Source organism: Cordyceps javanica, chromosome 7 (genome assembly GCF_051103115.1).
Source record: "Cordyceps javanica chromosome 7, complete sequence".
Lineage (NCBI taxonomy): Eukaryota > Fungi > Ascomycota > Sordariomycetes > Hypocreales > Cordycipitaceae > Cordyceps > Cordyceps javanica.
Genome location: NC_139301.1, coordinates 1747643 through 1986641, shown reverse-complemented (window position 1 = coordinate 1986641; position 238999 = coordinate 1747643). Strand labels below are relative to the sequence as shown.

At 52.6% G+C, this 238999-nt stretch overlaps 66 protein-coding genes across 66 annotated transcripts; 40 read left to right on the top strand and 26 right to left on the bottom strand.

Annotated features, from left to right (window-relative positions):
• Window positions 1-3996: 3996 nt before the first annotated feature.
• Window positions 3997-6037, top strand: V2A60_010098 (SUR7/PalI family-domain-containing protein; the record flags this gene model as incomplete). Its single annotated transcript, XM_083261359.1, has 2 exons — window positions 3997-4180; window positions 4242-6037. The coding sequence occupies 2 exons, from the start codon at window positions 3997-3999 to the stop codon at window positions 6035-6037; spliced, it is 1980 nt and encodes a 659-aa protein (XP_083117485.1).
• A 1638-nt stretch (window positions 6038-7675) lies between these two features.
• V2A60_010097 (uncharacterized protein) lies at window positions 7676-9226 on the top strand (the record flags this gene model as incomplete). Its single annotated transcript, XM_083261358.1, has 1 exon — window positions 7676-9226. The coding sequence occupies one exon, from the start codon at window positions 7676-7678 to the stop codon at window positions 9224-9226; it is 1551 nt and encodes a 516-aa protein (XP_083117484.1).
• A 1816-nt stretch (window positions 9227-11042) lies between these two features.
• On the top strand, window positions 11043-12590 carry V2A60_010096 (CDP-alcohol phosphatidyltransferase-domain-containing protein; the record flags this gene model as incomplete). Its single annotated transcript, XM_083261357.1, has 3 exons — window positions 11043-11350; window positions 11572-11714; window positions 11776-12590. 3 exons carry the CDS (start codon window positions 11043-11045, stop codon window positions 12588-12590), a joined length of 1266 nt encoding a protein of 421 aa, XP_083117483.1.
• A 1010-nt stretch (window positions 12591-13600) lies between these two features.
• On the bottom strand, window positions 13601-14852 carry V2A60_010095 (bZIP transcription factor; the record flags this gene model as incomplete). Its single annotated transcript, XM_083261356.1, has 3 exons — window positions 13601-14153; window positions 14283-14605; window positions 14712-14852. 3 exons carry the CDS (start codon window positions 14850-14852, stop codon window positions 13601-13603), a joined length of 1017 nt encoding a protein of 338 aa, XP_083117482.1.
• A 1185-nt stretch (window positions 14853-16037) lies between these two features.
• On the bottom strand, window positions 16038-22944 carry V2A60_010094 (ubiquitin-binding TORC1 subunit KOG1; the record flags this gene model as incomplete). The annotated part of the gene is made up of 5 exons (XM_083261355.1): window positions 16038-16715; window positions 16772-17925; window positions 18734-18828; window positions 18878-22506; window positions 22558-22944. The coding sequence occupies 5 exons, from the start codon at window positions 22942-22944 to the stop codon at window positions 16038-16040; spliced, it is 5943 nt and encodes a 1980-aa protein (XP_083117481.1).
• A 2548-nt stretch (window positions 22945-25492) lies between these two features.
• Window positions 25493-28066, top strand: V2A60_010093 (uncharacterized protein; the record flags this gene model as incomplete). The annotated part of the gene is made up of 5 exons (XM_083261354.1): window positions 25493-26105; window positions 26160-27326; window positions 27383-27688; window positions 27752-27918; window positions 27974-28066. The coding sequence occupies 5 exons, from the start codon at window positions 25493-25495 to the stop codon at window positions 28064-28066; spliced, it is 2346 nt and encodes a 781-aa protein (XP_083117480.1).
• A 1915-nt stretch (window positions 28067-29981) lies between these two features.
• Window positions 29982-30848, top strand: V2A60_010092 (uncharacterized protein; the record flags this gene model as incomplete). The annotated part of the gene is made up of 2 exons (XM_083261353.1): window positions 29982-30536; window positions 30639-30848. The coding sequence occupies 2 exons, from the start codon at window positions 29982-29984 to the stop codon at window positions 30846-30848; spliced, it is 765 nt and encodes a 254-aa protein (XP_083117479.1).
• Window positions 30849-31413: 565 nt separating this feature from the next.
• V2A60_010091 (uncharacterized protein) lies at window positions 31414-33106 on the bottom strand (the record flags this gene model as incomplete). The annotated part of the gene is made up of 2 exons (XM_083261352.1): window positions 31414-31721; window positions 31786-33106. 2 exons carry the CDS (start codon window positions 33104-33106, stop codon window positions 31414-31416), a joined length of 1629 nt encoding a protein of 542 aa, XP_083117478.1.
• Window positions 33107-34617: 1511 nt separating this feature from the next.
• On the top strand, window positions 34618-38982 carry V2A60_010090 (uncharacterized protein; the record flags this gene model as incomplete). Its single annotated transcript, XM_083261351.1, has 17 exons — window positions 34618-34777; window positions 34836-34884; window positions 34933-34995; window positions 35062-35132; window positions 35198-35342; window positions 35415-35452; window positions 35506-35620; window positions 35678-35880; window positions 35942-36011; window positions 36064-36266; window positions 36375-36631; window positions 36688-37044; window positions 37102-37124; window positions 37182-37235; window positions 37283-38604; window positions 38660-38811; window positions 38869-38982. 17 exons carry the CDS (start codon window positions 34618-34620, stop codon window positions 38980-38982), a joined length of 3396 nt encoding a protein of 1131 aa, XP_083117477.1.
• Window positions 38983-39217: 235 nt separating this feature from the next.
• Window positions 39218-39818, bottom strand: V2A60_010089 (uncharacterized protein; the record flags this gene model as incomplete). The annotated part of the gene is made up of 2 exons (XM_083261350.1): window positions 39218-39303; window positions 39356-39818. The coding sequence occupies 2 exons, from the start codon at window positions 39816-39818 to the stop codon at window positions 39218-39220; spliced, it is 549 nt and encodes a 182-aa protein (XP_083117476.1).
• Window positions 39819-40510: 692 nt separating this feature from the next.
• On the top strand, window positions 40511-42683 carry V2A60_010088 (DUF4246 domain-containing protein; the record flags this gene model as incomplete). Its single annotated transcript, XM_083261349.1, has 2 exons — window positions 40511-41086; window positions 41148-42683. 2 exons carry the CDS (start codon window positions 40511-40513, stop codon window positions 42681-42683), a joined length of 2112 nt encoding a protein of 703 aa, XP_083117475.1.
• An 809-nt stretch (window positions 42684-43492) lies between these two features.
• Window positions 43493-45169, top strand: V2A60_010087 (uncharacterized protein; the record flags this gene model as incomplete). Its single annotated transcript, XM_083261348.1, has 2 exons — window positions 43493-43825; window positions 43889-45169. The coding sequence occupies 2 exons, from the start codon at window positions 43493-43495 to the stop codon at window positions 45167-45169; spliced, it is 1614 nt and encodes a 537-aa protein (XP_083117474.1).
• A 280-nt stretch (window positions 45170-45449) lies between these two features.
• Window positions 45450-45858, top strand: V2A60_010086 (uncharacterized protein; the record flags this gene model as incomplete). The annotated part of the gene is made up of 2 exons (XM_083261347.1): window positions 45450-45495; window positions 45569-45858. The coding sequence occupies 2 exons, from the start codon at window positions 45450-45452 to the stop codon at window positions 45856-45858; spliced, it is 336 nt and encodes a 111-aa protein (XP_083117473.1).
• Window positions 45859-46124: 266 nt separating this feature from the next.
• V2A60_010085 (gamma-glutamylcyclotransferase family protein) lies at window positions 46125-46696 on the top strand (the record flags this gene model as incomplete). Its single annotated transcript, XM_083261346.1, has 3 exons — window positions 46125-46155; window positions 46210-46217; window positions 46274-46696. The coding sequence occupies 3 exons, from the start codon at window positions 46125-46127 to the stop codon at window positions 46694-46696; spliced, it is 462 nt and encodes a 153-aa protein (XP_083117472.1).
• Window positions 46697-51001: 4305 nt separating this feature from the next.
• Window positions 51002-52255, top strand: V2A60_010084 (uncharacterized protein; the record flags this gene model as incomplete). Its single annotated transcript, XM_083261345.1, has 1 exon — window positions 51002-52255. One exon carries the CDS (start codon window positions 51002-51004, stop codon window positions 52253-52255), a length of 1254 nt encoding a protein of 417 aa, XP_083117471.1.
• A 1426-nt stretch (window positions 52256-53681) lies between these two features.
• Window positions 53682-55437, bottom strand: V2A60_010083 (SMI1/KNR4 family protein; the record flags this gene model as incomplete). The annotated part of the gene is made up of 3 exons (XM_083261344.1): window positions 53682-55222; window positions 55288-55340; window positions 55427-55437. 3 exons carry the CDS (start codon window positions 55435-55437, stop codon window positions 53682-53684), a joined length of 1605 nt encoding a protein of 534 aa, XP_083117470.1.
• A 4090-nt stretch (window positions 55438-59527) lies between these two features.
• On the bottom strand, window positions 59528-62790 carry V2A60_010082 (uncharacterized protein; the record flags this gene model as incomplete). The annotated part of the gene is made up of 2 exons (XM_083261343.1): window positions 59528-60182; window positions 60245-62790. 2 exons carry the CDS (start codon window positions 62788-62790, stop codon window positions 59528-59530), a joined length of 3201 nt encoding a protein of 1066 aa, XP_083117469.1.
• A 578-nt stretch (window positions 62791-63368) lies between these two features.
• Window positions 63369-66092, bottom strand: V2A60_010081 (high-temperature-induced dauer-formation protein-domain-containing protein; the record flags this gene model as incomplete). Its single annotated transcript, XM_083261342.1, has 3 exons — window positions 63369-65180; window positions 65229-65942; window positions 65997-66092. 3 exons carry the CDS (start codon window positions 66090-66092, stop codon window positions 63369-63371), a joined length of 2622 nt encoding a protein of 873 aa, XP_083117468.1.
• Window positions 66093-66390: 298 nt separating this feature from the next.
• On the top strand, window positions 66391-68907 carry V2A60_010080 (mitochondrial protein Pet127-domain-containing protein; the record flags this gene model as incomplete). Its single annotated transcript, XM_083261341.1, has 1 exon — window positions 66391-68907. The coding sequence occupies one exon, from the start codon at window positions 66391-66393 to the stop codon at window positions 68905-68907; it is 2517 nt and encodes an 838-aa protein (XP_083117467.1).
• A 1894-nt stretch (window positions 68908-70801) lies between these two features.
• On the top strand, window positions 70802-73021 carry V2A60_010079 (Metallo-dependent phosphatase-like protein; the record flags this gene model as incomplete). The annotated part of the gene is made up of 5 exons (XM_083261340.1): window positions 70802-70990; window positions 71043-71129; window positions 71194-71498; window positions 71555-71763; window positions 71832-73021. The coding sequence occupies 5 exons, from the start codon at window positions 70802-70804 to the stop codon at window positions 73019-73021; spliced, it is 1980 nt and encodes a 659-aa protein (XP_083117466.1).
• A 237-nt stretch (window positions 73022-73258) lies between these two features.
• On the bottom strand, window positions 73259-74647 carry V2A60_010078 (glutamate N-acetyltransferase; the record flags this gene model as incomplete). Its single annotated transcript, XM_083261339.1, has 2 exons — window positions 73259-74174; window positions 74226-74647. The coding sequence occupies 2 exons, from the start codon at window positions 74645-74647 to the stop codon at window positions 73259-73261; spliced, it is 1338 nt and encodes a 445-aa protein (XP_083117465.1).
• Window positions 74648-75472: 825 nt separating this feature from the next.
• V2A60_010077 (ATP synthase alpha/beta family, nucleotide-binding domain-containing protein) lies at window positions 75473-80350 on the top strand (the record flags this gene model as incomplete). The annotated part of the gene is made up of 10 exons (XM_083261338.1): window positions 75473-75567; window positions 77505-77718; window positions 77845-78094; window positions 78209-78241; window positions 78301-78322; window positions 78388-78436; window positions 78491-78575; window positions 78625-79240; window positions 79290-80238; window positions 80294-80350. 10 exons carry the CDS (start codon window positions 75473-75475, stop codon window positions 80348-80350), a joined length of 2370 nt encoding a protein of 789 aa, XP_083117464.1.
• A 519-nt stretch (window positions 80351-80869) lies between these two features.
• On the bottom strand, window positions 80870-81860 carry V2A60_010076 (A4/G1 family peptidase; the record flags this gene model as incomplete). Its single annotated transcript, XM_083261337.1, has 2 exons — window positions 80870-81310; window positions 81435-81860. 2 exons carry the CDS (start codon window positions 81858-81860, stop codon window positions 80870-80872), a joined length of 867 nt encoding a protein of 288 aa, XP_083117463.1.
• Window positions 81861-84225: 2365 nt separating this feature from the next.
• V2A60_010075 (ribosomal protein S5 domain 2-type protein) lies at window positions 84226-85230 on the top strand (the record flags this gene model as incomplete). Its single annotated transcript, XM_083261336.1, has 1 exon — window positions 84226-85230. The coding sequence occupies one exon, from the start codon at window positions 84226-84228 to the stop codon at window positions 85228-85230; it is 1005 nt and encodes a 334-aa protein (XP_083117462.1).
• Window positions 85231-85842: 612 nt separating this feature from the next.
• On the bottom strand, window positions 85843-87422 carry V2A60_010074 (ACT domain-containing protein; the record flags this gene model as incomplete). Its single annotated transcript, XM_083261335.1, has 2 exons — window positions 85843-87057; window positions 87399-87422. The coding sequence occupies 2 exons, from the start codon at window positions 87420-87422 to the stop codon at window positions 85843-85845; spliced, it is 1239 nt and encodes a 412-aa protein (XP_083117461.1).
• A 2434-nt stretch (window positions 87423-89856) lies between these two features.
• Window positions 89857-91800, bottom strand: V2A60_010073 (methyltransferase domain-containing protein; the record flags this gene model as incomplete). Its single annotated transcript, XM_083261334.1, has 1 exon — window positions 89857-91800. The coding sequence occupies one exon, from the start codon at window positions 91798-91800 to the stop codon at window positions 89857-89859; it is 1944 nt and encodes a 647-aa protein (XP_083117460.1).
• A 606-nt stretch (window positions 91801-92406) lies between these two features.
• V2A60_010072 (t-SNARE) lies at window positions 92407-93246 on the top strand (the record flags this gene model as incomplete). Its single annotated transcript, XM_083261333.1, has 2 exons — window positions 92407-92450; window positions 92526-93246. 2 exons carry the CDS (start codon window positions 92407-92409, stop codon window positions 93244-93246), a joined length of 765 nt encoding a protein of 254 aa, XP_083117459.1.
• Window positions 93247-94077: 831 nt separating this feature from the next.
• Window positions 94078-95719, bottom strand: V2A60_010071 (GLE1-like protein-domain-containing protein; the record flags this gene model as incomplete). The annotated part of the gene is made up of 2 exons (XM_083261332.1): window positions 94078-94857; window positions 94910-95719. The coding sequence occupies 2 exons, from the start codon at window positions 95717-95719 to the stop codon at window positions 94078-94080; spliced, it is 1590 nt and encodes a 529-aa protein (XP_083117458.1).
• A 3170-nt stretch (window positions 95720-98889) lies between these two features.
• On the top strand, window positions 98890-103136 carry V2A60_010070 (mRNA-binding translational repressor SSD1; the record flags this gene model as incomplete). Its single annotated transcript, XM_083261331.1, has 3 exons — window positions 98890-99055; window positions 99202-103048; window positions 103097-103136. 3 exons carry the CDS (start codon window positions 98890-98892, stop codon window positions 103134-103136), a joined length of 4053 nt encoding a protein of 1350 aa, XP_083117457.1.
• Window positions 103137-103856: 720 nt separating this feature from the next.
• Window positions 103857-107164, top strand: V2A60_010069 (uncharacterized protein; the record flags this gene model as incomplete). The annotated part of the gene is made up of 5 exons (XM_083261330.1): window positions 103857-104192; window positions 104264-104889; window positions 104941-105034; window positions 105080-105162; window positions 105220-107164. 5 exons carry the CDS (start codon window positions 103857-103859, stop codon window positions 107162-107164), a joined length of 3084 nt encoding a protein of 1027 aa, XP_083117456.1.
• Window positions 107165-107314: 150 nt separating this feature from the next.
• Window positions 107315-108608, bottom strand: V2A60_010068 (isopenicillin N synthase family dioxygenase; the record flags this gene model as incomplete). Its single annotated transcript, XM_083261329.1, has 5 exons — window positions 107315-107896; window positions 107979-108129; window positions 108188-108204; window positions 108267-108380; window positions 108450-108608. 5 exons carry the CDS (start codon window positions 108606-108608, stop codon window positions 107315-107317), a joined length of 1023 nt encoding a protein of 340 aa, XP_083117455.1.
• Window positions 108609-109429: 821 nt separating this feature from the next.
• On the bottom strand, window positions 109430-110035 carry V2A60_010067 (uncharacterized protein; the record flags this gene model as incomplete). The annotated part of the gene is made up of 1 exon (XM_083261328.1): window positions 109430-110035. The coding sequence occupies one exon, from the start codon at window positions 110033-110035 to the stop codon at window positions 109430-109432; it is 606 nt and encodes a 201-aa protein (XP_083117454.1).
• A 2416-nt stretch (window positions 110036-112451) lies between these two features.
• V2A60_010066 (MKT1 family protein) lies at window positions 112452-115148 on the top strand (the record flags this gene model as incomplete). The annotated part of the gene is made up of 6 exons (XM_083261327.1): window positions 112452-112458; window positions 112769-112805; window positions 112854-113188; window positions 113238-113335; window positions 113385-114811; window positions 114860-115148. 6 exons carry the CDS (start codon window positions 112452-112454, stop codon window positions 115146-115148), a joined length of 2193 nt encoding a protein of 730 aa, XP_083117453.1.
• A 1083-nt stretch (window positions 115149-116231) lies between these two features.
• On the bottom strand, window positions 116232-117651 carry V2A60_010065 (ferritin-like domain-containing protein; the record flags this gene model as incomplete). Its single annotated transcript, XM_083261326.1, has 2 exons — window positions 116232-117399; window positions 117485-117651. The coding sequence occupies 2 exons, from the start codon at window positions 117649-117651 to the stop codon at window positions 116232-116234; spliced, it is 1335 nt and encodes a 444-aa protein (XP_083117452.1).
• A 2892-nt stretch (window positions 117652-120543) lies between these two features.
• Window positions 120544-121293, bottom strand: V2A60_010064 (uncharacterized protein; the record flags this gene model as incomplete). The annotated part of the gene is made up of 1 exon (XM_083261325.1): window positions 120544-121293. The coding sequence occupies one exon, from the start codon at window positions 121291-121293 to the stop codon at window positions 120544-120546; it is 750 nt and encodes a 249-aa protein (XP_083117451.1).
• Window positions 121294-127743: 6450 nt separating this feature from the next.
• Window positions 127744-129204, bottom strand: V2A60_010063 (uncharacterized protein; the record flags this gene model as incomplete). The annotated part of the gene is made up of 1 exon (XM_083261324.1): window positions 127744-129204. One exon carries the CDS (start codon window positions 129202-129204, stop codon window positions 127744-127746), a length of 1461 nt encoding a protein of 486 aa, XP_083117450.1.
• Window positions 129205-138905: 9701 nt separating this feature from the next.
• V2A60_010062 (uncharacterized protein) lies at window positions 138906-139199 on the top strand (the record flags this gene model as incomplete). The annotated part of the gene is made up of 1 exon (XM_083261323.1): window positions 138906-139199. The coding sequence occupies one exon, from the start codon at window positions 138906-138908 to the stop codon at window positions 139197-139199; it is 294 nt and encodes a 97-aa protein (XP_083117449.1).
• A 6498-nt stretch (window positions 139200-145697) lies between these two features.
• V2A60_010061 (uncharacterized protein) lies at window positions 145698-146386 on the top strand (the record flags this gene model as incomplete). Its single annotated transcript, XM_083261322.1, has 2 exons — window positions 145698-145837; window positions 145894-146386. The coding sequence occupies 2 exons, from the start codon at window positions 145698-145700 to the stop codon at window positions 146384-146386; spliced, it is 633 nt and encodes a 210-aa protein (XP_083117448.1).
• Window positions 146387-148426: 2040 nt separating this feature from the next.
• On the top strand, window positions 148427-148912 carry V2A60_010060 (GFA family protein; the record flags this gene model as incomplete). The annotated part of the gene is made up of 2 exons (XM_083261321.1): window positions 148427-148744; window positions 148808-148912. 2 exons carry the CDS (start codon window positions 148427-148429, stop codon window positions 148910-148912), a joined length of 423 nt encoding a protein of 140 aa, XP_083117447.1.
• A 2606-nt stretch (window positions 148913-151518) lies between these two features.
• Window positions 151519-153138, top strand: V2A60_010059 (uncharacterized protein; the record flags this gene model as incomplete). The annotated part of the gene is made up of 1 exon (XM_083261320.1): window positions 151519-153138. One exon carries the CDS (start codon window positions 151519-151521, stop codon window positions 153136-153138), a length of 1620 nt encoding a protein of 539 aa, XP_083117446.1.
• Window positions 153139-155332: 2194 nt separating this feature from the next.
• V2A60_010058 (DUF4188 domain-containing protein) lies at window positions 155333-156285 on the top strand (the record flags this gene model as incomplete). Its single annotated transcript, XM_083261319.1, has 2 exons — window positions 155333-155401; window positions 155515-156285. The coding sequence occupies 2 exons, from the start codon at window positions 155333-155335 to the stop codon at window positions 156283-156285; spliced, it is 840 nt and encodes a 279-aa protein (XP_083117445.1).
• A 204-nt stretch (window positions 156286-156489) lies between these two features.
• V2A60_010057 (uncharacterized protein) lies at window positions 156490-158309 on the bottom strand (the record flags this gene model as incomplete). Its single annotated transcript, XM_083261318.1, has 3 exons — window positions 156490-157291; window positions 157344-158108; window positions 158191-158309. 3 exons carry the CDS (start codon window positions 158307-158309, stop codon window positions 156490-156492), a joined length of 1686 nt encoding a protein of 561 aa, XP_083117444.1.
• A 637-nt stretch (window positions 158310-158946) lies between these two features.
• Window positions 158947-160374, top strand: V2A60_010056 (uncharacterized protein; the record flags this gene model as incomplete). The annotated part of the gene is made up of 1 exon (XM_083261317.1): window positions 158947-160374. The coding sequence occupies one exon, from the start codon at window positions 158947-158949 to the stop codon at window positions 160372-160374; it is 1428 nt and encodes a 475-aa protein (XP_083117443.1).
• A 2466-nt stretch (window positions 160375-162840) lies between these two features.
• On the top strand, window positions 162841-164404 carry V2A60_010055 (glycoside hydrolase; the record flags this gene model as incomplete). The annotated part of the gene is made up of 3 exons (XM_083261316.1): window positions 162841-162928; window positions 163012-163116; window positions 163197-164404. The coding sequence occupies 3 exons, from the start codon at window positions 162841-162843 to the stop codon at window positions 164402-164404; spliced, it is 1401 nt and encodes a 466-aa protein (XP_083117442.1).
• A 657-nt stretch (window positions 164405-165061) lies between these two features.
• On the top strand, window positions 165062-166891 carry V2A60_010054 (Dak1 domain-containing protein; the record flags this gene model as incomplete). The annotated part of the gene is made up of 2 exons (XM_083261315.1): window positions 165062-166358; window positions 166422-166891. The coding sequence occupies 2 exons, from the start codon at window positions 165062-165064 to the stop codon at window positions 166889-166891; spliced, it is 1767 nt and encodes a 588-aa protein (XP_083117441.1).
• Window positions 166892-167210: 319 nt separating this feature from the next.
• On the bottom strand, window positions 167211-167704 carry V2A60_010053 (mRNA splicing protein SMD2; the record flags this gene model as incomplete). The annotated part of the gene is made up of 3 exons (XM_083261314.1): window positions 167211-167514; window positions 167582-167614; window positions 167682-167704. The coding sequence occupies 3 exons, from the start codon at window positions 167702-167704 to the stop codon at window positions 167211-167213; spliced, it is 360 nt and encodes a 119-aa protein (XP_083117440.1).
• Window positions 167705-168186: 482 nt separating this feature from the next.
• On the top strand, window positions 168187-169747 carry V2A60_010052 (mitochondrial 37S ribosomal protein mS47; the record flags this gene model as incomplete). Its single annotated transcript, XM_083261313.1, has 2 exons — window positions 168187-168300; window positions 168356-169747. The coding sequence occupies 2 exons, from the start codon at window positions 168187-168189 to the stop codon at window positions 169745-169747; spliced, it is 1506 nt and encodes a 501-aa protein (XP_083117439.1).
• Window positions 169748-172802: 3055 nt separating this feature from the next.
• Window positions 172803-176533, top strand: V2A60_010051 (uncharacterized protein; the record flags this gene model as incomplete). Its single annotated transcript, XM_083261312.1, has 2 exons — window positions 172803-172920; window positions 172983-176533. The coding sequence occupies 2 exons, from the start codon at window positions 172803-172805 to the stop codon at window positions 176531-176533; spliced, it is 3669 nt and encodes a 1222-aa protein (XP_083117438.1).
• Window positions 176534-177121: 588 nt separating this feature from the next.
• V2A60_010050 (DNA-directed DNA polymerase alpha subunit POL12) lies at window positions 177122-179354 on the top strand (the record flags this gene model as incomplete). The annotated part of the gene is made up of 3 exons (XM_083261311.1): window positions 177122-177648; window positions 177750-179103; window positions 179193-179354. The coding sequence occupies 3 exons, from the start codon at window positions 177122-177124 to the stop codon at window positions 179352-179354; spliced, it is 2043 nt and encodes a 680-aa protein (XP_083117437.1).
• A 273-nt stretch (window positions 179355-179627) lies between these two features.
• V2A60_010049 (splicing factor, Prp19-binding domain-containing protein) lies at window positions 179628-180962 on the bottom strand (the record flags this gene model as incomplete). Its single annotated transcript, XM_083261310.1, has 1 exon — window positions 179628-180962. One exon carries the CDS (start codon window positions 180960-180962, stop codon window positions 179628-179630), a length of 1335 nt encoding a protein of 444 aa, XP_083117436.1.
• A 427-nt stretch (window positions 180963-181389) lies between these two features.
• Window positions 181390-182687, top strand: V2A60_010048 (dTDP-4-dehydrorhamnose reductase family protein; the record flags this gene model as incomplete). Its single annotated transcript, XM_083261309.1, has 4 exons — window positions 181390-181574; window positions 181640-181659; window positions 181737-182183; window positions 182392-182687. The coding sequence occupies 4 exons, from the start codon at window positions 181390-181392 to the stop codon at window positions 182685-182687; spliced, it is 948 nt and encodes a 315-aa protein (XP_083117435.1).
• Window positions 182688-184284: 1597 nt separating this feature from the next.
• V2A60_010047 (anaphase promoting complex subunit CDC23) lies at window positions 184285-189828 on the top strand (the record flags this gene model as incomplete). The annotated part of the gene is made up of 4 exons (XM_083261308.1): window positions 184285-186938; window positions 187834-188373; window positions 188426-188558; window positions 188605-189828. 4 exons carry the CDS (start codon window positions 184285-184287, stop codon window positions 189826-189828), a joined length of 4551 nt encoding a protein of 1516 aa, XP_083117434.1.
• Window positions 189829-190579: 751 nt separating this feature from the next.
• Window positions 190580-191363, bottom strand: V2A60_010046 (uncharacterized protein; the record flags this gene model as incomplete). The annotated part of the gene is made up of 3 exons (XM_083261307.1): window positions 190580-190974; window positions 191040-191112; window positions 191238-191363. 3 exons carry the CDS (start codon window positions 191361-191363, stop codon window positions 190580-190582), a joined length of 594 nt encoding a protein of 197 aa, XP_083117433.1.
• A 4169-nt stretch (window positions 191364-195532) lies between these two features.
• V2A60_010045 (bifunctional (2E,6E)-farnesyl diphosphate synthase/dimethylallyltranstransferase) lies at window positions 195533-196636 on the top strand (the record flags this gene model as incomplete). Its single annotated transcript, XM_083261306.1, has 2 exons — window positions 195533-195655; window positions 195713-196636. 2 exons carry the CDS (start codon window positions 195533-195535, stop codon window positions 196634-196636), a joined length of 1047 nt encoding a protein of 348 aa, XP_083117432.1.
• Window positions 196637-197470: 834 nt separating this feature from the next.
• On the top strand, window positions 197471-198946 carry V2A60_010044 (uncharacterized protein; the record flags this gene model as incomplete). The annotated part of the gene is made up of 1 exon (XM_083261305.1): window positions 197471-198946. The coding sequence occupies one exon, from the start codon at window positions 197471-197473 to the stop codon at window positions 198944-198946; it is 1476 nt and encodes a 491-aa protein (XP_083117431.1).
• A 4489-nt stretch (window positions 198947-203435) lies between these two features.
• Window positions 203436-203930, top strand: V2A60_010043 (uncharacterized protein; the record flags this gene model as incomplete). Its single annotated transcript, XM_083261304.1, has 1 exon — window positions 203436-203930. One exon carries the CDS (start codon window positions 203436-203438, stop codon window positions 203928-203930), a length of 495 nt encoding a protein of 164 aa, XP_083117430.1.
• A 6445-nt stretch (window positions 203931-210375) lies between these two features.
• On the bottom strand, window positions 210376-213876 carry V2A60_010042 (Vps54-like protein-domain-containing protein; the record flags this gene model as incomplete). Its single annotated transcript, XM_083261303.1, has 4 exons — window positions 210376-210670; window positions 210720-213564; window positions 213615-213727; window positions 213791-213876. The coding sequence occupies 4 exons, from the start codon at window positions 213874-213876 to the stop codon at window positions 210376-210378; spliced, it is 3339 nt and encodes a 1112-aa protein (XP_083117429.1).
• A 556-nt stretch (window positions 213877-214432) lies between these two features.
• On the top strand, window positions 214433-216749 carry V2A60_010041 (MCM DNA helicase complex subunit MCM5; the record flags this gene model as incomplete). The annotated part of the gene is made up of 4 exons (XM_083261302.1): window positions 214433-214569; window positions 214619-214745; window positions 214797-216202; window positions 216257-216749. The coding sequence occupies 4 exons, from the start codon at window positions 214433-214435 to the stop codon at window positions 216747-216749; spliced, it is 2163 nt and encodes a 720-aa protein (XP_083117428.1).
• A 255-nt stretch (window positions 216750-217004) lies between these two features.
• On the bottom strand, window positions 217005-217553 carry V2A60_010040 (uncharacterized protein; the record flags this gene model as incomplete). Its single annotated transcript, XM_083261301.1, has 1 exon — window positions 217005-217553. The coding sequence occupies one exon, from the start codon at window positions 217551-217553 to the stop codon at window positions 217005-217007; it is 549 nt and encodes a 182-aa protein (XP_083117427.1).
• A 1495-nt stretch (window positions 217554-219048) lies between these two features.
• On the top strand, window positions 219049-221864 carry V2A60_010039 (U3 snoRNA-associated protein UTP13; the record flags this gene model as incomplete). The annotated part of the gene is made up of 3 exons (XM_083261300.1): window positions 219049-219225; window positions 219282-219309; window positions 219361-221864. The coding sequence occupies 3 exons, from the start codon at window positions 219049-219051 to the stop codon at window positions 221862-221864; spliced, it is 2709 nt and encodes a 902-aa protein (XP_083117426.1).
• A 418-nt stretch (window positions 221865-222282) lies between these two features.
• Window positions 222283-223962, top strand: V2A60_010038 (mRNA splicing protein SAD1; the record flags this gene model as incomplete). Its single annotated transcript, XM_083261299.1, has 1 exon — window positions 222283-223962. One exon carries the CDS (start codon window positions 222283-222285, stop codon window positions 223960-223962), a length of 1680 nt encoding a protein of 559 aa, XP_083117425.1.
• A 1096-nt stretch (window positions 223963-225058) lies between these two features.
• On the bottom strand, window positions 225059-226171 carry V2A60_010037 (translation initiation factor eIF 4e-like domain-containing protein; the record flags this gene model as incomplete). Its single annotated transcript, XM_083261298.1, has 3 exons — window positions 225059-225230; window positions 225293-226081; window positions 226143-226171. The coding sequence occupies 3 exons, from the start codon at window positions 226169-226171 to the stop codon at window positions 225059-225061; spliced, it is 990 nt and encodes a 329-aa protein (XP_083117424.1).
• A 1712-nt stretch (window positions 226172-227883) lies between these two features.
• On the top strand, window positions 227884-228546 carry V2A60_010036 (uncharacterized protein; the record flags this gene model as incomplete). The annotated part of the gene is made up of 2 exons (XM_083261297.1): window positions 227884-228177; window positions 228262-228546. The coding sequence occupies 2 exons, from the start codon at window positions 227884-227886 to the stop codon at window positions 228544-228546; spliced, it is 579 nt and encodes a 192-aa protein (XP_083117423.1).
• A 256-nt stretch (window positions 228547-228802) lies between these two features.
• V2A60_010035 (Alpha/Beta hydrolase protein) lies at window positions 228803-230339 on the bottom strand (the record flags this gene model as incomplete). The annotated part of the gene is made up of 6 exons (XM_083261296.1): window positions 228803-229066; window positions 229121-229235; window positions 229297-229411; window positions 229521-229599; window positions 229648-229731; window positions 229791-230339. 6 exons carry the CDS (start codon window positions 230337-230339, stop codon window positions 228803-228805), a joined length of 1206 nt encoding a protein of 401 aa, XP_083117422.1.
• A 3272-nt stretch (window positions 230340-233611) lies between these two features.
• On the top strand, window positions 233612-235251 carry V2A60_010034 (CDC2/CDK family serine/threonine-protein kinase; the record flags this gene model as incomplete). The annotated part of the gene is made up of 2 exons (XM_083261295.1): window positions 233612-234933; window positions 234999-235251. 2 exons carry the CDS (start codon window positions 233612-233614, stop codon window positions 235249-235251), a joined length of 1575 nt encoding a protein of 524 aa, XP_083117421.1.
• Window positions 235252-235891: 640 nt separating this feature from the next.
• V2A60_010033 (uncharacterized protein) lies at window positions 235892-237472 on the bottom strand (the record flags this gene model as incomplete). Its single annotated transcript, XM_083261294.1, has 1 exon — window positions 235892-237472. One exon carries the CDS (start codon window positions 237470-237472, stop codon window positions 235892-235894), a length of 1581 nt encoding a protein of 526 aa, XP_083117420.1.
• Between the last annotated feature and the right edge of the window lie 1527 nt (window positions 237473-238999).

The window sequence follows — 238999 nt, the reverse complement described above, 5'->3', positions numbered from 1 at the left end:
AAAACAAGGCCAATGAATCAACACCTTGACATGTCAGGTATTTCTCCCATGGCACTGCTGGTGAGCCATTGAGACCGATCAGGGTCGCTCACTGGCTGAAAACGGAGCCCTCGACCAGCGGGACGCAGCACAGCCGCATACTTAGGTGGCTCATTACTCCGTACATGAGACAAAGGACCGTGGCATTGACCTTTGTATTTATGATCATGTTGCCGTACTATTATTGCCCGCGGATGGACATTTTACAAATTATTTTCTCCTTTTTTCTTCGATCCGAGATGGGAACCGGGTTTATTGAGAGATTTGGGAGATTTTTCTACGACGGCGGAGAAAATGGATGCGCGTGTCATTTTTCTGGGCGGCAGCCGCCCACGTTGGGCGGTCACGGGGCAGACAGCACACATGTACACAACCAACTACCTTACCCAACTTTTTACCTACCGATAACTGGTAGTTGGTAGTTTGGCAGTTGCTGTCTGTTTCAGAGCTGAGGGGTGGCGATGAACGGGCATGTGTACGGAGCAAGTACAAGCAACGACTCGGCCAGATGTCGCGGGCTGCCCTGGTCTGCATGAGAGAGAAGAAGAGGAGAAAAGAGAGAGAAAAAAAACACAACAAAGTGTGTCGGATTGCTGATGAAAAAGGAGCGCGCAGGCCACTCACTCCATGCCAAAACGAAACGATCGACCACGTCCCGGTAGTTTTTTTTTTTTTTTTTTGATACGCTCGACGGGAGGGAGAGAGGCCCGACGAACGCTGACATGTGCAAAGTTTTGAGACACGGTGGCCCGAGAGCATCACCAGAGTAAGGTAGGGTAGGTAGGTAGGTGAGTGAATGCGCGCATCAGAACTTGCATGTTCTGGTCATGTCAGGGGATGAGGACTTGTTACTTGGTGAAGATGGCTGGGCGTTTGTGAATAGCTTGGTCGGGAGGAGGAGGAAGAGGAGGAGTTGCACCGGCTTTACTGGGAGGCGAGCAATGGCTCGAGTTCGTTTGGCTTCCCTTTTTTTTTCTTCAAAATTAAAAAGGGTATTGCCCATCATTGTTCTGACAATGTGGGCAAAACATGGGCTGTGTCATTGTTATTGGTAGTTATAGCAGGGGGAGGAGGGGTAGACTTTTTGCGGGCGGTCCTGGGCGCGATGATCAACATGATTCGAAATTGAAAGGGCCTTTTTTGTGAGGCTGTTGCAAGTACAGAAGACAGATTGTATATATATATTTCGAATTTTGCATTGCATGGCTTTAGTTTCGTTTCTGATTTCCCTCTTCCTTCTTCTCTCTCTCTCTCTCTTCCCTAGCATGGCGTTTCTGATTTGCGGGATCTTCCACGGAAAGAACTTTGAGGTTTCTTATTCGTCATGCTGCAGCAGTTTGAACGAATCAATGATGCGCACCAACGAGGTCATGGCATGAAAGAGGTAGGTAGGGGTGTGTGTCGGAGCGAACCAGGCTCTTTGAGCCTTTTTTTTTTTCTTCTGGGGAGGGGGGTGTTCCTGTTGGTGGTTGTCCCTTGTCCCCGCCTTGAAACTGAAAAAAGAGAAAGGCTGTGGGTTCGACGATGACAAGGGGGAAAAGGGCCTGGGGCCTGGGGCGCCACGCGGCTTCTGTTTCTGCAGGATCATCCACGCTTGCGTGCTTGCGTGCTAAAGTAAGTACTTACCTGAATGAGGAACATTGACATGCAAATGCAAGAAATGTGACCAGGGTCGGACGTTGCCTCCGGCTTGCCGCAGCAAAGGGCTGAGAGTGAGTGAAGGATGAAGCCACGCGCGCTAAGTGCTTTGGATGGAGGGTCGGCTGAGTGAAGAAAAAGGGGGGAGAGGGAGAGAAGGAGACAAAGTCGTTCACGAAGAAGAAAAAATGAAAATGAAAAAAAAAAAAAAATCAAGCAACATGGGATGGAACGTAGCAAAAGGGCCAGCATCGTATTCTCAGTGCCGGGTCGGGTTGACGTCAACCTCGGACAGGCATGGCAAGCAGGCGCAGGGCACTGATACGGAGCCGGGAGTAAGTACGGATACTGACTGACTGAGTAAAGATATGGTAGATGAGGGCCAGGGTCGGTTTTCGGTCGGGAACTGGGGACGGCCAGCGGGTGTGGAGCAGGCCAAGATCGTCAATAGAGTACCAATAAAAAGAGTAAGTGAGGTGAGGTGGGCGACGAGGACGAGTTTGAATGGTGACGATGACGATGATGATGAGATGATTACTAGTATGATGATGATTATGATATGATGGCGTTATGCGATCAATGAGCAGCTTGGTGAGTAGGGCTAGACCAAGTCATGGTGCTTGCAGAACCAGTAGCATTGATGAGAGGGAGAAGCCAAGCCACGGCACAGGAGTCAATCATGCAAGCCATTGGCTATTAGTAGGTACTTACTCCAGGATGTGGCTGAGAGGTCAGTACAGACTACTTAAAACCGACTACGGAGGACTCCGTACTTATATCAGAGGTATAACAAGCATGTAAGTAATAAGCAAGTCCCCCCTTTGCCAGCGACCACTGGCACTTACTCAGTATAACCAAATACTCGGCCTACTTATACGGGACTGCAGAGAGCAACAAGAACATGGTCCCAACATCCACGAATACGGGATCAATTATGTGTATTTACTTTTCAAATATACCGCTATTGATTGTCTAATTTTATTCTTGTCATGAATGTCCTTTTGACTTTTCGTGTCGACCGCAAGTGTTGAGCTGCAGATGAAATTGGTTCGAGTCCCGAGGCCGGATCAGTACTCGTCGGGTACCGCGACGACGAGAAGCAGGCCGCCTGGTGCATTAACCTGTAACTACCTGCTGCATGGGTTAGGTACTTGCCTGCCTATCAGTACCAGTAGTTCCTTGCTGCGCAGCAGTGCAGCCCACGCACACACAACACTGGGCACAGTAAAAGAGGTAAAATGATAATCAGTGATCCGACTATCCCTAGTTATCAACTGACCCCAGCCTTTTCATTCTTCCATTCTTCTTCTTTTCTCTTGTGCTTGAATTGCGACGCTCTCCCTCTCCTCACAGCGCGCGGCGGCGCCCACCCCTCCACAGCGTGGAATGGCGCGCCCCCTCCCCAGCCAGCTTCGCCAGCCAGCCAGCCCCCGCCTCCGAAGCGGAACCCACCAAGAAAAGCCACCAAGAGGCCACTAAAAAAAACGCTGAGCCCACTCTGCTGGCACACCATTCTGGTTGCAGGAACCATGGCGGAGGGCGGGTACCTTTCTTTACCAGTAATAGGTACGGAGTACTATTACATAAATAGGTAGGTACGGAGTAGACTGCTAGGGAAGGAACCCTTGCAATAGAAAAGTCACCACACAGAGGCCGCTTTCTGTTCCCGTCTCCCCATCTGCCCCTCTGCCCATCTTGTCCAAAAGGTACCTCGTGGATACCTTGGCTTGGCCAGTCCCATCCATCCCACTCTCTACACCCACCCCATCGCCCGCAACACCTGTTCCAGTTACCAAGGTAGGCAGGTACTGCTAGATTGGCGTCCTCGACTTCTGGAATGCCGCCCGCCTCACCTGCATCCTGCATCATTCGCACCGCCTGCGAGTGTTGGCTCGCCCAATCTTCCTTCTCTTCTGCGCAAGCCTGTCGTTGCCGTCAACATCGTCGTCGTCTACCGCTTCATTTTTACTTTATACCCCGATTCACAGCTGCCCGTCCTCGCTCTCTTCGTCTTTCGCTGCTGCGTTTCGGCCCTCGCCCTCGCCGTTTTCGTCTTGTTGTCCCAAACCGACCACCAACGCCGCTTCCGAGACACTGCGCGCGCCGTCCAACGTCAAACCACACAGTTGACCAAGCTCGATATTCTTCTTCACAATCTTCTCTTTGGCCTTTTTTTCTTCTTTCTAATCGAGACGACCAACTACCCCAAACCAATGCGCCAATAACAATCTCGCCGACTTTCCCCCTCCCCTCCCTCTCTTCCCCTCCCGCCTTGGTTGCTTCTCGACTCTCGGCACGCTCAGCCAAACGCCCGATACCATGCTGAGACCCGCGACGCCGCTCACGATACTATTCGTTGCCATCCTGGGCCTCTTGGTTGTATCCATCGTATCGGCGCCCCTCGCAAGTAGTATATATCTAGGCAAGGCAGGCGACACAACGTACGGCGTTCTAGGCAAATGCGTCGGCGGCCGGTGCAGTAGCGCCAGCATTGGCTACGATGGTAAGCAGCTCTTCCGCGCAACCGCCTCTTTGCCCTCCAACCAACTCACAATGCTATACAGTCAGCCCCCCTGGCTCAAATCACTTTACCATGTCCGACTCTGTCCGCCAAACGCTTTCCAAATGTCTAGTTCTGCACCTGGTAGCCGCCGCCGTCACGTTCCTCGCGTTGGTTGGGGCTGGAGCTGCCCACACGCATGCCGCCGCGCACTCCGCCCGATACCTTCTCGTTCTCGTACTACTCACTTTTCTCGCCTTTCTCATCACCGTTGCCACGGCCATCGTCGACATCGTCCTCTTCATCCCCCACCAGGCCTTTGGCACCTACCTTGTCATTGCCGCCGCTGTCCTTCTCTTGCTCAACACCGTCATGATGTGTTCGATGCGCCGAGCCATGGTTAGTAGAAAGGCCCGCAGGCGACAAATTGCCGAAAATGCAGAGATGAGCGGCGAAAACTACTACAACCGTGGTGAGCCCTTGAAGCCCTTGACCATGTCTGGCGCGGCTCGAGGTGTCGACGGCCTGCCCGCCTTTGCTTCGTACGAGAGAACCCATCAAAAGGATGACCATGTTAGTGACGAGCGCATCCCGCTTACACAGGTTCGCACGTTGGACCGCTCTCCCCCGACAAACGTCAGTGAACTGTCAAACCTACCCTCGCAGCCCCAGTCCGTCCTGCGTGACGGCTACGCAGGCCAGCCCGGCCAGCGGGACCCGTACGCGGCTCCGGGTCAAGGGTATGGCGCCAATGGCTACTCTAGGTCGCCCGTACAGGGACAGGGCTACCGTGGTGCCCCGCGCAGCGCGTCTGGTGGCTACCGTGGCTATGGCGCTCCTGCCCGCGGCAGAGATGGCTATGGCCGTGGTGGTATGGGCTCTCGCGGTAGAGGTGGTCACTATGGCCAGCCCCGAGATGGGTATGGTGGTCCGGTTGTGGCTGGCGCTGCCGTTGCGGGCGGCGCTATGGCCGGAGCCGCAATGGCCCATGGTGGCTACGACCGACAACCTCCTGCCTCAAATTCGTATGATAACCGCGTCAACCAGCCAGTCACCGACCGAGGAGAATATAACAACTGGGGATCGCAAAACCACGCAGGCTATGCAACCACTGAAGCGGGTCTGCCGCGCGCAGAATCTCCACCTCCACTACACCCTGAAGCCTCCGCGTCTGATGGTCTTGTTCAGCCTGATGAGATGGCTACCAACACGTCAAACCAGCAAGGCTACGGCACAACGGCCCCTAATCCGGCCGACAATGACGTGGGTGCTGCTGTTCACATGTCGCATGGGCACACCGAAGGACAGAGTCGTCCTGCCTACATGAGCGACGGGAGCAAGTACAGCACTGAAGAGTATCTCCCTCCCCGCGCTGCCTGGAACCAAGGTTCTGGTAGGCAGGGCCACCGGGTTCCGTCTTCCGTCTACAGCATCCAACGGCGCTCCTCAGGCCCCGACAACCGCGGACCGACCAGCCCCCTCGCAACTGGTCCTACCCCTCAAGGCGGCTACTATGAGGACGTGGAGCCACGATACGAGACGACCGATACGTACGGTGGCTTCGTTACATCGCCTCTAAGCCCTACTTACGAGGACGCGCACGCCATGGATGGATCGCGCAGCCCTGCGGGCTCAGAAAGATCCAATTTTACGTCGGTTTCGCAACGGGGCATTAACCCACGCTGGCATCCGCAGCCACCTCCCGTACCGGGCAGCGGCGCGCGTCAAGCCGTGCAACAGCGCCACGATATACTCCTGGACAACCCCGACTTTCAGCTCCCAGGCGGACGGTCTGGCAAGCCCGCGCACGGCAACCCGTCCGGCCTAATTCCTGGCAGTGCGTACCCCAACGCGATCTAAGAGGATGCACTGGATTTTGACACTCTATTTCGTACCCCTTTCGTTTCTATAATCTCCGACCTGTCTTGGAATTGGACATATGTGCCTCTTGCGGCAGTCAGCCGCCCTTTACTTCTTCTTCTTCTTCTTCTTGCTGAGTGGAGCTCGAACAGGATCTGAGCACCCTTTTTGTATAAGTCTTGCTTTCTTTGCGGTTCATTTCGACAAGGGTAATACTCTTTTTTTCAACACTTTTTCTACCTTTTCACTACCCTTTTTTTATGAAAAACGCCATTCTAGCTTCAAACCGGTCGGCGCACGACCATGGAACCTTTGTTCCTTTTTTTTGTTGTTAAAGCGTGTGCAGTCAGAGGAGGATTCTTGGCGAATAAGAAGCACTAGGTATGCGCCACCAAGATGGTGTCGCGAGGTACACGACAAGGGTGGAACAAGAATCGGTTCTGGTGTAAGTACCAGATTACAACCAGTAACGGGAGCGTTTTTGCCAAGCGAGGATAGCTATGGGATATCAGATATATGCCATATGTAATACAACAAAAGTTACAACTTGTCAAAGAAATGACTGTCTTGATGCTAGTGAAGCGTGTTGAGCAGTGGGATGTGTTTCAATGCTCGTTTGCACTTATGACGTGGGAGGGACATTTGGGCGCCAAATACTGCAGGTGGCGGCATTCGTTTGCAGACTCGATTTGATTTTTTGCTATCTATAGCCTATGCGGCTCGACTACTTTTTTTTTCCCTTTTGTCTTTGTCATTCTCTTCGCAGGAGGATACCGCAAGAAAAAAACACGGTTCCGCCATTATCAGTTCATCCACTCCTCATGGCCAGAACGCTTACGATGCTGCCGACGAAATAGAACCCATCCTGACGACGAGAAGACGCTCTCCATTCACTCATTTCCTCTCCCTGCCATATACCTACAAGAATCTCTGTGCCATATCCTTTCCCCTTTTGCTCGCCCTCGAAATCGAATCTCCTTTTCTTCTTTTTGGACATGGGCGCATGCCACTCGCTTATCTTCATCCTCTCCTTCTGCGCTTCGTTTTTTTTATGGAATTTGAAGGTTTGATTGTTGAATTTTGACTGTCCCTTTTTGGATTCATTAAGTATCAGGTACGCACCGTTTCTTTTTCTGCCGAATCTCTCATCTCGCCTTCTTTCCCCTTTCAGACGCGGTGAGGGGGCTGCAGACTCTCGAGGAAGGTGCCCGCTCTTGCTTCTGGCCTTTTGGCAGAGATATCTGCCAACCTTGATACCTTGTCTAACCTACCTTCCTCTACTACCTATGATGACCAGGAACTCTTGGTACAATATCGAGATCATGGTTTGCTCTCTCTTAAGCTTGCACTGATTCCTTGGCCATTCTTGGGTGCAGTCTTTCTCTATACATTTTGTTTTCTTGACCTTTGGAGATTGTGTTGGAGACGAGCGCTGCTGTTTTGGCGTCCACATATTTGCCCTCGTCTAATTCGAACTTTCCCAGATCTCCTTTTTTCCTCTGTGTTTCTGTCTATTTGTTCGACATCTTGGTCAAGTCATTTAATCGAGAAGCAAGACATACCCGCACGCTTGAAAGAAGAAAATAATAATACCCCGGGGGGGCGAAACAAACAAACAAAAAAAGACATTGTCTCGAGATGGAGAAGCCATCACCAACAGACAGCATCTCTCCTTCCACCGCCAGTGGCTCGTCTAACCAGCCCGCCCAGCCTACCTACACGACTGCCGGCACCATTTACAACCCAAACTTGTCCCAACCGCTGCAGCCTCCTACCAGACGAGGCCGATCGCTCAAGTGGACGTCTGGCGGCGCCTACTCCGACCTATCCTTACTACCACGCTCTCTCCTGGCGTCCCTGCAGGCCAAAAGCAACGGCCGCAGCTCTCCGTATCTCACGGCTCAGTATACGCCTCTACAACAAAACTACGACCGAGCAGCAAATCCCATCATCAGAAACGGCTGCTTTGATGATATGCCTTCCCGCTGGGCCAGCTCTCTGAACGGCGCTGCTCTCGAGGCAGAGGACGTGATGAGTTACAGTGCCAGTGATCGGGACCACGATGGAGATGACGAGGATGAGGATGAAGACGATGGCATCGACAACATCATGATGAACATGACGGTCAAGTCGCTCCATAATCTCGCATCATACCCAAACCCCAACCAGAAGAAGGCTCAGAAAGCCCTCCTCCGCCCGGTCAAGCCGAGACTCAGCCTCCAGAATCATGTTGATGCAAAAGACATGCCGGTCCAGTCCTGGGACCCAAGACCACCAGTCCCTGATCCGGTCTATGACCGATTCTGGGCCAAACCGCGACTGTCCAACTCGGACTCTGTGGCATCGCAGCTGATGGCCAGGGCTGAGCTGCAGAGCATTGCCGAGCGAGGACAGCGTGAGGGACCGAGCCCGCCATCCAACAAGGACAGGAATGAGCAGAGCACCGCCTGGCTTACACACATGGCACTCGGTGCCCCCAGGCCGCTGACGGCTGGGCCGCCTGGACAGCGCCAATACCGTGCGTCGACGTTCAAGTCTACCTTTAAAGCACTGAGCACTGATGCCCCGTCTGCGAAACAGGCGGAGGAGGAAGAGGACGCGTACAGTGTGACGGCACGCGTTCTGCAGCACGCGGGAATTGACGATGCCCGCGGCAAGCTCGAGGGCTCGCTGTCTCGACAAGAGTCGGAAGTAGCTTACTACACGCAGCTCTTTCAAGGCAGCCAAGTGCTGCAGTCCGGCTCATCAAACGGGAGCTACGGCATTGTAGGGTCCCCTGACAGGGGAACGAAGAGGCCGGCTGCGGACGTGCTCAGAGCTTCCGACGTAGCGCTCGCACGACCTGAATGGGGCCTGCGGGTGTCAGACGGTGGAGAGGTGGTTCGCAAGAGCCCCGAGTATGAGGCGAGCCTTGCGGCCTACATGGAAAAGATGAACAGGCTGTGGTATTATGGGTGCGAGACACTGTGCGGGGAGGTTGTGCGGGAGGTGGACAGGGCTCAGGAGAGTGTGGGTGTGATTGGGGACAGACGACCAGGACAGGAGGGATGGAACAGGCACGGGGAGCTCAAGATTGAAGATGCGAACAAGATGGAGGTGGCAGAGCATGCTAGGCCCCTTTTAGACATGGCCATGAATAACTTGGAGCGCAGTCTCGGAGAGCTTGTCAAGAAGCGCCATGGCCAGTAGGGTAGGGAGCGAGCAGATGAAGCCAGTGTTGGGGTAGGATGGACAAGTGTAGCAGCTGATAGGTAATAGGACAATGTTGTGCTCATGTGTCGACTTTGCGCGTCTAGTGCGGCTGGACTGTTGGCTGTTGCTGCTAGTGGAGCTGGCGACAAGGCCATGATGGAGAGTACATGGCAATGGGAGATGGCAAGACTAGTCTGATGTGCAAGGCTGTGGGCGATGAAGGTATGTTACCGTATGTACTCGTTACTGGCGACGAAGTCTAGGTAGGGGAAGAGGCGCATTGCTAGCGCGCGGGCTAGCGGGAGCTTGTTTCCAGGTTTGGGCAAGGGTCAAAGAGCAAGTCGCACTCGTAAGGGTGTGCACTTGAATTCTAGCATGTGTACTCTGTAACAATAATGACAAGAATAAAGGGATGGCAAGGATACGCTCAAGGGAAAGAAAAAGGAAAAGGAAAGAGGAAAAATAAAGTGGTTGCATGACAAGACACGTGGTGAATGTGTGTGTGTGTGTAGGAGAGGGAGAGCGCGTGAGAGGGCGCGTGTGGCACGCAAACGACGGCGATGCGTTGGCGATTGAAAAAAAGGCCACACTATCGGACGCTACTTAGTATATATTAATTTTGCAGCAAAGAGGAGGGAGGGAGCGTGACGCCGAAGGGATGTCGGTTTTTTGATTATCCGTTGTTATAGAGAGAGAGAGAGAGAGAGAGAGAGAGAGAGAGAGAGAGAGAAGAAGAAGAGGAAGAAAAGAAGGAGAAAAAGATCGGGTTGTTTGATGGCAATTCTATCCTCCTTTATCATTTCGGACAAGATGTGCGATACCCCTGAGGATGAAGAAAAGGGGCGGCCCGCTTACTGGGCTGAGGGGTCTCGTGCACAGTTGCCCAAGGCAGAAGTTGGGGCGGAGAATTGAGAAGGGCTGCTGTCATTTCCCGACTTTGACCTTTTTTCTCATTGTATGCAGATGTTCTTGTTTTTTTTTGTCAAGATAATATTTAATCATTTTAACGTATAAAAGAGAGAGACAGAGACAAGACATAATACTAAGTAAGTCTATATTCTCCGTACAGGGCGCAGTTTTATGCACGCGTGACGTTTCGTCATATCTGGCCATATACCTCGTGGGTCCCGCGCGCGCCGCTCTTTTTTTTTTTTTTTTTCCTTTCAAATGTGTCCGAATTAATCCGTACTGGTACGCCGTACGGATACAAACAATTTATTCAAGTAATCTGCACCCAAGTGCCCCCCCTCCCTCTCCCTCACCCCTTTCCATCTCTGGCATCATCACCCATCCTCGGTTACTCAGTACACTTTTCCAACGGTCGCTTCCCCCTTTTGTTTCTCGACAACCCATTTTAGTCTTGTTCCTGTCGATTTTGGAATATTTTTTCCCATCATCTGTTTCTTCCTCTTCTTCTTCTCTAATACAGAAGCCTCGTTGGCCATAATCCCCTCCTTTTTTCCTCTTCTCGCGTGACGCACAATCGTCACAGAGCCCTTTTTTAGCATCTTTCGTTTCCAATAAACCCACCATCCATTCTTGCCCCCCCCCCTCCCCCCTTCCCTCCCCTGGCCTCGGGTGTTGCCCCCTTGTTCCGCCCCAACAAAAGAGACACGAGGAAAAAAAAAGAAAGGGACAGGGAGAGACCTCGCTGGCCAAGACTTGCCAACTACCTTGCGCATCACCGACCTGCTTCGTCCCCGTCCCTCCACGACGTACGGATACGCGCCAACGATTTCACACGACCACAACAACGCCGTCCCCACGAGAAGACGAAGAAAAAAAACGAAGCAATTCGCGCCGCTCGCCCATCATGGTCTACATCCGCCACAGCGAGCTGCCCGCGCTGCGCGAGTACAAGTATTCGTCGGTCGATCGATCGCTCGTCTCAAAGTACATCCTCAAGCCCTTTTACACCAATTTTGTCATTCACCTCTTCCCCATGACCATGGCGCCCAACATGATTACCCTGACCGGCCTCGTCTTTGTCGTCATCAACTTCCTCACGCTGCTGTGGTACAACCCGACGCTCGACCAGGACTGCCCCTCCTGGGTCTACTTTAGCTGGGCCATTGGCCTCTTCCTCTACCAGACCTTTGATGCCGTCGACGGCGCGCAAGCGTAAGTTTTTTTCTCTCTTTTTGGTCTCGCTTCGCTCGGCGCATCTTGCAAAGGAGCGTATCCTGCAAAAGAGCGCGTCTTGTAAAGGATGCGCTCATGATTGCAAAGACGTTTGCTTCTGCGATCCACATCGAGCGCAGCGAGGAAAAACCTTCTGCGGTCCACGTCGAGCGCAGCGGGGAAAAAAAACAGAAGAAAAAAAAATACTAACAGCCGTATAGTCGTCGCACCAAACAATCCGGTCCGCTCGGTGAACTCTTTGACCATGGCGTCGACGCCCTCAACACCTCCCTCGAAGTCCTCATCTTTGCCGCCTCTCAGAACATGGGCCAGGGCTGGAAGACGGTCGCCACCCTCTTTGCCTGTACGCACACCTCCCCGACCCTTTCCTCTCGCGCACCAATATGCTAATCCCGCTCCCTCAGCACTCCTTACATTTTACGTTCAGACCTGGGATGAGTACCACACAAAGACCCTCACCCTCGGCATCGTCAACGGCCCCGTCGAGGGTGTCCTCATCCTCGTCCTCGTCTACGCACTGACTGGCTTCCTCGGCGGCGCCCACGTCTGGCAGCAGAGCATGCTCCGCGCCTTTGGCTTCCCCGACAACATGGGCATCCCCATGTCCATCTACAACCTGTCCTTTACCGAGTGGTACCTCGTCCAGGGCACCGTCGTGCTCGTCTTCAACACGATCGAGTCGTCGCTCAACGTCATCCGCGCCCGTCGTGCCCGCGGCGAGAACTCGCGTGGTGCTCTCATCGGCCTCGGTCCCATCTTCTCCGTCTGGTTCCTCGTCGTCACCTACCTCAAGCTGCAGCCCGTCATCCTCCGCAACCACCTGGTGCCCTTTGCCATCTTTGTCGGCCTCATCAACGCCTACTCGGTTGGCCGCATGATTACTGCCCACCTCCTCAAGCAGGACTTTCCCTACTACAACGTCCTCGGCGCCCTGCTCATGATTGGTGTCGCCGACTCCATGGGCCCCATTCTCGCCGAGCGCATCGGCCTCGGCTGGCCCAGCGCCCTCGGCGATGGCCCCTACCAGATCGCCTACGTCTTCTTCATGCTCGGTACCGCCTTTGGCGTCTACGGCAGCTTCGTCGTCGACGTCATTGTCACCATCTGCGACTATCTCGACATTTGGTGTCTGACCATCAAGTACCACCACGTCGAGGACGATTCCTCCCCTACCAAGGCCCCCGAGCCTGCCTGGTCCAAGACGACAAAGACGCATTAAACTGATACAATCGAGCAAGGGCGATGAAGGATGATGCCACGATTGTCTTGTGGACATCAGTCACAATTTACCGTCCTCTTTTTTTTTCTTCTTTCCGTGTTGTTTCCCCCACTGTTTTTAAAGGCTCATTATAATGCACCCTGCTTTCAGGGCTGAAGTTTAGCATGTACTTGTTGATTTTTTTTGTTTCCTTGGTTGGTCGCATGAAAGGGAGAAGAGAGAGAGAAAAAAAGAAAAGAGGGAAGGAGGAGGAGGAGGAGGAGGAGGAAAAGGGTCTTTTTTCAAACGGGCGTTTTTGTTAGGACACATTATGTGTGTGTGCGTGCGCGGGCGTTTCTTTTGCTTCTTGCTCTTTCAACGATTTATTTTTATAAGCAAAGTAGAGAACGCGCTCACAACTTGTCTGTATCATCATGGCGTTTTTTTTTTTTTTTGCTAGGGATTTCGCTTCATTTTCACATTATTCTTTGAATCAAAGTAATAAGATTATTGAAACCAGCCGCCAGTCAAGTCTTGTGTGTGTGTGTTTGTCCATTTCCGCATGTACATGTACATCTTGACGCGCGTATGAGTGTGTGTGTGTATATATGAAGGTGTAGGTGTGCGTCTTTGTTTCATTGCTGCTGTTGTTGCTGCTGCTGCTGCTGATAGAGACTGACCGGTTCACTGACTACATGCATAAATATATATGTATGAAAAGATGCTGTTCAAAATCGTCATCGGACAAAAAAGCTTCACTCATCCTTTCTCTGCTATCCAACAAAGAAAGAAAAAAAAGAAGAAGAAGAAGAAGAATAATAATAAAGCAAAGACAGAGACAGAACAACACATTCATTAAAAAAAAGAAGAACATGATCGAATTTAACCCATTTGTTTTCGCATAGTACGCCGCACTTGTCCATTCGCCCAAATCAGTTTCTGTTGAGGTTTTTTTTTCAATTTGTTTGTTTCCTTTTTTCTCTTTGGCAGCACTGCCCCCGTTTTCCCTTTCCTGATCCAGAGCTTCTTGCTCACAGCAAGTCGTCCGACCCGCCGGCGACGCTCTGCTCAATGGCGGCGAGGATGGCGGCCTCGGGGAAGACGGGGCCCTGGCCGTCGCAGCGGGCGGCGCCTTTGAGACGCTCGCTGACGCCACCGACGTCGACGAGCCCGCGCTTGAAGAGCTCGTGCGAGACAATGTAATCCCAGGTAGCGCCGGCGGCGAGTAGGCGCGCCCCGTCGTCGCCCACCACGACCCGGTGCGACGGCGCCTTGTTGGCGTGGCCCTGCAGCACGTTGGAGTAAAAGTCGGTCGGGTGGTACTCGGTCGGGCCGGTCGTAGCGACGTGTTGCGGTGGCGGCGGCGATCCGCTGCTGCTGTGATGTCGGTGCTGCTGCTGCTGCTGTTGTTGGGGTATGCTGGAGGTGGCGCGCAGAATCTCGTTTTCCGTCGACATCTTTTCCAGGTCTCGCCGTAGACGCTCATTCTCGACCGAAGCCTGCTGCTGTGCGGCCTCGAGGTCGGCCAGTTTCGTCTCGAGGTCCTTGACGTGCTTCTCTTTGCGCTCCCTGAACGCTCGTTGTCTATGCTCCCACTCGCTGTTAGCATTTACATCGTTCCGCCCAACACCCTTCCGTTCCCCGCGCAGTAGCACTTCCCCGCTTCGTCAACACGAGGCGGGCATGGGCAAAAAAAAACCAATTTCAACGTACGCGGCTCGATTTTGCGCTTTGCGGCGTGACTGTGCAGGCGTCAGGTCGTCATCTTCCGAGTTTCCCTTGTTGCCCTGCCCGTCGTCCGGACTGCCCTGCTGGTGCTGGTGCTGTTGTTGCTGGTGCTGTGGCTGCTGGTGCTGCTCGAGCTGGTTCCGTATGCTTTGTGCCTGCTGCTGCGCTGCGGCGAACGCGGCAGCCTGATTCGGCGGCGTGGGCGGGCCGGGAAAGGATGCGTTGAGAGTGCCCGGCGTCAGGCCCGAGGCGGCGCCGTAGTCGTAGCCGGCAAAGTCGTCGCCGGCGAGGGTAGCGTCGAACGCGTCCTGCAAAGCGCTCCATGATCCGCAGTTAGTCGCCGAGTCAAGCAGGGAGGAGCAAATGGATGCACCAAGGCAGGGCAGCAAAAGACAAAGAAAGGAAAGGACGCACAGGCGGCGACGTATGTCCAAAGTCGTCGGAACCGGCTGACGCAGAGTGCGACGGCGTCAGAGGCTGCATGGGCCCCAGGAAGCCGTACGTCTGCGCGCCGGTGCCGGCGGTGCCATACTGATACTGCGAAGAAAAATCCATCCCGTGTTCTCAGGGGCGGCGGGAGGTAGGCAGGGGGAGTCGGCGCGGGGGAGGGGGCTCTTTAGCCGCGATATGTTGCTATAGGCGGAGCTCGAGAGGACGGCCCTTTTCTAAGTTGTTTGCTGCCGGGCGAGGAAATGGATGAAAGGAGGGGGCAAGGAGTCGCAAGATGGATATAAAAAAATCACAGTTGGCCCATGATCCCCATGGGTTAACTATTGAGTAGGCTGTCGGAGATAAGGAAAAAAAAATCAGGGTGCGATGGATGATGGATGGATGGATGGATGGCGTGGTCGTCGTCGAGAGGCGGGGGGGGGGGGACCTTGTTCGGGGCCAAGAGGCAGGAGGGGCGGCGGTTGCGGTTGGAGTGGGCTTTTTGACTTGCCCCGCGCCCCGGAGTCACCGAGCCGTTGCAGCCAGTCAACTACTTAACTATAATACCTGACTGATCAGTGACAACTGATGAATGTCGGGACCGGGCAAGGGGTTGACGATCGGGCGTTGGAAATGACAAGGGGTTCTGGTGCTTGATCATTGGGTGATTGCTGATAACTTGCAAGGATAATACAAAAGCCGGTGAGTACTGATGGACTGATAGTTCAGACACAAGCACCACCGGCAATTGCCCATGGTGCTGGGGTGGCCGGCTGGGCGGCGGACATGACAGGTGCACCGTGCACATCAAGCAAGTAATGTAGCTGGCATGGGGTAAGATATCAGCTTTTGACAGCAAGGCCAGGGGGGGAAGAGAAGAGGAATAAAAAAGGCGAAAAGGGGGGAACGGATCAACTAAAAAACTGAGAGAGAGTGAGTGACCCTGGGATTTACAGGGCCAGCACCAAGGCGTCCCCATTGATGAAGTCTGTTCGTTCATTTCCTACGCATATTAGCCAAGACGTTCAGCTCGCCGCCTCTACTCCGTAAGTACTGATTCTAGACTGGCTCTCACGGCGCCATCCCCTTCCATTCATCCGGTCAGAGTAACACAGCGCCGCCGAGATCCCCTGCTTAACACCACGGTGAGCCAGAGCTGAATGTGAGCACAACAGTCGGTCGTGTGGTATCTTGACGGGGCCGAATTCACGCATGGACACGAATCTTTCTTGATTTGTTCTTTTCCCTATAACCTATTCTATCCTGCCTTTTCAACACGTACACCCCCCCATCATACCCTCCCGAGCCCGCTTACGGGGTCAACCGCTTTGGCGTGCGCGGGTAGTAGCTGCACAGGTGCACGCTCGGTAGATTTAGGTACCAAGCGACCACGCGGTCGAGACCGATGCCGCCGCCGCCGTGGGGCGGCACGCCGGCGCTGCGGAACACGTCGACGTACTCCTTGATGCCGGGGCTCTCCGGGTCGACGCCCTTCTTCTTGAGGCGCGCCACGAGCGTCTCCGGGTCGTGGATGCGCTGACCGCCCGACAGGATCTCCTGGCCGCGCATGAAGAAGTCGTACGCGTTCGTCAGCTTGGGGTTCGCGGGGTCCTCGAGCGCGTAAAACGGGCGCGCCCCCTCGGGGAACTTGTCGAGGATGTAAAAGTCGGTCTGGTACTTTTCGCGGATCAGCGCGCCCAGCGCCTTTTCCTGCGGCGTCGACATGTCCTCCTCGTCGGAGACGTTGCGGTACTCCTCGGGGCCCTCGGCGCGAAGCAACGCCTGGCCCTCGGCAAAGGTGAGCCGCACCTCCTTGCCGGGCTGCGGCAGCAGGAACTTTTCGGACGGGTATATGGTGCGGATCAGGGCAATCTGCTCGCCGCAGCGCTCCTCGAGGCCACGGAAGATGTACAGGAGGGTGGCCTCGAGCATGTCGCGGACCTCTGTGTAGTCCTCCTCAATCTCCATTTCCAGATCAAGACCGGTAAACTAATATCGTGTTAGCTGAGCTGCAAGTGCTTGGGCAACGTAGCCGGTCAACGTACCTCGGTCATGTGGCGGGGAGTGTTTGAGTTTTCGGCGCGAAACACTGGGCCGATGCAGTAGACGCGCTTACGGCCGCCAGCAATCTCAATCTGCTTGTAGAACTGGGGCGACTGCGCCAGGAATGCCTGCTTTTCAAAGTAGGGCAGGCCAAAGACGTTGGAGCCACCTTCCGAGGCGGCGCCGATCAAGCACGGCGGCTCAAACATGTTGAAGCCTTGCGAGTCGAGGTACTCGGCAAACAGCTTGCGCGTCGTCATGCGCACGTCGGCAATGGCCTGCTGCACCGGCGAGCGCTTGTGCATGGCCGGGTTGCTGAGATGGGTCGCCATGGAGGCGCCGGGGAGCGCCGCGCCGGGCTCCAGCGACGCCGCCTCGACCGCCTTGGTGGCCGCCTCGACAGCGGCGTCAGCGGCCGGGGCGGCGGCGACGGCGGCGGGGTCCTCGTCGTCGAAATTAGCCACGGGGCGGTTCGAGACGGCGAGGCCCATGCCCGGGACCTCGGGGCCGCGGGCGACAACGTAGCACTTGGTAATGTGCAGCTCGTAGTTGGAGACGCGCACGCTCTTGACGGGCTCGAGCGGCTTCTCGATGCGACCCTCGATGAGAACGAAGCTCTCAAGGTTGAGGCCACCGATCCACTTGACCATTTGCTTGCTGACGGGCGTGCCCTCGGGCGACGCGGCCACGACGCCCTGGATAGCCCAGTCGCGCTCCTCGCGCAGCTCGACAAAGGCCATCTTGGCGCCCTGCATGCGCGAGTTCTGGATCCACGCCCGCAGCTTGATCGTCTTGCCCAGAAGCGACTCGTCGACGTTCTTCAGGTGCGCGCGGGGGCTGTCGACCTTGGTCGTGGGCAGAGCCGGGCCGTAGCTGTCCTTGGCCAGATCCTCCGTGTTCTCGGCGGCGGCTTTGGCGGCGGCCTGGTTGGCCTGGTGCTCCGCGGCGCGGCGCGCCTTCTCGGCCTCCTTCTTGGCCTTGGCCTCGGCCTTTTTCAGGGCCTTCTTGGAGGGCCCGGCCTCGCCAGCCTCCTCACCACCTGCGGTGGCGGGAGCATCAGCAGCAGCGGCGGCGGCGGCCGGCTCGGCGGGTTTGCTGGCCTCGGGGGCAGGAGTGTCAGCCATGTCGGATGTGTCCTCGTAGTATGGATAGTTTGCTTCTCGCGTGGTTGTTGAGGGAGGGCGGGGTAGGTCGTCTGCTCAAACTCGAATCGGTCGTCGTATCCTGGGACACATGCACCGTGGTCAATTGCAGGCGACAAAACAAGCCAAATGTCAATGTCTGCCTTTCAAGAAAGTAGAAACCCTGATGGCGGACGAGAACAGTATGTAAGTAACAAAGTGATGGCGAGAGTAGGTAAAAAAAAAAGAGTCATAAAATCTGGTGGCAGTTTTACCCCGCCAACCCACAGGTTACATGCTGGAATACAGCTGCCACTACGGCGTCATTCTTCATGGTGGGGTGGGGCTGGGATTTGGCCTGGTCTGCTTCTCCGGCCTGACTCCAGCAAAGCCGGCTTCGGGCTTCATCGCAGCAATGATTCAACTGAGGTCGCTTGGCATAATTATAGTATATTCAGCGCTGTAATTAGTACCGCTTCCCTCGCGGCAAGGTTCCTAGCCAAACACGCAAGCTATGCAATGGCCGGCTCATAATACATGTCTTGCCAAACGCCATCCACCTCGTTAATCAAAATAGGTCAGGAAACCAAAGGTTGAATAGAATAAAATGAAATCAAACACGCTGGAGAAAAAAAAAACTTGAATATGTAGTAAAGAAAAAAAAAGTTCATGTTGCGCCATCACCGCTGAATCACCTTCTCCGAAGCTACGGTGACGCATCTCAAGGTAAATTTAACGGCTCGCCCTTTTCACACGTGAAAAGGTTAATGTGGTGGTCACCTCGTGCCGCACATCCTAGGATTGGACGGTGTGGGTGGAATGCCGTCGCCGAAATAGGCGAACTGCGGTTCTGCTGCAGAAAGCTCGAGTACGGCTCCAGTCGTGAGAGCTCTGCTCCTTCGAGGTTGAATATCTTGACGGAATGCGTCGACGTGCCACTGTAAACGTTAGTGCGAATCCTATAGTGCAAATCAACGGTTCACTTACACCGCAAACACTGGCAAGTGCTCATGCGTGCTGGCCGTGCGAAGCGTGTCCCGTGTCGTCTGGAACGACCGCAGAGCCTTGTCCATGCGAATATCCCAGATTTTGACCTTGCCATTACGGCTGGCGCTCATCAGCTCACGCTGCCCACCGCGTTGCATGTGTACAGCCTTAATCCATTGACGGTCGGAGTCATCCTTCCACTTGCGAACCATTGATTCTTGGGGTCTCATGCGGGTGTCAAAGACGCGAACTGCTCCGTCGCCGAAGCCGGCAACAAAGATATCGCCAGTCATCTGATCCGAAGTCAACGAAGTAACACATGAGCCCGATCGAGCAGGAATATCCATAACACAGGTTTCACTTGCAGCGTACCAGACTCGAATGACACGCACATCTCCTGCAACGAGGACTCGGCCCTTGACTTGCTGCCAGTCAAACACCATGCCCGAGTTGACATTGCTCGGCACCATGTGCGTCAATGCACGCCACGACGTGGCCAGCTCAATTTCTCTGTCGGAATCGTAGTTGCGATAGATCCTAATCACGCCATCCGATGAGCCTGTCAGCAGCATTGCCTGGTCGTCTTCGTTGATGAACTTCATGTCGCTGATCTTTGATCCTTCGGGGTTTCCGTTGGAGAACTTGCTCAGTCGACCCTGTCGCTTCCAATCCCACACCATGACAGTGTTGCCATCATCAGACACGGCCAGATGATCTTCGTATTGGTGGAACGTCATCTTTGCAGGTTGCGCGCCATTGTTGACCATGCCAAGTTGGTTGTTCCAGCGGTGGCTTCCCGCAAACTGCTTGAGCGGTTGCGTCTCTCGCAGAGTCGTCTCATTTCGTTGTCTTCTCCAAAGTCTTTCGTTATAGTCTGTGCTACCAGGCTCGTCTGCTTCGCTGTTCTTCATTTGAGGTTCTCGGAAGTACTCAGTTGACCAATCCAAGAATTTGCTGACCAGTGGCAGAGTGGGAGACTCCGTCAAGTCCCGTTCCTCAAATTCACCAGAGATGGGCTCCCGCGCGGTGTGGTAGGCGGCAGGGGCGCCGGAGGTGTCATTCTGCTCCGGAGGGGCAGCAGCTTGATCGAGGGGAAGCGGAGCACCTGGGGATCTCGGCGGAGCCATAGAAGCTGTAGAACCGGATGGCGTAGTTGGCCGAGACTTGTCCTCCGCGCCCACAAAGGATTGAAAGAGGAGACTTGCTGTTCGTCGAAGAAGACCGGGAGATGGCAGTGGAGCTGTGACAGGCGCGCCGTTTCCGCTCATGAGGCTTCTTCGCTGGTGAGCGGTAGCCGCACTCTTGAAGGTGGCACGGTTCGCCCTTCTCTGAACATCGCGCATCAAAGAGTGGGCCTGTTCGCCGATGGGTGAGTTGATGAGGGCTTTATGCATGTAGTCAATGATAACAGTGGCTGAGCGCTGGACCTCTGGGTGGGGGTCGACGCTCAGGATCAGAGCATGTTTCCAGCAGGCCATGTAGACGCTGTTGTGCGAAAGACCATGGGCTGCAGGCTTGATTGTCCCGTCTTTGTTGCGGTTCTCAGGGCGTGCATAGTGCAAACCCATCTTGTGATCCTGTCCGTCATCCTGTGGAGGGAAGAGCAAGTAATCTTTTTCTTCTTGTAGTTGTTCGTACGCGGTAACCAAAAATTTGCTCTCAAAGCGAACGATAAAGTGCGACAGGAAAACCAAAAATTCCTTACGCACCATGGGGCTGCCATCGGTCCCCATCTCAAGAATTGTCCAGGCAATGGACTCTTCAATTTTTGCCACCTCTTCCGTCAGATCTGGGATGCCGAGGAAGGTGGTCATGGCGTGAATCACGGCGGCACGCACTTCACAGCAAGGGTCTTTGGTGAGACATGCCAAAGTGACGTAGGCATTCTCCCTGATCCCGCGCCACTTGGCCTCTGGGAGATCTTGCCAGAGCTGACTGATGCACAAGCATGCCCACTGTCTCAACAAGTGATTCTCCTGGTTCTGGATATGCGTCAAGCAGTAGGTCATAATGTCAGTCTGGTTGCAAATCATCTGACCATTCTGGTAATCTTTGCACAGCATAGCCAAGATGAAGGCGCACATGGCCTTGTGCTCATCACTATCAACAACGGGCAGTGCCTCAGTTGGCTTGAGAATCTGCGCAAAATAGGCGTAGCCATTATCCTTGGCCAAGTCTTGTTGGCAGCTGATATCGACGGCGATGAGTCTGGCCCAGATGAACACCATTACGGGCTTCAGTTCAGTCGCGGCGGATTGGAGAAGCTTCAGCACATACGGAAAGATACCAATGCTGAGGGCCAGTTGCACTGACCACGGGCCTAGGTCAAGAAATCTACCGAGAAGAATCAGAGCGCGAACTCTATGCTGCTGGCTCAAGAGCACTTGCAAAACAACTGGCAATTGATCCGGTGGCTTTTGAGCAACAGCATCCCCGCGCGTCAGGTAAACTTCGAACGCCGTCAACTGTTCGGTGAAAAAGGTCGAGTTCTGGTATTCGTATTCGGTACCGTCTGCTTCCTTCTTCTCGAGCATAGGAAGCTGCGCGAGAGCCATGTCCACGGCTAGGTCCCAAGTCGCCCAGAGAGGGTGCTGGTGCGTGTCAGGAAGCTGCGGATATGACTGAGGGTGGCATCCGTAGACCATCATGACTCTTTGAGCGAGTAGGAAATTACGGAATAGTGCTGCGACCATGAGATCTTGGCGGAAAAACTTTCGAAAGAGATCGCGTGGAAGTGTGGTCCAAGCGATGGAATCCGTGATAGCCGTAAAGATCCAGTTCAGTTCACCGAGAGGAGTTCTCCGCTCCTGGAGACGACCTGGTAGCTTCTTGGCGCGCTCCGGCGTCAAGGTTGTCTGGAGGGGATTCTGAAGGACAAAAAACCACAGCGCCATTTCGATGGGGGTGGTGAGACAAGCGGTAAACAAGTCGGCGGGGAGCAGCGGGTTAGTCGGAAGATTCTCCCTGGCGGCGCAAGCGGCCAAATGAATATAGGGGCGAAAAGCTGTCTTTTCGTAGTGAGCGTCGCGCTGAGCCGTTTCCTTCTCCTCGTCCTCGTGCCTGTCTACAAATCTATGGTAGTTGTTGAGGATATTGCCGGCCTCGGAGCAGTCCCATACGAATATAGTAGGGGCCTGTAGCCACTGCTGAAGATCATATAGTGATACTGGAATATATTGTGTGTAGGTCTTGTTAAAGACCCATATCTCGCCGGACGCTGTGGGCTTGGGCACACCGTGGCCGTTGTAATGAAGTAATACACGCTCATCTTTAGCATTGCGCCGTAGGGAGACGCAGAACTTCTTAGTTTCTTCAACAGACGGGTCCAGGTATTGCTTGTAGCGAGCTCTAATGGCTAGCGTTTCGTACTGGGACTGAAGGCCCTTGCCGATGTTCTCCAATGCCTTTTGAGCTGGTGGCACAGTCGGGTCGGTCCATGCCTCAAGCTTGGCGCCTGGATTCGTTTTGAGCTGATCCGGGGGTTCGACCCCAATGTTCAGACAGACGGCGAGAGCTGCAGAGACAGTTTTTAGACGATCTCTTTGCCGCCAGTCGTGAAGCTCGGGCTGAAGAGCCTTGGGCTTCCCGGTCGTCTCGTGCCGCTTGTCGGTAAAATACATGCACCAATTCTACGCAGCGTCAGCATATTCGGGGGTTTAATACTTGGAGTGCAGACATACGGTTGCGAGCTGTGTAATGATGTGTTCCGATTGATAATGGTCTTCGAAGCCATGTCTGGCCCCCCATTCAGGGATCTCGTCGTCGTCGGGCTCCGAGTCCTCTTGCTCTTGTGGCCTGGCGTAATCACTCTTGGAACGCACGAGCATGGGCTTGTTCGGGCGTTGCGGGCGCTGTTTGGGCATGTCGTCCCTCGTCTCAGCGCTATAGGCCATGCCATTCCTACGGCCGGGCGCGCTGGAAGGACGATGATCGGCGTCGTCAGGGCTGTGGTTGCGGGAGTGGTCCTGCGATTTGAATCTCGACGTCTCGCCATTTGTGCTGGCGGGATTGCTACCGTGGTTACGGCCGTTGGGGACCGAGCCGTTGGTTCCGGCTCGCAGCGTCATGCTGTCTTATCTAGAATAGAGCGAGGACCGCGCGGAGATAGCTTCTTGGTTTTCAAAGATGGTGCGAGGTCGGATAGCGGTGCAACCAAAAGTGCGCTCGTGCCCGCCACTTGTTGATGGTGGTGCCGCCCGCAGCAGCTGTTGAATGGAGAGAAAGCTGCTAACAGTCGAAGTTGAGCGGCACAGAATGAGAGCTCATGGCCGGATAATTAGGTGGAAGGATGCTATTGCGGCTGACGGGACGACAAAGGCAGACGAAGTGGCCGATTCGCGTAGAGGAGAAGCGCGGATGGACGCAGCGTTCGCAGGTGTCGGACGAGCAAGTGAGGCGAGTGGGAAGCGACCAAGCGACCTACCTGATCAGTGTGGAGCGCTGCTGGCCGTGGTGGATGCACATGTGGAGCCTTGTGCATCTTTGTGCATCACTTGCACAACATCAGCCTCACCCGAGGTAGTTGAGCCACAGACAGGAAGCGAGCGCCACACGCAAGTCGAAATGTTTTTTTTTTTTTTCGAAAAAACATTGCCTCTGCTGTACATTATGGTTGACGGGACTCAATATGAGAGTATCGTCCATATATAAGATGAAAAAGTAACAGAAATCGTGTAGCTGATGCGAGATCTCTACCCCGGAAAAAGCTCAAGGTAGCCCGTGCTTTGGCCCCAACCCCGTGGACTCGGCAAGTCCTGCACTTTTGTTACTGAATGGCAAGCAGCAAATAAGTCAAAAATTAAACCCGATACTATGGGACTCCATACATGACGGGTACTACTCATTCGTTCATACATTTTCGTCTCGGGCAAGAATCTCAGAGCACGCAAAGGACCCCGCGACAAGAGATTTGGGCCTAGCGAGTCCGCGTCAACAACGATACGCATGCAAGACTAATGGAGGGATAGCAAGAAAAGAAAGACAAAAACAAGAAAGAAATTCAATCATGACATTTGAAACCTTGGCAACGAACAGGAGAAAGGTTCCAACTTTTATTTTAACAGTATCGTCGAGCGCTGAGGCTACACCTCCAGAAAAGTACATGCTACATGTAGCAACAGGACTCCTACTGTTCAGCATTTGTGAACGCTCTACTTATTATATATGAATCCATCTTTTGCATGGCCTGCCCAGGAGTGAAGCGTTGGAGACATCACGAAGTTTTGTGGCAGCGCTTGACAATAACTTATGTACATACGGAGTATATGCATCGCAAACAAGGTTTTCTTGGCGGCGTTTTGTCTGGCACCTTTGGTCTCTACATCTGGCTTTTGGGTACATGCTCGTGCTCCAAAGTCACTGCTTGTTAGCTAGCGGTGAATCCTGCATCATGGTCAACAAAAGATGACTTCCGGCCTACAGTCGAAGAGAAAGTTGTGCCGTGCTACAATATTTCGAACAGGACGGTCCTAAGCCAATTTTTTGACGTGAAATGGGACTAAATTTTGGCAAGGCTGAACGATACTTTGATGGAATACCTGACAAGGACTTGTACTTGACTGTGTAGAGCGCGTTTCCGAGTGGTGGTGGTTCATTGGGCGCGCCACCAGAGCCGGGCGTCAAGTCTTGCGCCCAGGGCCCGCAAAGCAAAGAATATGAGAAGGTGCTAAGTACGATACAAATGAAAGTTAATAAGCGAGACGCTACTAACTCAGCAAGTGCCCAGCTCTCCACCATTGGTCCAACGCAGCAGACTTGCGAGTGATGCTGGCGGGATGAATCTCATTGGGCGCAAATGAAGTCACGGGCGATCTTTTTATTCTGCTGCCTGAAATACAAAGACGGCTCATCTCAGCCTAGAAATATATTAAAATGAGAGCACAGTGGCACCTGCTTCAGGGTTACTTCACACCATGTAGCTACACTCGCACGAGCGCACCCGTTCTTGCCCAACTAGGCATATATTGATTACATGTTGATTGCATTCTTTCGTGCTACTTTTGCTCCTGCTTCCATAATTGGTGCAACCCCGAATCAACACTACGAATCGAGGCAAAGCTCGGCCCTCGCCGCCCATCCGACTTGGTACAGCCTCGTAGTCCTAGCCCAATGGGAGCGTCCCCTCGAAATATTACAATTACCCCAGCCTCGAAGCTAAGTTATAGAAGGGTCCGGGCCAGGTGACCAGCGCTCGCCCCAGTCATGGCAGAGTTTGTGTGAAGGATCAAGTGGCGCCAAGGCAGTGTTGTGCCACGCACCATCCCGTCCTTATGTAGGCTTTTTGGCTTTGTTCGACCAGTGAGGCAGAACGGAGCGCGCGCTGAAAATAGCTCCCCCGCAGAGATTTACTAGCGATGTCCAATGCGCCCAGAGTTGAAAGTTGACATCATACTGGTAAGGCTCCCTGATCAACACTCGGTCACCAAACTAGCGACAAGCCACTTACTTGGAGCTTGGCGATGCCAACAAACCGGGGTCTCTTTGCTATAAGAAGGCTTAGCACGGCTCTTACCCTTCATCGACCATACCCTTCATCGATCATACCCTGCATACCCTGCATACCCTGCATACCTAAATTATGCACTAACAAGAGAGGCTAACAGTCGACCGTTCACAATGGCCTCGGAGAATCACAGAACAGCCAAAGTAGAGGTCACTCGAAATGGTCCAGATCAAAACAACGCCAATGGCAGCCTACACGACGAACTTCCAAGCTACCAAGCGGTGGCCGACCAGCCACCACCACCCCCCTTGCCAAGGATCAGACTCCAAGATGACACCGTCTCATCACAGAGTAATGATCCCAGCAATAAGAATTATGGCTTTGACGTCACCGAGGACCGTTGTCTTGCGCATCTCAAACTGCTCCATGCCTTCAAAGAGATGAAGGAAGATATTGGCTACACGGATGGCCTTTGGGGAATATGGGACAGTCTAGTCACCGATGGTAAAGGCCCCTCCTTGGACTCCTCAAAGGTCCCTTCTGGGGTAGCAAGTGGCGAGAGAAGTGTGGATGAAGGAACAAAGCTTCTGCTCAGCAAGCTTCGTGAAAAGAGGTGGGCGATATTTGTGGCGCGAGCTGTCGACCGGTATGAGGCTTGGTGGAATGCACAGAACATCAAGATGCTTAAAGAAGCCGATATGACTGCCGGAGATGGCGAGAGCTACATGCGGTTCCCAAGCACAAGCCATAAATTCGAATGGAACATGTCTGTCATGCCTCCTCTCGGTTAGCCTCTACAGATACCTTTGCTGTTACGAACGGAAACTAATTCGGCCATAGACATGATTATGGTCATGCATACGCACATGCTCAACCCTAGGGCCTTTCTTGAAGACACTATGCGGTATGGTCTGAAAACATTCTGGGCGACCGGTCTTCCCTGGAACCTGATCAACAAGGCGATCGCAGACGACTTTACCTACCAGGTCGCTGACGAGGCCCAGGCCGCTTGGGTTGCCAAAACAGGACGCAGCTGGTGCAACCAGGATGATCCTCTGACAAAAACGCTCAAATGCCCTTACTGCTCTAACCGAGATGAGGTGCCGTGGACCACATGCGGCAAAGCCGACAGTGGCAGCACTCGCAAGTCTAACGACTTGGTTGGGAGAGGATATGGTGATGGCAAGTTCAGCTTCACCTGCACGTCATGCAGCCGGCAAAACTATAAACAACTACTTTCAGTCTCCAAATTCCTTCACGACACAGAAATGCTGCTAAAAAAGGAGGTTCCTCTGCCCGGCACCATTCTAAACCCACAGCATGGACGGCCGGAGATGGTCGGCCTCGACTCATCTGCAGACAGTTTCGCACGTGTGTTTCCAAATCGAATGCTTCGCCATAGTCTTCGCTTCAAGGTCACGAGACTCATACAACCAGGTGGCGGCAGCCATCCGCGTCCCACAATGGACACGGTAAAGCTTCTCATTGAAGGCGTTGCAAAGAACGGCGAAGAGGTGCGCCACATCGACAGCATTCCAGAGAGCAGAAAGAGGTATGGCATGCGGCGAGTCTCGCGGTTTTCCACAAGAAAGATGATGAGCCGATACTGGGAGAATTTCTCTCCTTTTGCCCTCGACCTCTGCGGTGCGGTGATGCGTCAAGGTATTTTTGTCGACAAGATGGTCCAGCTGGACTGGCTGCACAGCCCCTCGGCCAGGTCGACAATGCAGCGCCTAATTCAAAAGTATCATCGCTTCCTGTTCATCATGGCGGGCTATCCACGTCAGACAGTTGTTCCGACGCTCGACGTCGATCTTGCGTGGCACACGCACCAGCTCCACCCTCAATCCTATTATCAACACACGGTGCGCAAGATGGACAAGTTCATTGACCACGACGACAAGATGGACGAAGACAAGCTCGGGGAGGCTTTCGAATTTACCACCAAGAAGTATCAGGAGCTGTACGGCGAGGTCTACAGCGAGTGCACTTGCTGGTACTGCGAGAGTGAGTCGCGTGTTTTCACCAAGGGCACGATTCCAACTAACACCTGTATCAAACAGCTGTCCGTTCCTCACTCGTGTCTTCAGTAGGCTCGCTTCTCAAAACCAAGGGACACAAAATCGCCGAGTCTTTCCATACCTCTGGTGCTGCGAAGCTTTGCCCTCCTGATAACTCGGCCCACGTGTCTGCGCACAATGCCGTCCGCTTTGCCAGCATCGCTTCGGTCATTGAACAGGCCAGGCACGCTCGCCATGCGCAGAAGGTCGAGCTGGAGTACGAAAAGGCTCGGAAGCGAGCAGCCCGGAACGGCCGGGAGCTGCCGCCCAAAGACGAATACTACAACCACTGGGGCTACCCATACTACGGTAAGGACTCCCCAACTAGTTCGTTTCACGGGTACGTCAAAACTGACCGTATTTCCACTTTAGCATATGGGCCCTGGATGTACCCCGTATGGTTTACGGGTGGCATGTATTATGGCGCCGATCCTGGCACAGTCGGCGCCGGCGCTGCCTGTGCTGCTGGCACTTGCGGCTCGGGGACTGTCGCAGCTGGAGCCTGCGGAGGCGCAGGAGGCTGTTCTAATAATGCCGGAGTAAGTGTGCTGCTGTCTGCAGTATCTCGAGAGCGGATGCTAATCATTTCCTTAGGGCTGTGGTGCAGGTGGGTGCTCTGGCGGTGCCGATGGCGGTGGTTCTGGCGGTTGCGGAGGAGGAGGCGGCTGCGGAGGAGGAGGTGACTGAGGAGGGGGGGACTGCTGCGGTGGCTGAGGAGGCGATTGTTAATGACCTTGAGCGTTTATGGCTTCTACATATATGAGCGAATTGATTCATGCTATTGTCTTGTCATCTTTACTTCAAAGTCTTCCACAAAAACTCCAAACTCATGCGTTGCATGCCCGTATGGCGTGATAAGAGGACAGGAGTACGAAAAGTTCTTACGTGATTCCGAAAGCCAATAAATGAAGGAAAAGTTGCATTGAATGTGAAATAGAGTCCGATATTCAAAAGCCATATTTGCTCTGCACCAGAATGTATATGGTGAGCCTTGTTCTAGCATTCAAAACACTAGCTCCAAGTTAAACCCTTGATACCGCAGTATGACCTATCATCAAGAACTTATCATCAAGAACTTACACGACCACAGTGACTAGGACAGTTGACGGGATTACCGCAGCAGATGCGAGGCGCGAGGGCAGGTGAGGCGGCGGCGCTGACGACCATGCTCAAAACGACGGCAACAACAGCCTGGCGGAAGTTAAGAATAGACATGATGAATATTTTGCATCAAAAGCTGTAGTTTAATAGATTATTCGTTTTTAGCCAGATAAATTACACCATATAATATGCCTGGGATATCTAAGACTATATATACACGTCTAAACGTGACACAAACACGGTATGGACAATCACTTGTCCTAGGTCGAGCAAAGCATGACATATATATTGCATCACAGTGCCATTTACCCGTGTTGGAATCTGCTAGGCCAAGCGCTGACTGTTAACTGGACGTTGGCCACTCTGGTCCGTCGCGCTCAGCTTTAGCTGCAAAACGTCAGCAGTAGCAGCGCGCCACGTCTCACCGTATCGAGGTGGTTTAATCGAGGTTAAACGAGATGAATAATTCATAGACGTAATTGAAATCTTTTCTGCCTAGATGATGAGAGGCAATTTACGCGATAGTCCATGACTGGGCCAAACTAGACTTATTGATCACATTTATATGCCGCATGTTGGCAGTTGCGACTTATACGCAGTTGGCCCGGTAGAAAATGGAAATCTACAAGGCTCAAACGGTCTTGAATAATCAACAGCCGATTTCATCACCGTAAACAAAAAAATAACCTGAAAATTGACATACCGGTGCCAAATCACACGAAAACCTGAATGGTGTATCGGGCTATGTCTAGGGCTTGTCCGCCTTGTTGCATGACGACGCAGTTTGATCACGCTATCTATTGCAGAAAGCCATTCACAAAGACAATGAATCCTCGAAGCAACTCCGCCATGTTAGTGTAAGCAGCAAATGAAGCAAGTGAGAATACCGGCTCTATCTGGGTCATAAAATTGCAAAACCTGCCCGGAATCACGTCCTGCCAGCCTTGCGATCCACCCAATTCCGAAGCGACCGGCCGGTGCTAATAACTCTTACGGATGGATATCCATGTTCCTGCAGGATGCCAATCGAAAAACCCACCGGGTACCTGATTTTTGCAACCCTAACGCATCTGACTTTGCTGACCTGCCAAGAGCGGTCCAGACCACCCGAGAACACGCTACGTCCCGCTCCGCCAGGCAATAGTCTGATGGCCTACGGATCCAAAGGATCTCCAAACCCCTCATCAAAAGTACGGCATATTCCTCATCGGGCATACACAGTGTGGGTATCGTCAACAACAATGGACTAAAAGGTGACGAAAATGCGTGGATTTAAACATCCTTGATTGCTGAGAGGGTCGGGCCGAGAAGGAATGTTTACAAGAGGAATATAGCATTTGAAGAAGTCGTGTCAGATTTCCAAGATACAAAGTAGCTCCGTGTTGGAGAGTATAAGTAACATGTCTCCTGGCGCTGGATTGTCCTATTTTAGCTCGCCTCATCTGCGCTTCTACTCGCGTCGAATAGTGTCTATATCCCAAAGAAACATTGCCTCTGGAGAATGCTTTCACGCACCGGAACCGCGATATCTGTTGCCTTGCTGGCCGGCCAGGCGGTCGCCGCAGACCCGTGGCCGAAGCGCGGTCTCGCCGCCAACGACGACGTCCAGGTCTGGCAGTTTGGCGGGAGCTGGCTGGGCCACAAGTCCCAGGTCAACTGGCAGTACAACTGGGACAGCACGACCGGCCAGAAGCAGGACTTTGCCGAGTACGTGCCCATGCTCTGGGGCACCCAGAGCTACCACACCCAGCCGTGGTTCGACAACGCCTGGCACTGGCTCAACGTCGGCGGCAGCGGCCACCTCCTCGCCTTCAACGAGCCGGACCGGGACGACCAGGCGCACCTGTCCGTCGGCGATGCCGTCGGCGCCTGGAAGCAGTACATGGAACCCTTTGCCGGCCATGCGCAGCTCGGCGCCCCTGCCGTCTCCGCCGCGGGCCTGAACTGGTTGCAAGACTTTCTGCGCCAGTGCAATGGCTGCCACATTGACTTTGTTCCGGTTCACTGGTACGGCGGAGCGACGTACGAACACGATTTTGAAAACTACATCAACAGAGTTTGCTCAATGAGTGGTGGGCGTCCAGTTTGGGTCACCGAGGCAAGTCAGCGGGACGGTGGTTGTGTCCGTATTTACATCTCGGTCTAATCTCATCTCTAGTTCCAAGGCATCGGTACTATTGATCAGCAGAGCGATTTCCTCCGCAAAGCTATCCCTTTCCTAGACAACAACTCTTGTGTCTACCGATACTCTTATTTCGGTACTGCTGACAACTCCAAAGTACTATTGGACAATGGCGGACCAAAGCTTTCCGGCCTGGGTGTGCAGTACACCTTTAGCCCGTATGGCAACGGTGATGGGCCGAAATAACGGAGCATCGTGGAAGCTTTTCAAACACATTTTACATTTCACGTTGTATATTTCTGTACTGTATATATTCTTAGGCTTTCGTATATATATGCACAATCATCATATATTTGAGCTTCTACACCTGGTCCAATCCGCTGCGGTCGCTGTAGAACGGAGGCAAGAAAAGTGAGCCAAAAGAATCGACTAACCGGAATTTTGCGTCAACAGTTAAATAGCTCGTTGTTTATCAGTTATTCATGCATAATCACACTCAAATTGGTAAAAAGAGTCACGGCAGCCCTGGTATAGTCATAGAGATGGCCACATCTACAAGTTCCCGAAACGTCGACCCTGGGGAAAATAGGAAGAAACGATTGGGAATACAACCATCAAGAATGGAAGCATTGCAAATTGGTTGGATAAATGCCCATAAAGGCCAGAGCGATTTCAATGGTAGCATGAACATTTTTGTGAGAATATCTGGTTTGCTAGAGTAGTGAATCGGCCGACTATATGACCATGCAGTCATAACAACAGTGTGCTATTACCTTGCATCATTGCCTATGAACAGGGTTCTCGTGCTCCGTTATCGGTTTAGAGTTGAATGAAGCTTGTGGTTCTTCATTGGGAACACGCAAATAAGAGTAAGGAGAGCCCAGATCACCATGGTGAGCCAAGTAATACGGAACGCGCCCATAAATGCCGTCATGGCACTGTCGTGCCAGTCTGCCGGTAATCGCTCCAAATAGCCCAGATCGTCCAGAATTCGGCGAATTTCTTCCTGCGCTCCTGGTTTTCCCCGAAATATCTCCCAGAGCCCATCGCTGAGCGTATTCTGATATACCGAGGACGCTACCGCGAGGCCGATGGTTCCGCCAAGACTGCGAGCCAAGTCTAAGTATTGTCAGTGTACACGAATATCCGCATGATATTTACATGTATCTTTTCCAGCACTCACATATGGCTGATGTGATTACAGCCTGTTGTGCATGATCCACAGCGGCAATACACGCTATTTGCGTGGTGGTCAGCGCCGCAGTGTATCCGCCGCCAAGCAAGAACAAGCCCGTGTAAGTCAGCCCGTCTTGGCTGGTCTTGTCTTGCAAGGTGAATATGAAGACGCCACAGACCATCGCAAGTACACTACAGGCTGTCAACCCAACGTACTGGCCCGTTTCTTTCATTGCGTATCCGACAGCCAGCGCACCGAGCGGCATGCTGGCGGGTGAAAATAGTAGCTTGATCCCTGCCATTGTCGCGGATTCGCCTCGCACCTGGAGAAACAATGGGATGTAGAACATTGCTGTCATCATGATCATGACACTGAGAAAACTGATGGAGCACGACGCGAGAACTGTTGGGTCGGAAAGCAGTCTCACGGGTATGATTGGCTGCTCTGCTTTGGACTCCCACCAGATGAAGAGTATGAAAGTGACAAGAGAGAGGGGAATCACGCTCAAAGGTAGGGGATGCGTCCATGGCACAATGCTTCCGCCAGAACTGAGCCCCAACAATAAAAGTACGACGAATGTCACCGTGAGTAGAGCCCCGGGATAGTCAATGCGAGAAAGCATCGATTTTTGGGACTGTTTTGGAGGAACCTGCACCAAGACGTAGGCCGCCAGGGCGCAGAAAAGAGACGGCGGTACCTGTACGAAGAATGCCAATCTCCAGCCCATTGCTGTATGATCATGCAGGAAGCCACCGGTGACGCCACCAGCCATGGCTCCTATGCCATACCACACATTTGCGATGCCCTGGAACAGACCTCTTTGACGCAGAGGAATGAGATCCGACGCAAGAAGGGTCGCGATACAGATGAGGCCTCCACCGCCGATGCCTGCGACGACACGTCCGAGAACCATGGCATACTGGTCCCGCGCCGCGCCGCAGATCAAGTTCCCGGCCGCGAACAGGATGTTGCTGGCCACAAGACCGGGACCCCGCCCCAAGACATCCGTCAGTCGGCCGCACAGGGGCTGGGACGCTGCGTTTCCGACGAGGTAGGCCGTGGCGATCCACGAAAACATCTGCAGCGAGTTGAACTCGCTGCTGATGGGCCCGGACAGGGTGGCGATGATGGTGGAGTCGATGGCGCCAAGGAAGATGCCCAGCCAAGCCGTGCACATAATCACGAATAGATTGGACGAGGACATCTCTTGCAGTACTGGAGTGGTTTCCTCGTCTTCGGCCCGCGCCTTGTGTGATGCGTGCTGCGCCATGCTGCGCAAAAGAGGACTACTGGCATCTGAGCCTGCAGCCGGGGAGCTGGCGGCCATGGTGATATGAACGTTGTTGAACAATCTATTGGCGCTTTCTCTTCAGTTTGCAAAGGGAGAAGTAAATTTGAAGAGATGGTATCTCAATCATCTCACAAAGGCGCCCCATCAAGGCCAAGCATGTTGACGGCTACAGGCGGTAGACTGCCTGTTATATGCATTGCTAGTATCAACTACAACGCAAGACACACAAAAGAAACAAAGAGCTCACATTCCACGCGACCACACATCGATCCCGTTTCTTGCGTAATTTGTCGCTTCGCAAAGCAAATACTATGAAAAGCTTTGCCTGTTACAGCCTACAAGTGCGACAGATGATGGCCAAGTGAGACCATGACTTAGTTTCGAGTCAGCTTGGGAGACAGTCTTTGCAGCAAAGATTTCCGTACATGTAAAATCCTGCGAGTGAGTCATTTAATTTCTTCGAGCACAGGTTCCATTATCTGCTTTGTATAGCAGGCACATGATGCTATACGCAACGACGCAGACGTAAACGACGAGATGGACCCCGCTATGCAGGTGTGAGGTAACTGGCTACGTTATGAACATTGGCGACGGGGAGAACGGACGAGGTCCTGTAGTTCCCCTCCCTATCAACACTGTTCAATAGTTGATCACTACTTACTAGCCGTTTATAGAGATCACATCTTTAATACTCAGATGACGCAAGCCTTGGCTGGACATTACAACCCGCACTGGAACCTCTAAAGTAGATGGCAGTCCATGCGACTTTGCTTCTGCCCAGGATGGATGCAGCCGGCACCCAAGCTCTCGTATTAGTAGACTGTAGTTAATCATTTCTACAAACGACCATGCACATATGTAAGTAAGATGACTCTCATGTTTCAGACAGGCCACCAGGTGCGCGAGTCTACAAACCCCGACCCGTTCCGACGCAACATGCCTGCGAAGATCTGCTCTGATGGCGTTCGCATAGCAGCCTCATTTCTACTCCCAACCACTCTTCACAGTCCTCTGAGCCGCGTGCAACACTAATGTGCTGCAATGCATGTCAAGTAAGGTGTCCAGTGTGCACACGCACAGTGGCCAGAAATGCGCGCTAAGCGTGACCATGTACGGATAGCTGTCATATCAATATAAACCTTGGAGCGGGGATTGTTGCAACCTGCATGCAGCCAATGTTCAGCTTGCTGCAACTGATACTAGTTGGCGCCTGAAATATCTAATGTCGTGGCCTCGCATTAGTCCAGGAATATAAGACTTGTTGGCGATGATCCAACTGGATTCGGTGATGCAAGCATATCAGTATTGCCCGGGCAGTATTCCTACTTTGGCTGGCATCTGCAGAAAGATCAGAGGAAAAATAGCTACGGTGCGTCATCCCGCATATCAATGAGATCCAGATTTGTATATATGGCTGGTGAGCGAGGGGGCAATATATGAAGTCTTGCCCGTCACATGTTGGCTTCAGGCGTAGCCGAGTATCTCATTGCAAGAATAGAGTATACTCGACACAAATTCTACTCTCAAAGGTGACTAATCCAGGCAGAATGCGCGTGGTGAACACCGACGCGGCTCTCAGGCCGACCAAAGTGCTGGTGGCGAACAGAGGAGAAATCGCTGCCCGGATCTTCCTAGCAGCGCGGGAATCGAACATGTCAACACTTGCCATCTTCTCCAATGAAGACAAAGATGCAGGGTATCATAGAAGTGAGTACCTTGGCCTGACCCGAGGACACCACTTTGCTAAAAAAAAAACTCTTGCCAGAGGCCGACGAAGCGGTTCCGGCATGGTCAAAAAACGACCTCACTGCGGTGTATGTGAGCATTCCGCAACAAAAAACTACGGCTAATGAGAAAACCAGTGAAGCATATCTAAACTCCAAACGCATTGTAGAGATTGCCAAGGAAAATCAGGTGGACCTCATGTGTGTCTCATGCTGCACTTGAAATGTCTTCGACGCAAAAAAAAAGCTGACACTTTCATTTCCTAGTCATCCGGGATACGGCTTCCTCTCAGAGAATGCCGATTTTGCAGCTCAGGTTCGGGCTGCAGGCATGAAATGTATGTTTTGCATCAGTGGAAAGAAATGGTTTAGGGATTTTTTTGGGGCTAAGCAGCCTATTCAGTTGTTGGGCCGCCGACTGAGGTGATCAAGAGAATGGGAGACAAGGTGGCCGCGCGCCACTTTGCGCAGAGCCTGGATATCCCGACTGTTCCCGGTACTCTGGATGCTCTGGGAAATCTGGAAGAAGCGCTTCGCTTTGCAGACAGGTACGTGTTGCCAATCCCCTTGTTTTCCTCCTCGTTGTTCAATTGTGGTGTAACAAAGCCTTCGTCGTCTAGCTGTGGCTATCCGGTGGTCATCAAAGCAAGCCATGGAGGTAAGAAAGGTAACCAAAGATAAATCACACAACCATCTGACATGTTCTTTCAGGTGGCGGACGTGGAATGCGAGTCGTCCATCAAAAGGAGGCGATGGAGTCTGCGATTTCAGCAGCCAAGTCCGAAGCTGGCGCAGCCTTTGGGAATGACGCCGTCTTCATCGAAAAGTGCGCAGCAACACCCCAAGGTACTGCCAAAGAAGTACGGCTGATGAGTTTTGATAGATATCTACGTCGACCGCAGCATATCGAAGTTCAGGTCCTCAGCGACGGGCAAGGCAATCACATTCACTTGTATGAGCGTGATTGTAGTATCCAACGCAAGCATCAAAAGATTATAGAAATTGCTCCTGCGATGGGAATATCTGACGCTGTTCGTCGTGGTGTTACCGATGCTGCTGTTCGACTTGCGCGAGCCTTGGAATATGGCATGTCCTCCGCCCCGATGATTGCCGCAAATCACACCATTTGCTAACAAAGCGTTTCTAGAGAGCGCTGGCACGGTCGAATTTCTCGTGGAAGGGGAGAAATTCTACTTCATCGAGATGAATCCGCGAATGTATGCACTTTCATCGATATTTCAAAGTGCGACGAGGGCTAATTCCTACAAGTCAAGTTGAGCATACCATCACCGAAGAACTTACGAGAGTTGACCTCGTTTCAGCACAGCTACGTATTGCGTGTGGCGCGACTCTGAAAGATTTTGGCTTGTCCCAAGATAAAATAGTCCCCAAAGGCTGCTCGATTCAGTGTCGAGTCACCACAGAGATCCCGCTGGACGGCTTTCGCCCAGACACCGGAGCGATTGGTGCATGTCGGTTACCTACCGGGAACGGAATACGGCTCGATTACAGCGAATGCTTTCTGGGTGCTCGAATTGGCTCCTCATACGATTCTCTACTAATCAAGTGCATCTGCACAGGCGCTGATCGCACACTGGCCATCAAGAAAGCGATCCGGGCGCTGAAAGATGTAGACATCCAGGGCGTCCAAACCAACATTAGCTTCTTGATTCGCCTTCTTGAGCAGAGGGCCGTCTGGAGCGGCACATGCTGGACTTTGTTCATCGACGACACTCCGGAATTGTTCATTGACAATGGTCAAGTTCCACCGAAACAGGGTGCGCTGCGCTTCCTGGCCGATGCCGCCGTGAATGGTAGCCGCGTTCAAGGTCAAGTCGTAAGAGCTCATTTCTAAGCATAGTTGTATGTAAATTCTCTAATTGCACACGGCAGAAACCACCTGGGCTGAAGACGGACATCTACGTCGGCGAATTGACCGACCCAGCTACCGGAACGAACATCTCGACGGACGAACCATGCCGCGATGGATGGCGCAATGTTCTTCTACAGCATGGCCCGCACGAGTTTGCGCGACAGGTTCGAGCCCACCAAAAGACGCTCATCACGGACACAACATGGCGCGACGGACAGCAGTCTCTTTTGGCGACACGGGTCCGTACGAGAGATCTTGTGGCGATAGCCAAACATATGAGCCATGCGTACAAAAACGCCTACAGCCTGGAGGCCTGGGGAGGAGCTACTTTTGATGTCATGCTTCGTTTCTTACATGAGGATCCATGGGAGCGCTTGGTACGTTGACATGCATACCTCAGTTTGGGCAGAACTGACCATGGATCAAACTCGCAGAGAAAGCTACGAGAACTCGTTCCGTAAGTCCATGTCAGATATCTCATTACCAGTCCACATGCTGACTTGTCTCTGCTCAGAAATATACCGTTTCAGATGTTGCTCCGAAGTACCAACGGATTGGCATATTCAGCGTAGGTAAGACGTTCTTGATCAATTATAATTGCTAAAGGAATTCTAGGCTCCCGAGGAACGCTCTCTTTCACTTTGTCAGTCTAGCAAAGCAGACAGGAATTGACATTTTTCGTGTCTTCGATAGCTTGAACGACTTGGAAAATCTCCGGGTCGGCATTGAAGCTGTTCATGCAGCGGGCGGACTCGTCGAAGGAGCCATCATGTACACTGGCGATATGCTCGCACCCGGGACCAAGTACAGCTTGGAATATTACATGAGCATTGTTGACCGGCTTGTGGAGTATGACACGCACATTATCTCCATCAAGTCGATGTCGGGTGTCATGAAGCCAGCCGCAGGCCGGATGCTGGTGAGAGCAATTCGCGCCAAGTATCCGGATATGCCAATCCACATGCATACCCACGACACTAATGGCGCAGGCACCACGACGATGTTGGCATGTGTTGAGGCGGGGGCTGACATCGTGGACACGGCAATTGACAGCCTCTCCGGTACGACTTCACAGCCGGCAGCCAGCTCTGTGATTGCTTCGCTACAGAACACGTCATTCGAGTCTGCCCTTGAGCTGGATCATATAGCGGTAATTGATGCGTACTGGGCACAGCTTCGGTTGATGTATGCTGGTTTCGATGCTGATCTGCGATCGCCTGATCCCACGGTCTACAAGCATGAGATACCGGGTGGCCAGTACTCGAACCTCATGTTCCAGGCTCGGCAAAACGGGCTCGGCGGCAAGTGGGCAGAAACTATACAGGCTTACCAGGATGCCAACCTGCTTCTGGGCGACATCATCAAGGCGACACCGACGTCAAAGGCCGTGGGGGACCTCGCACAGTTCATGGTCGACCGAGGGCTGTCTGCGACAGCGATAACGGAGCAAGCTTCGACTCTGGATTTACCACAGTCTGTTCTAGAGTACTTTGGAGGTTTAATGGGGCGTCCGTTTGATGGGTTTCCGGAGCCTCTGCGAAGCGACGTGCTCCGTGGTCGGCAAGGAAGCATCAGAGAGCAGTCCAGCGTAGCGCCCACTTCTGCAGATTTTGACGATATCAGACGACAAATCGCTGCCCGATTTCCGGGCATTCCGGTGACTGAATATGACGTTGCCAGTTATGTCATGTTTCCAGGGGTGTATATGGAATTCCGCGACAATCGCCGCAAGTTCGGAGACCTCTCGGTTCTTTCTACTCCAGACTTTCTTTCTCCACCAGAAACAGGCCAGGAAATAAAGCTGCGGCTTGGGGAGAAGGACCTGGCATCAGCCACAATGCTAGCTATTCTCCCCCTCGAGCCCGGGTCAAGTAAACGCCGCGTCATGTTCAAACTTGATGGAGAGATGTGTTTTGTCGAAGTTCCAGATGACAACGGTAGGCAGAAACAGTACAGGCCTTTGCCCAAACACTTTTTGCTAATTCGTATCAGCAACGGTTACACGGAAGCTTGAGAAGGCTAGACCAGATGTCAAGGAAGACGTGCCCGCTCCAATGGTCGGACGGATCGTCGCGCTCAAGAAAACGGTAGGGGACATTGTAGAGGCGGGCGACGTTCTACTCGCCGTGAGCGCCATGAAAATGGTAAGTAGTATATATAGGACATGATCAAAGGCTGGACCTCGCCACTAATCGTAGCAGGAGGTCCATGTGAGCGCCCCGTTGCGAGGTCGTATAGCATCTATTGCTGTAGCAGTCAGCGACATGGTTGAAAAGGGAGACTTGCTGGTCCGAATCGAGCAACTGGTCAATTAGCCCTGTCATCGGCGCAAGTTGAGATGCCAAAGCGCAAAAATGTGAAGCAGGCAGGTTGAAGCCGATCAAAAAGATCGGTATATAAGTGAGCTAGGAGACATGATACAACGGAGCTGCAACAATGGCTATGCATCAGGCCGCAGAATAATTCAACGTTGATGATCCGCGTACGACAGTATGATTTGAGCCCGACTTTCAGAAAAGTAAAGCTTCAGCAGTCAGTTCCGCTCCTTCTTCACCACACGTCCTGAAACCTTGTCTCGCCTGCTCTCGTGTCCTTGATTTTGCCTTCTTCGTCTGCTTCTCCGCCCCCGATCCCCCCTGAGAACCTGCAGCAAAGATGCCAGGTATCCGCCGTCCTTCTTCGCCTCACCCGCGTCAATGGTGCGGCCGTGGAGAGTGTAAGCACGGAACTCTTCGAAATCTTGCCAAACTTTGACCTTTTTCTTCACCTCCGTCCGACGCGTGTCGATCAAGTCTACAATGTTGACCAGTGTCTTTTTCAGCTCCCGCTGGCATTCTTTCGTAGTGTCGTAGCGAGGCAGGTCGACCTCCTCACAAAGATCTTGGTAGCCGTTGAGTATCTGGTCTTCCGTGAGGATGTCTCCAGGATTCTGCTGCGGCGCAGAAAAAAAGTGCGATTTGAGTTCGGCTCGCATGGCAATTGTGCGCTCTTTGGTGTATTGTTGAGAGCCTGGCACCCATTCCTGGGATGCCGCTAGACGCGCAAACTCGTCCTCGAACGGTGCGGCATCATCTGGGGTGAATTTCTCAAACTTTGCGAAATGCGATTGAGATGATGGCGGGATTGTCCCATCTGCTTCGACTTCTGACATTTTTTACCCTCAGTGATGCGGGTCGTGAAATTCGAAGAGTCGCATGACTTGGCTTTTAAAAAGTAATTTTACCCCTGGCAGGTCACATGCCGACATCGGATAATGAACTCGGCCCCTGCCCAGTGACTTCTCTTTCGTATAAATACCCGCAACGGCATCACTTGCAATGATACTCGAGATCTAAGGGGAGTTGTGTATTTTACAGAGCATCTCCACCTCCAGCTAGTAGGGAAGTACTACTTGATAGCTTGCCCGCTTTGGTGTAACTAAATAGACCCAATTGCAGGGGAGAAAGCGGGACTGCCTGAGAGCTTCATGAATTCCTCAACTTACCAAAACTACAAAAAGTTTCCATTTCATTGCCGTTGTCGGAACTCCCGAAAGTTCAGTCGTCGGAAGCAAGGAACAGGCTACAGCGACCAGACTATCTCGATTCGGATGAGAAACGAGCCAACTCAGCACGAAGCCAGGGGTCTATCCAACTACATTTCTACTATTACCCCAGACGGCCACCAGTGGCAGCCTGCTAGGCAGAACTGTGTGGGGAGCTGAATACTAGGGGCCAGTCATGAATCAGCCTCGCCCATGGTTCTCAGAGGATAAAAGTGCAAGATGATCTGATTCTCTACATGAAGCGCAAGAAACTCAATGCAAGTTTCCCTGCAAGTCAAAACTACCTACAAAGCGCCAAAATGGAAGTTGTCGAAGAAAACATGTATGCCACCAGTTTCACAGCAGACCAGGAGCAGGCATTCAGAGCGTGGGTGGATCGATTCAATTGGAACTCACGGCCCTCGGTAAAGCAAGCCAACGACTATCTGAGCCTCAAGTTCTCGTTATCTTTTCCAGAAAATATCGTGACTGCTGTCATCGACCAGGTTCATGCCGGCAAAGAGCCTCCTCCAGTCCGGGAAGTCCCTTCGTCGCCCCCACGACCGGTACAAGCCAGCAAGCCAGCAACACCCGTCCACACAGGTAAAATCAGATTGCCCGGGTATGGCATGAGCATCACGCACCACAGTGCAGGCGGGAAAGGTGGTGAGTTCCCAGTCTTGGTCGCAGATAGCGAGGCCGGCTGGAAGGCTCACACCCTTCTCATCCGAGAATACTGCATGCTGGAGGCCATAGAAAGCCTTACCAACAAACCGGAGTGGTGGCACAAAGTCCGCGACCCCGAGATCGCAGCAAAATGGAGAGACGAGATGTTGGCGATGGATTGGCAGCCATTTCACAGATATGCAGACTTTACGCCAAATATGGCAGACGCGGTCAGCTCCATGGCATTTTTTTCCCTTTGCTGACACGGGCCTGGACTAACGCCATGTGCAGTGTATCGAAGAGCTACGCTTAAAGGCAGACATGTACGAACAGACTGGTCTTGTTCCCGTCTTTGACTACTCTGCATGCGTCCTCAAGTCTGACAACCTCTTCGATGCCGATCTGACGAGGAAACTAGTCGAGCAGCTTAAGCCTCTGGAGGATGTGCCTGAGGCGGCCAAAGACTGGCATCCTGGAAGCGACGGAAAAGTTCTGGACCTCGTCCATCCATCGTTGTGGCCATTGGTGTTTGGCAGGACACGCATCATGCCAGATAATGAAATCAACTTGGATGACTGTATGCGCTTCATCGGCGCTGGTGAAGTGATACCAAAACCGAGCGTGGACGAACAAAGAAAAGCTACTTTCTGGGGCGATCGGGACGTGCCTACGGCGTCGGTCAACTTTCAGTGGCTACCGTGCAATGTTGAACTAAATCCAGGCGGCAAAGCACGCATCACCAGCTACATCAACAACCTCCATCCAGTTGAGCATAAAGGCTTGTATCCGGTTATTGAAGAGTTTATTTCCAAATCTCTGCCTGCCTGGGACTTGGTCTATCGATGGCCAAAGGAATTCCGGTTTCAACGTCTGTCGACTATGGAAGTTGGTCCCGACTGCACAGTCCCAGAGGTTTGCGGGTCGAGGTGGGAATGCACCCCGGCCAGCAGGCCCTTGAAGGAAGGCGAGGCAGAAAGGGAAGAGGACGAGGAGTATGAAGACGACTACGAAGGACCGGTGCGTGAGCAGCTCGACACAAAATGGTTCTACGAAACGCATCCCTTGAAACTTCCTGATGCCGAGCCGAGCATCCCTCCCACCGATGCTTACCAGGGCAAGGTCAAGACGACGGGTTTTTTTGATAACGCGAGCCGGCTGCAGGTCATTGTCAAGCTGGCCAACATTCACCTCACGCCGGAGAAGCCGCACTACGACGGCGGCTCTTGGCATCTCGAAGGCCAGCAGAACGAGCACATTGTTGCGACGGCTCTGTACTACTACGACAACGACAACATCACCGAGTCGCTGCTCTACTTTCGCACCTCGGCCGACTCGGAGGGGCTGAGCATGAACCTCAACTACATGCAGAGCGACGTGCGCTCCATCGCGCGGACCTTTGCCGTGGAGCAGCGCCACGAGGCCAGCACGCTGCAGGACGTCGGGTCGGTGACGACGCGCGAGGGCCGCGCCGTCTTCTTCCCCAACCTGTTCCTGCACCGCGTCGACCCGTTCGGGCTGCGGGACAAGACCCGCCCCGGCCACCGCAAGATCCTGGCCCTGTTCCTCGTGGACCCCGAGGTCCCCGTCATCTCGACGGCCAACGTGCCGCCGCAGCAGCGCCACTGGTGGCCGGGCGAGGGCTACGTCAGGGACCGCCTGCGTCTGCCGGCCGAGGTCGGGGAGATGGTGCTGGATCAGCTCGACTTTCCGTACGACGAGGCGGAGGCGAGGAGGATCCGCGAGCAGCTCATGGCGGAGAGGAAGACGGAGCAGACTGGCTTTGTGCGGGAACTCAAGTCTGTAGAGTTTGGATTCTGTGAGCATTGAGATTTTCATAAAGAGATGCCCTTGTTGATGCGAGCAGACGAGTTGGAGAGTGTGGACAATCGAGCTGAGCAGTGTGCCAATTTTGCCATTGTATTTGAAACAAGAATAGGCAGTCGTCATCACAGAAAAAAAAAATGTGCTTGAATTGCAACAGCAGATTCCTCCATGTTGCTGGTAGATGTTGTTTGCTGGCTGTCGCTCAACCGAGACACCCTAGTTCCACATCAGGCGTCATCGATCGAGCAACGCGGTGCGCACGAGTGATCACTCAGGAAGGGTTGCCCGGGAATTTTTTTTTTTTTTTCTTCGTTTCATTTATGATGGAGAGTTGATGACTGCATGTCTAAAGTGCGCATCAAGGATCAAAATCCAGAACATTTCATCCACATTCTAAACGTCGGTTACTGCTTTTCTGTCCGATACAGTGGCGTCCGATTCCATTACCAGAGTGTGGGCCGCGAGATCTGACCCAGTAGCTAACATCGCGAATAACAAGCGTGTGATAATAACCCATAGAGAATCTCGGGAGATTGCTTACACTTCTTCCTCTATAATCCCGGTATTTATTTCATCGCGCAGCATCGTCGCCCTTTTTCTCTGCCTCCCTTGCCCATTGGCCTGCGTTGCACGGCTACACCTCAAGAAAGAAGTTTAATTGGCGTCACCAGTTACCTCCCCATCAACCATCAACGCTCAGCCATCTACCGAATCGCATGCTATTCTTTCGGCGGGCTCACAATTGCTATCGTGGAATTTCAGTCGTTGCGGGGGACACATTTTCGCGTCAATTGTCGCCATCGCCCTCAATCATGGCGCCAAAGCGAAAGGCGACTCTCGCGCAAACAGTCACAGTTGACGCCGAGGCAGTCACATTGTCGCGTCGCAAGCGCCCGCGTCGATCTACTCAGACAGTGAAAGTGGAAGCTATTGAGTCTATACCGGAAACCAAGTCGGAGATCAACCTGCCTGAGAAACCTGCCAAGGTGCGCACCGCACGGAAGACGACGCGAGCTCCGGGCCCCAGTGAGGAGGACGAGGCCGGGAATGACGAAGAGGCATTGTCGGCCGAAAGGGGTGCCAGACGCCCTCCGCCCGTCAACAGCGACGAATTGCCACTTCCATGGTCTGGGAGGTTAGGCTATGTAAGATACTTCTGTTTTTACCTACAAGGTCAATACCACGACATCAACTAACCTGCAAACAAGGCTTGTTTAAACACATATCTACGGACAGCAAATCCACCAGTCTTTTCCTCCAGAACCTGCCGCATCGCATCGATTCTAGAGCACAGGCATCCTCTTCTCGATCCTTCGCAGCCAGAACATGCCACCAAAAATAGGCCCGACAAGTCCAAGCCGGCCGACGTAGCCCTCGGTCTCCAGTTTGTGCAGAGCCTGGGGCTCGCTAATGCCCGGGATATCGTCAAGATGCTGCGCTGGAATGACAAGTACGGCATCAAATTTATGCGATTGAGTAGCGAAATGTTTCCGTTTGCAAGCCACGCCGAGTACGGGTACAAGCTGGCGCCCTTTGCAGCCGAGGCCCTCGGCGAGGCTGGCAAGGTGGCGGCTGAACTGGGACATCGCCTGACGACACACCCGGGCCAGTTTACGCAGATTGGCAGCCCACGAAAGGAGGTCGTCACTGCGTCTTTTCGTGATCTCGAGTACCATGATGAGCTCCTGTCCCTGCTCAAACTGCCGCCCCAGCTGGACCGTGACGCGGTCATGATCCTGCACATGGGCGGCACCTTTGGCGACAAGCAGGCTACGCTCGACCGCTTCCGCGACAACTACCAAAAGCTCCCGCAGGGTGTGAGGAACAGGCTGGTGCTCGAGAACGACGACGTGGCCTGGAGCGTGCACGACCTGCTGCCCATCTGCGAGGAGCTCAACATCCCGCTGGTGCTCGACTACCACCACCACAACATCATCTTCGACGCCAGTCTCCGGGAGGGCACGCGGGACGTCACGAGCCTCTACCCGCGCATCGCGGCGACGTGGACCAGGAAGGGCATCAAGCAGAAGATGCACTACAGCGAGCCCACGGCCGGGGCCGTCACGCCGCGCGAGCGCCGCAAGCACTCGCCGCGCGTCAGGGTGCTGCCGCCGTGCCCGCGCGACATGGACCTCATGATCGAGGCCAAGGACAAGGAGCAGGCCGTGTTCGAGCTCATGCGCACGTACAAGCTGCCGGGCTGGGACCTCGCCAACGACGTCGTCCCGCACGAGCGCGACGACGACGAGCCGAGGCCCGCGAAGAAAGCGGCCGCGGCGGCCGCGGCGAAGAAGCTGAAAAGGGAGACGAATGGGACTACTGTCCAAGATGCTGCTGTGGAGGAGCCAGTGTCCGCGGCGGACTTTGGCATGGGGGGGGCGGAGAATCGAGTGTACTGGCAGGCGGGAATGGAGGAGTGGCTTCGACCAAGGAAGAAGGGTGGTGAGAAAGAGGCCAAGACGGTTGTGGAGTCGGATCTCGAAGACTAAATCAGGCTTCTGATTCAACACCTCTTTGCTGAGACGTCATGAGGTCGAATTAGCCGCAGCTCTGTAGATACTGCAGGTTTCAGGATAGAGAGGGAGGATGAGTGAAATGCGTTTTGCGAATAGGGGGGGCGAGAAACAATCGATCCACAGGCTTATTCATTCATCTTATTTGTTCCTACGTTTTGATATTTTTTGGGTACAAATTGTCGATAACAGATACATTCGGCTGCGCGACTTCATGTCGACAAGGAGTGTACGCGTGGGCTTGCGGGCACGCAAGATGATCACCGTTGGCCCGTTGTCCATCGCAGATCCAGGCTACCGGGGTCCTCCTCTGTACCGGTGGAAGAAGGGGGTCTAATTCAAGTACGTGCTCATGAGGTTACCAACACGAAAAAGGCTCCGTTTCCCTATCCAAGGAGCAGCGCTGCTTCTTCAGCAGTCTGCCCGGCGTGGACGTGCCCGACGGATACGGCGTCGTTCCGTTCATCGGCCTCCAATACGGCGGGAAGGGCGATAAAGGCCCTCTCAAGGCCTACGATAAGGCGGTGCGTCAGTCAATCGCGACGGTTTTCAGACTTGTCGAGGACGTGCAAGGACACGCCAACCCAACCGCGAAAGGGTCGTCGGCAGAATATGCAGGTTTCGCGACCCTTCTGGAGCGAAAAATTGTATCGTCAGATAGTTAGGGGTCAAGAAACTATTCCCAGAATAGCGACCTTCTACAGACAAAGACGATACTAAGTTCTGCGTTATCGTGTTACGAGGCGGCTTTCCATCGCCGTTACCCCACGTGCGATTATCGGAAGGCGTTCTGGCCCACAAATGGTTAGGTAGAGACCGGCAATCAGGATAAACATCATCTCTTGACAATCCAACCTCGAACGGAAATATCGAGAGACATTTCTATAGACGATAGCTTTTTGTGCAAAACAAAGGACTCCAGCTGCGCAAAATGAGTGGTGACCTAACCGGCTTCTTCTACGGTGAGCAACCGAGTTCCGTCCAACGAAGGGTTTCCCTGCTAACACCTTTCCCAGGCACGCTTGTACGTTTTGACGGAACCACGTAACCTACGCTTCACGATGCTAACCGCAGTATCAGATGGCCCCAGAGGTCTTCTTCAGCGTATGCTACGGCACCAAATCACCGCCGGCGGCCATCCAGGCGCTGCACACCTTCACGCCGGCCGTGCTCGACGGCTTTTGCCGGCACCGGGTGCAGTACGCCGACTATCCGGGCATCATACCGGAGCCGGGCCAGTCCGTGCGGGGCGTCTACGTGACGGGGCTGACGGCGGCCAACATGCAGAAGCTGGACGACTACGAGGGCCGCGAGTACAGGCTGGACCCGGTCCGTGTGCAGCTGGACGGGGCGGCGGAGGGGGAGGACAAGGAGACCAAGACGTACGTGTATCTGCACCCCAAGGAGCTGGAGATGCGGGAATGGGACTTTGAGGAGTTTAAGAGAGATCGTATGAAGCTGTGGACGCGGAACGGCTACTGCGAAGGGGATATCAAGGAGTAGGCTCGGTGACGTCCTGGATGGTGACTAGAAGTCTCATAGGAATGGCTTGCTTGTTGAATTGACCTGGGTAGGCTGCGATGATGATAGACGAGCCTACGCCTGGCAGAGCATTTACCAGAAATACATAGCCCAACGGAATCGGAAAGGCCTTTTGACCAAACCGGGGTTTTTATCACTTTCACCCCTTGCTATCAAATGAAACGACTATATCATTAATTTCAAGAACCCCAAACTGCCCGTTGGAAGCATCGTCTGATCATCTCTGGCGTAGCTGGTGAGTATGATCATGAGCCCGGCTTCCAGTCGGGTATAGGGTATGTGCGATTGCCGGCCATGGCACGAACGGCGGGGCTGAAAAAACAGAGAAACATGCGCAGATCAGGAGACCAGCTGCTGAGTGGGTAACTGCAGAGAAAGGTACGTGTGCATGACAGTTGGGTAGATTGTACATAAATTGGCGGAGGCCGGTTGATGCGGCGGGCTCCTGTTCGCGGCTGTGTTTGATCGACGGGCAAGGCTCTGCTCCAGCCAGTCATTGAGCAGCGGCGCTCGTGTGCGCGAAGAGCATGTTTATGCATGCCCTGACAAAACCATGATATGCTTTTTAGATTCTCAGAAGCGGAGTAGATATTTGACCTCGTGTTGTCACAATGCCGCGCTGGTACCAGGCTGCCAAGCACCCAATCAATGGGTCGGTTGGCGAGAGGCGCCGTGTTTGTGAGCTGGGCACGGCTTCGTGAGAGAACGAGCCACCCCGATCACAAATTGCTGCACAGAATAGGGGATAGCAGCGCAGGGGGTATTTCTATGTGCAGGCCGAAGAAGAGGGTTGTATTGGATATGGATGGGCTGGGCGAGGAGTAACGGGGCTGCAGAGCGAGCTTTCGCAACCAATACGGTAAAGTCGTGGTCTGTGAGCAAATACGACAACCGCAGGTTTATTTCAGGCATTCTTGAACAAGTTTTTCCCCTTTGAGAAAGGCACAGCAAGTCGGAGAGTTCTGGGAGCGGCGACTGCCCAAGCAACGTTACGAAATACGCGCCCAACAAAGAGCAGGAGTTGCGCGATAGGCCATGAAACTTGTGCGAGTTTCAGCAGCCTGCCAGCATGAAAGTTGGAGCAGAGTAGGACATGAGGGGCATGAAGAAAAGGTATGAAATAGAGAATACTCAGTAGAATCATCCGAAAGAAGAGAAAAGTTGAAAAAAAAAATGATAATAGACAGATGACGAGTTGCCAGTAAGTAGGCAACACCCAGAATGCCATGATACTGGACTAGTCACGTAGAGGAAAATACACAATAAGTGTAGGTGACAGGGCTCAGGTGTTACGAGCCACCAAACCACACCACTGGGTAATAAAGACCGCCACCGAGATTACCCCTGCATGTGTGCGACGACGTGCAAGGGACGACGATAAGAAGAAAGCAGAGGGCATAGAAACCAGATTCAGGTTGCCCCCCTGCATGGAAAGTCTAGACTTTTTTTTTTGCCAACGTTTTGCGAAATGCTGAACTTGTTTGGTTTATTAACTGGGCTAAAGTAGGTTGGCGTTTCAACAGTATTGCCCTGCGAGCCAGTGAAGAAGCGGGTCGTCACCGTAAATCATGTTTCGAGTTGTGGATAAGTTAGCAGGCAGACCATCGAGGTGGAAAACGGACGGACGATTGCCAATTACTTGGATGCGACGACTTCCAAGAGAGAGCTCTGTAGTGCAAGGCTGCTTTGCGCACGTGTGTCACGCGATGGCAGCGAGAGGTACAGATGCTGAGCAATGCCAGATTCTCAAGACAGAGCAAAAGAAGGATACAAGAAAAGAGGCACAACGTAGTGACATTTTCCCATGTCAGTTCTCACCAACATATGACGTTGCCTTTCGTTCTGTTTTCGAGACAGTTTCGCATGGCTTAGAGTATCTGTGCCACCCCAAGACAGTCCGCACCAACGGCTGCATGTGCGACGTTATACGGCGACATTTACGCAGGTAGCTAACAAAGGGTCCCCTGACGTCAAAAGTTGGGGGAGGGGCGGCTCTGCCCGTCGCGGCCAAACGAGGCTGTTCTAGGGTCTGACGGAGTGCAACATGGCACGGCAGGCATGAAAACGTCGACTGCTTGCTTCCGAAATCACGGTGATTTTATTCAGGAATAGAATAGATGGTTGTTCGGATCCGGTTGTGCTTTTGCTACGTCTCGAATCTAGAAACCCGAGCAATGATAGGCAGGGCAGGCCTCAAGATGGAAAAGCGGGGCATCGCAATCGGTCGGTCTTCGTCCTCTGACTGGCTGACACGGCCTCAACTCAACAACCAAAAAAAAGTTATTGGCCATCAACAAACCCTCCTGAGCCACGCACTCTGTACGGAGCAAAGTGACCTGCGTCGTGGGCAGAACTGCCGTAGTGCTAAACGTGTAAGCAGAATTCTAGCCATCAAAGGAACCCACCAATGACGACAGAGTTAGCCGCCCCCATTGGGGCTCTGTTTGTATCAGCCAGCGAGAACGGTCACATCACCCGCCGCTATCTGGCACTTTGCTACGCATCATCACCCCTACTTACTGTGTGTCGATTCTTCAGCACCTCCAACTGGTCACCAGCATTTGGCCTGGCCTGCTTGCCTGCCCAAGTATCAGTAGGGCCTCGTTCTGGCGCTGTCTGTGCTGGGCTTGGGTGTGGCGCTACTGGTGTTCCCCACGCTGCCGCTACGTGCGTGCTGCCTTTGCTTGAGCCTATCCCTGCACCTGGTCCGCCCGAAATATCGGATCCTGGGAGAATATACAAGAGGCATGCTCTAGGGGAAAAAAAAAACCCATGATGATGATGCGGCGAAACTGAAATCATATCAGTAATCGAAAGGGGGAAAAAAGACGAGAAAAAAAAGCACGGCTGGATCAATCATGAGCGATCCACGTTTCTGCCCAAGATCGGCAAAGACAGATGCGCAACGCCGCCAGCCAATACAATGCCAGACGACGACCTCTGTCCTCGAACGTCTCCTCCGAGCCCACTTGGTGCTGGTTGGCATGAGGCTCTCAACCCTGAAACCGCAGAACCAGTTGCCAGCCTATGACGAGCATCCTCACGCAACCGCTTTTGCCTACGGCCGATACGGGCACAAGGGCACAAGTCAAGACGTTGTCATCCGCCACCACTCGCCCGTTGATTCGAAACCGACGTGGAGTCTGCTCGTGGAGCCCTCCATTCCGCATCCACCCTATTTTACTTTCCTATTCTGTGTCTCTCCACGCCGCCATCTAACCCACTTGGCACACTGCCAGCGACAACTCTTGCCCATGCTGTTGAACTGGTTGGCTGGTACCTGCGCTGTCGCTAGCGTTGGATCGCCTGCAAGACGATCTGCTCTCTCTCGTCCCTGGCTCCTCTGCCTTTCCCGCCACCATGAACCTGGACTCGTTTCTTCTTGGCAGCTCGATAGCCTGTGGATTCTACTCAATATTCTTTTTCCCGTAAATTTGGCCATGTCTCTCGCTTCTTCTTACCCCTGTCTCCAGCCTGGCAGCTCCGTTGCCTCGACCTTGAGTGTGTATATCATTGTATAAGACGTCCCCGCATCGCCCGTCTGAATTTACGACTCTGCTTCACCAGACTCGCCCATCACTGTCCTTTCTCCATTTCAAGGTGCCAGATTTTATTCTCCCTGGACCCTTTTCCTTTCTGCTTCGTTACAGGCTGGTCCTTTGCTTTCATACCCCTTCACCACACCCGCCACTTTCCTTTTCTTTTCTTGCTGCAGTAACCGCCCGGTGCGAGTTACCTTTAGTTTCATCTCAATACCCACCCAGAAACTGAGACGTCATCACCAAGAGCGCAGTCTGTCTTTTATGTTACAGCTTTTGATCTTTGTAAGTTTCCTAGCTGCGAAATTTGATCATCTCAGAGAGTGTCGCGTGGCTCGATTGGCAAACATTGCATGTTGCAGCTTTGCACGACACCTCTTTGAGTCAACTCTAGTAACTTGCTGGAATCACCTGGACGCTGCAAACGAGGATACATGCGCGTCACTCTGCCACGTTGCGCAGCTTTCTCGGATGCGTCATTCCACATTCGACTAACATGTTCAGCATATATAAGGGTATCAGGGGCTCTGAGCCGAATGCCAATTTCCACAAGCATCTCAGCAACGCATCACTGAATCAACGTCTGGAACGCCTGATTCCTGCATTCCTTTTAAACATCAACTCCTCAACGTCTGGAAACGCATGATTCACACATTCCCTTGAGCATCAACTCATCAACGTCTGGAACGCTTTATTCTCACCCCTTTGCGAAAAGGAAAAAAACACAATGCTCGTCAAGTCCATCGCAGTTTCCGGCTTGGCCACCATTGCCAGTGCCCACATCCTAATGACCAACCCCGTACCCTTTGGCAAAAGCTCACTCACAAACGGTCCTCTCGAAGCGAGTGGTGGCGATTTCCCTTGCAAACAGAGGTCCAATGTCTATGCTTTCGAGGGTGCCAGCAACGTTTATGCGCAGGGTAGCAAGCAGTCTCTGGAGTTCAAAGGAACCGCTGTGCACGGCGGCGGTTCTTGCCAGGTTTCTCTCACTACCGACCTCGAACCCACCAAGAATTCGGTTTGGAAAGTCATCAAGTCTATCGAAGGTGGATGCCCTGCCAAGGACCAAGCCGGTAATATGGGAGCCAACGCTGAAGCCCCCGTGCCGTACAAGTACGACTTTACCATCCCCAAAGAGCTTGCCGTAGGCAACTACACCCTCGCGTGGACCTGGCTCAACAAGGTCGGAAACCGCGAAATGTACATGAACTGCGCTCCGATATCTGTCACGGGAGATGGCGGCGCGAAAACCTTCCTGGACGGCCTTCCGGACATGCTGGTAGCCAACATCAAGCTCAACGACTGCGAGACGGCCCCCAGCGCGGATGTGCAGTACCCCGACCCTGGTCAGGACGTCGACAGGTTCAACGGCGCGACCAGTGCGTTCAAGCCCCCCGTCTGCACGGGTCCGAGGACAGGAGGCGCCAACGGTGTCCCTACAAAGGCCCCCGGCGGCGGTAGCGCTCCCGCGCCGAGCGCCTCTGCCCCGCCTACCTCTGCGAAGCCGAATCCTACATCTGCGAAGCCGAATCCTACATCTGCGAAGCCGAGCCCTACCTCTGCGAAGCCGAGCGCCTCTCCGTCTGCTCCTGGCGGCATCTTTATTACTAGTCCCGGTTCCCAGCCTGCGCCTTCTGCCGCTCCCTCTTCTGCTTCTGCTCCCGCTCCCTCTTCTGCTCCCGCTCCCTCTTCTGCTCCCGCTCCCTCTTCTGCTCCTGCTCCTCCCGCTGCTCCTGGCGGAGGCTCCAGTTCCGGAGGTGGTCACGCTGCCGGCTCTGCCTGCTCCCCCGACGGCCAGTGGAATTGCATCAATGGCACGTCCTTCCAGCGTTGCGCCAGCGGTCTTTGGTCTGCTGTCCAGGCCATGGCCGCCGGGACCTCTTGCCAGCCGGGTGAGTCTGCCGAGCTCGTCATGGCCGCCGCCGCCCCCGCCGCTCCGGGGAAACGAACCCTGCGCCGCGCTCTCCGCTTCCGCAGCTGAACAGATCCCGTCTTCTCACAGCGGGCCGCCCTGTCGTTGCAGTTTAGTGTGTCATGAGGAGGAGGTTTCTGTTTGGGCCTCTAAAAAGGTCGAGATTCGCGTATATATAGATTTTTGTTTGCATATATTCGCCCCAAAAGAGGGCTTTGTCTGTAGGAGGTTTGTTTATAGGACGCTTGTTTTTGTTCACGATGTCACGAAATATACGCCGCATTTACGATTGTATTCTCGACCATTGATGAAGCAACAATGGTCTTGTGCTTTCAAAGAGACATGATGTCGTGTGCAGTCTAGGAATCAGCATGATGATCTGGTCTTTTGTAAAGCCGCGACTCTAATTGTCTTTTTTTTCCCCACAGATTCGAATGGGCGCTGCATCTCATTTTCCTCCGAGCCAGTCAGTGCCAGCGCCGGCGCATACAATGAACCCCAGCCCGTTTTCTTCTTCTTCTTCTTCTTCTTCTTCTTCTTTTTCTTTTCTGTTTCTTTTCTTTTCTTTGAAAAAAAAAAAAAAAAAACTCTTCGCTTCGGGAGACTCCAGTGAAGAAAAAAAAAAAAGCAAGAAAAAAAAAAACACAAAACCGGGCTGCGTCGAGTTTTAGCCGCCGAGGGGGGTCACACCACCACCACCGTCCTTTTATCGGCAAACACGGCCTCTCTTGGCCCCTCTCTGCCCCTTTCCCTTTGTTGCATGTGAGTAAAAGTCAGCGAGTGAGCAGACATGCATGCGCATCGGGCTGCAGGGCCCCCGGGGAGGGGGGGCGCGAGACAAACAGACTTAACAGATCACACGGCATCTCAAAACAACCAGCCTGTTCCGTTGTGTGACACGGGCAGGCACACCTAACCCCATAGCCGACGGCCGACAGCCCCCAACGCAAAACACGGAATTTGGACCGCCGTCAGACGTCATCCTGTCAATCATGCGCGCCTCCCCAGACAAAAGCAACCAAACAAAGAAAATAATCGAAAGTAGATAAATAAATGTATTGTACAGGCTAATTAGACCTTGGTCGCTGGCGCCCATCTCATACAAATACAGTCCCTGTTGGAAGCTTGAACCCCAGTGTATCACACGTCATGTGTATTCACCCCTTTCGTGCACGCTCTCGTGCGTTTGGGATAAAAACAAGTACAAGATTTCCCTTCTCTCATGGCCTGCCCAGTCTTGCACGGCCACTAAACTAGATATAAAAACAAAATTGAGGCCAGAAAAAAAAAGAGGCAATGAGCCGCCTCCCGGAATCAACTAGCGACACCGTAAACGCCCTCTCCCAAAAATATAAGAAACAGAAAAAAAAAGGAGCAGTTGGTACTAATCGTCCCTGCTAGAGGCGAATGCCTGTGCCTCGGGACACCATCAAGTCATGCAATCGTACTGTTCAATGAAACCCTCCCAATATGCTACTTGTATCTTTACACTGTTTTAAATCTCAATCGTCTTCATCGCGCCGTCGACAACCTCGGGTTGCTTGCCGTTGGCCTTTGGGGGCTCGTTCTCCTTGTCTCCGAGGTGGTTGAGTTGGTTGGATTCGCGCCGGGAAGTCAGTGGCGTCGTCGTCGTCACGCTAACGGGGCTCTTGATATCCTGGCTGCTTCGGGGCGAGTCGGGCTCCTCATCGACCTCGACGAGCGTCGAGGGTTCAATCTGGGCATCGCGCAGGATGGGCATAACCATCTCCTCTGTAACCCTACTCAGAGGCGGGGGCTTCCCGAATCCGCGGTGTCCGGGGCTTGTCAGGGGCGAGAATGCTTTGGGGCGCTGCATTGAACGGCCACGGGCGTCTCCGTTGGGGCCGTCGACGGGGCTCATGTACGGCGAGGCGGACCGGCTGCCGAGGGGAGATCCGGCCTTGGGCGATGCCATGGATCTCCTTTTGCCTGCGGCGGCAGAGGCAGCGCGGCGTCCGTGCTTTTGGTCCATGCGCCATCGCAAAATGTTAAAGTACGATGGCTCGATGCGTGTCTCCTTGAACTCGCGCAGCTTAAGCTCGTTGGTGTCCTCGTCGACGTACCATTTTCCCGAATTCAGATCGTCGGCGACGAGGGCTAAGAAGGCGCCCCAGGAGCGGGCGACAACGTACTTGGTGTCATAGTCGCGGCCAAAGAGAATAATCTGGCCCCAGCGACCCGTGGGACCAGGGGCCAGGTCGACGGCCAGGTTGTTGCCACCCCAGTCGCGAACAAGAGGGACCCAGCCGGCGTGGGCGTATGCCTTTCGGATGCTGTTGGGGGGGACGCAGTCCTGCTTCTGAAGCAGGTTTTCCTGCCAGGCGTCGGGGTTAGAAGAGGAGGATGGAGGCCGTTGTCGGCCCGAGGAGCTCTCGCCATTGTCGCGGCTAGAGGGGCGGGGAGGAGCACGGTTGTTGGCCGCGTCCAACAAGTACTGCTCGTTGACGCGTCTCCAAGTCTCCCACTCCTGAACAATCTCCTCGGCGTCCATGAGCATGCCGCTGAAGATGATGCCGGTGGGGGTGCCACCGCGTTCTTGGCCGTCGTGGACCATGAGGGAGTCGCGAACATCCTGGGGTAGAGAGCAGTCGAGCTGATGCTCGAGATCGTTGAGGTCGTTGATGGTGCAGCCCTCGCCGAGCTGGTCAAAGAGCTCAAAGTAATTCTCCTCGGCCCACGAGTCTATGCGATGCCACGAGTGCTGGACGGGAGGGGGGGGCGGCAAGCCGTCGGAGAAGGCCTGCATCTGGACATCGCCCTGGCCCTGGACCTCGAAGCCGTCGGCATTGGCTTGCTTGACGACGGAGGAGCGGAGGCCTGGAGAGTAGGAGCCGTTGGGCGTGGAGGTGCCGCCGTGGCCTTGGTAGCGAGTGGACGACGCGGATTCGTCAAAGTAGGGGTTGGAGACGTCGGCGCGGGAGTCGGAAGCGGTGGCGACACCGGTGAGCATGCCAGACCTGCTGTCCCGGAGGGGAACGTGGCGGCCAGTTCGTTGGGGAGAGTCGTAGGAGGAGTCTGTTTGGCCAGGAGGATTGTGGTCAGCAACGGCGGCGTGGATGTGCATGTGGAAAATCACCTACGCCTATCGTACGTGGTCATTGTGTGCCAAAAGGACTTTAAGACGGTACTAAATCTGTTGGCGGCATGGTTAGCAATTGAAAACGGCGGGGGCTGGTGATTTGCGCGAGTCGCAACAAGGCCGACAGGAGAAGGACGTACGAGTTCGCCATGGTGGGCAGCACGATGCTCGCCAGGGGCGAAGAGTGGTTGCGGGCTGCCGGTGAACTTTGCGATTAACAAGTCAAAGAGGACCAAGTTGTAGAGGCGGAATGCGTGAGTAGTTGCGTGTGATGACAAGGGGCGGGCAAGAAGATGTGCGCCTGTGCGTGTGCGTGGGTGTCTGTGGTGTGTGGGTGTGTGTGCCCCGACTGCCTCGGTCGCGGTCGCGTCACAGTTGTCCAACGTGCCAACGATGATTCGAGCGGCTCTAGAAGAGTCTATCCGGGCAAGAGTCGCAGAGAAATCCGGCCAGAGGACGGCGAAAGGGGTGGGTTAGGTTGGCAGTCTTTGTCAATAAGCAGGTAAGACAATGTGAGGGCCTGGTGGGTGGCTCGATGCTGCCGCCCGTGCTGGCAGTGCTGGCAGTGCTGGCAGTGCTGGCAAGTGCTTAGGTAGGAAAATTTATTATCAAGCCGAAGGGAACAAGGGGGGCGCAGATAATCGAAGCGAAGGTGGCTGGCGGGCAGACGGCGCGTATTGAGTGCGGAATCGTGCGGTGGGCGGGGGAATTGTAGTGGCGCGAGAAGATGAGAGGGGTAGAGCAGAACGAAGGGGAGGGAAAAGAGAAAGGCAACGAAAAAAGAATAAAAAGAAAGATGCAGATGACAACTCTGGAAATGGATGGCTCTCCGAGAGAAGGCAGATGGAAGACATAGAACGAACGCCAGCAGGCAGTTTAGTTGGTGGTCTCAAGGGGGGGGGGACAAGGAAGCCGCCAAGGTGGAGGAGGAGGAGGAGCAGGAAGAGTGATGGGGGGGAAAAAGGGGATCGCAGTCGATAAGGGGGGTACTTGCGTGACGGAGGAGATGCGGTGAGAGGAAAAGTATCTTTTTTGGGGGGTAAATGCAAATGCCCAGTTCTTTTATTTTATTCTTTCTTTTTTCTTATTCCGTTTTTCTTGTTTAATATTTTTTTTTGCCCTACCGAGTACCTGAGTATCTTGCTGGGGTTAGCGTTGGTACTCACGCCCACCATTAATTCGAGTGGTGATGAATGTATCTTTTCTTCTTACCTTGACTTTTGTCGTTGCACGTGGCTGGTCGGCGGAATATCCAAATTGACTTTTTTTTTTTCCTTTTCGGTGTGGATGGCTGCCATTGTCGATATTTCCGGTTTACTATTACGAGCAATGCATCTGGCATTTCAATTCTCCTGGGTCCGATACGGCTGCCTCTGCAGCGAACATGGCAATGCTGACCCCCCCTTCAATGCGTTGCTTCACCCGCTGAAATACGGTGGGGGACGGTCTTGGCAGGTTGGGTAGGCTCTTTTCAGCGGTCTTGTTACGGGGACCAGGCTCACGGGCATATCTTCCAAGACTGGTCACTGGTCAGGTAGCAGGTGCTAAGGAGGTAGGAGGCACCTAAGTAATAGGTACCTACTTAGTGGCTAATCTGTACAGTCAAACAGTGGAGGGGCTTTTCGCCAGGGACCTCCACTTCGGACATTGCGAGTCTTTCAAGTAAGTATTGGCTTTCCCTGACTTTCCATCGTTTTGTATTTGCTCTGCCCGACAGGGAATCCCGGCCTCTTTTTCCCACACCCATCTGCCGGAAACCTACAATATGAAAAAGGAGAGAAGAGGACCAAGAGAAAGGGGGGAAGCGACCTGGCTGGCCTTGTTACTGGTCAGGGGCGGATTTGGGCAAAACCAGTCTATGAGGGAGAACAGGGAGGGTCAAATAAACCCCCAATAAAGAAAATCCGGTTTCATTGACAGCCCTGCCAAGAGACGTCAACATTGAATTTTGATCTAAGTACATAGACACCATGACAAGTACGGATACAGATTACAAAGTCCATGATGCAACTCCCGCATGTCGTGGCCCGCCCACGCTTGGCTACTGCCACTCTCACTGGCCACTCGCTCAGTCTCGCTCGCTCACTCGCCCACCACTCACCCACTCACTCATCCACTCACTCACCCCATCATCGCCCACCAGCCACTCACCTTACCCCTTGTGCATCAAGAAATCACTGCCCTACCGATGAGACTGTTGACGGGTAACTACTCCGTACCAGTATGCTTTCTTCATCTATTCATCCTTGGCCCAAAACTGCCAGCAACGCACGCCAATGCGATGCAACCCCGTGTCGCCTTACGATGACCACGTACATACTCGATACAGAGTACTCCGTAACTTGCACTTCCTTGGAAAAAGGAAAAAAAAAAACTCACCTCCAAGCCACACTCTCCCAACCTGGTCGTTGCCCCGGGTTTCCTGCCAACCCCGACCTCTGCCTCCTGCAAGCCTCGACGCCACCAACAAGCCATCCCATCATCAAGTTCTTCTGCTGCAGAGCCTGCGCCGCCACAGTCGGTCCGTCTCCTTGGCCGCCACCAAAAAACAAACAAGAAGAGAGGGGGAGAGAGCGGGAAGCGCCCAGGCACGGCGCGTAAAAGCTACTTAACTAGTGATTCTGTACGGATTACTTGCCCGTTGGCACGTTACTTCCTCTTATTAGTCATCCTGTCAAGCTCAACTTGCCAACTTGCCAAACACCAAAGGAAAGATTCAACTTTTTTTTGCATGCATGATACTTTGATCTCTCCCTTCGCTCTCCAATTCCCCGCATGATTTCGAGGGAAACAGACCCGACTGAGAACAAGGTAAAAAAAAAACAAACGGCCAACTTGGTATGCACAACACAATGCTGGCGCGCCGGAATGCGCATCGGCCCATCCATAGCACTAAGTAGACACACAACGGCAGAGATCTGCACTGCGGAAGCTTTCTACAAAAAACTTTAAAAATGATATAAAAAAGGTCGATTTTTTTTTCAGCTGTGTTGGTCCGACTACCCGCCTCGCCCAATGTAGCTTGATCCACACATTTTTCGTCCATTTTGCCCCCCCCCTCCCCTCGAATACGCCCCGTCCATGTTGCCATTGACTGTGCAGGCAGAGCAACTCGAGATGTAGGCCAAGGCCAAGTGAATAGACTAAAAAGAGGCAATCAAAGGGATCGTCTACTCGGAACACGCCATGTGCTGTTTTGTGGAGTTGCCAAACACCTCCTTTGACCCCTGATGTGCCCTATCCCGCCGTTTCACCTAAGATGAGACGGACCAGAATATGGGGGGCGAGACCAATCTTGGGACAATGCCGTGATCCGACAAACCGTCCTGACTCAAGCCAAGCCAAGCACCTCGTAACTTATGCTTGGGTAGAATGATATTAGTTATAATGCTCGACGACGTCCCTTCGAGCCCCGGTTCAGATGAGCAGATGAACCGCATTCCTTGGCTAGCAAAACGCCCAAGACCATCCCTCTGCATGCCAAGTGATGCTAGAATCTCGCTTGCCCTGGATCGAACCTGACTCGAGCCATCTCGATCCATGATGATGCAAAGAAGAAGAAGCAAAAATAAGCAGAAAAAACAAAAGAAACATGGGTGCTTCGAAAAGAGCACGTCGTTGATGCCCTCCGATTGCCTGAACTCGGGCTTTCTGCCATATCCGACTGGAAAAGAAAGCTGGCCACATGAAAGCCAATTCCAATGCTAAACAAAATAGTCGAGGAAGACTTTAAAAAGGAAAAAAAGTCATCTTTGTATTTCAATATGTTGTTCAATCTCTCAAACGTTCATCGTGGCCTGACTCGGGTCTTCCAGACCAGTTGCAACGGAACAGCTACTTAGGTCCACAGTCGACAAGTCCGACACTCGCTCGTATACAACATCGCAATATCTGCAGAGCTGGCTACATGGTGACAATGCTCGGTAGGATGGCCCGACAACAAAAAAGAGAACACAAACAAAAAGGAACTGTAAAACTAATCGAATCGTGGCCCGAATCCGGACGTCTATTGTCTTTTTTTACTCTCACCCACCAATCATACAGCTCCAAGAACAAAAGGAAAATAGGCAAGTACATACACTTTCTCATCATGACGTAGCAAGAAATCATCTTCGTCTCACATCCTGAACCGCCGCGTACATTGTTTTGGTGCTAGTCCATTGTAAAACAGTTCCCGTCCCTCCCTCCCTCTCACCTCCCCTCCACTTCTCCTCCTTGGCCTTGTCGCGCCGCGCCTCGCTTCACGCCTTGTCGCTAAACTCTTGCAGCTTATCCGCCAGCTGCCTCTTGGCTGCCGCCGCCAACCCCCGGTCGGGACTTGCCACCTGCTCGCTCATGCACAGCTCCAGCAGCACCCGCAGCTCCTCGTACGTAAACGTGTTGCTCGCCTGCGTCGCACCGGCCTCCTCTCCCATCTTCTTGTCCCGGTCCTCCTCGGCCTTGGCCATCACCGCGTCCGCCCCGCGATCCAGCAGCGCGTAGTAGTTGGCCGCCCGCGCCAGGTCCACCCCTTGCTCTACGTTCTTGAGGTTCTGCTGCAGCACCAGGATGTTGAGCTGCATCCGTCCGCTGCCCTTGCTGTTGATGGGCGAGACCATCCCCGCGTTGCCGACCAGGTACGAGTTGATCAGCAGGCCTAGTCCCGTCCGGATAAACGAAACCTCCTTCTCTCGCAAGTACCGCGCAATCGTTTCGTCAAACAGCACCAGCTCCAGGTTCAGACTGAGAATCTGAGGGTCCGGCTCCCGCACTTCCTGCTCCAGCAGGTACGGCGCAACATCCGGCGATAGCACGTTGCGCAGCGAGTGCACGATCCGGCACCGCACTTCCATGTGAAGCGTCAGAAGCGCCGTCCCTGCCAACTCTTCATACGACGAAACAATATTGTCAAATGTCCTGTATTTCACGGTCAGCATTTCGTGTTGCGTCGTTTCAAGTTGCTCTTGGCAGTAACATACTGTACAGTGTCCACAGTAAGTGGTAGCACAACGGGGCCAGAGTCGTTTGCTGCCTTGTTCGGCTCGTTCATCAACGTCCAGCGCCTGTTTGCTTGTCGCGCCATGCTTTGCCGCGATGAGTCTGTCTCATGCACTGTGATATGACGTAGGCCCGAGATTCTCGCCACCAGCCACTTCATGCTTGTATACAGCAGGCACAGCGACGTAATGGTCTCCCTGTCTTGGATGATGTCATTCGGTTCCAGCCGTGACTCGTTGGTGTGCTCAATCAGCAGGTGAATCTCCTTTTCGCTCAGTGTCTTGTCTTCCTCCTCCGACAGCCACATCTGTTTCATGACTTCATGGATCTCACCCGGCTGCACCGCGAATCGAGCCGACACGCGTAGGTTGTTGGCGTCCTGTGTTTGCTCCTGCGTCTTCGTCACGAGCAGCTTGTACCAGTCGAAGCACCGCTCATAGTATCGCGACATCTGTGTCACCAGCAGCGAGCTTAGAGCTTGGTCAGGTGGAATCGTGCCTAGCATTCTACAAAACGCCGTGACAATTTGGAAGAATGCCGTGGTACCCTTAAACACGGGTAGCCTCGAGTATTGGGTCCAGCTTGCGTCTTGCGCGAATGAGTCCATCTCGGACAGAATGGTGTCGCTTAGCTTAGTAAGCGTCTCATCCAGCTGCGGTTGAAAGACATTCACCAAGAAGTTATCCAGAAATGTCGTGAGCGTACTTGTCGCGAGGTCAGAGCCCGGTGGTACAATCGTCCGGAGACGCTGCAAGAAGATGAGCGTTGGTGGTAACAACAGACTCATGTTGAATACGCTAGGCTCGACCAGCGGTTTGTGAGAGCCCAGAAGCTTGCTTTCGCTCGAGTAGCCGCCAAAAGTGTGTCGGCGTGCACTTCCCTCATCCAGCGCTAGCCTGTCCCGTCGTTTGTCCATGCCTTGTTTGCGGTCATTGGCAGTTAAGCCGGGCACAGCGGCTTGCACAATGCCCTCGAGTGCGTCGTACTCTGTGCTGATGTCCACTGACTTGGTATCAATCTCGGCGAACTTGAATAAATGTTCGCGCGTGGCTTCTTTTTTGCCCTGCAATGACCCACCGGGGTTCGGCGAGTCGAACTGGAACACGTCTGCGTCAGTTGTGACGTAATTACGCAGCAGCGATCGAATCTCGTTTTGATACAGGTTCCAGAGCTCCTTAAAGCTGCCCAACAGTGCGATGTTGTTGCCGGCACCCTCGCGGCGGATTAAGGCCTTGATTGATTCGTGGAATACTCGGTGGCCTTCGCCGATGGCTTCAAATTTACCATATAGACTCCATAGCAGGTCATGAATGACTTCGGCGCGCATTTGTGTCTCTCGGGAATTGTAAATATTGAGACCCTCGGACTTTGTTGTTCCTCCTCGCAACGAGCTAGGGTGACGCTGGTCAACCTCGTTGTTCGTCTCATTGGCAATGGCGAAAAGTTCAACTGGCATGCGCTGCTTGAGGGTCTCGACAGCGCTTTGGAGCCGCCCGAGCTTGTTTAGAGCCTCAACCAGCAAGGCGATGTAGTAAAACGTGTCCGCCTCCGGGTTCTTCATGGGATCCTCTGTCACCGCTTTCTCAATATTCATGTTCTCCAGGATAGTGTGGAATGGTATGATTGAGTTTGTATCAGTAAATTCATCCGTAAATGCGCCCTGGGTCTTGTATAAACTCTGCCAGCGGTCTTGACAATAAGGCGATTTAAGGTAGAGATGCTCGTGCAGTTCCTCCACCAGGATATCCATGAGCGCCGTTTCTTGATTCACCAGGTAGCTGCGCAGGTCGTTGAGTGCACCAATGTCGTCAAGTTCCGGTCGTCGAAGCTTCCTCAGCGCATTCTGCAGCACGTCAACCGCCGTCAGAAACCGCTTCTCCGATATGCGCGCCTCGAGCTGATCGGGTACCGTCCGCAGCTCATCCAGCTCGTTAAGCGTCTGGAGTAAATCATCATATGTCTCGGAAGACTCGGATAACTTCTTGAGTTCGGGATCGGTCGAACAGAGGCTGGACGTGGCGCTGGCCAGCGACTCCTTGAGTGCGCGCACGCGCCGCTGCGAGCCCTGGATGCTGCTTTGGATCTTGTGAAAGGTACCGATGGACGAGTTGAACCCCTGATGATGCTCGTGCACTGTGTTTTTGAGCGAGTCCTGCAGGTACGCGTGCGTGTCTTGAAACTTGCGATAGTCGTGGGCGCGGCCGACGGAGCTCGTGTCGAGCAACTGCAGCGCCAACTGCACGGGGATGCAATCCTCGCTGCATAGTGACGGCCATTCGATTCGAATATGTTCTAGAACTTGTGTGATCTGCCTGTCTGCCGTTGACTGGGTCATCCGAGGCCTTGAGGGCATGTTGCGCACCGCTGGTGGGGGAGCACCGATATTGTTAGCAGCCCGGTCGCCGCGCTCGCTCCAATTACTGCTTCTAAACTCGGAACTGTACGGATCGTATTCCTCTTCGGACCTGCCAAAGTTGCCGTATCCGTTGGCACCTCGACTCGGCGGCGCTGCATACCGGTTCGACATGATGGGCGTGGAATGGGTGTCGTCAGGGGTCGTGTCGCAGGTGTCACGGGAGTATTGACAATGGCGCTCGCATGATCCTGCCGAATCACCTCATTAATAGATACGAAACGCTGTAGGCGCCGTTGCTGCGTCGATAACAACGTAAATCACCAGTGTTTTGGAGAATGGAGAAGCTGTCGCTAGCTTGAACGTGGCGGTTGGAGGTTGGTATGTGTGCCAACTGATCCTAGCGCGACCCATTCCATTGTCGCCTCAACTTCACTGCACCCCGCATCAGACAGAACTCATACTTAGACCACGAAACAATGATGGCAGTCAGCATTAGAACAGAATTTAGGTCAAGTAAAAATAGTGGATAACCAGAATAATAATGGCGTTTCTCGACATGATTTCGGTAATCTACAGATTGATACGCTTTTAATGCCACCAGGGACGGTTCAATTGAATAAATGTAAGAAAACGGACTACTTTGGCTATGCTATCCTCAACTTGCGACAAGAAACTGGTTTCATACAACGCCAACCGTGAATGTAAAACTAAAATGCACGCGGATTCGTCAAAACTCAAGAATTTTCTGGCTAGGGAGCATTACCACCCGTTGCGCCGCCCGTATTGCCCGCACCGCCTCGCAGATTGATCTGCCCAATGCGAGATACAATATTACTGCCGACGGCATCAACTGCACCTCTTGGCGAGGACAGTGTTGGGCCTGTGGGTGCAGTTTCTTGAATACGAAACAATTTGACACCTGTTCCTGTCCAAATACCAGAGGTGCCCTTCGCTATCTGCATCTCGCTCGCGTAGACGACACCCCAGAGCATCGACTCGTACCAGCCCAGTGCCAACGGGGACCACTCAAACGACTGTACCTTAATTGGTGAGGCTTCAACCCCCACGAGATTAATCTCCCGAATGCGTTGCAAGCTCTCCGTCGAAACCAGATCTTGCCCGGACTTTCGTGGCATAAGGCTCGATACCTGCTGGATGACGGCCAGAAATGTGTGCAAAGGCAGTTCGGGGAGCCAGCTTTCGATCCAGTGAGCTGACGGCTCAAAGTTGCCGCTGGCGCTTTGCCCGGCTACAGAATATGCGCCCAGGCTTGTTGTACTGTTTTGTCTGGAAAAAGACCTGACACCAGCCGGCAACTTGCCTCTAGCCTTCTCTGACATCCCGCGCAACTGCACTGGTACGGAGTCGTCGGCGTTTGGTGTTGAGGAAGTCTGTGACTGGTTCTCGCTTGTAGTGGATGCAGCAGGTGTCGCTTGCGGTTCGTCGTCGCTATCGTCGTCATCGCCAATGGCAAATGCATTGTCCTCCACAACGTCTTCGAGAGTCTGCGTTTGGCCAACAACAGGGCTCCTGACAGCCTCCAAGCTATCGACTGATGTTCGGCGAGACAAAACATCAGTACTATCGCCATGCCCATCTGCGTCTTTCCGTCGTCGGTTTCGTCGCTCTATTTCCTGGAGACCGCTTTCCAGGGTAAATGTTCGTAAACTCTCGATTGGTTTCTTATTTTTTAATATCGCCGCCACAAGGTAAGCATTTTCCTTGTACTTGTGCTCGATAACCGTGTTGATAGATTCTAGTAGCGACCGCAGAAGAGTGTGGTTTGTTTCATTGGCCAGCAGAAACGAGGGCGAGGACATGAGGCCGAAGAGATGCATGAGCTGGGAGCTACCCGGAGCACCCAGGTTCTCAATATATGGCGCAATATTATTGATGATTGCGAGGAGTGCTGGATAGATCGCAGTGAGGGTGCCTTGGCTGGTGGTGATGAGGGTATATATGGAGTGTATGAGAAAGTCGGCATAGGAACCGTCGAATGCGTTAATCCTGATACCAGGCGGGAGACTCTCTTGGCCAACAAACTTTTTATTCAAGTGGAGGCCAAAATTCTTTTCCACGCTCATTGTCTGAAGCAAAAATGCACACATGCGAACAATGCCTTGCTTTGCCGGATCGCTCTTGTACTCAACAGCGTAGAAAAGCGTCAAAACGATAAAGTCATGCGCCCTGTCCGTATCGATGACAAACGCGCGAAATCTTTTGTTGCATTGGATCATTTCCCAGAACAGCATCAGCATTTCTGCTGACAGGTTTATTGATGTGTGAGTTCCAGGAAGATACGAGGTTTTATCTTGGAGGGGCTGGGTGAGGATTCGTGAAACGCCGTCTACTATGAACTGGAAGTCTTGAGGTCGATGTAGTCGGCCAAGGAAGTGACGGTAATAGTTTTTCCTTGATGACGCCTCAACGTGTTCGGGTACAGTATAGACGAGGACGGCGAGTAGCAAGTGCAGAGACTGTGTGACAAGCAGTTGCTTGGTGTCGCGAATGACTAGCGAATTGTAGGGAACACGCCAACTTGCTGGATGGTATTTGAGGGTCTCCAACATGTTAGCCCAGTCATCAAAGAGATTCGTAACCTGACATACCGTATTCAGTAAAGAGCAGAGCACCGAGAGCACAACCTGTTTGTCCGAGTTTGTGCATAGGTGTGTAAGAGTTCGCACGCCACTTTGTGTCAATGTAGGGCTACTCATATATAGGCCGCGACCGGCAAGCGCCAGAATCAACCGCAACAGTTCGCATCTGTTGCTCTCAAACTCTTTTGTAGTTGGCACCGCAGTATTGCAGCCCACACCACTCTGCCAGATCGCAAATGTCACTTTCGGCCGACCGGGTTGCTGCTTGGGAATGGTAAACTCCGAGAAGAAGAGCATGTCAATCAAAGTGTCGATGAGCTCCTCGGCCAGTGGCTTCACGTCTTCAAAGAAATCTTTATCGGCTTCCAGACCTTCCTTGTCGCCTATTGATTCATCAAACAACACTTCGTTTGCGATGGCACCATGGCGTGTTCTCCTCTTTCTAGCCCCCCAAAAGAACTGTTCTTCCCATGGATGCAGCGATTCTTTTTCGTAAAGATATGGCAATATACGGGTAAGAACACGAACGCAGTTGAGAGCTTCTCTCTCGGGAGCCAGCTCGTTATCCGGAAAGGATGGGTGGTGTCGTAAGACGAAGAGCCGAGACGTCAAGGCGAGGATAAGGGTTTCGATATTTTCGAGGGCTTGATCGCGGCTTCTCCGGATATCTGCCGGGGAGAACAGACTGAACACATCCTCTGACGACTCTGGAAGCTCCCAAAACTGTCCTAGAGGTTAGCCAGATGCGGAGCCACGCAAGTAAATGAGTCGACGTACCGAAGTCCAGTACTCGTCGTTGGCCGGTATGTCCCTCTCCTCGGAGAGACGGAATATTCCCCGTTTAAACACAATTTTGGAATCGCTGGCGCCCATGTTCGTAGAGGCTGAGCGAGGCGACAACTAGGCGTTACGGAAGAGTTGTCGTGAAGAGCTCCCAGTTGACTTGGCCGACGTTAGATAGACTGCGTGGATTCGGCGGAGCTGAGCTGCCGGTCCAATCACAGGCTACCCCAGTGCCCCGCCCAATCACCGCCCAATCCAAGCCGACTAGATTCATCATAAAAACTGCCAATCGATAAGCTTTCTGAAGCAGTGGAAATTTGCGCGTGCAGACGGCAGCCTCTGGAGCTGTACACAGTACTGGTTCACGAAGCGTCGAATCGGCATCGCAATGAATCGTGCAAGGTGGCGAGCGATTGCCCGGGTACGCCTCATAAGTAGCTCACAGTGTCTGGGAGTATTACTTTCCCCCGGACGCGTCGCGCACTTTGCCACGTCGCAGCCATGCAATGCGATAAAAGCCGGAAAGAAACCTGCGGAGCAGGATTCCGAGGCCCCGAGCAATAATTGCGAAGGCAAAGCTCTTAGTTCTTGGACTACACTTCAAGATAAGCTGCGCCAATCTCTTGCGCCGTCCGCAGAGCAATCCACAACATCACATGAAGAGTCTTCAGAAACCAAGACTGAGCAGCCCCCCAAGACACCATCGCAAAAGTCCACATCCAAGGCTGCTAAGCCCGCTAAGCCCGCTAAAGCTGCAAAGAAGAAGAAGAAGAAGGCAAAAGAACCGGTCGATTTCGAAGTCATAACACCCAAAGAGCTGGAGCTAAAGCCCATCGATCAAGAGACACCCGAAATCCCGAAGCTGAGCTACGGTCTCGACCGCGTGCTTTTCAATGGCGGTGTGTATCGAATGCAAGATGCCCGAACAAACGTCTATAATTTCGACCCGTACCTCGCCTCCATCATGCCCGTGGACGAATTCGATTACGACGCGCTCAAGGAATATGTCACGTCCTCCAAGGACACTAAGCTTAACGATCTCGCCAAGCAGCACGGCAAAAAGTATAGTGGCTCGACATCAAGTATGACGGCCATTCTCTCTCACCTCCATTTCCTCATATCGGGCTGGCGACCTCCCAACTTTGACCATCTGTCAAGAGGATGGACACCAGAGTCGACCAACTTCACCATCCTGACCAGAGGTCCTGTTGCCACATTTATAAAACATAAAGACGGAGTGTATTCTTTTGATTCCGATAAAGAGTACGACAACGAGAATATCTTGAGCTCGCTCGGAAAGTCCATGGAGAAGCTTCTGACGCTCCCTAAAGAAGAGTTTGAAAAGTATAAAAAGACAAAGTCCCACGAACTGACAGAGGAGGAAAAGAAAGCCGACGAGGCGTACCACTATACAACTTTTGGCGATTTTATGATGCGGTCACAATTGGACGCCCATGACCCCAGGTTACCTGGCACTGGTGTTTTTGACCTCAAAACAAGAGCCGTTGTGACCATCAGAATGGATGTCCAAGGCCATGAAAAGGGCGTTGGGTATGAGATTCGAAAACAATTTGGCGAGTGGGAATCCTTCGAAAGAGAATACTATGACCTGATCCGATCTGCATTCTTGAAATACTCTCTTCAAGTGCGCATGGGGCGTATGGATGGTATTTTTGTCGCCTATCACAATACGCAAAGAATTTTTGGTTTCCAGTACATCCCTCTCTCGGAGATGGACCATGCTCTTCATGGACAGTCGGATACCACTCTAGGTGATCAAGAATTCAAAGCCAGTCTGTCCCTTCTGAATGATTTAATGGAGAGGGCCACCAAGAAGTTCCCTGGCAGGTCGCTGAGGCTCCATGTAGAGACTCGGCCAACAGCTGACCCCATCACGTACTTTTTTGTGCAGCCGGTTACCGATGAGGAGATGCAAACCATACAGGACTCTAAAAAGGTATCTGTGGACAAGCTGAAGGAAGAGATTGATGATCTCCGCACGCAAGAAAAGGCTGCCGAAGCAGAGGCTTCCGCTACTGATCAGCGTGAGAGCACAGAAGAAACTGAATCTGTCGAGGAAGACGACCCTGAACAAGAAATTCAAAACGAAATAGCGTGGCAAGAGGTCATGGATCGAGTCAGCGAGGCGGTAGACAGTGAATCGCTCGGCATACGATCCGTCCAGGACGCTGTCCAGGAGGCCCTGACTCACAGCGGCCTCCTGGAGGGAAAAACGGAAGCCGAAAGCACAAAGCATATTCATACTCTAGTAGCTGCGTTGACAGCACACTCCCATGAGAGCAAAGAGTTGCAGAACGCCTCGGAAGAAGAGCCGGCCGAGCCTCACAATAGTGAGGAAACGCCGCTGAAAGATTTGATCTTACGTGTGACTGAGGGTATTGACGAGAACACCACCAATCTCAACGAATTTCAGCGCATTTTCGCCAGTCTATCCGACAAGTCAGCTGCAGGAGAAAACGTCGAGGCGGAGGTCGACGCCGATATAGACACCACAGCCACCAAAGCGAGCCCAGAGACGTCACAAGACCAGCCTCCGCCGCATGAGTTACTCGGCATGTACATCACCATTCGCAACAAGGTAGATGGCAAATTCGTGGCTCGGCCAGAGAAGCTCGGGCCAGGCAGCAAGTGGGAAGTCCAGTACGCCGTCAAGGAGATTAGCGACGAGCGCGCCCAAAGGCTCTACAAGCAGATCAAGACGCGCCGCCGCAAGATCCTCGACATTGACGCCGATATGCGCGCGCGGTCGTGGCACCGCATGTTTGCGGGCAGCCTGCCCACGCTCAGCAAACGAGGCGCGTCGTACCGCGCCGAGCGTACTAAGCAAGAGGAGGCTTCGGGCATCCGTGTGGCCTGGGAACGGGAGCCCAGCACGTCTTCGTAGCAGATGCTGCGAAGCGCATGTTCAGATGATGCGCTCGCATTGGCTGGAACGATGCGCGCCTGACCTTGATAATCTGTATAACAACATGTACATTGATATGTATTTCTCCACACGAGCTACTCCTATGTATTCTTGGACTACATCCAAGCCAAAACCTACCGAAGCGAATTCATTAAACTATTGAATCAGAATCAAAGTGACTTATGCTCGACCGGAAAGCGCCGTGTCAGGAACAATTCCGCTCGTCATTTCGATGATGGGCGTCGTTAAAAACCATGACTTCGCGCCGAGCCTGCAAGTTTGATCGCGGTCAAAGAGCTGAGAACAGCACAACCAAAAAAAAAAAAAAAAAAAAAAAAAAGGGCCAAAAAGATGAGACGAAGCACACGAGCAGTAGACGATTTGGTACTGGCGCGAGAGCTAGGAGAAACTACTGCAGTCTAATGACCTAGTCTTTGCCCGACGCGATCCAACCATGTGCTACTCGGCAGACGGGAGACTACTCTGACAAGTCGAGGCATCTCAACCTCGAGAAGACTGTTTTCTATACAAGGGACGATCAGCCGAGGATGTCATACAAGAATGCCGTCTTGCGTTATTTCAGTGTATTACTCCCTCTTCCGTCTTACTCCTAAGGAGTGCGCTTCGCCAAGTAGGCAATGCAACTTTCGCCGGAATAAAGTTATCAGATTAGTTAAAGGCAGCCATCAGCTGAGACCAAGTCGTGCGGGGGCAACACGACTTGTGAACTTTGTCTGCGGTTGTAGCATATAAGCCACCTTGCCGAACAATACGTCGTGGTCTTCTGCCGAGTTACATCGGTGACGCCATGACGGCAATGCACCCCTGCTTTCTGAACAAGAGTTGCGGAGCCCCCCTTGGCGGCCGGGAGCCAGGATCGGTCTTGACTAGCGAAGAACGTGGTCGCCACGAGCTCGTGGTAGTCAGGCACTTTTCGTTATCAATCTCGTAGGAAATATCCGGCCTCGAAAGGCTATTCGACGAATGCGCCGGCAACGTGGTCAAACCCCACGCCATGATATGTTCGGCGGCGCAACCCTAGCTATAGTCACCACTTATTACAGCCCCCAGCTGATAATACTCGGTAGCCTTTGACGCCATGGCGCCTGCCAAAGAGTGTTGTCACTTTCCTCATTATGCGACCGATCTGCGGGCCAAGATCCCGAGCATGCACCCCCAACGCAGTTATATGTCGAACTGGACGGTATAGGAAGAGTGCATGTTAATGGACTAGTTTATTTTCAGCGAAGCTCTTTATCATTTCCTAGCGAGGTCTTTATTCACGCAGTTAACGTCCCGTACCAAAAACCTACCATGGATTTTGGTGACGCCACGTGTGCTCCTCGTCCGCTCCGGGGGCTCTGCCAACTACCCGCCAAGTCAACGAGACTTGATCATATGCCTTACAGTTCGATGAAGATAAAATAAATATGGAAATAATCACGGTGAAGTTGAAATGCCGCAAGTCAAGGATGAGGTGGCTGTGGGTGCCGCCGGGTGGTGGCGGTAGTGGTGGCGGCCCGTATCCGCCGCAGCACATGTTTCTACCACCCGGCTTCCTTTTTTGGTTCGTTTTCCCTGTCTAAAGCAGATGGTCCAAAAGGCTAGCCTCGCAGACTGCTTGGATCTTTTTGCTATTCTCCGCTCGTGGAGGATGAGACTAGCGGCAGTCGCTGCCATGACGACTTGCACGGTGGCAGAATGAGGGTTTGAACCCAAGCGACGCGACGCCGTTATAAGTAGCATGTACACCTCGCACCGAATTTGTTTTTTGTTTTTTTCTTCTCTTTTCTCCTCGGAAAGAGCGTAGGATAGCTGGCGTTTTCCAAAATTTGCTCACCCACAACAACAGAATCTGGCTTCTCAAGACAAGATGCACGCCGCAAATCTCCTCCAGCTGCTGGCTGCTGCCGCTCCCGTCGCCACGGCGATTCAGGACAGTAGCCAGCCACTGGCATCGCGTGCTGAGCTCATGGCGTTGGAGCGTTCGATTCACCAGCGTGAGACGGTTCAGGATGTCTGGGACGCGATCAGTGGTGCAGCAAGTTGTGGCGGGTGCCAGGTAAGAGGCGTTTGATGCCAGTACACGCGAGAACGGACTGACCATGACGCAGAGCATCTTGGCGATGTTGAAAGGCGTCTCGGCCTTTGGCGAGGAGCCCTTTATCAAAATAGCACAGGCGATTTGCAAGGTCGGCAAGGTAAGTGCTGCCCACTACACGAGGCTTCGGTAGACCTTTTGGCCAGCTAACCCACAGGACGCAGGTTCAAGATCCTGATGTGTGCGACGGCGTTATCTCACGTCAGGGTCACGCCGTCGCGAGGGTAATCAGCGAGCTGAGTCTATATGGGCGGACCTCGAAGCTGTTCTGCAGTGCCGTTCTCGGCCTCTGCGATATGCCGGACCCTATGCCGATGAAGCTCAAGTTCCCCAAGAAGAAGAAAGAGACGCGACGCCCGCCCCCCAGCGGGAAGAAGCCGCTCAAGGTTGTGCACATTTCTGATCTTCACATCGACTACGCGTATCTTCCAGGCTCCAACACGCAGTGCAGCAAGCCGATTTGTTGCAGGTGAGTTTTTTTCGCGCCTCTGCCGAGGGCTTCACTTTCAGAGCTAACCATCTCAGCCCGTATGGTCCGGAGGATGACCCTGGCGTCACCAAGAATCCGGCTGGTCCCTTTGGAGACCACAAGTGCGACAGCCCCGCTGACCTGGAGGATAGCATGTATAAAGCCATTCGGGAATTTGTTCCCGATGCGGCCTTTGCCATCTTCACTGGAGACATTGTCGATCACAAAATCTGGAATAACAGCGCGTTGATAAACGAACATGACAGTGAGTGACCAAAGCCGAAAAGGCTATCGAGACGTAACTGACCCTCTTTTTTTTTTCTATTTTTCTAGTCAGGAACTCCATGACCTTGATGGACAGGCATTTCAATACTGTGTACAGCACCGTCGGCAACCATGAGATGTATCCCGTCAACCTCATCACCTCAACCAAGCACGACAAGGTACCAAAGCACAGTTCCAGGCACTTGTACCGGCAGCTCGTATACTGGTGGCTCAAGTGGACCGGCAAGGAGAGTGAGAAGGACATTCTCGCGGGCGGCGCCTACGCGACCCAGTACCCCAACGAGACGGACAGCAAGCTGCGCGTCATCTCGGTCAACACGAACCTGTACTACCGCCAAAACTTTGAGGCCTACCACGAGAAGATGGAGGAGGACCCCAACGACCAGTTCAAGTGGCTCGTGGAGAAGCTCGACGAGGCCGAAAAGGCCGGCGAGCGGGCCTACATCATCGGCCACATGCCCATGGGCGACATGGACGCGCTGCACGACCCCTCAGACACGTTTGACCGCATCGTGAAGCGCTACACCGACACCATCGCCGCCATGTTCTTTGGCCACACGCACGTCGACCACTTTCAGCTGCACTACGCCGACTACGCCAGCCGAGACGCGGCCGGCGCGCTCGCCGTCTCCTACATTGCGCCCTCCCTGACGCCCACCTCGGGCATGCCCTCCTTCCGCGTGTACGACGTCGACCCGGACACCTTTTCCGTGCTCGACGTGGTCCAGTACGCGGCCGACATGGACGACCCCGCGTACCAGACCACCGGCCCCGTCTGGACCAAGTACTACTCGGCCCGGGAGACGTACGGCGCGCTGCCCGGCGTCGACGCCGGCGCCGCCGGCGCGGAGCTCACCCCGGCCTTTTGGCACAACGTCACCGCCGCGTTCGAGCGGGACGAGGCCGCCTTCGCCGCCTTTGTCGCGCGCAAGAGCCGCGGCTGGAACCCCCAGCCCTGCACCGGCGAGTGCCGCACCAACGAGCTCTGCGCCGTCCGCGGCGGCCGCGCCCGGGACAACTGCTACAAGCCCAAGCCCGGGCTCAACCTGAGCAAGCGCAGCCTGGTCGGCAACAACGCCCACGACGACTGCGGCGGCGACTCGGCCGCCGCCCTCATGCTCGGCCAGCTCACCACCAACAAGGAGGCGCTGGAGAAGCTCAAGGAGGCCTTTGACGAGATGGGCCGGAGTATCGGCGCCAGGTCGTTTGACCTGGAGAAGGGCTGGCTGGTGGAGTAACGCGAGATTGGTTCTCATCTGTTTGTAGGAAGCGTGGCGCCTGGGTAGAAGAGTTGATTTCGTGACGCAGTTCATCGACCACGTAGCTGAGTCAAGAGTTCAAGGGTACGAGCACAGAAAACGAATGTAGTGCACCAATATTGTTGCAAAATCTAAATTGAAAGGCTTCTATTTCTTTTTATCCGAGAATCGCCATGAGAGCCAAAAAAAAACGCCAATGTGCTCTTAAAGTTCTTTTTACGTGCGGTAGTCGCCATTGATTGTGACGTAGTCGTGGCTAAAGTCACAGGTCCAGTGCGTCGTGCTCTTGTCGCCCGTGCCGAGTCGGACCAGAATCTCCAAGTCTTCCATTTCCAGAATCTCACTGGCACGAGCCTCGTCCACTTGTTCGGGCTCGCCATTCACCAGCAGCTTCAGCTCGGCCGAGCCGTCGGTGGGGATGAACGAGACGTTTGTCTTTTCCGGGGCAATGTCTTGAGCCTCCGTGGACGCGTGGGTGGGTGGCGTGATGAGCGCGTAGCCAGCCGCGCACAGGATGCGGCCCCAGTTGGCGTCCTTGCCGTAGAGGGCCGTCTTGACCAGAGGCGAGAGGGCAATGGAGCGCGCGACCTGGCGGGCGCCGTCCTCGGTGGCGGCATCGACGACGCGGATCGTGACAAACTTGGTGGCGCCTTCGCCGTCGCGGACAATGTACTTGGCGAGGTCGGCGGAGAAGTCGGTCAGCACGGAGCGGAAGGCGTCGTAGTCGGGCGACTGCTCCGAGGCGACCTCTGAGCCGCCCGCGGCGCCATTGGCCAGCAGGGCCACGGTGTCGTTGGTCGACGTGTCACCGTCGACGGTGATGGAGTTGAAGGAGCGGTCGACGGCGTGGCGGAGCAGAGGAGTCATGATGGCGGGCGCGACGGGGGCGTCGGTGGCGAGGATGGTGAGCAGCGTGGCCATGTTGGGTGCCAGCATGCCAGCACCCTTGGTCATGCCCGCGATGCGGTACTCGATGCCGGGGGAGGAGGGCAGCTCGAACGTGCGCGACAGGAGCTTGGGAAACGTGTCTGTCGTGCAGATGGCCTTGGCGCAGCTGAGCCAGTGCTTGTGGGAGTCACCGGCCTGGTGGCAAGCGACCGGGATGTGGTCCACAATCTTTTGGATGGGAAGTCTGTTTCACATGAGCGATTGCGATTTCACGCTTGGGTTCCAAGACGCATACCTCTGTCCAATGACGCCGGTGCTCATGACAATGGTCGAGTCCTCGGCGCCAACGCGCTGGTCCGTCGTCTGCGCCATGCTGGCCGCATCCTCGAGTCCTCCGATACCGGTGACGGCGTTGGCGTTGCCCGAGTTGACAATGATGCTGCGCAGGCCGGCATTGGCCTTGCTCTGGAGCAGCTTGCGGCTGAAGCTGACGGGGGCGGCCTGGAACTTGTTCTTGGTGAAGACGGCGGCGGCGGCGCAGGCGCGGTCCGACGTGACGAGGGCGAGGTCGGGCTTGCTCGTGTTGCCGGGCTTGACGCCGACAAAGACGCCCGAGGCCTGGAAGCCCCTGGGGTACGTGCCGGTGGAAGGCACGTACTTGGCCTTGGCCGGGGGGATCGCGCCGCTGAGGCTCGAGTATGTGCGCGCGAATCGCATGGCTGTGTGGCAATTGGCGGGGTTGGTGTTGAAAAGGACGCAAAGCAAAGGACGAGGTTCGCAAACGGCGGAGTTGCAGGTAGGATGGTGTGGGCTGCGGCGAGGCACCAGATCTGCAGGACCCGCGACCTTGCCTAGGTAGGTAAGTTTTGCCTGCAAAAGTGGCCAAAGCTAAAAGTAGCGATTGCCGGGAGCCCCAATCGTGAAAACTACTTTGTAAATGGAAAACAGTAAATAATTTTCCTTGTTTCTTTGTTTTATCCGTCCAAGTCTTAAGTAGCGTAGAAACAAAAAAAAGGCACCTACACGAAACTTGGTGTGGCTTGCTGCTGCACCACCCAAGTACTACTTAATATCAGTAACCACTTGTAGCTGCCATGTACCTACGTATCTTGTCCACTGATCACACAGCTGCGAACCGATGACCAATAATTCCACCGACTCTGCGCGGATTCATTTTTAGGCAGTTTTTTCGATCTCTTTACTGCCTACATGATTGTGCGGACGTCTATGCGCGCCGCGAGGGATTCGAAAACTACTGTTCGCATCAAAATATCCGGTCTATGCACCATTCTTTCTGTTTTCAGTCGTTTGACATTACGCAGTACTTCTGTGCAGCCTCCCACGTCTGTCAATACCATCATGGCTCGACTGTATACGTGTTCCCATCACTTGTGCGGGGATGATCTGGATCTGGACGGCCTAGGTGATGTCATTGAGCACCTTCGTACGAAACACATGCTATCCTTCATAAGGCGACCCCAAGCTGTGGGAATACAGGACAGCCATGGACATGTTTGGTATTGTTACCAGTGTGATACCACGATGAATGACCATAAGAGCTTTGACTCTCACCAAGCAATGTGGGATCATCTTCGCAGTCGGCACCTCCACGAGGTCGGTAGCGTCAAGCCCCAAATGTGAGAGTTCTGGTTGAACTCATGCCAGATTTGCTGCGGCTTGGTGCTTTGAAGAACAGAAAGGACATTTGGACAATACGGTAAATTACTGACGATCCTTCCCCAACGTCCCTGCCATCTACTGAACGGATATAGGAATATATTTGGCATAAGCAAGCACGCGCTTGGCGAGACCATGTTCCCGGTCTTTAACTCTTCTGAAACAAAAATACGCAGCATGAAACGTTGAGAAACAGCTTTCAGGGTCATTATTATCATTTGTCTGCCGAGATGCCATGTATCTGAGAGCTGCACAGTATGTAGGCAGTGGTCTATACAGTGAAGCAAAATATAGCCTAGTACTTGAAGTTAGACCCAGCAATGGTTGAGTGCCTCAATCCCCAAGTCACGGAAATATAGGACCTCGACCACTAAGTTTTTAGCCTTTTTATCTTTTTTACTCGAACGAAAGCATGACGAAAGAGAAAAATGAACAAGTAGAAGCAGACGAAGAAGCTACATAAATGGAGACGCTAGGCAACAGAGCACTTTGAGCACTAGCTTGCAGCTCGCCAGGCACCTGGTGCCGCTTTGCCTTTTTCGGATGACTCATGCAAATTAATTTCGCGCCTGGCCCGTGCTTCCATCCTCAGGCACCCGCTTCGCCGTTTGCCTGGCCGACTATAAATTCTCGCCTCGCCCACTCCCCTTTCAGTCTTCTTTTTTTCCTTTCCTCTCCATCCCAGTGCACGGGCGTTTTCCTTCTCCGTGAAGCGATAAGCTGAGAGAGGAATTTTGCTAGTTGAAAACTATAACAGACCACTCTTTTCTGGATTTATCCGGGAAAGGAATTTTTGCAACCCTACTTTGTTTCACAGAGACAAATCTTTTTCCATTTCTTTCATTGCGGCCGATCCCTTGCGGAACGACGTGAAGAAGGATCAAGATCGAGATTTGAGGGAGGATAAAGAAGAGTTTCCAACAAGGAGTCGAGTGCGACAATTTTGTGTCCTAGTTCTGAGTCATTGTCGTCAGCTACGACGTTCTCAAATCCCGAGGTCGAAGATCGGGTAGACGTATGGCCCATAACCGTCGCGTGAATCTCAATGCCAGCGCCGTATTGTTGCATGGAGTCTTGTTCAACAAAGAAGAAGGGTCTTGTGGCGGCTCCTTCGTTGTTATTAGCCCCTCTTGTCGCGTGTGTCTTGTCTCGGATCAGGCCGGCATAAATCTAAGTTATCCGTACTGGAGTCGCAGATGTGAATCTCGTGATGTTGCCCGTCACGCAGCAGACGCCTGGTAACAATCATCAACCTGCCATACCTAATCGCCATCGCCATACCTTCGCCAGTAGTTCAACCTTGTTTCTGCATGTTGCCAGTTGGTGAAGATGTGAATGGATCTACGCCTGGTTATTTTCCCGTAGGCTTGCCCCAGCTTCGCCGCTTGGACTGTGAGGCCCTTACCGCTAATCATGAGCAAACAGCCTCCATGTGGTCCCCGTCGCCAGGTACACTTGGGCCCCATTGAGCAGAGGCGTCAACTATGATGTACAGATGCCGCACTTTCGAGCTCAACGTCACTCTAAAAATCAAAGTGAATCAGCTACCAGTCGGCCACGGGTATTGCGCCTGCAGTCCCAGGATGGACACCGTTGCAGTGGCTTTGGCCCACCTCCTCACAGGAATATGGCCCTAGCTTTGGTCGTCTTCTCTCCGACACTCCAGTTACCCAAGTGGCGTCACTTTGATCATTACATGCCATTGTCTGGGACTGGTTCGCAAAGTAATACCCGGAAGAGCTAAACAATCGATTCAGACGAGCAGCAAGCTGTTTTGTTTTTGTTTTTTTCCTTTTCTTTAACCATTCTGTCTCCCACCGGTGAGACAGTCGACGGCACCTCGAGCGAAGCTTGGACAATAAGCTTCCTGTCCCGTTCGTTCCTTTTTATATGCAAGTTGGACTCAGGCCGCGGCTCAGGGCTCGCTCGTCACTCTTGGATCTGGTACGAGCCCGAAGCGAGGCCGAGATCACAAAGTCCAGGGACGCGCTTCCCTCGCCGCTGTCGAGTCCTTTGCGGTCGCAATCGGTGTCGGTGTCAGTGTCGGTGTCGCCATCGCCATCGCCATCGCAGTCCCAGTCGCCGTCCTCGTCTGGCGCATCGTCCCCTTCGTCAGGGCTGTTTCTAGGCGACCCACTGCCGTCTACAGGTGCCGACTCCCCTGAAGCCACCCAAACCACCCAAGTCAACCCCGCTGCAGGCGCTGAGAGCTACCTGCTGAGCTCCCCCCAAATCAGGCCTCCCACCGCATCTTCGCCTGCTGCAAGCGCTACATCATCGGCCCCACCAAAACACCCCAGGCTGGCCTCCACGGCAGCTCTCGACGTTCCTCTGCCAAACTCTCCACCATCATCACCACATCCTCCTCCAACGCCGCCCGCGCCATCATCTCGGGTCTCTCCTCCTCCCTCATCCGCTGCTTCTCCCGCATCCTCCGCAACAGAGCCCGACGCCGCCTCCGTCCCGGCATCATCCAAGATGGCTCCGGTACGGCCTCCTCCCCAGCCTCGGACGAGCGACTTGTCCAAGGACGGCGTCGCAACCACGGAGCTGCCCGCCCCACTACGACATGGAAGCTAATCGGTCTGTCATTCTAGAAAGCGAACGATACCGGCAAGGATGCCGGTCGCCATGGTGCGTCGTCTCTCGCAATGCTGCTCACCGAACCTAGTCAAAACTAACCTTTGGCCCAGGCAAGATTTACTCCATCTCCGGGTTCGTCAGCCCTCGTCAATGCTCGCTCTGCGCCGACTTGACCGGCCGCTAACTCAACCTTACAGACCTGTCATTGTCGCCGAAGACATGCTCGGTGTCGCCATGTACGAATTGGTGAGTTCCCGGAGCTCGGACTGTTGCCAGAGCTACCCCCACTAACGGCCGCAGGTCAACGTTGGCCACGATAACCTCGCGGGCGAAGTCATTCGAATCAACGGCGATCAGGCAACGATTCAGGTATACGAAGAAACCGGTATGAGTCTTGGTCCTCAAATTCCATCACCGTATTCTAACGAGAGCAGCTGGTGTCACTGTCGGCGACCCCGTTTTCCGCACCGGCAAGCCTCTGTCCGTCGAGCTCGGTCCCGGTCTGCTAAACGGCATCTACGATGGTATTCAGCGTCCTCTGGCTGGCATCGCCGACGTCTCCAAGGGCATCTACATTCCTCGCGGCATCTCTGTTCCCGCCCTCGACCGCAACAAGAAGTGGGAGTTTACCCCGACCAAAAAGGTTGGCGATCATATTACCGGCGGTGACGTTTGGGGCACAGTCTTTGAAAACTCCTTCATTTCCGTCCACAAGATCCTCCTCCCTCCTCGTGCCCGTGGTACCATTACCAAGATTGCCTCCAAGGGCGAATACACTGTCGCCGAAAATATCCTTGAGGTCGAATTCGACGGCAAGAAGACCGAATACCCCATGATGCAGTCCTGGCCAGTCCGTGTCCCCAGACCTTCTACCGAGAAGCTTGTTGCCGAAGAGCCCTTCATCGTCGGACAACGTGTCCTGGATGCTCTTTTCCCTGGTGTGCAGGGTGGTACCATTGCTATCCCTGGCGCTTTCGGTTGCGGCAAGACTGTCATTTCCCAGTCTGTCTCCAAGTTTTCCAACTCTGATGTCATCGTTTACGTTGGATGGTACGTTCTCTCTCTCGACGAATGCGATACGACATGCTAATGAATGCAGTGGTGAGAGAGGCAACGAAATGGCTGAAGTTTTGAAGGATTTCCCCGAGCTCACAATCGACGTCGACGGCCGCAAAGAGCCCATCATGAAGCGCACTACCCTCATTGCCAACACATCCAACATGCCTGTTGCTGCTCGTGAAGCTTCCATCTACACTGGAATCACAGTTGCCGAATATTTCCGTGACCAGGGTCTCGACGTCGCCATGATGGCTGACTCTTCGTCTCGATGGGCTGAGGCCCTGCGTGAGCTGTCTGGTCGTCTGGGAGAAATGCCTGCTGATCAGGGTTTCCCTGCTTATCTTGGTGCTAAGCTTGCTTCTTTCTACGAGCGTGCTGGCCGTGTACAGGCTCTCGGCTCTCCCGACCGCAAGGGCAGTGTCAGCATCGTCGGTGCCGTGTCCCCCGCCGGCGGTGATTTCTCTGACCCCGTCTGCACTTCCACGCTGGGTATTGTTCAGGTCTTCTGGGGTTTGGACAAGAAGCTTGCCCAGCGTAAGCACTTTCCCTCTATCAACACGAGTCTTTCATACAGCAAGTACACCGGAATCCTCGACAAGTTTTACGAAAAGGATTACCCCGAGTTCCCCAGGCTGCGTGACCGCATTAAGCAGCTTCTGACCGACTCTGACGAGCTGGAGCAAGTTGTTCAGCTGGTCGGAAAGAGTGCTCTGTCTGACCCTGACAAGATTACGCTAGACATTGCCAGTCTCGTCAAGGAAGATTTCTTGCAGCAGAATGGTTATTCGGATTACGATCAGTTCTGCCCCATCTGGAAGACGGAGTGGATGATGAAGCTCATGGTTGGGTTCCACGATGAGGCTCAAAAGGTCATTGCTCAGGGCCAGAGCTGGGCCAAGGTGCGCGAGGCCACAAGCGACCTGCAGACGCAGCTTCGTCAGCTCAAATTTGAGCAGCCCAGCGAGGGCCAAGAAGCTATCAGCAAGAAGGTGAGCTGCCCCGTCTTTGCGATTTTTGAGCACGCAATTGCTAACACGTCAATAGTACGAGGCCATTCACCAGTCGATGACGGACAAGTTTGCGTCGGTTATGGATGAGTAAGAGTTGTAGACCTATAGTCGTTTAGAATTTGTCTCGTCGGTAGCTTCGACCGACCAGTATGTTTGGCGTGCTTTGCGCATGTAGTCAATAAACGTTTTTACATTCCATCCACTGTTAAGGTTGGCGCATATACTTGCGAGTGTCTGTGAAGCGATGGACAGCAGTTAAGCAAGCGACATGAATTATTGGGCATCGCGAGGGAGCGCAAGTAACACAGCAAAGGACAGCTATTATGAGGAAAGGCAGCTGATTAGAATGAGCGACTCGGTATATTGCGAATCTCACTGTCGGCCCTACTAGGTCACCCCATGTTGAACAACGGTGACGTCGAAGCAAGTCCGTTAACAAGTATATTCAAAAGAATCGATATATCCAAATTTTATGTATGTACTGTGAAGAAATATATATATATATGTCCTTCGCTAGCCCGGAACACGACTATCTTCCCGAAGCAATGTGTGTAGCCGGGATAACCATTCTCTCGAGGTACCTTTCTCCATCCGTCTCAGGTCTGCTTTCTCAGTGGGAGGTGCTGTGGACGTAGACGTTGGAGCCGGAGATCTGGCCGGTGCAGAGCGTGCGGCCGTTCTGGGCAATGTTGACGTTGTTGGTTCCCGGGCCGGCGGACTGGCCGCCGGTGGTGGAGGCCTCGCAGTCGGTGAAGTACGTGTCGGGGAAGTCGGCAAAGGGCTCGAGGTTGCCCGAGGGCAGGCTGGTGAGGTCCTCGAGGATCCACTCGGCCGAGGTGCCGCAGAGGCCGGCGCCGCCGTCGGAGAAGTAAAAGTGCATCGACTGGCCGGTGCTGTCGTTGGTGATGGTGACGTTGCCGGAGCGCGACGAGTCGGCCGTCACGAGCCCGGACATTTGGTCGCCCGTGTTGACGTTCATGCTAAAGGTGCGCAGCGGCGCGGGGACGAACTCGAACCAGGCGTAGTTTTCCTGGGCGCCGTTGGAGTCAATCTACGTTGTGTTGTTAGCCACCAACCGTTGCGATTTATATATATATATATATATATCCTCTTCTGCTGCTGCTGCTGCTGCTGCTTCAGAGTGAAAAAAGAAAGGCAAAAAGGGGGGCACGAACCTGAGAGCCGGAACCACCCTGGATGAGACCGCCCTGCTGGCAGCCGTCGCCATCGATGCCGATCCACTGGACGAGCGAGGGCTGCTCGTCGGAGCTCTGGCCGGAGCGGAGCGAGATTTCCGGGACGGTCCACGCGCCGGAGACGCGGTTCCAGGCGCCGCCGGGGGGGTCGAGGTTGGCGGCGCCGCACCAGTTGCTAAAGGTCTGGGTGCGCTTCTCGTAGTCGGCGCGGGCGCGGCGGCGCTCCTCGCGCTGGGCGACGCGCGACGTGGCGTCGATTCTGGGGCCGAACTCGACGGGCAGCTCCGAGCCGTCGGCGTCGAGGTGCGTCACCGTGTAGGTCACGCCGTTGACCGTCTCGGTGAAGGCGGCCCGCACGGCGGCGGCGGAGAAGAGGGCCAGGGCGGCGGCGGCGACGGCCTTCATGGTGGTTTTGGTTTTGGGGGTTGGGGGAGGGAGGGGGGGGGGTTTGAAAGAAGGAAGGGTACAGATGAGAAAAAAGGCTTTGCAGAGGATGCCGAGTTTTGGAAGATGTGGACAAGACGGGGATGGTGATGGGACTTTTATATATACAAGGAGTGGGAAGATCAGAGGCACTGGAGTATCAAGGCTAGAGATGACCATTGACAAAGGGCACTGACAAACAGTTGACTCTGGTCTTGTTCTTTTTACGTATCAGTTATCAGACGACCTCACGCAATGACATGTCCATGTTGGCATCGTCTTACAAAGAAGCTTGCGCTAAGAGAACGTGAGATGAAGAAGCCTATCCGCCCTCGTGTGTGTTACCAATTTTGAAAACGCGATAAATGTCCTTGTTCAGAAAGGGCAGGTCAGCTCTGCACGTTGTTGCCTGGTTTTCCGGTCCCTCCAAGCATGGGGAAGACAGTCCTCAATGCAAAGAGGGCAGCACAGAGGAAGCCTCGGCTCGCCCTGGCCGGTGAGAAAAGGCGAGAGACAAGCCACACTGCTGAAGGGAGGAGAAGAGGTTTCTTGTTACTCAGCTTTTGGTCCGTTCCGGACGACGATCTTTTCGAGTTGTCCACCTTCCTATCACGGCGTCGTGTCAGGTTGCCGATGCGACACTGGGCCTGGGCAGATCAACGACTTACTGGGGATGCATGATGACTTGCCGACCGCGGGCGGTTGATAATGACCCGTTCGGGGATGGGCGTCTTATTAGCGCGGGGTGGTCGGGGGCTGTGGGAGGGCTGATAACAAAAGTCGGCATTGCTTGCGCAGGGACATGGACGGGGGCCGGCCTGACAGCAAGGCTGCGTGTGTAGTAGGTACAAGGTATATTTGCGTGTTGGACGGAATACATGTGGCGACCATGATTCTCTTATCTCTATTTGATCAGGACTTAACTTACACAGTGAGTAGTGGAAAGCATATATGACCCTGTAGGGTTCTGCGGATAGAAGGCGACCAACCCGGTCGCGAATATTGGTCGGCGAGCGCACCAACAGCCTACAGAGCGTGAGGGACGGATCAAACAGCACAACCTCAACGTACGACCAACTTCTTCCGCTGGAAAACTCTTCTGAGCTCTCTCATTCAGAGAACCCCCTTCTGCGTTTTTCTCCACACAATGGCATCCAGCCGGCCAGCTCTTCCGGAGATACCAACACGTCGTCTCTGCCACCGGTTCGTTCGTTGGGTGCTTCTAGCACGAATCGGGCAGGTCGGCCGGCTTCGACGGCAAGCTAGCACCTTGCTCTTTGGGCAGGACAGCGCTGTGGTTTTCTACCCTTTTTTCCGTGTCGCGATCTGGTTCTGGGGCGGCACCGAAACCCTGGCCGCAAAACCATGCCCTTTGCGTCGTCCGTCTTTGCTGCTTTTCCAAGCCACGCGCAAAAGTCTACTTGTACTAGTTTGTCAGAAAGGGCGTCACCCGCGAGGTTCTCTCACGAGTAATAAGGCGGCGTCCGTTGCCTGAGAATAAGTCACAAGAAAGTGGCCGGGGTTGTTTCGAACAGCAACAGATGCTCCTTTTTGTAGACGTTGAAGTTGGCCAGCAATAGTCGGTCTGTCGAGCATTTACATGAGCGGCGCTCCATTTGAACTCCGATTTCGGATTGCAGGCGGACCCCGTCGCAAGATGATGCAAATTACCACCGTTTGGAAGAGGAGGACCAAAAAAGGAAATGGCTTAGAAGTAGCGCCTAAAGCGAGCGTAGGTGATCATCCACTTGATATGGTTGTCAGCCGCAGTCATTGCGATTCTAGACCTTCTCTTCTTGGCGATCTCCCGTCTTGGCACGCCCATGTTGTCGGCAGCCTTGATCCCGCCGACAATCGCCTTTGGTTCTAGTTATTCCAGCAATTGCCGTGACCGACTGGGACCTAGAGCTGTGGCAAGTCGCTCAGTATCACAACCAATACGCTTCATCAGAAGCCGTCACGATCATCTAAAAACGCCACCCAACAGCATCCAACCAAAAAGGGCAGATTTATGCTCCGAGGTTGCAGCTTAGAAGGTCAGCTCGGTAAGAGAAGTTTCGACAATGAAACAACTTTACGCAGCCTCTCCCACTACACTGTTGGGTACAGGTTGCTATTACATGTCATGATGATGTCTACACGCGCTCAGGTACCATCTCCTCTGTGGCAGAAACCGTTTGATCCACAAAAAACCTCACCACCACTTTTCCCACCCTCTCACTCTCAACACACGACTATTGTCATTAGCTTGTAGACGCAAAAGAGTAAACAAGGAAAGAAGAACAAGGGAGACATTCACATGTACACCTAGTTTTTTGGCGGATTCCCCCCCACCTCCACACACACCATGTCGGACGAGCTGCGCGACGAGATCGAGGCCATCAACTCCATCTACGGCGAGGCCAGTCTGGTACCCGCCGGCGACCAAGACCAAGGCGGCGGTGGCGGCGACTACATCCTGCAGCTGCCCGGCGACGCGGGCTCGTCGCTACAGCTGCGGTTCCCGAGCGGCTACCCGGAGACGGGGGGCGCGCCGTCGGTGCTGGGCGTGCAGCACAGCTCCGGCGGGGTCCGCGGGGCCGGGGCCCGCGACGTGCGGCTGTTCCGGGCCGCGCTCGGGGCCGTCTACCAGGAGGGGGCCGTGTGTCTGTTTGACGCGGTGGAGGATTTTTCGCGGCGTCTCGAGGAGCAGCAGCAGCAGCAGATGGAAGAGGCGGACGGAGCCGCCGCCGAGGATGCGGACGCGGACGAGGGCGACCGGTCACAAGACCAAGGCGTGAATCGGCGACGGCCACGCAACGACGACGACGCCGAGGAGGAGGAGGAGCTCGACGGCGCGGCGCTGGCGGCGCTGCCGCCGCCGCCGTGGACCGTGTCGGAGCCGGTCGTGGAGGGCAAGTCGACGTTTGTGGCGCGTGTGGCGGCGGTTTCGTCGCCGGCGCAGGCGCGGCGGTACTTGGCGCAGCTGCTGGCGGGGGACCGGCGGGTGCGGTCGGCGACGCACAACATTACGGCGTGGCGGGTGCGCGGGGCCGCCGGAACCGGGTCCGGGACCGGGGCCGGGGCCGGGGCCAAGGCCGGGGCCAAGGCCGTGGCGGTGAGCTACCAGGACTGCGACGACGACGGCGAGGACGCGGCCGGCGGGCGGCTGCTGCACCTGATGCAGCTCATGGGCCTGTGGGACGCCATGGTGGTGGTGACGCGGTGGTACGGCGGCGTCAGGCTCGGGCCCCGCCGCTTCGCCCTCATCAACGCTGTGGCGAGGGACGCGTTTGTGAGGGCCGGCATGGTGCCCGAGGGGCCCGGCGGCGGCGGCGGCGGCAGCGGCGGCGGCAAGGGGAAGAAGAGATAGGTGGAGGACTGTATATAAAGATGACCTTGTGTGTGTATCAGAGTTGAGTGCGGTTTATTGTTAAAGAAGTTGGCGCATATCGATGCGAGCTGACGTCTTTGTATTAGATGTGAAAACAGAAGCAAGGAAGAAGAAAGCAAAACGAAGATGAAAGTAAACGAAGATGAAAGCAATCGAAGATGAAGGAAAGAGCAAAGAAAGGAGACGATATATGCAAAGTAAATGCGACGATAACAAATGGCATTGTACACGTTGGCCGACTTTCACATTTCGCAGCTACAATGATGATGGGCTGGTGTGTGCATATACATGTATATATGTATATATAAGAGTTGGATTTCTTGTATTGAATATTGAATAGAAAGAAACACACTATACGCAAAGTAAATGCAAACAAGGATATATGGTATCGTACACGCTCGCTCATGAAATTTATGATTTTGACGCCCCAAATTACAAGTGGTATTGAAGAATCGGGCAAAACGACGAGAAAAAAGAATAGAGTAAATGAATATAGTGAAAGAAGAAGAGAAGGAAGAGGAAGAAGAAGGAGACGAAAGTAAAGAATTCAAACAAAAAACAATAAAAAATGGCAAAAACGAAAAGTTGAAATCACGGCCCAAGCTCCGCCATTTCCATGCAATTGTCCAAAATCGACAGGGCGCGCTCGGCCTGCTCCTGGGGCAAGACGACGGCGCTGGCGCGGGCGGTGGACAGGTAGGACATCTCGAGCATGTTGGGGACCTTCATCTCCTGGACAAGCTTGCCGGCGACGCCCGAGACGACGCCCGTGACCTCGGAGGGCAGGTTCTCGAGGTTGAGGAAGATGGGGATGAGGGTCGTGTCAAAGTCGCCGACGACGGAGTCGCCAAAGAGCGGGAGCAGGGTCCTGTCCATGAGGACCGAGGGCGGGTCCTCCTCGGCGAGGGTGACGGAGAGGAAGCTGGGCTGGGAGGCGAGGGCGGAGACGATGCAGTTGAAGAGGCGGGGGTCGACGCCGTCGGCCCAGGCGCCGCGGCGGCCGCGGCGCGTCCCCTCCGGGGGCGAGCTCCGACGGCGGTTGGGGGACGGGTAGGAGGCAAAGGCGCCAGGCAGCTGGGCGACGTCGCGGCCGCCGGCGAGGAGCAGCTCCAGGTGCGGGTGGACGGCGGGGGCGACGCTGCGCCTCTTGAGCAGCTCAAAGGTGCGGCGCTGGAGCTCGGCGATGACGGCGGGCGGGGTGTCGGGGGGCCGGAAGCGGACGTGGCCGTGCTTGTAGGCGGCGTGGTTGAAGAAGCGGCCGTCCTCGAGGCAGTCGAAGCCCTTGGAGGAGAGGGCGTCGATGACGCGGGGCCGCTCGCGGGTCGGGGCGAGGATAAAGTCGGAGTAGTAGGTGGTGAGGAAGAAGATGGGGATGCCGGCGAGGGCCAGCGGCGACGACAGCTCCATGACGCGGCCGGCCGGGTCGAGGCCGGCGGCGATGACGCACAGGATCATGTACGTGTCGGTCGAGACGTGCACCTGCGCGGCGAGCGCCGGCGGCAGGCGCTCAATGGCCGGGCCAAAGACATTGCGCGCCCACGAGGCGTGCACGACGAGGGAGCACTCGATGGGCGTGAGGGAGATGTTGAGGAAGCGGTGCTGCTGGTCCGGGGTCAGGCCGTCAAGCTCTTGGTCGGGATCCGGCGGCGGCGGCGGCGTCGACGCAGGCGCAGGCGCAGCGTGGGAGGAGGAGGGGGCCGAGGAGAGTTGGAGGTCTTGAGTTTGGGGGATGAGGGTGCGGATGATGGGCTGAAGGAGGAACGGGTAGAGCTCGTGAGAAAAGTAAATGAGGTTGTAGGAGCCTTTCTGGGAGCAAGAGGTGTTAGCAGAGGATGAATGGTAGTGAGAAAGAAATTGCAACAGATGATGATGGCCATGATAAGCAAATGCCATGTCATGAAAATCCTCATTGGGATTGAGGCTACATTGTGCATTGGTTTGGCGGTTTTGCAAGAACCGATCATGCTGCTGGCTGGGCTGTGGTGGTTCGGCTATGACACTGTCACGGTCGGCTTACAGTCCGGGGCGGCCGTTGTCGGAGCCAGCCGAGGAGGATGAACCGTTTGCAGGGTGGGGGTTGAAAGGAACAACAAGTGGGAAACAGAAGAAGAAAAAAAAAGAAAAAAAAAGTGACATGGAGGGCGTACCAGGAGAGAGACTTGGGCATTCATTGCGGCGGCAGTGGCGAGCAATTGCCAGCTCTGTACAGATTCAAAAGGTCTCTTTTTTTTTTCAAACGTCGTTGTAGCTGTTTTCAACGGTTTGCCGGAGGAGAGAGGGGGGGGGGGAGACGGGAACTCGATGCCCGGGCTGGGCTGTCCAAACTCTTATCAGAAGACGGGAAAAAAATGAAAATAAAATAAAAATAAAAAGTGGTGCTGCTGGCTTTTGGTTGTTGTATGGGCTCTCAGGCCGCGACGAAAGCGGAACAAGGCCAGACGAAGAAGAGGAGGAAGAAGAAGAGGAGCGGCGGAGAAGATCGATGACTAGGCGATGTGAGAGAGTTTTATCGCAGACGCAGCGCCGCCAGTGATGAGACGGATGAAGGAGTGGCGGAGGCGCTGGAGAGTGTTGTACGTATGTATGTATGTATGATGATTGAGGGTGGGTTTGTGTTGGTGGCACGAGAATTTGACACTGATTGATACTTGTCGTCGTCGTTGTCGTCGTCGTCGTCGTCGTTGGTGGCGCGAGGAGGTGGAAGAGAAGGGAGGGGGGTGCAGGAGAGGCGAATGATGTGGTGATTCTTGGTGCGACAATGTAACTTTGGGGTGGAGGAATTGTATCAGAGGGAAGAGGAGGATCAGGAAAAAGAAGAAGAAGAAGAAAAAGAAGAAAAAGAAGAAAGAAACACAGATTAAGAGAGGTCGAGTCACAAAGTCGAATCGGAGAAAGAGGGTCTGGCGGTTGGGAACGGAACGGGGAAAAGCCAACGAAGGAACTGATAGCGAATAAAGTAGTTGGTTTTCGGGCAGGATAAAGTGGGCTAAAAAAATAAAAATGAGAAAAAAGAGAAAAATGAGAAAAATGACTAGTTGGACGGACGGCTAGTTTAACCAGGCGGTTGTCAATAGTCCAAGTGCGGATTTGATGGAGGGGTACGATGCGATAAGAAATCTGAGCAAAGACGGACGGACAAGAGAGGAGAGGGGGAGAGATGGGATGAGATGGGATGAGAGGAGAGGAGAGGAGAGGAGAGGGGATGAGGGAATAAAAGATGGAAAGGACGAGAAAAAAAATTGAAATGCACGCTGGCTTTTTTCATTTACTTGATTATTTTTTTTCACTTCCTTTCTCGTGGCATTACATGCTTCAAGCCGTGTGTACAAATTACTCACTTGTGCATTATCGAAATGCTCCAACCAATTGGGCTCTTGTTTTTTTGTCCATGAAAATCCCCCACAAAATCTGTTTTATCCTGCATCCATGTGCTCATTGTAATACCCTTGCATATCTGCCCGGCACACCCTGCACACTGCACCCTGCACCCTGCATTGGCATTCTGCATTCTGCATTCTGCAACCCACCCTGTCTGTCGTGTAAACTGCCCGCAACTGCCCATGGAAGACGATGAGGGAAAAAAAAAAGAAAAAAACAAAAACAAAACTCAACAATCACATCTCAGGGATTGATTCGGTAATCAATCCCCTCTCCTCCCCTCCCTCCCCTCCCTTGTCCCTATGAATCGTGATGCTGCCCGCTTGCCTGCCCAGTCTTGGCTCGTGGATGGGCAGCAATACATGCCCACTTCCCCTCATTAGATCCAGCCATGTACTTACCAATCCTACTCGATACAGCGTTGCGCATGGCTACCTTTTTGCCGCAAGGGACTCTTTCTTTTTTTCACTTTTAGCCTTCTTTTTCCCTTTTTTTTTCCTAGTTGAGAAAAAGGGAAAGAATGAAAAATTGCTTGAAAAATTGCTTCATCAAAACCCTTGTTCGTCTGACAATCTGTACTTGTATACTACACCCAATCCACGTCAGAACGCGCTCGCTTCCGTCTTGGTGACGCCGGCCGAGCGCCTCACTACGAGCCGATGGTGTGAAACGTGAAGCCTGACAAAGTGCAAGTACAACAGTAACAAGTACAACAGTAACCCACGACGTCATATATTTGTGCCCTATTTTTTATTTTATTTTATTTTTTATTAAAAGAGAGGAAGAAGGAAAAGGAAAAATCAAAAACAGAGTCGCCTGTTCTTCAAAGCATGCACAACATTCGCTCGTTGCCCCAGACGGACGACTCCATCACAGGACAGTACCATCACCAACACCATCGGCTTCTCCCTAGACTACGTCACTCACGTAAGAAGAAATCTACAGGTATCGATTTTCATTTCTACTTTTTTCTTTTCAAAAATCCGTTGGTCCATCTCTATTCAAAGATTCGTCTTTTCTTTTTGTCTGTTTGACATGAATCACCACTACTATCAAACAGCACGTAGTTTCCTGTCCATCTCGCTATCCACGTTCTCGAACTCGAGCACCGAAAACGTTTCGAAACCATTCCGATTCCCCGCGTTAAATAGTCTCTCCCATTCCCATTCCCATTCGTCATTCCCCTTCTCCATCCCTCTCATCGTGTCCCGCTACTGCCACCATCTCCTACTTCTTGACGCCCACAATCACCATGTTGCGCGGGCTCTGCCCAAAGTCAAACACGGCCTCGACCCACGCGTCCCGGACCTCGTCCTGCTCCCTCAGCCACGCCCAGCGGTCCGTCACCATGAGCGCCTCGACTAGCGTCGCGCTGTACGCCATGAGGCACCACACCACGCACAGCTCCTTCTTGCGCCCCGCGAACCGCCCGTGGTACGCCTCCACCTCGGCGTCCGTCATGCCCACCATCGTCGCCCGCATCACGTCGGCGTACTTTTTGTACTCGCTGCTCGTCGTCAGCTTCGTCACCGCCGCCCGCACGTACGCCGCCAGGCCCCCGCCGTAGCACCGCTTCGGCAGCGTCCCGATGGCCAGCGGCGACGTGCTCTTTTCAAACGGGCCCAGCGTCGCCGGGTCCGCCTCCGCTTCCGCCTCGTCGGCCGGCTCGTCGTTGTTGTTGTTGTTGGTGTGCACCACCTCGTGCACCGCGCCCCGGTCCAGGAAAATCTTTTGCAGCACGGCCCGGTAAAAGTGCCGCGTGAAAAAGAGCGCGCTGTCCGCCGCCGTCCAGTTCTGCGGCGCCTGGCACGCCATCATCCGCGCCGTAATGTTGGCCCGGATCCCCCCGCCCCCGTACGTCGACAGCTTCTCGCTCATCGGGAACCCCTGCGGGTCGCGCCGGTCCGACTCCTTGACCGCCCGCCCGTTGACCGCCTGCAGCGTCGGCCGCAGGTACCCCTGCTTGTAGGTCGGCGGGCCCAGCCTCTCCGTCACCAGGTTGTAGCAGCACCCGACGATGGCAACGGCCCGAATCTCGGGGTTCAGCACCAGCGAGCGGATGCCGTAGTGCGAAAGGTTGCCACACGAGTGAATGGAAATGGCCATGAGCTTCAGGCTCTTCTTCTTCTTCTCCTTCATTTTCGTATTCTCCTCCTCCTTGCAATCGTCGGCGGCCGATGCCCCAGTGTCAATCTGCGCAATGACCTCGGACAGGTCGCCATTGTCCAGTCGTCCCGAAATGTACTGTAGCAAACCCTTGCCCTCCTCCACCGTGTAAGACAGCTCATCGCTGCCAATCTTGCGGAAATCCTCGCAGCCGTCCTCGCCCACCACCTCCTTGATGGCGGCGGCCAGCGCCTCCGGATCGCTCTTGTTGGGTCCCGCCACCTCCAGGATCTTGCTCCACACCTTCTTGTTGCGCCGGATCTTGGGCTTCACCGCGAGCCCGGACTGCGTGTCGTAGCTCTTGGCCGCGTCGACATTGTTCTGCCGCCCCTCGACGGCGATGACGCGCCGGTTGTACGGCTCGCTGGCCAGCGCGCGTCCCAGGTAGTTTTGGCCGCTACCAAAGTCGACAAAGTGCGTCACCTCTTCTTCCTCTTCCTTTTCCTCATGCTCATCTTGTTCCTGTTCTTGTTCTTGTTCTTGTTGCTGCTGCTGCTGCTGCTGTTTCTCCACGGCATTCTTAGCGTCTGTCGCCGCAATGTCCGACGATAGCCGCGCCACATAGTCGGCGAAGCGCTTCACCTCGTGGATCTTCTTGGGGTTCATGCCCACCGATACGGTGCGCGTGAGTGGCGGCAGCTCGGCGTCCGTCTCCGGCGGCGTCTTGACCTCACGCCGCAGAGCCAGCCGCCGGATCGACTTGACGTATCGGACGAGGCTCGCGGGCGGCGTCTGCCCGTCCGCAAACGTGGCCGTGTCCGGGTCATCGCGCACAAAAAAGTCGAGCAGCCGCATCACGTCCTGCGACAGCAGAAACGCATGCCATTCTGCGGGCAGGGCCGCGTAAAAGAGGCCCGGCTCTGTGATGAAGAAATCGACCACGTGGACGGCACCGCACAGTATTTGCCATGTATCACACGTGGTGGCGAAATGCAAAAGCTCCTCCACGTATTCCTCTGGCGTCGCAAACTCGTCGCTGCATGGCAGCGGCTTGGAAGGCGGCATCCTACCCTGGAGCAACCTCGGCGGGCCGTGGATGCTGACTCTCGCTCTCTATAGATGACTTATCCCGCTATGTCTCATGGAAACCTCTGGGACCGAACAGGGTCAATCTGGGTAGCCGGTTCGCTCGCAGTTTTGCTTTACTATTGTGAGATGATTGATCAAAGTCAAAGGCGTTCAGATTTTTCTAGCTACCTGTGTGGGGTGAATGCTAGTACTTTACCAAAGCACCACGCGCAGAAGACGAAAACCGAAAAATACTTGTAAGATCTACGATACAATCTTGACCAATTCAATAATGGTTTCAAAAGAATCCATGGCCGATGGATGTCTGTGTATTGTCTTCAGGTTCTAGAGCGGCAAACGTATCAGTACATACATACGTAGCTTATCCACTAGCGTGGATCTGATTGGGGTCTCGAGGCAACGTCATTCGTAGCGCCAGCTTGCGACAGCTCAACCTCCAGGCGCCAGCATTTCCACTTCCAACGCCAACGAAGCCGGGCTGCCCTCGAACGCTCCTATTCAAAAAATAACAAAAAGAAAAAAATAAACACGCATAACCTCTCTCTTATCCATGCGTTACCCGACATAACAACCGACAGGATGATGTCCTCCACTAACGAGGAGGACCCGTTCCTCCAGGTCCAACAGTAAACGCTCGCCGCTCTCCTTCCCCCCCCTCTGCCTACACGGAACCCCCCCAAAAGCTGACCCAAACCTCACAGAGATGTCCTCACGCAGCTCTCCTCGGCGCGGCCGCTCTTCGCCTCGTACCTGCGCATCCGATCGCTCGCCAGCGCCGCGTCCTCGCCCGAGCTGGCCTCGGCGCGCGCCGACCTCGAGACGGCGCTGTCCTCGCTCGCCGAGGACCTGTCTGACCTCGTCGCCTCGGTGCAGGCCGTCGAGTCGTCGCCGGCCGCGTACGGGCTGTCGGCCGACGAGGTTGCCCGCCGCAAGCGGCTGGTGCAGGAGGTGGGCGGCGAGATTGAGGACATGCGGGAGGAGCTGCACAAGAAGATGATGAACACCACCACCGGCGGCGGCGGCTTGCCGGACCCGAGCGCCTTTGCAATCGGCGACGAAGCAGACGACGAGCAGGGGCGGGCAGGGCCGCGGCCGCCGCCCGGCGGGGACAACTACGCCGAGTTTGAGCAGCAGCAGCAGGTGCAGATGATGCGCGACCAGGACCAGCACCTCGACGGCGTCTTCCAGACGGTGGGCAACCTGCGGCGGCAGGCCGACGACATGGGCCGCGAGCTCGAGGAGCAGCGCGAGATGCTCGAGGTCGTCGACGGCGTCGCGGACCGCGTCGGAGGGCGCCTCCAGAACGGCATGAGCAAGCTCCAGACGGTCATTCGCCGCAACGAGGACCGCTACAGCAGCTGTTGCATCGCCGTGCTCATATTTGTATTGATTATGCTGCTGGTGCTGCTCCTGGTATTGTAATCGGTGGGGGAGGGGGGTTGATTTTGAAAGAGATGTCTTTTTGGTCTGTTCCTCTGGCTTGGGTCTCGTTTGGGAGTTTGGAATGTAGGGCCTTTTTTTCCGTCTTTGGCATCACCATGTCGTAGGGACGTCTGCAAGTCACGGAATCTGTAGAGTATAGACTATGAATATTATTTGCGCTTTGTTGCCTTAAACTACTCTCCAGTAGTGTCCCTGGGAAAATGACACTATCAGGGTGATAGACCAGGAAGAGGATGCAAACGTCACCCATAGTAGAAGTTGTGATGCACAGCATCACCGAGCGTCATTGTTTTCAAACTCGTTATTCTTCTCGCCGAAATGTAGGAAATTCTTTCACTGCAACTGTACTTCTTATCTGCACTGCCTGTTTTTGAATGCCACCATCTTCATTTTTGCCCGTGCGTTTTACACCAGCAAACGAATAGTGCTCTGTATACAAAATATTCTAACTCTGGTTGCTTCCAGACCCTGATCCAAATCCCGGCTGGCATAGCAACCGGGAAGATGCATCGTACAACGTCCCGTCACTAAATATTGTTGTTTTGTTCGTGTCTGTCAAGTACAGCCTTGAGAAGAATCTAGAAAAAAATGCCATGTCTAAAAGTAAAAAACGCCGTGCTGCAACAATGTGCTTGGAACCCGTCATGGCGAAACCAAAGGAAAACAAAAAGATACCAACGCCAATATGTGCCTGTACAACCTGCAAGTGTACATGATTGTGCATGACCGCCCTGAGCCCCTTCGACTTTCTTCGTGGCAGCCGCTTCTTCTTTTTGTCCATGATATCAACCCTCTCCAACTTACAGCCCATCACGCTAGTACCAGCCCACTCGTTGACCTGAGCACCTCCGCGAGAGCCTGCAACGACCCAGCGGCGGGTGAGTTGCCCGGCGCCTTCTTGGGGAACTCTATCAGGGCCAGTCGCAGCGCCGCGACGGCCGCGTTGCCGTAAAAGTTGAGGAACCGCTGCTCGTGGCCGTCAATCAGGTACCGCACCACGACGTACTGCGTGTTGGACGTCTGGCCCGCGGGGCAGTTGACGATGCCGGCCAACGCCGTCCAGTAGTGCGTCGGCGGGTATGGGTTTATCTTGGCCGACCGGCTAAAGTCGCGCAGGGACACGGCCGCGTATCCGGCCGCCAGGCCCGCCATGCGATCGTTGTGGCTCTGCTCCGTGATCCAGGCCGGACCGTCCTTGCGCCAGCCTATGGTGAGGCGGCCGCGCTCCGTCTTGTCGCTGCCCGACAGGCCAAACAGCACAGGGCAGACGATGCGAAACTTGGCCATAAGAATATCAATCAGCGAGGCCCCACGCCACTGGAACTCGGGCATGGAGAAAATGTGCGCGGTGAAGACACCGATGGGGTCTGCGGCCTTGGGGTTGGCGCCGCACTCGTTGATAAATTGGTTGATGATGCCCTTGGCGCAGATGTTTACCAGGTATATGAACAGGGAAGGCAGCGTGGCGTCGTTGTTGGCAGTGCCCTCGGCTGGCTGTCTGGCATCTACCACAAACTTGCTCATCTCGATCGGCGAGCTAGGCACCTTTAGCTGGAGAGCATCACGTAGGGCTGTGGTAATTTTCTGGATCTGCTAATGCGTTAGGATCTGTGAAGGCAGAGAAAACGACGGTAAAACATACAGGCTGTGTGTTGGCACCACGCCCCGACGTCAGTTGGCCAATCGAGACGCGAATCTCACGCCGGTATGCGCCCATGGTCCCCTTGAGAGGAGACCCTGGCACTTTGGCCTCAGCCTGCAGTGATGTACGGAGTTTTTTGAGCTCCTGGTGGATCTGCACATATCGTTCGGTAGGCTGCGCCGGCTTGGCGGTTTCGGGTGCCCTTTGGGTAGGCTGTGAGGGCAGAGGCAAAGGCTTTGTTTGGGACTCATTCGGAGCAGGGAAAGCCGAGCTGCTCGCCGGCCTGGGTGGTTGTGGCTGTGCTGGTTTCACAGCGTTTAAGTCGAAGCCGTTCGTCTGGGGTTTCAGCGGCGCTGGCGGCTTCTGTTTGACGGCCGGCGGCTCCCCGACGGGCTTCGGCTGCTCCTGAAGTTTCGATATTGCGGGATTTTCCACCGGCTTGGCAGGTAGGCTTGGTGCCGCCGTGACGGGCTCTGGTTTCGGCTCGGGCGGCGGCGTGGGTTTCGGAATCGACCTGGATCGCAGCTCCTGCAGCTTGCGTTCCTTAGCGGCAAGTTCTGCTTCGGCCTTGAGCCTCTCGTGCTCGCGTTCCTGCTGCTGTCGTATACGCTCGCTCTCCTCCTTGAGCTCGTGCAGCTCGTACACTCGCATCGCGGCTTCACGAACGCGGTTATGCTCAGCCTGGGCGGCAGCGAGCGCATCGAGGTGGCTCAATTCATCGTTGCGCGTGTCAAAGAGGAAACTCGATCGCAAGTTTCGCTCAGGGCTCGATAGCGGGTGCTGATTCCTGCGAGCGGGGGAGCGCGACATGGCGGCGGCTGTGGGCGGGAAGCGGACAGGAGTAATCTTGAGCGAGATTCAACGCCGGCGCTAGATGGACTCGCAGATCATGCCGAGAAGAAATTGGTAGGGCCGAGAAATGGGCAAATGAGAACAGCGTCAGACGACAGGTATACAACTAAAACAAAACTAAACAAAATCAAGTGTGGTGCTTTAGTCCCTGCCAATGCCGTGTGGCCGCGTCTATCGCGAAGCTGTTGTAGGCGCAGAATGTGTTTGCGTTGGACCATTATCGGCCCCGCTAAAACTAAGTCCCGGACGAGGTAGGTACCGACTACCTAGCGGTACCTACCTTACCCAAGTAATGCCGTACTAAGCTTAGTAGTAAATAGGTACTTACTTATAGGCCACACCACTGTAGAGGCCGTCAGTGCTGGTGGTGGGACGGTATGCTTCATGCAGCTTCCCGTCAAACAGATATCTACCCGCTCCACCACAACCAACTCGGACAGAATGGCCGCGCGCTCATCAGTACGTTAGATGGTTAGCTAGTGGGGGTTGCTAAGTGTTGGAATGCTCCAGGCCGTTTTACTTTCGACGAGCAAAGCTTTTTCCAGTCCAACTTTGCCCGCGCAAAGAAGGTTCGGCGTCGGCGTGCATTGCCGCTTGGCGATCACTGCCATGCGCATCTAGGATGCTAGGGATGCCAGGATGCTAAACCGGGGAATGGCGGGAGAGTCTTGACGTCGGACGAGTTTGTTCCCGCGATGCTCGTGGAACGAAAGCAAAACACCAGGTGTTGCAAACGCGATTGTCCGTGAATCATAACTGTGATGCACATCACCGGGGATCGTCTTGGATTGTGTCGAACCCTTGTCGTTGCCCCCGGCTCGATAGATGGCATGACTTTGACAGTGAGATGCATATCGTCAAGACCTACCTGATGCTTGTCTGTTCTGGCGACTATTTGCACAAGATATGAACTGGTCGATTGGACTACTTCTCGTTTCCGCCGCCATGGCTTCTATGCGGTAGGGCTCATCACCAGCGTTGGAGGCAGTGGCCCCAGTTGGATCCTCCAGCCCATAAAAGGCATTCATCAGACCAAAACAAGAAATACCTGCGTAGCAACGGGAAATTGGACGACGAGCTTCGACGCACACGACATACGCCGCGGGTGGAGGCTGTCGTCTGTGTGGTGTCGTATCCAGACCCTGTCACAGGATGCTAGCTCGTGCAGCCCCTGACGACAGCCAAGGGGGTTTTTGGTGGTTCCTCAGGCTAGCCGTGCGCAAGCCTCATGTTATTGACCCAGACAAGAGTACAGGCCAAACTTGGACAGCCTGGTAGGTGCGGGCAAGCAAATGGTGATGTCGAGGTGTTGGGTCGAGCGTGGCAGATCTGTTTGAGGGCAATCAAAGCTACCTAGATTGCCAGCGACAGCTCTGGCGGTATATCGAAACGGCATGCTAGTGTCGATTAATAGCTCGGAGAGCAGGCCGCGGGCATTCGAGGAGAAACTCTACATATTGCCAAAGACTGGCCTGCGCTGCCTTGGCTGCATCTTCGCGCAGGGCTGCTTTTAGGCGTCGACGGACGATGGATGGGTTGGCGAGTACGAATGCCGACTCCACCGAAAAGCTGCTTGTGGATGTTGAAGGGGACCACAGCGGGCGCCAAAGCAGTGTATCTGGGGCATTTTCTGCTTTGGCGTCGAAGTGATCCTGGTCTGGTAAATGAAAACGACAGTGGCAGGCGGTATTCGGTATTGACAAGTGTATGAGCTACGTCTGTTGATGAGCGTTGGATGAGAACCTCCGCCGTCGGCCTGTCAAGGAAATCTGGCTGCACACGATTGGCACAGACGGAGGTGGATAAACGTGAGGAAACAAGAAACCGATGAAAAAACAAAAAAACAAAATTCGCCACCGGATTCAGGTTGACCTCATGCCGCAAGACCCTGCCGGGATGCACCAATTATAGGTGGCGTGGAGAAGGCCGAAATATGCACGACGCGGGTGATCATCCTGCTGGAGGCGGCGAGAGGAGGAGGGCAGCGGGGAAGGCCTTGAAAGAATGATGATGGTGATGATGATGATGATGACGTTGATCGGCAGAAACGGTTGTAAAACAAAAGCGAGATAACCAATATTCGTAAATCGCAAGGCAAGGCAAGGTACCTACAAGAGACCATAAAATAGAGTATGTCGCTAGGCGGCCTAGTCGAAGAGCTATCAAGGCAAGACAGCAGGCGTGTTGGTGCGTGTGACGAGAGCAGAGTTTGTTGGCGGCCTTGGGCTTGACGGCTGCCGAGTGCGAACTGGAGCCAAAAATAAGGGAGATACGAATTACCAAATGACTTACAAAGGCCAGCCGAAAGGTAAAGAGGTTTCTTCGTGACCTTGTGCATGAAGACTTTCCATGGACAAAGCACTCTTGTACTTATAGTCTTGCCATGGGGCTACACGCAGGATCGCCAGCGCGGACAGTTCCTACCTACGGCGCATCACAGCGCATCACAGCGCATCACAGCACATAGCACCACATAGCATCACATAGCACCACATTACAGCACTGTACAGAGCGCCACAAGACATTTGTAGGGCTTTGAGCACCCGCAAGACTGCTGCAAGCCCCCCCACAACGACCCCCAAAAGACACCTGTCATTCACCTGTTCAACCGCTATCCATCGCCCATCTCGGCCATTTCTCTGACCCATTAAGGCCCCAGCGCATGCCGTCTCTTCTTGGCCTTTTCCTTCTGCCCTGGGCCTCCTCCTTGTCCGCCTCCGCCCCCATGTACACACACTATTTACCTAACCCCCCCTCCCCCAGCACTGCTCACGCACAGCCTAGACTTGCATCATCCATCCCTCCCTTTAACCTCCTCCTCCTCCCACTTCCGTCCGTCCACCCATCCCCCTCCTCGCTATTTTATCCATCTTCATCAACGCCTTCCTTTTCTACACTCCTTGGCTCGTCTTGAGCTCGACTGAATCAATCCCATATACCTTCCTTCCTTTTTTCTCGCCCTCCAGCGCAGCCTTCACTTTCGCCCGCCCGCCCGCCGGTGCTACCCGCGCCATAGCCCAACTGACGGCTTCTCGCTATTCCACGACATCTGTCCTGATACGTCCAACACCTTCATTGATCGCACCCGACGTGCATACTGGTGCTTGTACCCCTTCCGTCTGTTCAACATGGAGCAGCAATCCCAGCAGCAGCAGGGCCAGCAGCAGGGCCAACCCGCAGCTGCCCAGCCTGCTGGCGGTGTTCATGGCCCTGCCGGGCGTCGTCTGCACATTGCCCATCGTCGCAGCCCGTCTGAGCTGACGCCCTTGATGAGCATGTTTGCCAATCCTGGAAGTAAGTCGCTTGCCCATCGCCTCTTGTCTGCCCTCGTCGTGCACCCTTGCCGTCATCATCTCCAGTTTACCCTCGCCCGTCACTCCTAGTTTGACGGCCCAATCCCTACTCACCTGCTAACATGCGCCCCCTTACCCCCCTCGCAGTGGAACAATTGGCTATCCAGCAGCAGATTGAGCTTCTGCAACAGCAGCAGCAGCAGATTCAGGCTACCCACCAGCAGTATGTCAATATGGGAATGATTCCGCCCGGCCAGCCCATGGCCCATAATGGAGCGTTCAATCCTTTGCAATCCATGGGCAACATGCCGCAAAATGCCTTCCAGTTCCCCAACCAAATACCCCAAAACGTCTCGATGGCTCCTCCCGCTCAGCCACACTCCCATCGTCGGAACCAGTCCGCCCTTCCGAACATGGGTATGGGTCCTCCTCCCGCCCCGTCCGCCGGAGCCTCAGGCACCGCCTTTGGCAGCTTCGAAGCCCCCAGCGGCCAGAACCGAGAGAATAGTGGTGCTCGAGGTGGAAGAGGGGGTGGTGGCGGCGGTCACCAGAGACGTCACTCCCTCGCCCTTGCCGACGCCAAAAAAGCTGCTGAAATTGCGCAGCAGAAACGTACGACGACTGGCTTCCAGTTCCCCGGCCCTAACGCTGCTGGTGACAAAGCCGACGAAGAGGGCAAGCCTGCACCTCAGTCTAGTGTCGAGGGCCTTTCCTCTTCATCTGCCCTTCGTGGCGGTCGCGGCGGACATGGTCGTAGCCAGAGCATGGCTGTCAACGGACGCGGCGCTGCTGCAAGAGGAAACTTCAGCCTTGGTGGTGATGCTGATTTCCAGCGCCGCGGCAGCGGTCACAATCGAACCGGCTCGCGCAATTTCGAAGGCAACTGGCGCACGCAGGGCCAGGTCCAGGAGCAGCAGGGTGGCGCTGCCCAATCCCAAGGTTTCCAACCCGGCCACAGATCTCGCGCTTCTATGAACCAGTCCGTGTCCTCCATTGGCGCTTTCCAGTACAATCCTGGCAATCTCCAGCTCCCTGGCCAGATGATGGTGCCCCAAATGTACGGCCAGAACCTCAACCCTGTCCAGCTTAGCCAACTCCAAGCTCTGCAGGCCGCCCAGATGAATGGTCAGCAGTTCCAGGGCTTGCAGAGCCAGCAGGGCGGTCAACAGCAGCAGCAGCAGCAGCAGCAGCGAAAGACCCTCTTCACCCCCTACCTCCCCCAGGCTTCACTGCCCGCTCTGCTCGGCGATGGACAGCTCGTCTCCGGTATCCTGCGTGTCAACAAGAAGAACCGTAGCGATGCCTATGTCACCACTCAGGACGGGCTCCTCGATGCTGACATCTTCATTTGTGGTTCCAAGGACAGAAACCGTGCTCTTGAGGGCGATCTTGTCGCCATCGAACTCCTCGATGTCGATGAAGTGTGGTCTCAAAAGCGTGAGAAGGAGGAGAAGAAGAAGCGCAAGGACATCACTGATACGCGCTCCAACTCGACTAACCAGGGTAACCAAAGCTCCAACCGTACTGATGATTCCGGCAACGCTGAGGGTGGCATCCGCCGCCGTGGCAGTCTCCGTCAGCGTCCCACGCAGAAGAAGAATGACGACGTTGAAGTTGAGGGTCAGAGCTTGCTGCTTGTAGAAGAGGAGGAGATCAATGACGAGCAGAAGCCCCTCTATGCTGGTCATGTCGTTGCCGTCATCGAGCGTGTTGCTGGCCAGATGTTCTCCGGTACACTCGGCCTTCTTCGTCCCAGCAGCCAAGCTACAAAAGAGAAGCAGGAGGCCGAACGCGCTGCTCGCGACGGTAACTCGGGCCGCAACGAGTCCCGTCACCAGGAAAAGCCAAAGATCGTTTGGTTCAAGCCCACCGACAAACGTGTTCCCCTCATCGCTATCCCTACTGAGCAGGCTCCTCGCGACTTTGTCGAGAAGCATCAAGACTATGCCGACCGCATCTTTGTCGCCTGCATCAAGCGCTGGCCCATCACTTCTCTCCACCCCTTTGGCACCCTCGTGGAGCAGCTGGGACCCATGGGAGACCTCAAGGTTGAGACAGATGCCCTCCTTCGCGACAACAACTTTTCCTCGGATGAATTCTCTGATGCTGTTCTGCGCAGCGTAGGCCTTCAAGACTGGGACCTTGCGAAGGAGGATGAGGCCTCCGTCTCAGGTCGTCGCGACTTCCGCGAGGAACAGACTTTCACCGTCGACTTCAACGGTGGTGCCGAGCTGGGTAACGCCGTGCACGTCAAGACCCGTCCTGACGGCAAGATCGAAATCGGCATTCACGTTCCTGATGTTGCCCACTTTGTCAAGCCCAACTCCCTTGTTGACCGCGAGGCTAAGAAACGTGGCACCTCTGTGCAGCTCGTGGACCGTTTCTGCCCCCTTCTTCCTCCCAAGCTGGCTGGTGAGGTGTGCTCCATCACGCCGGCTGAGGAGCGTCTCGCTGTCAGCGTCGTCTTCAGCGTTAACCCTCACAATGGAGCTGTTGCCGAGGGTGATTCCTGGGTTGGAAGAAGTATCGTCAAGAGTGTCGGCAAGTTGTCACTTGCTGACATGGATGATGCCGCTGGCGACGGGTCCGCCTACAAGAACTCGGCCGTCCCTGTCCATACTGTCAAGATCCTTCAGGCTGTTGCTCAAAAATTCCGCGAGGCTAGACTTGGTGCCGGTGGCGAACCAATTGCGCCCCTGCGCTTGTTCCAGCAGCTTGACGACGAGAACCAACCTGTTCAGTTTAATATCTTCGATTCTACCGAATCTCTGGAACTCGTCGAGGAGCTCATGCACAAGGCCAATGCGTACATTGCCCAGCGCCTTGCTGAGGGACTACCTGAAAGGGCTCTTCTTCGTCGCCAGTCCCCCCCAAACCCCCGTCGCCTCCAGACTTTTGTTGAGCGCATGACTGCTTTGGGCTACGATGTGGAAGCATCTGGAAGTGGTGCTCTGCAGAATAGCTTGTTCAAGGTGGAGGACTCCGAGCTTCGCCAGGGTATGGAGACACTGGTTGTCAAGTCCATGCAGCGAGCCAAGTACTTCATTGCTGGAAAGACTCCCAAACAGCTGTGGCAGCACTACTGCCTGAACCTTCCTCTCTATACTCACTTCACAAGCCCAACTCGCCGCTACGCTGATATTGTTGTTCATCGTCAGCTCGAGGCCGTCCTTTCCGAAGGCAAGATAGAGTACACGGAAGAGATGGAAAGTCTGGTCAAAACTGTCGAGTCGGCCAACACCAAGAAGGAATCTGCTCAGAATGCTCAGGAGCAGAGCGTACATATCGAGGCTTGTCGCAAGATGGATAAGCAGCGACAGGACACCAACGGCGATCTCATTACCGAAGGTATTGTCGTTTGCGTTTACGAATCTGCTTTCGATGTTCTTATCCCTGAGTGGGGTTTCGAGAAGCGCGTGCATTGCGATCAGCTGCCGCTCAAAAAGGCCGAGTTTCGAAAGGAGAAGCGCATCCTCGAGTTGTATTGGGAGAAGGGTGTTCCCAGCTCTGCTTACGTGCCAGAAGACGAGCGCCCCAAGGCTGCCGCCTCCCAGAGAATGACAAATGCGATGGCCGCTGCCAAGCAAGCCGAAGCGGCTGCCAAGGCCAGGAAGGATAGAGAAGAGGCTGCTCGCAAGCAAACAGAGACCGGCACCATGTCTACTGACGATGTCGATGCTCTATTCGATGACGACGAGGAGGACAACGTCTCGGACGTTACCGAGGCTATGGCCGGTGCTTCTCTTGGTGACCGCCCTACGCAGAGCGTTCCAAGCTCGCCTGATCGCTCTGCTTCGGATGCTACCGCTCTTCAGCGAGCTCGCTCTGACTCGAGAATGCCCGTCAACGACGCCGTTGAGTCGCGTTTGACTAACAAGGAGAAGTACCTGAAGCTTTTCAAGCTTCGCGAGGAAGATGGCGAGTACATTCAGGATGTGACGGAGATGACCAGAGTGCCGATCATTCTTAAGACGGATCTCACTAAGAGCCCACCGTAAGTTGCAATTGCTTGTTGACGAAGACACAAGCTAACTCGATACAGTTGCCTGACCATCCGATCTCTCAACCCATATGCCCTTTGAGATGACTCGCATCTATCCTTGAAAATGTTATCCAAGAGTTTGGTCGGGGATCGACGTCATTGTAGTTTGAATTAGCAGGTCTAGAAACAGACCATGCTACACTAATGTTTATAAATATTGCACTCCGTTGATGTTTATGCAGGGGGGGCAGTGCATATACAATATGGCCGCGGCAATGCCAAACCATACCAAAAGATGAATATATAATTGCCAACTAAGAAGACTGTTTGATCGTCCACTGCTTCCAATTCTAACACAGACCGTTTCGCGATGGTCTATCTGGGTCATGCCACTATTGCGCTGGCGGCAACGAAATGTGTCACTGTCGTAATAATTTGAGCTGTTCTGCACATGCCCATTTCTATACCAAGTCAAGGATCCAACTTATGTCAAAGTATATTTCGTGTCAGTCTCTGTCCACGTGGAGACTCCCATGTGACAAGCCGCCAGTCTGGCGTTCCACTAGTTGGTGGGGTGAGGCGCGACACTTCACGACCAGGCATACTTAGTTTATATCAGCGCCGCAAGGCTGCCTAGCAGCATCATGAATAAGTTTTGGATACTTTAAAAGCTTTGATACATATTTCAAAGAAGAGGGAAACTGTGGGCAGGAGGTTTTTTTATGAACTTCTGTTGCTTGGCGGCTGGTTGGGCCAGACAAAAAAGAGCCTACCAGCCCATCCGCATCGAAACCAACAACGACATTCTTGTTGGACCAACATGCCGCTTCCGTTCTCGGCCGTATGCGATCTGCTCGAGCAGTCGTGCCAGCTGTGCCAGTCCCGCAAGAGTAACGCCGGTGCAGTGCGCGCCTGGTTCCAGAGGCACCGTGCCGCCGTCGACGCGCACGACGCCGACGTCGCGGCGCTGCTGTCGACGCTGCTGCCGGAGAAGCGCACCGACCGGGTCTACTGCATCCAGGCGCCGACGCTGGAGAAGGTCATCGGCCGGTCGCTGATGCTCGGCGCCTCGCGCATGCTGGAGCTGACGACGTACAAGAGGCCCGGCGCAGGCGTCGACCTGGCCGATTGCGTGGAGAGGATCCTGTCCGTGACAGTGAGTTTTCTTATCACCCTTGATCGAAGGACTGAGGCATTTGTACGGGGGGACTAATGTGGGAGACAAAGCCGAATCCAGTGCAAGGGGCGCGAGACCAGGTTACCGTGGAGCAAGTCGACGAGTTGCTACGTGCCCTGGCCGCGCGCATACGATGGAGCGCCCCGGCGATCCGCCAGTCTAGCGCCGCCATGTCGCATCAAAGCCGCGGCGACCTCGAGGCCATGTACAGACGCCTGCCCGCTCGTGACGCCAAGTGGTTCACGCGGCTGGTCCTGAAGGACTACCAGCCGCTCATTTTCGACCCGTACCTGATCTACCGCTCCTGCGACCCCGTGCTGCCGTGCATCCTCCAGATCCGGGACGATTTTACCGCGGCGCTGGATGCCATATCCGCCGCGCGGGGCCCGCTGCTGCCGATGGCTGCGGCGGCAGCCGGGTCGGGGGCGCTGACCGCGCGCAGGGTGCTGACGATGATCAAGCCCAAGCTAGGTGTGAAGGTTGGGAGGCAGCAGTGGTATAAAGGCCGGAGCATCAAGCACTGCATCGATATGGGCAGCGGGCGGATGAGTGTGGAGACAAAGATGGATGGCGAGTACTGTCAGATTCACGTGGATATGAGCAAGAGGCAAAACAAGGTGCAGATTTTCTCAAAGAGCGGCAAAGACAGCACGGAGGATCGATGCAAGGTGATATCGTGCGTCATGAATACTTTTTCGGCCAGTATCAACATGCTAATGACTTTCAGGGCGATAAAGAGGGCGCTGAGACTTGATATGAGTGGGTGTGCATTTGAAAAAGCCTGTATATTGGAAGGCGAGCTGGTTGTGTACAATGATTTGGTACGTTCTTTGGATTGCCGATCTACATGAACTAACAACAAGTAGGAAAATGCGATTATGCCATTTCACAAAATCCGCGGTCACGTCACGCGTCGCGGACGATACCTGAATACCGAACAGGATTCACAGTTAGTCCTAGCTCTACCTGGGCACCTACGAACAGTTGACTGATGGCAAGAGTTTAGGCCGAAACCATATGAGCACCTCATGATCGTCTACTACGACATCTTCCTCCTCGATGACCGGTCCCTCATGGACGTCCGGCACTCGGAGCGCTTGAAGCTCCTCGCACAGGTCGTGAATTGCGAGCGCGGTGTCGCCGCGCTGGTCCAGCGCGAGACGATTGACTTTGGCCACTCGCTCGCCGCGTCCGCCCTGCGCAAGGCTTTCGCCAGAGTCGTCGTCGAGAGGGGCGAGGGGCTCGTCCTGAAGCCCGACGAGCCGTATATTGTCGTGGGCGAGGACGGGCGGAGCGCGCCGTGCCGCTGCATCAAGCTGAAGAAGGAATACATTGGGGCGTTTGGCGACATCGGCGACTTTGCCCTGGTCGGGGCCGGTTTCTACGCGACCAAAGCCAAGACGTATCGAATACCGAAACTGAAGTGGACGCACTTCTACGTTGGCTGCTTGAACAACAAGGAAGAAGTGAAGCGGTGGGGACACAAGCCCGAGTTTACTGTTGTGTGCGCCGTTGAGCTCTCCGAGCCTCTTTTGCGGTCGTTCCTTGCCCTCGGCGAGCTGACGGCGGTACCGCGTGCCGAGAACACGTCGACCGAGCTCATCGTACTGTCCGGGATCCAGTGCCCCGTGGACCTGACTGTCGCGTTTGCGAGCCCTACAGTCGTCGACCTCCGCTGCTTCAGCTTCGACAAGCCCGGAAACACCGGGGGGCTCTGGACGCCTCGCTTCCCCGCCGTCACCAAGATCCACACCGACAGGGACTACGCCGACGTCATGACAATGGACGAGCTGCAGGCCGTGGCCAGGGAAGCCGTGGAGCGGCCGGTGCTCGAGGACAGCCAGGAGAACTTGGAGTGGATCGCGAGGCTGGAGGGCGCAGACCCGCGCGGGGTCGCAGTGGATGCTGTGAGCCAGGCGACAGCGACGACGATGCCGACGCCTTCGCCGGCTAGGACGACGCAGAGTACGGCGTCTACGTCAAGCCAGTTGTCCAAGGCAGTGACGGAAAGGAGCCGCCAAAGTCAAGGCCTGGTGGTCTCGACGCCATCTGCGAATGACGCCAGTGCACCACGAGATGCATCCGTGTCGGTCATATCGATATCTACCTCATCAGCTGTCGACGAATTGTCCCCGCAGAAGACAGCCATGAAGGGACCGGCAAAGCGGCTCCCAGATGTGGTGTCGCCAACGCAGAGTCTCAAGCGTCCACGCACGACAAGCTTCCGAAGCAAGTCAGCCGGGCCAAGCGCGCCGGCGCGAATACCACTCGGAACCATTGAGGTTAATGCCTCGTACGGGGACTCCCAGTCGGTTGACAGCCAAGATAGCCAGGCGACGGTGAAGCTGGAAACGCGCAGTGCCAATGACGCGGAGCGAGAGATCATTGAGATAGCGAGCTCTGATTCAGAGGACGGCGGGTCAACGCAAAAGGTGGACAGTCAGGTACAGATTCAAGCAGCTGCCCGGATGACGCTCTCTTTTCAGGACAAGAGAGGCCAGAGTCTACAGTGCAAATATGCGGGCGACAACTGCGGCTTCGTCGGCAAGACGATGCTCCTATCGAGCCCAGCGCTGCTGCAACTGGCGGAGCTAACGAGCCTGTTCCGCGACCACGGTGTAGACGTGCCACGCATCATCCCATGCGTCGAGACGTGGTGGCGTGGCGACGGGCAGGGCAGCACAGCGCAGAAGCAGCCGCACCAGCCATACCAGCAGCGGAACCGCGTGCTGCTCGTCGACAGCGTGCTGCACGGCGCCGAGACAAGGGCCCTCGTGGCCCGGCTGGATGCGGCGCGCAAAGACGTACGCAGGGAGGAGCGCGACTGGATCACCGTGTACGACTGGCGTGTGCTGAGGCACGTGTCGGTTGCCGAGGACGTGAGCGTCACGAGAAAGTACTATGACGGGTTTCAGGATCCGTGGAGACGATGGTATTGCGGCCTGGTATAGACGGTTTGACTTTGGGTGCTGGCATTGCAATGGCGTTATAATAGCGGGTTGCTCTTCTTATTCTTCTCATATGTTTTCTGTTTCTGATAGAACAAAATCCAAGACCTTTTGAAGATTGTGAACTGTCAATTATTTGCATTACTACACTTGCTATTTCTTTTTGTACAGATCGCCGTACGTTTCCGCCAGCCTCATGCGTAGGTGCTCGTCCGCCCGCATCACCTTGCGCTCGGCGTACGGATTCGCACTCGCGCCGCCGGGAGGCACAAAGCTTCTGACGCGCTCGCTCGGCACGACGCCCAGCTCGGTGCTCGGCGAAGGGCTCGAGAAGAAGGCGATCGAGTAGCGCGGGTCCGTGGCGCTCTCGCCTTCGACCGCGGCCCCGCCAAACACCACGCGGTGCACCGTGCTGCGCAGCAGCCCGTTGGTCCAGTACGAGAGCAAGTCGCCAATGTTGACGAGGATCGGCGGGCCGGGGTCGCGCTCCGTGCCGGGTGGCTGCACGGGGACGGGCGCCCACGCGGTGCCGTCCCGCGACTGCACTTCCAGGCCGGCCTGGCCACGGAGCCGGAAGAGCAGCGTGACGGAGCCGTAGTCGGAGTGGGCGCCGGCGCGCACGTCCGAGGCGGAGTGCGCGGTGGCGGCCGGGGGCGGGTACCGCAGGAGACGCAGGATGGTGTCGCACTCGTCACCGGGCTTGACCTCGTGCGCTTCGGCGAAGAAGTTCCCGACCTAGGACGGTAAAAGTGAGCGGGGCGAGGACAGAGAGGGAGAGAGAGAGAGTGTGTGTGTGTGTGGCGGAGAGGCAACTTACGCCGAGACCGTTGCCTATGAGACGCAGAAGCTTGGTACACATGGCGGTGCAGGCATCGCGGAATGCCTCGAGGCGGGCTTGATCCGGGATAATAGTCGGAGGGAGTGGCTGCTGAGGCTTGCCGTCTTTGAATAAGCCAATGTTGAATACTCTCGGAAGCGTTAGCATAATGCTTTGCATCGAGTGAATGAAGGAATGAAGAGACGTACTCTTTAAAGTCTCCCACCTGGATTCTGCAGTCAGCATCAAGTTCCAGAAGCCCGGCTTCGGGGGCATGGTTCGACGCACCTTTTGTGTTCTTGGATCCAGCGTTTCCGAATGCAGCCCGCCCCAGCCGCGGTTATTTGTCTGGATAGCGCACGCGACTTTTTCCTCTACTGGAGCATCAAACAGCTTCCGCGACTGCGGCATAACGAGGTCAACTCAGTGAGTACTCTTTGGCGAAGGGCCGTGAACGAACGTTATACCCACCAATGCAAAAGCCTCGTCGACTTGCTCCGTGGAAATGTCCTGGCCGAGATTTCGTATGTAGATGAAACCGTACTCCTCGGCGGCGTCGACGAGCTGCTTGCCGATGGTGGCCTCGTCGGCCGAATTGATGTCAATGATGGGAATGCCAGACTGCGCCATGTTGCGTCAGGCAGCCGTATGCTGCTCGGCAAGATTCGGGTAAGAAATGGCCCTGGTCTAGTTGTAGATTCTATCATATAATTATAGTTTTCAAGTCATAAATGATGAAATAGAGATTCGATTAGCGAGAGTCGTAGCTGTAGAGTCTCGTTACAAGTCGCCGTTCTACACGGCGGCTGTCTACTAGTGCGGGGTTCCTCGCATTGTGGAAGAACCCTACAGCCCAGATAGTTTACGGCCAGTACAAACGCAGATGATTCTCAAGTGATTACTCAGCCAGCAGGCGGCAATCAGAATCAGAAAGACGGTTCTTATTTCCAGTAGACCTTTGCTCATTCCAAGGATCAGTATCACATCTGTTTTGTCGATTCATCTACTCTGGACTCAGGAGAGAGCTTGCTACACATGACTCGAAACGTCCTACCTTTAGCGGCCTCACTCCATGTCTACTTTGACGGTTGGACGGGTAGGCTGAGGCAATAGGAAAAAAAAACGGATAACAATCCAGATTTATGTGTCGCACCATGATCTAGGTCCTGTTCTTTTCACTACTACTCTATTTTATAAGGCGCGTGTTTCTGTAAATTCAAGACGCACCACGATTGTAGTACTAACTAGCGAGGATGCGAGGGTTCCACGCTATGGTGCGCGAAACTATTTAGCCGGTTCTGCAAGAAGAGGTAAAAAAAAAACATTCAAAGTAAAGTACTTTTTCATTACCTATTTGGGTCTTTTTTAAGGACAAAAGAAAAAAATTATCGGTTTCACTTGTGGCGGCGTTGTTGAACCATTTTCACCCCCACGACCTACTCGACAGCTTCTCACTGGAGGCCGGCAATGGCACCGGAAAAAAGCGCGAGAGGCGCGATAACCACTGCCACTACCAGAAACATGCTCCAGCCAGGCCCGAACTCGTCATCGCTGCCATTCTCCGGAAGCCAGTGCCACCAGGAGACTCGGCGCGTGAAAAAGTGAAAAAGAGCCCCGGAAAGGTAATCACGAGTGGCCAGGAAAATCAGGTACCCGACAAAAAAGCCACCGAAAAGCTGGAGAGAAGCGCGGGCCATCCAGCCACTCTTACGAGCGAGAAGAGTATCCTGGAAGACGCCTGTCTGATACCAAACCACCTCAGTAGCGAGCATTCGCGCTGTCAAATCGAGGTCATCGACTTTGACTTCGCTGCTCGACGGCAGAAGCAGTACCGCATAGCCAGCCATGGCGTATATTTCTACAAGGGTGATTTGCCAGAGCTCTAATTCCCAGCGGAAAAGGAACCCGTTTGCGAACGAGAGAACGCCGAGGACCACGCCATACCACACAAAAAGGGCCTCGCAGCGGATCCCTGATCGGCTGACGGAGGGCAGGAAGGGGTATGCCAGGACGGGGAGCAGGCATGTAGCCGTGAGCAAGATCTTGTAACTGTGCATGATTATATTGTCTATTGTCCTTGGTCAATGATAATCTCTCCCGTTCTCATGGCATTTAGTATAGCACGTACCGTTGATACGTGGTAGGCGATGCAAAGGCTCGATCAGGCTGTCAAGTGTGTCGAGCAGTCGGGAGGTTGTGTAGGCTGGTTGGATACGAGAAGAACGAAATTTGCATAGAAGATACAAGAGACGACGATTTTATATGCTCCTACGACAGAGATTGCGTAGGCTGGAAGCTATAATTAAACTTTTGGGTTTTGACAAGCTTGCGACGGACGGCCTTCGCAGGACGGGCCAAGTTACTTTGTCTCGATAGTCACTTCCGCCACTGCACTACATACAAATTCTACCAAGATAGGGAATGGCCAGCTTAAGCGCTAGCTTTTCATTGTGAAAGTAATTTTTTTCAACTACCTAGTCTCAGCTACGCTGCACTACACCGATGGAAAAAAAAAATCTGCAGATTCGTACGCCTTATCCAACGGGCTAGTGGTAAACGGAACAAGACCTATGACACGGAAATACATCATGTTGTGCGTCTAATAAAGGCATGAATAGAGGTCATATTAATACTTTCAAGTAGATACTGGGTTTAAATTTCATATTTAAATTCTTTTACAAGAAGAGCTAGGGATCTATCAACTAAGAGAAATAGAAGAGAGTAATAGTCAGAAACTTATTGATAAGACGTAGATCAAGCTAGGTTTTCGCGATAGCTTGTGTCAGTAAAATTTTCTCCTCTCTAGACATATCTTGTACATGATATTCTAGAAATCTGTGCTACTGGGAGACTCGACATCGTATGAGCGTTATACTTGGCTGCTCCTGCTCCTCTTCTTCTTCCTCTTTTCTTTATACATTTCTTATATCCAGTAGAAACAAATCTAAAATCTTTCAAATAGTATAATATATTGCTTGATAACAAACGATACTACCTTTTACGTTTCGTATAGATTGCTATACATTCTTATCCGTGGAAACTAGTGATACAGCCTCCGATAATGTACACGCTAATAAAAGGAATCGCACTCCCGCTTGCCCAGTTGAGCAGCCAGCAGTGCAGAGCCCTACAAGAACCCTATTGTCTGGAGTCCGAAAATCAACGTGGTATTGAGATGCGGCATAGAGAGTGAATAGGTGGTGTATGGACAGGGCAGAAAAGCCATTGTGGGGGGGCTCTTTATTAGAGAGAATGTGATGCGAATTGTTGTGTCTCTTTGTTGTGGCGTCGGGGAGTTTGATGGTCCTGGAACAGTGACAGAAAATGAGGCTTAGCTCATAGTAGAGATTGATTTTGATGCGCTCTCTTTTTCTCTCGCCTTTTTTTTTGGAGGGATTTTTTTCTCCAAAACAATGTAGTCATGACGCAAGTCAGTCCTGGGTCCTCCAAAGCCAGCCAAGTAAAGGTGTCAAGTACAGTGCGAATATCAGACACACTGTAGCATTGTCCCGCTGCTCAGCAAAAAGTCCCCTAAAAATACCTGCATGGGCTGGCGGAAAACAGACCACCGGCGCACGAGACAGAGCTTGCTTTTCGTAAACGCAGACTATGGGTGATAAAAAATTCGGTTCCAATAAAAATGAGCTACATGGTGGAAAAGAAAGTAACAGAGTTACCATATGTATTATGTATTTTTGACATCAAAGTGAGATCTCGTATTGTTAGTAGTCATGTGCTAAACAAACAATACTTAAGTACCTGCCTGTTTACTGGTTGTCACTCGCGTGCCAGGTACCTGACATCTGGACTTGGCGTACTTATCGAAATCACCTTGTGGGTCATTACAACACCAACAGCACTGTGCTCGTAATTTTGCCGCCCATCAGCGCCTTTATTACGGTGCGCCACCACGCGCGCGCGCCTTGAAACAATGACAATATCCATTCCCTCGCTCCTCGTCTGATTTCTTCGTTCCCCACGACGGTCATATTGCCCTCGCCGACTGCCCTGCCCTCACCAGCATCGCTCTCAGCGGCAAATAGAGTGCTCTCTACGGCGACAGCAGTCATATGCTCTAGTTCGCATCTCTTGGTTGATTTTTTTTTTTCGTCTTGTTGTTTGCCGTCCCTCACCTGCCGTCCCGGTTTCCGCCAACTACCTACCCAACTACCAGGGACCTTAGCGTTTGCAGGAACCGACAACTGACTGACGCTGGCCTCCACATCCCTTCTCTTTCTCTCGCCTACATACACCCACCCTCCTCCCTCCCCCCCCTCCATCCCACGACGCTCGCAACGTGCCGCCATTGCACGCCGCACGACGCTCCTTGCCATTTTGATTTCGGTTGAATTTCGCAATTTATCGCTTTCTGCTGCTTTAGGCCGTCTAGTTGCAGATCACGCGCCATCCACGCTACCGACCTGTCTCTCGTCACGATATAGCTCCCTGTTTGATCGCGACGCAACGCACAACATGCCCTGTGAGTATTGTTCACTTCCCGAGTCGAAACCTTTGAGTGTCAGGCTGTTTTACCATGAGCCAATGCAGACCTGCCGATATTTGGATTGCGCCTGCAACCTCCATCCTGGCAGATCCCAAATCGCATACCGCCCCTAGTCCTGCACCGGCCGGTCGTAGCGACTTTCGAGCCTGGCGTCCAGGTCCGGGTCATGGGCAGGGAGCTAATGAGGCTGTACACATCTCATAATCTGCATGCCGAGCTGGCTTATGACCCTTTAATAGCTCTATCCTCGTCATGTCCTTTCACACCAGGTGCTAACCAACCCCAGTCCTAGCTGAGGATCACTGGATCAATGGCCAGGCGAGGTATGAACTCACCCTGCTCTTCTAGTGACGCCATCTAACGAATCGCAGCTCCTTTGATCTGTCCGAACTCGACGACTGCTCTCTGGGTGTCGATGCTACCTACTACCTCGGCCACATTCTCGACACCACGCCCGCCCACGAACCTCTCCTCTCCGCTCTCGGCGGCTTGACCGGCATCACTACGCACATCAACCAGAACCTTGATCTTTGGAAGAAGCACAACATCACACCCTTCTTCATCTTTGATGGGCAGTCCATCACTGGTCAGGATGAAGTGTCACTCAAACGTGGCCGCGCTGCCAACTCCAAGACAGACGAGGCATGGAACCTCTACTCGCAATCGTCGGCAGAGCAGGCCGTCAATACTTTTGGCGCCAATCCCGGTACGAACACCTGTTGCGACACATCCCAACCAAGGCTAACAATATACAGGCGCATTTCGTCTCCAGAATCTCTATCCCCTCCTACAGGAGATACTCAAGAACCGCAAGCTCCACTTTCTCGTTGCCCCCTACAATGCGAGCGCACAGGTAAGTCGTACACATCGGGTATCGCAGTCATGGACTGACATTTTTACAGCTCGCATACTTTGAAATGATCGATTCTGATCAATGCGCAGGCGTCATGGGCTCCCAGGAGCTCCTACTCTACCCCGTTAGAGACTGTGTCATCCGAAGCATCGACTTTGACAACAAGAGCGTCACTGCCGTTTCTAGGAAGCGTGTTATGCGATCTCTTGGAGTCGGAGAGAGCATGTTCATCGATGGCCAGCTCATGACTGGTACCTCGTTTCTCCCAACCTTTCCGCCTTTGCTGGAGCCTTCTATGTATCAACATCCCTTCACCATTGTCGAGGCCGTCAACATTCTGCGCACGTCGGATAAGACCGTAGCGACAGCATGTGCATCTTTTAATGACGTCCTGGTTGCCAAGGATCCCAAATGGCTTGACAAGTACCGCAAGGCTAGATTGGCTGTGCAACACTTTATTCACATCACTGAAGAAGGCGAAGTGCGAGTTCACGACTTTGACCACCTTACTCAAGACAACCACGAATATCTGGGTCTACAACTCCCCGCCGAGCTGTTCCACTACCTCAATGAGGGTCTGATTGGCGCTAGAATGCTGAACTGTATAACACACGGTCAAATTCTCGTGCAACCGACTTTAGATGGAGCTGCCTCGGACGAGTACAAGAAGCTCATGACGTCCAAGATTGTGCCCATCAAGGAACAAGCTCTTGGGCTTATCATTCCCAGAGTTCATCGCGGTATTGGGCACAAGGACATCACCATGCGTGTGTGGTTTGACCCCAAGTTCTCGCACAAGATCAACCACCGCGCCCTGCAGCCTGCCCCTTCTGCGATCGTCGGCACATGGGATGTCAAGGAACAGGATCTTCGTCACTTCTTCCCTGCTGACTTTGCTGGCCCTATATATCTTGAGGTCCTTGCTCTCGCCAACACTGACTTTGTAGAAAAGACCATCAGCCGTGATAAGACAATCCGGGGTGTCGATAGCACCGACATGGTTGTTTCTGTTGCTATTTGGCGTTTCCTTCACCTCCGGGGCTACGTCAATGACTCACACCAGTTGACGAAATGGGGCAACGCCCTAGCTACGACCTTGCTGGCCCTGAAGGATGCCACTGACACTCGCCCAGATGCCCCTGCCCTTGACGAGGCCGCGCTTTTGGCGTTTGAGCTTGTCCGGTTTGGCTTGCTCAAGGGACAGTACCAAGACGGAACTCCCGGTCTTCCCCGCAAGGGTAGCAGCGCAGACAAGGCTGCAGTGGTTCTCATCAGCCAAGCCGCTACACTCCTCAAGCTGCGACACCAAGTATTTGGTTACACTGGTCCCTTGAACAAGAGTCTCCTCATGTTCCGATCTCTGTCGTCGGCTATCCGCGAGGCAGATCGCGATCTTGTCGAGGCCATTGTCGCCTCGATGTTCATGCACGGTCAGTGCAAGCGTGAACGAGACGACTATCTCGAAATCAGTCAAAAGTAAGTTGCGCTGCCACCGTTGGACGGAACCTAGAGCTAACAAAGCAGACTCCCATTCCTGCAAGAGCCTGATATCGGCCTGGGGATTGCCGTACGCACCTTCTTTGACGACGACGAAGTTGGCGACAGCAAGCAGGTGCGCGCGAACCGTCTCGAAGAGTTTCCCAAAACTTTTGTTCCCTATGCCGAGGCCTTGACGGAGGACATGCGTCTTGTCGTTGATTTTGTTAATGCCGTCAACCAAGGATTGCAAACTCTGGATAGCAAGGAGCTTGCTGTCGAGGACAAGACGGCTTGGGCCAAGGCTCAGGCGTATCTTGATGCGAGACCGTTTTGAAGGGCATTTGGGACTCGAGATGAAAGGTCCACAACCTCGCCGCTGAGCATGACATGACGACATCTGTTACGGAAAAGGCTGTTTCTGATGAATACCCCCATCGAGTTCACAATGTAGATTAAACACGTATGAGATGGTAGCAGGACAGGTATACACGGGCGTTGGTAAAAGCATTGATAGCAGCATTCCTATGCTGAGGGTTTCAATTCGTATCTGGGGAGGCGTATTGAGCGAGACTTGGGCTTGGACATGGTTACACCCACCGGTCCAATGAATGTGAGCTCTGCAGCAAGTGGTTCGAGTAGCATATACACAACAATTCAATATGCCAAAGGCAGAAATTTGTCATGGAATTTGGAAAAGCTTGTGGGTAGAGATGATTTGGGAGGCGTTGCTGATTGGCTCGTGTAGCTTGGCAATGACAGACAAGGGACGAATGTGAGGCAGATTGGGTGGGGATGCGACGAGGCCGTGTCAGAGAGTCGGCGTGCTCGAGCGGTTTGGCTTGTTTACAAGACAGTGATGCCTCAATAGGGTTTCAGCAGGTTAGTGCCGGTCTTTGCCAAACACAGAACGCCACACGTATGCGCCAAGCTGGGGGTGATGCCGTGCCTGTTCATCGACGACAGCTTGTGTGTGTGTGGTAATATGTCCCAGTGCCCGATCCAAGATGCGATTCTCGAGTAGTAACGCATTTGTACTATAGGATTTTTACAAAACAACATTGATTTGCCTTTGCAGCTTTTGGATTTTTCTTGTAATTTTTTTCTTTCTTCTTTCTCTTTCTTTTGTGAGAGTCGTCTCGTGGAGTAGTATTGAGGGTTATCATCATTCACGCACGTGTCCAAGTTGGGTGGGATTAGTAAAACCAATGTATGAGAAGAAACGCTCACACACTTTCTCTATCTGTCTATACCTGGCTAGTAAGTTCCACGTACAGTGCTTGCAGGAGAGGAGGAGGGAGGGGACGAGAATAGAATGAAGCTTGGAGGCACGCTTTATGTTTGTAAATCCCAAAAGAAAAAAAGAATTAAAACAAAAAATTGTAAAATATAGCCACAAAAAAAAGAAAAAAACGACAAATTAAGAAATAGCCACAGCCATGGGACCGGCAACGATAATGTCGTCCGTCAGAGCACCGCTCAGCGGCGCGGCCTTGGTCAGCGTCACGTAGGTGATGCCGGCCACGCCCTGGGGCACCTGGCAGCCCTCGGCCTGGGAAAAGGTGGAAAAGGCGGTGCCGCCGGGGAAGACGCCGCCCGAGGTGAAGGCGCAGTTGGTGGCCTCGCCGCTGCTCTCGCTCTGGACGCGGAAGTTGGAGCCGACGGACAGGGTGCCGCTGCTACCGCCGGCGGCGGCGCCGCCTTCGCGTCCGGCTTCGGCTTCGCGTCCAGCTCCGGCTTCCTGTCCAGCTTCGCCTTCGCGTCCAGCTCCGGCTTCCTGTCCAGCTTCGCCTTCGCGTCCAGCTTCGCCTTCCTGTCCGGCTTCCTGTCTGCGTTCCCGTCCGGCTTCCTGTCCGCCTTCGAGGCCGCCCTCCTGTCCACCTTCTTGTCCACCTTCTTGTCCACCTTCTTGTCCACCTTCCTGTCCACCTTCACGGCCGCCTTCCTGTCCACCTTCACGGCCGCCTTCACGGCCACCTTCACGGCCGCCTTCGCGACCGTTGGCGGTGCCGTTGCGTGCTCCCTCGGCGCCCCTGCCCCCTTCGGGCGCGGCCGCTCCGCCGCCCTGCATCATGGCGAGCTTGGGGAAGGCCTCAATCTTGAGGTTGGAGCCCTCGGGGCAGGACTTGATGAAGGGGGCGGCGAGGGAGAAGACGGCGCGGGGGCCGAGTGGCGCGTCAAAGGCCTGGGGCACGGCGACCTGCTTGGAGAAGACGCGGATGGCGGACTGGTGCCGCGACTCAATGGTGAGGATGGAGCCGGCGGTGCCGAGGATGGACTTGTCGGAGAGGAGCGGCGCGGCGCCGAGGTAGGCGGAGACGCCAATGTTCTCGAGGACGGCGGCCGTCTGCACCATGCCGGCGGCGTCGGTGAAGCCGAAGTCGTACTCGCACGGCTGCACGGGCTTGACGCCGCCCTGCGCGAGCGACGACTGCAGCAGGCCGACGTGCTCGGCCTCGGTGCGGCCAATCTGCTGCAGGTCGCTGATGGCCTGCTGGTCGAGGCCGAGGGCGGCAAAGTCGGACGCCGGGAACTTGGCGAAGCCCTGGCGGTAAAAGGTCTCTTCGAGGTTTTCGAGGGTGAGAGCGCTGCCGAGAGGGAGGGGGGGGTCTCTTGTTAGCCCTGAGATCTTGGACGAAAAGACGACGACGAGCAGCAAAGTCTCCTACTTACAATTGCAGAATGTCAAAGTCGCTGAGGCCAGCAGCGGCCGCTTCCTCCTTCTGGCGCGAGGCCAGCGCGTGATACTGCATCTGGCGCTGGTTGAGGCGGACGGTGGCGGGCATGGCCGAGGCCGAGGCGGCGAGGAGCGCCAAAACTGTCGTCTTTAATGAAGCCATGGTGTGTCTGTATGTGCGTGTTTGTGCTTTGGATGAGCGAGTTTCGATTATTCGTGGTTCGTGTAAGTCGTGAAATGAGCGAATGTACAGCCGTTTCTGTTTCTTCCAAGTCGAACCAGCAACACGGGTAAAGATATTTGAAAGTCGGCAAGCAATCCAGTGCTTTCGATAATATATATGTGTGTGTGTGTTAAAATGAGAGTGAAGATTAAAAGAGACTGTTTAGATTAGGTAAAGACGGCAGACCACGTCAACGCGGAAAAGAAGAGACCAGCAAGAGAGTGAGTGAATGGTTGTTGGTTTTTGTTGGTTTTTTCTTTTTTTTTTTTTTCGCCCAATGCCAGCAGGGAAGAGGGAGAGAATCTAGACAGCGCAGCAGTGTAGTTGACCGAGATCAGGAAAAGAAGGGCAAGAAACAAAAGGGTCCCTTGGGAACGGCGCGTATTAATATGGTTTGGACAGGCAGTTGCCCCGTGGCACGATTTCGCATCCAAAGCAACCAGGAACAGCAATTTCAATTTCTCGGGTTGGTTGATGAAACGGCTTGACCCTCACCCACACGGCGGCTCACCCGTGTTCCGAGGAGCTTCTGCCCTGTGCCTCTGTGTGTGTGTGTGTCAATCTCTCTCTCGCCATCTCTCACTGCCCAACGACGCCCTTACCAGCCCCCCCGCCCCGGGGGACCCCCCCCCCCTCCCCCGGGGCGGGCCAAGGTGCACCTGAGGCACGGAAGCGAACTAGACCGTAGCGAGCGGGCGGGTTGGGAGACGGCATTGGTGTGGGTTCGGCCGTCCTTTTTCCCCCTCATTGGGCCCCCTCCCCCTTGCTCCTCCTCCACCGTGAAATCGGGAATTTGCCTTTCCAGGGGCGCGCGGCCGGAGGATTGGCCCTTGAAAATGAGGGGGGGGGGGCCGGGCCAGGTCGTCGCCGGATCGCGAGCGATGCGAAACGCACTTGACACAGGGCTGGGCTCCGGGTTCTGCAAGGCCGTGGCGGCGCGCCACCACCACCACCTTGAAAAGTAACAGGGAAATGAAGGAAAAGGAAAAAAAAAAATACATGAATAAGCTTATGATTTGATTCCATAAAATTCAAGCACATCATGACAATTACAATTCAAATACCGCCCCAAAGACTGACACGCAAATATCATCCAATGTCTGATGGTCCGGGGCCGGATGTTCTTGTTAGCTTCGCATTTGCTACCGGATCGTCTGAAAGCCTCAACCGGCCGGCCGATACTTCAGTCGGGCTGCGTCTCACCCCTGCTGCTTCTGTTCCTCGTCTGCACTCCCAAACGGCTGACGTAACTTGTGTGGCCTTGCCTCTGTGTGTGTGTGTAGGTGTGGGTGTGTGTGTGTGTGTGTTTGTGTGTCTTTTAGACTATTGTCGGTGCATCTGCGACCCGTTCCTAGATAGATGACCTCAGCCTCGTAGATTATCCACTGCCTAATTCTTATTTGCCCTCGTATATGCCACCTGTCCATATGAATAGCCTATAAGGCGTGGCGTGTAGCTTCCTACCGATAGGGCTATTTAGGCCGCAAATATAATGTAGGCTGCGTGTAAACTTGTATATATCCGAAATAGCTATCGTATTAAGTCTCTATTTGAGCACCCACGTCTCTATCTTAGCTATCATCGGGTCTCTCAGGCGCTTACATATCGTGCGTCTCCTCTTTACGAAGTATTTCTAGCCAGGAATAGGTAAGTCTCGCATAATATTAATCAATATCTATATATAAAAGTAATTATATATAGTCTATATATAACAAAGTATTATTTACTTATATAACTAGTATAATAGAAAAAAGAGAAAATAAGAAAATTTAAAGTATAAAATTTAAGCTACTAGATTATAAGAGTATAGCTTATAATATAATTATATATTAGAGCTAAAGCTAGATATAGTACTCTATAGACAAGAGTAAATTTTAGCCTTTATAATATTATTAGTATAGAAGATATATAAAATATCTTATTATGATATACTATATGCGTAGAAGATACTTGCTTCTGAAAGACCTGATAAGTACTGCAAGCGACGTGCCCTTTGTCTACCTGAACGAGCTGGTATACCTGGGCGGCGCTCCGCACGCGAAGCTCATTGACTCTACATTGAAAAGACTGGCCTAGCTCCTAATAAATCACGCGTCTAGCTAATGCAAGTATGTAGGTAGTAAAATGTCTCTTCCGAAAGCTTTCCCACGGTCGTCACGACGAAGACCCGTGCAAGCTATGATGCGAAGACTTCAGGCCCGCCAACTCGCTCCTCAACGCCATAGTTAGGAGTTTACGTGCGCTACGTTGGTCGAGTACACCATTACGCCCGTCGTGGTAGCTACTTCCGAGCAGGCCGAGCTGCGAGCCGAGGAGCTAGACGACTTGGAAGATGTCTTTCCGCATGTACGGCAAGAGGCAGAGGATGGATTCATCAAGGCAGAGGATGGATTCATCAAGGTAGAGTGGCATACGGCGTGTGTGTGTGTGTCCTGGCACCGTACTGGCGGCCGCTTCTTCGGGCCCCTAAGTAGGTAACCGGAAAGCTGTAGACCAGGCAGCGCGTGGCAAGCGCGGGTGGAACTGCTCGGCGAGGAGGAGAGGTCCGACATGTAGACGTCTGATAGACCCGAAGACGGCCGAGATAGAGACGCGGGTGCTAAAACGGAGACTTAATACGATAACTATTTCGTATATATACAAGTTAATAAGACCAAGTTTTCCACAAAGCCTAGATTGAAACTCTGATCAGATTGCTAGCTAAATCTTGTAGTTTAGGCACTCGACAGGCCACAAGTAGATAGAGCTCTCCGACATGAGATGCCGCGTCAAGTGAAAACGGTATCTATACCGCTCCTGCCACCTGTCGCGCACAACGACTCCATACGACGCTTAGACCAACTTACCGTCTGACTTTGCGTGATGTGCCTCTCTTAGTTCTTTGACGTAGGCCCGCCGATCCTCCAATTTTCTTTCAATCATGCGTGACGCCCCAACGCCCCAATAATGGCAGAACACGTCGTCGAAAATCTGCAACTCGGGATGATCCGTGTTAAACATGGGCTGTATGTGCCTATTGAAAAGATTGTACATGGCCTTTGAATCTCGGACAGCGTGAAAGAACCAGAAGCTCCCCTTTTGCCACGTCTGCCGTTGCATATCTGCCTGCCACGACGACCCGTTGCGTCTGGATTCCTCGTCCTCATACACCGCTAGATATTCTTCGAGCGTCTCTTTGTACTCTTGAAAGTGGCTTGCTTCCTTGAAACCGTCGACCATCCTAGATGTGAGCCAGAATGGAGGGGTTTGCATCTCAACAGGCAAGGTGCTTGCCCATTCCAAGTCGATGATTGTCTTGATATTCCACTTCTCATCCACAAAAATGTTGTTTGGGTGCAGATCGCTCAACGTAAGATAAAACGGGCCTTGTCGGTATTTAGGGTCCAGGAACAGATGCATGACTGCTCGTAGGCCAGTGAGAGCAGCCATCTGTCTTTGGCCATCTTCATAATCCTCCATTGAATTTGGCTGGTGTCGTAGCTTGGAATCTTGGAGTGATAACAAGTCCGACAGGTACGACTCTACCTCGCGGTAGGTCCGCTGGCGAGGAATCTCTGAAGGAATACCAGCATTCTCTACCATATGCATGTATAAATTCAGGGGCCGATTCCGAATCAGGATAGTGCTGTTGTCAGGTTGAAGCGAGAAGGAGCCGATTTCTTTTTGTTCAATGCTGCTCATAGACACAGCAATACGCGCGAGCCCGCGAAAGAGGTTATCTTTACAGCTTTTGTCTCGACAATGCTTATTCCATGTCCACGAAAGACTCTCTCCTTCGGCCTTGCTGATGATAAGAAACCCGGACGGAAGGCTGTGGCGTGCTGAACTGGCCACATGCTGTATGGGCTTGGGCCAGCCAAGTAGCATCGCAAACATCCGTTTGAGCTGCCGTGGAATCCTTTTCCACCAGGACGCCAGATCGGGAGCCGTATACTGAAGAGGAAACTGAGTGTCAGCCTAGTCTGAGAGCACGAAGATTGATATACTACAGGCAACCATACTATTGAGCCATCAGGTAATCCAAAGGCGTGTAATTGGGGGGTCGGCACGTCTGGACAAAATTCATGCAGCCACAGATAGGTTCCAATTTCGGTGCGTAGCTTTTCTTCCGCGTTACCAGGGAAATGCTTTTCCCCTATCCGGTGTAAAAAAGGGAGGCGCAAATACACATCCTGGTGCGGCAGGCGGACGAGAACTGCGACGTTGAAGCTACCAAATCCCCAGAGCTCCGACGGAACGACGCGGCATTCCGAAACCCCAAATAGTTTACAGATCAGAGCCTCAATCTGGCGTGTCTGGGTTTTTATGAATGCGTAAACATCCTCTTTCAGCCTCGCGTAGTGCATCGACACCAACTTGTTGTCTTCGCTCTCGATAGCAGCCACTAGGGAAGGCGTATCGCTCAACGTGGTGTCGCTTTGCTCTGGCATTGCTTCTCCGGGTATTGCTCCAGGCGGCTTGCAATCCATCATGAACCGGCACCGTTGGTTCTGTGAGATTCCATGCTCTTGCCCAGATTTCTCGGTTGCCTGGCAGGTTGTAATGCCCTTTGCCCCTGAGGGCCTGACAATGAGTTGCCAAAGACAACCAAATACGAGAGATTCTGGACTAAAGTGGGCCAAGAGAGGTACCTTAGCCAGCGCTTTATCTAGTAAAGTTACCTCTTTATACATGTGCCACACAGAGCTACCCTACATGTTACATGTGCGCAGCCAATTTTGGCTGCCGGCATACTTAAGATCGCTACCACCACTACTACTAATAGATTGCAAGAATCAACCATCTACTCGTGACTTCTGACCACATGCTGTGCTGTCAGGATTGACGTGCTGCCAGCTATTTCCAGCCTCAAAGCCCACATGTACGCCTGCTTGGCCTGTTAGTACAAGACGGATGCTGCTAGCGGCGGCAACGATCGTCGGCGCCCTCCACCATGGCGTGTGCCTAGTCGTTGGGCTAAAAAAATTTAGACTACTTACCGCTCTCTCCCGCTTACGGTTGGCGCCTTGGTGGTGCACATGTAGCGGCGGTACTTGTGTGCCGCCATTGAATCTCTTCTTCTTATTCTCGAGGGCCTGCCTCTGTGGCGTCCAAGTGGAAATGGAAGGCGGCAGTATTGTAGACGATGATGATTTAGAGAGCGTGGGAGAGGTCGAAGAAGCCTAGCCAACGCCAGATGGCCAGCGTAGTAAGTAGCTGTGAGGTGAGGACGCTGAGATTGAGTGGGTTGCCTAGGTGCGTTGGGAGATGTGTGGTTGCGCTAGTAATTTGCTCCGACTTGGCGTCGTCGTTGGACGTCCTGGTAGTTTTGCAGGACCCGTGCTGAGGAGCTTGTCCGCAGGCATTATTGCTAGGTTGGATAATGGTCAATAGGCTGTTTCATGTGTGGGCCGAGTATTGTATCGGCCGAGTGCTGAGATGTGACTCTATCGCGATGAGACGGAGCAGGAAAAGAATGCAAGTGGGCAGTTGGTTAACATATCTGGCTAAATTGCCAAGAGACATAAAATGAAACATCTCGAGTCTATAGATATCGAGCGTTGGGACTATGAGACCTTTGCTTTCTCGTTGCACGTAAAAAATACGTGAAAAGACTGGTTGAGAATTTGTAAAAGGCTTGCCAGCTCGTTCTTTCGCTTGTTGAGGTCGTCAATGATGAAGACCAGGTGCTCTTCTCGCGCAACGCGAAGACTATGCCAAGTTCAGAAAAGAATATTGAATAAGCAAGACTCTTTCTCTCTCTCTCTCTCCTCACGTCGCATAAAAGAAAAAAGAAACCTCCAACGCATTACAAGGCAAGAGCGGACTTACTCTTCATCTGTTAGAGCTGCCGGTATCAGCAGCAGAATGCCGTATCCAAAGGCAGCTATCAGCTTTGCCCATGGCTTGCCGCATTTCCTCCATGTTTGGACCTTGTTGAGCCGTGTCTGCATGGAGTCGAATGCCGAGTGGTGAGCGGTGGCGGCTGACGGAATGAGATGTGCGAAACAGTGGGCAACCATGGACCTGGTACTGCCTTTGGGTATCACAGTCTTGCTTCTCAATTGCCTGTACCAACAGAAGAAGTCTTGCGTGTGACTCTGGGCATAATCGTATGATTGGAAAAAATGTGCCATGGCGATTCTTCTCCAGATACGGCAGTGCTGTTCACCAAACCAGGTGTGTTCGATAGCCTGACAGAGCCTGGGAATCGATTGTAGAAGCAACGGCCCAGTAATCCTCTGGTCTAGCCAAGACGAAAGCATACTTGGATTGATTACTGACAATACAGGATCGCTGATTTCGCTCATGGTCGAGGCGTATCGAATAGCGAAAGCAATGCAGCTGTCATCTGCAATCATTGCAGCCTTTTCTGTGAGAGTCATTCTCTTCGAATGTCTAGAAATTGATCCCTTGCGTTTCCTAGACATGGGCTGCGGAGCTGCGATTGACCCAGTATCGGCATGCCCTCTCTGGTGAAGTGGCGTGGCTTGATCCACCGCTATATGCGCCGTTGGAGGCACCGGTACTTGGCCTGATTCCCGAAAAGTTTCAGTCATGTCGGGGACTTCCCGGCCAGTCGATTGTACCGATTCGATAGAACTGGTAACCGAGTCCAACGGAAGCTGGACATTGTCTGCCGGTATGTGAGATCCCATTGCCAAAAGCTCCAAGCAGTGGTAAGTTGTTAGCGCGAGAAGTGCAGCGTCGCAGGTTGGTCAGCAACGCGATGAATAGGTAGAGACTGCTTACCTCGTCGGTCTCCGGGGTCGGGTACGAATAGGTAAATACATCATCTTCAACTTGTCGATTCAAGATGTAGATATTAATCAACGGTTCTGGGCGGAAGCGGGAATGCTGGGATGAATCACCCCACCACTTACTTACCTGACTCGGATTGTAATGGAGCGAATGCTGGCTCAGATGATGAGACGATACCGTCAGGCTTTAGCGAAGCGTCCCTTTCGAGATATTGCAATCTCTCCAAAATTCTCTGGTTTTCACTCTTGATTTGGCGTGCGGACGGTGTTGTCTGCAGCGATGAAATGGACGAATGAAGCTGATCGATGCAGGAATGTATCTCGTTATACATGCCTTGTACGGATACACGAAGCACTTGTTGACTAGCTTGTCCATTAGAGCCATGCCCTGAACTTTTCATGGCGAAATTGGGTGCCGAATATTGTCGCGAGCTGCGGTTGCTGGACTCAACCAGTATCAAGCATGTTGAGCGGCGGCAACGCCTGCCGAAGTACACGAACGCTACATTTGGGGGTTGCCTTTGTGTCGGGGCATTTATTCTGCGTAACTAATAATAAAATTCGCCTTGGCATTGTACACTCTACTCTCTACCCGCCCGAACCCCTCTCCAACCAAGAACCACCTACTCCTCGACCATGGCACAGCGCGGGGGGCGCATATCTGTTCCGCATCGACCGAATCAGGATCGATAACGCCATGGTTGACGCCTCCCGCTGGATTCAACGATAGCTATTACTCAGTACCTGCCTGCCTGTCTCTGTAACTACTGTTTGCTTCCGTTCCACCTTTTCGCTTCTGCTATGAGACACATGCATCATCTGCATAGTACTATACCAAAAGTGCTTCACGCCCCCAAAGTCCCCAGGGCAATTTGAGCAACTGCAACTCACGGAGATGGGCAGCCGCAGCGCAAGTACCATCCCAGTTCCGGGCATAAGCTCGTCCGTCAGGCCAGGCGCACGCCCCAATGGACCAGAGAGGGCTCATTCAGCCTCTCTCAAAGTACTCTTGTCTAGTCTATGGCTGGCAGATGGAACTCACCGAGGCCTTGCCGATAAATTCAAGTCGATAGGTTTGTAGTTGGTAGCCAAGTAGCTCAGTCTAGCTCACTCGGCCTATCGGCCAGTTGGTCCACTTGATGCCCGGAAGCCCCTTCCGCAGCCGCGACATGATGGCACTATTAGAGTAGGATCACCACTAACCACAAACTAGTACGCAGCGACCCGGAAGAATCCACTGCGTGGTTTTTGCGATTGGTTTACCGTTCCGCGTCCCCATTTTCCCCTTCGCCTCCGCGGGCCGTCGAGTAAAGCTCCCCGCGATTCATGCATGTAACGGTCAACCAAATCTTGGCGCGCCCGGCGGCTGCCTTTGGCGTCCATTGTCAAAGAAGACCTGCCAACCTCATTTCCTGAACAGGGCACAGCTTCTGCATTCCTTGAGCACAGTTTCTTGAATAGTACACCTTCGCAGCTCACGAATTTTTCACCTTGAGTTTCAGAAACCTCACGCATCACCATTTGACTGGCTCACATGTTGGCGTTCCAACGAGAATGCAAGGATGTTGCAGCCTTATTGCGACCATGACGATACAGCATGGCTGAAGCAAGTAAGTGGACACGGACTACGGTCTAAAATAGAGAACAAGGAGAAGAGGAATTATTCATCAAATTCATTGGCTTGGTGTGTTGTTGATTAATCTAAATTATGTTGGTGGAGATAAGTCCTCTTTTGCCACCTATTTGGACCTACCAAAACCCCCCTATTACAATGCTCCCCCGGGACAACGTGGTGATGTCCCATCACCGTAAACGAAGATGAAGAATAAATACAAATATAACCTTAATGTGCCCTTCCTGGTATAACGAAAATGCCATGAAGAATTGATCACATCTCCAAAGCCCATTCGAAATACGGCAAGCCACTCCAACACCTCATTCCCCTTCTCCATTCATCACTCCGTTCTATCCATCATGCCCCGTTCTGTCTTGCCGCGCTCGTCCCTTGTCCTCTCGCTCTCTTCCATAGTTGTCTTCCATGACTTCCACGCTTCCATCCTCCCATCCCATTGGGGCCATGTCCCAGCTGTTCAGACGAGATGGTTTCAGGTCGCACATTACCTGTGGCGTGGCCAACTGGACAAATGACTAATCCCCCCGCACAGCACACATAGAATGTACGACCGTACATATTATAAAATCCTATGATAGTATTTACGATGCCCCCAAAAAAGATCTCGAATACGTACGCGAGCTTATTTATTTATTATATATAGCTATTTATAGTTCTTACAGAGATATTGCCGCTAGCTTTATGCCGCCTACTCGCCAAGCCGCCAAGCTTATCCTTCTCATCGAGGGAGGATTATATAACAATCTGATCGACCTAGACTCGAGTAATAGCAGGGCGAAGGACTATCTAATTAAGCTTCATTAAGTAACGTAAGAGCTTTCTTCCTAAAATTCCTTCCCTTACCTAGCTAGCAAAGTAGTTAGCTAAGTCGCCTAGCTATAGAGGTATTATAGAATAAATAGCTAGTGCCTTCTCGTAGTATTCTAGGTTAGTAGTAGAAGTATACTTTATATAAATATATAAGGCCTCTCTTATAAAGCGAAGACTAGCTATAATATGATTAATTCTTTTATATATAATGTTATAAATATATTAATAAGTTATAACTTACGACCGTATGTGTGTAGAAAAATTTCCTAAATTAGTCATTTGGCCAGTTGGCCACGCCACAGCTAATGTGCGACCGTACACGGACCCTCGCGCGCGCAGAATATTTTTCCTCGAGCTGCAGTGTACTTTCATCAGGCTCCCAGCCCCGCAGGCAGGCCATTCCCCCTCGTACGTCCGTAATGGGAAACCCGGCGAGAGTTCTTGGCCGCATACATGCCCAAGTCGCACGTATCACGCAGCCTATTTCATGATTCGTGAGAGCAAAGGGGCTGATGTGATATTTTGATGCCGAGGCCTTATACGCAAGCTTGCTTTTTGCCCGATGCGAAATGAGAGCGATCCTTCAGTGCATTCGATGCAGTCATTCTCCTTTACGGGATAGCTACTGCAACCACCGTCATGAATACTGGAAACAGCCCTCTCCACCTTCTTCCCCGCGCCCCTTCCATCTATATGCAGCATCATACGTGCTTGGTCTGCTGATGAGCAAAGGTGGGGAAGTCGACTGCGCAGTCGCCGGCACAGAATGCGTTACATTTCAGGACGTCTGAGGAAATGACATAGATGCTTGCCATTTCGTGGCACCAACTATAGCATGTGGTTCAAGAACTAGCCGACTGATCGATTGCCATCTTGCAATCGGGCTATTTCGAGTAGCAGCCGGTAGAAGTATATACTCATATCAATCTCGCGAAATGCCCGGATGAACCATTTTTGGCCGTTTTCGGCGATTCTCCTTGAATGTTCACGCCCAGCTTCGGTTTGCGTGAGATATTGCACCAGCTCCGGTAGCTCTTCCATGCCCTGGCTCACAGGAATATAGTGAACCCAAGGTTTGAGCCTGTCATCGTGCCACTCTCGCAGCAGAGTCTGCTTGAGTGGCGCGGAGTTCGATGCCAATAGCTTGTAGTAGCGTCCGCTTATACCGTTTCCATCAAGATCGAACGTAAGCTTGAAGCGCATGGCTTCGTCCTTATCCGCCCATGACTTCATGTCAAAGTAAGAGCGCTGCTCCCGACAGTCCTGGCTTTTACATTGGAAAACGCGCGTGAAAGCCACATCATAGAGTCGACTGTTCCAATATCGGGATACGCTTCGCTTCAGCTGGCCATAGGCATTTTTGAGGTAGAAATGCTCGGTTCTCTTCTGGTTCTGTGCAAATTCCACGAATCTTTGACGGTGATACTGATTCCATCGGCCCTCGGCGGAGAACGCTCCAGATGTTGACCCTGCCCAATAGAGCTTGTTGCTCTTTTGATCCCACGGAATGTCATGAGAGCCAGCATACTTGAACTCGGACTCGATGTAGGCGGCGCTCGGGTATAGAATGTCGTGCATTGTAGAAGGTGAGCCCGTCGACAGAATCGGCGCAAAGCCTTCTATCAGGCGAAACGACGTTGGGCTCTGAAACAAGCCATGCATCTCCCGATACTCTGCATGCTGGCAGAGATCCATCATGCTCGTGACGTTGTTCACAAATGGTATACCATGTTTTGGTTCGCTCGAGGTCACAGCGGCAGTCGGGCAGAATCTGGTGATATTGTCCCAGGTCGAAACATGCGACATGGAGCGCAAGGCTAGCGAGTCGTCTTCAGCAGTGCCAGAGGTGAACAAGGATCTTGGCTCATCGAGATGATTGACAAGGAGTTCCACGTCGGGAATTTCTCTGTCCACATTTGCAAGTAGGTTTTGAACCAGCAACGACGTGTGGCGGTCAAAACTTCGATGAGGATGAGTGCATCTTACTTGCCGGTCTCCGCCGGAAATCTTGCAGTGCCAAACTTCAGCATCTTCATGCTTCAGTACCTCACTCATTGCCTTTTTAATTTGCGCGGGACTGCGTTTCCATAGTGGAGACACAGAGTGAATAATAGAGTCAAATTCGTCAATGAGTGGCGAGTCATATGCGGCGGCGAACTCGTACCAGTGCTTGAAGCCGGGCGGAGGCTCCATACCGTATCTGCGTCGATATTCCGCTTCGGCTTCAAGTAGAGAACTAGATTGCCGTTGAAGTATACTATTGAACTCGGAGATTGAACGTTCAACAAGTTGGCCAGCGGGATGCGGCATTGCCGGACCGTAATTGGGGATGAGGGACTGCCCGTTGTATATGGCTATCTCATTGGCAGTAAACGGTACCAAAGGCAATGCAAATAGCAACCAAATCAATGATTTACTGCGTCCTCCTCCAGGTGCATACTGTGTCAAGTGAAACACAGTTAGGAGGGCCCCCAACAGATGGAGCACGTTTTTGCTTCCAAATGTTTCCCGAAACGGATTGCGACGAGCAAACAAGCTGAAATTTTGTATAGAGGGGACGATCATCCACGACATGGACCTTCTCTATGATATGTCAGCACACTATTGGGATTGGTTTGCTCTCTAGACTCACAGCACGCAGTGAAGAGCACCAGAAGACGGCCTTTGCAGCACCCTCCAAGACAGCAGCAGAAATTTTGCATGGTACAAGTCCAAGGAAGGCGGATTGAATCCCCAACGTGACAAAAAGAGCTACAAGAACACGTGGCACAATTAAAGAGATATCGAGCTCTAAATCAAGTGGAGATGGTGCCCTGTATCTTGCCACATCGCGGGGCAGGAGGCAGCCGAGAGCAACAAATGAGCCGATCAAGGCTGCAGCTGAGAGTAAAAGCTCGAGAGTAGAACTAGGAGATAAGCTGTAAATCGTGGCCATGGAGACAACAGCATTTCCCCAGACAGTATTGGCGAGGCCATTGCGGGAGATATCTGACGAATCGGCAGAATAGTAAAGCCTAGGTTGACCCCGTTGTTCAAGCAAAAATAGCAAAGTGCTCAGCAACGGCTGTTTTAGGGAACAAGTTAGATCACTCGTCTTGTCAAGATGTCAGCGCGATAAACCCCGCTTACCAGTAGACCGACTGCTCGATTCTCGGCTCTGCTGAAGGATTGAACAGCAATTCCCGCTGCGAATGCGCAAGCGATCCAGCCAATGTTGCGCGTGCTGCCGCCGACCAGTGGAGGAGTGCCGTCGGATGGCAAGAGTTTGGGCGCAGAGCGGCGCCATCGAAGCAGAAATGGGAGAATGGACCAACAGACTATATCGGACGGAATTTGAGAAGAGCACGTGCCGATCTTGGATGCCGTCCACGAAGCAAGTGCCGCGACGGCGGTCGACCAGACTGCCCTTCTGTGGTCATAAAGGTCGGACTGCCACATTGTACAGGGCGATTGCGAGCTGACCGCTCGATTCCAGAAATGGCTCCTAAGGGCTGTTCTTAATGGGAGCTTTGATCAGGTGAGGGACTATAGATGATTAATTCGTCGGAAGGGCATGACGTCGATCGATAAGGGCTCAGATGCTGGTTGATGAAGGCATCTTTCTTCATGTGTGCCTGGACTGGGACGGCTCGCTGTTACGAACGCTACAGCACGCGGGGAGCTAGGCCGAACTGACGGGGGTCAGGTAGGACAGCACCCAGGATAAGACATAGAGTCACGTAACTAGGGAAGTAATCGATAGATCACCTACCGATCATCACGACTAGTAATCGATAGATAGTTAGATAATTAGAATAATTATAGTCTATAATAGAGAGATAGATAAGTACTTAAGGAGGAAGTATTCCCATAGCTAGGTAGTCTAGATCTTTATTAATTAATCTAAGTAATAGTTCTACTATTAAGAGTTAATTTCTTAACGGACTTATAAGCCTATAATACTATTATAAATTACTTATTAGCTACCCTATAGCTATTTAACCTAACTTACTTCCTAAGAAATAGACCTATCTATAACTTAGATTTAAGCTACTATTATATTTTAATTAATCCTATTTAGTAAGTTACCTTAAAACCTTAAGTAGTATTTACCTTCACGATATTAACTATAAGTAGAGCTATTACTAATCCTAGTTAGGCTATATAAGCTATACGCTAGTAGATTAAAGCTATAACTACCTAGATCTAGGTACTCTAGGTAAATAATAATAGAGGAGGAGCCCTTACCCTTCCTAAATTCCTTAAACCTAAACTATTTAATAGGATAAAAGGAGATATATAAACCTTCCTTACTTAAGCTAAAGCCTACCTTCGTATTAATACTACTATCGCTAACTCTACTACGTAGATTCTCTATATTAGTAACCTCCTTACTAGTAAGGCGATAGAATAGTAGGAACCTACTCTTAGAGACTTCCTTAATAATAAAATACTAGACGACGAAACTACTTATATTTTCTAAGATTATAATAATTTCGAGGAATTACTCTAGATTACTTTTAGAGACCCTAACAAGATTTAAACTATAATACATAAGCTTAAGGTACTATAATAGACTAGTTCTACCTAGTACCTTATACGTGAGTTTAAACATATCTTAGCTTATCTTAACTAGGATAATAAAAGTATAATAGAATATCTCTATAATATACTATATAAAAAAATAAAGGATAAGATTATAAAGTATAATTAACCTAATACCTTTAACGAATTTACTAGTAAGATTATTAAAGTTAATAACTAACTCTATACTAGGTAACTTAAATAAAATAGATATAATAATCGATAGAGTAATTAGCTATAATAAAACTAAGCTAATATTAGTAGACGACGAGGGGGATCTATAGCCTATAGATTTTACCTAGGCCTAATAGAACTTAATATAGTAAATAAGAAAACCTTTAAATATTATAATTATAGGAAACTAGGATATATAGCTAATAAATATAAAGCTCTAAAGAAACTATAGAAGCTAGTAATAGAAGGAAGAAATATTAGTATAGCTAGTAAGGAACTACCTATATAAAATATTAGTATAGCTAATAGCGAAGTCTACTATTTACTAGATAACTATAAATATAATCTTATATCTATAAATAATACTATTAATAAAGATAAAGATTAGGAATTTAGAACTTAGCTTATATATAAGAATTAAGGGGGAGAAGCTACTCCTAACTTTAAGATAGGAGAGGAGTACTATACTATTATAAAAGAGGATTAATAAGGAAATAGAAGACCTAACTAAGTAGTAATAGCTAGATTTAATATAATAGATCTAGCTATACTTATAGTACTATTAGATAAGTATATATATATTATACTATATACTAGTCTAAAGTATCTAGAAATTAGTTATACTTATTACGATTATGTGATTATTTCCTAGGCTTTATACCTATACTATATTTATATATAATATCTCTAGAAGAAACTTAATTATTAATAATTTCCTAAGTAAACCCTTTACTAAGCCCTTTATAAAGAAGATAAACTTAGATACTAGATAATCTAGTAAAGAATATAAGAATTCCTTATCCTAGAAAGGAATAATAGATTATACTTTACTAAGGATAAAAACGCTTATACTATCTATACTATAACCTTAAGATATAAGGATAGAGGAAATAGTATAATTATAAGGCGTTTACCTAGCCTAAACCTAATTAGTAAAAATAATAGACTAACTAACTATCGCTAAAGCTCTAAAGAAGAAAGAATAGAGAGAGCTATAACTCTTCTTACTATTTAGAGGAGACCTAAAGGGAAGAAGTTAAGAAATAATAGCTATTATTACTAGTAAGACTAACTCTTCGATAGGGATCTAGCTAATCCCTATATACTATAAATATTAGTAATACTACTTACCTTATAATTAATATCCTAATTAAAGGAACTAAGCTTAAGGTAATAATAGATAGTAAAGTATAAGGAAATTTTATCTTACTAAATCTCGTTAATAAATTATAATTACTTTAGAATAAAAAGAATAAGCCTTATTAACTTATAACTATAGAAGGAGGAGTAGTTAAGTATAGCTATAGAGTTATAGATTAGGAAACTACATAACTTCCTATCTCTATATAAGGCCATAACTACTCTCTTACCTTAGATATTATAGAGATCTTAAAATATAACGTTATATTAGGGATACCCTAGTTACGAGTAAGTAATCCCTAAGTTAATTAGAGAATAAGCTAACTCTAATAGGATATGCTAGGATATAATTATAGTAGGAAGAGTAGCTATAGAAAGGTACCTTTACTAAATTATAATAGACCTCTAGGAATATATATAATTACTAGAGAGTTAAAAGCTAAGATAATAGAGATTCCTAAGGAATACTTAAAGTATAGTAAGCTATTTAGTAATAAGTTAGAAATAGGACTATTAGAGTATTTACGCTAGGACTATAAGATTAAACTCTAGCCTAATACTAAACTAACGTTTAATAAGATATATCCCTAGAACCCTAAGTAGGACATAGTACTTAAGGAGTATCTAGAGGAAATATTATAAAAGGGATATATAAGACTATTAGAGTCCCTAGTAAGATACCTAGTCCTATAGGTACTAAAGAAGAATAGAAAGTTATAACTATATATTAACTATTAACTACTTAATAAGATTATAATTAAGAATTAATATCTATTATTACTTATAGTAGAAATATAAGATAAAGTTAAAAAAGTAAAATACTTTATTATATTTAACTTAAAAAGAACTTATAATCTTATATAAATAAAAGAAGGCTATAAGTAGATAATAGTATTTAAGACTACTAAAGGATACTATAAATACCTAGTAATACCTTTTAGGCTTACTAATATACTAGTAATATTCTAGACTATAATTAATATAATCTTATATAAGTAAATTAGAGTATTTATTATAGTTTACCTTAATAATATCCTTATCTACTTAAATATACTTAAGGAGTATAAGTAATATATATATAAGGTACTTTAAACCCTATAAGATAATAAACTCCTAATAGAAGTAGCTAAATATAAGTTCTATTAGAGTAGTATATAATTCCTAGGATTTATTATTATCTATAGAGAGGTATAGATATATTAAGATAAGATTAAAGTAATTAAGGAATAGCTAATATTAATAAACGTTAAAGATATAAGAGTATTTACTATATTTATAAACTTTTATTAAAAATTCTTAAAAGGATATAGAGATATATTATAACCTCTTACTAACCTAATTAAGAAAGATATTAAATTTAAGTAGATAGAAAAGGAAGAAAAATCCTTTACTACGATTAAAGAACTTATTATATAAGAACCTATAATAAAAATACCTAATCTAGAGAGACCTTATAAAGTCAAAACTAATACCTTAGACTATACCCTTAGTAGATAGCTCGGATAACGAGATAACGAAGGAAGATTATACCTAGTTACCTTCTTCTTATAGAAACTCTACAGACCTAAACTAAACTATAGTATTTATAATAAAGAACTTATAGCTATTATTTAGTACTTTAAGGAATAGAGATATTATCTCGTAGGAGTAAAATATAAGATTAAAGTCTATACTAATTATAAAAACCTTATATTATTTTTAACTATAAAAGACCTAAATAAAAGGTAAATTAGATAGTATAAAACCCTTATAGATTATAATTTTAAGATTATATACTATAAAGGATCTAAAAATAGAAGAGTAAACGCGCTTAGCTAAAGAGAGAACTTAAAATTAGAAGAATAAGTAGATAACATACCCTTATTACGTACTACTAAGGATAAGAACCTTATACTAAGTACCTAAGAAATTAATATTACTTAGTAGGTAAAGCTAGATAAAATATAAATATAATAAATTATATTATATAGTAAAAATAATAATTACTTAGATAATTAAGAGATAAAAACGTACTTATATAAGGAAGTAGGAAGCTTCTTATATAATAAATAGTAATATATCCCTAGTATACTTTAAGAGTAACTTATTAGAGAAATACATAAATATCTATTATATAGATATTAGGGTATAGGGAAAATAATTAGTTAACTAAGGAGATTATATAATTTTCCTAAAAGTAGAAAAATAGTATAGTAAGTTATAAATAAATACGATATTTACTAGAAAGTAAAGGTAGTATAATATACTTCTTATAGTAAACTATAGCTAATACTACTACCTAAAAGAGTATAGTAAATAGTTATAATAGATTTTATTATTAAACTACTAAAATCTAAAGAACTAATAATAGGAGTTACTTATAATAGTATCCTAGTTATAGTAAATAAACTTATAAAATACGCTTACTATATTCCTTATATAGAATCTAGTAATATAAAAGATCTAGTATATATATTTTTTAAGATAGTTATCGTATAGTATAGTTTACTAATATAACTTATATTAGACTAAGATAAATTATTTATATTAAACTTCTAGAAATACCTAATAGAAATAATAAAGATTAAGTAAGGCTTATCTACGGTATTCTACCTATAGTTAGATAAATAGATAAAAATCTTAAACTAAGTTCTTAAATAGTACCTATAAAGCTATATTAACTACTAATAAAACGATTAAGTAGAATAGCTACTATTTATATAATAGGCTTATAATAGCTTAGAAAACGAGAATATAAAGATATTACTATTTAAGGTAAACTATAGATTTAACCCTATTATTAAAATATATATAGCATATAGTATATATACGCTAATAGCTATAGTATATATAGTAATAATTACTAAAATATAAAAATACTTATAGTAAGAATAGATATTTCTATAAAATCGAATAAAATATTATATAAATAAAAAGAGATTACTAGTACTAATCCTAGAGGAGGGAGATAAAGTTTACCTTATCTACAAAAACATTAAGATAAAATAACCTAGTAATAAACTTAACTAGAAGAAAATTAGACTATTCCTTATTAAACAAAAAATATTAGACACTAACTATAAACTATCCTTACTAAAAGGAATATAAATCTATCCTATATTTTATATATTACTATTAGAAAAAGTATTAGATAATTCTATACTCGCTATAAGAATTATAGTAGAAAATATAAATAAATACGAAGTTAAGGAGATACTTAGGGCATAAGGAAATATAAAAAATTATTATTATCTCGTTAAATAAAAGAGATACCTAAACTCTAAAAATACCTAGGAACTAATTAAGAACCTCACGAACTACTTAACTCTACTTAAATAGTTCTATTCCTAAGGAATATATCCTAATTAATCGTATAAGTACTATCTAACGACTTAATACTAAACTTAGTATCTAAAGAATAAACTAGAGTAGGATCTAAATCCTTAGAAAGAGTAGGAAGGACCCCTATAGCCTTCTAAAGCTATTCTACTTCCTCCTATTCTATACACTCTAGTTCTTCGATATTATTAATATTATGCGCGATCGTATATATTATTTTCTTAAACTATAATTTCTTTTATTTTCGAAGGCAAAGGACCTTTTCCTCTACTTCTTCTAACTCGCGCTCTAGCTTAAGATACTAGTTAGTAATATTTCGTAACTAAGTAGGAGTTACCCCTTAGACGTTATATCGTGATAAGTTTAAACGGATATACTTAGTATATCGAGAAGAATCTAAAGGAGAAACCTAGTATTACGTGATGCTATGGTTTTTATAGGTAGTATAGGAAGGCATTATCTAGAGGAAAGGACTCGTAAGGATAGCCGCTAGGAGATCGTTACGATAAAGGGTAGACGCCTAAGAGGCTTTTATTTTCTACTTAGAAATACGATTAGTAGGCATAATAATATATAATAATAAAAGGAGGAAAAAATGCCTATTACTTAGTTAGCCTATTTTAATAGCCTTAAGGATAAGACTAAAGGAGGAGGGGCATTATGTTATGAATGCTATAGTACGCGGGGAGCTAGGCCAAACTAACGGGGGTTAGGTAGGATAGTACCTAGGATAAGATATAGAGTTATATAACTAGGGAAGTAATCGATAGATTACCTACTAATTATTATGACTAGTGATCGATAGATAGTTAGATAATTAGAATAATCATAGTCTATAATAGAGAGATAGATAGGTACTTAAGGAGGAAGTATTCCTATAGCTAGGTAGTCTAGATCTCTATTAATTAATCTAAGTAATAGTTCTACTATTAAGAGTTAATCTCTTAATGGACTTATAAGCCTACGATACTACTATAAACTACTTATTAGCTACCCTATAGCTATTTAACCTAACTTACTTCCTAAGAAATAGACCTATCTGTGACTTAGATTTAAGCTACCGTTATACTCGCCCTGTCTAACCCCGTGGTTTCAGGACGCTCATAATGCTAGGCTCGTACCTTGGTTGCTTATTATAGTAGGTAATAGTTAATATCGGTAATTTATTAATTTAAGAATTAATTTCTCTTTAAGCTTTAATTTTATATTTAATAATAGAAAATACATATATAGCTTAATATTAATAAGCTATTATTAAATAATTATATATATTCTATTTAATTAATAAGTTAGCTTTGTTCTTATAAAATTCTATAGTTAAAAAGTTTAAGTCTAGAAAATTATACTTAACTATTTAATAATTATATTTAATATTTTTATACTTTAAAATCTAAATTTATTTAACAATAAATTAGTTAGATTTATTTAAGATTATATTTTTAAGTTATAGAATTCTCTCTAAAACAGAATATTTCTTAGACTTATTTTATATTCTTTCTTTTCTTAGTTATTTATATATAAGAGTTATTAAAAGAATGTTTTTTGCTATATCTACTTTGCGATGGTGAATATTTTGCCCTCCCGCACCCTCTTTCGAGATAGGGGGTGTGTGGCACATGTAGTCGTCTAAAATGATGAATTGAGTCGTTATCGAGGCGACATCATTATCAAATATAACCAAAAGGACGCCAATTAAGAAAACACAAATATCAATTGGCGGATCTATCGATCTCTCTCGTAAAATGGCACATTTTACAATACTTTATGTGTCAAGGCTGTGAGACCTATAGAGAGTTTACCAACCAACTTAAATTTGTGGCACTGCCTATCACTTCTAGCCGACTGGCTTGCTGTCTAGATAGACGTAGGGGCGGCCACTAAACATAACTTCTCATTAGTTTGAACAGCTGATCTAGGATTCTACTTACTCTTACGAACTTCGAGACTTAATCCCCTATACCCCTTGCCACCCTTCGCCCCCATCGCCAGCCGGTATTCCACTTACACAACAGGATCAGCACAGTTGCGGAGAAACCCCACCAAGTCATGGTTGCTCCCAACTGGAATAACGCGGCGCTCATTGGTCAAGCATCATTGCCAATACTTTTGCCGCCGCAGATACTTGTACATTCTTTCTTAATAACGACCCCTTTTCTATTGCCTTTCTTCGTCTTCTTTAAAATCCTGCGGCATTCAGGTTACAGTGAAGCTAACGAGAGACATTTCCGGTGGAGTACGCACGCCAGGAGCATGGCGGCTTGAGTGGCTTCAAAATCCCAATGGCAGTCAGGCAACTGGCGATCTTGGCACGACATGCAGGTGCCTCGAGATGGGACAGGAAAATCGTCTCCGCCATCCAGCATTGTGGCAAAGCCGCAAATACCGTCTTCGACCTGGGCAACAATAGCTTGGACGGGCCCATGCAGTAGAGCAACGCCATGAGCTCGAGAGTAGATGGAGGATAGAACTTATACGGAAATACGATCAATGGTCACGACCAGTGGGTGATCCAACTCTAGCCTTACCGTCGACCCAACCAGGTGATTTTTTTTTTTTTTTGCCTTGCTCCGATGGCAGCAAGCAGCCTGTGGAGCGAAGTCCTGGTCTCAGTCATAGCAAACCCTGACGACAGTCATCGTTGTCTAATCCCGCCGCTCTGAGACCTAAATCTATTCTTGTCTATAGTGATTAGAGCCTCGAAGTATTTAAAAGTCATGACACTCCCTGGGACAAGAGGCTGTTGACACTACTATCACTCCCATTTAGAAACTTGCCTGCTTCAACTCACTTCTGTCAGCCTTCCTACCTCACACATCATGCAGTTCATCATCGTCGCTGCCGCACTCCTGACTTCACTCAGCTCGGGAGTTATGGCCTGCAAGTGCTACGATAGCAACGGCCAGCAGAACGTCGGCAACACCCAGGGGTGCTGTAGAGACCTCCGTGGCGTGTTCCAGTACGGCAACGACTGCGCGGCCAGCTCCATTTCCGAGCACCTGAGCGACTTCAGAAGATGCTGCGGCGGATACTCTGACTGCGACTACCCGCACGCCAATGCGGAGAAGCGCGATTTTACACCTGCAACTCAAACCGTGGTTGTCGTCGCTTAGAAAGACCTCTCAATGTCAGTTTCGACTCGAAAGTTTCCAACGTAAAGACTAGGAGCTAATCTTTCCAGCTAGTGTACCGGCTTATAAGTAGTCCTGCTATGCAAACATGGCATTTTCCGAGCTTTCAGCCAGCTTGCTTGCTCATGTCACTACGGGGGCTTGATATTGTCAATCACTATAAGTAGTCTTCTATTGCGTGTCCTAGCTAGGAACAGAAATCTTTCTATTCACCATATCAATCATATGTGAAGTGTTTTCATTTAATTTCATTAGTACAATAAGCAGTGGATGTTTGTGCAGTGCAGCATTCCCGCTGCAGGAGAGAGGGGCTTGTACAGTTTCTACCAATGGTCGGAACTGATGTGGCAGCAGGTCACAGTGCAAGGCGACACAACGTGACTTCATTATCCAAAATGAGGTATAATATATTCAGGTACCCAAAAGTACTCAATCCTCCATATCTCTGTATTCAAGCACCCAATTGGCAGTCCTACTCTCCAGTTTAAACCCCGGCACAAACAAGAAGGGCCAAGACTGCACTGAGCGTATGAGAGGAACTAAGCCAACCGCCTAAGACTGAGCAAGTGGTAGGCTGCAACTTTTGTGTGATAGGCGTTGGTATGATCGAATTTTAGGCGATAACATGAGGGTGACATTTCTCGTTGAGGCCGTGTCAAAGGATTCCGGGTGAAAGGCGGCCCCCGCCCCCGTGCAGAAAAATTGACCAAAATACAGGTTGGAGCACATGCTTGGAAACGCAAAGCTAGTAATGTTCATTAATTAGCTGTTGTCATTCGATGTATTTACAGCGAGTTTCATGCAATTTCATTTTATTTGTCTTTGCCTCTGAAGGACCTTGATGGCGTAAACCGAGGATACCCGCAAAAACAAAATATTAGAGCGTCTGATTCCAAATTTCACACGGAAGAGTAGTCTGTGGGAACCACTTGCTTCTTGAATTTCAGATTTCGCTCATCAGCGGCTCATCTGTATCGCCTTCGTGCGCGACCTCCTTAGATAGATGCTTGATGTAACGCCCGAGACCGACCCATCCGATAGAAACGGCGACACACAAAGCAATCGGCCATGTCAGAGTATCGGATTTCCCAGAACTCATGAGTCCTCTAATCGTTGTTAGTTTGCGCTGTCAGCAAAATTGGTAATGCCCCCGGGCTACTCACAAACCAAAGTTGAGCTGCCCTATCAGGCATGTAACGTAACCGACGAATCTATGGTGCCGTCCAAGACTGGTTTTCTCCCCGGTCCTGATAAATTTTCGATGATGAATGAGGCCGGTAGTTCCTTGGAAAGTTATCAGAGCAACCACGGCGACGCCGACGCCGGCATGAACAATCGCTGCTTTGGCCTATGATTCATATTGCGCGTCAGGTTACAGGATCATCGCGTTGTGTCCCTTCCAAGCTGTGACTGAATTTAAAACTCAGGACTTATACTCACACTCAATTTTTGACCAAAGTGAAATGCTGCCAAGGCAGCTGCCACGAGTACTGCTGCCGATGCCATGCACTGCGCGCTAGAGTGTAATGGAAATGCCTGGGCTTTGCCGTGTCTCATTCCAAGGACTCCAATTGGATATAAAATCAGAAATGCCACAGTCATCAGTACTCCATGTAGTTTGAACACCGCTCGAGAGTTGTGCAGCGTCTCGGGCTCCCACGCATTGATGCTGCTCCGGGAATGGTTGGAGAGCATGACCTCGTCGGGACTGGAACTTGCCAACAACACCTGGAACCGGCCTGCCTAGACGTCAGAACAATACCAAAGCAAAGATGAAAGCCAGGAAATATTGGATACCATAAGCTAGATGCATCTGCAGATCAGCGTCGTCCTCGGTGGACTCTAGTTTTTGGTAGTCGTTTGCGGACCAGATCCACGACTCGATGCTGCCGTTCTCCGATAACTCTTCGTTTCCTGGAGGATACAACCTGGAGTCAAACGTGAAATCGATTCGGTAATAATTGGCGGCTTCAATTGTATTTCGCAGGATTGTGACATTCGTAGGTGCGGCAACCTTGCGTGGCGGATTGTGTCCACTTGCAACGTCAATAACGGGGCGGATGTTATGAATGATCGCGACATACCTTGTAGATCTGACACTCATGGTTAAATCTACAAGAGTTTGGTCAGAAGATATGGGAGAAAATGTTCCTGAAGTCACTCACTCTCTTCTCTTTCGTTTGGATACATCACGAACATCAAGGCGTGGTCCATTACAGACCCGGCTCCAAATGCGGCCCAGCCGCGGCCGTTGGCGAAGTAGCCGGAGAAGCTGAGAATGTATGTGGAATGGTCTTGTTCGCTCCTAGAAAAAGACATACATACATCTATATCAAATGTGTCGTGAGTTGTGCAGTACCTGCTTATGCCTGGGGATGCTGTGCTTGCTGGTGCGTCGTAGTGACTCTGGGCAGTCTTCGCCCCCAGACCGAGGGCAACGAGCAGGATGCACTGAACGAAAAGCATATCTTGCGTGCTTGTTGGGCAACAAAACTGGTATGGAAGGGAAAGATTTCTGACAATGGATGGATGGAGGCCCGTTCTTACACAGATTAAAACGTGAGCTTCAGGTGTCAACCCAAGACGAGATGGGTTTATTATGCAAGAGCTGGTTGGACCTCCAACTGTAGGTCCGGCCGGTCACAGATTACCCACAGAGGCCCCGGGTACAGGACTACCTACATCTATTATTATCCCCCGTCGGCCTTTAGAAAACCGACTGCGGCTGTCTGTGGGGAGGATAGGACTCCCTTTCGCAAACCCACCAAAAGGCTGCATCAAAGCAGGATGAGCCAGCCACTTCACCAAGGCCCGCTACGGTTGCCGCGGCGTGCAAATAACACGCCCCAGCAAAGTAGGCATAATAACTAATAGGTGATTGGGAAGTCTGCCATGCGCGTGTTCTGCCCTACCAGAGCCCGCATTCTTCCACATGGACTCTCTCTTTTCTTCCTACTTTGTTGTCTTGGCCACTGACTACTGTCGCCGACTCTAAATCATGTCTGCCATCGTCAACTTCTTCCGGACTGCATCTCGCTCCACAGCCGCGAAATCCCCTGCAGGCATTCACTATGAAACAGTAGCAGGCACCGATTTCCTGGACGAAAACGAAAAGAGTCATGTTCTTTCGATCAAAGCTCCTCGCCGAGTTTCGTTTGCTTCCTGTGTCATCTACCTACTGCTTGCCGCATTGTGGTCATTTTCGGTCTTCATTCTCGGGACCAAGTTTCCTGAAGCCGAAGCATGCAACCGGCAAACGACCACGTGGTGTGAGTCCAATGTCAACGTCGCCAAAGAGCTGCGAAGTGACTGATCTTGTGACACATACGCTTAAAAGCTCCGGCACAAAACATCATTCGATTCCACGATGAGAAAATGGCAGCAAACTTTTTACAGCCCTCGCCGTATCGCGGTGCAGGCGACGACGTAGACGCTGCTTGGGACAAAGTCTGGCAGAGTAGGTCCTGAGAAATGGAGCGCATTCGCCAGCAAGAAGAATGTATAGATCTATCACCCTGCTGATCAGTCGCGTTGCAGTTGGCGGAGTTCCAGTGCGAGTGGAAGAATCACAGCTCAGAATTCTTCAAAAAGATCCCAAGCGTAACTGGACACGAGTTCCAGCATCACGAGGCGGAGGGATCGCTGGTTATCCGGAAGTGTTTCATCAGCTTCACTGTCTAGTAACTATTCTTTAGTGCACTCTTACGGCCCAACGTTGACTAATATTTCTAGAACGTCGTACGCATGGCTACTTATCCTGAGCATTACGCAAACCATACCATCTTCGTGGACCACCCCGAAACGTCCCGGGACCATATTGGTAAGATTACCGCGTCTCATGCCTGCTATAGAAGCTATGCTGACGCTTTGTGGATTCAGACCACTGCATAGAGATCATGCGACTCCATCTCCAGTGTACAGCTGAAATGACGACGGTTCTTACAGAGATGCTTCCAGGTCACAAGTTTCCAGCCCCTGACTTCAATGTTATTCGCAAATGCCGTAACTTTTCTGATCTGCAAGTATGGATGGAAGAAAACGCACTCCACGGAGTAGGTGGTTGGGACAATGTAATGCATCACCACTTAGGTGGAGATGCCAATATTTCGTCTTAGCTAGGTACTCGTCGGAGCACCCATTCCACAAAAATAGCTCCGAGGATAGATGTCATAAATATCGGTTGCGAGTCACAACTTCGACCAACTGGTAGCAAAAGAATGTGAGACGCATAGGTATAATCCAGGCAAATTGAACCTCACCACTGGCAACGCAGAATCTAGAATCGACAATGATATTCCATAAAACACTACACGTGTGACGACAATCTATAGACATGTTCATCAAGGTACAACCGAATCATCGTCAAAGCACACTTTAGTTCTCCACACGAGCCGCGTGTTGTCCAAACTGTCTAAAGTATAGTTGCGCTGCTCCCTCTCCCAATTCGATGGTTCAATGTCTCGGTGGTGGTGTTCGTGTGAAGAACTTCCAGACTGTATTGATGTAGTTGATGTCCTTGGTCCTTCTGGAAATGCCCATGAATCCAAGGCATCAACGCAATGTTGAATATGCTTAGAGTCAATGTCGCGGGGGCATACATGCTTGCCGGATTCCTTCGCCCAGTAGTATCTCTTCAATGCGAGAACGCAATGGGCCATGTGGAACTGCTTATCTGCTGGAACTTGGATGGCATGATAGTCACTGAGAAACGACTCTTGAAGATACAGCCCGTTTTGCCGCACGGAGTCTGCTTCTGGATATCGCTCACGAAACCATTGTTGATACTGAAGCTCCCTTTCGTCGACGAGATCCATTGGAACCATAGACTGATCGTCAATCCGCACGAACCATGTTTTCTCCGGCGACTGATATTTTTCAGACCAAGAAGAAACATTGTGATGGGTAAATTGCAGCTGATAGCGTGGCCCGACGCTGTTTCCAATGTCGTACCGCCGCCAAACGTTGGCGGAGCCGGATAAGGCCCGCCACGCCGTGAAGGCCATCGACAATGTAAAAATCAAGACCATGAAGAGACATGCCTGGTTGCGTCGTTTGCTGCTGCCGTTGACGGCGGCTTGATACCCATATAGAGCAAGGGATCGGAAATGCTGGGCAGCAGGGCCGGTTCCAGTCTTGCGACCCGGCCAGTTGTCTTTTCGGGTTGTTTCAAAAGAAGAAGAAGCAGGGTCATTGCTTCCCAAAATAGAAAGACAAAGCACTTCATCAGAACTTTCTTTCGCTTCTTCAAGATCCCATCTCTGTTCATGCGCAGAAAGCTTGTAGAAAAGAACGATCGAAGTTGATGAGCCTTGCATCAGTCGAATGCAAGATAGTTCTGCTTCCTCGCTTGACCAGCTGGTTGACGCGTAGAGAGCCGCGGAAAACAGTAGCAAGTGCGTCTTGTCACCCCTCTGTACGATGAACTGATCGCCCGAAGCAGCTCCTTGGATAATGTCGGAGACAAGACAAGGGCCGCATGCAATACGGCCAGAAGAGGAGAAGACAACACGAACTTGGAAGTTTTCCATATCCATGTTGTAGGAGTATATGAAGACAGAAGAACACTCAGGTTTTCGGTGGGATGGAGTGGGTGTCGAAAAGAAGGTGCTAAGAACTGGAGTTGCAGTGTCAATTCAAGAATCTCTCTCGGAAAAAGAATTGAAAGCCATGGGAATGTCCTAGTATACCCTTGTTTCTGGCCAGACTGGAGTTTCAGGCCCATATCGAGCGCCGTCGAGCCGTTTTTAGCTTCACGCCCTAGCTTCGGGGCGTGAAGGCTTTCAGATGGTCGACACCGGAGTGGCTGCATGCAGGTCGACAGAATCAATAGGCCTCTCGGCTTTTTGGTGAGTCATTGTTTTGACTTGGGCTTGCTTTAATCCCCTGGGTGTCCATGGCCAAAGTTTGCCGAGATAGTATGCGGCGCGTCACTATCTCTACACCCCGGGGCAACGCCAGCATTTCATAGCATCACGATACGTGCGCTCTGAACGTAAACGCACACATGCATCATGGATGGCGGCCTCTGATAGGCTGAAGGCGTATCATGATTCGGAGCAGGTGAACGAATGCTTGTCCGCTTATTGACTGTATCCGCACATCAACCCATGCGACGGCATAGAGTTTGACCGTTCCTGGGCAGCAACCGTCGGATCAACATGCTCCTAGTTTCTGCAAGCGTACCCAGTCATTCCAGGTTTGAACTTTGGCTGTTGGAGAATCAGAATCCTACCGAGTGTAGTCTTGTGCCGGAGGGCTACCAATAAATCGACACTACCAGCGTAGGTACAGTCGAATACAGCCAGTCAACAAGAGTTCTGCATGAGCTCAAATATATAAAAATAGATGACTCCCGTCTCATAATTGACTCTTTTGTAAAAGACAATCTCATCTTTGAGTCCGATATCTAGTTGCGCTATCGTCTTCCATCTGTCAGCTTCTACTTACAGTTCTCTGTTATCAGCTACTCAACCCTGCAAAATGAAGTCTACTCGAACCACCGTTATTTTGGCACTTGTCGCCATCGTCGCTGGTCTTCCCGCGCCCAAGCTTGAAGGACAGGCCCTTGAAAACGTTCTTGATCGCCTCAACGCCCCTGAGCCTTGGGAAAAGCGTAATGAGTGAGTTGTGTTTTGACAGCTGGCTATAACCAATATTGACTCTATCCCGCATTTAGTAATATCGCTCGCCAGTACATGATTGACCCTTACGAGGAAAAGGGTGACAAGGTGGCTCGTCAGTACATGATTGACCCCTACGAGGAAAAGGGCGACAAGGTGGCTCGTCAGTACATGATTGATCCCTACGAGGAGAAGGGCGACAAGGTGGCTCGTCAGTACATGATTGACCCCTACGAAGAGAAGGGCGACAAGGTGGCTCGTCAGTACATGATTGATCCCTACGAGGAGAAGGGCGACAAGGTGGCTCGTCAGTACATGATTGACCCCTACGAAGAGAAGGGCGACAAGGTGGCTCGTCAGTACATGATTGATCCCTACGAGGAGAAGGGCGACAAGGTGGCTCGTCAGTACATGATTGACCCCTACGAAGAGAAGGGCGACAAAGTGGCTCGTCAGTACATGATTGACCCCTACGAAGAGAAGGGTGACAAGGTGGCTCGTCAGTATATGATTGACCCCTATGAGGAGAATAATAAGGAGGTTGCTTAATAGCACAGCTTATAATTACTCCTTGGTAGATAGAGGGTAATAGCATTCATCTACGATACCACCACTAAAATTATTCACATATAGTATGAGATTGTTCTAGTTACCGTACTGTGCCTGTGTTAGCTGCTGATTTACGAATCCTAGTTAGTCCATTGACACTTGTGTAAAACTCGTGATCCGTGAACCTTTCTCTTTACTGAACCACTCTTTCGAATAGTATTATTATTATTATTAGTATTATTTTGCGGCCTTGAGCGCTCGAGGCCGAATTTGACTTGGAGCTTCATATCTACCCAAGTTGGCGCCACTATAGTGTCATATTGACTCGTCTAGTCCTAGTGAATACGTGAATGATTGGAGTCTGGCCATGCAGAATTTGCAAAAGTTGTTTGGTGATGACATAATAATTCTAGTGTGCGCGTTGCGGAAAGACAAAGGCAAAGTCCTCTACATGACTACTATAGCTCCAACGCAATGGGGAGTAGGGAGGCATGCACTGCTTGCGCCACCCCCAAGTGCAACTCCCTGTGAGGATTATACTTAGAATGCGGGCTTGCGCGGGACAAGTGCTTGAAATTCCACCGTGACAGCAAAACTGCTGTATTCAACCAATAAAGTAGACAAGAATTTTTTTCAAGTCATGTACATGCCTCAGGATCAATCTTGGATCAAATTGCGTATCATAGAAGTTGGGTTTGTCGCTCCTGTTGTCGCACCCCTCGGCTGATTCCAATACACAGAAACAATTTCACGTCTTTCAGGACAGATTGAGCCACTGGCATCCTTCCATGGCTGAGTTGTGTTATGCATTGCAGAGCGTACGCCTGCAAAGCAAACCCCATATGATTTATGGAAGCGCAGGGGAGCATGTAGTAAGTAGAATTACTGTTTGCTGTTTATATTAACCCGACAAGCACGTCAAGTAGCGTCGAGGCTGGTTGGTGGGGAGTCAGTCCCCTCGGCGACTTACCTGACGTGGAGCTACTTACTCAGTGCCGAGTACTGGTAGTACTGAGTAGGGCTCGAGTTGTCCCCAACCAGCTACGAGACAAGACGATTGGTTGGGTGTTCTTGGCTGCACTCGTACTATCGTACATGCATGCCTCTTGCCGCGCGACTTATCTGCATAAATACTAGTCATACTGTACATGTGTCACGCCCCCACCACCTCTTGTGATGGGTGCTTGACACGTCCGCGCACACGACATGTCCACGCACACACCAAAAAACCAGACTTTTATACTAATATATCTACCCCTTTAATTGATTAGAAATACTAAAATAAGGATCATATTATCTATATATAATAATCTATATAAAGCTTTGTTAAGAGTAATTATATCTATTTTATTCATTTAATTAGAATAAAAAATAAAAAAATAAATCTTTTATAAATATATTTTCTTTATTTATAATAAATTGAGAAGAAAAAAAATTAAAAAAGACTAATATAAACCTTTTTTTAAGATTTATTTTAAAATTGATAATTAACTAGAGGGGTAGATATTAAAAAGTAAAAAAAATTATTAGTATTTTATATATAATTTTGCTTTTGCATACTACTAATAACTATTCGCGGACGTGTCGAGCACCCATCACAAGAGGTGGTGGGGGGGTGGCACATGTTAACTAGTGATTTGATAAGCTTCTACATCCAAGTTCGGATAGATGTTGAATAATGAGAGACACTTGGCTACACTTGGTGCTAACCCACACTGTGTTTAATTGTTGCGCAAGGTACCTCGTAGTTGCGTAGGGTCAATTGCCTTTCGCGGCGACTAGGTACTAACCTTACAATTTAACGCCTAGGTACAAAGAGTCAACAACCGTTTTAATTATCCATCTCAAGTTCAATCCGTGAGTTGGCTCCAACTTTTTTTTTCTTCCTCCGTCGTAACACGTGCCATACATGTGCCACACACCCACTTCCTCGTACATGGCCGGGCCTGTAGGTATAAATAGGACTCAAGCGGATGCGGCTGATACCAGTCAATCCCAGAGCCTCGAACTTTCCTAGCGTAAAGTCCCACCTTCATCAAGATGCCTGACACACCGGATCTCACAACGTATTTCGGCAACTGCCACTGCGGCCTCGTCAAGTTCACGGCCGCATTGCCTGATCTCCGCAGCGGCAAGATCAATTCTTGCAATTGCTCAATCTGCACCAAGAACGGCTATCTTCTAGCGTACCCCAAGGTCACAGACTTGAAATTCCTTTGCGGGGAAGCTGATTTGACCATGTACCGTTTTGGGAATGCCAAAAAACCACACAAGTTTTGCCCCAAGTGCGGCACAAGTATCATGATCGACTTTGGCGAGTCTGAACACGAGCTTGAGCGCACCGTCAATGCGGTCAATGTAAGTCAGATGCTCGACCAGAGCTTCTACACTCGTTTGGCAAACTGTTTTGACCTCTCCTAGATACGAACCTTTGTAGGCATTGAAGACATTCTAGACGAAATTCATCTCCGCCGTGTCAATGGCAAAGAAAAGCTAAATCCCCCTTATCAAGTCCCTACATTTTAGAGTTAGAAAAGAAAATTAGAAAAACGAAGCTTGGGCATATAAATTCAAGTATATCTCTACATTTCTTTTTGTAAAGATCATTGACATTCTAACTGATATACAGAAAATATACAGAGAATATACAGAGGGATTATTCTAGCTACATAAGGTAGGTATCAAGGATAGTAGATTACGTGTATAATAAAAAAAATGTATACAAAGAGTTCAACTTACTATATAATTTACTAGCCAAGGTACCTCTTCTAACCCACTTTAATCTAGATCACTGTAGTTGGTCATCTTTAGAAACTCGTTGTCTGGCCTAAAATACGGAGTACAAATCTCGCATCGGTGCATCTCTCTCAAGCTTAGGCCTAGGTATTTTACAATATTGCCAACCCAACCAAAGCGCTCTGAACGAGCTGGCCGCGCGGTCTTTCGCCGATTGTGGTCCTTGCCAAGGCCGTAGGAATGACGGAAGCACGATGCGGCCTGTATCGACGGCAATAGCGTCGAGCTCAGTAAGGCAAGCATGATCAAACTAGAGATGGTTAGCATGACTGTGTCCGCAAACCCGAGCAGATTCCTCACATAGGCTCTTCTCCACCGCCGCCCAGTAATGTGTAGAAAGAGTCGTGTCGGATATAAATTGTAGGCTAGCGAAGTCTAGTTTCGACACTCCAGGAAATCTGAGCGTGGTGGGTGACTGGGACGGCCGGTAGTCTTTCAGCGAGCATATTTTTATGCCGTGGAAGAAGGTGCTACTTGTGTCATATTTTCGCGATTTTTTTGCTCTGCGGGATAAACCATCACGGTGCTGGGCACATCATCATGTGCGAATTGCGTCGCGATCTGGCTACTAGTATTGCGCACATATGTTGTGTTTGTTCGACATCACTGCCTACCTACTTGCCTCGTTGGAAGGTACTTGTCCAAACGAAAAGGAAAATTTGTCAGTAGGGCATGAAAATCTGACTGCCCGGTCCTACTGCACGCAGGCTGGCGTCAGTAAACCGGGCAGCTCCGCGAAGAAGAAAAGGAAGAAGGAGATGATGATGATGATGATGACAATGCCGATAGGCAACGAGTGGCATCATCAGGTGAAAAGCCAACGAGGTGCCGTGATGTCAGTGGATGTGCGGGCTCGAGACCACCAAAAGTGGACCAGCGGGCGGGCACAGCCGGCCACTGAGAAGTCCAGTCCAAGCCCAACAGGGCCTCCTCGCAGGGGTGCTGGCAGCCAAACAGGTCTAGCTCCAGGGGACTGTTGCGGTGCAGGTCAAGTTGGCCAGCAACAGCCTCCACTGAAGGACCCGGTCGCTGCCAACTGCCAACCGAACAGGAGGGAGGGGGGACCTGAAAATAGAAGGCGATCCACTGGGCGATCCGCTGGTTGACCAGGCAAACAAGGTCAAGATCAGGCACTTTATGCGCTGAAAGAAACGGTTTCGTAGCGGGTGCAGCCGCTGAAACAGCCCCGTGGCTTTGGTCACCTCGGTCGTCGCGCTCACCAGCTCGTCAGCCTCAAAACATCCCGAGATGCATTCCTCGACCCCTCTCAATTACTGAGGTAGAGTCAGGTCTCCCATTGCCCGCCTCACCGGATCCATCCATTTATAATTCAAATTATCCATACATGCGTCACTGTACCCCTCATTCTCGTAAACAAAAAGGTCGCGTCCCCCTTCTCTCACCGCCCAGTGTCTCTCGCTCCCCCCAGTCCCGCCTCTCGACATCACCCCACGCTGGTCTGAGACATGGCAAAGACAACAAACCGAGTCGCGAGAAACACCATCCAGTAAAACCTACTGCTAACCCGCACTTGACCTTGCCAACTCATTGCTTCGCCATCAACTCGCCCTACATACGTTCATTGATTTGCTTTTTTGTACGACCAACCGTTGCTTTTGTTTCCCCGGGCTTCCGTCCAAAGATCAGCTATCTGCCGCCTCTCACTTGGATTTTGGTCCAGTCTTGCGAGCAGATGATGACCGGCCTGGCTTTCTCGTCCAGCTTTCGTCTTTCCTTCTTCATCTCTTATCAATCGACCCGACGCGTCCTCTAAGCTCTAATAGTACCAGTACACACTACCCATCAAAGCAAGCAACATATCGCAATACCCCTGTCTAGCCGAAACGAGACGAGAGCAAGGGTTCAAGATCAACCCCCAGCTAGGGGCGACGAAAAACAAAGACGGCATATTAAAAGCTGTGGCAACGACGCAAAACAGAGTTGATATTATAGTGCCAGGCACCGCCACCAACGCCAATCTCTCGCGCTGCTTCACACCACCTTGTCGCCCACAAAGCAATGCCCGCGCCGCCTTCCTCCTCTTCTCTTTCACCAGAAGCCTCATGACGGGCTTTCTCCTGCGCGTCGCAGTCGTCAACCGCTCTCTTCATATACTCCATGACAATCGCCATCTGATACAAGCTCGTCACCGAAGACCGCGCACTGCCAAATCCAGCCGTGCGGCCCCTGCCCGCCTGGGGTTCCGCAGGACTGGTGCCGCTGGGCCCGCCACCCTCCCACACGCCGCTAATTACCACAAACAACAACAACACCACCATCATCACCGCCGCCGGTCTTCAGCTTTCAAGCTGCATCTCCTGCAACGAAGCCTCGACATGGCTTCCAATCAAGAGATTCGGCGTCGTTCTTCAGCCGCCGACCGAACGCCTTGGGATAGCATCCTCTCGCCCACCCCCGCCATGGCTATATCCACCACCTTTTCTCCTGCCCCTGACTCTGTCCTGGCCAAAGATGACGAAATTTCACAACAAAAACCAACAAACGGGACAATTGGCAAGGCAACCAGCACAGAATCAATGCCCCCGCCTCCGCGACCCTTTCGCGAAATGCCACCTGGCAGACGATTCACACACACTCGAGCGCACTCAATGGCCTCGTCGGCACCCAGGCACGCCAACAGGCTTTCACTAACACTACCCATCGCACCCGCCTCGAGCGTCCTCCCGCCTCCGTCAGCCGGCCTACCCGTGACACTCTCTTCGAAGCCGCCGACACCGGCGCAGACACCAGTGATCCCCGTTCCCGAGGAAGCCAACGACTTTATAATAGCGATCGCCGCGCAAGAGAGAAGGGTGTTGGAGCTTCGCGAAGAACTTGCACGTGCCGAGGCCCATCTCACCTCTCTCAAGACTCAATGGACTTCCAAAGAGTCTATGCAAAAGCGATCTGCCGAAATTCAGTCACAGTCTCTCGCATCGCCTCAATGCTGCCCGATGCCTGACGTTGCAGTGTCGCCGACCAGGCAGAGCATCGATCTAGATCGTAAAAAACTATGGCTGCAATCCCAACAGAATTCTCCCTCTACCCCAACACAGAGCCGTAGAAAGATCATGCGAGGAGGTCACGCGCGCACACTATCGCTACTGTCGCCGGCGAGGCCTGACGCACCTTTCAATTTTCACGAAGACAAGGGCAGCATCGAGAGCACCATGGGCCAGCCTTTGCATGAAAGGATGGTGCCACCACCTGGACAAGCCCCCGCACTGTCAAAGCGGGCGACATGGCAACCACGCAGCCAACTACAACCGTCCGGTGTGTTCCCACTCGTCGAGGACTTTAAGCTCGGCCTGCGCGCCTTTGTGGAGGACATTCGACAAATCACGGTCGGCGATGAACCCATTTCCGGGCCACCTCCAGCTACACATCGTCACTCTGGTCCGCCGCGGACAAGGACGCGCAGCCCTTCAGCACGGGATCGTAGCGCTACACCCACGGGCCATGAGCGCTCACCATCGCTGTCTACGAGATCCAGGGCTAATGCGTCATCGGATACCATCAAGCAAGGGCCTGTCCTCGGCAGCAAGGCTGACGACGTTGTTTCCGTGTCTGAAAAGAGGAAATCGACCGGAAAGAGCAAGCAGTTTTCATGGACGCCGCTTGGTTTTGAGACGCTCGACGACAATGACTGGACAAACTGGGATTCGCCATCGTCCGTCAAGTCTAGCCGATGGAGCGGCTCAACCGTTCACAACGGTGGCCTGGATGAGATTGAAGCGATACCAGAAAGGGCAGAAGAGGCTGCCACTACGCCGTTGAAATCAAGAGGTTCGTCGCAGGAAAATGTCTTGCGCAACACCAAACTCGATGAGCTGCTCCCCAGCATGGTGAATCGCCTGTCCCCGAGCAATCTCAAGCGAACGGCAAACCATCTGATGGACGAGTGGGAAAAGTCCCTGACTGCACCTGAGATTCGCGACAAAGAAAACAGTGTATAAATTACATATTACAGTCGACTACGACACATTACAGCACAGTATACAACCGATCCGACACACAAAACGCTCACTCTGATTTCATATATCTACAATTATACTGTACATGGCAACAACATTTGCATATAGATTTAGTCGACCACGGCCTCCGACTCAATTTCTCTATCCTTTTCTATGTTTTTTTTTTCGCCGCTGGAGCGGAGCGCTTCACTTCTCATTCAGGTATCAAAATGATACCGTACCCTGCGGGGTAATTTTAATGTGTTTTTTTTTAGTCTCGTTTCTTTTTCTTTGTGGAGAGATGTGGTTTTTTGCTTGGTGGTTCTTTTCTGGTTCCAGATCCTGCTCTTTGGCTGGGATGGCTTCTTTGTTTCTGCACCACTTCTGGTTGGGTATATGATGACGATAAGAATGATAAAACAGATCAACAAGGCATATTTTAGGTAGTTACGAAACGCATCCAATAAATAAAAATGCGTGTGAATTCAGATGGACTGGAATTTGTGATGCGACCAGCAAAGATGCTCGTGCCTGCTGGTTTACGAGATGTCTGCTTTTCCGTCCGCGTTTGCTCTGTAAGGCTAGGTGATGGTTGGCGAGCCTCCTCGCAGCCTACAAGCCCTTTTAGCGGCACAAGACACACTCTTGTACGACAGCATAAGCGCATCAGATACTATATTCGAGTTGTTGCCATCAACTCGAAAAGGGGCCAAGTAGATGCAATATCAAAACTGTTCGTAGACAGCGCTGCGCACAGTTGCGTTGTACACGAGCTTATTCAGGCCCTGGCGTGACGACTTGAAAAGAAGAGAAGAGGGAAAGGAGAATGAGAAAGGAAAAACAGCAGAAGAAGAAAAAAAAAAGCGCCGCGGCGCAGGGTGAGTGACAGACGACAAGGCTTGAGATTTGTCAATGACGCGTAATGCAGCCACGTTTTCTCATCCGCTAACCAACTACCAAGGCAAGATGCCTTTTCACAGTGCCCTTGCAGCGGCATCGTCCCGGTCATCCGGAAGAGCAAAAGGTGGCGGATGCCTCCTTTTTTTTTTTTTTTTTTTTTGACAAACAAATTGGCGGATACACAATGCGACATCTTTCGGTCATTTGGGCAGCGAGTCAAGAGTCAAAAGGTTTGCTCTGCATCGGAGATCGTCTGGAGTGGACTTGGGCGGGACCGCCGGATGGCCGCGATATCGACCGGGTGGGTGTGGGCAGCCAGCCACCTGGCGATTGAGCGGAGAGATGTCTCTTATACTCGGTAATTCAGGCAGGACGCACGGAATAGACCAAAGAAAACCCTGCCCGCTGAATATAATGCGAGACATCAATAGTGAATTTCAGTGCCATTGTACAAACAGTTCAGTGTTTTACAAATGGCCATTCAAACGGAGACATGTATTTGAACCAATGCGGATAAGAACAACAGTAATAACAACGCGCATTATAAAAACACGCACTGTTCTGCTTAATTCGGGGCAGAATATTGACAGAACTACTCAAAAGGTCTTTTCTGTTCCTGCCTGTCTGCCTGGCTCCCCGCTCCCTTCGGCAACTTGCCGTCGCCCCCCAATCAGCACCTATATGCATCTATATATACCGAGTAATTCGTATATAATGCGTTAACTCTCTATCGAAAAAGCCGACTAAACAGCATCCTGCAAGTTGCAACGTCGTCGACGTGCGAGTGGGCGGTCCGTTGCCCAGCCCTGCGAGGCTAGCGGGACAGTAGTTACTGGTACTTTTACCCATGTAATCAACAATCAGCAAGCCGCCTATTCGCCGCACGTCAGCGGGGGAGGCGTCGTACGGCATACGGGTGATGAGAACTAGCCGGATGACTGACGTATCTGACAATGGCGGCGTCGGCGGCGTCGGCCTTTTCTCTTTGGGCTGGACTCGCTATATAGTGGCTGCCAGCCCACCCTTTTCATTTTCCCTCAACATTTATAAACACTGTATTTTTTCTCTCACATCACAAAGAGGTTCTCGATCGCTGTTGGGTATATATAGTCTCCTCAGTGTCGGCGTTGCATCCGTGGCCCAATTACACCGATACTTACACAGCTCCCATCGACCACGACCACGTCAACCACAACCGCTCAACGGCCTCAGCAAGGAATTGAAAAGAAGACAAAGAAAGAACAAAAAAGACAAAAAAACCACATTGTCCAGATTTGACGTCTGCACCACCAGCAGAATGGGCAAAGCATTCCAGCCCATGCTGGCGCCGACCGAGCGCCCCTGGGACTACATCCCGTCCGTCAGCGTAAGCATCCTCACCACCCTCGCCCTCGTCTCTCACCTCATCCTCGGCGCCATCATCATTGGTCCCCCGCTGACACGCGCGCCGCCGCCGCCGCCCCGCGCATCTCTCGATAGTCGCGGTACGGTCTCGACAAGATTGTGCGGCTGCCCGTGTTCCTCGTCGTCGGCGCGGTCGCGCAGTGCGCGCTGACGCTGGCGCTGCCGGCGCGCTGGGCCGTCGTGCCGCTCCTCAGCTACCTGGCCGTGTCGGGCGTCTCGGTGCTGCTCAACCTGACGACGGGCGGGCGGCACCCGCCGAGCGTGGTGCCGGGGCGGGTGGCCGCGCAGCTGCCGCGGGCGGCGGACGGCTCGTTCGGCGCGGCGCCGGCCGAGGACCAGCTCGTCGTGTTCCACATTGGCGCCCAGTTCAACCACCCGCTGGGGCCGCTCTGCCCCGGGGGCCCGGCCACGGGCGCGCGCTTCGACCGCCTCGTCGCCGACCTGCGCGCGCGCCGCGCCGAGCTGGGCGTGCTCGACGTCAGCGCCTGGCGCGGCCTCGTCGACGGCTCCTTCACCACCACCACCCTCGTCTACTTCCGCGACCTCGCCAGCCTGCACGCCTTTGCCCACGAGCCCATGCACCGCGAGGCCTGGGACTGGTTCGCCGCCCAGAAGCTGCCGCACCTCGGCGTCTACCACGAGACCTTCCTCGTCCCCAGGAACGGCTACGAGTGCGTCTACCTCAACTGCAAGCCCCTGCTCTTGGGCGCGGGCGCAACGCGGACCACGGACCCCGACACCGGCGCCGAGCGCTGGGTCAACTCCCTGGTGAGCGCCGACACCCCGGCGCTCAAGACCCAGTATGCGAGGATGGGCCGTGACCGGAACGGCGTCGTGGTTGAGTAGGAGGCCGCATGTCCGGGAGGGAGGAACGGCTTTCATGACTCAACTCTTTTTTGTTATTTTTGATCTCTCTAGTTCGCGTTAGGGTCAGAGGCGTTGGTCGATTTTACTGTACAACAGCATATTGAGCTTAGTTTCTCATGGGACTGGTCAAAGTTGGTTCTATAGATCTAGAGTAATGATACCAACTCTGCTACCTGAGCTTACTCAAAGTTGCAGAATGACGATATTGGTGGACATGCCCTCGGCCGCGCCCAGCCAGACCTCATTGTCCTTGACGCTCCACGTCCCATTGCCCCAAACCACATCCTTGAGCGTCTTTGGCCGAATCGTCTCCGGCAGCGGCACGCGCAAGGTCTCGTCCACCGCCTCGTAGCCGCCATTCACCACACTCAGCAGCACCTCCCCGCCCCTCCGCCAGTACGCCGCGTCCACGACCTCGCTACCCTTGACGCGGACCGCGCTCGGCCTCTCCAGCACGACAAAGTCCCTGACCGGCGGCGCGGCCACCCTGCGCGCAAACAGGCCGTGGACGGCGGCCAGCGTCTCGCTCGTCGGCCACACCCACGACAGGATCGACTTGGCCGCGTGGTGGAGCGCGAGCGCGTGCATGGCCACCTCCTCGGCCGGCGTCGGGTCGCGGAACCAGTAGTCCTCGCCGTGGAAGCTCTGCGGGTTGTGCACTTTGGTCTTGGGCCACAGGCCATGCCAGCGCTCGTAGCGCGCGAGGTCGTCGAGGCGCCGCGGCACGTCCTGCACGCTGCCCTCGCAGTTGTCGCAGCCGCAGTCGCCGTAGGTGGCGTTGCACGGCGTGCCCCATTTGGAAAAGGTCGCGTTGATGGCGATGGGGTACGGGTCCGCCATGATGAAGTCGGCGCCGGCCGTGTACTCCTTGAAGTAGTAGTTCTGGCAGTTGAGCGTCACTGAGACGGGGTGGTACGGGTCAATCTTGCGGATGGCGTCGGCGGCCGATACGGACTGGTCGAAGGGGTACTGCCAGCCATCAGGCCTGTGTCGTGGTCAGTTGTTTGTGCGTTGCGTGGACGGCGTGCCAAACTTACTCGTCAACTGCCCAGTATGCGTACAGGGCGTCGCCGTCTTTGATGGCCGTCACCTGCTCCCGCACCGCCGTCAGGTTTCTAAAGTAGTCGCGGAGATCGTACTGGTATTTGAGATCCAGCGAGTCCATGTACTTGTATTCGTTCCAGGACCTAAAGACGGTGCTCAGCGACACCACGGCCGTCGAGCCCAGATCATGGTACTTTTTAATCTGTGCTTGGGCGTCGTCGAGACAGAAGAACCGATCGCACGTGGCGTAGAACCCGTATGGCAGCAGCGGCTCAAACTTGCCGCCCGTTTTGCCGTTCCGGAACAGGAACCCTCCATTCAGATTGTCCAGCTTGGTGACGCTGCCCGTTTTCTTCTCCGGCAGGTAGAGCAGCTCACTGGTGACCGTGACGTTGGGCGCACCCGTCTCCGCCGCGCCAAAGAGAACGACCTCGTAAGGCTCACGGCTGGGCTTCAGACCTGTCAGGTTGAAGGCAAAGAGGTTGTCGCGGGTGCCGACGCTGACGTTGCGCGAGACAAGCACGCTGTTGTCGGCGACGATGTTGATGGTGAAGACGACGGGCGGTGCCGCGGCGGGCGTGTCGAGCCTGGGCCAGGGAACGCCATACCACGGGGAAACTTCTGCGTTGACAATGAACTCGCCTTGCGTCTCGCCCTCGAGATAAATGCTATAGCGCGGCTTGAACTGGACGTGAAGTGCGGGGCTAGGCAGCGAAGGCGGCTCCGTGGATTCACCTCCCGGCTCAAAGCTGGGATACCTGCGGCGGCATTAGCACTTGTGTCTTCAATCTCGGCCCTTTGTTCAATCTGAATACATCAAAGGCCTCGGTCACGACTTACTCGGGCTTGTAGGCCTTGCCACACCATCGCTGCCACTCAGGGTGGTTGCCCGTATCTTGGGCTGAGGCAGTCGACAGCAGCAGCGCCAATGAGACCAAAAGACGCGGTCCTGCTACCATTTTCACTCAATGTAGGTCAAAACTTCAATGATAAATCAATACTATCTCGTCATAGAAAGAGGGGGGATGCCGCGATGACTGTCGAGAGGAGTTATATATTCTTGGCTCATTAATATTGGCATTATTAATTGAGTAGCTAGCGACAGCACGATTATCTAGCTGAGTGCACAGGCGTTAGCAGCAAGCTGCTATGTCTGGCTACACCTATCCATTATAGTACAATGCATGAATAGCAAATCACAAAATACAAATTACATAAGAGAATAAATAATAGATGCTATACCTATGAATTAAGCTCTGCACCATGGTTACACGACAGCAACGTCACGGCCAAAGCGCAAATCGCCGTGCATGGGGTAACGTAGCCCAAGTTGCCAAACAGAGCAAAGATTATCTATTGGGAATAATAGATTGAATTTCAACATTCGAGAATGAGCTAGACCCCTTCTGCCATGCTAGCTACGATCCAAAGTTCCAAACGGCCATATTAGGCGAACGCTCTCATGCCCACTGTCACCCCCGGCTACCCAACATCACTCGGCCAGGCAAGCTTCCGTGGTGTACTAATTATGCCCCAGCCTCTCTCCCACCTCCACCAAGCAAGTAACCACAACAGTACAACTCGGGCATTGCCAAGATGCCGTCGGTAACAAGCACCATCCGGCTGGTCGTCTCCAAGATTCCCCTCGTGCTCGGGACCGTGCTCTCCTGGCTGCTCTCGCTCAGCCCCACGGCGCGCAAGTGGGACCTCCGCACCGAGCTGGCCGTCACCACGCTCCGGGACTTTTTGGGCAACGCGCCGCCGTCGACCATCAGCGCGCAGCAGGCGCTCTTCATGCGCGACGCGGGCGCCCGCGGCCGGATCTGGGTCGCCCGCGCCACGCTGCCCGCGCCGCCCGAGGACGACGTCCGGCGGCAGGTGTGCGGCGCCGTCGCGGCCCTCGGCTCCGGCGGCGAACGCTACGCCACGCCGCCGCTGCAGGACGTCGGCGGCGAGTGGGTGGGCGTCCGTCACGGCGTGTCGTCGTGGGCGGCGGAGCCCGCGGAGCTGAGCGAGAGGGCCAAGTTTGACAGCCTGACGCGCGAGGCGGCGGAGACGGGCACCACGATCCTGTACGTGCACGGCGGCGCCAACTATCTGCTGGACCCCGTGTCGACGCGCCCCGTCGCGCTCGCGTACGCCGGGTACGCAAAGAGCCGCGTGTTCTCGGTGCGGTACCGTCTCGCGCCGCAGGGCCCCTTCCCCTCGGCGCTGCTCGACGCCTTTGTCGCGTACCTGTCGCTTCTGCACCCGCCGCCCGGCGCCTGGCACGACGCCGTCCCCGCGTCGTCGCTCATCGTGGCGGGCGACTCGGCGGGCGGCAACATCAGCATGTCTCTGCTGCAACTCCTGCTGCAGCTGCACCGCTCCGCCGCGGGCACGACGCCGACGGTGCGCTTTCACGGCAGGGACGTGCCCGTGCCGCTGCCCGCGGGCGTGAGCCTCAACTCGCCGTCGCTCGACCTCACCCGCAGCATGCAGTGGTCCGAGGCGTTCCTCCAGTACGACTACCTGCCGCGGCCGAACCTGTCGCCCGTGACGTCCCCGCCGTGCTCCGCGTGGCCGGCGGACCCGCCGCGCGTGCACCTCTACTGCGAGGGCAGCGCGCTGGCGCACCCGCTCGTGTCGCCCATGGCGGCGGCCTCGTGGGAGGGCGCGCCGCCCGTCTTCTTCGTCTGCGGCGAGGAGCTCCTCACCGACGAGGCCAAGACGGTCGCGCGCCGGATGGCGCGCCAGGGCGTCCCCGTGGTGTGGGAGCAGTGGGAGGCCATGCCGCACTGCTTCAGCATGGTCCTGACGTGGACGCAGGCTTCCAAGGTGTCCTACCAGGGGTGGGCGGACTTTGTGCAGGATGCCGTCCGGGGCACCGTCGAGACCAAAGGCTGCTACGTCGCGGTGAAGACGCTTGAAAGGCGAACGGTGGACGTGACGACGCTGACTACCATTAGTGACGAGGACGTGCTAGAGGGCATGGCAGCCGGCCGCAAACGAATAGAGGACAAGTTTGCACATCTTTTGAAATAGTTTCGCTCCTAAAGGATATAGACTTGTGTAGATCTATGTAGAGTACCACAGATTCAGCTCATCACTTTGATCAACCAATTAATTGACTTGTGTACCACTAGTACGGCACCCTACCTCGGGAAATCGGCTCTCAACTATGTGAAGCTCTTAATCGTTTTGATTAAACTCGCACACGCCTACCATTGAATCTATGCGAATCCATAAGACGGAAGCTTCTCGGACATTGGTAAGCTTCTGTTGCTGGAGGTCTCTACAGCTTGCTTGGCGTAGCCCCCCCCAAGCGAGATCAGCAAGCCCGGCTCACTACAGCGAAAAAAAAATGATATGCAGTGATCTCATTGATTCACTTGTTATTTCAGATTAACGGTCACAGATGAATTGTAGCAAATGGAGATGTACCAGTCCCAACGCCCCTCAAGCGTAGCACCACACGGTAGGGTTCTCTCAGTTATTGGGTGGAAACCAGGAATCAGGCCACCGAAACAAAACATCGATAAAAGCTTGGGAAGCACACAATGTTCAACATTGGAACATGCACCATGCTCGCTGTTGCATCTGGGTGGGGATCTCGTCTATGCTGTTGATGTGCACTCGCTAGAAATCTACCGCAAGATACAGCCCTGTGCCTTGGCATGGTTTCACACGATCAAACACCAGGGAGCCATGCAGGTACCAACAGTGGGCTATCCGCTGTCAGGTCCGCATGATCGATCGGTTTAATTAATATGCTGCGCCACGAACTGCTCGCTTCTCAATGTGACGAGCAATGATACCGGGCAGAGACCCCATCATGATTGCCAGTATCGGTAACCAATGAGTCTCAATGTTCTCGCCTCACCCATAGGCATGACACTGACTTGAAGACATTACCACTGGTAGTTTAGCACCCGCAACACGAGAATGGTGGCGCAGCCAGATCAACTGCGGGTAGTAATTTGGTAGCGAGTTCCACCGGCCCCTCCGTGCCGGTCCCCTACTTGCCTGCGGCCTGCTTACTCCGTGTTGTCCACCGAGTTGGGATTTCTAAAACTGTCACGCCTCTCCTTGTCTCCTTCGTCATTCGAAATGCGGTGGGGAGGGGAGCCTAATTGTGGCCGCTAGTAGAACGCCCAAATGGAATGTCGCCGCCGCGAGTTGCTGTCTGGCTGTCAGGTGTGCGCCACTTGCAGCCAAGCCGGGCTTCCAGAGCCGTGCCAAGCGTTCATTGATTAGTACCAGTAACTAGTTTCCTTTATCCCCTTTTCCTCCCAACACACGACCAGCTTCGCCTGCCCGTGAGTATGGCTACTGCATACGGTAACTTTGATGTGCCTTGGTCGCTACGCTAGCCAGAAGGTAGAAACTGGCGACGTCATGGACTCGGATACTACGGCCTAGATGAAGTCGTGTCTATCAGGTCGGAATAGGGGCATTTACAATGGACAGTGCCCTGCTGTGGCTCGTAATCAAACTACGGCGTAAGAGCGCGAGGCGGCGATGCGCCACAGGCCAAGTCGTATTTGGGCGCTTGGCCAGCATCACTCCCCTAGACGTTGTGTGGGTGACTGCGGGCGTGTTCAGGGGAACGATTGTCTAGGCAAATCGTCGCCAAGATGTTTCGTCAGATCGCCCAGACAAGACAAGACGGGCAGCTAAGAATCGACGCCGGTGTATCCCCCGCTCGCCGCGTCGGCATCAACGACGACGACAACGCCAACGACTCTGTAGGCGCAAAAGACAGTGACGCCACGCCACGACGCGTGGACAAGGAGAAGAAAAATGGCTCCGGATGACCAGTTTACTCGTACTCAGTCTCAGTATCCATACATCAGCCCAATTATGCTCGGGCTGGCTAGCGCATCCAGAAAAATCCACAAGTCCGCGCCAGGGTGGTATGCTCCAGTCCCAACTGTGTCTTGTGGCCCCGCGCTGGGATGGTGATGATTGGCGTGTACCCTTTAGTGACTTGATCGTGTGTAGCATTCCTCGGCAGAATTCGTGTACCTCTTCGTAATGGCGAGCCAGCGAGCCAGCGAGCCATTCTTGGTGTTGTTACTAAAGCAAGTAGAGGCGGCAGCCCACCCTCCTCCCACCCACTGTGAGGAGCAGAGCAGGGCGAACGACGACAACTCCGGCGCAAAACCTTCCGTTTAGTCGTAGCGATCCCTCCTCTTGCATGCCTACCTTTTACCTCGAGTCCCTTTTTTTGTCTATGTGAATTTTCTTCTCCTCTTCCTCCACGACCGCCTCTGTCAACTACATTCGCTGTTTACCCTTCGACGCCGCCCCTCCCGTTTTATGCGCCTACGCTTCTCAGCTCATTTCTGCTCCTCGTTCCTCAGCGCATGACGTGAACGGCCTGTTGTGTCTCCTGCTAGTCGCTCGCTTCCTTATATCCCTGCATCCCGACCACGCGACCGGCAAATACCATCATCGTCCACCTCGACGCGCCCCGATAGAGGTCTGCCTCGCCATCCTCCAATCACCATGAAGGCTTCCGCGATCGTCCAGACCCTTCTTGGGCTATCGGCCACGGCGTCGGCCGCCCAGGTCACCCTCGACCTGTCCAGCGAGAGTACGTCTTCGCGCAAAATCAATCCACCGCCCTCGGCACCAATCATCTCTCGATGGCTAACCCAGCACTCTTTGTTTCGATAGGTGCCGTCAAAAGCACCGCTAGCACCCTCGCCTATGGCTTGATGAAATTCTACAACGGAAACCAGACTGGCGGTATCCCTGGTCTTCTACCGGGGCCGTACTACTGTATGTTGCGAGGCGCTTCCTGACATTGACACCCTGCGCGCTGCGCCCGACAAACAAGCTGCTAACATTATCGCAATCAGGGTGGGAGGCTGGTGGCATGTTTGGCCATTTAATCGACTACTGGTACTACACTGGAGATGCGTCGTACAATGCTGTGACTATGGAGGGCATGATGCACCAAATTACCCCCAAGGGCGACTACCTTCCTGTCAACCAGACCAACGCTATGGGTAACGACGACCAAGGCTTCTGGGCCCTTACTTCCATGATGGCTGCCGAAGCTGTTTTCCCTAACCCACCGTCCGACACGCCCCAATGGCTCGCCGGTGTTCAGGCCGTCTTTAACGAATATGCTGTTCGTTGGGAGGAAGAAAATGGGCTCTGTGGTGGCGGTCTACGCTGGCAGGTCTACTCCTTCCTCAACGGCTGGGCTTACAAGAACAGCATCTCCAACGGTTGCTTCTTCAACATTGCCGCTCGTCTCGCCCGTTACACCGGCAATGCTACGTACGGCGAATGGGCCCAAAAGATTTTTGATTGGGAGGTTAAAGAGGGCCTCATTACCCAGGACTACATCATCTACGACGGTATCGAAGTTGACGACGCTACCAAGAGTTGCAAGAACATCCACCAAGTCCAATTTACCTACAACGCCGGTGTCTGGCTCCAGGGCGCCGCCGCCATGTACGATTACAACAAGAGCGATACTTGGAAGGGCCACGTCAACGGCATCCTCAACTACACCGAGCGGACATTCTTCAAGGACGGCATCATGTACGAGCCGGCTTGCGAGACTGTTCACACCTGTGACCAGAACATGGTCAGCTTCAAGGGCTACCTGATTCGCTTCCTCGCCGCTGCCGCCAAACTATGTCCCTGGACCACCGACTCCATCACCAAGCTCATCAGCACTGCCGCTCAAGACGCCATCAAGGTCTGCAACGGCCCCAATGGCCCCAAATATCCCGGTCCTGATGGTACAGGATGTGGCTTCTCTTGGCTCAATGGTACAAATGACGGCTTAATGGGTGTTGGCCCACAGATGGACGCCCTTGCAGCCGTCTTCTACACCTTGCTCCCCAACGTCAAGGCTCCGGCTACAGGACAGGATCGTGGTACGTCCAAGGGCAACGCCGGTGCGGGCAGTTCCCAAGCCCAACCCCTACCGGAGCCCCGAGCCATCACTGGAGGCGACCGAGCTGGCGCCGCCATTCTCACGATTCTCATTGCTGCCGGCATCCTAGCTGGCAGCTTTTTTGTCACCAGCGATGTCTTTTCCTTTGCATAATGGCCGTGTAGGGAATGATTGTCCTGTGTCTCATTCGTTTGTTTTTTCGTCACTGTCATGTTGTTTTATATCCATGATTATTGGGCAGATGCGGACTTTTCCGGCACTGTGATACGCGATCCTTTTGTTCTTTTGCTACGTTTTTTTCTTGTACATAGTGTAAAAAAGGAGTCAAGGGCAAGGAGGCGGCGTTGAATATCTCGAGAGACATGACTGCCGAGACACGCTGCTATGCAAGTTGCGGGACCTGGAGAGCACGGTTTGGGAGTTACGAGGTTGGAACAAACATAGCTAATTTAATGATTTCTGTCATTATTCTTTTGTTTACAGACAAGACAGTACCCATTTTCCCGTAGTCATTTTTAATATCCTTTTGACCGAGAGATCCCCCACGCCGGTAGAGTGCCAATATCAGCTCATCCCGCTCACCCCGCATAAGAAGCCTGTGGCCGTCTCCCAAACCCCCCACCTTGCCCCCATCTTCTCAATACTTGAACTCGAGCTCCTCTTTCCAGCCCCGACTTGCACACATATCTGCCCTTGATCCTGTTGCACTTTTTATCGTAGCTCGATCAGCTACATCTCTCTTCTCCATTCCCGACTCTACTCTCCGCCTCACAGACACAACGGCTATCAGCCGGCACCAATCCCCAAACCATGTCGTCCCGGCACTTCATCAACGACGCCACGCAGCTCGTCCACGCGGCGCTACACAGTCTCACGCTCACCAACCCCAACGTCGCTCTCGATGCCGAGCACAAGATTGTCTACCGCCGGGCCTCATCGCATGCCTCCCCGCAGGTCGCGCTCCTCGCCGGCGGCGGCTCCGGTCACGAGCCCTCGTTCGCCGGCATGGTGGGGCCGGGCATGCTCTCGGCCGCCGTCGCGGGCACCATCTTTGCGAGCCCGTCGGCCGAGCAGGTGCGGCGGGGCATCACGGCGCGCGTGGACTCTTCGCGCGGCGTGCTGGTCGTCGTCATGAACTACACGGGTGACATCCTCAACTTTGGCATGGCCGTGGAGAAGGCGAGGGCGGCGGGCGTCGCGGCCGAGATGGTCGTCGTCGGCGACGATGTCGGCGTCGGGCGGGCGCAGGCCGGCAAGGTGGGCAGGCGCGGCATCGCGGGCACGGTGCTGGTGCTCAAGATTGCGGGCGCGCTGGCCGCCCGCGGCGCGACCCTCGACGACGTGGCCAAGGTCGCCCGGCTGGCGGCGGACAACATCGTCAGCGTCGGCGCCAGCCTGGAGCACGTCCACGTGCCCGGCCGCGCGGCGGACGAGGCTTCGGGGGCTTCGGGCCTGGCCCGCGGTGAAGTCGAGATCGGCATGGGCATCCACAACGAGGCCGGGTGCGAAAAGGCACGCCTCGAGCTGCCGGCGCTCGTCTCCAAGATGCTCGTGCAGCTGCTCGACCAGGGCGACAAGGACCGCGCGTTCCTGACCGTCAACTCCAACGAGGTCGTGCTGCTGGTCAACAACCTCGGGGGTGTGAGCGTCCTCGAGATGGGCGGCATCACGGCCGAGGTCGTCTCGCAGCTGCGCAGCAAGCACAACATCCGCCCCGTGCGCGTGATTGCGGGCACGTTTATGACCAGCCTCAACGGCATGGGCTTCAGCATCTCGCTGCTCAACGTGGTCAACACGAGCATCCCGGGTGCGCCGAACATGGTCGAGCTGCTGGATGCGCCGAGCGAGGTCACGGGCTGGGCGGCACCGGTCCAGAAGACGACGTGGGAGGCGGCGGCGGGGCGCGGCGAGGAGGCGGCGGGAGACGACGTCGCTGCAGCTGCGCAGGAAGTCCAGCCGAGCGGGTTGAAGTATGACTCGACGGCGGCCAAGGGCGCGCTTACAGCGGCACTCAACAAGGTCATCGCGGCGGAACCGGACGTGACGAGATATGATACCGTGGTTGGCGATGGTGATTGTGGCATCGGCCTCAAGCGCGGCGCGGAGGGTAAGTGCTGGCATTCGCTGCTCGCCGTAGCTAAATCTACTTACTATACTGACAACCAACTAGCCGTTTTAAAACACCTTGAAGAACACTCGCTTACTGGCGACCTGGTCATTGACGTCGCCGGAATCGTCCCAGTGGTGGAAAACACCATGGACGGCACCTCTGGCGCTCTCTACGCCATCTTCCTCAACGCCCTTGTGCACGCGCTCCGCACACTCTCGCCTGGAGAGGCTTCCCCCCGTCTCTGGGCCACGGCGCTGAAGCAGAGCTGCGATGCCCTGTCCCGGTACACCCCGGCGCGCCCTGGCGACCGCACGCTCATTGACGCGCTGTATCCGTTTGTCGAGACGCTCGCCGGCTCGGGCGACGTTACGCAGGCCGCGCAAGCATCGCACGCCGCGGCCGACGCGACAAAGGGCATGAAGGCGAGTCTCGGCCGCTCCGTGTATGTTGGCGGTAGCGGTTACGAAGAGGTTCCCGACCCTGGTGCCTGGGGTCTGGCGTGCTTCTTCCAGGGATTGGCGGGTGCCTAGGGCAATCAATGTATTTATGCGGTCCGGGGCAGAATTGTTTCTTATCGCAGAGTCAGTGGCACGTGAACTTGGAATCGTAATCGAGATCGTTATTTTTAACGCCTAAATTGTCCTGTGAGTCTCGCCAAAAAGACTGTACATGGAACCAACCAGAGCCCATCCCAAGATCAATGTAAACACAATCAAAGCCCACGCGGTATAGAAGAAGCCCATAAAAATCAATATGCCCGTTGATATTTGTCCACTCTAGCTTAGCAGCACCAGGATAACGCTATCACCTCTCAAGAACCTGGCCATGACAAAATGAACACGTTAGCAATCACAGCGGAAAGGTCGCACGTGAGGCGGGGGAGGCGACGACGCACATCTTGCTAATGAAGCGGTCCTTGTTGACGGGCCGGCCCTTTTTGCCATCGGCCAGCCGCGGCGTCTCCGTCCACATCTCCTTGACGTTCTCGAGGACCATGTTGCAGTGGCGGTCAAAGGCCTTGACGCGGGCGAGCAGCTTGCGGTTGTTGCGGATGGAGATGAGGACCTGGACGTGCGAGCGCACCGCGGTCTGGAGGATGGAGAGCGGGCCAGCAGAGAATTCGTGCTCTTCGAGCTGCGCGATTTCGTACTCCCTACAGAGATGCGCCTGTTAGTATGCGAAGGGCTCGGTTGCGTTGGGGGGTCGTGGTTCTCGCGTACGTGAGCTCGTTGCGCGGCTTGGTGAGAAGCTCCCTAGAGACGACGAGTTAGTAGGGAAACGCGAGAGAGGCATGCGCCAGTGTTTCCGAGAATCTCATACTCGATAGGCTTTGTGTCCGCCATGGTGATGTATAGATGCGGTGTCGATTGCAGCGAAAGAGAATTGATTCAAGAGGACTAGACGAAGCTTATGGCGGTGCTGCCTCCCACCAATGTTCAAAAACTCACAGATTTGAGTACGCGGGCGGCCCAAGCATCCTGATTGGCTGACAGCCACCAAAAGTAGCTCCACCGAAGGTTCAACTACCAAAGCACCCACTCTGGACAATCCTGGCAGGCCAGAAATCCCGGCCATACGGCAAACCTCTGCTACCCTCGGGCTAATTTTTCTAGTGGAGAGCAGCGACCTTCAAGCCTGCGCGGAGAAGAGGAGAGTGCCTTTGCAGAGAAGGATACCGGAACGTCTGATCTTGCCGCTGCCCACAGACGGATCACCTCTCAACCTCGGCCGACCGTTTAGCCCGGCTGACACATACACACACGCCCGATAAAGGAGGGGACTACTCGACTCCTCAATTAGGTTTTGGCTTTTCTCTCTCCCGGCCATGTCTTTCCGATCGATTGCTCTCCGTGCCGGAAGAGCTACCAACACGTCAGCGTATACCACCACATTCGCCATGGCGCAACGAGCACGATCCGCTCCCTTTGGAGCCAGACAGGTATGCCTCGCTCCCGTATCCATCCATTGGCTCCCGCTAAACGGCCCCCGGCCAGCTCTCGACCGAAGCTCAGGAGATCAAGGAGCTGCCCGGTGACGAAGTCGACGACGTCGTGTTCCAGAACAAGTACGGCCTGCGGACGATCCTCCTCAACCGCCCCAAGAAGCTCAACTCGCTCAACGGATCCATGGTGCGCAAGATTGTGCCGCGCATGGTGGAGTGGGAAAAGTCGGACCTGGCCAACGTCGTAATTATGAAGGGAGCGGGCGAAAAGGCCCTCTGCGCCGGCGGCGACGTCGCCGCGCTGGCTCAGTGGAACCTGGAGAGCGCCGACGGCTGGAAGCGGTCGGCCGACTACTTTGCGCTCGAGTACAAGCTCGACCACTATATCGCGACCTACCAGAAGCCGTACATCTCCTTCATGGACGGCATCACCATGGGCGGCGGCGTCGGCCTCAGCATCCACGCGCCGTTCCGCGTCGCCACGGAAAAGACCGTCTTCGCCATGCCCGAGACCACGATTGGCTTCTTCCCCGACGTCGGCGCGTCCTTCTTCCTCCCGCGCATGAACGGCGCCGTCGGCACGTACCTGGCCCTCACCAGCGACCGCCTCACCGGCGCCAACGTCTTCTACAGCGGCATCGCCACGCACTACCTGCACTCGACCAGCCTGCCGGACCTGGAGGCGCGCCTCGCCGAGCTGCGCTTCCGCGACGATGACAGCCTCGCGCAGCGTTTGCAGCTCATCAACGAGACGCTCGAGGAGTTCGCCACGGGTCTGCCGCACGACCAACCCATGGCGCTGGCCGGCGAGACGCGCCGTGCCATTGATCGCTGCTTCAACAAGAACAACCTCAACGAGATCATTGCCGCGCTGCAGCAAGAAAAGGGCGAGACAGAGGCCTGGGCGCAGAAGCAGCTGGCCACCCTCCAGAAGCGCTCCCCGACCGCCGTCCACGTCACACTCCGCCAGATGCGCGTCGGCGGCCGCTGGGACATTGCCGAAGCGTTTGAGCGCGAGCACCAGATCGCGTCCAAGTTCATGCAGCACCACGACTTCTCCGAGGGCGTGACGGCGCTGCTGGTACGCAAGGAGACGCCCAAGTGGCAGCCCGAGTCGCTCGAGGCCATCCCCGCGAGCGACAACGTCGCCCAGCCGTTCTTCGACTTCAACGAGAAGCAGACGGTGGGGCTCTTCTCGGACCGCACGTACAGCGACTACCCGTACCCGCTGCTGGGAGTGCCCTCGGAGCGGGAGATCAAGGAGATTGTGCAGAGCAGCACGCTGACGCCGAAGCAGCTGGCCGACAAGGTCGTGGCGTCGCGCAACGGCCGCCAGGGCATCGCGACGATTGTGGACGAGATTCTCACCCGCAAGGTCGTCGCGGACGGCAAAGGCTTGGCCAAGTGGGTGGAAGACGAGTCGAGCTCGTCGAGCAAGCTGTAAAATGGCACGACGACGACGGCCAAGAAGAAGATGAAGATGCCCACGTGTACACTAGCGTTTTAGAGACTTTTTCATTTGAATATATTTGAGCTCTCCGGCCGTGGGTGCTTGCTGAACTCATCTACAAGGATATCCATATGTTTGATTCGCTGCGTCTTGATTTGCTCAACGCGGCAGCGCCGTGTCGTATCGTCAAGTTTATAAAAGTACCTTGCGTACTCTGAATACTGCTAGATTGTATAATGTCCGACAATGAGCGCAATGGCCATGTAATTTAATGCAACTCCAAGTCTCATTTTGACACTGGCCTCGTAGTTTTTGAAATCAAGATCGGCACAGCACACGCAGATTGGGTCTAGACCAACAGAGTGCTGTCATTATTCAAAGATGCGACAAGGACAGTATTACAAGCACGGCATAAACATTCTGCACGTACCCATACATTATCTCCGTGGCTTGAACAGTCATCCTTTCCTTTTTTTGTTTTTTTTTTGATAGGACACATGCACAGGAGCATTGAGTAAGTAAGTGCAGCCATGTGTGCATCTGGTTCGAACCGATTCAGCACCAAAATTGGTATTGCGCGACGCAACGAAGCAGACGTGAATACAATACTAGAACTGCCTTTCTTAAATTATAGCGAAGAAGATGTGTTTGTATTGCAACACAGTTTTATGATGAAGGTAGGCGACGATGGTATCATAATTCAATGTTGCGTGTTGGTAATACTGTGGGGAAAGTAGATGGGTTGGCGTCAACACCATGAAAATAATAATCACGGTTAAGAATGGCGCAAAATAGGAGCTTCATTTGTCATAGGCGCTACGGCGACTGCTAGGGAAAAAAACGGGCGCAAATGGGTGAGCGACGGTGCGCCGTGTGTGATGGAGGGTGGGAGAGGGGCGGAGGCAGCAGGTGGGAGGCCAAGCGAGTGCGCAAAAAAAAAAAAAAAAAAAAAAAAAGGTGCTGAAGATGGCTTCAGAGCTGAGATGAAACGGGTCATGGCCGGTGAGGGTGGGAGGGGCGTCAGGATAAATGAGAGAGAGAGAGGAAGAACGAGTCACGGGCTGGTGATGGCCTCGTTCACAACAGGCGGGAGAGAAGGCGAAGAGGAGACGTACAAGTCTGGGGGGGAGGAAAAGTATAAGAGGAGAGAGCCCCCCGAGAAACGTCAGCAAAAGAGGGAATTGAAACTCGCCTCTTTCAAGGAGCGAATTCGAGACCAAACTTGGCGCTCAAACACGAGAAAGAAAAAGGGTCGTCTTGGGGTGCGCAAAAGAAACGCCCTCCACCTGGCCAGCGTGACAAACAACGACGACGAGAGATTGTGATTACGAAAGCAGCGCGAGGCTGGCGTGAGAGCGAGCTACTGTCCAGGCAGAAAGGCAGAAAGGAAAGAGAACCAAAAAAAGGCAGACAGGCAGACAGGCAGACAGGCAGACAGGCAGACAGACGAAAAGCCGAGAAGAGTGAAGTGTCATATCAGTGTCAGGTTACCTCACAGGTATGTGCTTTTGATTGCGCGCTGTGCCGGCTGGCATAAGGTTGTCCGGCCTCCGGAGCAGGACAACCGGGTTCGTTGCCTGGTAGAGATAAGCGGAGCTCTGGCGGGCGAAGGAACAGGGAAGGAAGGGAGAGAGGCAAGACAAAGCTTGAAGGGGCGCCAGAGTGCCTTTGCCGGGCCTCCCAGTACCATTTGCCACCTACATTCTCATGTATGCTCGGTACTTTGTACAGGCTTGATGGCTTGGCTTGGATGCTTGTCTTGGTTTTATTCTTGCATGCCAACTTGGGGAGGAGAGGCAGATGGCAGCATACTAAAAACTGCAAGCCCCACAAATGTACAACATGCTAATGGTCAATCAAGTCCCCACAGGTCACTCTGCACGCGAATCCTGCGTGAAAAGGTACATCTGCAGCCTCGCTCAGTCCTTCCAGCAGGCCGAAAAAAAAAGGTTTCTCTCGCATCGCGTGTTTGCCGCCCCGTCCGGGGCCTGCAGCTGCCACCCGGGCCACCCCCAGGTACTACCGTCATCACCACCAAATGGCCCAAGCGACACGCACACACACACGTTCAAACACCCAAACCGACCCAGCCAAAGGCTTTCACTAGGTACTCATTTTATTACTAGTTGGTTGCTGGTTTTGCTTGGCCTAACTTATTAGCCTGCCACGACAAACTCGCTTCCCGTCTCGGCGCTAATCCGCCGATAAGCACGTCACCACCCGGTTCGTCTTCTTCCAACCCAAGGGGCAACTTCTCGTCTTGTGAGTGCAAACACGCTTGATCCGTGACGAAAAGGTAACTCTTTTTTTCCTTTTTCTTTTCCTTTTCTGTTCATTTTCTGTTCACTTTATTTTACTTTCTTATCACCTCTTGCTGCTCAGTGTACTCTTCTTCTGCGTGCGCTCCAGCCACAACGGCTGTGGCTCAGCAGTCTTCAGCGGCTCTCCAGCGGTCGTCTTGTACCAGCTGAGCCAGCCAATGGCAATCTGCCCCCAGCACAAGACCATTGACTTGCTTCATCCAAAACATTTCTTCTTCGCCCTGCAGCAATCTTCACTTGCTCACAATCTTGTTTTTTTTTTCACTCTTCCCCTTTCTGTTCTTGTTCTTGTTCTTGTGATTTCTCTTCCTTCTTCCTCGTCTCGACTTGCCTTTCAACCTCCTCTCCCGCCTGAATTCCGGCCAAAACGATCCTGTCTCGCTGCCCTGTGTACCTGCCTACCGCCCTTGATCCACTTCGGCGGACGCGACTCTGGCCAACCCGTTCCGCTTCGGCGCGTCACGTACAGAACGCCCGCCTCCCCAATTTGACCAGGGAACCACTCTTACCATTTTCAAATTCTCTCCAGGTCTCTCATTTTATCAACCAGCGTCGCCTCGCAACCGCCCTGCAACCCTACAACCACCACCGCCCATTTTCTTCCTCCTCTTCCACGAACCCGCCGACCGCGAAACCTCGCACGCCTCACTCCATCGAACCAACGCTCGTATTGCCGCCCGTTAGCCCATTTTGCCAGCTGTTTGCTTTGCCCACGAGCTTCAGCGGCCATGGCCTCGCCGCTGCCTGCATCCGCGGCGCGCGCCGGTTGGGATGGCACCGCTCCCCAGCAGCAGATGCCTCCCTCTGAGCCCGATGCCAATGGCGTTCAGATCCGGCCCATGGGCTGTACGTCTTCTCGCCGCCGCCTCGCCCCCCAGCTCACCACTGTGCTAACACACGACCTGCAGTAAAAGTACACTACACATTTGACAAGGAGTCCAAAGTCAACTGTCTCGCACGATATCCCCACACCGTCCAGGTCCAAACCATTGCCCTGGACGAAACCACCTCTATCGGCGTGATTGACCTTCGCGTCTGCGTGCAGGCCGTCTCAGACTGTAGTCCCGAACTTGCCGGTCAGGACTGCGACTACACGATTTACGCCGTCGACTACTCCGAACCCGATACGCCTCTCGTCGGCCAGGGGATGCTCTCATGGGCTCTCGACTCCCTCGTCCGCGGCGACATCCCTGGTCAGCAGCCCAAGCTTGTCACCGGACGCGTCACGAAGAACCTGCTCGGTGTCTTCAGCGGCGGCAACAGGGAGACGCTCGAGGTGAAGCTCCGGTTGTCTGGATCTGCCAAGCCTCAATGGCAAACAGACAGCTTCGACATGGCCATGACCCCAACCGGCGCCGCCGAGTGGAATTCTTTTATTCAGTCCAATCCACAGCTTGGCCAGCCACAGCACGTGTCCAGAGTCGCTTCGCCAGCCATGTCACAAGGGCCTCCCACCACTCTAGCCAGGCGTGATTCGTTCGGCCCAGCCATGCACAACACCATCAACGACATACAGCGTGTTGCTCCCATCCCAGTCGACCCCAGCACCGTCCCCGACAACCAGGGCGGCTCATCACGCCCCTCCAGTCGAGCCTCCAACAGGGCACCTCGAAAACGAAAGCCTACCGGCCGTCCACGTGGACGCCCGAGGAAAAACCCTGTCGAGGGCAACACGTCGGGGTATGAGGACTGCACCGAGGGAGAGGATGGCCCGGCGAAGAAGCGTGCCAAACCAACCAAGATTGACAAGCCCAACCCGTTTGCAGGTGGTTCGGATTCTCTACGCGTTGCCGCCAGCACCTCAGGCTCATTACGAAATTTTCGTCCAGTTGCTACCAACAATGAAGGTGCTGCAGGAAGCCATCTTCAGGAAGTGCCACGTGCTCCTACTCCTGTACCTAATGGCCCTGTCTTCCCAGGTCGTGCCTCCAAGATAAGGCGTGAGTCGACCTTGGGGCAGAAGCCCATGAGCTATTCAGCACCAGCCGATGCCGATGCTAGAAGTCCCTTATCTCCACAAGATGATGGTCGCTCGCCGGAATCACTTGCGCCTACTCCCGCCTTCTCGGAGGACAGCCCGCCTGACATCGGTTCCTCGCCCCCGGTTCAACGTGCCACTCCTTTTCTGCGCTCCAGTCCTCCTCCCTCAAGCCCCGTCCTACCACCCATGCCGCCGTCCAACATGCCGCACGATGCCAGTTACCTATCGGAGGGTATGGATCTTTTTGGCGAGGAATCTCTTCCACCTCCTCAGCAAGACCTCGCTGCTCACAAGGCTTCCTCACACGCGCGTAAAGGCAGGGTCCAGACGCAGGCCAAGCCTGCGAGAAGTGTTCCTATTCAGGTGTTCCAAATGCAGGACGGACCTCAGGGCCAGGATCTAGTTCATATTTGCAGCTACAACACGACATATCCAAACACGTCACAACAGTCGCAAGGGCAGCAGACACCGCCTGAGCTGCCGCCCTTGAAACAAACCGCAGCGCAGCTACCTCAAACGACCGCTCCTATCAAGAAGGACCGTGTACCATCACCGCCTGGCATGGCTCCGACGCCACCGCCCACAACTGATGCTGCCGAGAAGCCTCCGACGCCAATGGCAGACTTTCACGAGGTCCCCACGGAGGCGAAGGAAATCAAGAGAATCGTCCCGGAGCCAGTTCTTCAGCCTACAGTAGATGGCAGGCAGAGACTATCGTCCCAACCACCCGCCTCTACGACACCAGTGCTCAACGCAAAGAAGCCCCTTGCTCGTTCGCATTCTGCTGGTCCGCTCATGCTGCCCAACATGGTTGCAAGCGAACCCGCTGGCCCATCACCCGTCACACAAGCTGTCGTTTGTGAAGAGGAGGTGCCCCATTTCCAATTGCGCAACCCTCGACGCGGCCAGTCGACTGACGTCGTGGACATGGTGCCGGCTAGTGATCCCCCAGCCCCAGCCATGAGGGCAGGCAGGCCGAATCTGCCCGAGGCCACCATGCCACCCAGTGAACCGATTCTGCCTCCGCCTTCGTCACCCAACAACAGGTCGAACAAGAATATTGTCAAGAAGCACGCCATCAAGCAACGCTTGGAAGAAGCCATCATGAATGGCACGATGCCTCCATTCTGCAGTAATTGTGGTGCCATTGAGACTCCAACGTGGCGCAAGATCTGGGTTCAGGATCGCGATGGAGTTCCCGAGTATGTTGAATACTCGGAAAAGCCTGGCCGCATTACTGCCATCGAGATTCTGCAGCGTGATGAAAACGAGAAACCGACTCAGCATCGTGTCATCAAGAAGGGGCTTGGTCCAACGGACGACAAAACCAATTGGCAAGAACTGCTTCTCTGCAACCCTTGCGGTATCTGGCTGACAAAATGTAAAACGCACCGCCCTCGCGAGCGATGGGACAAGGATGCCTCTCGTCTGGGGCAAGAGCGCCGCAAGAGGGGAACTGGTCGTTCTAAAAAGAGCCGAGCCAAGGCAGATGGTATGCCCAATCCCACGTCCGAGGCCTATATTCACACAGACGCAATGGGTCCTCCTGAGCCTTCTTCGCCAAAGTATGGCCCCAGCGGTGTTTCCAACACCGCAATCGAGGGTTTGATTGCGGCGACTCAGGGCGCCTCATTCGCTACAGAGAGCAGTGCTATGGATACGCAATCTGTGCCTGGGTCGACACACTCTGCTGCAAGCGGCGATGGCACGGCTAGGAGCCCAATTGACGTCGAGCTAGATGAGGCCATGGGTACGACTAAGCGGCTCTTGTTCCCTTCACCGAGAAAGCCAGGCACACCCAAGGTCCTTAGCACGGTCGATGTTAACGTTGTCTTGACCGATGATATGTGTCGCCAGAACAAGGCCGTTGCGACTGAGAAGGAGAATATGCCAATCATCACTCAGGATGGCCTCCTTGAATGCGACGATCCGGAAGCCCTTTTCCGCAGTCCTGCGATTGCCCGTCCAAGCACGCCTCCGAACGCTAAGGCCGCGGCCGCTGCTGAACCTTTCAAGACTCCCACTCGTGCGACGCCCAGCCATCGACCAGTCACCAGAAGTGTCTCGAAATCTCTGCGCACCGTGCGTTCTGTCTCCTCGCCCAGCCAGCTCGCTCTCATGCAGGCTACCCCGACCAAGACGCCACGCTCAATACGAGGAGGTGCAGTAAGTCTAGCTCGCAGACGCAGCCCTCGAAACCACCAGAACGCATTCGACGTCTTTGACACCCCGATTTCGAGAACAATTAATCAACTGCTATCTGAACCGAATGGCTTTACCCTTGACAGCGAGTTGGACCTCAGTAACTTGCCTGCACTGGAAAGCAGCCACGACACCCTCTTGGAGTTTGGCAATCTTCTCAGCACCGACGCAATCATGCCGAGCTCACCTCCTAGAGATGGGTCGATCTCGTTTGATTACGACGCCTCTTGGGCTGAATGGAGCATGGACGCCCCAGCTCAAGCAGATAATGAGTAAATATTGCTGTCTGCTTTAATCTTTTTCATCATTAAGCGAATCACGAGCAAGCATCTACATCACACACACATACCATTGCTTTTATCATGGAGTTGAAGGATCTGGCGTTTTATAGCAAATGGAATTGCTTTAGGGACAGGATCGGTGATCCCATTTATTGGACTGCGAACATGGCGTAATAGAACAACTACCATTGCGTGTATTATTATGAAGCATCACACATTCTGGTCATTGAGATGTTTAAACTATTAGATTCAGGTCGTCAAAAAAGCTCAAATTTTACTCTCACAGTAGCGACTCGTTGTGACTGTCAGTGATTGCGCTCGACGAAATGGCGGGTAAGCTAGGACCTACTATTAGTAGGTAGTCAACGTGGGGTTTCAATTAACGCGGGTCAAAGACGCGTCTCGCCGCGTCCCACCCCACACCCAGACTCCTAGTTATTCAGAAGACTCTACCCATTACTGCGGGCGACGCACGTCGAAGGACTCTCGGTGTAGGCAACAAGGCGACGGACCGATTATTATACGATTCAGCAAGAAGAACTTCGCAACCCTCCTGGCCAGCTACGATAGCCACAGACGCGCCATGGCCGACACTGAGCTCCAGCGGCTCTTCTCCGCTGGCAAGGCCATCGAGCCCGACGTCGAGGCCGAGCTGCAGTCGATGATGCGCCTGCACAGCATCTCCGCCGAGGACCTTTTTTACAAGTGGGAGTCGTACTGCATCAAGCTAGACCTCGATGCCGGCGACGCCCTGACGCTCGCCCACGTGCGCAACCTCAAGCAGAGCATGCTGGACGCGCTGGCCAAGGCGGCCGCGGCGCCGGGCACGGCCGGGTCGGCCTCTGCCATCAAACCCAAGCCGGAGAGAAAGGCCGCGGCGACGCCGAGGGCCGCGGCCAAGGGCGGCCCGGGCGCGGGTGCGGGAGGGGACATGTACGGCATGCTGGACGGCCTGGTGCCGAGCACGCCGGCGACGAGTGCCAAGCTGAACAGGGCGGCGCCGGGCAGCGCGGGTGGAAGCGCGCTGCGGAGGAGGATGGAAACGTCCAAGATTTCGAGCTCACCGGTCGGGAGCATGGGCGACCAGCTCGCGGAGCTCAATGGCCAGCCGTGAGTCTAAAACACCCATACGTTTTTTAAGCAAAGGCAATTTGCATGTCTCGCAAGCGGCTAACTCGCCCGTTTTTTTTTCGGCTTCTCGCCAGAAACAGTGCCCCCATCTCGTTTAGCGACCGCCAGAACCCCGGCGAGGTCATCGAAGTCCTCAACGGGCAGCTCGCCTCAGCGGAGACGCCCGCGGTGCCGTACCCGGAGCCCCGCGTCAAGCTCACGGCGGCGTCGGACCAGAAGAAGATGGCGTACAAGCCGCTGGCGATGAAGCTGTCCGAGGCCAGCGAGATCCTCGACGACCGCATCGACGACGTGGCGACGCTCGTGCAGCAGCACCACAAGCTTGACGACGACGCGTTTGGCAACGCCGCCAGCCAGGGCACCACGGACATTGTCGCCGTAGGGCGCATCGCCTCCGACTCGGCCGAGGGCCGGCTCAACGCGGCGAGCCTGGTGCTCGAGACGTCGCGCCGCACCGGCATGGGCTTCCGCGTGCCCCTCCGGATGGACGCCGTGCCCGCCTGGAGCGTCTTCCCCGGCCAGATCGTCGCGCTGCGCGGCAGCAACGCGACGGGCGGCGAGTTCGTCGTCAAGGACATGCTGGAGATCCCGCTGCTGCCCAACGCCGCCTCGACGGCGAGCGCCATGGCCGTGCACGAGGAGAAGATGCGCGTGCGAGACCCGGACGCCATGATGGACGACGACAATGACGAGACCCCCGCCCCGCCGCTGAGCATCCTCTTCGCGGCCGGCCCGTACACGGCCGACGACAACCTCGATTTTGAGCCGCTGCACGCGCTGTGCGGCCAGGCGGCGGACACGTGCGCCGACGTGCTGGTGCTGGCGGGACCGTTCCTCGACGTGGACCACCCGCTCATCGCCACGGGCGACTTTGACCTCCCCGAGGAGGCGGCGGCGGCGGACCCGGACACGGCGACCATGACGACGGTGTTCCGGCACCTCGTGGCGCCGGCCATCGGCCGCCTCGCGGCGGCGCACCCGCACGTCACCGTCATCCTGGTGCCCTCGGTGCGGGACGTGCTGGACAAGCACGTCTCCTGGCCGCAGGACGCGATGCCGCGCCGGGAGCTCGGCCTGCCCAAGGCGGTGCGCATCGTGTCCAACCCGATGACGCTGTCCGTCAACGAGGTCGTCCTCGGCCTCTGCAGCCAGGACGCCCTCTGGGAGCTCCGCGCCGAGGAGCTGGCCAAGGCCGGCGCCGCGCTCCCGTCCGGCGGCGACCTCATGGCCCGCCTCTGCCGCCACCTCGTCGAGCAGCGCCACTACTACCCCGTGTACCCGCCCACGGACCGCGCCCGGCTGCCCCGCACGGGCACCCACGAGGGCCTCGCAACCGGCGCCATGCTCGACCTCAGCTACCTCAAGCTCGGCGAGATGGTCAATGTGCGGCCGGACGTGATGCTGACGCCAAGTGCGCTGCCACCGTTTGCCAAGGTATGAAACTCCCCAACCCCCCCGGCCCCCTTTCTCCGAAGTGGAGGGAAATGGCTGTAGATACTGACAAACCGTGGGGGAAACTTCAGGTCGTAGAGAGTGTGTTGGCAATCAACCCCGGATACCTGTCCAAGCGGCGTGGCGCCGGCACGTACGCACGCATGACGTTGCACCCGCCCAAGATTGAGGGCGACGGCTTACAAAGTCACCGCGTCTTTGAGCGCGCAAAGGTGGAAATTGTGCGGATATAAAGGGAAAGCATTTGGGAGCGATGCGTTTGTGCGGGTATGCATTTTAATCTTAGCTTGGGAGAGGGCAAAAGGGGGGGAAGTCCCTGGAACATTGGGTATACAAAATCGGCTTCGGTGTTGTCTTTTTGTCTTTTGAAATGGAAAGATCTCCAGCTTTCTTCCTTTTTTCTTTTCCTTCTATTCAGCATGTTCCTTTTGACATGGTACAGGGGCGCTAGATAATGAACACGAAAAAAAAATTACCTTATTTTGATATATGAATACACAGCAGGACTACCGGTCCGCTTCTACTCTCCGTCGCTTATCGTCTCCACGCCCGCGTGACGTGCTTCTTTTCCTGCTCCCGCGATGCTCGTCCCTTTCCCTCCGCGGTGACCTCGACCGCGACCGTCTCTTGTCGCCGCCCCCTGCGTCGCGGTGCCGCCTCTCCCCCAGCGGCATCGCGTTTGCGCCCCGTCCGCCCGCGTCGTCGTCGGGCCGGAAGCGCTCGTCGTCGGGCCTGAACCTGTCGTCCTCGAACCGGCCTCCGCCACCGCGCCCGCCGCCGCCACTACCGCCCCAGGATCCCGTGTCCTCGCTGCGCATGTCCTTGTATTTCGTGGCGCCCTTGCGCCCGAGCTTCGTCATGTCGCGGCGCTGGAGGTACTCGGGGAGGGCCTCGCGGTTGCGCACGTCGTCGGCGATGCGCGCGCCCATGAGGTCGCGCTGCAGCAGGCCCGCGGCCTCGGCCTCGTCGCGGAAGAAGGCGCCCTTGTGAAAGTACTTTTGCATGTAGCCCATCTTGCCCTTGCCGTCCTTGTCCTGCTGCTGGCGGGCCAGGAACGCCTCGTCCTCGGCCGCGCGCTCCTCGGCTGTCAGGTTCCGGCGGCGCTCTACCTCGGCGAGCTCCTTCTCGCGCTCCTCGATGGCGACGCGCGCCCTCTTCAGCCGCTTCAGCTCGCGTACCCGCCATGCCGCCTCCTCCGCCTCGGGGTCCAGCCCGTCTGTCGTGTCCACGTCCGAGGCCGCGTCCTCGTCGTCGTCCCAGTGCTTCTTGCCCGCAGCTCGCGCCGCCAGATCCTTCTTGATCTGTTCCTCGACGAGCTCGTCGGCGGCCTTCCTTCTCGCCGCCTCCTCGGCGAGTCGCGTCGCCTCCTCTGCCTCGGCTTGTGTCTGGCCGTTGGCGCCGGCGCCTCGCTGGCTCTTGGGCACAAATTTCGGTCGCATCATCATTCGTCGTGGTGCTTCTTCCTCGCTGCTCTCGTCCTCTTCGGATGACTCTTCTTCCTCGGATTCGTCGTCGTCGTTGTCCTTGGGGTCGTCTGCGCCGCTCTCTTCTTCGGTCACGAAGCCTTCTTCCGCGGCCAGTCGCTCTGCTTTCTCTGCGGCCAGCCGCCGCGCCTCGGCAGCTTTCGCTTCTTGCTGGCGTGCATTAAGATCCACCTTGCTCAGGTTGCTGACAATCTTGCCCGCGCTGGCGGCCTTGGGCGGCGGAGGGATGGCGGCCGGCGCGGTGGTTGCTTCATCAGCGTCGCTGTCGCTGTCGGATGAAGAGTCAGCCCCCGTATTCTTTCCAGCGCGATGCCGCGAAGGCTTCAGCGGGTTCGCTGTCATGCGCTTCGGGGGCATTTTGCGACCGAGATTCTGTTTGTGAAAGTGACTGAAGGTTTTCGAAGTGGAATCATCGTCGCGCAGGTAAAATCGCCACTAGTTAGCAGATCGCGCTCTTATCAGATAAGGCTACCCTGTACTCTACTCATCATTTGCTTCGGCAGTTTGCTCTCCTCTGCCCAGCGAAGGGGGTATTTCCTTGTCAATCAATTCGTGACTCCTATCTAGTATTTTCCTTTCCTGGATGCTGCCCCGAAAATTGATGTAGATTTTGTGGGCTGACCAGCTTATTGTCTACCTTCAGCTGTGACGCTGTCATAGACAGACTCTGGTGAATCACTACCCCGCCACCAGCCTATGCCATCTACCTTAACCTTACTCTCGCAACTACTCAGTAAACTGAGCGGTCAACAAACGTCGACGCACCTCTCGAACCAATACAACAATGACCGACCGCACAGTGGTGGTTACCGGAGCTACTGGCCTTCTTGGCCGACAAGTGTCTCGTGCTTTCCGCAGAAAGGGATGGAACGTCAAAGGCATAGGCTACTCCCGAGCTGATGGAGTTGATATACTGAAAGTAGATCTTGGCAACGCCAGTGAGATAAACAAGCTCATAGAAGACACATGGTGAGTAGATCTATTTCAAAAAGACATGTTGCGTCACGCATCACTAAAGTCATTCAAAATTTTAGCCCAGAAGTTATTGTTCACTGTAAGCTACCCCTTCCTTGATCGCCTACACTAGGTCATCGACATTTACGCAGAGTGACCAGCTGACCAGGTCCCAAGGCGCGGCAGAGCGTTTCCCCGACAAGGTCGAAAAGGATCCCGAAGGAGCCAGGAAACTCAACGTGTCAGCAACGTCCTGGCTGGCAGAAGCCGCAGCGGCCAAGAATGCCTTCTTAATTTACGTTTCGACTGATTATGTGTTTCCCGGAAAGATTGGGGAAGCCCCGTACGAGGCGGATTCAGATCCAAATCCACCCAATCTGTATGGCCAGACGAAGCTGGATGGCGAAAAAGCGGCCCTGGCGGCGGGTGGCGGCAAAGCCGGATCGGCAGTGGTACTCCGCGTCCCGGTGCTGTATGGATCAGCAGAGACGCCGACAGAGAGTGCAGTCAATGTGCTGCTCGATGCCGTCTGGAAGTCTCAGACAGAAGACAAGAAATTTAAGATGGACCACTGGGCTCCGCGGTACCCAACAAATACTGAAGATGCAAGCCGAGTGTGTTACGGTATGTCTCATGAAAAGAATGCTCTTTTTTTCTTTTTTCTTTTTCTTCTTGTACGTGTTGCTTCGCGTGCACGTGCGTTAGCTTCACCGTGTTCCGCAACAGAGTACTCGGGGCTGCAGAGAGTCATGAGGCAACGGCTACAGCATGCAGGAGCGAGGCCATTCTCTTCGATTGTGCAGATACGAAAGCTAATACGGGCCGCATGTAGATATTGCGGAGCACTACCTGAGTGCTTCTGATCGAGCCTGCCTGCCGAAGATCTTACAGTTTTCCAGTGAAGACCGGATGACCAAGTATGAGATGTGTCAAAAGTTTGCGGATATCATGGGCTTGCCAACGGACAACATTGAGCCAAATACAGAAGGCAATGATCCGAATGCATCCGTTCAGCGTCCTTATGATACCCATCTGAGCACCAAGACGCTCAAGAGCTTGGGCATTGACCTATCTACGTGTGATTTTACCGCATGGTGGAGGCGCGAGCTGGGAGCGTTCCGCAAATAAACATGACAGATTGCCAGTAACGGGATCATGTCAAAATCTCCGGGTCTGCAACATGGGGTAAGCCTGGCAGGATCACCTGCCACTCATGTGTCTATGGGGAGGCAAGAGGCTGTGGTGAGGGTAATCTATACTGGAATGAATGTGCATAAGTCGGGAAATTATTTAGCCACCATGACAGCGGCAGGCAGCGCGCAAAACCGCGACCCTTCCGATCTTGGCAGCTGCTAGACTCTTAGTACCTGGGAAAAGGAACGTTGAGCTTATTACAGTGCAGTGGCCATTGCAGTGCGGTCTCGGGTCGTGGTTTCACCCTGCCAGCCAGAACTGCATGTCTTTGCCACTCATTTCCGGCCGGTTCTACGCTCACCTCAGCTTCTGAAATAGAACAGTGTGCCATGCAAGCTGCAGATTCCCGTCGTGATCAACCAGAAGTGAACCAGGAATAGTATATCGAGCAGCCCAGATGTGGAGGACGCGGCTTGGCTGCCGATGCGGCACGCCGAGCTTGCAGGCATTGCCAGCCGTGGGAGGCGGCACCGTGGCAGGCAAGCAGTTGGCAGACTGGCAGACAAGCAGAGTACGAGGACCCATTGCTTTTTGTGTTCATTTCCCGGCGACTATCTGTTTTAAATGTTTTTCCTTTCTAATGAGATGCATAGCTGAGCTGCCACTACTCGCGGGTAGACTCCGCCACAGCATCGCAATAGCGTCCCAGAGGGCGGGGCATTTCAACTCTTCTCCCTGCGCCCAGCATCGTTGCTTTTGCCCTTGCTATGAGGCCACGCCACGCTACTACCAGTAAGGTACCAGGGCATCATCGGGGCATCAGGGGTCCCCTTCACCAATCGACTTACTGGGTGGCTAGTGTCTGACTAGTCAGAAAAGAACCTAGGCCTTGTCTGCCTGTCAAACAGCTGGAATGTACTCCGTAATCCTCACAGATTAAATAGCAGTGGTCTGCCGCTGGCTGGTGGGACCAGCGGCTTAAGCAGTGAGACAAGGTGCGCGTACACCCCAGAGCTTGGCTTTGGGTCAATAATATTGCGCCTCTGGAATCTTGATAGCGATAGTGGAATCATAATAATGATCAAGTTAATAACAGGCCAACATCCTTGGTAACGGCCCGCGTGCTCTCTTCGAAGTTTATGCTGGACGGCACCGATTGCACTCGACAAGGTTTGTTTTCTGACGTTCGGTGCTCTTTTCTTCCCTTGCTTCCCTTGCTTCCCTTCTATTTACATCTGTTCTCGTACGATTTCTTTCCTCGAGCCTGGGTTTAGCTTCCTTTGTACACGTGGAGACAACTCCTCTGTATACTTGGCCACATAGCCCCCCTCACTCTTCAATCTTACTGCCAGTCTATCTCGAATCAGACGACAAATCGATGCAAAGGGATCGGTTCTGCAGCTGCATTTCTTCTACTCAGAAAACGCCTAAACGCCTTCGCCCTATTCTGACGAAACGCGGCCTTGAAACGGGTCTGTGACCAATATATACCGGATACTGTAGGCCGCCGATTTTGTTTTCTTTTCGAGCAGAAGAGTGATCCCCGGCGGAAGCAAGCCCAAGCTTCAAGCTTAGGGACATTTCAATCACAATGGCGACAGAGACTGCCCCGGAAGAAATTCCCCAAACTGCTTCACGATATCGCATGCTTCGCGGCAAAAGCATCTCTTCGCCACGAGCTCTCGATGTCTTTTGCGACGACGACAAACCGCAAGAATCAGCAATTCGCAGGCTGCGATCGAGCAGTGTACACACTCTAAAAGCCTTTCGAGGCGACAAAAACGCGCCTGAAGTTCCCGCACTGCCACTTACGCCGAAGTCCATCAACATCCCTCTGCCATTAAAACTCAAGAATCGTGATGACGGCAAAGGAATAGAAACTGCCACCAAAACTCAAAACACTGATGGAGTCCATGAGATTCACTTGACGGAACCGGTTTATCAGCCGCCCCTGTCACCTTTGCAGAAAACAAAGACCATATCGAAGCGACTGATTTTCGGCAAGAAAGAGGCTGAGCAAGAGTCGCAGCCAATTGCTGAGCGTCTGGAGGTCGAGACGCCCACCCAGCCTCAAAATACAGATGCCATCGATGGAAATCACTTGCCCGAACCGGTTGACGAGCCGCCACTGTCACCTCTGCAGAAAACAAAGACCATATCGAAGCGACTTATCTTTGGCAAGAAAGAGGCTGAGCATGAGCCGCAGCCAATTGCTGAGCGTCTGGAGGTTGAGGCGCAGCGCAGTGCTGCTGAAAAGAAGAGACAGGATCTTGCACCACTCCAAGTAACGGCCGTCCCGCCCTCACTCAAGTCAAAGACGTCGCTTTTTGGTCTGTTCTCTAGAAGCAAAAAGCTGGCGACAGCTACACAAACGGCGATACCAACGACACACCCGGACACACCCAGCTCCTCCGCTACAACTGTTTTCACAAGTCGGACGAATAGCTTGGAGACGACATCAAACCCCGACAGTGTAAAGTTTCCCGATCCTGTCGATAAACTGACCCCAACCACTACGCATTCACTGGAGTCCTCTCCCACGGTCCACATGTCGCAAACCTTTGAGCGCGTGAGTGCCAATTCCCTGCTCTGTAGTATCAAAGCTGACCAGAACTCAAAGCGTGTCGCCGTACGATGCCAGTCCTCGACCATCAACCTCCCCGTTTCTGCCGAAACAAACGCCATGGACATCTTGTTGATGGCCTCGACCATGATGCGCCACCACATCGACCCCGCCAGTAGCGTTGTGGTTGAGTCGTATCTCATGCTGGGACTTGAACGTCGCCTGAGACGCTATGAGCGTATCCGCGATGTAATGAACACCTGGGACAAGGACCATGAGAATTCGTTGTTGATTCTGAGCTGCCCCGCTTCTATGAGCGACCATGATCTCGATCTTGATGCCGTTCCCAACTCTACTGAAACACCGCCTGGCTTCACTCTGCAGATGTACCAATCTTCGCGTCCTGGGAAATGGAATAAGCGTTGGATTACCTTGCTTGAGAACGGTCAAATATACTCTGCCAAGACAGCCGATGCGCTACCTGGCGACGCTACGTGCATCCAACTCTGTCACCTGGCAGATTTCGACATTTACTCACCCAAGGAAACCGAAATTCGACAAAGTGTCAGGCCACCAAAGAAATTCTGCTATGCGATTAAAAGTCAGCAGAAGAGCACGCAGTGCCCTGACGAGGTCAACTTTGTGCACTTCTTCTCCACAGACAATGAAGAGACTGCTACACAGTTTTACGAGATGGTACACAGTTGGCGAAGCTGGCTTCTTGTCGCCAGGAAAATCGCCCTCGACCGGAAAATGAATGCCCCCGCGCCTCAGATCACATTCGACTCAGGCATCAGCCCTGATGCCTTGTGTGGCGAGGCCAAGGCCGATTTAGAATCGCCTAGTGTAAATTCACCCATTCGCATTGGGGCTTTCGAGCCGCTTCTTGACCTGGACAATATCCCCAAGCTGGCAGAAGAAGCGAGAAAGCTGCTGCCACTTTATCCACCAAAGCCCGCTGTCGCGGAAACGAGGCTCGAGGCATGTCCGCCGCCATCCGACCACGCAGCACCATCCACGCCAACCTCCAACACCGAGGATCAGCCTGTCCAGTCAAATCCGAAAGGACCTGAGACGGAGAACTGCTCTGGGTCGTCTCCTAGCTCGATGTACCACACTTCACCTGGTCCTATCGGGGTTGATGCCTCAAAGGGCAGCTCTGAGGCCAAAGAGACATCACGAGAATTCGATGGTTTCATATTTGACGTCCCGGAAGAGAACCAAAAGCCGGAACCAAAATCTTGGTTTCCCTCTGCTGCTGAACATACCGCGAAGCTACGTAAAGACGAGCCTCCCCTTGTGTTTCGGCGGCCAGCAACTGCAGATGCCACGCTGCACAACAATCAACGGCGGGGAAATCCGCCACCGCCAACCAGCGCGCGCTTCCTGGAGCTGCCGAGGCCATTTGAGCAGTTCGGGATCCCGCCACCAAAGCATGGATCTAAGCCGGCGCCCATCTACAAGTTACCCGGGACACCAATGATTCCTTCTGCACCGAGAGCTCGCCCCTTGCCGCGGGCCAACTCGGGTGTCCCTGGTGACGGAGAGCCACAACATGCCATGAGGCCGCGCAGTCGTTCCACGGCTATGAGTGGCTCTAATAGGCGTCACACGGCGGGCAAAATGCCACCGGTGCCTCCTCTTCCCAACCGATCTATGGTTAGAGACGCACCGTCTCAAGCGTCGCGGGCATCGTTGCCCCCCCAGCCTCTGTATCCGCCACCGCAGGTACCTGCATCACAACCGTCCTCTGAAGAGCAGAGTTAGGGTTGGGAGACAGTAATCTCATTTCCTTTGTCACTCTACATACAGCCCATGGTTGCTGCTGTACCTTTTCTCTTCTGTAACATGGAGTTTTTCTGCTTTTGGTCATCGGTGTTGGGTTTGGAAGTGGATCAACGTGTACAATGACTGGTTTCTCCCCAAGTTTCTTAATATTTGTGAGCTTCCTGAGACCAGATTACTGCGCGCGGTCGCATCTGCCTTTGTAGTATAATATTACTAGCCTTGAATAATTGGAAATCCATTTCCGTGACTTGGAGCTAGCCACTGCACTTCGATGACTTTCTTTAACTTGTAGACCCAAGTGATGGTTAGATTCTGATTCATATAAGATCGGTCCATAATTTTGCCTTACATGCGAATTTGAGGGCGACCACGGACCTACAAGAATGGACAGTGTGTATCACAGTGTGGAAAAGCCTCACACTGTAAGCGACGCGCTCCTGTCCAATCGCGACAGCTTCGCTAACGGCGGGCATGTTTTGGGTTGCCAAGAACTACATCAAAACAAAGTCCGGCCTCAGCTGTAGACAGAGCTAATTCAATCCGGTCAAACTTATTGCAGCCTCTTAAATCGAACCGCCTATTTTGACGATTTTCTCATTTGGCTACGGCTGGTGTACAACTGTAAGGAATACGATGGCGCTCACAGCTCACGAGCTTGCGCAGCTGCGAATCGCACTGCAAGATGCAGTAGTAAGATGCTCAGAGCGCTGTTTATACCAGTCGGCAAAGTGGTACAATTTGTCTTTGGCCTCCGACATCATCAGAAATTCGTGGCTAATTCTACCATAGGGCGGCAGAGCTCTTGACATCTCTTCCCGAACCAACAGAGGAGGAGCTGCAAGATGAAGACGCCGAGCAGCCGCATTTGTCTCCTGTGTTCCTGCCAAATCAGGACCCGGAGGAGGCACAACTTGAATCCAAGGAACTCAGCAAGTACCTTCTCGCCAAGTCGCTCTTTGACTGCCGCGAGTATGATCGCTGCGCCGCAGTCTTTCTACCGGAGTCTCTCTTCTCAACCGTGCTCACTTCGAACGCGAGTGTGGGGGGCTCGCCTAGAAAGAGCAAAAGGAAGGCGAAATTGTCAGAGACTGGCTCGGCTGCGCCTCTGCCGCAGATCAGCCAGAAGAGCCTGTTTCTTGCCCTCTACGCCAAGTTTCTCTCTGGGGAGAAGCGCAAAGCTGAAGATTCCGAGATGGTGACCGGGCCGCAGGACCTCGGCACGGTTGTGAACAAGCAGCTCCTCGCAGTGGGAAGCTATCTGGCGTCGTGGTTTGAAGCAAAGACTGTGGACAATGAAGTTGTTGGAAGTCAGGGCTGGCTAGAATATCTGTGTGCTGCCCTGCTTACCCTCTCCACCTGAGAATGCTAACATTTATCTCAGATACGGTATGGTACTTGCCAAAGAAAAGAACGATAAAAGAGCACTGGGATTCTTTTTGCAGAGTGTTCACAAATTCCCCATGAATTGGGGCTGCTGGCTAGAAATCACATCTCTAACCTCAAGAAGCGAAGACGTACGTACCCTGTGATTCATGAAAGAAAAAAGCTAATCTCAGCTAGTTGGATCGCATATCTCGACATTGCCCGCAGAATATAATGTCATACATGTTTCATCTACATACATCGCTCGAACTCTATCAACACTCAGCTGCTCTGGCTAATTCCCTCGAGCAACTTATGAGCATTTTCCCAACGTCGTCTTTCCTTCTCACCTGTAATGCGTTGCTTGCCTATCACGAAAAGGATCTTCTGCTTGCAGAGCAACACTTTAGCCGCTTACTATCTTTACATCCGCATCGACTAGATTCTCTGGACCATTACTCCAATATTCTCTACGTTCTGAACCTCCGGCCAAAGCTCGCATTTCTGGCGCATCTATGCTCCAGTGTCGATAAGTTTCGGCCAGAAGCTTGCGTTGTTATCGGGAACTACTATTCGCTACTATCCATGCATGAGAAAGCTGTCCAGTATTTTCGTCGCGCGTTGACATTAGACAGAACTTGCCTGTCCGCCTGGACATTGATGGGCCACGAATATGTTGAGTTGAAAAACACGCACGCCGCAATTGAATCATATCGACGCGCAGTAGATGTCAATCGCCGCGATTACCGTGCCTGGTATGGCCTGGGCCAGACTTACGAAATGCTTGAGATGCATACGTACTCACTATGGTACTACAAGAAAGCGGCGGGGCTGCGGCCGTGGGATGGCAAGATGTGGATGGCCGTCGGATCATGCTTGCAGAAAATGGGAAGAGACCGCGATGGAATCAAGGCCTTGAAACGTGCGCTTCTCGCTGATGCATACTACGATGCGGGCAGCAGCTTTGGTGATAGTAATGGTTTTGGCTCACACGCGGCTACGGCACATATGGATCCTGAGATTCTTTTACAGATTGCAACCATGTATGAGCAACTTGGGGAGGAAGAGGAAGCAAAATCGTATATGGAGCTTTGCGTAGGTCAAGAGGATGGCGGCGGCCCGGCTGGCCGAGACGCAGATGGTTCGGTAATTGACCCGTCCCGTACCGCGCGTAACAACTCACCAGGGGGGTCCGATGATGGCGAGCACGAGGAAGGGCGCAACGAAGGAACTGGAGTCACGGCCGCAACTAGCAAGGCGCGAATGTGGCTTGCCCGTTTCGCCATGCGCACCTCGGATTATACTGTCGCCCACCGGCTCGCAACGGAGCTTTGCCAAGACGGTGTTGAGGTTGAGGAGGCCAAGGCTTTGGTGCGTGAGGTCCGCTCACGTATGGATGCTTCAGGAGGAATATTTACCTGAAAAGAGCTAGCAATAGAATCAAAAGACAAGTCATGATAGCTGCCGAAACCTGTTCAATGGTCTGACCTTTCTAATGCACTGTCAATCTATTCAGAATAAGGAAGTGCCGGATGGTATGCATGCTGCTTTCCTGGAGCGATACCACCCATCAGAACTTTTCATGACAGCTGCATTATGTCAGGGCAAGTGCGTCTCCCTCAACCTCACCTAAGTGACAGACGGCTTACAGCATTTAGCCCACGAGTGGAAGGGGGAGTGAATACTGCTGTTGACCCTTTGCCAGCGTGTCTCAATGATCAGGTCTGACATTGTAGACCAGGACAGCGAGCCTCGTTGGTATCCGGCGGCGCATAGCGGCTGCGATACTGTCTTTGAAACCCATGTCGGCTGAAATATAGCATAGTAAAACCTGAATAAGCACAAAGCAATGTTGCCTAAAATTAGAGATTTGATCAACGCATCTGAGAGAAAAGGTGAAGACTTGAAGAAAAAAAAACCCCTTGACTTGAATATTAACCTCCACTAAAGATATTGACCGTACTAATACAAGGTATAGTCAACAAAATCTCTTTCCAAAAGAGTAATTAAATAGAAGTGAATGTCTTTGTCCTAGAATCAAATCATCCAAATAACTCCAGACACGTGCCTTCCAAGATTACTAGACTCCCACGTCTGAGCGAGACTCCTCCGTGGACCCCTAGAAGCATCACAGCAAGGCACGGCACAGTTCCCTCGTGACTTCTGGCAGCATTTACAGAGCCAGGGCGGCGGCGGCGGCGACGACCAGAGCGCCAACACCAGCACCGAGACGGCCAGCACCGGCAGTAACGGTGGGAGGGTTGGTGGGCTCGACAGTAGGAGGGTTCTGAGTAGCAGGGGGGTTGCCGGTAGGTGGAGGGTTAGAAGCGGGAGGGGGGTTGCTGGCCGGGGGGTTCTGGGTACCAGGAGGAGGAGGTGGCACCTTGGTGGCGGGAGGAGGAGGAGGAGGAACGTTGGTAGCGGGAGGAGGAGGAGGAGGAACGTGGGTAGCTGGAGGAGGAGGAGGAGGAGGAACGTTGGTAGCGGGAGGAGGGGGAGGAGGAGGAGGCACGTTGGTAGCAGGAGGAGGAGGGTTGACGCCAGTGGTGGTGATGGTGCAAGGGCAGTCTTTGAGGGCCATGTCAGTACACGATAACACGCCTAGAGTCTGTGAGAGTGAAGAGTCAACATACCAGTGACAGTCAGGGTGCAAGCCTCGGTGACAGTGATTGTCTTGTTGGCGTGAACGGGAATCAGGGTAGGGCCCTACGATGCTGATGTTAGTCGTTGATGTTCACTCGGGGCGTCCATGACGATAGGCGAGAGCGAGAGCCTGAGACGGTGTTTTTCAAGCACATCACTGCGCGGTCGACACTTTGGGCGAGACATACAGGGCAGTAAGTGGTGAATTCAGAAACGACGGTGGTGTAAGTGTGGGTGGTGACGTTGGTGCCGTTGTGACCGTGGTGGTAGTGGGCGGCAGCGCCAGCAGCGAGAGCGAGAAGAGAGAACTTCATGTTGACGATTTCGGTTGTTTTTTCTCGTGGTTGGTGTTGTAGTGATTGTTGTTGAAGCGAATGTGGTGATCCAAGTCGGACGGAATTCGTACAAATTATCAAAACAATATATTCTGTGAGGAGAGAGAAGAGAAAAAGGCCATATTTCCCCGGGGACGCGGATGCTCTTTGTAGTTGACGTCTGGTGGAGTCGCGATTGGGCAGTGCGGACCGGATGCAGCCAAAAAAAAATTAAAGAAGAAGCTGTTTATTTCAGAGGACAATAATAGAATAAGGCTCAGTAAGCGGCTCGTTGGGCGAAGCGACGTCCATGGATCGATGATGCGAGGCGTGTGGTCGCCGGATGCGGATACACCTACGATTGCGGATCCTGGGAATGGCTTCGGTGTAAGTCCCACGCCCTCCCCCACGCAACAGGCGTGCCTGCAGCTAGCGGGCTATGTGGTGTGAGGGAATTTGCAGGCAAGAAAGAGAAGAGAGGAAAGAAAAAAAAAAAACAGCCAGCGCATTGGCTTCCTCGTAAAGGGAAAGCGTCGTTCTCTTCTCGCCCACAACACCCACCATTCTCGATGTTGCTGAAGCAAGTAATGGGGCAGTGAACCAGGCGATGCTGATAGGCGGAGATGTCGTTTGGCTGGACGGTGTGGATGAGCCCGGCTCAAGTAGGCGAAAACTTTAAAAAGAAAAAAAAAGTTCTGTCTATGAAGGGAGGGATGGCTAGGTAGGTAACATATGAGCAACTTGAAAATGGAAGTGATGCAAATTGTGAGCGTGGCTGATTTGGTACATTTGGATGCGTCGTTCTCCTCTGCCAACATTTTGTAGCATTGATTACAAACGCCAATGTGCCTTTATCGGCTCTGTAGCCATTGTTCATCGCTAAATTGGAGAGCCATCGGGCCAAGCCTAACAAAACTAGTGAATACAAAGCAACAAGCTAGCACACAGACGAGGGGACACCGGCGCCGTCGGAGGTGCTTCCTTGGCCCTATTGGCGGGCCCCCGTATACGCGGTGGAGGAGGCCCGGCTTTGTTGTAGCTCGCCTTCCGTCCGCGGCCGCTTTCTGCAAGGCACCATCTTGCCCTAGCAAAGACAAGAGGCGGGGCGGCTCCTACCAGCCAGGCTGCCAGGCAGCCAGGGTTGGTGACAGCTGGTGGGGGAAAAGATGTAAAGTCCGAGAAACAGGCGAGCAAAACTCAGCGGATCGTATTCAGGCTGTGTGGCCGCGCCCCATCATCAGCCCATTGAGCGCTGCTTCTACTTACGGGACTGGTCTACTTACTTATCCGTTCAGGAACACGATGCGGCCTTGCTCTTCCTGACTTGATAAGGTGCACCTTCGGTCGCATGCATTGGAATCTCATGGTTTTCCTTTCACTTGCGACTGCTAGCAGGGCGAACAGTACTATGTACATAACTCACTTGTTGGACAAGTCTTGGACTGCATCTCTGATACGCCGCCACCTTGTGCGGTGCGGCTTGCAAGCCCCAAAACGGAACACGAGGCGCCGGTGGAAAAGGCTCGTAGGGCGTCGGGGGGTGTGAGCCATGGTTCGAGTTACTCTTGCCAAACCAGCTCGACAAGGCGACGAGCTAAGCATGGAAACGGACATGGCTGGATAGCGCCAGGTCAGAAAACTCTCTTTTCTGGGGCTGGACCTACATGTCATTGGCTCATGACATGCTGAGCTCTCCATATCAGCTCGAAGCTAATGGAAACTGGGTTGCTGTTCCGTTGCTAGGCTCCGGAGAGGAGAGGAGGAGGGCCAAAAGAGGCTCGCCAGCTTTCTCGTAGGATCAGCCTGTTTGAATGCGACACCTATTGCAGCAGAGTTTTTCATTTTGCGAAAAAGAAGATTTTCTCTCGAGTTTTCGGTTGTTATTCCCATAGCCTTCTCCCCACCAATAGACTGCTTCCGGCACCCCATTTAAAAAACGGTGACGTAGGGCCAGGCAGGATAGTGAGACCACGCCTGCCATGCTGTCAGCATTCCAATAGATATCATCGTTGGCAAAATGGAGAGACTGGAGCCTTGTTCTCTTGGCACAGCCAGCTGAAGTTCCCTGCCGAGCTATCCATAGTTGTCGTCGCAGCCGCAGAATATTGCGACAGACATAGATAGAGGGAAAGAGAATGGTAATTGAAGCTCTCCGACTGGGCTTTTTCAGCCAGAATCTAGGTGCCGGAAATGCGCATTACTGGTATACCCCTTCAAAGACTTGTTGATATGCGCCTCCAGGGTGTCTCACGTGTATAGACTAACTCGGGAAGGTCCCTTGACGTATCTTGTGTAGATCTGTCAATGGCAAGCTGCAGACAGCAATAGCAGCTTTTGAAACGCTAAGTTTACGGCAACCGCAGGATCGTCGGCATGGACGGCATAGACGGCATGGCTTGGGATTTGCATGCATGCATATATGGCATGGGCCATGAGGCACACCACACACTCACTATTCGCTCTGGTTGATGCATTTGTATGTCCTGATGCCTGACAATTCTAGCGCCGTAACGCAATAACGCTATCGCAGCTAACAAATCCCATCGACATTTCCGGCCGACAAAGTACCGTTGTCAACCTTTCCCATTACCTGTCGGCGCAGAGTGGCGGGGCCACGACTACATTGAGTGCGTCTAGCGCGACCTTTCTTTCGCCTTATTAACTCAAAAACGACCTGATAGCTAATGGCATATGTGCAGACTAAAGACGGAGCCAGATTGAAAGCATCGTGCCGAAGTTCTTTACCTATTGCGAACCTCTGATCACTCACACCTTGGGATAAATCATAGGATATGGTAGTGACGACTGGCCATCGGGTAAGGACATGAACAGAAGAATTTTCACACATCAGTTATACAAAGACAAAGCCGCTGTGCGCCAGTGTGTCCTATCATCTTCGGTATGACCAGAAAGGCAGCAAAGCAGACACACTTCACGTTCCAATTCTACAGTCACACACTGACCTACACGCAATAATCAGATGACTGGCGGGTGGTTGCGGAAATGACCGCCACTAGGTAGTGGCTTAGACCCGGACTCGGGAATTGATCTTCAGGCAAAACCTTGAAATTATTGTGCAGCTTAACCGTGGGAGGCCATCTAGCATTCCAGTGCTCATTCCAGGACCCTATCCCTGGGCGCTCGCACGACCAGAACTACGTCATTTCCCGTCTATCAACGGATATTGCTGTCTCAGTATGTCTCAAACAAACCAAAGAATGCATTGTTGCCATACAAAGTCCGGGTTTCGTTCTTTTTGACCGTGAAGCACCGTCTACTGGCGGACCAAGCTTACCATGCAGGATGGAAAGTATTGATGGTGGTAGCAAGCTTTCAATGTGATTCGCGCCGCCATAATATCGTCGTGGCAAACAGTTGCAACTAGCCCAAACTCGCCGCATTCAGCGTGCGCTGCAAAATCTGTTGCTAGATGCGAGCTTGGCCTCCTACCTAATGCGTCGATGGCGATGCGGGCCGTCGTTTGCTTGCGCTCAGGGTATGCCCAAACGACTGTAACGTAGTAAGCCTGGGAGATGACGTCGTGGCATGCCTTGATGCCCAAAGGTGGCCGCAATCACGACTAATCTGGGTTGAAGTTTGGAAAAGGCTCGTGATCTCCTAAAAGAGTTGCTGTTTTGCATTCAATCTCTTCTTTGGCCTCTCTAACGGGATAGGGCAGCCCAGACACTAGCGTAATTCGCAGATCCGAATACGCTATGCGATTCTTCTTTTTCTTTTTCGGTTCTATCCTTTTCACAAATCGGATAACGACTGTACCGAGAGCAGACGTCACCGCAACTTTTGTCGGCTCAGCAATCCTTGTTTTCTGTATGGCTGGAGTTGAAAAGACTGCGAAAGTTCTTCGAGAAAACCCGATGCTCGTGTAACGACTCCCGCTACTTGCCGCGCCCTTGGAGGGGAACCAGCGAGGGGGACCCCTGGTGTAGTGGGGCTATCAGATAAGGTACTTGTATTTGCAGCAATTACACCACTCATTCCCATGTACTTTTATCACGTGGAGGGGTCAGAACCGTGCGATAAGCCGTGATGCCCAACAAACAGCCTTCATTTCTTTACCGCCCCCGCATTGCACTCCCATTGTCTTTGTATTTAAAGCTGCGAAGTGATCATCTTTCTGTTTTGTCTGGTACCGAATCAAATCAGACAAGATGCCTGCCGAAACCACCACTCTCCAGGAGTTTGAGAGCATCTATCCCAAGCTCTCGGCCGCCATTCTCGATCATGCCAAGTCCTACAAGCTCCCCCAGGGGGAACTGGACTGGTTCAAGCGGGTATGGAAGATTTGAGTCGTACTGCCAGTACTGTACCATGTACTAACATGCAAGTAGAACCTCGAGATTAACCCTCTTGGTGGTAAATGCAACCGCGGCATGTCCGTTCCCGACTCCGTCTCTCTCCTCCTCGGCGAGAAGCTCAACGAGGAGCAATACTTCATGGCTGGAACCCTGGGCTGGATGACGGAGCTTCTCCAAGCCTTCTTTCTTGTCTCGGACGATATCATGGACGGCAGTATTACCCGTCGTGGTAAGCCTTGCTGGTACCGCATGGAGGGTGTCGGCATGACGGCCATCAACGACGCCTTTATACTCGAATCTGCCATCTACATCCTGCTCAAGAAGTTCTTTCGCTCCCACCCTGCCTACATTGATCTCGTCGAGCTCTTTCACGAGGTGTCGCTGCAGACCGAGATGGGTCAGTTGTGCGATCTCCTGACCGCCCCCGAGGACAAAGTCAACCTCGACAACTTTTCCATGGAAAAGTACCAGTTCATCGTCATCTACAAGACTGCCTACTATTCTTTCTACCTTCCCGTCGCCCTCGCTCTCTATCAGCTAAACCTCGCTACACCTAAAAACCTCAAACAGGCTGAGGACATTCTGATCCCGCTAGGCGAGTACTTTCAGGTCCAGGACGACTACCTCGACAATTTTGGTCTGCCCGAGCACATTGGCAAGATTGGCACCGACATCAAGGACAACAAGTGCTCCTGGCTCGTCAACAAGGCCCTCGAGATTGCCACCCCCGAGCAGCACAAGATTCTCGAGGAAAACTACGGCCAAAAGGACGACGCCAAGGAGGCCGTCATCAAGAAGCTTTATGACGATCTGAATCTCAAGGCCATTTACCTTGAGTTTGAGGAGAAGCGCGCTGATGAGATTCGTGAGATGATTGCCAAGGTTGATGAGAGCGAGGGTCTAAAGAAGGAGATTTTCGAAGTCTTCCTCAAGAAGGTCTACAAACGCACCAAGTAAGGAACGTATCCGGAACAGTTTGTGGCGCGCATAGCCAATGTTGAAAGAGAAAAAGGGGATTGGAACGGCATTACAGAAATAAAAGTACATTAATTCCAAAATTCTACATAGACGTATTTAATCGCTACGGCGGTCTTGCACAAGTATTAGGCGTGTAGATTTGTGCGAGTGAGCCGTACGCTCAGCTGCACAAAGTCATGAGAGACGCTGAAGAAATATACGATGGTTCGACCCTCATTCTCGCAAATATGAAAGCATCGTGTTGGGTCAAGGCCCTTTGCGCATGCATGATCACAGGTATACACACCAGGGGTCTTGTATATTTGGCGTAGTCAAACTACTTGGTGAACGCTGTTTCGAGGAGCCAAAGAACTCATGGCTCGCTAATGAAACATGTACTGAGTAGAATCGCGCCTGACTAACGCACCATTAACTCGATCAGGTCAAGCGGCATGGATTTCAACCGACAGTAAAATTTCAGTCCGACTAATACACAGATGTCAGACATGGCCTGTCGGGAAATATTATAAACTGCCAGAGTTTCAATCATCTTTCGTACTGTGTCTATTGTGCGCTCTTTAATTCATTGTTCCCTTTTACCGGCGTTAACATTACCGATTCTGAGTCTGCGGGGTATATACCCTTGCTGAAAGGGCAGGCCTTTGTCCGCTCGGCACTTGCGATGGCGTGATGGCACTGGCGGGCGCTGGATAGCCCAAAGTCGCTGCCGGGTGTCGTCGACCTCGTCCGATTTTGTCCTTTTCACAGCATTGGCATAGAATCAACAAGAATTTGAATTTTATCCAGGCGAGCAAAATAGAAAAGAAGAAGAAAATGTCTGGTTCAGCCGAAAAGGCAGCGGCGGTTGAGAATACCGAGAAGCTGCCGGCGCTCCGAGCCGCCGACGCCGACCCCGCAGCCACGGCCGGCGCCGGCGTCCGCCGCCCCGGGGACGAACCCGTCCGGCAGCAGTGGTATCAGTGGTTCGCGCCGACCGATACGCCCGAGGAGCGGCGTCTGATTGTCAAGCTGGATCTCCTCATCCTGGTGTTCGTGTTCCTCGCGTACTGGGCCAAAGTGCTGGACCAGTCGGCGACGAGCGCGGCGTACGTGAGCGGCATGCGCGAGGACCTGCGGCTGTTTGGCAACGAGCTCAACCTGCTCAACACGACGTACATGGTGGGGTACATTGCGCTGCAGGTGCCTCTGACGCTGCTCATGACGCGCGTGCCGGCGAGCTGGTTCCTGCCGGCGGCCGACGTGGCCTGGGCCGTGCTGACGCTCGCGCAGTACCGCGTGGCGAGCGTCGGGCCGCTGTACGCGCTGCGCTTCCTCATCGGCGCCGCGGGCAGCGCCTTCTTCCCGGCCGTGCAGTGGTACCTCGGGTGCTGGTACACGCGCGCCGAGCTGGGCCGCCGCAGCGCCCTCTTCTTCGTCGCGAGCCAGGTCGGCGGCATGAGCGCCGGCTACATCCAGTCGGGCGCGTACGCGACGCTGCACCTGCGCGGCGGCATCGAGGGCTGGCGCTGGCTGTACATCATCTGCTTCGCGTGCACCGTGCCCGTCGCCGCGCTCGGCTTCCTCTGCCTGCCGGGCCAGCCGGAGCGCCCGCGGTCGCTGTTCCTCTCGGAGCGCGAGGCCGAGCTCGCGCGGGCGCGCATGCGCGCGGACCAGAGGCAGCCGAGGCAGCCGCTCACGCTCGCCGTGGTCAAGAAGACGCTCGCCGGCTGGCACTTCTGGGTCCTGATCGGCTTCGCCTTCTTCTTCTCCCAGGCCGACGGCGTGTCCGCCAACAGCGGCTTGCCGCTGTGGCTCAAGGCCCAGGGCTACGGCGTCGAGGCCATCAACACCATCACGACGGTGTCGCCCGCCGTCACCATCGTGTCCGCCATCCTGTGCGGCGTGCTGTCCGACGCCTACGACGCCAAGGTCACGCTGATTGCGGTGACGGCGCTGCTCAACATTGTCGCGAGCGCCATCCTGGCCGTGTGGCACGTGCCGACGGGCCTCAAGTTCTTTGCCTTTTTCCTTGCTGGATCGGCCAACGGCATTGCGCCAGTCGTCTATGCCTGGGCGAATGAGATTTGCGCGGGGAACGCCGAGGAGCGCGCCATTGTCCTCAGCAGCATGAATACGATTGGCAACGCGTTTGGCGCGTGGCTGCCGCTGTTTGTCTGGAGGACGACTGATGCTCCACGTTATTTGATTGGATATAATTGGACCATCGGTTTGGACGTAGGTGTGCTGGTCATGTTGTTCGTGCTGCGCTCGTTTTGGAATCGCGAAAAGGCAGGGCAGGCTTTGAATTGACTTGTCGATTGGCGAATCATCATGGCAGTGAGCATCAAAGACTGGCGCTCGAGAAATAGAAACGGAATAGCAATTAACCGCCAGGAAAGCGCATTTGAATCAAGTCCCGGATTTATGTTGAATGAAATAATGTGAGATTAGCCGAAATGCGGTGGTTGACACCAGCTTCTGGCTGCTTGTGTTGGCCGTTGAGGAACAAAGTTCAACTGGTATGATATATTCAGTGCCGTGACACTTCTTATTCACCATTTCTTTTCTTCAAAGAGAATAATCGGCCGAGTGACCCATAGAAAGAGATCTTTACGATAAACTTCCGATTCAATGATAAGGGTCGGCTGTCTAGAAGTAGATGCATAAGGCGAGCATAGTTTGCAAATCTTCATTTACAACAAAAACGGAGGCACCAGCTTAATATTAGAGCAAGCTGTTTAAAGGCTTCACATGGCCTCTAATTTCTTTCAACATTGTATTGCTGTTTGAGTTGTGAGTTGGCAGCGGAGCACAATCCAGCGGTTTGCTTTACCCTCGAGAGCCAATGCTCAAGGCGAATGGGCCGAGGGTCGGAATCATGAAGCTCCGCGGAAGAAGCATACACAACTCTCTACATCTAATCAAGACAAGGTTCAGGGAGCTCCGGACGGAAAATTAGAGGCTTTCGGAGGCGGTTGATGGCGAGGGGCGAGTGGCGATGGAGTTTAATACAATGGCCATACAAGGCGTGTAGCGAATATTCACATGCGATGCATTCAAGCTAGCAGGAAGGCACCTCATAATCATTGACCCATAGGTGCTAATGCCATCAAGGCACATTTGGTTCTTGTTTTGTCGTTGTGTATCGGCATGTTCCGTTGGGGGTGTAGACTCGACCCGATGAGTGATCACGCCAAAGTCACTGTACAATCGCAATACGTTCGAGACCCTCCATGTACTTACACTTGCCGCAAATGGCTTGTGACACGGAACCTGGTGAGCTTACTTGTCATAAGAACCGAGCATTTTGGAGGATGGTGGTGTTATTTCTCGGCCAGCATCACCCAATCTTCCACAGTACCACGCCAAGCATTGTCCCATTGAATTTGGGTACCTAAGTTACTTATGCAGGCCTGCCACTGGGGTAATGCGTGACGAGGTGCAGTCAGACAAGCATTGATGTCGCTACTAATGCATTGCCGAGGCGTGAGTAGCTAACGAATGAGTGAGCTTATGGTGATTGCAAGTACTTTACGATGCAGTATGGCATACCTGTTCCGATGTAGGCATACGTACCCGATAGTACTTACCCTGTTGCTGACATTCCGCCACAGACGGCGAGAAGAAGGTTTTACAGGTGCTTACGGCGCTATGAAAGCGCTGAATTATAGTGGGGTGTTCTTGAAGAGAGAGACAGGCAAGAGAGAGTTCAGGCAACGCATCTTCCCCAGCTCGGCTAAGCAAGTACTTAGCTTAGTCAACCTACCTAAGTACATAGGTGCTCGCGCATCTGTTGAGGTACTTCCCTACTTACCTACTTGCCCAGCACATTACTTATCTCGGACGCTCAGCTACCCACTTGGGTACCTTGTATGTTCTACTTACCTGAGTACCCAAGTAAGATAGACAAGGAGCGCCCCTAAAACCCGACTTACCAGCCTCCAGGACCTGCCTGATTCATTTGGGTATCGTTGCATTGGCTAACAATTGGTTCAAGATCTTTATCGGTACCTTGCATGCTGTTGCAACAAGCTATGTAGAAGCTTGTTGCGAGAGCCAAGAAAACATCCAGACACGCAAGTACTACTATTACGTGTCTGAGCCGACGCCCGCAGACCAAAACGCCCGTCATTGGGGGGCTTGCTTTCTGTCCTGTCGGTCAGCAGACAGCAAATGCGCTCCCAACGCGAAGCACCGCATTCAGCCGCAGGGCTCTGCGCGATTTTTTTTCTTCTTTTTCTTTCAGAAAGAGCAGATGCAAAACGGACGAGACATGCGTTTCCATACGTGGACCCAATCATGTTTCGTACGGCGACTGCGGCATATTGATGCTGCAGTAACACTTTGGCTGGCAACTTCACGTGCTCAGTAATGCCGCATCTCATTTTTCAATCAGTCCTGAGTATACAGCTTGCATGAGTCGAAAGCCGGTTCGGCCTAGTTGTACTTACCTCTAGCCTGCTGTACTTGCTGGTCGGCCTTGCAGCCAAGCTTTACCGTTACTTTTGTTCCCGTCCGCCGTCCATTCAGGCACCAAAAGTACTTATCCTCCTCCCTGCTACGCAAGTCATGGATACCATGCAGCCGGTGCCCGGGAACCGATTCCGGCCGCAAGTCCCCTCCAATAACGGCTCTTTGCCACATGTGTATTTTCTGCACGGCCTGGCCTCAGAGTCGTCCGAGTGGGAAAAGTGGACTGGCTAGCAAAGTCTGATGCTGTTGGCGCGGTTTGTCGGAATTTGGTACATGACTCCTCCAATGCGACTTACAACCTTGAACCACGCCCGCAGGACAGAAGGGACATGATTTTGAAAAGTGACCACCCTGTGAAGGAAGAGTGCTCAGCCAGCTGCCCGTCCTCTCTCTCCCAGGCTCGAAAAGTTCAAGCGACTCGGCGTGTAGAAGGATTCAGGGAGACACGCAGCCGCCAGACCACTCACTCTGCACACCAGAATCAAAATATTGAGACAAGTCTGGCAATCATGTTCTGTATCACCATGCGTTGACGTGGTAGCGATGCATGGGTCCCAGACATGGTCTGCGAGACGAAAAGGAAGACCACCATATTGGGCAGGTAATGAATACCGAGGCAACCGACGACGAAGCATACCGGTACTTACGGTACTACGGGTACGGATACTCTGCACATATTCAGGAACCAGCGTCGGATAAATATCAGCCGGCGTATTTGCCGGTGGGGCGCTCCGTTTAAAAAAAAATCTTCCCACTGAGAAGAGAAGGGAAAAAAAAGTCGCTGTCCAAGCCTACAGTCGTCGAGTCCGTCCGTTGTAAGTACTTGTCAGGGCAGGCTAAAATACTGGGTCTCGGAAGGTACCTTTGGTCGCCGCTCAACCGCTGTCTCGTCTCGACGGAGAAAACTCTTTCGCTCTCCACCGAAACGGAGCAAAAGCGGAACCGCTTCTGGATTCCAGAACACGGTCGGTAAACGGCTCTGATCCACCGTTTCGCACCATCGAGGGCCAGGAGTCAAGAGCCCTGCTTGCCACTTGCTGACGGAACCTATTGTGTGTTATTTTGGGACAGAGTTCTCCGTTATGTATACCCAGTACAGGTACGGAGTACTTGGTCGGCTGTTGGCTAACAATAGCATACAATACGCTGTCAAAGTACAGGTTACAATGACTAGAGGACATCCAGCATGGTTAAAGCGTTTACTACGATGGAGCCTTCAGTAATCACACTCAGCGTGGCCCAGGTACCGGCAGTACAGTAACAGTACCTTTATCTCTGGCAAAAGTTTGCCAACATTTTGCATAAGCAAATTTGTCTTGGCCAACTCACTCGCAGAAGATTCACAAGCGACGTGGCCGTCACCGCCCAAACACACAATCGGGCTCCTCTGCCACGAGCGAGCTGGCCCTTGCAGGGATGCCAGCACATGCCACGGGGCTCGACATGAGGGAATAATAAATCGGTTCTCCCTCAGTACTCCGTATGTAGGCACCCTTTTTGCCTTATCAGACGGAGGCTGCAGGTACAGAGGATGGCTGGCCCACCTAGGGTTCTGAGTGGCCGTACCGCTCCCCGTCCCACTCACACCCAGGCACTTACAGTATTCAGTGCCAATGCTTCCAACGCAAGCGCCCAGCAAGTTGGGGGCTAGTCAAGGTACACGCACCTGACGCAGTACATTCGCACAGGGACCTGCCCGCACAGTGTGGCCCGAGATGGGGGTGTGGGTGCAGGTGGGCGTGTCGTGGCTTGCGTACCGGTAGAGTCAGGTACAGACCGCACTGGCGCACCACACTAGGCAGACTTCCCGCCCGCGCGAGAAGCAAAGATGGAAGTGTATTACCCCAGCGGCAAACCACAACGAACAGGTACATACTTCCTCTGCACCACGCACGCACACCACACAGACTCTGGCAATCAGCAATGTACTCTGTACGTGGATACAGGACGCTGGAGACCGTTCTGGTCTAGAATCTTGGGACACGACCCACGCCCCGGTACCTAGATGCTTCTTTCAGAATTCTCACCTGGCCTGGGACAACATCACTTATAAAACGGCTCCCCTCCCCCCCGATCTCATCTCGATGCTTTCTTTCTTTCCGTTCAACTTACAATCCTTCTTACACAAGACGTTCCTTCTATCAAGTCTTTTTGACTTTACTTCCTTTGACAGGAACTTATCATTTGCTTCTTCATTCCTTTGAAAGCAAATACCATTTACACCCCTCTCTCTCTCACACACACCAAGATCTCGACGATCAACAACTATCCTTTACAATAAAAAGTCTTTTTACACAAGCTCTTTTTTTTTCGCCAATCAACCAAGATGCACTTCACCAAGACTCTCTTTGGCCTTGCTGCCTCTGCTGCTGCCGTCAACGCCGCCTCTGTCACCTTCTGGACTCTCGACGACGTTGAGCGTACCGTCTACTTCACGCCCAGCGTGAGCCAGGTCGAGATCGAACCCGTGACGGTCAACAACAAGCAGAACACCACCGTCCAGTTCCCCGACCAGTACATCGGCAACTTCTACGCCGTCAAGTCGGGCGAGGAGAACAAGCCTGGTATGCTGGGCGAGGTCGCCTTTGGTGGCTGGAACGGCCTGACCTACTTCGACGTCTCGGCCATTGTCACCCCCACGGACCACGACAACGTTAAGCAGATGTGGCCTGTCGGTGCGGTTACCCCCATGTCCGGCTGCGAGAACTTCCCTTGCGACAACGCCTACTGGGCTCCGGATGATGTCCAGACCAAGACCACCCCCTCTGTTGACCTCTTCACCACCCTGGGTTCCGGCAGCACCGGCTACTCCTTTGCTTAAGTAGTTGTACACTACATGTGTGCCTGAGCAACTAGGGACAGATGGAAGCTTCTTGCGTACAGGATATATAGTCGGCTAGTCGACTTTGCGCAATACTTCAGTGGAGTGAGTGGCATCAGGACCACGCCTCGGTGGTTTTTTTTTTTTGCAACCTTGCGCAGTGCGCCAAAGCATAAAAGTAAAATTTTATCGCTTATGAATTTAGAAGTGTCTTTCTCTTCTCACAAGAAAAAGGCAAGAAAGAGATACCCCATGGGAAGGAAACAAATGGATTTTTATGACATAGAAAGGTACCAGGCGCTGTATGGAAGGGGAAAAAATACAGTTCTAGGACGGAAAGGGGCGCATATCAAGGCAAAAACATTTGTCTTTTTTGTGAGTGCCTTTCTGGACAAGATAGAAAAAAACAGAGTTTATTACTCTACAAAAAAGGGATTTGGGATTATTCGCTTATAGAACTGCATTTCTGCAAATACTCTTCACATGTACATAGTTTTCTTGAGATGAAACACTCGCCTATTAGGATCGAACAGAATGGACATTTTTTCTTTCCTAGCAACCATGACAATGCTTTTCATTGATTTCTCTTACATCAATGTGACTTTTTTCATGCGGTTTGTCTTTGTCTACTCTTCTTTTTTCGTTTACCATTCACCTTTTAGTTTCTCTTTTTCTTTCCTTTCACCTTTTTGACTGGTCCTTTTGGTCGAGAAAGCTTAAAACCTGGGCCCAGCTTGTTTGTCTCTTTGGGAAAGAAGGAACGACTTGGGCAATTGTCCACAACTGGACCTGGAGGATCCTGTCCAGAAAGGGTGAGGGGGGAAAGAGACCAGAGGGCCCAGGGGGGGGGGGGGGGGGGGCAGCTTGCGCGGCCTGTTCAGGTACTTGTGCCAGCCAGGGTTGGGCTGCTACTTGCTTGCTTAGGCGAGTAACCTGTACAGATAGATTACTTACTCCGTACATGGTTTTGCTTTCTCCGCGCAGGCGGCTGGGTCTGTCATTTGAGTTCTTTGGGTTTTTTTTTGGGGGGGGGGGGGGGGGGGGGGGGTGCGGGGATGGAGAAACTGGTGTGAGTGTGAGTGTGAGTGGTTGATGGTGGGCAGATGGCTCTCAAGTGTGGTGTCGCGACGACTGATGTGTAGGTACGTCGGTAGGGACGAGTCAACATGCAGTTAGGGCACCGAACAAAGTACCTATTTGCCTTGAGGCAGGCCAAAAAGGTACTTGTTTTGTGTACTCTTTTACTGCCTAGCACGTCTTTTTTACCTTTGCTTTCTTTGAAAAAGAAACTTCTGAGAATTCTTTAAAAATTCTTTCTAACAAAGGAACAACTGTGATTGGTCAAACGGGTACAATAGCCAGCCCTCCTCTGTCTGTCCCCCCCTCCCCCCTTCACAGACACGAGTCAACAACGAGCAAACCATACTGAGCATGTGTTTCCAGGTACAAATGGGGAAGAGCAAAGGGGGGGGGGGCCTTGTCCGGCGTATTCCGTTTTATCCGTTTAGTAATAAGTAAGGGCGGGAAAGGAAAAAAAAAAAAGAGCACTAGCAACGTTGGCTGGCGATTGGCTGCATTGTTCGTTAGTGGCTTACCGCTAACCGCCCCCCTTTTCTCCTTCGTTGCCTCATCCCCTTGGCCGTGCGAAACGGTACCTTGCAGACCAAAAACGGAGAATTCCCCTGGGCGCGTCCCTTCCCCTCCCTTGCCCTGGGGCTTGTTTGCGCCCCTTCAGCCCCCCTCCCTCCCTCCCCTTGACAGATACTTACGTGGACCTGCTCGAAACGCAAACGCCAAGCCGACACAGTGTTTTGACGGTCCGAAGCTCGGGTGCCTGAAAGTCGCTCGCTTGGCTTTGGGTTTGGGACCGACTAGAACCGGCAACTGCGCTCCGGGTCGCAACTCCCGTGGCAGGGGGGCATTCTGTTCTCAGCATCCTGGTTTCCCTCGAGCGACCAGGGCCCGTTGGCAAAAAAAAAAAAAAAAAAAAAAAAGAGAGAAAAAGAGAAAAAACTCTATTGCATCGTTCTCGTCTCTTTTTTTCTTTTCTTTTTACTAATTTTTCCTTTCATTTATTATGCAGCCGAAAGAGAACATTGGTCAGCGTTGACCGCCACACCACCAATTAATATCTACTCTACGGATACTGAGTACCATATTGCGCAAGCTGACCAGGCTGCGCAGAGGAATGCGCCATTTTTTGCTGGTTTCAACTCGTTTCGAAAGAATCACGAAGGACAAAAAAGGAAGAAAAAACGGGAGAAAAAAACTAGCAACTCGTGCGACTCTGTCGTCCTGGGTACTTCCCCAGTCAAAAGTGTGTAGCGTTACATGAACTCTGGGGATTGTGCACAGGATATAAGCCTGTCTGTCCGTCTTGTCTGTGCTCTTTTTCTTCCCGATGGCGGGCAGCTGTGGAGGTACTACAGTCTGGAAGAGGCCTCACGCCCGATACGAGAAGACCTGCTATGTACCGATACATGCATGCATATTCTTGCTGTTGTGCAGCCCAGCTCGCCTCAAAGTACGCCAGCCCATGATGCCATGAGCATGTTCTTTTCGTAGACGTGATTTCTACATTACGTGATGGCCAGACATTACCGGCAAATCAATATTAATAATGAAAAAAACAAAAATTAAAAAATCAACAATTTGCAAGCCACCACATTGCCCCGTAGCCCGCAATGGTGTTGCCAACACAGTGCCTCACAGTACGGCGCATACAGTTCGCACACAGTTCCGGAACTCGACGACGGCGCACATCTCACACACCAGTACCACCACCATCTTCACCATCACCCTCCCCCTCCACTACGCAGCTCCGCTGCAAGACGCAATCCTAATAGAATGCGTCATATTTACAATATATTGACCCGGTACTGCGGGCCAAAAAAAAGAACCATCAAAAACCCCGCCAGTGTCCCCCCCCCCCCCCCCCTCTGTGGCCTCCCATCCTCCCTCCCTCCATCAGGAACAAGAAAAACAAATCATAGTCATACATCCACCACATACCATTCGCCTCTCAGCACGAGAAAAACGACTCTCTGCTGATCACTGAATTCTAGACCGCCCATGCTGCCAGCTCCGGTCGGTGGGGCCTATGACACTCTTGACTTTTTTTTTCTTTCTTTTTTCTTTTTCCTTGTTGGGCCAGCTCATAAGTAAGTAAGTAGTTGCTTGGAACCAATGTACCTTTTGGCCTACCAATGGTGTTTGTTGTAAAAATCGCCGAGCGCCTCGCGTGCTGGGGCAGGCTTGGAGCCGTGTGGGAGAGAGAACACGCAAAGTACCTCGTAAACCTACGCATGGTACGTATCACCCGCTGAATTGCTGGCCATCCTAAATATGTGGTGGTCTGGTTGCTCATCTTTTCCCCTTGCGAGCTTTTGCTACGAGTCGGCGACTGTAGCGCACGCCATGTTTGCTCCCATACCTTTTTTCTTCGTAGAAGCTTGCAGTCAGGATCATGAACTGTCAGCCGCGTAAACTTGCTAGACATGGCCTGCTTGATATCCGGATGACGAATCCTTATTGTGCCATGTCCTTGTCAGGTATGATTTGGATTCGCACAAGTTGTACAACGTACAAGTCGAGTCTGGCCTTCAAACCATCTTTTCGAGCATGCTTGTGACGTCTCTGCCGGTCCAGCGGTACCAACTTTCACGTCCCAACGACCCTAGCTCGAGACTGGCAAATGTAGTCTTCGATCCTTCGCAATCAGTGATGATTTCTGTTGGCGTGAACATACGCGGACTCTTTCGTTCTAGATGTGATAACCTGAGAGCAGAGGTCGGTCGCAAAATGGGCAACGACCTTGATGTGAACCATGTCTCTCATGTCATGCAAGCTGGGCTAGACTTGACACATCATGGCTTGACTGCATGGCTACCCCGATGAATCAATCAGGCGCTTGACAACTTCTTTGCACAATATCCCGTCACTCAGTAACGTTGCGTATTACAATCGCGTTAAAGCTTCAGGTTACTGCCAACCCTAGATTTGCCCCAGCCACAGCCATGAATCCAGATGTTGCCAAGCAACCTTGCTGAGATTCGGCGGGAATTTGACCGCCTACATAGTTTCACTTTGGAAGATATCCGGGATCTCTAATTCCAGCTTTATAACGCTTCGCTAGCATCATCATGTCATGCGTTCTCGGGCAAGAGATAAGAATCGCGTCAACGTCTACTACAATTTACGAGCCTTATAGCCCAAGAACCACAACGCCCAGAAAATTGCGCAGTGTAAGAACATATTAAATTGGTCCTTAATGGCGTTCCGGCTCACAAGTCATGCTGTTTCGTTGTATGCGTTACCTCTGGCGAGTGTTAGGGGCCACAGTAAGGTAGTCTTTCCCAACCCGTCCGTGACAGAATATGTTTTGCCAAGCATGTCACAGATCGTTCCAATTATTGCTTACATGGAAAAAAAAGCTTTGGAAGAGAGCGTTCCTGCACTCGATTGTGAAAGACCCCGGATTCCATGTATACGGACTGGCCGTAATTTGGAGAGCATGACTCACAAACCTCTGCGCGACCGAGGTCGAGTGTCTGTGTACAACAACAACAACAACAAGTCATCATGCAAAATGATGCGCATAGTGAGTATCGCTTGACACTACATCATGCCCAGATTTGTACTCCAGGTGATGGAGTGTCGTCCTGACCAGTATCAGTAGATACAAAAGATGTGCTGCGAGTCAATCGAGTAATGCGGGCCATGTTTTACTCAGATGCAACGATAAGAGGATTAAAGACTTGAACCACGCAAGGGTGAAATTAAGTTAATTATATTCTGGAGTTCAACCTCCAGAATCCATCTGTGGCGTTTCAATGGTTGTATCCTGCACATTGCGCCGCAATATCTTCGATGCATCGCCTGTCGCCTGTCGCCCTGCAAGATGCACCGCCCATATGGCCTCACAAGATGCATGTACTGACTTGATCTTCTACAAAAGGAATAAACAAAGCTACTCTTACGGTAATTCGCGCGTGTAGTGGGCGCAGATCAATCCCGAGTTGATATGAAAGACCTAGCTCGCGGAGGTGTCTCCTGCCGCTGCGTCCTGTATTGGCAGGCAGTGGGAATGAATGATTTACTAGAAGCGGCAAGGACAAGCGCGAGTAAAGAGTCTCATCGGAGACACGGAAAGGTAACAAGAGGAGGCCGAGGCTCAATGTTTTGACCAGTAACCATCATTACACTACCGGATTGTTGTACTCTTGGCCCGTCTCTTCTGCCACAAGACGCAACCGCCAAGGAATCAGGGACCGTCTCGGCAAAGACTACTCAGCCGACATCAGACAAAGCTGTTTTACGTCTCGCCGTGTACATGCGCAAGAGGCTTTTCGCCAACAAATTCGAAGCGGCACGTATTGCCGTCCGAGGAAAAGAAAAGAAAAAGCACAGACCAGCTCCGAGTCAGCTCAATTCTCGGGTACCTGACGGCCTTTCCATTGGGGGCGTCATTTTTCTCATCGGTGGGCAACTCTTGAAACACGTAACGTTTTGGACAGACCATGACAAGATGGCACATTGGATCTACTTACAGTTCGGCGCTTCGAACTTCGCACTGTCTCGCACTGTTAGGATCGCGAGCAGCAGGGCCATGTGTCAGAGTGCCAACCAAGGAGGGGGGCCTGTCGGTCGACAAAAAGAAAAACCTTTGAAAAAGGCGCATGGCAACGATTGTCTAAACTGTTTTTTTTAGGCCGCCGCGGTAGCTTTTGAGACAGACAGTGCCTCAAGTCAGCGGCCCCAAAGTAGTGCCCAAGGTCGATGCTGGATGTCACTACGTGGCCAACCTCGCTGGCAGCTTGACGAACCTCTGAGCAAGTAAAAAAAAAAAAAGGCCAGATATCCAAAGAACTTCGCCGAGTGTGACCTGGAGAAGCTGGTCGCCGTCCTCGACAATCCCTCCCGCCCAATGTGCTGACAGCAGGCACGGCGTGGCAAGGCGTAGGATCACAGACGCACCGTGGCACATCGTCCCACGAAGAAGTGGTACCCGGATGACTCGAAAGGAAAGTCATCTTAGGCACACCTGTACACAGTTGGGCTTTGCTTTCCAGCATACGCATTTTTCTCGTTGGGGTGATGGTGTCTGCCCCGTCCAACGCTGGTTATGTCTTTGAAATTGTCCTTTCTCTTTCCTCTGCTCGCATCCATGCCACGCAACGCAGACTGTGGCGGTGAGCCAGACCGGGCCAACGCGGTTCATCAGTTGGCATTTGGTCGCGTTCTCACAAACACACAGTGACTCGTTTTTTTTTCTCCAATACGCAGGTACTAGTTCAACATGTATGTATATAGCTACACCATCAACTCTCAGTCGTCTCAAGCTTGCCTAGTACGCCCTATACTCGTCTACTGCTGTCGGCCTATATTACATAGTACGCCATCGCCAGCGCCTCATTGCGCGTGTTCCAGCCCAGCGCTACACATCTCACTCACCGCTGTCTTTTTTGCTTTTCATGTCTACATTGTCCTTGGCTGGTGGCTCAGGCGGATCCTCCTCAACAGACTCCGTCTGTTCGTCGTTGGTGGCTGCATCCGTCTTTGCCTCGTCCTGGATGGTCCTTTCTTCTGACTTCGTGTCTTTAGCTGGTATTGTGGGAGCTGTCGCTGTTTCCGGCGCAATTGCCTTGCCCATGACGATAGTCGTCAGGTACTCGCCAGCATCGCCGAACCCGTCAAGGCTTCCGAGTGTGCTATTGAACAATTCGACATCTCGGAGCATGCTTCAGTAGTATTAGTATAACAGTCTTGATGAATAAGATCTTCACAAACCTTTGTTGCCCGGCCTTGCTCTTCACATCTGCATCCCTGAATGCCGACCCAAGTTGCTCTTTGTAACCGCTAAACACGGGAACCATGATGTTTTGAACCTCACTCTCGGGCAGGTGTTTTGTAAGGACCTTGTAGAGTGTTGCCGTTTCCTTGACCAACGTTTCCATGTACGCATGCGCGTTCACACCTTCGTCATCCTTCTGCCACTGAATCGTCTTCATACCTTTAGAGTGGAGCGTGGCACGACCGTTCATGATCTCGACCATCTTTTGGTGAATGTTGCCTTGATGCTCTTGTAAAACTCTCCGAAGCTTGTCAAACTCGCCCATTAGCGCAGACATGCCTGCGGCGGACCCGGCATGGCGGCGGACGAATTCACGAACGTGTGGCATCAGCGTCGCCATTAATGACAGGGCTTGTGACGCGAGAGCTAGATGCTTCGTGGTAATGTTCTTCAGTCCTGCGGTTTTCGTAGCTCCAGCACCCAGAATGAGCTGTGTGCATCGCGAGTTGAAGAGCTGAAGGTACGCGATCAAAGAGGCTGCAATGTCCATAGTCATGGAAGGAATGCCTGCAATCAAGTGTAGGAAACGTTCCAAACCTTGCAGGCAGATGATGGCCGAGTTGGGAAGAATAAACTTCTCAGATTCGATGACAGCGGGACGTGCCCTTTCCTTCTCGCCGGCCCCCTTCTCTTTCTCTTTTTCTACTGATTCTTCCTCCAGTCTGAGTTTGAGAAGCTCCATTGCCGGCACCCACAGCTTGTTTCCGCCACCCCATGACTCGGCATCGTGCGTGCTGCATTCTAAAATCTCTCCAAGCTGTCTGGTAAGTTTCTCATTAAAGTCCTTGGCGGTCCATTTGTCCGCTTCCATGCCTTGCGCCAGTGTTTGCATTTCGGCGTTCTGATGCCTCTGGACAAATTCTTTGATGTGGCTGTTGACAACATTCTTCAGTGGCGTACCACTTCGCCCGGAAATAGCTTCACATTCGTTTGCAAAGTACAAGTTAAGCGTAAAGTACCGCAGAAACATGTCCAGTGGAAGATCCGTTGCCTGTTCTGTGCGAACCTTCAGAACCTTGACTATCTTGTCATTCGCAATATCAACGCCCTGCGCTAGCAAATTCGTCACATCCAATGCCTTGTGCAGCTCCTCCTGTATCTCGAATGCAGCGGAAGCTGCCGGCCCTGGTCGTGGACTGCCCAGCGGCGATCGCACTGTGGGAGATTTGATCTCATCCCCATTTGACGTGTCTGCGAGAGAGGATGCGATATCCAAGAGCACCTTGACTTGTGTAGAGAGTCTCCTCAGTGTCTCCGTGACATTGACGTATATCTTCTTCAGCAAATCCTCTGCATCTTCAGGTTCTAGCGCACGCAGATTGCGAGCGAGGTTGGTTGATTTCTCATGACTTGACAGATGTTTTCCGCCACCGGCTGTCGAGACTGATACGAGTGACATATTATCATCTTCGCTTGAACTTGGCAGAGGTCGTCGAATGAGATTTCGAATTTCCTTCAATGCAGCATCTTTATATACCAGAGCTGCAGTGCTGACATGCTTAGCTCGAGATAAACCAGCCATGACCGGAAGTAATTTTGCTTTCAAATCCTCTGTTGCCGTCAGATATGTAGGAAATATGGAAGGTGAGCGAGAATGCCCTCCCCTTGTTCGTGAAGCCGCATTATCCCACCGCAGAAGTATATCAGCAGTCGACACTGATTCAACATGCCGCCGTAGATCTGCAAACAGAATAGTAGTAAATTTCAATTCATATGCCTTTCCAATCCTGAATCGTAGCGTATTGAGGTCAGCATCAATACTCTGAAGTGCTGCAACACCCCTCAAGTCCAGTAGTGTCAGTCCGCTCTCCATCGGTCCATCGCAATCTCCTGAGATGAGCTTCTCTAGGTCATCTATGCTGTTGAGCGCCTTATCCACTTCTCCCTCAGCTACCAACGTTTCGCATGCAGCCAAACCTTCAGCGACTTGGCGTAGCTGTTCGACGGCGTCGCGCAACTCTTGCAAGTTTTGTTCTCGCCTTCGTTTCTGAACTGCCTCCAAGCCGCTAGTAGCAACTTCTTCATCTAGAGACTCTAGCTCTTGTCTCAGCAATTTGATTCGATCAACAGAATCGGCCGCTTCAGAATGGAGCTCTTTCAAGGATCCAAGCGCTGTGAAAAATGTCGTTGAGGCAGTTGATATAGAATTGATGAGATGAACTTCTATAGTGTCCATGTACCATGAAAGCTTCTCCTGCAGAATAGCATTGGTAGCGAGTGCCTTTCGAGGAGCCGCGCTATCGCTTTTTGACCTGCCCTCAGCCGGTTTAATAACTTCGGATCGTTCGCTGACAATATCGAACGTTCTGGGGTTCTCCAGATGGAAATCTTCGTCAAAGTATACTGTTGGAATAGTGGATAGTGGCGGCGGCCCCTGAGGCATTTTTCGACTGAAGCTTATACTTGGTTTCCGGGATGGACTAGGTGCTTCGATAGAAGCGAGTGAGGATATCGACGAGGTAGAGCCGCGCCTTGGTGGCCGTGACCTAGTTGGCCGCAAGTAACCATCCGCAGGTTCGCTCTGCTCTTCATTTCTGGAAGGGCGACCGGAAGCAGCCACATCCTCGTCATTTTCCTGAATGCGACGAAGTTGCTCATAGAGGGCACCAACTTGCGAGAGATATGGCGTGAAGTCTTCGGCATCAACATGGGGAATGTTCGTTAGTGTTACAGGTGGTATGTCTCGCGCTGTCGGGGGTTTGTGAGCGCTGGATGTCGGCGCTGTTGTATAAGGTTGGAAACCGGTTCGTACGATTGGGGGCTGTAGCAAGGTCGAGATGGCTTTGGATGGTTAGCATTGCAGCTGGAAAGCTGGGCGGATCAGAGCAAACCATTTTGACCCGATTCGTAAACCGAAAGGCTGCCACCACCGACTGAAGGATACAAGCCGCCAATGGAGTGAATGGAGCTCGCTGTCGATCCCCGCCTTGAAGCGGGCTTATTCCTGTCCCACAAGCTGTCAGGTACGTGGTTGTTTATTGTATCGCAAGGCTGTCTGGGAACTTACCTGTGGAATGGGTAATCTGCCCGGACGCCCGGCGATAGCGGCGACAAGCTATCGACAGACTTGCCGGCGTTGGGCGCGGAAAACATTCTGGTAAGCTGAACCCCAAAGGAGGATGAAGCCAGCTAACAGGAGTTGTTGTATGTACTGAATAATTTATCTGGGTATCATCGCCGTGAGGATATTCTGCTGGTTATCAAGTATGGTTAAAATTGAGACTGTGGTCCAGATAAGAATAGTATTAGATGGGTGAAGTGGCAAGTGATGCACCAGTCGTAGTCATTGTCGCAAGCCAAGCAGCGCCAGAGCCAAACGGCCACGACGTGTACATTCGGCGAGTGGTCACGGAGCTCACTCTGTTCAGCGGAGCCTCGCAGCACCGATACCCGAAGAATCCCCGCTTGTTACACGTGATGGCTATGCAACAGCGTTGTTGAGTGGCGCACCTCTCCGTACCAGCCACATGCAGCTAATGCAACCACTTTAAGTCGCGTGTCGCGTCGCCTGAAGTTACGCGCTCTACAAGTAAATTGTCCCCTCCCTTCGACACTGTGGACTTTTGCAACCCCTCCATCAACCACGCTCACGGTCCCAAAGTTCTAGTTTGCGGCATTCGCGTTCTGCAAATCGAGCAAGCTGCCCATCATGGATGTACAATCTGTATATTCAACACACGTATATGAACCCAGTGTCGCGGAAACTGGTGATACTAGGATACAAATCCAAACTCAGCTCGAGACCTTTGTTCTCGACTTTCGTCTCGACAATAACTTCATTTATCGGTACATAGCCACTGCCGTCATTTCAGCACATTGGCTAACAGTGACTCAGTGATCAACTTCGCGAAAATGCTCTTGTGCAAAAGTATTACTGCGATGTCAACATCAACCATCTCATTAATTTCAACGAAGAGCTGGCACACAAGCTTGCCTCTGAACCAGCTGAGATCATTCCTCTGGTAAGACTTCCGCACGAGACTCATCACATCCTTTTCTTACACACCATTTAGTTCGAGAATGCTTTGAAAAAGTGCTCTCACCGGATCCTCTTTCCTCATGACCGCGATGTCAAGCTTCCCGAGCATCAGCTACTGCTTCACTCCGACGCCGAGGACGTTTCCATCCGTAACCTCGACTCAATGACCATTGCTCGGCTGGTCCGAGTTCCCGGTATTGTTATTGGCGCTTCTGTGATGTCTTCCAAGGCCACAGAACTGCATCTGCAGTGCCGTAACTGCCAGCATCACCAAGCTATACCTATTCTTGGAGGCTTTACAGGCGTCGCCCTTCCACGCCAGTGCTCCCGCAAAAGAGTTCCGAACGACCCGACTCCCAAGTGTCCTCTAGATCCATATTTTGTCATGCATGAAAAATCGATATTTGTCGATCAGCAGGTCATCAAGCTTCAGGAAGCACCAGATCAGGTTCCTGTCGGCGAACTTCCTCGGCATGTGCTCATTTCTGCGGACCGCTACCTCACAAACCGGGTTGTTCCTGGCTCACGGTGTACAGTTATGGGGATATTTTCGATTTACCAGAACAAAGGCTCCAAGAATTCCGCTACGGGTGGCGCTGTCGCTATTCGTACACCATACCTGCGCGCGGTCGGTATTCAGACGAGTTCTGACCAACTAAAGGGATACACCAACTATACGGAAGAGGAGGAGCAGGAGTTTTTGGAGATGAGTCGTCGTCCAGATATATACAATGTCATGGCCGAATGCATTGCACCCTCCATTTATGGCAACAAAGACATCAAGAAGGCCATTCTTTGCCTTCTCCTCGGGGGTTCTAAGAAGATGTTACCCGATGGAGCTAAGCTAAGAGGTGACATCAATGTCCTTTTGCTTGGTGATCCCGGTACGGCCAAGTCTCAGCTACTCAAGTTTGTTTCCAAGGCTGCGCCAATTTCCATTTACACATCCGGCAAGGGCTCATCCGCCGCTGGTCTCACAGCATCTGTCCAGCGAGACCAGTCAACGCGCGAATTTTACCTGGAAGGCGGTGCCATGGTACTGGCTGATGGCGGAGTTGTCTGTATCGACGAGTTTGACAAGATGCGTGATGAGGATCGCGTGGCTATCCATGAAGCCATGGAGCAACAGACCATCTCGATCGCCAAGGCTGGCATTACAACCATTCTTAATGCTAGGACGTCGGTCCTGGCGGCAGCAAACCCCATATTTGGTCGCTATGATGACATGAAAACCCCTGGAGAAAACATTGATTTCCAGACGACCATCCTGTCTCGTTTCGATATGATCTTCATTGTGAAAGACGACCATAGTAGAGAAAAGGACGTCAATATTGCCAAACACGTCATGGGTATCCATATGGACAGCCGCGGTGTTGAGGAAATTGTCGAGTCAGAGATCCCCGTCGATAAAATGAGAAGATATATCTCCTATTGCAGAAGGTCAGTATTTGCCTTACCCCTTTCTACTCCCATTCACGTCTAACAATTTCTTAGCCGTTGTGCTCCTCGCCTTAGTCCGGAAGCTGCCGAGAAGCTGTCTTCGCACTTCGTCTCCATCCGACGCCAGGTTCACGCAGCCGAAATCGAAGCCAACACACGCTCTTCTATCCCAATTACTGTCCGTCAACTCGAGGCTATTGTTCGTATCACGGAGTCTCTAGCAAAGCTTACACTTTCGCCTGTTGCCACTGAGGCGCACGTCGATGAAGCCATCCGTCTCTTCCTTTGCTCAACTATGGACGCTGTTAATCAAGGCAGCAATCAAGGTAGCCGCGAGCTCAACGACGAGGTCAACCGCGTTGAAGCTGAACTGAAGCGCCGACTACCTATTGGCTGGAGCACCAGCCTTGCCACTTTGCGTCGCGAAATGGTGGAAGGCAAGGGCTACAGTGAGCAAGCTATGAATAGAGCACTTATGTACATGGAGAGGAGGGAAACGATTGTCTTCAGAAATCAGGGCGCCCAGGTCCACCGCAATGGTGCTTAATCAATATGTATGACGACCGTTTATTTATTTGGTTTAAGGGGAATGATGGTATCTTTTGGAGTTGGTAATGCAAATGAGGACAACGCGATATGACGAAAGCTTCCGAATGGAAACGGTCTGCTTGCCAAAGAGTATCTACTCAAACACTAAAGATGCAAGATGAATTATTGTTTTATTTTATTATTCAATAATTTACGTATAATTGGCCACTGCTCGAGGCTAGGCCGCCGGCATCAATTCCAACCCCAAAAGTCTTCATCGTTCAGAGGCTGTCGAGTCCTCTGTTTGAGCATTTTCAAGTCTCTTAGCCTCTGCATCTTTCCATTGTTTATCAGACATGTGGAAATACTGTGCCAGTCCGGTGAAGACGGCCCAAATCTCGCCAGATATGGCCATGTGCATGAGCTCCGCGCCTAGCAAGTGGACTACCGCGCGCCACGACAACTCACTAAGAGGATTTGGCACATATATGTCGTCGCATGGTAAGCCGTGCGAGAGCCTGTGGCAGCGTGCCATAAGCCTCAACGCGGTTGCCTCGTACGCCGCCATCATCAATCTTAGAGTTGTATCTGAGTACATGTTGGCGGCCAACAGCGCAGGTAGCTGCGTGAGCAAAGTATCCAGGTAGAGGGGTTGAGCGTCGCTTCTTGCATCGGTTGCCTGGCTAGGACGTAACTCTGCAGACCACAGCCCAGGCGGCGCATCTGGGCTAGCTTCAGTGGCCTCGACGTCGAAGCTGATTAGCGTGGTGTTAACCCGTTCATTATCGTCTTCGTCGGTCGCATATTCATCCTCCCGGTTCATATACGAATCTGCGTGAACCTCGTGAGGTTGTGCAGTTTCTGTATTCGCCTCATGCCCATCGAGCATCAAATTTGAGTCTTCCAAGGCATTTGGCAATTGTTCAATTGTTGCTTCATCAGGCAAATGCAAGGGAGTATCTTCTGCGGGTGGAGTAGGCGGTGCTGGTGGCGGAGGTATTCTGCGGCCTCGGAAAGCGGTACTTGGAAGCCAACTGAATATCTTTGACCAAACCTCGGGCTGCAAGTCTCTGGCAACCCGAAGGACCATAATCCAAAGCAGGAAGGGGGTTGCATTGATGATCACATTACCAGACCAGCAGAGCAGAGAGATTGGACCAAATCCTTCCAACGGCGGCGGTGCAGGGATTGGTGAGTCTTCTGTGAATGGGATGAAATATGACGGGCGCGGCAGCCATCGGTCAGCTGGAATCAAGCCAAGTCGCTGCATGGATGCAAAATATTTTAGATGAGTTCGAAAATATGACCACACGTCAAGCAAACTGAGAATCATCAGCAAGTATCCTAGAGAAGTTTAATGTAGATCTTACATGCGGCGCGCCACAAGCTTTTCTCTATCACCGAGCCATACTCGAAACAAGGCACGGTCAACATAGTTGGTGAAGAGCCCAGCCGCTGCTCCGGGAATAACGTCTCGCTTCCATGAGAACTCATTCCTTTTCTGCCAGAATTGCCAGTATGGAATTCTCGAATATTCACGGTATACCTACTTGGAATTAGCGCGGTGAAATTTACGAATAAGGGATCCGTACAAGAACACGTTGGCGAATGCCGTGAATACCGAAGAGCCCTACCATTTCCATGGCGCGTCTGGCGTGTGAGTCGAGCTGTCGACCGATGTCTTCCTCATATGCGTCATGTCTCCTTTGCAACTCTGCTTCAGGGCTTTTATTTGGATTTTCTGGCTCCGCAACACCAATCACCAACATGACCTCATTGTGTGATCTCACAATCTCCCGGTTGATTCTCTTAGTATCCGGGTTGATAGGACGTCCTCTTTGATCATATTGCTGTGGTGGATGACGGGGGTCTTCTGGACCTTCACCTGGTATAACATCATCGTACGGTGACCGACCCTTGAATCACGTTAGAAGGTCATGCGCTCCCGCGCCTGCTCACTTCGTAGGCGTCTCACCAAAGCTTGGGCAGTTAGTGGGCCCTGCATACCCATGACGAAGTATTTCTAATGTGCGTCGTATTTTATGTATTCTGACACGAGAATATCATGAGGTATTAATTTGCGACAGGGCGGTAAGCATCTTGATGCGTGCGATATGTTTCATTCCTTGACCAGATGATGTGAGTGTGTTGGACGAGGCCTTCATGTGGAAACAATAAGTACCTACTTACCACCAGCATTCAAGCGCGCCCATCAAGAGAGTGGGTCGCGTCTTATCTTATCGTGCTCTCCAAAAAAAAATTCCCCAATCGCTTGACCAGATGCATCTGCATTTTGTAAATGCCATCACCAGGAAAATATGGCAACAAAACAACCTTTGAAAACGACGTTCAACGTCGATCGCGTACTTCGTCCCATATTCACGGGCGGATCTGTGTCACTTGATAATGATGCCCAAATCCTGGCCACCACAATTGGCGAGGACGCCATTCTCACAAACCCCACCAACGGTCGACATCTTAGTGAAATTGAAGGAGTACGTTCATGGAAGCCTGCCACAGCGGAAGGTTTTGTTGCTAATGCCATAAAAAGGATGGAGAGCTTATTTCAACACTTACTCGTGGGTAAAAGCAACGTCTTGTCATGAAAATACTTTGCTAACGTTTGCAAGTGACACCGTCTGGTTCACACCTCATTATCTGCTCTCGATCTCTTTCTATGAGGATATTCTCGCTCAAAAAGTCAGCGGATGGAAGCGCAATTGAATCATCTCTTATTCGAACTCTCAAGCCTCACGGTACACCGGTTGTAGTGCTTGCCGTCGACAGAACAAGTACACTTCTAGCTTCGGGCGGCACGGACGGCACGATCAAAGTCTGGGACATTTCTGGGGGATATGTCACACATACATTCCGCGGTCCTTCTGTTCTCTTATCGGCCCTGCACTTTTTCGACGTTTCTTCGCGATCTCAGGACGTTGGGCGTACACGCAAGGGGAAAGGCCAATCCCAGGACAACAGCGGGGAAGATGACACAAACACTGCTAGCTTCAGGCTCATATCTGGAAGCCAGGATGGGAAAGTAAAAGTCTGGGATTTGAATAAGCGGACATGCATCGCAAATCTCGACTCGCATGTCTCTGACGTCCAAGGACTAGACTATTGTCCTACACAACAAGCCATCGTAACCGCTAGTCGAGACAAGACACTTATTTGGTGGGATGCCAAGTCTTGGAAGATCCGCAAGGTTGTGCCCTGCTTAGAGCTTGTCGAGGCTGCCGGTTTCCTTGACGATGGAAACTTGACGTATTCGGCTGGCGCTAGTGGCTGTCTTCGTATCTGGGATACTGACACAGGCAAAGAATTGACGCCGAAGCAAGCGGAGAAGGGCGAGGAAGAAGCTTTTGTAACTGCCCTTTACAGACCTGGTCTGCCTTTTATTCTTGGTGTTCAAGTGGACCATACGTTGGCTCTTTACAAGCCGCCAACAAAAGTCGAGGCTGCCTCGCTTTCTGCGACTGAGCCTTTTCGCCGCATATCCGGCACCCACGACGACATAATTGATCTTGCCTATGTAATGCCGGATAGCACTTTACTCGCATTGGCAACAAACTCCGAGGATATCAGATTGGTTTCTGTTGTGGAAACCGGCGTGGCCGATACTTCGTCCACCTGGAACGTTGACACTTTACCGTATTTCGGTCAAGATATAGCATTACTGAAGGGGCACGAAGATATCGTTATCTCACTAGATATCGACTGGTCTGGTCACTGGATTGCCACCGGCGCAAAGGACAACACAGCAAAGCTTTGGCGAATTGATCACGCCAATCGATCATATACATGTTGGGCAACCTTCTCGGGTCATGCCGAATCCCTCGGGGCCGTTGGCCTCCCTCACACGCCGCCACAAGAGAAATCCCAGGCATTCCAGGATCCTCTGCTCCACCCCCCAGCCTTCATAATCACGGGCTCCCAGGACCAGACCATCAAGAAGTGGGAGGTACCCCGAAAACCACAGCAACATGGATCAAGGTTAGCTGCCAAGGCCCATTACACTCGCAAGGCTCATGACAAAGACATCAACGCCATCGATGTTCATCACTCTGGAAACTTGTTTGCTTCGGCCTCTCAGGACAAGTCTGTCAAAATCTGGTCTGTTGCTGAGGGCGAGGTGCAAGGCATTCTACGTGGCCACAAGCGAGGTGTGTGGTCAGTACGCTTCTCACCTGCGAACCTGCCCGCGCTGCATAGTGACGATGGCCCCGTAACAGGCAAGGGTGTCGTTCTTACGGGCAGTGGTGACAAGAGTATCAAACTATGGAGTCTGGCTGATTACACCTGCATTCGAACATTTGAGGGGCATTCGAATAGTGTATTGAAGGTGGCATGGCTCAATATGCCTGCAATAGGCGAGCAAAAGAAATCGGTGCAATTTGCTAGTGCTGGCGGCGATGGTCTCGTTAAGGTTTGGGACACCAACTCGGGCGAGACAGAGTGTACGTTGGACAACCACGAAGATAGAGTCTGGGCTGTTGCTGTGCAACCAAAGACCAACATGATTGTCTCTGGAAGTGGTGACTCGACGGTTTCCTTTTGGAAAGATACCACATCAGAGACACAAGCTGCCGCGTCCAAGGCTGCACTCGAGCTGATCGAGCAGGAGCAGGAGCTGCAAAATCACATCCACGCTGGCTCGTACAGAGAAGCCATAACACTAGCATTACAACTGAATCACCCTGGGCGGCTACTTTCTCTATTCACTTCGGTTGTTACAGGAGAGAAGAAGGACGAGGGCAGTTACACCGGCTTGCTAGCCGTGGACGAGGTCCTTGGCAATCTTTCCGACGATCAAATTTTCCTCTTATTACTTCGCTTGCGTGACTGGAACACCAATGCACGCACTGCTCCTGTTGCACAGAGAATTCTTTGGGCTCTGGTACGCAGTTACCCGGCCACCAAGTTCTCCAGCTTGTCTGTCAAAGGAGCCCGCGGACAGCAGAGCCTGAAGGACATACTCCAAGCGTTGAGGGTATACACAGAGAGACACTACAAGCGAATGGAGGATCTGGTGGATGAAAGCTATCTCGTAGAGTATACGTTGCAGGAGATGGATAATCTGGCTCCTGTCGCGGCTGAGGATGAGCTTATGGACGATGCTGTTCGCGTGGCATAATTTTTACGTAGCAGGCTTGGGATATGTACATATTCACCGCCGAGTCCGGCGTGACATGAAAACAGATTTGGAAATTAAGAATCAAATAAAAGCATCGAATTAATTCTTGAATTGCAACGGCCTTAGCACATAGGTAGGATTCAGTCGCCGTCGAGTATCCATAGCTACCTAGGTACTATACCTACCTGCCTAGGTACTAAAAGGTACCTGGCACAACACCTTGGCCACCAAGCGCTGTGAAGCCCCACTGTCGAGAAGCTCTTCGCAACTTTTCGTGCCATATCACCACACTTCATTCACAATTTGCTTGATGCGCCGCTGACGAGTGCGAATAGACTATTTCCACTGAAGGAAGCTTTCTTCAAGTATAAAAAGGTCCAAGACGGCCCGCCGCACCTCGATAAAGCGTTTGGGTACAATGGCCAAACGGCACGCCACCGAGGCGCTAGAAGACTTGCAGGGCATCGCCTCGCCTTCTTCCAAACGGTCGCGGACGCGCGAGGCCGAATCACCCATCGAAAGGAACAGCATCGCTGGCGCGTTGGATAACAGCGACGCGAATGGGAACGTGGCAGCTGCGGACGGCGACGACGACGACGACGACGACGACGACGATGACAAGTTTGAAGGCGCGGATACAGCGCCGGTGACAGCACCGACGCGGCAAGCCAACCCGGCCGCGGGCTACGACGACCTGTACCTCGACACCATCGATCGCAACGTGCTCGACTTTGACTTTGAGAAGCTGTGTTCAATATCGCTCTCCAACATCAACGTCTATGCGTGCCTGGTGTGCGGGCGCTACTTCCAGGGCCGTGGGCCGAGGTCGCACGCCTACTTCCACTCGCTCGACGAAGACCACCATGTGTACATAAACCTCGAGACGCAAAAGGTCTACGTTCTTCCTGAGGGCTATGAGGTCAAGAGCAAGGCACTCGATGATATCAAATATGTGTCGGACCCGCGATACACGAAGAAAGAAGTCATGGAGCTGGACCGCCCCGTGCCCGCAGGCGCAGACGGCCGCCAAAAGAGCTGGACGCTGGGTGGCAAGGAATACGTGCCTGGCTTTGTAGGCATGAACAATATCAAGGAAAACGACTATCTCAACGTCATCGTGCAAGCGCTGTCGCACGTCGCACCGCTGCGGAATTACCTGCTCCTTGAAGACTTTTCGGGCAAGTCAGAGCTGGTGAAGCGATGCAGCATCTTGTTCCGCAAAATTTGGAACCCGCGGGCTTTCAAGTCACACGTCTCACCACATGAGCTTCTACAGGAAATCTCACTGCGCTCTAATAAGCGCTTTACGCTAACAGCGCAGTCCGACCCGGTCGACTTTCTCTCATGGTTTCTCAACAACCTACACCTCGGGCTGGGTGGCAGCAAGACGCGACCGGGCAGCTCCATGGTGCAGCGCGCCTTCCAGGGCCGCCTCAAGGTTGAGTCTCAGGCCATAACAGCACGCGCCGATGCCGGCGACCGTCTGCGCTTCGAGGACGCGGGCGAAGTCAAGGTAGATATCGTACGGTTCCTGCTGCTGACGCTGGACCTCCCTGCGGCACCGCTCTTCCAGGACGAGCTAGAGAAGAACATCATCCCGCAAGTGCCGCTGACGACCATCCTCAACAAGTACGACGGCAGGTCGGCGCAGGAGCACCACGCCCAGCGCAAGCGCTATCGCCTGTTGCATCCACTGCCCCCGTACCTGGCGCTGCACGTCAAGCGCTTCAGCCAGAACAAGTTCGTGTCGGAACGCAACACGACCATTGTCACATTTGATGCGCGCAGCCTCGATCTCGCGCCCTACGTCGAGCCCAGCCCGGCGGACTGGCCGCCCGGGGAACCCGTGTGGTACGACCTTGTCGCCAACGTTGTCCACGAGGCTGTGCGCACTAGGGAGGATGTCGCCGACACGGGCGAGGAGCGCAAGACTTGGAAGGTCCAGCTTCGCGACAAGGCCACGGGCGAATGGGTCGTCTGCCAGGATCTCTTCGTCGATAAGGTTCAGAGCGAACTGCTGTATCTTGGCGAGTCATATCTACAAATCTGGGAGCGAAGGCGAGAGCCCGCAGGCAAGACCAAGGCCAGCGCAAAGTAGCAAGCGTGAGCGCAGAAACGACTATTGTCGAATGATTATGTAACATAGCAACGTTGTTTAGAACAGAAAATCCAGGCGTTGGGTCTCTTCTTTTCTGTTTCACCTTTTTTTTCTCGGCGTGAGGCTTTGCTAGTTTACTATACGAACTCTTCTATAGTATTGTATAGATGACCGTGTAACAGAGCTCGACAATATTTCTACAGAAGATAATATCAATACATGCACTACGAGAGGGTCTGTCAAAAGTACGAGTAGTCAGAATCGGACTGGCACTCCTCCGTCTCTAGCCAAGAAGTATCCCGCCCTCGCTAGGTTGATTAGGTTCGCGCTCTAGCTTGGGTACTATTCTGATCCGGCTTCGTAAATTTGTCAGTCGCCTGTGAGCAGTGGAACCGTGCAAGAGCGAAGGCTTGAATATAGTAGTTGCGTCAAGTCAGGTCATGGCATATGATGGTTGCATACTATACCAATGCCAGGCGAGATGTCCGTATCTCTGCTTTTTGAGCACTGTGTCACACTGTCACGCGGTACGAATCCATTAGCTGTCTTGCTTGCAAAAAGCCCTTTCAATTATTCCAAGATCAAAGCTCCCTTAGAACATGCGCTATCCAGCCAGTGGTTGTGCCGGAATCAGCACTTTATAATACATGTCCGCCTCCCATCCGGTCACTGAAAAGATTGCGTAGGTATCACAACCTGATTGCCCACCTGCTCAAAGTCCTTACCATCTTCCAGGCAAAAAAGGACGAGGCAAATTTGAAATAACCAAATGTTCCGCCGTCTTCCATGCTCCCGCCATATATTCACAAGGGTTCAATACAATGAGGAATTACCAAGCTCGATTCCCCCTCGCAATCGTAGAAGCAAACTCAAAGGGAAGGGCCATGGCTTTTCGCCCTGAGCTATTCGCAAAAGAAAGGCAACAGCCGCAACAAAGGCACAGACAATACAGTAACGAATCAAAACACAGAAATACATCAGGGCGCAAAGGTTCAAGGAACAAGTCAGACCCATGAGTTTGCTCTCTTCTTATTCCAGCTTTTTGTTCTAGTATACAGTAACGCAACAGCAGGCTTGGCATTTCAATCGGGGGCCATTAGTCGTGGCCCTGTCTTGAGCCGCCGGCATTTCGTTTGTCGTTTTGGTGCTGAATAGCCTTCTCACGGCGCTGTTCATCGATGGCAGTTCGCTGCTGGATACTGGAATCGTGACTCTTGAACTCAACACGGGTGTTGGGTGGGAAATTGAGGATCCGCTTCATGGTTTCACTGCAGAGTAGTCAGTGCTTGCTCAAGCCGAATTTCCTCGGGCTGGGCGTGGCAACACTTACCGAATCTTGAGCACACGTCCACCGTCAGTCCGGGTCCAAATGCTCAAGATGTCTTCGCCGTTACGCATGCTGAGCACCGCTCCACAGACTTCCTCGCCAGCATCCCCGAATTGGTCACCAATTAAAGAGAGCAGCAGGTCTTCCCAGTGTCGATCAGCGACACCCTTCTTCATTCTAACGACCCATTTTCCACCATTTCTGTTGACCTCATCCTCCCAGATAGGACGGATGTCCTTCTTGAAGAGGTGGTAGTCCGACACAACCGGCAGAGAGGAAGGTCTCTTCAGGTGTGAGTAGATTTCCCAGAATTCCTCTGCCGTACGCATAGTTGCGATTCCATGGAGCGTATTCTCGTACTCGATGTATCCATGGGCCTTCGAAATGGGCGGGCGGTACCAGAATGACCAGGCGTCTTTCAGCGGGTGTATCTGGCCAACAGCTGTCGCAGAAGGCCTGGCCTCTGCTATGGAGGCCATGCTTCGGGTCTTTCCAACCGCCCTGGAAGGTTCTTTTCCAACAGCTTGCTTGGGCACGGCCGATGCCATGGCGGAATCAAACGGGTTGCCTGGCGTCTTTGGCGTCTTTGCGGAGCCAAACGATGCAAAGGCGCCAGAGCCTAGACCAAAGGCGCTGGAGGCACCGGTGCCCGTGGTCGGCGAGGCTAAAGCGCTTCCCGGGTTAGAGGGAAACCCTCCCGACTTGCCATCTTGACGTCTGGAGGAGGAGGCAAATCTGCCGGAATCACCTGTGGCGCCGTTGGCTGGCGTCGTCAAGGAGAGCTTGCTGGAGCTGTTTAATGATTTAGCTAATGTTTGTAAGACTCGCCAAAGGTGTCAAGGCAGGTACTGACTTTGTGCGACGAGCCCATAGGTTATCCATTGACGTGACGCCGTTTCGCTACTCTATGATGCAAGGCGGCAGTTGAGCGCAGGAACGGCACCTGGCAAGGGTCGGGGGAGGGCTGCGGGGGAGGCAACAGCGGCAGCGGACGGTACCGAGGGCGTAGCGAGCGAAATAAGGTATGCGATGGGTCGGGGTCGATGGTAACGATAGGTTTGCGTCGTCAAAGGCGGTTCGGCAGTGAGCAAAATCGTTGTGGGCAAGTAGCGAGGGAGGGTTCCGGGCACGCGAGCTGAGCAGCGTTGAGGGTTGACGATGGCAGTAACGGTGCGTGTAATCTGGAAGCAGTGGACTGGGGTCGAAATTGCGCAAATGCGGGCGGTACAGAGACGAGTTCGAAGGGTATTTGCGCGAGTAAGAGAGGGATGTGGTTCGATGGGCGATGGTGGTGTGTTGTGTGGATCAGAGGTTCAAAGAGAAGAAGAATTCTACGTGAGGTTTAGGTTGTTCTGGGGAGGCAGGCAGGCAGGCAAGCAGGCGGGTGGGTGGGCAGAGGTAGGTGGCAGGCACGCTGTGTGTGTGGCAGTGGTGGCGCGGTGATTGTGGTGGGGAAGCCACGAGAGCAACGAGCCCCCAGTGAGGAACTGTTACTTAGGTACTCCGTAACTACTGGTATAAGCATGCGATGTTGTGACGTGATGTGCTTCGTTCTGACTAGGTCACTACTTACCTAAATGCATCTGGTGTGAAATCTCCAGAAGGAAACAGGAAAAAGAAAAAAAAGCAAGCGGCCTCTGCCTATTTCAAACCCTCCCTGCCTTTCTGCCCATGAGTATCTGCAGTGAGGACAAGAGGCTACCTCAAGTACACTAGGTACCTACCCGGTAGGTAATTAATGTGGTGATACCCAACCCAGTTGCCCAGGCAGTTGCGTTCTAGCCCATTTTTAGCCACTTGATACTACTCACGAAGTAGATGAGAGGTACCTAGGTAGACAAGAGCCTGCATAAGGTGCCTGCCTCCACGAATATCCATGTTCAATTCGCCGAAGTAGTTTGTGGTGTACCGCGGCCGCTTAGTCGCAACAGTGGTGTGCGAGGCGCAATTCTAACTCTTCAAAGCACTCGGATCTGTGCCTGATGAGTTCTGTACACTGTCCTGATATTGAAATAGCGCAGAGAACGGGTTGCTAAGGGTTGAAACACTGCAGCAATTTGATTTCTGATTTTGTTCTTTATCCTGCAAGCCTTCCATATACATGTTCACAGTTGTTCCGACATTGAGGTGACCCCCCGTCCCCGAATGGGTCAAATTGTACACCCCACTATTACCACACCATGCAAGGACCTCCAGCTCTATATCTTACCAGTCAGCCAGTGAACAATGGCCCTTGAATTAATTAGAGAGTAGAAGTACTTTCTTGATTCCTTTTTCCTTCGACATGCCTTTCTTTACCTTTTTGTTCTTCGCGATTTTCAAGGTATTTTTTTTTGTAGTTGCACGTTCATTACTACGAAGAGCTCTCGTTAGCAGCCATCGTACCCGCCCACGCTGCTTCTACGGCCCACCCGGATTTTCGTCTCTCTCTGGTCATCTTATCGCCGCTTATCAGCACCGCCGCCAAAAAAATTTCCCCAGCACCCAGGTACCAACCACTCGGCCACCGACGTGCGCACAGTTTTACCAAGCGCAACAAAAGAAAACCAGCACAGTCACGCGATCGGTAGAGCATTCGAGCTCAATCGGACACCATGGCGCCCAGTCGTACCCGTACTATGAAAAATAAGAACGCCGCGCCCAAGGGCGCCGGTGGCAAAGGCGGCAAGCGCTCCGACACCGACGGCGTCTCCAAGGCGAAGAAGTCGAAGGGTCCCGTCACCTCCAAGCAGGTGAAGGATAAGAACGTCAGCGCACTCTTCAAGAAACCCAAGAAAAAAACATATTCTGAAGCGCAGCTGGGCATTCCCACGCTCAACATGGTTACACCCGTCGGCGTTGTCAAGCCCAAGGGCAAGAAGAAAGGCAAGGTCTTCGTTGATGACCGGGTACGTCGCATAACTGCTCCACCACATCACACGCGCGTGCGGTTGCCTGTTGTGTTCGAATTTTAGCCTAACAGTGTATAATAGGAAAGCATGAACACCATCCTCTCCATCGTCCAGGCTGAGAAGAATGGCCAGATCGAGTCCAAGATGATCAAGGCTCGCCAGATGGAAGAGATTCGCGAGGCGCGACGGGTCGAGGCCGAGAAGAAGGAAGACGAAAGGCAGTCAAGGTTGGAGGATGTCAAGGACTCGCTGCGACGAAAGCGCAAGAAGAAGACGTCCGAAATGGACGAGGACAATGTGAAGGAGCTTCTCTCTGCTGGCAGCAAGGCAAAGAAGGCAAGCAAGAAAAAGGTTGCATTTGCATAAGCAACTGTGCTGTATGCATCTTCGCTGGCTTCATTCTGTTCCGCATTGTTTGGCGTTTTTGGGCGTACGGGTCATACCTCGGATTGGGCCAGTTTCGAAAGTTGAGCTGGAAAAGCTTGTCAATATCTCAAATAGCACTATATAACTATCGATTTACGTCTATTGTTCATATTTTGATGCCGTCTATTACTCGTGCATGTGCTTCCTGTTCTATGAAATCAAAATGAGTGGACGAGAACTAGTTCCAGGTCAAGCACTACATTTGAACCACGTGCAGTCTTCGTCGCATAGGGTCAAAGGGCGTGGGCACTTGGTCTACCTGGGCATCTTTGTTGGGCCTGATCGAGTCGAAGTCAACCTTGAAGGCTATGTGGTTCAAAAAGTTGTTCACAGGCTTGGTCAGCCATCGCGAGCCCCCCCACTCAAACCAGCAGAGATGCCCGCCGAGTGATGTCGTGAGCATAATGGTGTTTGGGTTCTGGCGGAATTCTTGGTACGGAAGAGCACCGTCAAGCGCAATCTATAACACAGTATCAGTCTACAAGTCACATAGAGCTGAACAATGGCAACATACTGGATCGTCCCTAGCGTTGACAGCTAAAAAGGGAATTCTGATGGACAAGATAGAGTCGCAGGAAGAGGCGTCTCTGTAATACGCGGATTCGGTGGGGTAACCCCAGGTCGGGCATCTGTAATTTGTCAACTGTCTATTGCATACGTGAGCTTTCGGGGGCTGCCAAAGCGACTTACTGGACCTCCCTATCGAAATCATGTAGATAGGTGACTCGCTCAATAGCTTCCAGGTCAAGATTTGTGTGCTCCTTGATCTCCTCCTTGTGGGTAACAATGAGCTGCTTCATAGATGCTATGATCGTCGTGAGTATGAGTAAATCGTTTGGCGATTCAATACAGCTTACCACCCATTACTCTCAGATAGACTTCTCTCCCCATCAAGGTGCTCTGCATTAGCTTACTGGCGCAATCCAGATTGAATGGATTCGAACAGACAACAGCCGCTTTAAGGACGCATTGTTCACCCTCCTCGGCACAATACTGCAAAGAATCAGCATCTTATCTTATAAAGAGGTTACGAAGACTTACATTTGTCATCATATTGGCACCGAGGGAGAAACCGAGTCCAAAAAGTGGTCTGTTGGGAAACTTTTCCCGAAGCCACTTAATCGTCTATACGGAACGTACGTCAGAAAGTGAGATCATTGACTAGGAATGAGGCGACCGCTTACCTGTCTCACGTCCCAGGTAGCGCGGGCATTGTACAGCACTCCGCTGGTAATTTTGCTTCCGGCACATCCTCGCGAGTTGACAACACACGCTTCCCAGCCCCCCTTACCGAGGAGCGGCGCGATGGTGTGCCTGAGGTAGATCTCGTGAGAACCGCCGGAGAGACCGTGCAGAACGACCAGCATAGGCTTCTTGTCATCAGAGCCTAGATTTTTCTCTTCCTCTTCCGTGTAATACACGGTTCGGCGCGGGAGAGTCGGGTCGCCTCCCTCAAAGGGCTCAACGGCAAAGTCAACAGCATACGACCCCTTGTACGTGGCATGGTCTGCATCAAATAGGCGGCGGCGGTAGAAGACTTGAGGTCCACTAGGCTTTGTCGCCGTCCACATGGTCTGGACGTGGCCATTGAATAGTAGTGGGTTCAGATGGCAGGGCGGCGTGGTTGCCTCGCAGATTTTGAGGAGATCCGTGTTCCTTCCATCCTTCTCCTTGATGGCTCTTGGTGCAGGAGAATGAGTAAACTCAATCTTGGCTTTCCCAAACCACTCCATTGTTCGAAGCGCTCCGGGAATAGAGTGTCAGAGTACAGTGAAGGTCGCTCGAAAAGCCAATGAATCGGAGCGAGCTTTGAAGACTGCGCTCCGGGCAAAAGCTGCACGGACCGAACAAGAAAAAGCTTTGAAGGGCCCGATGGCGCGGGGCGCAGTCAACTGTGTAACAAACGGAGGTCTCGGCAGACACGCGTACGCTAGCGATCGTTGGAAAGGATCTCAATATGATTAATTGGGGGGGAGGTCAGGACCAAGCGAGATCCCATCTATATATTGGAAGTCTTTAAAAACCGTCGGGGTAAATTTCAGATACCAGCAGTTTTTCCGGCCGCGCCATGTTGACATGACTTGCAATTTCGCAAGTCAAGACCCTCGTTGGCCACACAGGACGAGCCACGGACGGAGATTTAGTCAACGCCGTGGCCGACAATTCTGGTGCCTTGGCGCGCCGGCCCTTGTCTCCGGCTTACAGAATGGTTGCCTACCTACTCAGTGCCTACCAGCCTACCTACATAGGTTAGTAGGTACTCATTACCTGTACCAGCCAACCAGCCAGCTAGGTAGGTAGCTACTTAAGAATTCCTGGACCAATTGTCCTGCAGAACTGCGGTTTCTCATCACGTGACTCTGGCTACCCACTCTCTGGACAGCCTTTGATCCTCGCACACACGCCTCAGCATCCTTCCTCTTTGCTCGTCACAACTCATCACAGCCCAGCCCACCTCATCGGGGAGACAACTGTCCAGCTCAACTGTGCACAGATAATGGAAACGAAGAAGAGAAGTCTATAAAGGCTACACACTTTCGCGCGATGTTTCTACAGAACAACGATGGAAGCTGTGCTCATTGCAGGCTTCCGAGGACGCCCGGCTAAAATCAACCCGCGACCGGGTAGACGCTTATGAGCAAGGAGGGATATTGTCCAAAGGCGATAGGCTTTCCTGGCTGCCAAAAAGCATTGACGACGATTCCTGAAGATTACTACATGTCGCCGTCTAAGCTGCCATCGCCACGGCGTGGGCCACCATTCGCGAAACTGTACATTGAACATCAGCACGACAACACTTGAGCGGCCCAGCCGTGGACCTTGTTCCTTTGGACGAGTTGGCCTGACATATTGCCCTGACATATTTTGTGTGCCGCTTTGCCACCATGTACAAGCTCCCCGCAGCGCCATGGCGCGAGTTTCTACATGAGAAAATACCGCGTTTGCCCACCTTTTGACAGACAGTCGCAGGTCATTTTGTGAGGTCACGAAATTTTGGACAGTCGAGCCTTGGCATGCCTGCCGCACGGCTACAACAAGAAGCCAGATGATGTTGAAGTGAGGAAAGTCTACGCCAACGTTACAACTAACAGCCGCTGCGCTACGTGGACATGGGGCGGGGAGGTTGTTTCGGATCTGGACCTGGACTCGTAAATTTGATCTCTTGGATCATTCTGTAGTGCTCAATGCTTTCATTGCTCCTGTTGAAGACGCCCCGCGGCTGCCCGCGCCGTCTAACGATTGACAGTTTATCAACCCGCAGATGATGCGTTTCTGGGTGGATGATGGGGCTGTTTTCGCCAACATCTCAGCATATTCATGGCAGGCTGGATTCGGAATAGATTCAATGCTGGCATGTAGCCAACTTCCGCGGCTCAGGCTGAGCTGGACAACCAGGAGGGTAAGGAGGGTTGGTGAGCTAAGGAGTCTCAGGAGGCTTAGGAGTGCCGTTGCAGTCACCACGTGTGCAGCCATCATGCGCGGCGATGGACAGCTATACGGAAAAATATTCTCTCTGAAAAGGGACATGGGGAGGCACAGCTGTCCAAAGGATTTGGCACGACAAGACTTCACGGTTACCGTTAGGCTACTCCTCCAGTGGCTTGACTGAGTGGAGTGTCTTGGTCCGGCTAAGGTGCGGCGATTTATTGCTGGGAGCAACTGCACTAAAAACTCAGTCCGGTGTGCACCACCTAAAAGCACCTGCTCCACCACCATAGCCTCTGCGTCGCGACGCCTCGGAGATGAAGCCATGGAAGAAACCGGTCAACGCCGTGACCCTCGAGACAGATCTCGATCGAGTCGACGCTTAGGAGATTTAGATCGCTCGATATCTCCTCGTCGTTCTCGTTACAGCCCAGGCAGGACGTCGCACTCCCGCGTCAACGATGCACGTCCAGATTCAAATCACCAACATCACCGCCCCCGCGATCGCAGTAGAGGCCGGACTAAGTCTCATTCCTCCAGTACGATGCGGCCATCAGCTCCATCGGACGACTTGATTCCCCGTTTTCGTGAGAAGCAAGCTCGTGCTGTAGGGCAAGAAAGTAGGTCTCATCACAGCCGCACCCGCAGTCGCAGTCGAAGTCGTGATCACAGGCGACGCAGCCGGTCGCCATCATCAGCGAAGCGCCATCGAACCCGCAGCAAGAGTCCTCGCCGAAAACGGTCACGAAGAGACAACAGCCCCTCGAGAGGGACCCGTGAAGGAGGCTCCCATTCTACATCGAAGCGCCGGCATCGATCACCAGACGGCCGGAAGCCAGGATCTTCACGCAGACACGGCGATGCTCGTATCTCTCCAGAGCCACCCGAAAGCAATATCAGGCGATCAAGACGTGATTCGTTGCTAAGGACGCCTCCACATTCTGTCCGAGACTCTCGTCGCGGATCTAAAGACTCCCGGCAGCCACACCATAGTGATCACCATCGCTCAAGGAGCCGATCTCCAACTTCTCATAGCAATCAATCACATCGACCAGGCTCTATTACAGGTAATACTACTGTTGTAGAACCTTCCAAAGGGACAGCCATTTCCACTCAAAGAGAACACCAATCATCGAGGCCGTCTAGAGAAACCGATTTCAGAAACGTGGATCCTTCTTTGAAATTTAACGAAGACGACGAAATGAGGTCACGACAGAGCCGCGGTGGCTCAGGTTCTCGCTACAGAGAACAGAACGGTCATTCAACATCGCCTCAGTATCGACATTCAGTCTCTCCAACTCATCGCAACAATCGGCTTGAGTCGAGCTTGCACAACCGTGGGGGGCAGGAGAGTCGCCAAGGGCCGCCCACCGGGCCATCCTCTTCAAGATCGCCTCCATTTGACCCTCCCTCGGGCCCCAGTAACCGGGGACCTCGCCCCGGGTTTCGAGGCGGCTTATTTGCCGGTCGTGGGGCTCATCGAAACACGTCAGCATGGGGGAGCCAATGGAATCCCAACACTTCTCGTGGCACTGAGCAGCGACAAGGCAGTAATGGCGAGAACGATGCGACAAGCGCCATGGATATTGACGGCAAAGAACCCGATGACAAAGCATTCGACAGGTCGCAAGACGATCGAGGACTCGACAGAAGTGAGCGACCCCGGCAGGACGCACCCAAAGGTCCGTCAACGCAGACAAACTCGCCTTCGAAGTTCAGTTTTGCTTTCAAGCCATCCTCCAAGGCCGCGCCATCCGGCCCCAAGCCAGAGATTTCTCAAAAGTTCAACGCCCCAGCTCAGAAGCGAGAAATACAGCAAAAAGATGGCAACAACGAGCCTCCGCCAGGCGCACCGACGCAGCCTGCTGCACTTTTCGATCGAAAGCCTCCAGAAGGCCCCAAAATGGCACCCAGGATGCGGAAGGTGATCAAGAAGTTGCAGCGGCCCAAGCCACGGCCTACCTTGCCACCACAATTGGTTGCCTCAGACTCTGTCTTCTTCCGCAAACCCGGCAACGAGTCTGTCGTTGGCTCTGGCACATATGGCAAGGTTTTCAAAGGCTTGAATGTATACACCAAGGGGCAAGTGGCATTGAAACGCATTCGAATGGAAGGAGAGCGAGATGGTTTCCCTGTGACTGCTGTGCGAGAAATCAAGCTGCTTCAGTCACTGCGCCACCAGAACATTGTCAATCTCCAGGAGGTCATGGTCGAAAAGAACGATTGTTTCATGGTTTTTGAATACCTTTCTCATGACTTGACCGGCCTTCTCAACCACCCGCACTTCAAATTGGAGCCACCGCAGAAGAAACATCTGGCCAAGCAACTGTTTGAAGGTCTCGACTATCTCCACGTTCGTGGTGTGCTACACAGAGACATCAAGGCAGCCAATATTCTTGTAAGTAGCGACGGTATCCTCAAAATTGCCGATTTCGGGCTAGCCCGCTTCTACGCCAAACGGCATCAACTCGACTACACAAACCGCGTTATTACAATTTGGTATCGATCACCGGAGCTGTTACTGGGCGAAACGCAATACACCGCTGCTGTGGATATTTGGAGCGCTGCCTGTGTTATGATGGAGATTTTTGTCCAAAAGCCCATATTTGCTGGTGACGGGACTGAGCTGAGCCAGCTGGACAAAATTTACAACGTGCTAGGCACACCCAACCGACATGACTGGCCCGGTCTCGTGGATATGTCCTGGTTTGAGCTCCTGCGGCCAACAGCGAAACGAAGGAGCATGTTTGCCGAAATGTTCAGCACGGAACTGACGCCAGCGGCATACGAGCTCATGCAGTCGATGTTCTTATACGATCCGGCAAAGCGACCAACGGCAGAGGAAGTATTAGCACATTCGTATTTTACGACGGAAGAGCCGCTTCCTCGCCAAGCCACCGAGTGAGTGTCCCCAACTAGACAAACATTTTCGGACCTCAGAATGAATACTAACCTGATTTTCGCAGACTCGCGAATATTGGTGGTGACTGGCATGAGTTTGAATCCAAGGCTCTGCGCAAGGAAAACGAGCGTCGCGAGCGTGAAGCTCGGCGCGCCGCCAAGAACCCACCAGCACCAGCTGTTATTTCAATCACTGCCGGCACCGGGCACGGCAATCACTCCAGTCACAGTCAAGAAAGAAAACGCGGCACAGATGGCGATGAGGGTGCTCGAGATGCTAAGCGTGTTCACGTCGAGGAGTCCGCGTCTGCCGTGTAAGGATAACTGGGTGTAGGAATCTATAGAAGGAGCTTGAGAGAAACTCATAGCTGAAGCGTGTCTCGAACCAAAAGAACTATAGGGGAACCGGGGAGTGGAGGGAATTGATTTGTTCTCAAGTCGGGTGTTTGGCGGTAACTTTTTTTTTCTTTTACATAGTCGTACCCCACTCAGCGATACTTTTGATTTCAGTGGCTGGTAGTACTTGGTCTGGGAATTTCTCTTTCTTTTGGGGGCAAACTTGACGAGCATTCTTTGATGTCTATGCAAACGTAAACTATTGACTTTAGGCTCGAAGCCATATGCTGTTCAGTTCAGGCTATGTTGAACAAACAAGCTATTACGACAGTGTTACCCGCAGGATGCGAAGAGCCGGCGATAGAATGGGTATAGATATCAATAACTAATACATGCTTTGGTCCATCATTGAAAATCGACCGAAAAGCTACAAACATTCGCGCCTTGGTATATCTTGATCACTTCATGTGATGAATGCCATATTGTCATATCTCATTCCCGAGCTCAGCTCTTCCTTTTCTGTTATGTATCCATTATCTTTTTGGTATTATATTCACCTGACAAATCCCCGCAGATTATCATCTTGGCATGCCGTTTTCCTTCATTGCTCTTGCGGTGTGGGCTATGGGCTGTGCTCGACCTCTTTCAGCAGATTGCGCAGACTGCCTGCGGCGCGACCCTGCTGCGGCAAGGCGCCGGCGCCGCCAGCCGAGGAGCCGCTACCCCACGGGATCCAGCCCGCGAGCGTAGAGAGGAAGCCTGTTGCCGTAGTGCCGTCGACCAGAGACGCAGCGCCCTTGGTCGCAGGGCAGGGGAGCGGGTTGCCGGTTCTGTCCGACGAGGGCTGATGTGGGCGGTCGCAGGCGATGACGGGGACGATGTTTGTCACCGTTGCCGTGTTGGTCGCCGAGCTGGCAGTATGAACCTCGAGCTGGCTAGCGCTGGGCAGAGGTAGAGCGGGTTCACCCACGAGAGAGACAATGGATGCTCCATGTGATGTCGATACTTCGGCGCCGGTGGGCGGGGCGACAGTCGGCTTGTTGTCAATGAGTGCAAGGGACGATGACAGTGTACGCTTGACAGTCGGTCTTTGCTTGGTGAGCTCTTGCGGCGTGCGCCTTTCTCGCGCGCTGGTTGTTGACCCGGCCGGGGATGTGTGATGGGAAGTCTTGGTTGAGACTCGTCCACGTACGTCGTCGGCGATTTCAGCTGCCGATTTCTTCTTTGAGTTATCATCGTCAGATGAGCGGCTCGAAGACATGATGGTTTCCAAAGTACCCATGGCTCGACTATTTCTGCGACCGCCCAATCGCCGTTTTCGCTCTGTTCTTGTATTTGTCTCGTCGTCAGAAGTTATGGCTTGAAGTGTCGGTCCGTGGTTTTCCGTTCCTCGATAGCCCTCCGCAATGAACGAGTTGCCCGAGCCATGCGGTCCATAGTGCACTTCATACTGGTTACTAAGAGAATATCGTGACCTAGCGCATATTTCGGCTATCCTATCGAGGTCTGCATTGATGTCACTGCTCGTAGCTGTATTTTCTTGCTCATCCAGGTTTTCAAGAAAGCTTTTGAACGAAAACGCTTCGATTGGTGGCAACTTGGAATCCTCTGGCAGCGAACGGTTGACAAACTGCGGGTTTTGACCTCGCGCCCGTGCCATTATACTGAGCATACCGCTACTAGCCGAAGCCATCTTGCCAGTGAACGGAGATGCTCTCGTCCGTGAAGCAACAGAGCCATTCACCGAGCCAGCGGTGCTGTGGCCATTCCGGACAACGATTATTCCAGCACTGCTGCTACTGCTGCTGTTTCCACGAGGCATCCGATTTGCTCTGTTGGGCGGTGGTCGATAGTAGCTGCGAACAATGACCGGCTCCGAATACGTGGTGTTCTCGGCGCCGGTAGATTTGGCATATCGATGGCGGCTCGGGTAATGGCTGTTGTATTCTCGCAAGGCTTCAGTGCGGTGCTCAGCTGTGCTGTCATCTACCGGGATGGGACGACCCTCCGCTACAGAGGGCACTAGACTGGCCGAAGTCGAGTTAGTCTGAAAGGGGAGTCGGAAGGAGAGTGGTAAGGCGCCATGCGTGTGGCTGTTGTTTGCTTGCTGGGTATTTCCGTCTGGGCCAGCGGAGGGGCCATGCCGTGAATACTGGCGGCGTGAGACGGGCTGCGCTGCCGGATTGGACGTTGGCGACGACATGAAGGCTGAAGAGGGTTTATGACGTAAATTCGAAAGGAGGATGAACAAATCGATGAGGATGGGATATTGGGCTATATCAGGTGGTTGCAGTCCGTCAAAGACGGTGAAGAATTCTAGGTCAAGACTCTCCCGGTTTATGTGGCGGGATTGAGCTGCGGTTGAGCGTGTCGCAGTTGGGTGAGGGGGTGCGACATGTCGAGTGACGACTCAGTGCGACGGCATGCTGCCGGTATGCAAGGACGGAAGGGTCGCAAGCAGATCTGGTCTCAATATATCTTGCAGACTGTACCCTGTAGAAAATGAGAGATGATTTATGGCGAAAGAGGAGAGCGTGTTACGAGGAAGGGAGATGTGAGATGTTGTGGCACATAAAAGTGGTGTTGACGGGAGCGAGTGGACGGACGAAATGGCGGGGGTGTCGCTGCTTTAGAACGACGCAAGCGCAACTCGGTTTGGTGGAGTTGTGCACCGGTGAAGTGGCAGAGCCAGAAAAGCAGCGCCACGACCGTGCAGAGACAGCATGCTGCTTTATTAGAAAAGCGATACGAATGATTTTGAGCCCTTTTTCGTTTCCAATCCGGCAGAAGCACGATACGCTATCCTGGGTTAGCAGCGCTCATCACGCACCAAAGGTAGGTAGGGTACAACAGCCATAACACTGTGCTATACGAAAGGCCTACTACCTTACCATAGGCAACAACAGCGAACAAGGTCGCTTTGGCTGTCCAGCGGCACTAGAGTTGATGATCTTATGATGACCGCGCCTGTACCTAGGCTGGTAGGTTTCAGTCTTCTCAAAGAGGTCAACGCTCTTGTCAAACCTCGCCGACATCACGCCAGCGATCTACTTGGTACAAGCCCGAGATAAAAAGCCACGGGTGATTTTCAGCAAAAGAAATTAAACCGCACTGCTGACTCTAGCACTTTTACACTCCAATCAAATCGTCCAGTCTGGGGAAAACAGCCTCCCCGCTGCGTTGTGTCGTGGCTCCCCATTGGCTGTCAATCTACCAGTCCACGCTCGCAAGAATCCTTGTTACGATTCCTCATTATGAATGGCTGAGAGGAAAGCACGGCGGCGGCGCCAGCCCTCTGCCGGCGCCGCCTTGACGTGTTCAACCACGCCCGGACACCCCATTTTGGGTGGGCCGCCCTCCAAGAGATGCGTTGGCGACGGCAACGACAGAACCGCACACTGCATGTCCGAGCTGCGACCGCTGTCTGTGCCGCATTCGGCCCTCACGCTCTGGGGCCGACTTCGCGGAAAGTACTTTCGCATGCCGATTTCTCTGGCCGTGGCTCCTGGACGTGATGGCTAGGAATGAAATCGCTATGCTGACATTTCACCAGATTGTCGCGCACTTGACCTGCAGTATTTGGCGCCTACAAGGCAATCGACAGATCCCAGACAATTACTGTCCCACCATCCGGAATTGGAAACAACTGTCCCAACGGGCAATTAATATTCTCCAGTGTAAACGCAGCCTCGTGTCATGTCAGCCCACTGCGGGATCTCGGCGCTAGCCA